Below are 288,358 nucleotides of genomic sequence, written 5' to 3'. Positions count from 1 at the left end.
GTGCACACATGTGTGTGAGAAATAACTCTGATAATTAAAAACTGGTGAAAAATGTCCTCTCACCTTATCAAAACAATTTGTTTTATTTTTCCTATGAAATGATTGCCTGGAGTAGTAACATTTGCTTCACAACATAAAATTTTAAAAATTGCTACTATAATGAATATGAAAATACTTTGAAATATCAAAAGAAATGAGAGAGATGCCATGTATGGGCTAAATGGGGTACATTGAGAGAGTGGCTCCAAGAGCTAGGAAGTAAGGTACCAACATGAATATACACAATCCACCCTTATTGAATTCAAGCTGGAAGAAAGAAAGTCTCCACCCAGACCCAGACTCAGCCAGTAAAACCAAAATGAGCCTTGATGGAGGGAAAATATGGGTAGAGGGTTGGGCATGAAGAGAAGGTGACATATATAAAAAGGAGAGAGAGATGCTGAATCAGGGAGAAATTGTGAAAAGATGGTGGGCTAGAGATATTTTGCTAAAATATTATTCATTTTCACCTCTGGCCATAGAGTTGCACATGGCATTTTTTTATAATGATATTAATCTCTCTGTGTCTTGGCTACATCTCATTCCCAGTCTTCGTGATGTTTACTTTTGGCATTTGCTCTTTTCCTTTATCAGAATCATAGGAATCATATTTTATTAATACTTTCAAGGAACGAGCTTTTGAAATTTTTTGTCCCTTCTCCTATTTTTCCCCATTTGAAAATATTTTAAAATTTCCTTTTCTTAACTGTTGTTTAATTTTGCTTTTCACATTTCAGGTTTTTGAAAAATTACTTTATTTGGCAGGTTTTGTTAAATAATGAAGGCAATTAAGGCTATAAATTTTCCTCTGAATATAGCTTTAATGTGTTCTGTAGGCTTTGTTATGGAGGGTTCTTCAATACCTTCTGGGCAGGTTTTAATTTCCTTTTTAATTTCCTTTTTGATCAAAGATTATGTAGAAGCCTGCTGCTTTATTGTCAAGTCATTAAGGTATTTTTGGTTACCATTTCATAATTTATTTCTAATTTTATTAGCTTCTGATCAGAGAATATAACTTATTAAAACTCTCCATTTACACATTTTTCTAGTTTTTTTTTTCAGTGACCACATATATGACCAACCTTTAAAAATGTTCCACGAGTATTTGAAAAAGTACATTCAAAGATAAGGTGACATATCCACTTGTTTATTAATTGTGTTTTCAGTTTGTGTCCCTTATTTTTTGAGCTAGATCTTTCCATTCTGAGAGATGTATATTGATGTTTCCATCATAATTATATTTCTAGCAAGTTCTTCTTGCTTTAAAAATAAATTTAAGTATTGACCTTCTGTGGTGGTTGGCTCATGCCAGTGATGATTGCTGCTTCTAAATTGTGCCATTTATTATTATATATTGTCCCTTTTGATCCTATTTGTTTCTTTTGCCCTTAAGTTATACTTAGCTGATATCAATATTGCCATTTTTACTTTCATTTTGTTTACATTTTCCTGGTATCTCTTTGCTAATTCTATCTCTCTTTATGTTATGTTAAAAGTATTTTTGAGAGTGTTCTTTAATGTAACATCTGGCTGTGTTTTGTTTTATAAAGAAATCTGTTGCCTCTGCCTTTTCGTGGTAGAATCCTGTTCTTTCACATTTTATACAGTGACTGATAAAGCTAGTGTGTTACTTGGACCTTATTTTATGTTTACTACTGGATAGGTGGTTGTTTCTTCTTTTTCTTTGCCTTGCTTTTCCTGTTTATTCCCTTTGCTAATTTGGAAAGTCTGCTGCATTCTTCCTTGTCATTGATGGTTAATTTCTATTCTCTTGATATAAGTGATAATAACATCTACTACTCATTAAAAAGAGAGATTCCTCCTCTTTCTAAAAAAAAAAAAATTCTCTGTTTTCTTCCTACTTTGCTCCATTCCAATAAGATGAGATTTTACAAACCTACTCCCATTCTTCTGTCCTCCTTTTTCCTCCTCCCCTGAAGAGATGTTGAAATCTTTTTATTGCCACCTTGGTAACCATTTGTCATAGGCTTGACAGCTAAAGTGTAGTGTTTATTAACTTTTTAAAGATGAATTTTTTCTTAGGGATGTCCTTCTGTAGTGTGTCACTAATTTTGATAATTATGCATTGCTATATAGCCTACTCTTATTCATTTCTGAATCTTATTTATATTTATCTGTATAGGTTAATAACTATATATGAACTTGCATATATATATGTAACATATATATATAGACACAATACAGATATGTATGTGCAACATGCATATTATATATAATCATTGCTCACTCTTTTTCATCTTTACAGGTTTCTGAATTTTCTCATTTGTTGTTGGAATAGAGTCTTTTCAGTGCTTTTTTTCAGATGGGGTTCAAAGTGATACTCTTGCCAAATCCTTTCCTCTCCTAAAATAGCTTTTGTTTGCCCTGAGAGATCAATGATATTTAAGCTGGATGTCAGTTGATCCACCATTCTGTTTTGTCCAATGTTGGTGATAAGACATTCTTTTATAGCGGATTATTTTTTTCTACCTTTAACAATGTTACATGTTCTTTTTCCTTAGAGATCAGGATATATTTTTTCATGAAATACCTGTGGACATATTTTCTTTCCTATTCAGCTTGAATCTTAATGAGCATCTTACATTTATAGGTTGCGGGAAGCAAGAGGGTCTGTAGCTCCAGGGGCTGCTGCGTAGAAGTAAGCAGGCTGGCACCGCCCACCTCTCCCATCTTATTGGAGTCTCTCACCTGAAGGAAGGAAATCCCCAGCTTTTTGGTCATCTCCCACTTGGCCTTTTGGAGATTCAGCACCTTCACACTGAGTTGACATCAACATTCCCTTAGGGGGCATGGATCTCTATATGCCAAGTTTTCCCCCAGAATCCTGTGTTTTAGGTCCTTGACTAGGCTGTCATGCTGTTCTCCATTTACTTGCTCAACTTACGAGATCAAAAGGCCACACCCTTATCTATGCTTAGGAGTTCAACAGAAACTAGAGCTTCACTGCATCCATTTGCTGTTTGGCTTAAGAGAGGCAAAGGGTAGAAGCTGGGAGCAGTGACCCAATGGCACCATGCGCAGAATGCCATGTTCCCAAAGTTCTTCCCTTCTGGTTTGAATGACAGGTATAGTTAACCGTTTTAAGCATGTGAGGCTGTGTGGGCTAGGCCAGTGGTTTTTGAATTTCAGTGTGCGTATGACTTCCCTCTGGATTTTATTAAAATGCAATGTTGATTCAGTAGGTTAGGGGTGAGGCTCCAAATTCTGCATTTCTAACATATTTCCAGGACAGACACTGAGGGTCCGCTAACCACTCTTTGAGTACCAAAGCCTCAAAGCCATGAAACAAATGGCTTCTATTTAATCAATCAAAGCAGATGGTCCTATTGAAAATGTAAACAAAGAGCGTTTAATATAGTAAGCTGACTTTAGCAGAATCTGTTCATCAGTGGTGATGGTAGATGAAGATTAATGTCTAGTAGGAGTGTACAACCAAGTAAGATTCCACACATTTCGTAACAATTTTTCATAGATGCATCAGTCATTTTTTTCCCATATCTTTGTATCATTCTCTCCTGGTAAAGTTTTATTCTTTTTAATCTATGTTAGAGGTTTTCTTGGATTAAATAAGAAAAATCAGTGATTTTCTTTATGGAAATTATGTTATACATGTCATTTTGAGAACCTCTTATTTGTTCATTTATTCAACAACCATTTATTGAGCATTTATTGTGTGCCAGAGTTTACTCTAAGCATTGGAACAATGTTTGACTAGATTGCATGCCCAATGGAGTTTTGTCTGTTTATTGATTCATTGATTGGCCATTCAGTATCCATCCCCCTTTCCTGCTAGTGTAACCCAATTATCTTCTTAGAAGTTGCCTTCTTTCCAACTCGGTACAATCATGCCATAATGGTAAAAACTGTGCCATGTTTTCTTACAAAGAATTTGAAGTGCTCTTTGAAAGTTTTTTCTTTGGCTTGGTGTTTTACAACCTTGACTACACAATGATCTCTTGGGCGGGGGATAAAATATCAAATGTTTCGGTCCCACCTGCAGATATTCTGATCTAATTGGTTTTCGGCATGGCCTAAGCATCAGGTTTTATAAAGCTCTCCACAAGTGATTTGGGGGATTTTAATGTGCAGCCAAAATCAGACAACCCCTTCCTTAGATCTTTACTTTCACTGACCCAGTACGGTTAAGCAGTAGGACTGTGACTTCACCTTGACCAACTGGCCTCCCTCCCAGAACCCTAAATCTTGATAGCAGATGGAAGAGCCGTTTTGCAGCAGCACCGAAACCTGGCCATGCCGCATTCTCTACTTTGTACTTTCTCTGCAACTGTCATTCCAAGCTCTTGAGTTCCCTCATACCTTATCGGTAAACAACCCTTTTGCTTAAACAGGGCAGAGTTATTTTCTATTGCTGACAGCCAAAGAATCTCAACAGAGACAACCCTTGAGCTTTTCATCCCTCTATATAACTGCCAAGAGCCCTCAATCTGCTGTGAAGATCATGGTCTCAGAACCCGGTATCATGCTCCTTACTGTGCAGAAGGAAATTTCCAAAGACAGAAGGCAGGAGAACCACCCAGGCTCTTATCAAAGGGGTTAGGGACTCATATTCACACTTGTTCCTTCAGGTGTGTTTCTTTACTCAACCAATCATTACCACACTTAAAAATCTGGTTTTTGTGTATTTGTTTTCAGAAAAAATGTAAAGATGACAGAAAAGGTCCTGCTTAATTGGATGGACAAGTCAAAAAGCATATGACTAAGCAGAAAACCTGGGAAACATGCCACATTACCAGACAAGGAGAGCACAGGCATCTGTTTATAGCAGAAACATGCAGAACTCTCTGTCTCAAATACACATTTGCATGGAAACCAAAATATAAATGGATGAAGAAGACACAGGATAGCAGAAGCTGCTATCTGACATTTATTCTTTCTCCTACACACTCATTTGGTGTTTCAGGTCAGGTTCCCTGGAAGCGCTCAATTTATTGAAGGCAGGTGCCCTGGACATCCTGTGGGGAGGTGAGGGAAGCAGGATGTGATAGGGCAGGGGAAGGAGCTGCACAACAATGTGGTCACAGCTGGAATCTGGCCTCAGCCTGATCTCACAGGGAGCTCTGGAGTGTGAAAAAAATCACGAAGTTGAGGCAAGGGGGCTGGCCTTTTGTGCCCTCATATCAATTAGTCATTGGTAATTCTCTCAGGCATTTTGGGGAGGGGGCAGGCAAATTCTCTGGGGAAGGGGATAACCTTGAATTCCTAGCCACCGGTACTCACAGGAGCCAGGAGGTGGGGACACCTGATGGTGAAGGTCAACCAGCAGCAGCTTCTACACCTGGATCAACATTGTTGGTTGCACCGTGCCTCACTATTTACGTTTGTGAAATGCAATAAATAGTCTCGTAGTGCACATAACTTTAACGCTGAATTATTTTGTAGATCAAGAAGTTAACCCTATTCCTTTCTTTGCATACCTCAAAAAAAAAAAAGGTTTCTTCTTAATGCACCAGCTACTGCTTGAGAAATCACCTTTATCTTCAAACTTTGACTCGAGTGGAAATGCAAGGTTTAGCAAAGGAATACCACCTTAAACATTTTAAGACACCCTATTTAGCAGAAGGGACATTTATCGATACGCTGAGAGCTGAGAGCTCTGGATTCCAGTCCTGCCTGCGCGGATCTCCAGCAATGTGACTTTGCAAAAGTGCTTCACCCTTTCTGGGCGTCACATTCTTCATTTAGAAAAGTCCGGGCTCAGCGTAAACAATTTCCGAGTTACTTTTGAACTCGAAAACTTGTCAGTGGCTGACTTGATTTCTCATTTCCTGCAGGGAGGAGGCAGAGATAATTTTTTTGTTTACAAAGAACAAGTTTTCATCTTGCAGCCTTTAATACAAGAGCAGGAGAAAGAAATGTAATAGCGCCAAGGTAGCGGCAGCCTTGCTTTGTTTGGATTCAGGGTCTCTGATAGGACATATTGGATGTGTCAATGGAATGTGATTTATTTTGCTTCATAACATTTGGGAACAGATATTTGGTATTTCATCCAAGGAAAGCAATTTGCAGAAACCTTTTAGAAGGTGGCTGGAGCATCAGTAATCGCTGCCATTTCTTTATGCCAACATTTCCTTAAAGCTCCACAATCTTTCATGTTAATCATCCCTCACAGCAGGCTCCTTCTAGGGCTTTGGAGCAGGGCACCCACCCCTCAGAAACGAGGTTCTATTTTTAAAGTCCACCAGCCAACAAACTCCCTATTAATCGTGTGAAATCTGCTCAGATGGCTGCTCTTCTGGGTTCTCCGTGGCCCCCCCCTCCTGCTCTCAAGCCCCATCTGCACAACCCTCCCCCGGAAGCTATTTTTAGCTCTTAGCAGCTACATCCTCCAGAATTACTAGGCGGATGCTACACTTTGCTCTCAAGTAAACATTTTAGAGATTCAGGTTTTCATTCCTAATATTTTTCAAAAAGATTAAGGATGCCGCTCCCTAATACAGGTGTCTAAAGAATTAGTCTGGACGTTGAAGCCTTTATCTACCTTGGAATCCTTCTCTCTTCCAAGAGGATAAATACCCTATTTATTCAAAGGTTCTTAGTCTTTTACTTGTGTGAGTCAGCGGTGACTTTGACCCATTGTTCCAGGCAGTTCTATGCAGCCTTGGGAACTATTTTGGGAGTGGGGAAGTCTGGGATCTCCCACTTGCATACGTTTCCCCTAAGGGTTCAAATCTGACATCAGTAAACACAGCTGCCTCTCTGAGACCACTGTGTTAAGACATAGCAATTACGGTCTAAGAGCACAACATGGTACCCAGGAAGCTACAATCATCACAATATTTTCAAGCATCTGTGGGAATTCCAAGGAATACTGCATACATGATAAGAATCTGACTAGCAAATATGAATAGCAGGACTTAACTAGCCAGCCTCCACAACAAAAACTATATTGGTTAGCATGTTATTACCTGTTTTGGTTTGTGGGTTGCAGTCTTTTTAAAATGTTTTTAAGTAGGTGGAAGATGCACATGGAAAAAATTTCTAGGAAAAAGGTAAACAGTGGAAATAGTTCCCCTCTTCTACCCCTTCTCTGATCTCCTTCCAAATGTTATTGTCTGTATGTTTCTATGTATTACATTACATAAATAATATTACATTATATTACACACATATACATATATACATTTAGAAACATTCACGTACATAAAGTGACTCTTCATTGTTTTGCCACAAATATTTTGCACATTGTTTTGCATCTTCCCTTCCTCACTAAACATTTATCTTGGAGAGCACTCCGTATCAAAACAAAGAATCCGTCTCCTTTTTCCTAAATGGCTATCTTACATTCTAGTACCCGAATGAGCCAGAATTCATTTAACAAATCCTGGAAGCTGGCTTCTAATTGGCAAAGGGCACTGCAGGAGGATGAGAAGTGCTGCTTCTCCACCAAGTGTCAGGTTAATTACCGTTTGGTTCCTTAGGGGCTGCTTTTTTGAGTTTCTGGGAATTCTGTATTTCGTTGAGCCACAGCCTCTTCCCATTCCCGTGCTCTTTCCTTTCGCTTTTGTCTACAAAACCTTCGGCAAATCCGGGTGATTTCTGCCTGGTGATATTGTTGAAAATCTGCCCAAAATGCCTCCGGAAGGTGAGTTCTCCATAAATAAATAAATAACTTCCCCAATGGAAGATCCCCGATTGTTTAGCTAAGGCGTGTTGGTTTCTCTGGCTTATGTTTCCTAGGGTCTGTATTTGACGGTAACAGCAATCTTCCATTTGTTCTTCTTGTTCGGAGCCTGTGGTGTATTTTCTCTAGTCTGGACACTGTTACAGGAACCACAGGAGAGATGCATCCTTGCAGAAGCTTTGGCATTTGTCAAACAATTGGCAGTGTGAGGTGACAGAGCCAGGCACCCCGGAGGAGCCCAGGAAGTGCTGGATGGCAGCTGTTGGGGGGCCTGATGACTTTGGGGGCTCAGGTATCTGTGCCAACTGCCGGCACTGTCTCCTGTCTGGGGATAAAGTGAGAGGACTCTTCAATGGAAAAGCACAGCTGGCGCTGAGGTGACATTTTCAAAAAGCAGCCTTGGCATTCGACGACATTTACCTGCCTTGGTTTACAGAAGGAAACCAGGCTGCTTCTTCTACCCCATTTCCCTCAACACATTGTAGGTCTTGAGTCTTATGTGAATTGATGTCTGGACTGACACATTTTTGGGAAGAGCATCCCCAACACACCAGCAGATGGCTGGCACACCTGTTTTCCTAAGTCTTGGTTCAAAAAACAATCCAGCATTTCACTTGTTCAGGATTTCTGCGTCAGATTTTGCACTTTTCCTAGAGACCGTGCAGAAAGATAAAGCAAACTCTTTGTAAACATACATTATTGTCATTTAAAAATAATGTATTAGAGTTTCTTATATTTTTCAAATGACAGCTGTCTTAAGTTGGGTTCTTAGAAACAGAACCTGAGCTAGTGATTTTGGTACAAGTGATATATTGGTAGAGGGAATTGATCTCAGAAGGAACCTTCATGGGAGCAAAAAAAGCAAGATGGACAGGGAGAGAGTTAGGCATGGATATAGGCTCTACTGGAATCTACGTTGGCTTGATCCCACCCGAAAGTTCTGGAACATGAAGTGTACCATGTAGCTGCTCCCCTTGAGGTCAGGAGTTAGTCTTTTCTACTCATATATTGGTCAGTCATCATCTGTCTCTGGAGGGAGGGGAAAACCACCAGGCATTTTCAGGAGGCTCTCCAGAGGGCAGCTCCCCTGCAAAGGGCATAACTGTAAACCATTAGCAGCCAACAGTCAAAGCAGTAGGAAGATGGGTACACCAGCTTGGTCAGTGGGGTCTGGGTGGAGACCCAAAGCACCACTACAACCCATAGTTAAAAGGTAAACCCTTTGCACTGTGACCTACACAAATAGAGCCATGTACTAAAAATAAAAGCAAAATAAAAAAAGATTCCCAAATAATGCTTGTTTACATTGGGTCAATGTGAATAATTTGAATCCTTTTTATTTTATCCTAGTCTATTTTAATTCATAAAAAAATGGGTAGTCATGGCCCACTATTTGGTGGTGACCTGCAGTTTGTAAAACGTTGGTTTATATAGATAAATACTATTTAAAAGCCAATCATTGGGGTGCCTGGGTGGCTTAGTTGGTTAAGCAGCCGCCTTCGGCTCAGGTCATGATCCCAGGGTCTTGGGATCGAGCCCCATGTTGGGCTCTCTGCTCAGTGGAGCTTGCTTGTCCCTCTCCCTCTGCCTGCTGCTCCCCCTGCTTGTGCTCGTTCTCTATCAAATAAATAAATAAATGAATAAAATTTTTTAAAAAATAAAAGCCAATCATTGTTAAGTGATTTAATTAGATTTTTATTCCTGATACATTTTTAGTGACACTTTTGATATCACATGACTGGAGTGACCATCTAATTGATCATCCAAATTAGGACCCTTTTATTTACAATTATGCCAGAACAGCAGGCATTTACCAGGCCTGTCCTGAAAAAAGCCAGCATGCATATTCACGCTACTAAAAGCTACTAGAGGTGTTTTTTAGTAAGTATCTATTGACCCCTTATTGTATATATTGAGCTGGCAATAAGATATGAAACAAAATGGAAAGTGTCTTCCTTTGGGGAAATAGACATGAATCAAATATAGTCACATAAGCAAAGGAAACTGAACAACTGTTATGAAGAAGCTGGTTTCCATGAAGGGGATTTGAAAGAATCAGGGAAAGCTTCCCAGAGGAAATGATATTTGAGTTTCCCTGAGATTCAAAGAACGGGTAAAGATGTAACCAGGTAAAGGGGTTAGGAAGCTCCATTTCAGTCTGACGCAACAGCTTATGCAAAGGTCCAGTGGCTGTAAAAAGCATGTTGGGCATGAGCGATTAGAAGATATACCCTGTTATTTATTTTATCTGCAGGTCTTCATTTTATTTCCTTTATCCAATAGCAGTGTTCTAGTACCTAGGGGTATATCAGGGAATATGGCAGATAAGTTTCCTGTTCTCTTTGGGTTTATGTTCTGAAGTGTGTACATGTAGGTAGTCAACAGGTAATAAAATAGAAAAGAATATAGTGACAAGAGCCAGGAAGAATATAAAGTAGGGTCATAGGATGGAAAGTGACTGTGTGGTCAGGGAACAGTGTCCCAGAGAGGGGGCACTTGAACTGGGACAGAATGACAAGGAGGTGCCAGGAAAATCTTGATGCAGAACAGTCTAGGCAATAGAAACAACCAGTGCAACATCCCTGGGATGAGAATAAGCATGGTGAGTTTCAGGAACTGAAGTACAAGTGTATTTTTAAACATTTAGACATTCAGAGCAAAGAGAAGAGATGAGGGTCAGTCATGCAGGGTCTTCAGGCAGTGTCGAGGATTTTGGACTGTACCCCAAGTGCACCGTGAAATCATGGAAGTTCTTCAATAGTAAAGTGGCAGGGTGAAATTTGTATTTTCAAAGTTGACTGATTGCTGTGAGAGGAATGGATGGTAGAGGCAAAGAGTAGAACCGAAGAGACTTGGTCAGAGGCTAGAGACCAAAGAGGTTTGGACTACAGTGGTAGCATGGAAGATGAAGAGAACCGGATGAATCGTGACATATTTTGAAGGTAGAACCATCTTGTGGCAGGAAAGAGTGACATCAAGAAAACACCATATTTTTGCTATGTCAGATTATCTCAACCTTTTCATCTCAAGGAGCAAAAGAGAAAGTGGAAGTATGGTGGTAATGAATAAAAAAAATGGAGGCGTTTCAAGAGGGAAGGAGATTGAACTGCCTTGCAAGCAATTGCGTGACCATTGTTATTAGCAACAATCATCCTCCACTTTGGAAAGATCTGTTTCAGTGGAATGTTGGTGACAAGATGAGAACTGGAGGTATCATTCCTCCCTAAGACTATAAATGACATTTTATTTTAAAAAATTTCTTGTTGTTGGGGCACCTGGGTGGCGCAGTTGGTTAAGTGGCTAACTCTTGGTTTCCAATCAGGTCATGATCTCAGGGTCATGAGATCGAGCCCCGCATCAGGCTCCATGCTCAGCAGAGTCTGCTTAAGACTCTCTCTCCCTCTCCCTCTGCCCCTCCCCCCACCCCATGCTCTCCCTCTCTTCTTTTTCTCTCTCTCTCAAATAAATAAATAAACCTTGAAAAATATTTCTTGTTGTGGTAAAAAATACATAATTTACTATCTCAATTATTTTAAGTGTACAGTAAAATAATCTTAGGTCTCTAGAACTTACTCATCTTGCAGAACTGAAACTTTAATACCCGTTGAAAAACATCTCTTCCTTTTCCTCCTCCCCCCACCCTGGCAACAGCCATTCTATATTCTAAGAGTTTGACTATTTTCAATACTTCATATAAACGTGGAATCATGAAATATTTATTATTTGCAATTGGCTTATTTCACTTAGCATTATGTCCTCAAGTTTCATCCCTGTTGTCGCATATGACAGGGTTTCCTTCTTCGTAAAGGTTGAATAATATTCCATTGTATGTAGAGACCACATTCCTTTACCATTCATCTGCTGATGGACATTTAGGTCACTTCCATCTCTTAGCTACTTTGAATATGCTCCATTGAATATGGGTGTACAAATATCTCTTCAAGGTCCTGCTTTCAATTCTTTTGGGTAGATATCCAGAAGTGAGATTGCTGGGTCATATGATAATCGTATTTTAAAGTTTTTGAGGACCATCATACTGTTTTCCACAGTGGCTGCACCATTTTATATTCCTACCAACAGTGCACAAGGGTTCTAATTTCTCCACATCATTACTGATTCCATCTCTTTGCAAGTAATTGGTCTGTTCATTTTTGGTAGGTTGTATGTTTCTAGAAATTTATTCATTTATTCTAAGTTGTCAAATTTGTTGGTGTATTTGTTGGTGTATGTTGTACATAGTGGTCTCTTATGATGCACTGTATTTCTGTGTTATCAGTTGTAACATTTCATCTTTCACAATTTATGATTTTATTTATTTGAGTATTCTCTCTTTTTTCTTGCTGAGGCTAGTTAAAAGTTTTTCAATTATGTGTAATCTTTTCCAAGAACCAGCTTTTAGTTTTATTGATCTTTTCTATTGTCCTTTCTAGTCTCTGTTTCATTTATTTCTGCCCTAATCTTTGTTATTTCCTTCCTTGTACTAACTTTGAGCTTCATTTGTTCTTCTTTTTCTAGTCCCTTGAAGTGTAAAGTTATATTGTTTATTTGAGACTTCTCTTGTTTCTTGAGGTAGGCATTTATTGCTATGAACTTTGCTCTTAGAACTGCTTTGGCTGCTTTACATTAATTTGGTATGTTATATTTTCATTTTCATTTGTCTTAACCTTTTAAAAAAATTCTCTTTTAATTTCTTTCTTGGCCCACTGTTTGTTCAGTAGCATGTTAAACTTTCATGTATTTGTGAATTTTCAGTTTTCTTCATGTAATTTTTAATTTCATGCCATTATATTTGGAAAAATGCTTGATATGATTTCAGCCCTTTTAAATTTATTGAAACTTGTTTTGTGACCTAACATATGATCTATCTTAGAAAAATATTCCATGTGCACTTGAGAAGAATGTGTGTTCTGTTGCTTTTGGATGGAATGTTCTGTAAATATCTGTTAAGTCCATCTGGTCTAACATGTCATTTAAGGACAAAGTCTCCTTATTGATTTTCTGTCAGGATGATCTATCTATTGTTGTAAGTGGGATATTAAAGTCCCCTATTATTATTGTATTGCTGTCTCTTTCTCCATTTAGGTCTATTGATATTGGCTTTATATATTCAGGTGCTCCTATGTTGGGTGCATAAATATTTACAAATGTTATATCCTCTTGTTGGATTGACCCCTTTATCATTACGTAATAAACTTCTTTATCTCTTATTACAACCCTTGTTTTAAGTCTATTTTGTCTTATGTCACTATAAGTACTCTAGGTTTCTTTTGGTTTCCATTTGCATGGAATATATTTTTCCATCCTTTCACTTTGAGTGTGCATGTGTGTCTTTACACCCAAAGTAAGACACCTGCAGGCAATGTAAATGGGACTTGTTCATTTTTTTTTAATCTATTCTGCCACTCTATATTTTTTTGATTGGAGAATTTTAGTCCATTTATATTTAAAGTAATTATTGATACGTAGGTACTTATTTCCATTTTGTGAATTGTTTTGTTGTTGTTTTTGTAATTCTTTTCTGTTCCTTTCTTCTTCCCTTGCTCTCTTCCTTTGTGGTTTGATGACTTTCTTTAGTAGTATGCTTATATTCCTTTCTCTTTCTCTTTTGTGTATTTACTATAGGTTTTTGTTTTGTCATTACCTGAAGCTTACATATAACAACTTATATCTTTAAAAGTCTGTTTTAAGTTCATAACAACTTAAATTTGAACCTATTCTAAAGCTCAACATTTTACTCAGCCCCACATTTTATGTTTTTGATGTCACATTTTACCCTTTTATCTTGTGTAGCCCTTAACTAATCATTTTAGTTAGTTATTTTTACTACTTTTGTCATTTAATCTTCATACTAGATTTATAAATGTTAATCTATCTTTACTATATATTTATCTTTCCAGTGAGATTTATCCTTTTTTGTGTGTTCTTTTTACTAATTAGCACACTTTATCTTCAGTTTATAAAAGTCCTTTAATATTTCTGGGAAGGCTGGTTTAGTGGTGATGAACTTTTTTAGCTTTTGCTTGTCTGGAAAATTCTATTTCTCTCCTTCAATTCTGAATGATAATTTTTCCAGTTAGAGTATTCTTGGAAGTTTTTTTCTTTCAGCATTTTGAATGTATCATGTCAATCCTTTTTGGTCTGCAAAGTTTCTGCTGAAAAATCTGATGCTTGTCTTTTGAGGGTTTTTTTTTTTTTGTGTATAACAAGTTGTTTTTCTCTTGCTGCTTTTAAGATTCTCTCCTTGTCTTTAACTTTTGACCTTTTAATTATAATGTGTCTTGGTGTAGGTCTCTTTGCTGGTTTCTTTTTCAGGAGCTCATAATCTCTTTCTCCCTCTGGTGTCTGTCTTTAGTTCTGCAGTTTCTCTAGTGTTAAAATAAGCCAAGAAGATGTCTTTTTTTCCCTCAAATATTCCCTGGACATCCAAAGTATGCCAGATCTTCATAAGTGTTAAGAGTCAGACAAGGTGAGAACCAGTCCCTCTCACAGCCCCCTGAAAAGCTAGAATGTTGGACATACATTCTGCTTTTCTCCCTGCCCACCTTCCAATCCCCCACCCGGACCATGGAGAAGCCATGAAGTGTGCGTTTATTTCTAATCGTGCTGAGCTGTAACAGCTTGGGGAAAGTGTTATATGGGAGAGATGAAATGCTTTTTCTAACCCATTTCAATGTGGTCATTCTTGGCTTTGAACATACCTAGGGTGCTGCCACTTATTAACAGGTTTCTGGTATTCATGAAGGCTTTTGGACTGTATATTGTTGTTATGTCAGTGCCTCTGTGGGAGAACAAAGGGACTTCCTATTTTGTCATCTTGCTGTACAGACAAGATTTGATTTGATTTGATTTGATTTGATTTGATTTTAAAGATTTTATTTATTTATTTGACAGAGACTGCCAGCGAGAGAGGGAACACAAGCAGGGGGAGAGGGAGAGGAAGAAGCAGCCTCCCAGAGGAGGAGCCTGATGCGGGGCTCGATCCCAGAACGCCGGGATCATGCCCTGAGCCGAAGGCAGATGCTTAACGACTGAGCCACCCAGGCGCCCCTACAGACAAGATTTTAAATGAAATAATGCCATGACAGAGAAAAGAGGGGAAAGCTAGAAGTTGTGAAGACCAGAGAAAAAGTTTTTTAGTGTAACAGGTACTAGAACATATTCCATGCTGATGAAAATAAACCAGTTAAGATTGAGAGACCGATAATGCTGTACACTAGAGCAATGTTTTTCAAACTCTTGTGTGCATTAGGAATATACTGCAAGCTTATGAAAACATACATTGTTGAGCTCCATCCTAGAATTCTGATTCAGTAGGTCTGGGATGGGGCCCTAGAATTTGCATTTCTAACAGGTTCCCAGTTAATGATAATATAGGTGGTCTAGTGACCACCCTCTGGGAGCTACTACTCTAGCGAAAGGAGGGGAATGGTGTCATTGAGAAGAAGAGAGGAGCTTGGATGCAGAAAACATGGATCTTTCTCTCTTGGCTTTGCTGTCTAGGGGTCATTGAGGGTCAATAATGGTCAGTCTATGTTGGTCAACCAGTGTTGGTCAGTCAACCAACTTAAGTGGTTTGTTTTGTTGCATGATTACAAAACCTATAGGTCTAACAGAGTACTCATTTTAAATATCTTCCTCCATTGTCTATATAACTGTATCTGTTTTCCCAGGTCTCTTTCCCTGCAAATATAGAACATGAGGTCATTTATATATATTACACAGCTCAGTTCACCCTCAGACATGTGAAATTCCTCTTCCTTTGCCCAGAATTCTCACCTCTCTTACAACTTTTTCAGATGCCTGTTAAGTCCTAATCTTCTCCTCAGGTGGCAATTTAGAGCAGGTGTAGTGATTTCTCTGACAGAATCAGTGAGACTTGAGAGGAACTCCAGAGACATGGACCTCATCAGCTTGTCAACAGAGATTCCAGCATTGGCCGTGTTTTAATTTTTGTAGCAATTCACACATCAGGGAAACCAGGCCCCTGGTAAGCTCAGTGAAGTGCTAAAAGTTTCAAAAACATGGCTACAGCCCAGGGGTTTCAACAGAATCTGAATATTGCCTTTTCAACCCACCATAGGACAATTACATCAGCCACACACATACAAAATAAACACAGTAAACCTATGATGTGCAAAGAAAAATGTCAAAACTTTCACACTTCAAAACTTATCTCATCAGGGAAAAGGCTTTTTTTTTTTTTTTTTAGAAGAAAAATCAGCAACTTTTGGTTAAAAAAAAATAATCTCTCTCTATGCAAGCTGCATCTGTTCAGGCGTATGTCTTCTCCTGTCAGATCTGCTTCAGTTGAAATTCCCAATGTGTTAAAGTCCAATTCAAGTTCTTTCAGAGTCTGAGAGTATGGAATGTACTGAGCACCCAACCACAGTGAATTGAAGTGGAAATGAAAGGAAATCCATTTTGAAGACATTTTCCCCTCCCTCTCCTCTACCGTTTGATGTGAAGAAAGGAGCTCAACTTCCAGTGTGGTGATAATGGAATTGCTTTTCCAGTCAGATTCTTTATCATACAATCCAACTGTGTCTTAATCCTTCCTACTTTCCTTATACCCTCTGATGTAGGCCCCACGCAGGGGAAGCCTGCCCTGGAAAGAGAAAAGCAAAGTAAAATGTTTTACATCAAAATAAAAACAAACAAAAGGATGTGGAGTGGAGGTGGGTGGGGAGTAAACACTATAAAGCCTTTTTTATACAAATACATCTCATTACATCAATTATATTCTAGAAAATCTATCTCAAAAATTTCTTTGAAAAGAAATGGTATAAATAATCACTATTGAACAAAGTATGAAATAGAATTATGATATCTGTTTGACTTTAGGTTATAACTATATTCAAACTATAAAACATATTTACATTATAAACTAATTATTATATTATTATATTTTATAGCAATCATAAGTCAATTATATACCAGTTATAAAATATATTTTAAGTATATACAATAATAACAAATGAAATAAAAGAAATACTTAAAATCAGCCTCAGAATGTTAAAGTTGAGTCCTAAGAAATGATTCTGGATTTATCATTTGAGACATTTTTTTAAAAAGATTTATTTATTTATTTGAGGGGGGGCAGAGGGAGAGAATCTTCAAGCAGACTGCCTGCTGAGCATGGAGCCTGATGCAAGGCTGGATTCCACAACCCATGAGATCATGACCTGACCGGAAACCACAAGTCAGTCGCTTAACCAACTGAGCCACCCAGGCACCCTAAGACATTTTTTAAATCTCTTCCTTTTTCACAGTTTATATTCTTGGCATAATGAGATAGACTGTGGAGAAAAATAAATGCTTTTAAAGGATAACTTGGAAGACCAGTTTCAGTTCTTTCTCTAATTATGATCATTAGCCAACATTTCTAAGGTAAAAATTACCAGGGAAATGGAGTGGATTGATTTAGAACAAATGAACTTAAAATTTCTTTGAAAATTTTGAAACTCTATATAAATTCAGTTATTCATCATTGAACATCTCTTACATATAGAACTCTGTGCAAGGCTTTGAGATTTAAACAACTGTGATCTCCAGACCTGCCCTTTTAGGGAGCTTGCAGTCTAGTTCACCAGAATAAAGGATGACAACTGAATCCATGGGTGATGAATGATAAAACCAGTAAATAGAAGGTGAGGTCCTTATCAACCAGAGTAGCCAAAAAATAGCTTGGAAGGGGATGTAGAATTTGAATGTGTCAAAGTATGGCTTAAATGGGTTGAGAGAGAGAATTAGGGGTGGCAATTCAGGTGGGTAAGAGGAAAGGCAGAAACTAATTTGGAAAATGTTAGAAGTTAGAAAAGGAATCTATTGGCTAAAATCAAAATTGATTTTGCTAGAGATGAGAATCTAACTCTCATTAGAACTATAAGGAAATGGCTGTGCTCTCTTCTAGGATTTTATGGTTCCAGTTCTCATATTCAGGTCTTTAATCCATTCTGAGTTTATTTTTGTGTATGGTGTAAGAAAGTGGTCCAGTTTCATTCTTTTGATATAGCTGTCCAGTTTCCCCAGCACCGTTTGTTAAAGATCCAAAGGATACAAGAATACTAATTCAAAAGGATAAATGCATCCCTATGTTTATTGCAGCATGATTTACAATAGTCAAATTATGGAAGCAGCCCAAGTGTCTGTGGATATATATATATATATTCACATCGTCCATGATATATAGTGGAATATTACTCAGCCATGGAAAAGAATGAACTCTTGACATTTGAAACAACATGGATGGATCTAGAGAGTATAATGCTAAGTGAAATAAGTCAGTCATAGAAAGATAAATACCTTATAATTTCACTCATACATGGAATTTAAGAAACAAAATAAATGAGCAAAGGGGAAAAAAGACAAACCAAGTGACTCTTAACTACAGAGAATAAACAGATGGTTATCAGAGGGGAGGTGAGTAGGGGAGGGAATGGGTGAAATAGGAGAAGGGTATTAAGAGTACAGTTATCATCGTGAGCACGGAGTAATGTATAGAATTGTTGAATCACTACATTGTACACCTGAAACTAATATAACACTGCATGTTAACGACCCTGGAATGTAAAAAACAAAAACAAAAACAAAAAAAACTTTAAGGAAATGAAGGTACAAAAGGCTGGGTGACCTGTACAATACCTAATTTGTGTCAGAACTGAAGTAACCCAACTTCTGTTATCAACTTTACATTTCAAGAGTTTCCCCATTTTTTTAATTCTAATTTCTGCTTGTAATGGTATTTTTGACTGCCTTGCAACAGGAATGGCAGATAGATTTAATCTCAGCTATTCATTATATTTGGTAATAGCAAGCGGCTGCCTAGATCACTCGTTAAGATGGATTCATACGAGTGTGAGGCTCAGCTAGGCTGGCATGAGATCTGTGCTTGATTATCAATGTCTGCCATGGACAAGGAAGGGAGGAAGCTGTGACACAGGTTGTGCCTTGCATTTTCTGTCTTGGCTGTGGGATCCTGGGTAAGACACTGATGGCACAGTGAGTATTATGACTACAGAAGTTAGTTCTGAGATACAAGGGAAAATAGTTCAGTACGTTTGTGCCAGAATAAGAGATAGCATTGGGGAGCGAGTTCTAGGCAGATAGCCCCTTCCTGTTTTCTTACCCAAGTCCTGAAGGAAAAAAGAGGATGATATTACTAATAACATATTTATACATCTTGGGAGTTTACAAGGTGTATTTATATTCATTATTTCATTTGATCCTCACAAGGGGCCAGTTATCAATACTGGTATTGCCATATTACAAATAAGGACATAGAGGTTTAGAGAGGAAACATTGGGCAGGACAGCTATAAAGAGGTGGAAAAAGTAGAATGACTTCTTCAGGTTCTGATCTGCTTACTCATGTTCATTTCCTGTTTATTCATCACAGTATAGGTAGCATGTGTTCTGGAGCTTGATTTCTCATCTTTAAATCCTGCTCCCCTGACAGACCTGTGGTCTTAGGCAAGCTGTGTAATCCTTCCATGTCATTGTTTCCTCATCTGTATAGTGGAGATGATGGCAGTGCTGACCACGGGAAGCTGTGAGGGTCCCATTGGTCACTAACCTGGCATATAGTGAGTGCAACAGGTAAAGTCACCCTTTATCGTTACCTCATTCATTTCTTGTGTTGGTAGTGACCTGTTTTGCTCTTCTGCAGATAATTTTTCCTTCATTTAAACACATTTTCTGATTATCAAGATAATACATATGTACTGGGGAAAACGGACAAGATGTGGAAAACTGCAGAAAAGAAGTTTTTAAATACCCTTCATTTTATAACATACACATTTTTACCTGAATAGGTGAGCTCACATTTGGGTGCTCTGTAGACTGGGAATCAGTCATGGTAACGAGGGAAAATATTTTCAAACAGAATATATGAGGCATGAACACAGAGGTTGAGGCTGAAAATGCCAGATCTCAGTAGATTCCTGTGAAATTGCCTTTTCTCGGATCTAAAAGCCAGGAGAATTGCCATAATTTTATGCATCTAGGACTACTTTTTGATGGTGACCCAGTAACACTCCTTTACACGGTACAGCTAATTTAAAATTTAAGCTGATTATTAAGCCAGAAATTTTCACCCCACTTTAACTGCAGGGTTTTTTTGCAGAGATCCTGGAGGATTTCTCTGATGCTAACTTGGTTATCCATCTCACCTATGTACTCAACTTGACTGAATCTGGAGTTTAATTTACTCATCACGTAAAATATGAACCCCGTTAAATACTGAGTATTCATATCAAAAACCTTGCCTGTTACTATTTTAACAGGTTTTCATGTGTTTTGCAGGCCAGTGTTTTATATGAGGAAACAGCTACTTCTCCTGCTTATCATATATCATTGAATCTAAGACATCGATTGTAAGATTCACCACTTTTTTATAGGCCATTAAGAAAATGCTGCCAAATAATTTTAAGAGACCATCAATTTTAAGATGCATCCCAATTTCAGAGATGTTAAAATATGAAAAATGAGCATCTTAGAACTAATGAAATGTGTAATGTATTTTATACCTTGTGAAGAAATTCTTTGGGCACATTCGATCCTTTGAAGCTTGTATAGATTTTTCCTCAGCTTTACACCCTGTGGACAACCTTCAGTTATGAATTATCTTATTTATAATGGACCCCTGGCTATGAGGGCACATAAAGGACCTTTATCATTATCAATTCATAAGTGAGAATCACTGGGAATGATCTCCAGGTGCAAGAACTAAACACACCCAGCAGCTAAGAATAGAATTATGTTCCTCACTCCTTTTGTGATTCTCAGTCATTGGGTGTCACATGGAGATAAACAAGTTGCATGACCCAACCCTCTAGCCCCCAACACACAAGTAAAATGGACAGAAAATAAGCCTTGTTGAATGTATCTAAAGTGATAAGCTATTGGAAGTAATTTCTCTCTTGTCTATGCTGCCAAGGAAAAGAAGAAATGAACTGAACTCCCCCTCCTACTTTACATGGCTGTGATGGTTTGTTTTATGTGTGTACCTGACTGGGGCTAAGGGATGCCCAGGTAGCAGGTAAACAAGATTTCTGGGCGTGTTTGTGAGAGTGTTTTCAGAAGAGCCAATCCTTCATGATAAATCACTTTTTATAGATCTCTATAAACTCTATTGGGTCTGTTTCTCTGGAGAACCTTGACTAAAACATCACTCGAGAGTAGAGAAGATACTACACTGGAGTATAGCATCTTTGGGTATCAGGAGACAAGACGAAGAAAACCTACACCTGGGTCTCGGTTGGGAAGATTAAGCTCATCCTAGAATTAAGTTGATGTTTTTGGGAGTAGGAGGGTTGCACGTTGAGAGGCTGTGGTGTGTTGCAAAAAAATATGCACAACTGTTTGCATTTGTGTCCATTCCCTTTGCAATATGACTCTGCATCTAGTTTCTGCTTCTTGAATCTGGCCTGGTTCTGTGACTTACTTTGACTAACAGAATTTGAAGGAGGTGACACTGAGCTCGTACTGAGCCTAGACCTCAAGAGGCCTTATACACCACTACTTGTTCTATTGGTGTCCCTATTGCGGTCATGTGATAAACTTGGGATAGCTTGTTGAAGAATGAGAGAACATATTCTATGTGGAGGAGACATGAATCATTCAAGTTGTCCCAGCTGAGACCCTAGGGATGAGATTGGGTAGATCCAGGATTAGCAAGCCTCCTACCTGACCTGCAGCTGGCCTCAGATACATGAGGGAACACAGCAAGACCAGAAGATGCCCCCAGCTGAGCTCAGTTCAGCTTGCTAATCCATAGACTCCTACACTAATAATTGGTTATTGTTTTAAGATACTTGAATTGTCCTTATGACTCATTATGTTGCAGTAGTAGGATTGAAAAGAGGGGAAACCTGATGAAGAGAAGCTAGGGAGTGCCGCTTCATCTGGGAGTATTGGCAAAACTTTAAGAGTTACTACTGGGGATAGTTGGGGTAGGCCTGGGAGCTCCTGGCACACTACTGCCTGTTGGGTTCTGATGGGATGGAAGGAGCACAACTGGAGGTTGTTCCCTAAAAACCAATCCTTAGTAGAAGCAAAGAGGGACCCTTGCAGCTGATTAGACGAGCAAGATGATTGGTGCAAATATCTGGCACCTGGAGTCTTCTTCATAGATCTACTCTTGGGCTACTGGAGATGTTCTGCCCAGACATACTGGGAGGCAGAAGTGCCTGGGAGGTTGTGTCCCTGGGGGTTACCAGTAGCCAATGACTGGTGAGTATGAAAGCCCAGCTCCCTTGTCTGAAGAAGGGATAAACTCAGAGGGGTCATTTATAATGGGAGCTCCTCCAGAGACCAGGCAGAAGTTGAGACCTCACCTGAAATCTTCCCCTTGTATGGTCTTGTCCCTCTCTGTCCTGTTTTCCCATTTCTTACCAGTTTCTCCCAGGCCAGGTCCTTAATAAACAACTTACCTTTTTCTCAGGATCTGCTTCCAGAGAACTCAACCTAAGATAGATGATTTGGGGGAGAACAAGAGAAATTGGTGTAGGAATTACCCTAAGCATGTGGCCCTATATACTGGGCATCCAATTAATTCATTTAGCTACAAATAATAGGATTGTACTTCTTATCCAAAGCACTTATTACCTGGGGAGAAGAGTAGATGGGTAAAGCAACTCTTGATGCAGTTGGAAAATAGTTTCTGCTCACTTTCTAAGCTCATTCAATATATATTTAAAACATAGCATATATCTTTCACTTTTTTTTCAATTCCCAATCCATACTATTTTTAAGCTGTTGCTTGCTTTAGATTTTATTTAATTTTTGTGTCAAGAACTGTGGGAAGTTCTGTAGGAAGATACCAAATTTATGATGTAAAGATTGCCAATATTAATGATAACATTAAAACTAAAAACATTATTAAACTCATACAGCCTTAGGTCACAATATTCAGAGCAGTAACAATGAACATGAAAATTAGACCGAAAAGGAGGAAATTACATTATTTTTCAGGAGCAGAGCGGAGCTGCCACCTAGGAAGATGAGATTGGGACCGACTTCTGCTAGAACAGTCCCAATTAACTCACCCCATTTAAATACACCCAGCGAACTCTTAAGAACATTACACTATAAATAAGATGTTTAAATTAGAGCTCATGAAAAGTGAGAAGATAATGGATTCGAGAAACAGATTTAATCACAGCCTCTATGCCTCCTCCGCATCTCCCCCAGTATTTCGTATGTCAAAGATATGAAGAGGAAAAAACAGAGTTAAGGTCAAGATTTTATTTCAGATTAAAAAAAACCTAGCTCCTGTAAATGTTAATTCAAACCAAGATAAGGCTCGGTGTTTATAAGGTGCCACTGCCAAAAATCGCCATTATCTTATGCTATTATTCTTATGTTAGACACAATGCTTGGTTTATAACCTTATTTGGTGCCAGTTTGTTTTTGAGCTGATATAAATTTCATATCTCTCTGCTTCCCTTCCTACTGAAGAGATGAGGATAAACTTTTATTCTTGGAAACCTAAGGAATTAATTAAGCAAATCCTTCTAGTATTATACTTGGAGGTGGTAGATAAGGAATTCAGGTGACTGTGGTTCTCCATAGAATGAAGTCAGCCAGATCAAGTGTAAGCAGCACTGCATATCTGTTACTGTACGTTCTGTTTAATTAGAAAACATGTATTCCTCAGCTCTTGCCTTCTAGGCAGGACTATGTGAAATTCTGAAGGAGTAGAGAGGTATTTTAAGCCTTATCTCTCTCCTAAGTGAGCTTACATGGTTAGTGAATAACAATGAAAAGATACCACGTTGTGGATTCTGGGATAATGTGAATAACAAAAACCATCAAGGGATGGAATACTAAGGTCTATCTTCTATGCACACGGTGATTGGTGGTAGTGGCCTGGAGTGTTGTGTTAAGTAGGATTCCGAGGTGGTATCTTGTATCTCAGCTTGAGTTACCCTTTTGACTTGCAATGCATGCTGTGGACAGGAGGAAGTGGTGGCTGGTGTGCAAACCTGGGCTGGAAACGGCACTTCATCGGGGCCTTGAAGGATGTGGTGGATTTAGATGAGAAAAGAAGAGCATTCCAAGTGAGGACAGTAGCAAGGATGAAAAATGAACTTACCTGTGTGTGGCTCAGTAAAAGGACCAATTATGCAGAGCAGAGAGTGAGAGAGTGAGTGAGCGAGAAGACTGGTTTTAAAGAGAAATTAGATGATAGAGGGTCTTGGAAACCGGAAAAAAGAGTTTAGATTTGATATGGTGGGAACTAAAGAGTCCTTGAAAGTTTTACAAATGGGGAGAGATGCACCCAAAATGTGGCTTAGAGAAGGTGTATCTGGTGATAGTGTGAAGAAGACAGAAATGGAAAGGATGTGGAAGTAGAAAGAACCAGCTTGGAAAAATAACCAGCCAAAGGAGGCAAAGATGGATCTGAGAGATTTTGAGGGCAACATGAAAACATTTAGTGACTTCCTGTCTATAGAGAATGGAGAAACAGACTCTAACTAGATATCAAAATAGCCTAGGAGAGCCTACATCTAGTGGGAAAGTCAACAATCCTCCAAATCATGGACTTTTTTTTTTTCCTTTTGGCTGTACTCCCTATTCAAGGCTTCCTATTCAGAGAAAAAAACCAAAGAATTTACCTTTGGATGTGTGATAGTACAGCAGCTCTTCGATCATGTTCTCTGGACCAGCAGCACCAGTATCACCTGGTGCTTTGTGAGAAATGCAGATTCTCTGGCGCCTCCCCAAACCTGTGAATCCGACTCTGGGGGTGGAGCCTTGTAATCTGTTTTAACAATCTCCGCCAGGTGAGTCTGATGCATGCTCAGGTTTGGGAACCACTGCTGTAGCAAAGTGCTTCTTAAATTCTCGTGTGCATCAGAATCACCTGGAGGGCTTGTTAAGGGCAGACTCCTGGGCCCCATGGCAGAGGTTCTGATTCTGCTGGTCTGTGTGCGCCATAGATGGCACCTGCCTCTCAAGCCCCCGGGTGATGCTGGTGCTGCTGGTCTGGGCTCCACACTTGGACGGGTAAGGCTGGCAAGGCCACTGAAGCCTCCTAGTGGTGACCTTGATTTGCCGAATGACTTTCTTCTTCTGCAAAACAGTGAACTTGTTCTCTCTCTTGTCTAAGAGGTTCACACATTAAATCGTAGCCATTTGGTGGTGATGGTGGGGGGTGGTAAGAAGGAAAAAAAGCCTCTGCTCTGTAACTCATGCTAGGTAGATGTAGACTTGTGATCCTTTAGAAATAAGTGTTTATGAGTAATTCAAGAAAAGGACTTCTATAGAAGCAGGGGAAGCAACAATTGAGATGGGATGGGAACATTTATGTTCTCACAGGATCTCAGTTTTCTTTCTCAGCTGTGTGTCGGAGGAGGAAGCCAGGACAGAGGAGGGTGGGAGATCTCTGTCAAGGATTAATGAGAGGAGAGATGTGGAGCTCTCCGGGGTGCCTTCTTCCTTGTGGCCTGCAAATACGTAAGGAAGGATACAGATATCGATGTGTACTGGGTCCGATGAAGGTGATCTTGCTTTTAACTCAATTATTTCTTAAACAGCCATGTAAGCAGTGTGGGAACATGCTAATTTAATGGGTTAGGAATCAGTCTTAGAAAAAATTTGTGACTTGCCCAAATTCGGGAAGCTAGTAGGAGAACCCAGTGAGGACTCCAGCTACTTTTGCAGGACCCAGAGCACATGTTCCTTCTAATATGACACTCTAAACTGCAAATGAGGGTCCATCCAAGCCTACCCGAATTCTTCTTAATCTGCTATGCTCCTAAGAATATTACTGTTTGCCTTGTACTCAAAATAGTAACCCAGGGATCAAAGTGAACGCCTTCTTGTTGGAGAGCTTTCTAATTCTAGACCCTGCAGGGGACAGAAGCACAATGGAAATGCCAAGGTTACAATAGTAAAGGTGAAAAATTAAAGTTCACTCCAGCCTCAGTGTCCTCAGCTGTAAAATAGGAATGATAACACCTCACAGGGTATGTCTGGGACATAAGAAAAATGTATTAAACAATGAATATTTTTTTATTATTGGGGTATAATTGACATAACACATATTAGCTTCAGATGTACAAATGATTCAATATTTGTATACATCCTGAAATGATCACAAGAAGTCTAGCTAACATCCATACATTTAATTCCAAGTTTTTTTCTTATGATGAGAAATATTAAGATCTTTTAGCAATTTTCAGATATGCAATATACTATTTCTAATTAGAGTCACCATGCTGTACATTACGTCCCTATGACTTATTTATTTGTAACTAGAAGTTTGTGCATTTTGACCACTTTCACCCATTTTGCCCATCCCTACCCCCCACCTCTGGCAACCACCAATCTGTTTTCTGTGTCTATGAGCTTGGTTACTCTGTGTTTTGTTTTAGATTCCACATAAAAATGAGATCATACTGTATTTGTCTTTCTCTGCCCAACTTACTTCACTTAGCATAATGGCCTCAGGGTTCATCCATGTTGTCACAAATGGCAAGATTTAACAGTGGGTATTATTGTTCTTATGTTTATTTGTTATGGTAATGAATGGGTTATTTAGTTGATATAACTTGATATATAAACATAAAAAATATTATTTTATAAAATTAGGGAAAAATTTGGTGAATGTAGGAGAGAATGATGCCCCACACACCAAGGATAGGTCCTCCTCCTAATCCCTGGAATGTGCGAATGTTTCTTTGCTTGAAACAAGGATCTTTGCAGATGTAATTAAGTTAAGGACCTTGAGATCATCCTGTATTATCTGGATGAACCCCAAATCCGGTGAAAAGTGTCCTTAAAAGAGACACACAGAGAAGACACACAGTGGAGAAGGTCACATGAAGTTAGAGACTGAAATTAGAGTGATGTGGCCACAAGGCAAGGAAACCAAGGATTCCCAGGAGCCACACAAAGCTGGGAGAAACACAGAAGGATTCCGAAGAACTATGGCTTTGTCGACACTTGATTTTGAACTTCAGGTCTCCAGAAATATGAGAGAATAAATTTGGGTTATCTTAAGCCACCTAGTTTATGATCATTTGTTACATGAGCCACAAGACAAATACAGTGAGTGAAAGGAATTGAGAGCATTTTGTTTCCTCCCTATAGAATCAGGAGCTGGGGCCCTACTTCTTTAAAGTAGGCAGAATTTGTCTTTGGCATATTTCCATCTCCCTAGGTGTTGTGGTGGTAATGTGGATGAAAAGTCTTTTCTACTCTCTCCAGACCTACTTTTTTCTACGAGCACCTATATTCCAGACTTCTGTTAAATATTCTTCTTCTACATCAAGAATCATTTTGCTATTTCCCCGTCTTTTAAGTAGAAGAAAAGGTCTGCACAGGTCAGTAGTAATGCATGACACACCTACAGCTCTGTCTTAGTTTGGTTCCCTAGAAGCAGAGGCTGTGATGGTGATTTTTGCCTAAGTGATTGATTATCTCAGGGACTAGTAAATGATCTCAGGAGAAAGGAGAGAGAGAAGTAGAACAGGGCAGGAGAAGGTAAGCAAAAGATGTGGGTTTATGTGAATTCTAACTTTGGCCTGATTCCACACAGCGTAAATGACACTACATTTTTTTAAATTAATAGACTTTATTTTTTAGATAGCTTTAGGTTCACAGCAAAATTGAGCAGAGAATACAGAGAGTTCCCATATAATCCCTATTCTCAAACGCATGGAACCTCCCCACTATTGGCACCCTACATCACAGTGGTACTTTTGTTAAAATGATGAAACTACATTGACACATCGTTATCACACAAAGTCCATAGTTTCATTATAGTTCACTCTCAGTGTTGTACATTCTATGGATTTTGACAAATATATAATGACAGGAATCCACCATTGTATTATATGGAATAGCTTTGCTCCCTCAAAATCATCTCTAATCTACCTATTCATCTCTCCCTCCCCCTGACCCCTTGGAAACCACTTTTTTTTTTAAACTATCTCTGCAGTTTTGCCTTTTTCAGAATGCCATATAGTTGAAATAATACACTATAGAGTCTTTTAGGATTGGCTTCTTTTATTTAGTAATATGAATTAAGACTTCCTTCAAGTCTTTTAATGGCTTGATAGCTTATTTCTTTTTAGTGCTGAATAATATTCCATTGTCTGGATGTACCACAATTTACTTATCCATTCACCTACTGAAGTACATTTTGGTTGCTTCCAAGTTTGAGCAATTGTGAATAAAGGTGCTATAAACATCCATGTGCAGGTTTTTGTGTAAACATAATTTTTCAAGCCATTTGGGTAAATATCAAGGAGTGTGATTGCATGATCGTATGGTAAGAATATGTTTATTTTTGTAAGAAACTGCCAAACTGTCTTCCAGAGCAGCTGTACCATTTTTGTACTGTCACCAGAAATAAATGAGGATTCCTGTTGCTCTACACCCTCACCGGCATTTGGTGTTGTCAGCCTTTGGGATTTTCACCATTCTAATAGATGTATAGTGGTATCTCATTATGGTTTTATTTTATTTTATTTTTTAAAAGATTTTATTTATTTATTTGAGAGAGAGAGAGAGAGAGAGAGACACGGCATGAGTGGGAAGGGCAGAGAGAGAGAGAGAGAGAGAGAGAACCTTAAGAAGACTCCACACTGAATGTGGAGCCTGACTTGGGGCTCGATCCCAGGACCCTGAGATCATGACCTGAGCTAAAACCAAGAGTTGGATGTTTAACTGACTGTACCACCCAGGCGCCCCTCATTATGGTTTAATTTGCTATCCTCTAATGACATATGATGAGCATCTTTTCATATACTTATTGTGTGTATATCTTCTTTGGTGAAGTGCCTGTTCAGGCCTTTTGCCCATTTTTTAAATCAGGTTGTTTATTTTCTTATTGTTGAGTTTGAAGAGTACTTGGTATATTTTTAGCGGTGCCTGGCTGGCCCAGTCAGTGGAGCATGCAATTCTTGATCTTGGGGTTGTGAGTTCAAGTCCCATTTTGGGTGTAGAGATTGCTTAAAAATAAAGTCTTTAAAAAAATAGTACTTCATATATTTTGGATAACAGTCCTTTATTAGATGTGTCTTTCATAAATATTTTCTCCCAGCATGCGGCTTTTCATCTCTGTCACTGGAGACACTAGAGTTTTTTGCACTAGATTGAAGGTAGCAACGGTCTTATACCTACCCCTCCAGTGGGCCACAGTCAGTCGCTTCCAACAGCAAAGGACAATTCTCTGGGGAAATTCTTCTAAATGGGTCTCTATATCTGACATCTAAAAGGACAGATGGCATAAAGTGATGGGTGACATAATCTGGAAGAAAACATTTGAACTCCATGTGAATGGATGGTGAAGGTTAGAACTTCCTAAATACTCCATTTATTTAAATAAAACCATGAATACTTACACTACTTAATGGTTGAATCTTCAGGTAATCCAGAAAGATTTGATAGCCAAGTTCTTTCCATCATACTTTCTGTTGTGTCATCCATTTATTCATATACAAATATTAATTGAGCCCTTATTATTTTCCAGGCACTGTTATTTTTCAAGCCATATGTTTGAGTTTCAGTAATCAGCAAACCTAGACTAGACACATTAGATGCTCTCAAAGATCCTATAGTTGGGGGGGGGGGAGATAAACTGTCAGATAATAACCCTACTGAGTGGTTCATTATATGCTGAAATAAGAGCTCAAAGAAGAAATAATCCGTTTGAGGTTAAGTTCTAGAAGATGAAGTTAAGAGATGCTGTCTCTCAGGAATGGACGCTTACATTGGTATGAAGGGTAAATAGGAGTGTTTAAGTGAGGAGATCATGTGATCACATTTGGATTTTGGATTGTAAGAACATTGCTCTGTGGTGTAGAGACAGGTGGGGAAGAGCAGAGAAACAGAGGTAATTTGCCATAACATCTAGGTATCAGATGACTGTAGTTGGTCTACAATGGTAGCTTTGACCATAAAAAAGAGAGAATCATTCAAGATTTATAAAAGAGATAAAAACTACAGAGCTTGGTGATGAATTAGCTATTGAGGTGAGAGGTAGGTAAGCATTCAGAATAATTCTCAGGTTTATGGCTTACTTGAAAGGAAGAATGGTGACACCTTTCCTTGAGATAGAAAACTCAGAGGGAAGACTAGCTTTAAGAGGCAGGCCTGGGGGATTAGCCTGGGTCATGCATTTAGCATGAGTCATGTTGACTTTGAGGAGCCTCTGAGTAAGATAATTGAGCTAGACCTTGGAGATCTTCGAGAAAGATTAAATTTTGTGACCCATCTACGTATACATATTATTTGAAACCAGGGGCATGGATGGAAATGCATAGGGAGATAATAGCAAGGACTATGTTTTCAGAAATGTCAATGGTTAATGGTCTCCTAATGACAAGGATCCTGAGAATGAGATAGAAATGGAGGGATAAGAGAGTAAGGAGGAAACCCAGGAAAGCCTGATATTGTGGAATTCAAAGCAACCGAGGTATCAAAAAGAATGGAGTGTTTGAATCCAGTGCTGATGGAAAGTCAAATAAATGGGCCCTGAAGTATGTTCAGTGTATGTAGAGACATGGAGGTTGATGAAGTGATGGTGAGAGAAGACAGACTGAATTAGACTGAAGAGTAGAGTGAGCAAATAGAAAGGAATAGTGAAAATTCTTTTGAAAAGCTTTAGTGTACTGGAGTTTTAGGTACCTTTTGAATTAATAGCAAATAATTCCGACCACCAGCCTAATGCAGGGTCTCAATTAAGTGTTATGAACGGCTTAAAGTATGAGGTGGTACCTTTGTGCTAAAAAAAAAAAAATGAAATTTTGTTTTGAACATAAGACATGCACCCTTTATGAGAATATAGTAAGAATTCATGAAGAGATGAAAGAAAATATTTACTGAGCCTTTACGTTTCAGACATATTTTATTTAGTACAAATAACCCTCTGGATTAGGTAATCAGCACATTTGTGTTATAAAAGGGATACATATTTGATGTGAATAATTTTAGAAAACCTAGGTAAGGAAATGAAAAAAAAATACTACCTCCTATACAGATATAAACATATTTTGATGTATTTCCTTTTGTTAATGTTCTCAGAGAATTTAAGTAGTTTTCACAGTGCCACTCAACTGTAAGTTGAGAAATCAGAATTTGAGCATTATTCTGTTTGATTTTAAAATTCCTATTTTCTCCTCCAACTCTACTGCCCGACGGAAGCATTCATAAATATAAGAATGCCTGCTCTACAAATTGCATAAATTAGACATTCCTAAGAGAGAGGAGAATTTTGGATGCTGAGTGTCAAATATATTTCACACAGCAACTAGAGTTTGAGCTAGGTCTTAAAAGACAAATAGGATTTAGATTGGGGTCAGCCAACTTCAGCCCTCAGGCCAAATGCAGCCCACCACCTATTTCTGTATGGTCTATGAGCTAATAATGGTTTTTACAATCTTAAGTGTAACTGTAAACGAGACTCTTAACCCTTCAGCAAGTATAGTTGTGCTTCTTGGTCCACAAAACCTAAAATATTTACAATCTGGCTTTGTACAGAGAAAGCTTGCTGATCTCTGATTTAGAGAAATACGTGGGGAGTGGGGCCCCAGATGAGGCCAATGACATTAGCCTAAATCTAAAGGAAAAAAAGACAAGGAACATTGCAGGGAAAGGGAGTGAACTAAATGGGAAACCACGTGAGGGACCTGTCTACTCTGGTCAGGTTCTGGAATGCCTTCATTACCAGGCAAAGAATTTGGGTCAAGACATTGCTACAAAATGTTTGCATAATTATCTCCCTAGCTAGATTTTGAGGTTCTCCTGGGCAACAATCCTATTTTTCTTATCTGTGCACCCTCACATAGTCTCACACCCATGGCTGGTCACAGACTACTAGCTTAACAAATGCTAGCTGATAAATAGCCTCATGCATGTAAGCAGCCAGTTAGAACCAAGCTTTTAATCATTACCAGAGCAGTTTTGCTTCCCTTTCCATGGTAGGATCTATTGTTATCAATAATCACACACTGGCAGTCATGGCTTTCCCTCAATACAGCACTCTGAGGTACAACGAAATGCATCCTTCATTTGCGGCAAATGGTGGGAGTGGGGGAAAGCAGAAATCCCCGGCAGTCTCTTGTGCCTGATGCACACCTCACTGTAACACTGACAAGACAAAAGGTTGGGCAATTTGCATGTGCAAGTGTGATCTCCTAGCTGGATTATGCTATTTTAAACAAGATGGCCATGCCCACGTCGGAAAGAAGCATGTTCAGCTGCAATAAATTCCGTTTGGAACCCAGAGTTGAGCCCGGAGACCCAGAGCGGCATAATCAAGGCCACGATTGAGGAGATGTCGGCAACTCTGAGACACAGCGTGTGACGCATCCAGTCACTGAGGGCCTGAGTGTTTGTCATAATGTCACAGCACCTGCTGCAGACTGATACCTGGGATGCAGGAGTGAGCTGGAGTGAGGGATGCGCCTGACAAGGCCATCCCCGCCCCCAGCGCCCCATGAGTGCTGGGAGGAAGGCAGCAGGCATCTGCCATTGGGAAAGACAAAATGGAGCCACACAGGGGAAAGCAGCATGAGGTGGGGGAAAGTGGCACATTCCCGATGCAAGGAGAGGAAGAACAGGTGCACCGAGGAAGATTGTCGCTGCTCCTGGGCTCTGGCATCCTGCCTCGCTGCAGAGCTGCACGCACTACCCTCTTGGCAGCCACACAACCACCACCGTGAAGCATTCTGTCCTCTCGCAGCTCTGCTCTCTGAAGGACTAGAGGGCCTCCAGGAGGCGAGATAAACCCACATGCGGCATTGTTTTCCAGGAGAGGGGAGGGCATTTTACCTCCACACAAAGTGGTTTTTAAGATCCTTGCCCTAACCTCCAATCCCGCAGTTAAGGATTGACTTGCCAGCTAAATCCAGATTGCTGTTCCTCTTGGCATTTGCAAGGCATGGTTTGTTCTATGTTCTCTCTCCTCTGCCAAATTTGCCTCCTCTGAGGCTCTCTGGGATGGTATTTGTAACTCACAGTTCAGTCCGAGGAAGGAGAAAAGAGGAAGACAATTCTCCAAAGCAATCATGTTTTAAAAAATATTATTATGTAAATCAAAGTAATATGTCTCTAAATTCATGAGGCGTATTGGAGGGTTAGTCAGCCTGGATGACTGCATGGAAATTGTCAGAGGTATTTCCTTTCTGAAGACTGTGGTTCTTGACCTTTACTTCTGCCCCTGCTCTTCTGCTGGTTCACTTCCTGCTACCCAGGAAGGGGCTTATCAGAATCACAGAGGGAGAGCTCCCACTAACAATATGTACCTTCTGGTATGTACCTTCTTGTGATGGCATGCCCCTTTCAACTCCTCCCAGGCCCAGGAGGAATCCCCAAGTGGACTCCAAACCAGTACCAGATCAGCAATGAAGGAAATTGAAGCCACCAAAACAAAGTACCATGGCAAGAGTTTCACAGTCATTTCTCAGATCTGGGACTCCAGAAACTAAACACGGGGAAAGTCAAGACAGCTTGTTTCCATCCTCACCGCTGTTTGAAATTTTACAAGTATGCAAAGACTTCTAGCTTCAGTCAAAGAGCAGTGAGGCCATGGGTCTTCAAAGGTGTCTGTTTCCTGCCTGGACCCTCCCACGTGCCTGTGCTGGAGGGGGCCAGCCGCGGAACCTGCAAGGGACCGTAAGCACCTGTGGAGGCCCGTGTTGTAGGAAACCAGGCTGTCAGCTGAGCCAGCCATTCATTGTCCAAACCGGTTTGTTTTCCTTCCAGTACGCTTCTTTTATTAAGGTGTAATTTACATACACAGATGTTTAAGTATATGTATCAAAGAATTTTGACAAGTATGTGCACCCATGGTACCCACTGCCCATCAAGGTTCAGAACAAGGTGCAGATACATTCGTCACTTCAACAAATTCCCTCGTGGCCTTTTGCTTTAATCTCCCACCATCATAGGAAACCACAGATCTACTTTCCCACTGTTAGATTAGTTTGCACTTTTTAGAGTGTCACATAAATGAAATGATACAGGATTCAGTCTTTTTTGTCTGGCTTTGTTTGCTCAGAGCAATGTTTTCGTTGTTCATCTAAGTAGTAGTACGTTGTCGGTAGTATTAGTAGGGTGTTCCTTTGCTGAGCAGCAACCCATTGCGGAACTACACCACAATTTGTTTATATATTAATCGGTTGATAGACATTTGTGGCTCTTATAAATAAAACTGCAATGAATATTCTTACACATTTCTTTGGATAGCTATAGTCTATCATTTCTCTTGGGTAAGTACCTAGACATGAAATTTCTGAGTTGTAGGATAGGTAAATGAATTTAACATTGTTGGGAACTATCAAACAATTTTGCAAAGGAGTGGTACCATTTTTCACTCTCTAGAGAGGCATTCGAGAGTTCCAGTTTCTCCATATGCTTCCAATCCTTCTTATTACTATCTTGATTACTCTAGCTATTGTCGCAGGTGAGACGTACGTAGTATTTCATTGTGGCTAAGCTTTTTAAAAGCAGTCGTTTTCCTGGGAACCGAGTGCTGAATTCTAAAGAAGCCTTAGTTGGGTGGTGAGAGGCAGGAATTGAAACAGGAGCAAGGTTTCTATTTAGAGTCAGGCTGCATATTTCCATTTTTAAAAGAAAACCTCCAAGCAGCAGTTTGAGTTCAAAATTCCTCCCCACAAGTCTAGTTTCCTTACCAGCTGTTTATAAATATTTACCTTCGCATTTTTAATGGAGACAATGTATACAGCACAAATACCAGGCACTTTAAATTATAAATATTCATCACAGAGATTGCCAGTTGTTTTTATGTAGGACACAGAGAACTCTGCCTGGTTCCACGTACAGGTCTATGGAAAATGTTTTTGGATATGTAAATGGTTAAGAACAGATACCCTGGAGAGTAATGATCGTGGTTTGAGTTCTTTCTCTGCTAGGGGTGTGACTTAAGGTAAGTTATTTTGCTTCTCTAATGGGGCATAATATCCACCTTTGCATACTGCTGGGACAATACATCTACCTCCCGGAGTTGTTTTGAGTATTAAATGACATGGTGCTTCTGAAACATTAAGGCCATTTTCTGGCACATGCAAATGTATAATAAATTCAAAACACTTAAAAAAAAAAAAAGCAAATTTCCAGGAAAGATTTCCCCTCTCTCCTCCTCTTTTTCTCCATTCAACACAACCGCAAGGCTGGTTTGGTATCTTTAGGGCCACGCAAAATTAATATGCTGGGTCTAAGGGTCAATAGGCAGCTAGTACATGACATCATTTTGGGCTTCTAAAGAAACTCTCTCTGAAGGAATAAATCTCTGGAGAACAGGACCCGGAGAGATTTGTGAAGCCCTTGGCATTTCACGCAAAGTAGTGTAATGCTCTGAAATTGTATTGAAAAGTGCATAAAGACATTTTTTCCTGGTATCCATAACTTGCAACAGAATCTCAACAAGACTGGGATTCCAGAACCTTTTGGGGTCCCTGGAAATGGCCATAGCAGGGTATGGAACAGGCTTTGGGAAAAGAGAAGGTTAGGACTGAGTTTCAGCTTTGCCACTTACCAACTAATTGTCCCTGAACAAGTTACTCAATTACTCTAAATTTCAGTTTCTACATCGTTAAAATGAAAATAACAATAGTTCGTACCTTACAGGGTTACTGAGATGAATAAAAGAATGATGTGATTGGCACCCAGGAACTGGCACCCAGTAAGTGCCAAAGAAATGCTAGTCTCCTTCCCCTTCACTGATGTAGCTTCTTAATGATAGAAGTCCTCCCCATGCCCCTTTTCTTCCATTCAGTGCTAGGTAGGCTTAGTCTCTTATTAAGTTGCAAATGACTTTGGGAATGGTAATATATCAAGCTCAAGCTTCTTTAATCATTCTCACCTTAGTATGAATGCATCATCTTGTTTCTTTAAAACAAAATTCTTTTATCAGGTACCAACAGACCACAGAAGAGAAAAATATAGGAAGGTGAGATTACTACACATTTTCCTTTAACTCACAACAGGGTTAAATTAATGGATAAAGTCCAGGACCCTTCTTTTGCATTTCTGTGTCCCTGCATATCTCAAATCTCCACCCATGACTATAGCAGCTCAAAGAATTTTTATCTTTAGATATCACAATTCCCTCATCTTTTAAGGTAGGGGTCAGCAAATTGTGGTCCAAGGGCCAAATCCAGCCTATGGCCAATTTGTAAGTAAAGTTTTATCGGAACACAGACACATCATTGGTTTATATATTGTCCATATCTGCTTTTGCATCACAGTGTTGAGTTGAGTAGTTGACAGAGACCACATGGCTTGCAAAGCCTAAAATTCCTACCATGTGGTCCTTTACAGAAAATCTTTGACTCCTGATTTAAATCCATAGCTAGTCTCTCCCTGATACTTCGGGAAGATGAGAGAAGCAGAAGGATTCAAATGGTTTGAGACATGGGGTGAGGCAAGGGGGACGTTGTGATCCCCTACTTGAACTGATCTGGGTCCAAAGTCAATTATTTCATCATGATTGACCAGCTGGGTGCCCTTCTGCTTATTTAGGACTTTAAAATCTTACCCAAATCCCTGCCCTTTATAAAAATCAAGAAGAGAAACTAGTTGGATCCAAAAGAACCCCCCAAACAGTGGATTTCAGAGAATTTATTTCTTCTCATATTTTTTTAATATTTATATTTTATATAAATCTCCTAAGAGTTTGAGAACTATAAATCAGGGACTGAACATAAGAAAAAAGAGAAACATGCCAGCATAGATGATGTGGAAGGAACAAAGTGGAATTTAAAGAGTGAAAAATCTTGAGGAATTAAATATGTAGTAGTTTGAGCTGAATGTCTAGTATATGATTGTTTATACAATGATAATTAAAATCAACTGCCAAAAAGAAAACAAGGTGTGTTTTTTTTTAAATGGAAATAAAGTATTGAGAAAGGAGGATAAATGAGTTTAAACTTTAGTAAACATTATGTCAAAGAAATGTTTAGGTCTCTTAATCAAAAGGATATTTCTTTTTTTCTCCAACACAGAGACTTTTTGATTCAAATCCTTTGGGGGCTCTGTCTTCAGAACTGCCCAGAGAAGAAGCAACCAACATATTACTGCTGAATGTGGAAAAAGAAGGGAGTTAGGAAAAATAAGCATCATGAGGAGGGAAGGAGGCAAAACAGAGCTGTGTACAACTAAGTCTATAATCACAATACAGCTGGCCCGAGGGATGGAACAGTAGACAGATGATGCGACTCAAAAGAGCCTCCTTCTAGAACCACAAGGAGGATGATACTTACTAAAAGGATGGATAGATGTCAGGAAAGTCCGGGGTTTCCAAGGTGACTTTTCCTTAGGACTTTCTCTGGGAGCTCTGAAATTATCTCTAGGCAGTGGCTGAGAAGTCGCTATTACTTTATTTCCTTACTCCAGGGTAGATGGCTGGAGGATGCAAGTAGAAGTTGCTTCTCCCCATGAGACAGGAGTAGGGGAAGATGCAGAGTTACTTTTGCTAAGGTAAAGCCAGGTTTGTCTTCCTGCTTTAGATTCCGTGAACAAAACCAACTGCATGTAGAGAGAAAGAGAAGAACCTGCTCAAGAGGAAAATGCAAAGACCTTTGGGACTGGGTTTATTTTTGTCTTAGGTTCCCTTGGGTCTGGAACTAGATGTGGGGATTCTTGTCCAGGTGATTTACTGAGGGGGGAAGCTCTCAAAGGAGATGTGGGCAGGGGAAATGACCTACCTACCTGCAGGTGAAATGACTTAAGTTGTCCAAGGTCAATTAAAGTAGAGGACTGCCCTGAGCCATTAGTAGCCAGTACACGCAGCAGCTGAGGAATGGGTAAAACAGCCCAATAAAGAAGTTTTGGGTAGGCCACCAATAACACCTACCATATATGCTAAGGTTTGACCACTTAGAAGGATGGGTAAGTCATCCAGTGTTGGGTACAATGTCACCCAGTATTGGGGTCAGTAGGGTTGGGATGAGATTGGAAAGTGGTTGACTGGTGGCATGGGGTGGGGTCAAGGAAAATACTCTTCCATCTAATCTAGGCATCTCCCTTTCTCACCTGTCTATGTACATGGAACACATACTGACATTTATTTGAAGTTCACTTTTTTTTTTTTCAAACAACATAATTGAATATGCATCGAAAAAGCAGTGTTAAATACTTTGTCTCTATAGATGTAAATGTTTTCTCTTTTTCTAAAACACAGAACACTAGGTGCCTTCACGCGATTCCTTTAGTTGAAAGAACAGTTAACCCCATTCCTATTTGCTTCTACGCCTTTTTATAAAAGGTCTTTGTTCTATTTTATACTTAATTATAGAGTAGTATGATGGAAAATTCTATTCAAAATAAAAACTAATTGCAGCTACATTCGTATATTCCATCAATGCTAAGATGCATGTTTTCCACATTCTAATATTGCCCAAATCATGATGGATCTTGCTTTTGACAATCCCTGTGGGTCAGGTGAAAGTTGGTACCTAGCAGCATTGCCTATACCTGGGAAAACTTGGCCATCATTTCGCTTACTTAATGTATCATATTGGTACTGTATTCTATTCAATTGTCTCCAATGACTTGACCTTGAAATATTTGAAGGCAGAAATGCATAATGGAGCTTTGGGGTATAAATTCGATATTAATGAGGCAAATACTTGATGGGAGTGGAATGGACAAAATTCCATGTTTTCTGGCAAAGTCAAGCCAGCTGCTTTATGGGTATTAAAAAGGAAAGATACAAGTAAAGTAGCAAAATTTTGTTACTGAGACACCAGTAAAACCTATCTCATGCCAACCAATGCAGCTGAAGTCATGAGAAATGTTCGTATCCCTTGGAATACGTGAAAACAAACCAAAACCAAACCCACAAACCAAAGCTCCAAGAAGTCGATGTGCATGGTTCACGTTTTGCACAGGGCTATCGTGAAGGCATTATGTCATACTTTGATTGGCAGAGTGTTTTCTTCTTTTTATTGGTGCACGTGCTTTTTACAATTAATCGAGCCTAATGTTTCATGAGACATGGTGCTAGGCAATGGCACAATTATTCTTAGAAGCAATTATTTTAAAAAATAACCTGACAGGTGATAGAATCTAGATAAAGATACCATAAGGAACATACCTAAGGTAAACCAAGGCTGGTTTATTTAGGTTGCTGCAGCAAAGGAGAAGAGAATTGAAAGAAAGCCCAGGAGCATTATAGTAAGGGGGGTTGGAGGGAGGGCTTCTGAGAGGATTTGGGCTTTGGATGAATATCTAAGGAGAAGTTAAGGAAGCAGGAGATGCTACTAGATTAGATGCTGTCAAGAAATTAGGGTAAATTTTGTCTAGAAGGTAGGAAGGCCAACGTGAGGCTAGGGTTGTCATTGGTAAAGAAACAGAGTCACTCACGTTAGAAGAGGAGATGTTTAGTCATTGTTGTGCCTACAGACTGGCCTCATCTCTGCCCTGTTGCAGACAAGATCACGATGTGGCTTAGATGGGCATTACTTCTTTTTTTTTTTAAAGATTTTATTTATTTATTTGACAGAGACAGCCAGCGAGAGAGGGAACACAAGCAGGGGGAGTGGGAGAGGAAGAAGCAGGCTCATAGCGGAGGAGCCTGATGTGGGGCTCGATCCCGGAACGCCGGGATCACGCCCTGAGCCGAAGGCAGACGCTTTAACGACTGCGCTATCCAGGCGCCCCCAGATGGGCATTACTTCTATTCAGCGGGTATCATCGTGTCCTAGGTGCCAGTGGGGCCACTATAGCAACACATGTGAAAAATTCACTGGACTTGGAGTGAAAAGCTTGCCTTAATGACCTTGCATCTTTCGGGTGTGGGAATTTATTTAATTTGTATAACCTTTCTGAACTTACAGTTTCCTAAGTTATAAAATAGGTCTACTTTTTTTGTGGAGAGTGTTAGAAAGTGGTCCAGTTTCATTCTTTTACACGTAGTTTTCCCAGCACCATTTAATGAAGAGACCGTCCCATTGTATATTCTTGCCTCCTTTGTCATAGATTAATTGACCATATAATTGTGGGTTTATTTCCGGGCTCTCTATTCTGTTCCACTGATCTGTTGTCCCAGTACCACACTCTTCTGGTCACTACAGCTTTGTAGTATATCTTGAGATATGGAATTATAATACTTCCAGCTTTGTTTTTCTTTCTCAAGAGTTTTTCAGCTACTTTGGGTCTTTTGTGATTCCATAGAAACTTTAGTATTATCTGTTCTGGTTTTGTGAGAGATGCGGTTGGCATTTTTATAGGGATTGCACTGACTCTGCAGATTGCTTTGCATAATGTGGACATTTTAACACTATTAATTCTTACACTCCTTGCATGGAATATCTTTCCATTTGTTTCTGTCATTTTCAATTTCTTTCATCAGTGTTTTGTAGTTTTCAGAGTACAGGTCTTTCAACTCTTTGGTTAAGTTTATTCCTAGGTATTGTATTCTTTTTGGTACAATTGTAGACGGGATTTTTTTTTTTTTTTTTAATTTGACAGAGAGAGACAGCAGGAGAGAGAGAACACAAGCAGGCCGAGTGGGAGAGGGAGAAGCAGGCTCCCAGCGGAGAAGCCTGATGGGAGGCTCGATCCCAGAACGCCGGGATCATGCCCTGAGCTGAAGGCAGACGCTTAATGACTGAGCCACCCAGGTGCCCCGGGATTGTTTTCTTAATTTCTCTTCCTGCTACTTCGTTATTAGTATATAGAAATGCTACCAATTTCTGGTATTAATTTTGTATCCTGCCGCCCTACTGAATGCATTTGTTACTTCTAGTAGTTTTTTGGGGAAGGGGAATGGGAGATATAGGCTTCCTGTTATGAAATGAATAAGTTACAGGGATAAAAGACACAGCATAAGGAATATAGTCAATGGTATTGTAACAGCATTGAATGGTGACAGATGGTGGCTGCATTTGTAGTGAGCACAGCATAATATTTAAACTTGCTGAATCTCTATATTGTACACCTGAAACTAATGGAACATTGCGTGTCAATGACACTCATATTAAAAAAGTAGTTAAAAAATAAAAATAAAATAAGGATAAATAAGTCCTGGGGATGTAATGTACAGCACAGTGACTATAGTCAATAATACCATATCATATATTTAAAGGCAGCTCAGAGACTAGATCTTAAAAATTCTCATCACAAGAAAAGAATTTGTAACCATATGATGACAGATGCTCACTAGGCTTATTGTGGTGATTATTTTGCAATGTATAGAAATACTGAATCATGTTATATACCTGAAACTAATATAATGTTCTATGTCAATTATATCTCAATTTAAAAATCTATCAAAAATAAGTAAGTAAATGAATAAATAAAATAGTTCCACTAATATGTACTTGAGAAGTACGTACCTAAAAGACAGTAGTAAGAAAAAAAAAAAAGTTGATTCCTTTAGGCTGTTTTGGACAGAAGACCTAAGCTGTTGGAGGACCCTGGGCTTGGAGTGGAAGTGGAGAGGTTTGGGAGGATATACAGTTTGGGCTTCTAGGCGATCTTGCTGTAGTGGAGCAAATTCAGAAGTAGAATGGCCAGCCGCAAGGCTTACACACAGCTAGAGAGCCAAGAGCCTGCCTAATGCATCTGAGTTCGGGTTCTCCCAGAAGCGGACGTTGAGCCAAAAATTCCTGGGAAAGTGATTTATCAAGGAAGGGCTCCCTGGAGAGGCCAGTAAGCATGAAAGCAGGAAAGGGAAAGGGAGGGAGCCGGCACGGATTTGATCCCAAGTGAAACCCCAGCTGCAGCTGAAGCCTTCGAAGGACTCTGGAGCATGAGTGACACCTCAGAGCTCGTCCAGCCTCAAGGCAAAGGAGCTGGCCTTTTGTTCTTCTGTACCCGTTGGTCATTAGATGGGCTCCTCTGTGGGGCAGGGTCTGGGCAGCGGCAGTGTCCACAGTGGCAGGAGGCAGCTATCAGTAGCAAGGTATACAAAAGCTGGGGAATGGGTGCACGGTGCTCCATGCGTCCACCTGTGCTGAGGAGACGACTTTAAAGGGGCTCCTTAGTACTGTTGTGACATCTTACTCTTACCATGTTCACCCAGAGAAGCAACTCTTCTATCATCTGTCACTTCCTGGAGCATAGCACTAATAGAAAGGCTAGCATTTCAAATGAAGTATGTCAGAGAAAATATTTAAAAGCTGTCGTTCTGTCTGGCGTGTCACTAGAGTGTGACATGACTATGGGAGTTCCGTTAGGAGTAATGAGGCAAGGTGAGCCCAGCAGATTCATTCTGCAGAGCATAGCTCAAAGACTGAACTAATATTATTACTGACCATAAATGTTGTTAGGGAGCTGTGGAGAGGATGTTAATGCCACTAAGCATTACAATCAAATCTCAATAATGACCAGTGAAGCAGGCTAATAAATTGTAGATTATGTGTGCCCTGCATATTCATTCCTTCAGAAACCTCAACTTCCTAGCTGCAAGAATTTCAAAGGCTCCTGCTACAAATACTGGGCAAAGCCACACGGGGGGCTTTGGGGCTTCCTAAGCACATTTTGGAAAAATAAAAAAAGTATAAAAAAATAAAAAAAAATAAAAAGTCCTTGTCATCAAGCAAGAGGATGCAGTGTGTGTGCACTTGTTAAAAATAAATCTGCTCTCACCAAAAACCCATCCAGGAAAATCTAAGGAAAACCCTCCAGGAGAAATATTGTCATTGCACCAATGATTTTCATGTTCTGAGAATCTCCTGAGAGCCATAGTTTCTTGAGAATTGGGGCATGATTTTTGAAGCTTTTATGTTTCTTTTGTAAAGCCCATTTTGATGGACCTGTCTCCTTAACTCAGGGTTTAAGAGATGGAGGATGACAGTATACCCTATAAGCAGTGTTATTTCTTATTGACCTTGCTTTACCCAAGAAGCTGCTGCCCCCTAGCGTCAGACAAAGGAATGTACACATACTCCTACTCTCCATCTCCAACCGATCTACTCCTACGTAAAGTAAATGGAAATTAATAACCCAGCAGGCTTTTCTTTAGCCAATGATAGAGCCTCCACATAATAATGCTTTTGCACTTCATCTCCCTGTTCCCAGTCACCTTTTTATAGGTGAGAAAACTCAAATTCAGAAAGAGGTCCTGAGTGCCATTAGCTACTGCAAGTGGCAGCGTTGCTAGAAGAGTTGTAACTTACAGTGACAAGAGCCTAGAGTTTAAGCCGGAAGCTACTGCTTCTAGCTTTGGCTCCTCCAGCCATCAGGATATGGATTTTGAACAGAGTAGGCCTGGAGATCTCTTTTGTTCCACAGTAGCAGTTTTATATGGGGTCTAGCACAAGAGAAGAGAACCTCGTATCTAGAGACTGAGTATGGTGAAAATCCTCGCAGAACTTCTGGATTTTCTCCAACGTGGAAGCCAACCTTCTCAGGTTCATGCTTGGTCCTCTCCGGCCCCAGAAGTACCCCAGCATTCTGAATTCATGTTGCAGGACATGAGTTACATGCTCTAGGTTAGGGATTCTCAACCCTACATTTTCTTCTAAGAGGTCTAGGAGGATAGAGTTCTGTGGTTCATTAGGCAATTACTGGTGGGGAGGAGGACCTTATACGACTATTCCAGGAGTCATGGGGGTGTTTATGTTAAATAATAAAGAAAAAAAAAGGGAAAAAGCACTTTAAATTAATCTGATACAAGTCTCCACTGTTTCCTGCTTCTTCCCCTTCGAAATTATTAGTTTCACATGGAAGCATACTCTTAAACATTAGGATGAGTAATTCATGTCTTAGCATTTTTGAATTTGTGAGGATCTCTTCTACCACTACTAAGTATTAGATGAACATCTTCATGGAAATTAAATATTTCCTTTTATCTTACCTGACTGCCTGTCTTCCTTCCTTTCTTCCTTTCCATTGAAGAGAATACACAGTCCTTGGGTGATGTTAAAACTTCTCCTTGATGTTCTGTAAGTTAAATACAATGATATAAAGTTAACTGTTATTACTACATCTTATGTTATATGGTAAGGGAATGAGAGAGAAGAAAACAAAAATATTCGCTATGCATACACCCAAGCATAGACATAACAGAATGAGGAAGACATATTATAACACTGAAGTATTAATTTCTGCAATTGGCCACATGGTTTTAGCTACATAGCTAATATTTATAACTGCCTTCTTCTGCTACCCATTCTTTTCTTTTATTTTTTTAAAGGATTTTATTTATTTGTCAAAGAGAGAGAGCACAGGAAAGCACAAGCAGGGGAAGCAGCAGACAGAGGGAGAAGCAGACTTCTGTTGAACAAGGAGCCCGATGTGGGACTCAATCCCAGAACCCTGGGATCATGACCTGAGCTGAAGGCATACGCCTAACTGACTGAGCCACCCAGGCGTCCCTCCACTACTGATTCTATAATCCCTTTGCTCTCAGCATGTACCTCAGCTAGTCATGGTTCTTTGCCTGGTGGGGTGAACCTTTATTCCTGATGGGTCTGGGCCATTAGCAGTCCTGCCTTATAAGGATTGTTGTAATTTTCCCATTGACTTTCATCACAGGGCATGGTAGCATTAAGAGACTTCCCAAGGGATCTCCTGTTTTCTACACATGTTCTTTGTTTACTTGTAGTTACAGTCCATGATCAATTAGCCAACACCATAGGTATCTGACAATCAGATTACTCTGATTACTGCTTTGATTTTCACTCTCCATTATCCATGGTAACCACACCCACCTTGTCTTTAGTGGGTTATCCATGGTAACCACACCCACGTGGACTCTCCCACTCTGGGATCTAATTATCCCCACAGAATTTAGGGATCAGAGGTCAGTAGCAGGTAGCAGCTCCCACTATAATTTCCGACCTACGGAGAAGAGCAACCACAGAGCTCTTCAGAGATGCTGGGGTTCCCCTCACGAATTTGTTTCTCGAAGTCTTGGTGAAAGGACTCTCCCAGAGTGGGTGAGCAGGTCTTAAATGATAAATCCATTTTACATTTTAATCTCCCGAAGACTTTGGACACCTTCCTCTGTGGTATAAAAAGGCAGTACTCCACTTCATTTGGCGTAGATTACCGTTCGGCCTATGTTTCAGCAAGCTGACCAACCGGTAGGCTTTTCTAACCCCTTGAGCTGCAACATGAAACACAGAATCTTGGCTTAGTGGACCCATATCAGTAAATCTGGTCAAATCCAATTTTATATTCTTTTTTTTTTTTTTAGATTTTTTATTTATTCCTTTGACAGAGAGAGAGAGAGAGCACAAGCAGGGGGAGTGGCAGGCAGAGAGAGAAGCAGGCTCCTCAATGAGCAGGAAGCACGATGTGGGGCTCGATCCCAGGACCCTGGGATCATGACCCGAGCCAAAGGCAGAGGCTTAGCTGACTGAGCCACCCAGGCGCCCCTATATTCTTTACATCATTATCCTGCACCCTTAATATCTATTCCCAAATTTCTATCTGTATAAATTGGAAAAACCATCCTGTTGTTTCGGTGCGGAGTATACTTTATCACAGATCATACTTTGCATCTCATCCGCTGAGGCCTTTTGGGAATTCAGTGTGGCTATAGGTCTATAAGCAAAAAGGATTGGGGGGAGTAGCTCCTGAGGGTAATCACGTGTCTTTCAAGGCAACTACCTCAGGAGAGGCCATTATGGCTTCTTCGGAGAAAGCAAATTTAACCTCCTCAGACAGAAATAGAATGGCTTCTACTGAGAAAGAAGATTCAGCAGAATTTAGGGGTTCAATGCACCCAGCTTCACTGTGATCTTCCCATCCAATTTTCAGGATCCCTTTCCTTCTGAATTAATAACCTCACCTTAACAGAGGATATCCAGAAAGTTGAGAATTCAGTTTGCGTTGTAATTCAGCCACTCTTAGGATGAGGATCTAGGAGTGGGTTTTAGAAGTCTCAGCCCTGCACCTACAGGAGATAAAGGTTCCTTTCAGGGCAGACATAGAAACTTTCAAATCATTTATGCGGAGCTTGAGCACTTCCTTACTTTCTGCAACGCAAGTAGAAGCAATCAACCGATCCCATCATATTCTTTAGTTCAACTAAAATGTTATACAGCATCAAATACACGGTTATGTAGAACCTTAACTTACCTTTTATAGGTGTTTGGTAAAGAATATCCGATGGTGATATTTTGTCTAGCTAAATTACCACATATGGATTATCAGTACCCCTTTACCACTGGAAATATTCGTTGGTGCCTTGGAATCTAATCGAACTAGAGAACTCATTCCAGAAAACTCAGGATCAATTCAGAAAACTCATTCTTAAGATTCTGTTCCTCTCAAAACACTTCTAGTATAAAAATCTGTATCAGTAAGAGTTCCACAAGAGAAATGGAACTGGTAGGATAAACACACACACACACACATACACACACACACACACACACAAGTTCATACATATATACACATACACACACAGAAACACACGTACTTAGAGATCGAGAGATTCATTGTAAGGAATTGGGTTTTGCAGTTATGAGGGCTGACTAGACAACTCTGGAATCTATAGAAAGGGCCATCAGGAAGAGAAGCCAGCATTCTTGGGCACAATCTAAAACTACAAAGCATAGGCAGAATTTCTTCTTCATCAGGAAAACGTCAATTCTCCTTTTAAAGTCCTTCAACTGATTGTGAGAGAGACTTGCCCAGATTTCTGAGGATAATCTGTACTTAAAGTCTACCAGTTGTAGATGTTAGTAACATCTCTAATATACCTTCGTGGCAATATCTTTAGTGTTTGAATGAATGGGGAGTATAGGCTAGCCAACTGACACATTAAAGCCCATCCATGCTTTGCTTCAAGTTTTTGTTATCCCTATTTCCAGTGTACTTGCTGTAAAAAATACATATTCAGAAGAATTTTTTTGGTTAAGTGCATAGTTACTGTTATTAACGTACTCAGATCAGCCGTGGGTACCATATTGTGTGTATCTCATTTCACAGGCATCAAAGTCCACATGGAATCTGGCTCACCTGAGCATTTGGCATGTCCTAGAAGGGGAGGATGTTTCACAAAGTCAGCCAGAAGAGAACGGGAAGTGACCAAATCTTGGATGTGAGCAGAGTGAGCAGCTCTGCAGGTATGTATTTTAAAATACCACCTATTGGAGGGTTCCCTGTCTTACTACTCAGCTGTCATCTCTTTATCCAACCCCTACAAAACCTGAGAACTGGTCCTGTGTTCAAAGTCCCCATGGGGTAGATCCACTTCTATCTCTTCCTCTTCCCATTGTGACAACTGCCTTCCTCCCTGCTCTTCACTCCTCAGAGGCAACAGAGCCTGAGGAATGCTGTATTCTCCTTAGTTTTCTCAAGTTTCCATAGCTGGCACACCAGAGGGAATAGAAAATACTGGAAGAAGTCAATAAGCCACATTAATTCAGTCTCAGCAGTTGTTTCTAGAGTGGTCTATGTTTAATTCCATGCACATATGAGTGACTTAAGCCAGGCTTTGAAGCATACACCTCATTAAGGAAATATATAAAAAAAAATCTCAAAATAGTAATTTTTGAGCTTTTACTTTTTGTCATTTCCTTTTCATCATGACCTTTCCCCTTCTCATCCACATTGCCTTGAGGATAAGTAGATCATTAGGGAGAAAATACAAAGAGGAAACAGTCAATGTTCAGCTTTCTGACTTCCAAAACAGCCTTTTGAGAATCAAAAGAGATGGCTTGAGAGAGACAGAGCAATGTTTAGGCCATAATCATAGAATTAGAAAGAGAATAGAGAATCTTTGGGTCAGGATGGCATCTTTGCTCCGATCACACAGCAAAGGGGAAAAAATATATACATAAAAAGACATGGCCTGACTCAATAAAAGGCAAGCATTTCCATAGTCAAGAACCAGAACAGAAAAACAAAATGGTGAGCAGAACAGAAGGTAAGGCCTCATTGCATTTTGAATGCGAAGTAGGTAGAAGTTAGAAGGGCTTTTGGTGGGGCGCCTGGGTGGCACAGCGGTTAAGCGTCTGCCTTCGGCTCAGGGCGTGATCCCGGCGTTATGGGATCGAGCCCCACATCAGGCTCCTCCGCTAGGAGCCTGCTTCTTCCTCTCCCACTCCCCCTGCTTGTGTTCCCTCTCTCACTGGCTGTCTCTATCTCTGTCAAATAAATAAATAAAATCTTAAAAAAAAAAAGGGCTTTTGGTTACTTTCAAGTCAAGAGGACTAAAAGTGTTCCGCAGGAGATGACACCCCCACTTATGATAGGAAAGTGTAATTCTTCTGCCAACCTCTTCTTAGGGATAGAGTTGCTAGTAAGCTGGAGCCTAAGAAAGGTGGAGACATGGACACATCTGCATGCTCAGAAGCTGTGGCAACTGGGCCACTTCTCTGAGCCCGGATCTGCCCCGTTCCCAACATGACTGGTGGTGATGGAACCTAGCTTCAGATTCGGACCCTAGAGGGCCAGGTGAAGCAACTGTGAAACCAAAACAAACAGATCAGCAAAACAATGTATTGCAAAGCAAATAAAAAAGGGAAAATACAACATTTCACCAAACCAGCAGAAGGCAGAGAAAGAATAACAGCAAGAAAGAAAAAGCATGGTTATCTCAAACCAAAAATAAGGTAGTACAAATATACCCTACTAGGCTTACAGAAAATGTAAATTGATTAAACTTTCCTACTAAAAGTCACAGTTTGTAAAATTGAATTTGAAATAGGCTGCTAAGTAAGACAAAAAAAAAAATACACCTTAAACAACACCATGTGGAAGGATTCTAAACAAAGCCATGAAAAAACAAAATAAATGCTAAGTAAAACAAGCAGTGTGAGAAGAAGTAATGTCTGGCAAAATATAATTTAAGACAACATTACTAAGATACCATATAATCATGCAAAAAGAACAAGCCAATGGGAAGTTATGGTGCTCATGAGTTTGTAGGCACTCAACAATACAACCTTCAAGCTATTAACAGTAAAACTTGCAGAATCACAATGATAAATTAACAAACAAAGAAACACTGGAGACTTTAATAAAACTATCAAAAATGGATGAATTAAGCAGACAAAATAAGAATGCATATAAATGACTTACAAAACAAAATATATAACATCAAATATATGTAATTGTTTACTCACTGATTGATAGTGTGACTTCTGACGTGTGTTTTCCTTGTTCTGTTTTTCTTGGTTTCACATTCTACACATATTTATGGATTAAAAAAACAAACGTACTGAAATATTAAACATTTTAATGGGAATTGTAGATGCTGAATTTATGTTCATGATATGCTGGAATTGTTTTTTGTTTTTAGATTTTATTTATTTTTTTATTTATTTGACACAGAGAGAGAGAGTACAAGCAGTGGGAGCAGAAGAGGGAGAGGGAGAAGTAGGCTCCCTGCTGAGCGGGGATCCCAATGTGAGGCTTGATCCCAGGACCCTGGGATCATGAACTGAGCCAAAGGCAGATGCTTAACAGACTGAGCCCCCCAGGTGCCTTGGAATTGTTCTGAAGAAACAAAAGGAAAAGCCAAGCTAGAGGAACATTGGATGGGTCAGGAGGTGTGGTGTAAGAGTACTGACCCTAGGGAACCACAAGGAACACTTGGAATCAGCACTAGGTGAGAGCCATGCCTTGCTAATGTTAAGCACTGAGAGCTAAACCAAGCCACCATTTTGTACTAAGGCTGTATGTTTCCAAGGTAGAAGAGCCATAGTAGTTTCTCCTCTCTCACTGTGGATATTGGAACTTCCATCAACAATTATCAGCAGAACACCTACGGATCTCCTAGTCGTGGAACGCCACTTGTGCCTTGGAACTTAGCCTAATGTTATTTGAACTGCCTGGTGTGGACTATCAATCCCCTAGTGTCAATATCCTGTGACATAAGCACAGACATGCTCTCCCGTCACCTCAACAAATTATGGAGCCCTTAGTGTCCAGAGGAACTGCAGTGGTATAAAAAGCAAAGCCCAGAAATGGTCACTTAGGTGGTGAATACTCCCCTGTTACAAAGGGATCTGGAGAGAGTTTACTACTTCAGGATGCTATTGTTTGCTGAAAATAGTTTTCCTTCTAAGGCTGAAGCTAAATGGAATAGACATAATATGAAGAACATTTTTTTTTTTTTCAGAGAAAAAATAGCTTTCATTGTCAACTCTTTGGAAAGAACACCCTACTTAGAGATATGTTGTGAACTAAAACCCATCTCTTTGGGACACACCTAATTTCTACTTATTTAATAAAAATCTAAAAGGGGAACATTTTCATTGGGGATCAGAGAAAGATATTCTTGTTTCATATTTTTCCATTCTCTCCTTATGTTTTTACAAACTCCTTCATCCATCTCTCCCTCCACTCTGCAGAGCCATCTGTAACTACTGAAAACTCATACTGAGACTTGAATGAGTCCTTCTCTTCACTCATTCACTTCTGATTCATTCATTGTGAAAGAGATCTCTTGGGACTCCTCAGATACTGTGCCTAGCAGTCTACCTGTTAGGGACTGAATGTTTGTGTCCCCTCAAAAGTCATGTTAAAGCTCTACCCCACAATATGATGGTATTAGGAGGTGGGGCCTTGGGAAGTAGGATTAGACCAGGACATGAAGGTAGAGCCCTTATGAATAGGATTAGCTCCTTTGTAAGAGTCACCAGAAAGCTTGCTTCCACTGCTCTCTGCTCTCCATCATGTAAGGATACAAGAAGTCTACAATCCGCAGCCTGGAAGAGGGTTCTCACTGGAACCCGACCCCACTGGCATCTTGGTCTCAGATTTTCAGCCTTCAGAACGGTGAGAAAGGAACTGATGTTGTTTATAAGCCACCTCATTTCCGGGTATTTTGTTGTAGCAGCCTGAGTTGACTAACACTCTACTGTCTTTCCTTTTGCCTCAGCTGCCTACTCCCCACCAATTCATTAAAGTGTGCAACTCTCTTCTCTTCCTTCTCTTCCCTTCCCACCGGATTTATTGGGTATGCTCTACGAGACACTGCTGTTTACTGTATAGGCAGTGGTCAACAAAATAGAAATTGTGCCTGTATTTATGAATCTTTTAATTTGATATGGAAGACTGATATTTAATAAACAGAAATATATAATTCTGAAATATGTTATGAAAGAAAATGATTTTTTTCTGTGAAAAAGACAGTACCTTGACAACATGCTTTACTTTGAGGGTCCAGGAAAGGAACTATATCATTGAGCTGATTCTAAAGGATGATTAGCAAAAAAAAAAAAAAAAAAAAAGAAAGAAAAAAAAAAAGAAAAGAAAAGGGAAGGGAAGGAGTTGTCAGGTAAGGAGAGGACTAGGGCCTTTGCAGGCTAAGGAAATAAGTTCTCTCAGTTGACAGAACACTTTTTTCCAGTAGGAAGGGAGGAGACTATCTATTTTTTTTTAAATAATTTTTTATTATGTTATGTTAGTCACCATACAGTATATCCTTAGTTTCTGATGTAGTGTTCCATGATTCATTATTTGCATATAACACCCAGTGCTCCATGCAATACGTGCCCTCCTTAATACCTATCACCGGCCTATCCCATTCCCCCACCCCCCTCCCCTCTGAAGCCCTCAGTTTGTTTCCCAGACTATGGACTCTGGGAGGAGACTATCTTTGTTTGATTTATACACATGATAGAAAACTTTGTTTATGCCAATGTTTATTTTAAATTATGAGAATCTCAAATTTTCTACTCAAAACATTTAGCTGTTTCTCAGAGTGGTCTGGCATCTAAATTTCATAAAACAAATCAAAGGTCAGCCTAGTTTTCTTCTTTAAATATCCTCACCTTCCACCCTTGTATTATTTCTATTGAGTGCTTAGATAGTCATAAGTTATTTCTTTATATTTAGGTTTTCATGAGTACGTGTTAGAATCATATTTTTAATTATTTCCCAGGTCAGATCTTTATTCATCACAGAATATTTCCTCATGCTGTTTAATTAACTTGATTTGATATCAACTCTTTGTAGCGTGCTCTTTTTCTTTCTTTTTTAAAGAAAGGTTGATTATTTACATCTTTATTCTTCATTTGCCGTTATAAAATTACATTATATTCTCTTCAATAATTTTTAGCTTGACTTTTTTCCCCTCCAAATTCTGGCAGAAATTCTCAAGAATTTTAAGTTTAAGTTGAATGCAGGTTAAATTTTCCTTTTTATGAAATAGCTATCTTTTTTTTTCCTCCAAAAATTGCTGACCCTACATGAAGCAATTGATCTAGAAACTCCTTTTCATACTCTGTCCTTTCCCTATCTCCGTCATTGATTAGACAACCAACAGGCATCTGCCCCAAGCTATGCTCAATAGAGTTTCTTCTCTCTTGAGAATTTATAATGGGGATTTACAGTGATACTTGGGTTCTAACAGCCTATAGGTAGTTTCAGACTTGTAGTTCTAGACCTTTCTCAGACCTAACAAGTCACAGAGTCCACAAAAACCCCTGATTCTTACTAATAAATTCCCTTTTTATGTTTATTTTTGTACAATTGTGTTTTTGTTACTTGCAGTCAAAATAGTTTGCCTAAATACAGATATCAGGAGGAATTATTTCGGTCTGCTAAATGGCTGCTCACTCTAACCTACATGTGGAGGATTAGGGAATATGTAAAGAATTTAAAATTGATGAAAGATGTTTTTTTCTGCTTGAACAGCAGAAATTTGAATGCAAGTTGCATATAATGAATACTTACACATTGCAGGTTTGAAAAAGAAAGATAAAGGATTTAAAAGGCATTATGAGACTTTCTGTACAGCCTTTGATGTCCACGCAGCTCGTTAAAGCTCTGTCACGCAGACATAGCAAAAAGGGAGGGGTCTGCTGTTTCCTATAGCGATGGTCATTTCCACTTGGTCAAAAAGACATTATTTTCTTTAATTAAAAGTCCAGGAATAAAATAAATGTTTTTCTAATGTGTGTGGAGACAGAAACCAAAGACTTTTAGATCAAAGCTAGATGAAAGCATACTGATACTACCATAAGGATATATTGTATATTACATTATTATATATCACATTAGTATAATAAAGTGAGATGGAATGGTCAAGGTAAGATCAGGACTTTCTTAGTTCCATAATTTATAGCTGTGAAGTGTATTTACTGAAGTTCAAATGATCACTAAGCTTAGAAAGGAATATGTGAAAAAGACAAATCATTGCTTGTGTGACCAAAAGACCAATCAGACATTTCTTCAGTGAACTGGGGACTTTGAGACTCACCATTAGTCTAATATGGAAGGTAGAGTCTTGGAAGAGAAGTAAAGCACAGCTTTAAAAAGACAAAATCATCCTATTTTGTGTGTTCACATGTTTGTTACAAACCAAGAGAAGAAGCAAAGGACTTTGTGTTTACTTAACAATTTATTAGTATTAAATAATTATAAAACTACTCATTAAAATTTGTGTGACACGAATAGAGGAAAAACAATAGCCCCAAAGGCTTATGCCAGAAAGGAAGGAAGGCTGAAAATTAATGAGCTAAGATTTCACCTTAAGAAAAACGAACAACAAAAAACAAACAAAAATAAAACTAATCTAAAAAATAGAAGGAGGTAAGTAATAAAGTCTAGGAATTCTAAAAAGAAACCAAATGTACCATAGTACATCAGTAGTGCCAAACCTTCTTTCTTTTTTTTTTTTCTTTAAGATTTTATGTATTTATTTGACAGAGAGAGAGAACAAGCTAGGGGGAGGGGCAGAGGAAGAGGGAGAAGCAGACTCCCAGCTGAGCAAGGAGCCTCTTGCAGGACTCAATCTCAGGACCCTGGGATCATGACCTGAGCTGAAGGCAGATACTTAACCAACTGAGCTACCCAGCACCCTAGAAAAATATAATTTAAAAAGATGCCATGTGCAATAGCTATATATACATATATCTGTATATTTGGTATATATATGTTTGGTACATAGGGTCAACATTTCTTTTTTTTAACATTTTTTATTTAAATTCAGTTAATTAACATATAATATATTATTGGTTTCAGAGGTACAGGGCTGTGATTCATCAGTCTTATATAATACCCAGTGCTTATTACATCACGTGCCCTCCTTAATGTCCATCGCCCAGTTACCCCATCCCTCTACCGCTTTCCCTTCCAGCAACCCTCAGTTTGTTTCCTATGATTAGGAGTCTCTCATGGTTTGTCACCCTCTCTGGTTTCATCTTGTTTTATTTTTTCCTCTCTTCCCCTATGATCCTCTATTTTGTTTCTTAAATTCCACATATCAGTGAGATCATACGATAATTGTCTTTCTCTGATTGACTTATTTCACTTAGCATAATACCCTCTAGTTCCATCCACATCGTTGCAAATGGAAAGATTTCATTTTTTGATGGCTGCATAATATTCCACTATATATACACATCTTATTTATCCATTCATCTGTCAATGGACATCTGGGCTGGACATTGCTACTATAAACATTGGGGTGCAGGGAACCCCGTCAGATCACTACATTTGTATCTCTGGGGTGAATACCCACTAATGCAATTGCTGGGTTGAAGGGTAGCTCTATTTTCAACTTTTTGAGGAACCTCCATACTGTTTTCCAGAGTGTCTACACCAGCCTACATTTGTACCAACAGTATAGGAGGGTTCCCCTTTCTCTGCACCCTCACCAACATCTCTTGTTTTCTGACTTGTTAATTTTAGCCATTCTGACTGGTGTGAGGTGGTATCTCATTGTGGTTTTGATTTGTATTTCCCTGATGCTGAGTGATGTTGAGCACTTTTTCATGTGTCTGTTGGCCATTTGGATGTCTTCTTTGGAGAAATGTCTGTTCATGTCTTCTGCCCATTTCCTGATTGGATTATTTGTTCCTTGGGTGTTGAGCTTGATAAGTTCTTTGTAGATTTTGGATATTAGCCCTTTATCTGATATGCCATTTGCAAATATCTTCTCCCATTCTATTGGTCGTCTTTTGGTTTTATTGACTGTTTCCTTTGCTGTGCAAAAGCTTTTTCTCTTGATGAAGTCCCAATAGTTCATTTTTGGTTTTGTTTCCCTCGCCTTTGGAGACGTATCTAGCAAGAGGGCACTGCAGCCGAAGTTGAAGAGGTTGCTGCCTGTGTTCTTCTCCAGGATTTTGATGGATTCCTTCTCACATTTAGGTCTTTCATCCATTTTGAGTCTATTTTTGTGTGTGCTGTAAGGAAATGGTCCAGTTTCATTCTTCTGCATGTGGCTGTTCAATTTTCCCAACACCATTTGTTGAAGAGGCTGTCTTTAAAAAAAAAAAAAAAAGACATAGGGTGAACATTTCACAAAAAATATAGAAGATCCTATGTATATACTTGTAAAATTTTAGTGACAGCACAGAAGGACTAAATATAAACATGCTATTTTAATGAATAGAAAAACTCACTATCTTATAGATGCCATTTTTTTCAAATTGATTTATGGATTCAGTATAATAGAAATAATATCATTTTTTAAGTGAAATGTGATAAGCTCATTCTAAAATGAATATAAAAGATGAAAGGGCCCCAAATAGTCATAAATACAATTTGCACCATAGGTAGGTATTATATATATAATATAGTCTGGTATTGTCATAGGAATAGATAAATATCTACCATAGGCATTGGACAGAGATCCAAAAGAAGACTCAGGAATCTGGAGAGCTGATATGGTTCAAACTGGCTCAGTAGATTAGTGGGGAAATGATTGACCATTACTGTGAATCAGTAAGAAAAAGTCCCCTGAAAAAGCATTGCACAGGCGAAGAAATACAAATGGCATATAAACATTGAAAGTTGCTCTTTGTCATTAATAATTCAGAGAACTGCAAATTAAAAACTACAGTTAAATATCATTTCACAGTCATTAGTCCGGCAAAAACTTAAATCCTGCCAATACCATGTTTGGCAAAGGATATGAAGCAAAGAAAACTCTTTTGATTGCTAGTGGAAGTATGAATTGAAATTATGTCGGAAAATAATTTAACATTATCTGGTAATGTGCATATCATGTAACTGTAATTCTATTCTATTCCTAGGTATGTGCCTTAAACTCTTGCACATGTGGGCCAGGGAAAATGTACAAAAGTGTTCAGAGCAGCATTGCCTATTATAGAACAATTGTGCAAACAACCTGTGTTAGTTTTCCATTGCCGTAGAACAAATAAACACAGATTACACGGCTTAAAATAACACCCATATATTATCTCATAGTTTCTTTAGGTCAGAAATCTGTGCTTGGTCTAGCTGATTTATCTGCTCAAGGCATCATAAGGTTGGACTCAAGGTGTTGGCCTGGTTGTTTGTTCTCTTCTAGAGCTCAGTGTTCTCTTTCGAGCTTGTGTCGTTGGTAGAATTCAGCTCCTTGCAGTTGTGGACTTGAGGTCCCCACTTTCTTATTGGCTGTTGGCTGGCGGCTTCTCTCAGCTCCAGTGGCTGCCAGCGGTTCCTTGTTCTGTAGCCTTATCATGGTTTGAATCTCTCTGACCTTCTTTAAGGGCTCACTGGAATAGAGCAGGTCTCTCTAAAGTCAACTGATTAGGGATTTTAATGATATCCACAAAGTCTCTTCACAGTAGCAGAGTAGTATTTGATTGAATAGATAGGAGAAAGTATGTGTCCACCGGCGTTGGGAATCTTGGGGGCCATCCTAGAATTCTGCCTGCTACACAGTCCAAATGTTCCCTATCATTAGATTATTGTATTTTATAATGGAGTCATATGACAGAATAACATATAGCAGTGGAAACAAGTGAAAAATTATGCACCTCTACTGATGAATGTCAAAAGTATGTTGAGATAAAAAATTAAATCATAGAATATTATAGTATGATTCCACTTATATACATGCAAAAATATGCAAAATTACACACGATTTAGCTTTATACTACACTTAGGTGGGGAGACTAAACATAATGATGAAAACTATCGGCACAGATTTAGGAGAAGATATTTCTAGAGTGAAAGGAGGAATGAGGTATAATAAAGGACGGAAACACAGGGGGATTTAAAATTATTAATGTTTTATTTCTTTTTTAAAATTTTATTTATTTATTTTAGAAAGAGAGAATGCAAGCATGGGGAGAAGCAGAAGGAGAGGGAGAGAGAACCAGAAGCAATCTCCATGCTGAGCATGGAGTCTGATGCAGGGCTAAATTCCATGACTGTGAGATCATGACTTGAGCTGAAACCAAGAGTCAGATGCTTAACCGACTGAGACACCCAGATGCCCCATTAACGTTTTATTTCCTAAGCTTGGGCAGTGGCTTATTTGGTTAAGTGTCTGCCTTCGGCTTGGGTCATGATTTCAGGGTCCTGGGATCGAGTCCTGCATCAGGCTCCTTGTTTGGCAAGGAGCCTGCTGCTCCCTCTGCCTGCCTCTGTCTCTCTGTCTCTCTCTCTGATAAATAAATAAAATCTTAAAAAAAAAAAAAAGCTGGGTGTTAAGTATTAAAATTTTTCTTACAACACTACATGTATGTATGGTAGGCTTCACATTAAAATATCAAGATAAAATTAAATATGTTGAAAGAAAAGATTCCATTTAAAAAGTAACAGAAGTATAAAATATATAAGAAATGTGCTAGTTCAATATAGAAATCCATTGACTAACATAAATCATGACTTAAATAGAGATACGTGTTTTTAAAAATAGGATTCTATAAGGATGTCAAAGATAGTTTACAACACCAAATTTGTCACCATTTTCTATTAAATTTATAGTGTATATGTGACTTCCAGTTTCATACAAACAGGAAAAGGATCAATCTTAAATCCTTTCGTTATTTCCTTGAAATACCTTCCCTCATTTTCTAATCTTTCCTTGAAAAATGAAACTATGGCAATTTGATACAATTTTACTTCCCACCTGAAACAAGCGTGCAAAAAGAGCAGCGTTCTTTGTGGTGCTACCCTATGGGTCCATCCATGGCAGCATGTTCAGCTGGAACCAATGCATTTCAGGAGTGTGAAGAGGCACTGGACCCCATCTTTGCTACACTCATTTCCCAAATAACGTCTGTGAATATAGAGTCTTCACAACTTGACTTCCTAATTAAGAAAGTGACATGTTTGGAAAGGATTTTAAATGACAGCGTTTGTCAAGCTGTTTGTTTAGTGAACTGTCTGGGTGTGCTGTTACACAAGAACTGTCTTAATTAAGGTTAATCGGTGCATAATTAGAACCTCTGCTGACTTAAAAGATTCCACTCCTGGTAAAGTGATGAGAACCTTAATGTCTAGACTGAAGGACAAAGCAATCACAATTAACCAAATTTCAAGATACACTCTTTCTGTTTCCAACACAGGGGCCATGCTCCTGGTCTGACCTGGGTAGAGGAGTGCATTTCATCCAAGTGTTTGGGAACTTCTTGTGAGCTTTGGATAAGCAAGTGAGATTTCAGCCTCATGGTAGTTATGAAAAAAACCAACAAAACAACAAAAAAACCAGAAAAATGAATGCAATGGTGGGCTGCTTATTATTCTAAACTATGTTAAAATTTTGCTCAGGTAAACATCAATTAACTTCACTTTCTGTCCTTCTCTTGCATAAAGGGGGCATTGGGGTGGGTGGGGAAACAGGCATAGAGAACAGAGGCAGTATTGTGCTCCATACTGGAGAATGGATTAGGAAGAACGCGGTGGCCTGCTCCTCATGTCTGTCAGGGAGCCCCACAGTGCATCAACAGTGCAGCCCCAGACCTACCTTAGCTACCAGCCTGGGGTTCCTAATAGTGAGGGCACCAAACACTAATATGAACTCCAAGGGGGCAGTCATAAAGATGCTTTTCACCTGGTGTCTTTAAAAACAAGATGAAAGCATCTAGCAATGGCTAGGTTTTGGTAAAGACTTAATTGGAAACAGGAGATTAATAGGAACTTCTGTAAGGAAGGGCCTGTTTTTTGTTCTCGTTTCTGTTTATTTTTTAAATTTCCAATACATCGTGGACCGGTATTTTTGTATAATCCAATGAGTTGCTCAGTAGATTTAAAAAGACAAAGTTTAAGTACAAATATATCGATATTAGAGTCAACAGACATAAAATGATTCAGCTGAATTCTTATAAAGGTTGTATTTCTTTTCAAATTCTGTTCTAATCTGTGCGCCTAGTCGTACAAATTTGTATTGGCGTTCCAGGGTTGCCCACCAGAGGCCCGCGAAGATCTCCCAGCCCTTCAGACTCCCGGAAAGTTCTAGATTTCCCGCGGAGCAAGAGCAGTCTACTCCCCTTTTGAGGCCTCAGGCGGTGCCTCCCCTGTACAGCTGCGGACCCCGCCTCTGGGGCTCCAGGGGGTGGGCTGCACTGGGACCGTGGAGGGTAGGGCGGAAGGTGCGTTGGGGTTTGCCTGATTGGCGGTGTGAGCCGAGATCCGAGATCTGCGGGGGCGTCTGAGAGGAGGGGCTTCACGCAACTCCAAGCACTCAGGTGTTTTTATCCCAGGACTCCCTGCGCCCAGGCGGGGAAACTCCTGACATCCGGGGAAGATGCGACTTCCTCTGGGAGGAGTGGTCAGGGCTGTGGCGTCTGAGGCCTGGTTCCGCAGTTCCGAGTCGCCCGTGTGGCTCAGTCCCCTGTCCCTGCCGCTCCACCGGGACCCCCGTACACGGAAGTCACAGAGTGCACCCTGTGGGCTCCAGCCGACCTCTGAAACAGTACGCGCGCAGCCACGAACCCACTTGGAACACATCTGGACCAGGTAATGGGTCAAACTATTCCTTCTTGAGAGTTTGGAGCAAATTTCATGTTCGCTCTTTGTGTAGTTGGTTGTTGCTTAATTGCTTTAAAATGTTTCTCTCGTTGTCGTGGGAGTGTCCATTGGCGTGCCCATAAATTCTTAAAGCCTTTTCTCACGTCAGATTCGCTTACCCTCCTGACGTATTTAGATATTCGTCCAAGAATACTGCTTCATGGGTAGGATTTACTCTCTAAAGAAAGAGTAGTAAGTGTTAATAGGCTCCTTGCTTGCTTTTGTGTTCAGTTTGGATAGGTTGGATTTTAAACAGCTAAACCTTTGATAAATTCAGGGTTTTTTGGTTTTGTTTTTGTTTTTTTTCTGATATGCTTAGGTGAAGTAGCAAGCTTGGGATGGCTTCTAAGTGGTCGGGCTTTGCCTGTTTATCGTTTTCACCTGGCAATTGAGCCTCGATCTGGAACACTCTGTGGGAGGGCGCTTCTTATGTGATGACAGTGGTTACGGAGTTTAAGAAAACTTTACTGCCCACTGCCGAGTGGGCTAACAGACGCTATCTTATTAGGGCGAGGAGCTTCACGGGCTACCTCTGGGTCTGGCAGGTGACTCTCCCTGCCTTCTGATTTTGCATCCTAATTTGTGAGTCGTCGGGTCGTAGACACATGCTCTGAAAGCCAGGGATTTCATTTATCATCCGAAAGAGGTGGGATATTACAAGCCTGCTTTCAAAAGAATTTTTTCATTCAGAGCAGTAGTATATATAGACTTTTGGTTAGCCCACATCAAAGTTAATTCTGTATACCATCATTCTGTAAAAATCAGCAATTTACAAGTCTTCAGGAAATTGAGAAGCAATGAAATACATAAACGTCTAATGCTCTGCTGAACATGACTAAATCTCCTTAATGGCTTCGAAGGCAGTTCAGGATTTTACCATTCCTCTGTGTAATCATTAAAAACAACGCTTCTTACAGTGCTGGACAGCAAACGTGAAAGGATGGATGGATGGGCTGATTGTATTCTGCTCTGTGACACACTCCAGCTATTTATTGAGCAAAATTCTGATAACTTTGTTTATCATTCAGTCATTAAAGCTGGAGTTGTAGAGTTAGGGACATGAATACTCAGGCTTTTCCATTATAATTGATCCATGTGTAAGACTTTTTTTTGGTCAAAGCACTCCCTGAAGGGAAAAACTTTAAACCATTTTGTTAAATTTTTCCAAATGGTTTTACAAAAACCACCCTAGTTTGTTTTCTCCCCCTCTAATGAAAGGGAGTGCTCAACTTCCTGGCTGCTGATGCAATTACTAAGAATTAGAACAGGATAAGATTGGCCCACTTACCAGGTGTTTTAAATATGCAAATTAGGGACTAATTTATGTGACCTAAGGATTGCCAGAAAACAACTTGGGTTCTTGGCCATTTAAAAATACATTTTCCTAACTAACATGACCATAAATAGAAAATGTCTAAGTGGAGTGTCTCTTTAAAGTGTGGATTAAGGAAACTATTAGGTTGTGCCATATGAAATCACCAATATCATGGGTCAAGAATTGTCAAATTTTGGCAGTTTCATGTGGTTCAACCTAACAAATTATGTGGCATGTGTTTTTAGACTATTTAAAAAATTTGAATTGAAAGTGATTTCTACAAAGAGCAGCTTGCATACTTTTGGGAGAGGTCCTGAGATTTGCCAGAGAGAGAGATCACGCGCGCACGCGCACTATATTTTCTTAAGAGCAATTTGAAATTAAAATGGATTATAAAAAAGAAGAAAGGACGTATTTAGCTTTCCTGTTAGTATTGAGAAGGAAACATAGGGATAATAAATGAAGTGGCTTAAGGAACTCTAGGTGTGGCATTTGAAAGCAATGGGATTCCTTTTCCTGGTATTCAAAATGATAGATACATTAAAGTGGGTGATCATTTGGGGGATTTTTCCGTTTATTGTTGATTTCAAGACGTAGATCAATACAAAGATTTATATAAAGATATTTTTGGAGATACACAAAGCTTTGTATAAATCTTTGTATTGATTTTTTTTTTTAAATGCACTGAAGTGGGTAATCATGCTGAGCTTTTTTGTTCATTGTTGATTTCAAGATACACAAAAGCTGGTTTTGTGGACAATTAATATTGCTCAAGGACAATCTCAGTTTGAAAAGAGACCTACCTTTCTGTAGCCACATAAGTGGGGTTCCAAGAAAACTTTAAACTCCAAGTGATTTTGTTTAATCTCTCTCCATTGAGATTGGATGCTTGGAAAGTAACTTCTACTCAACATCTTGCTACCGTCAGCAGTAATTTGGGTTTTTAAACCTCTGTATACTGTATTGGAAAGATACGTTAGGCTATATTTGTGAGCACAAAGCAGCCATATAAATCTTTGGAGAGTGGTAAAGCAAACGTCTCTGATATCCCATGTCTAGCACTATTCAGGGTGTGGTACTATCTTCAAATGTATACATTTGTGTACTTTTTGAATGACAAAAAGTCCTTTAGTTCCAGGCTAAGAAAGCAAACCCTTAAGAATTATACATTTATTACTTCGTGGTCATAAAGTACTACTTCTAAATGTCTAATTCTTTTGTCACATTTTATTCTTAAATGCATTAAGTTCAATTCAGTATCTTTTAACATTTTTTCATATCTTAAAACAAATTATTCCATGCCACCAACATGCCAGACACCGAGTAAAATGTTTTTGTGTATCTTAATTCATTCCATTGTCATTTGTAAGTAGCTGTATCCTCACTGTGCTCATATATAAAGGATCATACACCTAGTGACTGGAAGAAGCAGTTTGAAGCAAGGTCTTTTCTCTGTCCTAGTGTAAAAGTTGCCCTGGAATGCACACAGCAAGAACAGCTAGATGTTTTGAAATTTCTACACTAGTATGTTTCAGATTTTAATAAAAGTCACCTGGGAATCTTGCTAAAATGCTGATTCTAATTCACTGGGATGGAGCTGGAGGCTTACGTTTCTAACCAGCTCCCGGGTGATGCTGATGCCGCTGATCTACGGATCCCACCTGGAGCACCGAGGGTCTGCATGGCCTGCGTCGAATGCATGGCCTGGCGGAGAGGTGATGCCTGCGTTTTAAAATGGAATAACTGCTTTGAGGAGAGACAGGTGTCAAATCGTCAGCTCTACTGTAGCAGAGCTACAACAAAGGTAGCACTGCAGGTGTAGGGGCTCCTGGAGCTCGCCAAATTAAATAGTAGTTGGGAGATTTGGGAACATTGGTCAACAGTCTCTTAATTTGGAGGGTCTATGCAAGGCAGGAATAAGGGAGTAAGGGAGTAAGAGATGGTCAGAAATAGGGTCCTTGGGGATGAAATAAGGAAAAGAAACGTCAGAGTCCATGGGGAACCACCACTGCACCCTGTTAGGTGTGACTTCTGATGAGTGAGTTCTTAAAAGATGCTGTACTTGGAAATACACCTTTATTGGAGTACCTCTCACAGGGACTATCAAAGCTAGTCCGATCCATTGTCTCCTTCTGGAGGGTAAAGACTATGATTTGCTCACCTGACTATGAATAAGAGCAGGAAGATGTGAAGTGAGATTAGGTACTCTCTAATTCGGGTTATCCATTAACCAGCCTTTAGTTGGTAGGGACTAATTCAGTTGTCATACATGAATTTAATATTTAAAATGTTATACTGGGAGCAGCAGTAGCGGCATCACCTGGGAACTTGTTAGAAATGCAAATTCTTGGTCCCCACCCCAGACCTGAGTCAGCATCTGCATATTAGCAAGATCCCCAGGTGATTTCTCTGTGCATTAAAGTTTCAGATGCACTGATGTAGCAGAAAGCAGGAGTCTGGAAGAAAGGTCCACTTGGCTGCTAGATTTTGAAGGGAACACGGAGAAGTTCAGGAAAGTCTTCTATTTATGGGGGAAAGTCAGAGAACACAAGGATGCTGCCTTAACTGAACCAGAGCTGCAAATCCAAAGCTGCTGCTTAGAGCAGAAAAGAGCTCTTTGGATAATACCATTAGCTTGGACACATCAGACAATTCACACAGGCTAAGTAGTATTGCCTCTCAGGGCCAGAATGCCTAGGCAGTTACTTCCCTGGCAGCATAAGTGACCACGCATTACCACCAACCAAAACAAGAGGATTTGTAGCTCAGTTCAGCCACCTCTGTCACTTGGGTAACCTTGCAAGCAGCCCAGGGAAGGTACATACGGAGAGTTAACATTGTCTTAAGGGAAGGAAAACACAGAACTTCTTCCTTTATCATAAAGAATGTTTTCATCCCTTTGTAGAAAGTTCTCTGAAGGATGTAACACTACTTGAAACTGTAATGTCAACAAGATGAAAAGCAGCTGAGGAAGAAAGAGAAACAACTGCTTACAGCTCCTTTGCCTCTTCCTCTGTAATGATACTAAGCATACTGTTGCCGTTGGTGTACAGGCTGTGTTAATTAGCATCTCCTGTATTAGAAACCACCCAAACAACATTCATTTAGCTCAGGATTCTGGACTTAGGTGGGCGTTTCTTCTGGCCTTAGTTGGCATGTGTTGTCAACTGCTGGCTTCCTGGAGGCTCGCCATTCAAAGGTGATGTCTGTAGGCCACTTCATCTGAGGTCATCCTCCAGCTGGCTAGCTCAGGCTTGTTTGTATGTCTATAGCAGGGTTTTCAAGGGAGCAAGCAAGGTGTATGAAATCCCAGAGTCCCAGACCGAACCCAGCACATAGTCACGTATGCTTTAGTTCACTGGCCAAAGTAAGTCAATGGCCAGCCCAGACTCAAGAAGCGGGGGATGGACAGAAAATGCTTTAGCATCACACTGGCACTGTTGTGACCATAAAGAGGGGAAGAACTGTGCACATTTTTACAGTGAGCCTACCACATGGGCCAGATGAATGATCAAGAGACTTTCATAGACCATACACTTTTCATTCATTTTGGTTTCGCTAGTGTCATCCTAGTGTTCTCAGTGCCTGACACATTTGGGCATTTAACAGATGTTTTAGAAACAGCTTAATTCATTTTGTTTTACTTCTTAAAGTAAATCTTTGAAATCTCTGACCAGAAGCAAAATTCTGTTAAAATGTGATGATCTCCATACTCAAAAAGATTACCTGATTACTCTGACTAGGAGAAACTTCTTTTCAATTGCATATTTAACATTGTTAGGGTAAGAAAATTAGAAAACATAAAATTTGAATGACTGTTGAAAAAAGCCCTTGTGCCATTTAATAAAAATTCTGACAAACTTTTACCCAAACGTCTTTAATATTATAAGGACAAATATAGTGAAAACAATAAAGTGTAATCTTAAATTTAAAGGATGGCTGTAGGATATCTACGTGACAGAATACTAAACCATTATAAAAACATCAGTGGAAAATATTTTGTAATGTAGGCATGCTATAAATTTAATATATTTCTATATATCTTACAAACATTTTTGTGTATTATGTTTAAATATAATAAACATTCATATTTATGTAAAATATTCAATTGTTACAATTATAATATACTTAAATGATATGTAATGTAAACATGAGTATAATACAGGGACTGACTGAATGCAAGGTGTGGATATAGTTGGGCAAAGGAGCTGTAGTTATTATGTTGTTGTTGTTGTTTTTTCAGTTTTATAAATATCCTGTAGTATAAATGCTGTGCTTAAAAGTAAGAGAAAGAGGAGAGAAGCTACACCGTTCCTTATCTCTTCTGTAAGGACTCTTTCTATAACATCACAGGTTGCTATATAGGCCATTTAATTTATGCCCCTAATTTCCTGTGGTACCACAGCAAAGTTATCTAGAAAGTTCCACAAAGGAACAAGTTCAGTGTTTCAGCAATTTCCAGGAAATCTTCATTGGGTAGATCTCAGTCATCAGAACAGCAGATATATGGGGACAAAGACCTAATGTAATTTTATTGTAAAAGTTGACTATCTGGACAATCCTGAAGTTAAAAATTACACAGGAAATGTGTGGAAGGCAGCAGGACTAGTCCCTCCTGAGGGTCTTAGTGGAAGTGAGGGATAGGGGGTGAGAAAGCATGGGATGCCAGTGTTAACTCAGGAAGCCATGTGATGGATGATGCAAAAAGATGCAATTGACATAGGGTGAGAGTGGGAACAAAATGTCACTCAGCTCCACATGACAACCAGAAATGGAGGGGGGATTTGAAGATGACTGTTAGAATCAGAAGGTAGCTTTAATTTGGAGTCCTTATTGGGATGTAATTGCTTCTTGGACTGATTTGCAGTGGAAAAATGCCAGTTTCATCAGCATTATTTTTAAGCTCAGTCAAGAAATCTCCTTTTCCTTTTCTTTAGTTTTCCTCTTCTTCTTTCTCTTCCTCCCCCATATTTCACTTCCCAAGTCACTGTCAATCTCCAGCACAAGGAGGAATTTCCCAACATGATGGATGTGTGAACCCCCAATCATGATTTCGATCATCTCTGAGTGTAACTACCCTGCTCTGATTGTCAACAATCATTCCTATTAACTTCTACTTCTGTATTCTCTTCTAAATCATTAAAGATCTCTCCACTTCAGACTTCTTCTTTCCCTGATTTACAATCAGGGGAAGTCAGAGACTTTGTTCAGGCTGGTTCATTTAAATATTAAAAACATTTCAGCAGCATGCAACTGCCTTTAAATTTCAGCTTTCATGGCTTGTGCTTTTACTAAATTAATAGTCAGCACTTCCATAGCATTTGTGATTTTCAAAGCAGTCCACAAACATTAATTAACACTAATGCTACCCTAAGAGAATGCTGTAACTAGCTAACTGAACTTTATCTCAAATTATTTTAAAATGGTTTTCAACTTGGGAGGGAAGTTGGAGAGAATGTGCAAGAGTGTGTAGTGTTTGCTATCATTTGCTGCCTCCTAAAAGTAATGATGCAGCAGATTGAAGTGAATCATCCTCAGAAGGATATTAAGGTTTGATCCACCTGGAATTAATCATCTCTAAGAATTACCCATTGCCTAAACTGAATTGACCAAACCAGTGCTTGGAATATGCATTTACAGACAAAAGCTGTTCATAATCTGGGCATTTTTTCTCTCAACATTAATTGCAATCTTAAGATTCTAATCATTTTGCTTTCTTTGCGTTTTACCACTATTTTCAAAACAAAAACAAAAGATGAACAGAACAAAAATGGTTTGCCCTGTGATCAGTCAATAAGTATTTAATACCTAAGTGACATATAAACTGTTTAGTTCTGGGGGAAGGGAGAAAAACAGTAAAAATAAAGTAACAACCCAGTATTCTTAGAGTAGCCTTCAGTTTGGTCATGAAATCAAGCTTACATGTAGAAATGATAAAGGATTACTACGGTCTGCAATTGGGTCTACAATGCCAGTAGGAAAAAAAAGTCCTTGTGGACTGGAGGAGCTGGGTGGGGCTTCAAGGAAATGTTACATGTAGATTTGGCATTATTACATAGTGTGTGGGTTTTGAACCACCCTGAATTATCAAAGGAGCCACTGCAACTTCTTGAGCTGGAGGAAGAAAGGTGGAAGAACATCTTTAGGCTAAGAGTCCTAAGCAGGATGTCCTGGAGGTTGAATAGGTGGGACATCAGCTTGAGGACTCAGTGGAAGGTAAGCTAGGGTGGAATGGTTCAAGAATAGAGTGTGATTAGAGGGTGCACATTAGACTCAGATGAACGTGGGTTCAAATCCTAGTTCTTTGTAGACGAGTGACCTTGATAAAACTCTATCCCTCTTGAGCTTTCATTTTCTCATCTATAACGGGGGTGTGAGATTTAAATGAAGTAGTATGTGGAAAGCACTATGTTTGAGCCCAGATAAAAGTATGGTAGAAACTTGTTATTAAATGATACTGTTTTTGTCTCTTGATCATCAAATGATTTTTCCATCTATGCCCCAGGCATGCATTCTCTTTATTCTTTTTTTTAATTTTTAAAAATTTTGAGAGAGGAGAGAGCGTGAGTGGGGGGAGGGGCAGAGGGAGAGGGACAAACAGACTCCTTGCCAAATGGGGAGCTTGACTTGGGGCTTGATCCCACAATCCTGAGATCATGACCTGAGTTGAAGTTATATGTTTAATTAGCTGAGCCACCCAGATGCCCCTTTGTTTTTTTTTTTTTCTTAAATTTATTTTAGAGTGGTGGGGGGGGGGAGTAGGCAAAGGAAGAGGGAGAGAATCTTCAGACTCCCTGCCGAGCACAGAGCCCTACGTGGGGTTTGATCCGAGAACCCTGAGATCATGATCTGAGCTGAAACCAAGAGCCAGACGCTTAACTGAGTGAGCCACCCAGGGGCCCCAGGTGTGCATTCTCTTCAATGATGAAGTTGAAAGTCTTCAGGCTTGGATTTCTGTGTCTTGGAGTATGTCAGACTAAGTGACTGTATGCTAGAACAAAAAATACTTGAGTATTTAAAAACCACCTGTTCAAAGTTATCGCCAAATTAGCAAGAAAGCAGAGTCTTTGAAAGCTAAAAACTTAGTGAAGGTAACATTCAGGCAGGGCGGGGGAGGTGGTGGGAGATTTGCAGAAAGCATCTGTTGAGCCAACACAATGGGGAGCCTGGGTTTTCCTCTGGCCTCCCAGGCATGCAAGAGTTGGGAGAAAGAACTGCAGCCAGTGGGCAGTGATTAGGAGGTTCTGCTTTGTTCTTAAAATTGATCACAAAGGACTGTCTCTAAACTGTAAAGGTAAAACATGCCCCACCTCCTGCTTCCTAATGGGGCTGCAAGGAAATTTGCCCCTCTTGAACCTGGTTGTGGATGGAAGGGAAAGAAGTTGTCTTTGAGAATTCATAGCTAGCCCCACATGTGAGTTTGCATCTTGAATTAATATTACTTGTGTGCTCCAGGGGCGCCTGGGTGGCACAGCGGTTAAGCGCCTGCCTTCGCCTCAGGGCGTGATCCTGGTGTTATGGGATCGAGCCCCGTATCAGGCTCTTCCGCTATGAGCCTGCTTCTTCCTCTCCCGCTCTCCCTGCTTGTGTTCCCTCTGTCGCTGGCTGTCTCTATCTCTGTCGAATAAATAAATAAAATCTTTAAAAAAAAAAAATATTACTTGTGTGCTCCAACCCCCCCCCCCCCAAAACAAAAACCCCTCTGGCTGAGAGTTTCATATAAAGTGTGGTGATGCCTGTAGGTGCCTGGCAGAAAAAACTCCACAAATCAGATTCCTCCCTAGACTAGCCCTTTTCAAATTCTAATGTACATGAGGTTGTGATTAAAATGCAGATTCTGATGCAGCAGGCCTGGGGCTTGCCTCTGTCTGTCTCTTAATCTCTCAGGTGAAGCAGATGCTGGTGGTCCATGGATCACACTTCTTAGTAAACTAGGAAACCCGCCTTTAAGTCCAGGTCTCAAAGGTCCACAGAAGACCTCTCAAGTATATGAAATCACAGTCCATAACTTTAAAAACAAAAGCAAAAGTCAGCAGGATCAGGAGAGAATTAGACCAACAAAGACTTCAGATATTAGAATTATCTGACTCTATATAAAATGAATATTTAATCCATTTCGTGTATGAGATTGAAAATATGAACAAGGAGAAATAAGTAAACACCTGATAACGTTTAATGAAATGGAAAACTTCTAGATGTAAAGAAACATACATATGTAATTATTAAGTTTTATAAGTTAATGGATGAGTTTAATAGATTAAATCTAAGAGAAAATTATTTTATTTTTTTTTTTAAAGATTTTATTTATTTATTTGACACAGAGAGAGACAGCCAGCGAGAGAGGGAACACAAGCAGGGGGAGCGGGAGGAGGAAGAAGCAGGCTCCCAGCGTAGGAGCCTGAGATGGGGCTCGATCCCAGAACGCTGGGACCACGCCCTGAGCTGAAGGCAGACGCTTAACAACTGAGCCACCCAGGCGCTCCTAAGAGAAAATTATTAACTGCAGTTAGCTTTAAAGAATACATTTAGGATGAAGTGTAGAAAGATAATGCAAAAGAAGAAATATTTGAAGAAATATTACCAGAGAATTTTCTAGAACTAAAGTAACATCTTCAGGTTCAGGATGCCCCACAATTTTGAAACAATAGTATAAATCCATGCTAAAGAAAAGATTTTCAAAGTTCAGTGACTAAGACAAATTACACCACCCTTCCCCACCCCAACAAAAGGACAGTTTATTTATTTATTTGTTTTTAAAGATTTTATTTATTTGACACAGAGAGAGGGAGAGATCAAGCACAAGCAGGGGGAATGGCAGGCAGGGGAGAAGCAGGCTCCCCACTGAGCAAGGAGCCTGACTTTCAGGGCTCCCTCCCAGGACCTTGGGATCATGACCTGAGATGAGGGCAGCTGCCTTATCAACTGAGCCACCCAGGTGCCCCAAAAAGGACATTTTAGCTGCCAACTTAACAGCAATAACAATGGAAGCCAGAAGATAGCAAAACTATATTTTCAATTATATGGGAGAAAATAGTTGATTTAGAATTTTCTTCCCCCCTACTTCGCCCCCAAATCCCAAAACCATTTTTCATAATGAAAACAAATAGAACTTTTTCAGTATGAAAAGAATTTATCACCATTAGAGTCTCACTAAAGTAATTTTAGATGACGTATTTAAGACAGAAGGAAAACTATTCCAGAGAGATTTTATGAAGCAAAGAGGAATAATTAGCAAAAAAACCCCCAAAAAACAAAAAAGCAAACTTTTTTAAAGAGACATAATGGTAAAAAAGAGGGGGTGATAATTGGATTTATAAGTGTTTAATGCCCTTTTATTATCCGAAGATGTGCAGAGATACTGGTAGACTTGAGTTTGGTAAGTTCTCATTTTCAGTTTCTCGGGAAACCAGCAGAAGGAGAGAGACAGAAAATACAATTTCTAAGCTAGTGGAAACAATGAAAAAATCAATCTAAAGAAAGGAAGGATGAGTAACATAGAAAAGGTAGCCTACAGTAAAAACATGCAAAAGAGTAGAAGTTAAGTCCAAGTATAATAGAAGTAGACATAATAGATGAGAGTGGATAAATGTTGATTAAATGTTTCAGACAAAGACTGTAGGACATGAGAAATTTTTTAACGAAATCTCTAGCTGAGTGTTTCCTACACTGTGATCCCTGGACCAGCCGCATTAGCATCACCTGGGAAATTATTAGAAGAAATATAGATTCTTAAACCCACTCCAGACCTGCTGAATCAGAATGTCTGGTGATGGGTCCCAAAGACTTGTGCTTTAACAAGCCTTCCAGATGATGCATGCTAAAGTTTGAGAACCACTGCTCTAGCCGTGTGTTCTCTATGAACGACCTGTGTAAAACAAAGAGAGGCATATGAAAGGAAGGTAATGAATACACCAATTGTTCAAATTCTGTTCTGTGGAGAGGTTGCAAAAGAGCAATCTAATATATTAATCAGAAATGCGGATTTCAGGGCTCTGCCCTACAACCGATTATCAGTTTTTGGCACTAAGAATTGTCATCTTAGTGACTCGTACACCTCGAGGTACATATTAAACACTGTTATACTCAAGTGAAGGAGAAAATCTTTTAATTCCTAGGGTGAATAAGGGTCTGGGGAGAAATGAGAAAAAGAAGAGAACAGCCAGGAATATAGTGTGGAGCAGGGTGAGTACATGAAGTGAAGTGGCTAGTGAACAGTTACAGGTAGTACAGAATGTAGAAGAGTTTAATAAATGGTGATGCCTAATAGTCCTTGTGAGTTTTTTCCATGGCTGCAAGAAAACCCCCAAATTTATCATTCTAAATCCTAAATGAAATTAGCTACTACACACAGACATGCATTCTGGGTGCTTTCGTTTTGTTTCTTGAATGTTGATGAGAGTGAGTTCCACATGTTAGGGGTGTGTGTGTGTCCGGGTCTGGGTCCGGGTCCGGGTCCGGGAGGTGGTAGTGGTGGGGGGGGCGAGTATGTAGGTTAACAGGTGCTAAATATATAGGGTGATAAGTCAACTTACTTTGGCAGATGAGAGCTCAGAGGGAGTATATTAAGAATGTAAGTATCCCTGGACTCCTCACATGTCTTCAGAGAAGACTTTGATATTCCACTGAGAATAGACTGGAAACATGAGCAAACATTGCTATCTGTGAAGAGTTAGGGACATCCCAGATGACATATGACTCCACAATTCATGTGCCAGTACTGGGAACACAAAGCAAGAGTTCAATTCACGGTTGTTGACTTGCCTTTGCCAAGTCTTGATCTTCATTTCCTAAAAGAAAATGAGATTTTAGATCTAGGCATGTGAATTCTCTGGCAGCAGTGAGAATGGCCGTCAGAGCATCCAGTTTAGACTGCGTTTGATTCATAGCATTTTTAATTTCTGCCAGATTCGCTCTCCTTTCCACCCTCATTCTATTTTCTCGTTAATATTTTCGTTAATATTTTTTTCAAGCCTATACGTCATCTTGACCATTGTTACTCTGAACTCCATTTCTGACAATTTGGTTATATCCATATCCATCAGTTCTGTGGCAGAGGCCACAGTCTCTGTCTCCTTTCTTTGCTGAAGATTCGTCTTCCTGGTCATTCTGATGAGGAGAGTTGCAGGGACGTACGGAGCCCAAATTATTGACCAGGACCCAAGCAATGTGCACTTGTTTTATAGGGATCTTAGGGATGTGGGCTTCTTGATTTTTCAGCCTGCCTTCTGGGGGGAGGGGCCTGCCGCGGTGATACTCAGGCAGCCATGTTTGGGTAGAGTTGCCCAGTCCCCTGCGAGGCGGGGGTGGGGATGGGCACAATGTGAACTGGTATTTCTGGGCTTTTGTTCTCTGGCGGCTTTCCCTGGCAGTTTTCTGTGACTCTTCTGAGAGAACAGTAGTGGCCATATCCTAACCTCTGTCTCAGAATAGAGAGATCGCAGTCCCGCTCTCCACTGAGCTCTCCTGGCCACTTTTACTCTGTTTCCATCGGTGCTGCTAAAAACCCCACAGCATCCCGGGATTTGCGCCCCACAGCTACTCTCCCAGCCCTCGCTTCCAGGGCTGGCACATCTCTGTCCTTTGTGCTTCTAACACCGCCAGCTGTCCCCAGTTCCCGTGTGTGCTTCCAAGCTCCTGGTTTCAGTCTAGTTCAAGTGTGCGCTCCCGGAGCTCCGGTTTTCAGTCTGGTTTTGCTAACTCCTGGGCTTACGGTCTCAGTCTGCTTTCTCGGGGGGGTGCCGGTCTGGGGGTCGGCCCGCTCCCCAGTGCAGGTGGCTACTGCTTCCCGGTGCCCGAGCACAGTGGCCCCCTCCCCTTTCCGTTTATCTTTCGATATCTGTGCGCAGATTCACGGCTCCCCACTTCGTACCTCAATCCTCAGCACCGGAGATGTTCGTTTCTAGAGATCCAGATGTATCTTCCTACGTCTGGGGCTTATTTCGTGGGTGTTCAGGATGATCTGGTAGATATTCAGCTCGATTCAGGGGACCAGCTGAAGAAAGGGCCCCTACTTCTCCGCCATCCTTTTATTCCCCCTCTGATGTTCACTTTCTATGGATAACCAAGTTTGAAAACCTGATCATACCCTTAGAATGAATACTTTCTTTACTATTACCAAGGCAGTGTTTCTTGCAACTAGCTCAGAACCAATTCAGTCTTTACTGTTATCCATCTTTAGGTTATTCAAGGATTCAAGCACAAAGCAAGGCTTATACTTTGTCCTAAATCTGTCAGTAGCAAGTGTTAAGCAATACAAAGTACCAGACAAACAACTTAGAATAATAACTTGGATTTAAGATGCTGTTAAAAAAAGTTATGATGTAGTCAGGATGTATTCAGCCTGTTTGCTGAGTACCCATCCCCCACAAAGTGTGGAAAGAAAATGAAGTCAGTTTTTTCTTCGTGGGATCCATCTTGCAAACTGAAATATACAAGTAAGATAGAATTTGAATTTCATATTTTAGATTTCCTACTTGAAGAATTTCAGACCCTTGGCAAAGCTATATATTAAGTGGCTTCATGGGGGGAAAATACAAATTATAGAAGTACCAGCTGTGGTTTAATATTTAGAATGAGCTTCTATCCAATGTTGACCTTGAGGGTAGAGCGTATTTTACTGAGAATCCATCCAAACCCAGAAGTTCTACTTTACTCTAGCCCCAAACTTGAATAAAGAGTAATCAGGAAAATTCAGGAGAAATGGACAGATGTGACTTTGTGCTTATTTTAGTTCAGTTAGACGTTATCTGAGGTCTACCTGATCTTAAAAATGTAGGAAAAAAAAGTGCAGCCCGCAATTTCATATCCTCAGCCATTCCATATCTTTTGAAATTTCAAAGTTCATCCCATGATTTCTAGGAGTCCTAAAATGATTACATTGTCTTCTGTTTCTGAGCTTCTGTTTTCATCTTCACCCTTTATATTTCATTCCATGTTGACCCCAACATATAGTCTCTTGATTTCCACAAGACACTATAATCAAAAAGAAAACCATACAGAAATCTCACACAAAGCATGTAAATAGTTTTACTCATGATGTGGATCCTTGGAGAGGTTACACTTCACACTGTGCATCGTGAAAACTCTGGATCATTACCATAACCTTTGTTGGCTTTTCTCTCTTCCTTTCTCACTACAAACACCCATGTCTCCTGGGATTACCTCTTGAAGAGACTACTCCCAGATTCTGTCCATGGGTTCTGTTTTATTGGAGAAATCCAGTTTAAAACAACAATATGCTGTCTCATAAGTAGATATTATAGGTCAGGTGGTTGTGAGAACTCAGGTAATTTATGTGAAATACACGAACTGTGTCTGGCACTTAGTAATCCCTCAATGAAATATTTGGAATTCATAGAAGCCTAAAGTGATTCACTTCCTTCACTTTCCATTCTGTGAACTCCCATTCATGATTCAAATTTGGAGAAGAGAATGTGATTGGATTAGAGTGTGTCACTTGTCCTATTGTCAGAGTTGTGACCCGTGACTGATAGTCCTGTGAGGATGACATGGGGTAGGAACAGATTGTCACTAAGGAAGGGTCAGCTGGGAAGACAAATGACCTCCGCACTGGAGTTCTAAGCCCTGTTCTCTGAAGGCTCTGAACGATTCTGGAATTTGCCAAAGTCACACAGTCAGCAATGTGAAGCAGACCGTGTATTCAACTCCTTTGATTCTAGGACAGATATTCATTTTTCTACAGTTAGTGCCAAATCATAATAGTACTTTTTTTCCCAGCAGCTGTACATATGACCCTAAAAATGTATTTAATGTACCTATCCCTGAATTGCCGACATTAGTGAAATTGTTTCTTATTTGTGCTATTTTGCCTTGAATGAGTTGGAGAGAAAATAAGCTATTGATTTTTCCAAATCTTTTGCAAGTTATTGGTAAAAAATAGTACTATGATTTCCAACTCTTGTTGGAAATGTTTAAATGTTGACACTCAAGAAACATTACAGTGATACCATTAAAGATTCCTTTGAGCATGGAGAATGGGTGTTAAAAGGTTACTAAAATCTATGTCAAGGCAGATTGAGTGGACTAGAATCAAGAAGGAAAAAAGTTGAATTGGGACAAAGAAAGATAATACAACCTTATAATGAGATGTGTTTAAATTCCAGCTAGAGGAAGAAAAATCTGGCACGTAGTGACCATTGTCCACTTTAATATTTTTGTATGGGAAACTGTGGTCTACTTAAGACAGATAGACCCAATGAGCAATGGGAATTAGACCTGTAGGCCCAGTTATAACCCTAAGGCATAGTATGACCATTATGTGCTGTAGAAAAAGACATTTGGGTCTCTATAAATCACACCAAATATCCCCATTCTTGATTGAACCACCAGCTAAGGGATTATCTTTGAGTTCAAAGGATAGCATTGATAATATGTATAAGGACTTTAGCCTATTCAGGGAACAGGTATTATATGTAAATCTAAAATAACATAGTCCCTGAAAAATAATCCAACTTTTAAGACATAAAAACTTTGTGGATTCCAAGAGCAAATGTCACCAGCTGAGGTGAAATTATAGATTTCTATAGCTTGGTTCAGCGTAGGAAAGTTTTTAAAATAAACTATGGGGCTATGACCCTATTTCACAACCTACCCACAATAATTCACCTTATAAATTCCCCAAACAACAACTACTAAAGCCCTCAGACAGATAAAGTGACCTTCTTTTGTAATCAGATACTATTATTTTTAGGACCTATTTTACAGAACAATTTTGTGTTTTTGCAATAAAGAAAATTATTTTGACCTTTGTGCACCTAAGTTTGTTTAAAAAAAAAAAACAACCAACAAAAAACAAAACAAAAACTATTTCTAGCTATAAACCAGATTTTGGGGGAACTTCTGTTTTGTACTGACTTGGCAGCGCATATTGTTTTGATCCATTTTGATCCATGTTGAATCTGGGCAGTAACAGTTTTTGTGTATTCGGTTAGATTTCACATAATTAATGTATGTGTTTCTGATACAAAGGATAGCTAAATCTGCATTCCTTTTGAGATGAAGAAAACTACAAAAGCAGTATAGTAATTGACTCAATTATTGCAGTCATGGAGAGGTTTATGTTTGGATTTTCAGCTAAACAAAAGTCAATCAGGAACTCCATTTTTCCCCCCATTTTTAAAATTAAAAACTCAAAAATCTATTAAGTATACTGTGATGATACACTGGATCCTTTCCTTTAGCATAGTGCAGGATTGTTGGATAAAAGCCTATGGGTTTGAGTTTAATTTCTGCTTACCTACTATTGTGCCTTAGAAGATTTTGAAAAATTTTAGTACACAGCTCACATTTACATAGTACTTTGTATGTTCCAGTTACTTTTCTTAGTTTTGTATGGGTGTCTATATGATTATATATATGTATAAATACACTTGGTCCTTATACCACCCGGGAAAGCCAGGTATTAATAACATCCCCACTTGACAGATAAGGAAATAAGTACTGAGAAGCTGAGTAACTTGCCTAATACCCCACTGTATGGAAGAACCAGGGTGGGAATCTCAGCACTTTGACCCCAGAGCCTATGCTCCCAACCACCACACCATATTGCCCTGTAGTCAAGTTGGTCCATTCTTCGGGATAATTGAGGTGCGGGATATTGGTGTGGGACAGAGTCATAGATTAAATCCCCCTTTTTTCTGTAATCAGCTTCATGACCTTGGGTAAGTCACTTTGGGTCTGGGATCATAATTTTTGCCATTGAATTAAAAGGAATAATCTAGATTGAGCATCCACTATGGTCACCATTGGCCTCATTTGGCTAATAAGCTCCTGAAACAAATTGGCATTTCCCTAAGTGTAAGATACACATACACGTTTCAGGCCTTAGTATGAGAAAAAGAATGTAAAATGTCTAGTGTTCTTTTTTTTCTTCTTCTTCTTTTATATTTATATTTATATATATATGTGTGTGTGTGTCTGTGTGTGTATATATATATAGGTTGTGTGTTAAAGTGATATTTTGGATATAGGGAGTGAAATAAATACACTAAAATTAAGTTCACCGGTTTTTACTTTTTTTGGTGTAACTACTGGAAATACTAAAATTCCATATGTGATTTAGCTTTGTGGTCCACATGTATTTCTGTTGGATTGCGGTGGTTCTACCAAAAGTTCTTTGTCTACATGCCCATCGATTATTTCCAAGTGAAATTCCATTATAGGCATAGGCAAGGAGATACAATTCCAGAAACATCTTTTATATCAAGATTTTCTCACTTGCTCAAGAAAATTTTAGATTGCAAGTGCAGGACATTGATATTATAAAAATAACCCAGGTCCACTCCAAGTCATTAAAGTTACTTGTAAATGTTGCTGTTTGTTATTAAGAAAAAAATTATTTGGTCATGCTTCAAACTGAGGTATCATTCTGGTGTCAAGATGTCGCAGGTATCCTAGATATTTCAGTAATCCTTCCAGTTGTGAGATTCTGCAGTTCCATTCTTATAGAGACCTAGCCATGGACTGTCTATAAGATGAAAATGGAGAAATAAAGATGCAAAGATAGAGCATACAATATATTTATAAGTTTGAGAATGTCAGAGTACTGTCATTTTTCTCCTTCTCAAAGAGCTAATGATCTCGGGAGGCTGCCAGCAGTGGATTCCCTGAAGGAAAGAAAATTCAAGGTGCTGGGATTAAATAGCCCAACCTGACTAGAGCACAGACTTGGCATTCCAGTTCTGCTGCTGTTGTCTGATCATTTCACAAACAGCTCTGTCTCCACCTGCACCAAGGTGTGGCAAGAGCAGCTGTCCTCCCAATTTCCACTGTCAGTGCTTGTTAGAGGTGAGCTACCTCTTGGAGCTGTCCCAGCAAGCCCTGGGGGTAATCTGATAGTTTGCTTTTGCCCCTGCATCATGTAAATTGGATGATAGGATCAGCTTTGGATTAAAAATTACACTTTTTGATAATTTATTAAAGATGTTGTGGGGTGATTCATGGAATGTAGATGGTGTCAGCAGTCAGAAGCAGGACACTAGTAAAAAGAAAATTATTAAAATTTAAGATTGTTAATTATTAAATCCATTTGGTATATTACAAATGTATCTCAGATAAAAGATTTATTGAATAAGTGGAAGTTGAAGTCAGAATAAAAACCATTTGAAAAATTTCCTTTCCTTAGACTTTCCCTCTCATCTTTCAGATCATAATACAAAGCCATAGTAGTACTGTTGGATCATCCAAGCTTTCTGCACTCAAGGGATTAATACTGTAATACAGTGGTTCTCAAAGTGTGGTCCCTGGACTAGCATCATTAGCATCACCTGGGAACTTAGAAATGCACATTCTTGGGTCTCAACCCAGACTGACTGAAACAGACAAGGGATTAATACTGTAATACAGTGGTTCTCAAAGTGTGGTCCCTGGACTAGCGTCATTAGCATCACCTGGGAACTTAGAAATGCACATTCTTGGGTCTCAACCCAGGCTTACTGAAACAGACTCTGGAGGTGAAGCCCAGCAGTTGATGTTTTAACAAGCCCTCCAGGGGATTATCACACAAGTTAACCTGTGCTGTGTAGACACAGCTGGTACCAGGCTTGATTCCCTTTACCACTGGTGCAGTCATCTGTGAGTATCTCTGAGCAGCTAACAGCCCACAGCTGCACACTCCAAACAATTGTCCTTGGTTGAACCACCTTCTCCAGACATGGAGACCCCTTAGAGGTATGCCACAGTCCCCACTCTGAAGCCTGCCCAACATCTGCCTGATATGGGCATATAAAAGCCCAGCCTCTTTCCTTCAAGGCAGGACAACTCTATCATATGCTATGCTCCAGAGCTCTTCTGTGAGATCATGCCATAGATTTTACTACATCCTTGCTCATTTCCTTGCCATTCCTAGTCTTGCTCCCCCACTTCCTTACAAGAGTCCTCCCTCCGTATAGCACATACACCTGAATACTTGTCTCAGGCTCTGCTTCCAGGGCATCTGTTCACCTTCAATCACAGGTCAGAAAACTATGGCCTACAGTCCAGCCACCAGTTTGTGCAAATAAAGTTTTAGTGGAAAATACCTATACCTGTCCATTTACACATTGTCTGTGGCTTCTTTTGCACTACATTAGTAAACCTAAATAGTTGTGGCAGAGACAGTGTATAGTCCACAAAACCTACAATATTCACTATCTAGTTCTTTAAGGGTAAGTTTTCTGGTGTCTGCTTAAGACATGAGCCAAGGTCAGATGGATGAAAGCTAAAAGGGAACAAAAGACCTCTTAAGCATGTGTTATAAGCGGAGAAGTGCTGGAGCCAGTTGTGGAATTCTTTCCAGCTCTACATGTGACATCATGTTGGTAGCTTGCAATCAGCCATGATAGGAATATTTCCATTAGGGGAATTGGCAAATTCTGTAAATCAGATATTTTTTCCCCCCTGGAGTTCCAGGTGTTAAGTATTTACCAGCACATCACTGGTTAGAAGCCAGATGCCTTATACCCTTTAGAATGGTACAAAAAATCAAGACTCTTTAATGGAAAGTAAGAAAAGAAAAAAAGGATTGAGATCTCTCAAGTGTATGTGAAAGCACTTATAAAAGAGTCACTTTAATTTTTTTTTTTCTTACAGAAAATAAATCTTGTGGGCACACATTATCTTTGGGGTCTGTTTCCATGCTCTGTTTTTGTTTTTTATACTAGTCTGTGCTATTTACTAAATGTCCTCTGAGATGGGGCACTCCTCAATTCTCTTTATTGGGTTGCTTCATTGTTGTCTTGTGGTCAACCACAGCTTTCCTAATGGATTCTCTTCTTTGGTCTTGGCACTTCAAGAATTTATATAAGTCTAAAATTTTGTTACCCCTAAATACTCCTACTCTCGAAAGTCTCTTGTGGTCTAATAGGAGTGGCTGAAGGGCTCTAGCTGGTTAGCACTTTGAACTTGAGGGTGTTAGAGTTTTCTATTCTAAAATAGAAGAGAGAAAGGGGAAGAGTGAGGTTCACAACTGTTTCATTTGGGGGAATGTGGTATCCAGCCTATAAGATGACCCCCAGGGGGCCCCATTTTCTATTTATGGTCTGTGTAATTCCCTCTTGTGTGAATCAAGATGCCCAGTGTAACCAGTGAGATACTGCAGAAATGGCAGTGTGTGACTTCCAGGGATACATCATAAAAGATATTGTAGCTTCTCCCTTGCTCCCTTGGATCATTCATTCCTAGGGAATCCAGCTACCATGTTGTGAAGACACTGCAGGCCATTGGAGAGAAACTGAGACCTCTCACCAACAGCCAGCACCTTTAGAAGTGAATCCTCTAGCCCCGATTGAGCTTCAAATGACTACAACCTAACCCAGCTAAATTGTTCTTGAATTCCTGATCCATAGCAACCATGTGAGATAATAAAACACTTATGTTATGCTGCCAAGTTTTAGGGTTATTTGTGATGTAGCAATAAATAACTAACCCATGAAAAGTTTATCCCCTTCAGTGGTGGTTCATGAGCGATCAGAATTTGAAATTATCACCTAAATTTGAAAGCTAATAACATCCCAACAGTCTTTGGAGACAGAGAATTTCTACTCTTGTATGCTTACACAACTAAAAGTATTTTTGACTCAATAGCCAAGGAAAGTCATGTTAACTTGTGACTTCTCTGATATGTGTTACTGTTTCACTGCCAAACAGAGCTCAGTAATGTGGCAACCTACCACTCTAGGTCAGAGATAGCAATTTTGCTTAATGATTCTGCCTTGTGTTGATTTTATTTAATCATGATATGTTCTTTTTGTAGTTGAATCATCTGGAAATGGTTTTCCTATCACTGGAGTCTTGACAGACATTTATGACCGCTAAGATGCCCCATGAGTTGGTAATGCTGTTGCAACTCCTTTGCCCCCAAGGCTACCTCTTCAGATCTGGCCTAAATAATAAATTTTACTGTTTTTCTGAGAAGATAATGGGTGTATTCAAACCCAATGTGTTTGGGCTTTCACCTGAATTATTAAGCACACCATTTATTTTCTACCTTTGCTGAGTTGCCACTGAAGTTACAACTAATTTTTTTTTTTTCCTGGTTATCGTGTTCTGTACTTCTCTTATCCTAGTTTGACTATTGTTCTTCACTGGAACTTGAACTTTGCATCTTTTTTTTTTTTTTTTAAATTTCCAAAACTAAAAGAGAATGGGGCACCTTGGCTCAGGTCATGATCCCAGGATTCTGGGTTTGAGCCCCATGTAAGGCTCTCCGCTCAGCAGGGAGTCTGCTTCTGCCTGCCATTCTGCCTGCTTGTGCGAGCACTCTCTCTCTCTCTGTCAAATAAATCTTAAAACAAAACAAAAAAACAACAAAAACCACCGCAACAAAAACAAAACCTAAAAGAGAAAGGCACTGAAGTTCTTTGAAGCAGTATTTAATGCATAAAAATCATTAACCATTTTTGATTTCCCATTCTGTTTGGAAAGCTTACCAGTTTTTGCTTCCTAGGTGTCAGCTTTTATCCATGGTGTAGAGTCTTCTGGTCTAGGATGCAATTTCATGTATGATTGTAGCCATGAAAAAAATCTCTGATCACATATAATCCCTGGATGAAAAAAAATTTTTTTTTTTCTTTTCAAAGATTTTATTTATTTGACAGAGATACAGCCAGCAAGAGAGGGAACACAAGCAGGGGGAGCGGGAGAGAAAGAAGCAGGCTCCTAGCGTAGGAGCCTGATGTGGGGCTCTATCCCAGAATACCAGATACCCTGGTATCACGCCCTGAGCCGAAGGCAGACACTTAACAACTGCGCTACCCAGGCGCCCTGAAAAAAAAAAAAATTCTTATAGCAACACCATGAATTTCGCTCTTGTTCTGAAATTTTATTGCACTAACAGTTTCTGTTTCTTGGGCAGAGGTTCTATCTGGCAAAAGTTGGCAGGAAAATCTATCTTTGCCATCGTCTTCTTGTATGCTCATCTCCAGTCCTCTCTTGTTGCCCTCCTTTCCTTTCTTCCTTCGTCAGGGTCTCTTCTTTCATATCACCCCCACACCTTCTGCCCAGGTGTCATCTGAACCCCTGCTCCATGCTTTTTAATCAAATTCCTCCTCCCTTAGCACTGTGGTTTGCAAATGCTTTTTATAGTAAGATCCTAACAAAGTCTTTTTTTCCCCCTCAGTAGACCGATAAAAGCAGTGTTGTCTTACATACTTATTTGCAATTTCCAATTCATTAGATTTACTTATTAATTGCAACCAGGAGATTAAGGATGTCGCCTGAATACTGATACAAAATCAGGGTTTGCTGGTGGCATTCCAAGTCTTATACCAACCTTATCATGCAGTTCTCTCATTTTTTAAAATATTTTTTGCATATAGAGTTAAAAAAAGATCCTGACTCAAATAGGTTGTGGCAAATGGTAACAAGTTTGTTAACAATTCCTCTTGAAATATCAAAATGCACTTCAAACAAACATATTCACAAATTTGAAAATGGCATTAAATAACATTTTATTTCAAAATAGAATTATTTTAAATATCTAATGATTTTATTTTAAATATCAAACATTCATTTTAACATTCATTTTAGAGCAATGGAAAATGCTTTTCCGATAATAGCCTAAGATATTCAGCAATCTCACTTAAAAAATATTCAGTGCTCATCTCTTCAGCAGTGCACTCAAAATTTCAGAAATGTGTTTTTTTTTTTTTTTTTGTTTTGTTTTTTCCCTGACGTCCTCGGAAATGTTCCCTATACCAGGTAGAGCTCATTCCACTTAGGAAAAAGAAAAATCCAGCAAAGCATGCAAGGTTGGGCAGCCATATTAACTGGAGGTGCAGTTAGCTAGTGGAATCTCTTTATACTTCAGGAATCGCTGATCCCGTCCAACTGATCCCTATTAATGTGTAGTCAAGTGCAGTGGTCAACTTCAAAGGAATTGCCTTCATTTTGCTCTTAAGTGTCTTCCACCTGGGGCAGCCAGTGTCCAGCTCCAGGTCAAAGAAGTATAAAGTGGGGAACACTGGGATTCATTCTCTTCCTCCTTTCCACAACTTCCTTATTCCCACCCTTTCATCTGGTATGGCTCCTCCTCTCATCCACATCCATTAAGTCGTCTTGGCTATGTGAGGCTCCATTTCATTTGACTTATTGTATACAGTAGGTCATCCAGTAAACTTACTACAAGAAACAGAGCACCCATGTGCACATACAAGGCAATGCCTTCTTAGGCTCTATTCATAGTTCATGGATAAAGATATACAGGATACATTATTTTAACAGAAATCATTTTATGAACCCCTAACCTTAGGACTGCCTATAAATGCCTGCGGGTAATGATAAAATTTGGGTGTCATCATTTGTGTTGTTTCAGAGAACTCACAAAAATCTAATTGGAAGGCAACCTTGTTATAAAAATGACAGCATTGGTGCTGTCTATCATCCAACACTTTTGACAACTGTTGGCATCAAAAGTTAGCACTCCCCTCATGTGAATATATTTCAGCAGTGTTTTGATGAGAGCTTCTACTCCTGTCATACTTTGTGCCATTGCCTCTGTACGCTCAGCGCAGGTAGTCTGACATAGAGGTGCCAAAATATATGATGGCAAGTTGAAAGCAGACATAAATGTTTAACAGTATATTCCCCACCTGGTTGTCACAAAAAACATGTTTCTCAGAAAGTAAAGCCAAGATAGCCAGAAGGTCAGTTCTCTTTGTGTTCATTTGAATTAAAATGTTCACAAATTCCTTGATAGACTGTGTTGGACAAAGGTCTAGATGTTCCCTGTTATCAGGCAAAAGTACTGACAGCACATTATTGCTGTTTGTCCGTGCTTTTCTCTTTAACTCCTTTGAATGATACTATAGCGTATTTTTACTTAAAATTTTGTGTATTTATAGTGTATTAGTGTATTTTAATCTTTGTGTCTAAACCTTTGCATGCATTTTTAAAATATAAAGCTGTGCAATTTTTATGCTGAAAGAGGCTGAAATCCCTATTTTTATACTGTTAGCTTTAAATATGCCCTTGTAATGTGGGAAGGGCTATAGGAGAAAATATAAAAATTTCACTGCATCAAAGTGAGCACTTGGGTACTTTTTATTGCCTTACAAAAATGACACCAAATACCTAATAAGCGTCCTTGTGCTCCGTTGTCTCCGGGAAACTTATGAGAATTCTCCTTACAAGACTTTCATTCTGTTACCATGTGATCCCCTTTGGCTGAAAAACCCATTGCTAATCACATTGGATGGTGTGTCATTTCCTCTTATGCCTGCTCAGTCTCTCCATTCTATCAAAAGATTTTTTTTTTTTTTTATGATCCATTTCTGGTTTTAAGAATTCTTCTGTCACTTTCACCTGAAAAATTATAAAATTGATGAATATAGATGATAGACCTAAACACTTGAAATGTGTAAAGGCTGAAACTCTGACCTCATCATGGTGAAATATATTCCCTGTTCACTAACTGCATAACGTCCTGTGCTAGGAGTAGAGACAGCGCTATGCCAAACGTATGCTGGGTCTGTATAGCATATTTGGAAGGCAGTTTGATAACCATTGCTTTAGGGCAACTGAACTCCCTTTAGTTTAAATCAATATTGACGTATGAATGGCCAAAAATCCATTAATTGGCTTATTCAGGAAAGGATACTAGCTAACCCAAATAAAGGTAAAATTTTATTGTGGGAAGTATAAATCTAGGAAGAATTACCCAGTGAGCTGGCTAAAAATTCAAAATCCTGGGCCTGTTAATTTGGATTTAGTAAATCCAGGGTTGATCCCAATATTATATACTTTCAAAAGTACCACAGGAGGTTCTGATACAAGTTGTACATGAATCATACTCTGAAAAATACTGCTCTAGAGTTATCTGAAAGAAAGCCAGTGATGGCCATTTTCTCCCGAGAGCTGTTTGAACTACTTGAATGTCGTTACTTCCAGTGCCGTATGTTCAGTTCAGGCTTTGCTGGGAAATAGGAAGGTTGAGTTACTATTGCGGAACTCGTTCATTTGTTGCGCCAAGATAGCTGGCAGTGGCCTTTAAAAAAGACAGGTATTGTAAAATCCAGAGAAACTTGGTAAAGTTAATTAACTTTATCACCACAGTTTTTCCCAGCTGTCAACTAACAGTGTTTCCACAAGGAGAGATTCTTCCTGCACAGTTATAATTCTTTTAATCAGAGTAATGATAGTATACATTTAATGTGTCATTCTGTTTTATTAAGCACATCTTACCAGCCACCTGTGGTGGTGTTGCTGCACAGGACGAAAGAGAACACCTTGTGGAGACTTTGTCAGGCTTGGGGTGCAACAGTGGTGACTAGACAGGAGCTTGCAGCCCGCCCCAGTGCCAGTTACTTTATCCATCTTTCTGTAGCTCGGCTAGGCAGTATCCGGGCAAGACTGCTGCCGAGATTCTCCCTCTCCCCACCAGCACTTGGATATCTTTCTCTCTTCGTTTGAGTTTCTCTAGGAGCAAGCCTCAGAGGGCTTGCGTATATATCATTTAATTGGCTAAGATACAGAAAATACTAGGGGCATGAAGGTGTGGGTTGGATGGAAAAGAGAGTAAAGGGTAGAGGCTGTGTTATCAAGAAAGTTAGCACCGTGGGCGACTGGAATGCCATCTGAAACTCTAGGAGACTGTAAAGTACAAGCCCCAAGGTTAACCTGCGCAAGGGAGAAGGAGCTGGGGTAGATAACCTTCAACTTCCTATAATACCTAGTGGTCCCTGGAAGCTTCTGGGAGCGAATTCAACTTCTCTTTTATGCCAGTGGAGCAGGCTCATTGGTCAGAAAAAGTCACCCAGGCCAGAAAATTATACTCACCCTAGAATCTCCCCTCAAAGCATCTCTAAAGGTAAACTCTAGTATGGTTGAAAGTGGCTTGTTGTGAGTAACAAAAGATGAACTGGATTGACAAGGGTTACAGATTACAAAGGTTAGAGGAACTCTGTGCAGGGGACTAGGAACAAAGATGAGATACAGATTTCTTATAATACTGAAATTATTTACCTGTTAAATTGGTTATGCAGATTAATTCCCCCAAATGTCTGTTCCATCACCACCATGTTGTTTTGGGTTTTCCTCTTTCATCTAGGTCATTGCAGTAGCCATGGTACTTTACTGCATCTGTAGTTACCCCTTCTGAATTTTTCTCCATATTTCTTATGGCGTTATTTTTCTTGTAAAACTATAAAAATCTTCACACATAAAAAGTATATTTTTAAAAGTGGTCATCATTTACTTTAAAAATATATATATGTGGGTGGCTCAGCTGATTGAGCGTCTGCCTTTGGCTTGGGTCATGATCCCAGGGTCCTGGGATCGAGGCCCGCGTTGGGCTCCCTGCTCCGAGGGGGCCTGTTCCCTCTCCCTCTGCTGCTCTCTCAAATCAATAAATAAAATCTTTAAAAAAAATACACTAATAGATCTGAGTCCTTCTGTAAACTCCAACTCCCTCTTGCTCCTTTACTTGAAACTATTGTCCTGAATTTTGTGTTAAGCACTCCCATGCATTTCTTTATAATTTTCCTATACATAATTGTATCACTAAACCATATATAGTTTTTTGATGTTTGAAAACATACAGCATTTATGTTGAGTATCTTCTGCAGGTAGATTTTTTTCCCCCACATAATATCTTTTGAGATTCTTCTATGCTGACGAGTAGATTTCTCGTTCTTATATTTTCAGTGCTGTGTAATATTCCATTGTGTTAATGAAACAAAATATCCATTCTCTTCTTGTACACTTATTTCTCTTATTTTGCTATTGCAGTTGCAATGACAGTCCTTGTACATGTCCCTTTTCATCTGTGCATGAGAATTTCTCAGGGATGTTCATATAGTTGTGGAGTCTCTGGATTGAAGGTTAAGGTTATTTAGCTTGACCAGTATTGCCAAATTGCTCTCCTAAGTGGTTTCCCACACTTATGTTCTTTCAATAGAATATGGGATTTTCTGCTGTTTCACTTTTTTCCAGCACTATGTGTTGTCAGATAGTGATACACAATTTTAATGTCTATTTCTGTTGTTTACTAGTAATTTGAAGAATCTTTTTATATTATCAATTTGAGCTTCTTTGAATTTCTTGTTCGTCTCCTTCATTTTTAACAGGTAATTTGTGTTTCTACTATTGTTTTGTAAACGTGAATATAGAGATAGATACGTCCACAGGTAAAATAATGGCCCCCAAAGATACCTGTCCTAATACCCATAACCTGTGAATATGTTACCTTACATGGAAAAAGTGATTTTGCTGATGTGATTAAGTTAAAAAAACCCTCGAGATGGGGAGATTATCCTGGATTATCTGGGTGGGATCAGTGTAATCATATAAGTCTTTAAAAGTGTAGGAGAGAGAAGCAGGGGTGGGTCAGAGAGATGAGATGGAAGGAGAGATTCAAAGCCTGGGAGGGACTGAACCCAACATTGTTGTCTTTGAAGTGGAGGAAGAAACGTGGGTGGCTTCTAGAAGCTGGGAACAGCTCTGAGTTGACAGCTAGCAAGGAAATGATGACCTCATCGTACAAATACAAGAAACTCAAATTTGTCAATAACCTTAATGAGCAAAGAAACAGATCTCCTCTAGAGCCTCCAGAAAGGCATAGCCCTGCCAACACCTTGGTTTCGGCCTGGTGAGACCTGAATCCTGCTTCTGACGACAAAACTACAAGATAACTAATTTATGTTGTTTAAGCCACCAAATTTGTGGTAATTTGTGATGGCAGCATTAGGAAACTAATGCATACGTGCAGAGCGTAGTACTCCTTTGTTGTGTACCTTGCATACATTTTCTTCCAATCTGTGAGGGTTGTTGCACTTCTTAAATGTCTTTTAATGCACAAAAATTTTCAATAGAAGGTGAGGTTATACATTATACATTATAAAAGCAAATTCTTCCTAATATACTGAGGATATAAAGACCTTTTCTGCCCTCAACCCTGAGATCTTTAATCCAACTGGGAAGTTTTTCATAATGGTATGTGTTAGACATGCAGTTTATTTCTGTGGATAACAGCCTGCCCTGACATCATCTATGGTCTAGTCCATTTTTTCCTAACTAGACTGCACCTCCGTCATAGATCAAGTTGACTGGTCTGTGGTTCTGTTTCTAAGCTGTGTGTGTGTGTGTGTGTGTGTGTGTGTGTGTGTGTGTTATGTCCATCTCTTCCTAAACCAGTATTACAATATCTTAATACTTTCATTTTAATAATTATTTTTTTGTAGGCTGGGACCCCTACCATGTTCTTCATTTATCCTGACTATTCTTGGTCCTTTACTCTTCTTTATGAATTTTAAAATTAGTTTGCAAGTTCCTTAAAAACGCTGTTGGTATTTTGATGGGATTAGATTGAATTTATAGATTAATTTTGGGAGAACTGACATTTTTACCTTATTGAGTTTTCCCATCCTTGAACTTGGTTTATTTTTCAATTACGAAAGTCCTCTTTTATGTCTTTGAATATTATGTTTTAATTTTATCTGTATTGCATAAGATTTATAAACATCTTATATACTGCTCTTTTAAAAAGTATGCTCTCAACTATGAATTCCTATATCTGGAGATGAAATTTTTTATAAAGATTTTGTACCTAGTATTATTCTTGAACTCTCCCATTAACTCTGTTAACTTGTGTTGAGTTTCTTATGTTGACAGTTACAATAATTATAACATCTATAAACAAAATCCTCATTGTTCTTTTACAGTATTTATATTTTGAATTCCCTCTTCTCATTTTAATAGGCTCCTTTTAGGACCTCCTGTACAATATTAAAAGAAACATTCACCGTGAGTGGCTTCATTTTGTTGCAGATTTTAAAGTTAATGCTCCCATTATTTTTACCTGTAAGAATATATTTGCTCAATCAGGTTTTAATAAGTTTCTTTCTATCCTTAGATAGCAAGTATTTATTTTTTAATGAACAGATGATGGTTTTATCAAATGATTTTTTTGCATCTGTTAAATTATTTTCTTTTATTCAGCTTATATCAAATTACATTAATAGATTTTTTATTGAAAAAGATCTTTACATTCCTAGAATAAACCCAGCTTTTCCTAATGTTTTTATATGGGCATATAAATGTCTATGCATGCAAAAGCAAGATTTACTTATGTTTTATTGGGAATTTTTGTGCCTATGGCCATAACTGATACTGGTTTGAAGTTTATTTCTTTGTGCTAGCATCTTTAAATTTGCCTATCAAGGTTATATCAGCCTTAAAAATAAAGAAGAAAAGAATGAGGGAGTGAAAGAGACTGAATAAAATAAGGCAAGAATGGAAAATACTGATAATTATTGAATATGGAAAATAAACATGGGATTTCATTATAGAATTCTGTCCACTTTTAGAGAAATAAAAACAAATGATTATTTTTTAAAATTTCTTTTAAATTCTTTTTTTTTTTTTTTTTTTTTTTAAAGATTTTATTTATTTATTTGACAGAGATAGAGATAGCCAGCGAGAGAGGGAACACAAGCAAGGGGAGTGGGAGAGGAAGAAGCAGGCTCATAGCAGAGGAGCCTGATGTGGGGCTCGATCCCATAACGCCGGGATCACGCCCTGAGCCGAAGGCAGACGCTTAACCGCTGTGCCACCCAGGCGCCCCTAAAATTTCTTTTAAATTCTTAATTCCAGTATAGTTAACAGTGTTATATTAGTTTCAGGTGTACAAATAGTGATTCATCAATTCTGTACATTACTCAGGGCTCATCACAATAAGTGTACTCTTAATTCCCATCACCTGTTTCACCCATTCTCCGCCCCCCCCCCCCCCCCCCCGTAACTGTCAGTTTGTTTTCTATTGTTAAGAGTCTGTTTTTTGGTTTGTCTTTTTTTTCTTTGTTCATTTGTTTTCTTTCTTAAATTCCACATAGGAGTGAAATCATACCGTGTTTGTCTTTGACTTATTTAATTTAGCATTATATTCTTTAGATCCATCCCTGTTGCAAATGGCAAGATTTCATTCTTTTTTTTGTGACTAATGTTCCATTATGTATGCATGCACCACATCTTTATCCCTTTATTTATTGGTGGACACTTGGGCTGCTTCTGTAATTTGACTCTTGTAAATAATGTTGCAATCAACATAGGAGTGTATCCTTTCAAATTAGTGTTTTTATATTCTTTGGGTAAATATCCAGTAGTAGAATACTGGATCATATGGTAATTCTATTTTTAATGTTTTGAGGAACCTCCATACTGTTGTTTACTGTAGCTACACCAGTTTACATTCCTACCAAAACTGAATAAGGGTTCCTTTTCCTCCACATCCTCACCAACACTTGTTTAAAAACAAATGATCATTAATTGAGAAATTTCTAGAATCATTTTATCTCTAAAGTTGCTGTAGAGTACAGTTTCTAAAGAATACCTGAAGGATATTCATTTCATAAATACTTATTTTGAACTTTCATTAATTGTCCACTCTTCCATAGGAATAGACTCCCAATTCAATACAATACTTAAAGGTATTTGTTATTGGATCACACATTTATACAAAATTATACTGAGTTGTATAAATAAAATCTTAATTCCTATAACATAATTAATTTTTAATATTCCTCCTGGGGGGTCGTCCTGCAAGTTGCCAACTCACTTCTCATTTGAACCCTCAGTTTTGCATGATTTAATCTCTTTTGTTGTCCAGCCTTCTCAAGTGGTGTATGAAGGAGAGTGTTTTATGGAGTATTGGTGGAACCCTTGGAGACAGTTGTCCTGAAACCATCAGTGGTTTTTGCCATGGATGAGTTACCTTTTCTGGCTACTGTATTAGTTCTTGCTGAGGTGTGACAGGTCCTGCCTTGCCTTCTGAATTGTTTTTCAGCCCCCCACTGCTGACTGGGTCCAGTCTTTTGCCTCTGCTATAAGGTACAGTCTGGCTTCTTTATTACATACTCAAGCCATTGCCACACATCTCTTCCCTCTTCTCTGAGGCACAGGGGAATTTCTGGACTTTCTAGGTGCCTGCTGAAGGCCACGAGGAAACAAGACCTTCAGACTTACCTCTGTGCAAATGCTATTTTTGCATGTTTGATAAGACACCATGGAGTGCATGGGACTTCTTTTAGAGAAGTGCCCTCCCCTTAAGGATGAACCTATAAATTGGGTCCATTTATACTTCTCCTGATGTTTTCAGATTCCCCTATAACTCTGTAGGAGTTGATATATTCGGTGGGTTCCTTTCCCTATTTACCACCTTGAGGACTTGTTTTTTTGTTTTTTTTTTTAAGATTTTATTTATTCATTCGACAGAGATAGACACAGCCAGGGAGAGAGGGAACACAAGCAGGGGGAGTGGGAGAGGAAGAAGCAGGCTCATAGCAGAGGAGCCTGATGTGGGGCTTGATCCCATAACGCCAGGATCACGCCCTGAGCCGAAGGCAGACGCTTAACCGCTGTGCCACCCAGGCGCCTCCACCTTGAGGACTTGTGTTCTCCCCTAAGAAGGGGAGCACACATAGATGCTTTTAACTTTTTTTTTTTTTTTTTAAGATTTTTTTATTGTGAGAGAGAGTGCGAGAGAGAGCACAGGAGCGGGGAGGAGAGGGAGAAGCAGGCTCCTCAGTGAGCAGGGAGTCCAACATAGGGCTTGATCCCAGGACCCTGGGATCATGACCTGAGCCAAAGGCAGATGATTAACTGACTGAGCCACCCAGGTACCCCAAGACTTCTTAATCTTCCTTCTTTCTCATGCTAGAAATTCTCCCATTGTCCCAGAATTCTCTAGTTATCCTAGATGGGGAAGCTATATATCATATTTTTATAATGCGTCTCTTTTACAGGTGTTTAAAACTTGTAGTCAGGAAGGTTAACAGATATTCTTCATCCTTTGTTGTTTTAGGGTTGTTTTTTGCAGTTTATTTTTTTTGAGTTTTTTAATTTAAATTCAGTTAATATTATAGTGTACTATTAGTTTCAGAGGTAGAGTTCAGTGATTCATCAGTCTTATATAATACCTGCTGCTCATCACATCACATGCCCTCCCTAATGTCCATCATCCAGTTACCCTATCCACCCACCCCCCTCCCCTCCAGCAACCCTCAGTTTGTTTTCTGTGATTAAGAGTCTGTTATGGTTTGTCTCCCTCTCTGATTTCGTCTTCTTTCATTTTTTCCTCCTTCCCCTATGACCCTCTGTTTTGTTTCTTAAATTGCACATATGAGTGAGATCATATGATAATCATCTTTCTCTCATTGACTGATTTTGCTTAGCATAATACCCTCCAGTTCCATCCATGTCATTGCAAATGGCAAGATTTCATTTTTTTTTTTTTTTATGGAATACTTTCCGGTGTGTGTGTGTGTGTATGTACCCTCTTAGTGTATACACACACACACACACACACACACACACACACCACATTTTCTTTATCCATTCATCTGTCGATGGACATCTGGGCTCTTTCTATAGTTTGGCTATTGTGGACATTGCTGCTATAAACATTGGGGTGCAGTTTCCCCTTTGGATCACTACATTTGTATCTTTGGGGTAAATTCCTAGTAGTGCAATTGCTGGGTCATACGGTAGCTCTATTCTCAGCTTTTTGAGGAACCTCCATGCGGTTTTCCAGAGTGGCTGCACCAGCTTGCATTCCCACCAACAGTATAAGAGGGTTCTCCTTTCTACTTTAAAAAATATGGTAGGATTACACTTGTCAGAACCTTCACAATTTAGTTTAGCTTGCATTCATTTGACAAAATGTGAGCAGAGGCAACCTGTGTCACCTCTTGCAGAAGTTTTAAGGTAGAATGCACACCATGTCAAGTGTCCTTTTTCTGCCTTCGCCGTTAGAGTATGTTTCATGGAAAAGTATCCATCATGTTGGGTTCCTAAGTGACTTCACTGAAAAAGCCCCCTGCCCAACCACATAGGGCTGTACCATGAACAAAAAAATGTTTGTTTTATTAAGCCACTGAGATCTGGAGGTTGTTTGTTACAGCTGAATAGTCTAGACCATTCTGACTGACACACAGACCTGTATTTATTAACCTGGAAATAGTCATCACATGTGTTTATATAATAAAAGCCAGTATGATCTGAATTATGTAAAGCTTACTGTAAAATTACTGATTGGGATTAATAAAGAGTGAACTCTTTTTTGAGAAGTTTTAAGAAGCCAAAAATTTGGGGAGTAATAATTATATTCATGACTGCCTTCTCTCTCTCTTTTTTTTTTTATTTAAAGATTTTATTTATTTATTCGACAGAGATAGAGACAGCCAGCGAGAGAGGGAACACAAGCAGGGGGAATGGGAGAGGAAGAAGCAGGCTCATAGTGGAGGAGCCTGATGTGGGGCTCGATCCCGGAACGCCGGGATCACGCCCTGAGCCGAAGGCAGACGCTTAACCGCTGTGCCACCCAGGCGCCCCTCCTTCTCTCTTTTGAATAACCTTTCTGTGTTTGTGAAAATTTTCTTGTGAGGAGTTCTGTCTTTCCAAAGTAGAAATCAGAACTGAGTTCCCAGCTTCTCTTAGAGCTAGCATACAGGTGTTGACTTACATATACCAATTGGAGACATTGGTTTGGAAGTGGGGAACAGAAGAAAATTGTTTTGAGTACGATTCTTTTTTGCTTATAGGCAGCCTCTGGATTTGGAAGATGGTAATGGTTTCAGAGTCCAGATCTTATCATAGGATGGTGGGAAGTCAGGATTCTCTATATGTTACCTAGAGAGAGAGGTTACAAGGAGCTGATTTATGCAGTTGAGTGAGTTGAATAAGCATGTTTGGAATCTGTAGGACAGGCAGTCCGGTAGGGAAGATCATAAGCAGAATGGAACTCCATGGGCCTGGGCTGAAACTGTTGTCAACAAGCAGAATTTTTCACTTTCTTTGGTAAAGCCTTATCCCTGTTTTTTAGGTCTTCTAACTGATTCAGTAAAGCGTACTCAGGTCATTCAGCAGAATTTCCCTTATTCAAAGTCAACTTTAATTACATCCCCCATATCCTTTCATAGCAACACCCGACTAGTGTTTAAATAACTGGGGACTGTAGCCTAAGCAAGTTGCCATATTAGAAAAACCATCACAAGTGACGTTAGTGCATATGACAGAAGTCCTTGCAGAAAAGCCGGGTTCTTTCCTTTCACTGTGTGATGTGACAATGGCATTGATTTTTTTTTTTTTTCTTCTTTAACCTAGCCTGTTCAGCATGGTTTGTGCTTTTCTTCTGGAAGGTCATCCTTGTCTGTTCCTTTAGCTAACCACTAATTCTGATACCTATTAATATCTCTTAGTAAATTCCTTTCTGATTAGACAAGTGGATTTTGTTTACTTCAACTAAAGCACTTGCCTAATACCAAAATTATGAGGAGAAAAATCACCTTTTTCTCATAAGACTATGGCACTTGGTCAAAATGACACTAGAGATATCAGAGTTCTGTTTGCAGGCTAGCTTTTTCTATAAACCATATTAACTTGTTTTTGGGTTAGTAATTTCTGGAAGTCATGTCCTCTCTATGGAATGATACTTCTCTGTTCTGCTCCTCTATTTTTCTCTGTGGGCGTCTTTGCAACAGAAATCATTGGTGTAGTTATTGGAGATTGTAAAACCTTTTGGTCCACGGAGATGTCAATATCTCCCTTTTTCTGCTTGGTATGCTAACAGCAGAGGCTGAACTACAGATCATGTGGAAAATGGAAAAGGAAGGAGGAGAAGAATATAATTGAACATGGAAGATGGAGGTAGACTAAGGAACAAAGTTTTTTTTTTTTTCTTTTTTTAAAAGATATTATTTATTTGACAGAACGAGAGAGGAACACAAGCAGGGGGAGTGGGAGTGGGAGAATCAGGCTTCCTGCTGAACAGGGAGCCCGATGTGGGGCTCGATCCCAGGACTCTGGGATCATGACCTGAGCTGAAGGCAGATGCTTAATGACTGAGCCATCCAGGCACCTCAGGAACAAAGTTTCTATTTTAATTGAGAAAAGATTGAATGATGGATTATAATTTTTCCACACACACACACGCGCACACACACTATTTTGGCTTGGTTCTTATTAAAGGTTGCTTTATCAAATGTTAAAAGACAGTCATAATTGAATGCTCTTGCTCTAAGTTAATAGGTTCATACATCTGTGTATATTCATACATATATTGGTTAAAAGATACCTTTTTACAACAAAATGGTGAACACCACTTAATGGAGACAAACATTAATTTTATTTATTTTGGTAAAACATATAACAGTTACTGTTTTAACCATTTCTAAGTGTACAGTTTTGTCACATTAAGTACACTGATATTCTTGTGCAACGATAACCACTGTCCATCTTCAGAACTTTTTTTTTTTAATACCATAGTGAAACTTTGTACCCATTCTCCCTCTCTGTAGCCCCTGGCAGCCACCATTCTACTTTCTGTCTCTATGAATTTGTTTCTCATACTCATACCAATATTAATCCTTTTGTGTCTGGCCTGTTGCACTCAGCCTGATGTCTTCAAGGTCATCCATGTTGTAGCACGTATGGGAACTTTATTCTTTTTTTTAAGGCTGAATAATCCATTGTATGTATATACTATGTTGGTTTATCCATTCATCTTTCAATTGGCGTTTAGGTCATTTCCATCTTTTGGCTATTGTGAATGATTCTGTGAATGTATTTTTGTAAATATCTGTTTGGGTTTCTGCTTTCGTGTGTGTGTGTGTGTGTGTGGGTGTGTGTGTGTGTGTGTGTCTCCCCAGAAGTGGAATTGTTGAACCACATATGTTGATTGTTTGGTTTATTGAATAGGAACTTCCATACTGCTTTCTACAACAGCTGAGTTTTATACTGTTTTTTTGTTTGTTTTGTTTTTGTTCTGTTTATTTAATTTATTTGACAGAGCACCAGCAGGGGGAGCAGCAGGGAAAGGGAGAAGCCTCGTGCTGGGCTCCATCCCAGGACCTTGGGATCATGACTTGCGCTGAAGGTAGACGCTTAACTGACTGAGCCACCAAGGTGCCCCTGAGTTGTACGTTTTAGAATTCCCAAGTGTCCCAATTTTTTCAGATCTAATCAACACTACTCTCTGTTTTCTAGACGATAGCTATCTTAATGGGTGTGAAGTTGTAGTGAGTATATTTTTGTATGTTTTTGATGCTTTGGTATTTGGCATTTGAGCCTGGAGAGATTGCATCTCCTAGGGCTAGCTAGTTCTAGATAGAGTAATGACTCTCCTGTGAGTGCATTTTTGATATATAAACCAACCAATCCAGAGCCTACATCCCCAACAGGGGCAGGTACTGGACCACTAGGGACTTGTGTCTGTAGTCCAGAGCCTACTGAAATCATTCAAACTATCCAATCCTTAACTTAGTATACCTATACTACCTTGTCCATTCCTCCCCAGGAAAATCCCAATAAAGACTCTGGGCCATGCTCTCTCCATATCTCTTCTCTTCCTTCTGCCTTCTGACTCACCTCAGTCCTTCTCCATGTCATTCTGAATGGCATGCCATACTTCCTGTTTCTAGAAAGCTTTGAGTATAAAGTTCTTCATGACTATCATTTCCATGTCTACATATCTTATCATAGATGATTAAAACAGATCCCAGGTAGATTTTAAGAACAGAAGTGTTATTGTGGTTTGATATGCATTTCCCTAATGACTAGTGTTGAGCATGCTTTTATATGCTAATATGTGATTTCTTTCTTTGGAGAAATGTCTATTTAAGTCCTTTGGTTGCTTTTGAATTGAGTTGTTTGGTTTTCTTTGCTATTGAATTACTTGTAAAGCTATTTACAAGTATTTTCTCCCATTCTGTCCTGTTGATAGTGTCCTTTGCACACAAAATTTTGATAGCAAAAGAAAAAATGGACATATTGTGGACTGACTTTGGTGTCACATCCAAGAAATGATTGCCAACATGATGCCATGAAGTTCCCCCTATGTTTTATTCTAAGAGTTTTATAGTTTTGGCTCTTATGTATCTATGTTTGATCCATTTTGAGCTAATTTTTGTGATGTTTGGTAAGGGTCCAACTTCATTTGCATGCTTCATTAAAGTTTTCAGTGTATAGGTTTTTCATGTACCTGGTTAAGTTTATTCTTCAATTTTTGATGCTACTGTAAAGAGAATGCCTTCTTAATTTCTCTTTCAGATAGTTTGTTGTTAATGTACAGAAACATAACTGATACTTGTATGTTGATTTTAGTATCCTGCAACTTTACTGAATTCACTTATTCTAATAGTTTTTTTTTTTTTTTGGGGTAAAGTCTTGCGTTTTCTGTAGGTAAGATTACGTCATCTGTAAATAAACAGTTTTATTTCTTTCTCATTTGGATACCTTTTATTTTTCTTTGATTACTTTGGCTAATACATTAAGTACCGTGTTGAATAGAAGTGGCAAGAGTGGTCATCCTTGTCTTATTCCTGAAAAATCTTAGCTTTTACTGTTAGTATGCCCCCCCTTTTTTTTTTAGCTGTGAGCTTATGATATGTCACTTTTATTATGTTGACCTGCATTCCTTCTGTACCTAATTTGAGTCTTTCTCATGAAAAGATATATTTTGTTAAATGCTTTTCCACCGTCTTTTGAGATCATATTTGGACCCTTCATTCATTAGTGTGATCTATCCCATTTACTGATGTGTGAGCATTAAATCATCCTTGTATCCCAGGGATAAATCCCACTTGAACATGGTGTGTGATCCTTTTAATATGCTGTTGAATTCAGTGTGCTAGTATTTTGTTAGGGATTTTTGCATCTGTGGTCATCAGAGATACTAGTCTGTGATTTTCTTGAAGTGTTCTTGTCTGACTGTGGTATCAGAGCAATCCTGGCCTTGTAGCATAGGTTTGGAAATGTTCTTTCCTCTTCGGTATTTTAGAAGAGTTTGAAAAGGATTGGTATTAATTGTTGTTCAAATATTTGGTAGAGTTCACCTGTGAAGACATCTGGGCCTAGACTTTTGTTTCTTGGGAAGCTTTTTATTACTGATTCAACGTCCTTCCTTATTATTGATCAGATTTTCTGTTTCTTCATGATTCAGTCTTGGTTAAGTCCTAGGTTTCTAGAAATTTAGTTATTTGGCTTCTAATTGTTGCTGTGGTGGTTCCAGGATCTGAGGTAGAGTCATGTGAGGATCACCCCATGGAGCTGGAGTCTGGGTCTCTGGAGCTTGCCACAGTGACTCCGGCCTGGGAATGGGGGGGAGTGCAGGAGATGCAGAGGTGTGGGCCCAGGGATAACAGGGTGCAGTAGTAGTCTGGGCCTTCAGGATGGGGCACACTGGCAGCACAGCCCCTGGAATGGGAGGTTGCAGTTGTGACTCAGGCCCTAGAGCTCAGGGCACTTAGCAGTGGCAGCATGGCCTCAGTAATAAGGGTCAAAGTCATGACCTGGTAACTAGGGGACAGTGTGCATCAACAGTCACAGCTCCTCAGGGTGCTTGGGTGGCTCAGTTGGTTAAGCGGCTGCCTTCAGCTCAGGTCATGATTTCATGGGTCCTGGGATTGAGCCCACATTGAACTCCCTACTCAGTGGGGGAGTCTGCTTCTCCCTCTGCCTCTCCCTCCCCCCAACACCCCTTCCCAGCTCATGCTCTCTCTCTGTGTCTGTCAAATAAAATCTTTAAAAAAACAAAACAAAACAAAAACCCCCAAACAGTGGCAACTCCTGCCTCATAGATGGTGAAGCGCTGTGGCATCCCGATCTTGGAGAGAAGGGCGTACCCCCAACTCAGTCCTCTGGGGCAGATCTCAGTGGAGGAGTAGCTATAGCCCTGGGGAGGGAACCAAAGTGGTGTGGACTCCAGGAAGTTTTATCAACTGGGTTCAGCATTAGAGAATACTGCGGGGTTCCTTGGTAGAAGAAGCTATAGATGTCCGTGGTGATGATGAAGATTGCTAAGGTTGTTTTGCTTTTCTGTCCTCTGTAAGGTGAAATCTCTCCAGGGGGATCCCTCTTGGGTCCAGGGTGCTCCAAACTAAGGGGGGTGGGATGTAGGTAAATTTCTTCCTATCTTTTCTGTGTGACCAATCTCAGGTTTTGTGATCCAGTTTGTCCTGCTTCATTGCAGTTCAGAGTTTTCCCAGACTTATTTTCAATCAGTTTATAGTTTATTCATTGCTTTTGTTTTTGTGGGGGAGATGAGCATGACTGCCTAGTCTGGCATCTTGCTGATGTCGCTAAGCTTCATTCATTCATTTGTGTTTTTTTGTTTGTTTTTGTTTTCTTAAATATGTCATAGTTTATTTTTTTAAGATTTAAAAAATTTTTTTATTATGTTAGTCACCATACAGTACATCATTAGTTCTTGATGTAGTGTTCCATGATTCATTGTTTGTGTATAACACCCAGTGCTCCATATTTATTTGACAGAGAGAGACAGGGAACACAAGCAGGGGGAGTGGGAGAGGGAGAAGCAGGCTTCCTGCTAAGCAGGGAGCCTGATGAGGGGCTTGTTCCCAGGACCCTGGGATCATGACCTGAACCAAAGGCAGACGCTTAACGACTGAGCCACCCAGGTGCCCCCATTCATTCGTTTTTTACTGCCTTATTCCACTGGCTAGGACTCCACTGTAATGTTGAATACAAGTCATGAAAATGGACACTCTTCATGTTAATGATCTTAGCAGGAACACATTCTGTTTTCAACATTAAATATGTTAGCTGTGAGGTTTTTGTAGATGTCCTTTGTCAAGTCCTCATCTGTTCCTAGTTTGCTTAGAGATTTTATTAAGAAAGTTGGTTAGATTTTGTCAAATGTGTTTTGTCTACTGTGAAATCATGGTTTTTTGAGTATTTTTTAATGTGAGCTACATTGATATTTGAATATTAAACTATTCATGCATTTTAGGTAAGATATTGATCATGATGTATTATTCCTTTCATATATTGGATTTAATTTCTTAAAATTTTATTTATAATTTTGCATATTTGAGAGACATGGTCTATAGTTTTCCTTATCTCATTCTTATTTTCATACAGGGTCATGCTAACCTCATAGAATAATTTTTTTCATAGAATGAATTTTGAAGTATTCTTCTTTAGTTTTTGAAAGTTTCTGCAGAATTAGTATAATTTTTTCTCTGTATGTGTAAGAATTCAATGTAGAGCCATCTGGGACTGAAGTTTTCTAGTTAGAAAAGTTTTCAGCTTTAAAGTCCATTTCATTAATAGATACAGGGTTATTTGGGTCATAGGTTTCCTCTTTATTGGGTTTTGGTAGTTTGTGTATTTTAAGGATTTTTTTCCCCTATTCTGTTATTTAACTTATTGGCCTAACATTTTCTATAATATTCCCTTTATGTATTTTTATTATATATAGAAACTGTGATTTCATTTCTCATAATCGGTAAACCGCCTTCCCTCCTCCTTTCTTCAGAAGTGTGGCTAGGTTTATCACTTACTGGTGTTTTCAAGGAACCAGCTTTTGTTTCATTGATTTGTCTCTATTTTTCTGTCTGTATTTCATTTATATATACTGTTATCTTTATTTTGGTCATTTGATTCTCTTTTGCTCTTTTTCTGATTTCTTTATAAGCTGTGGTCATTCTTTTGAGAGCTTTCATTTTTTTTCTAATATACAAATTTCTTTCTCTAAACTTACCCCTGATTACTGTTAGGAGCATTGCACAAATTTGGTATATTGGTTTTAACTTTTATTTAGTTTAAAATACTTCATAATTTCATTTTAAAAATCTCCTCTAAACTGTAGGATTACTTAAAAGTTTGTTACTTATTTTCTAAATATTTGGGGGATTCTCCAGAGTCTGTTACTCTATTACCTGTTGATGAGAGAAAATACTTTGTGTGATTTTTTTAAATGCATTTAGATTTGTTTTATGGCCCATAATATCTATTTCGGTAGGTTCCATGTGCCTTTTTACTTTATTTGAGAGAGAGAGACACACACACACGTACACAGAGTGAGCACAAACAGAGGGAGAGGCAGGCAGAGGGAGAAGCAGACTCCCTGCTGAGCAGGGGGCCTGATATGGGGCTCGATCCCAGGATCCTGAGATCATGACCTGAGCCGAAGGCAGACGCTTAACTGACTGAGCCACCCAGGAACCCAGTTCCATGTGCCCTTGAAAAGGATATGCATTCTGCTATTGTTGGGTAAAGTGTATAATTAGGTTAAGGTTGTTGATTGTGTTGTTCAAATATTCTGTTTTCTTATTGTATCTACTTGTTCTATCATTATTGATGGAGGGGTATTGATATCTCCTATAATTGTAGATTTGTCAGCTACAGAGTTTCATTTTAACATTCTATTACAAACAACAATGTCTATCTATCTGTGTAAGTGATTGTGTAATAGTTTTCTATTGATGCCAAAACAAATGACCCCAAACTCAGCAGTTAAAACAACACCCTTTTATTATCTCAGTTTTTCTAGGTCATAAATCTGGGCATGGCATACTGGGTTCTCTGCTCATTGTATCATAAAGTGGAAGCCAAAGTGTCAGCTGGGCTCAGCTCAGCTCACCTGAGGTCCTATTCCAAGCTTGTTGGCAGAATTTAGTTCCTTATAACTGTTGGACTGAGGTCCCCCCCCCCCTTTTTTTCCCTGGCTATTCAGGTAGGAATTGCTACTAGACCTACTGAAGGCCACCCTCAGATTCTGGCCATGTTGTCCTCTCACAGCATGGCCATTTCCCTTCTTCTAGAAAGGGCTCAGGACCACTTGTGTAAGGTCATTAGATCAGGCCCACATAGGATAATCTTCCTTTTGATTAACTCAACGTTAGCTGGTTAGACACCTTACTTAGATCAGCAGAGGCCCTTCAAGTGACCATATGATGGAATCTAATTACAAGAGTGGTATTACATCATATTCACTGGTCCTACCCACACCCAGGGAGTGGGAATTATATAAGGACATGTTTCATTGGGGGTCATTTTAGAATCCTGCCTGCCACAGATTGTCTGACCAGAAAAATAATCTGAAATGATACACATCAAGGTCCTAATATTTATTACATTAAAAGTGTGATGGGGTGGGTAGAGTAGATGGGAATGGGAGCAAGATATTAAAAAAAAAAGTGCAGAAAAATAGGAAAAATCTGCAGTAAAAATTAAGTAAACGTGTAGACTATAAAAATTCCCACTTGTATGATCATTGTATGAAACTATAACCTTTTAAATCTGCACATGGACTTAAACTGGAAGTCGTATTAGAAAAATAAAAATACTGTCTTGGACTTCAGGATGGAGAGATGGTTGATGGTCCCCCCCCCCTTGAATTTTTACTTCAGTAGAAGCTTTTCACTTTCAACAACAAAACATTTTAAAACCCAGCATCAATCCTAAAATCTTGGTTCCTTTTAGAGATCTTAGAGACAGTAGCAGTTCATGGGAAAAATTTATTTTTTGTTTCAAGTGCTTTCCTTATACAGAGAAAGAAAGTTTATCAAGGCAGGTAAGGGACAGTTTCATGATGGCAAAGAGGTAAAGGATCCTTGTGAGAAATCAGTTTCTGAACAATAACAACACAGCCTGCCTTTGTTTTTTCCATAGGATGACGCAATTTGAAATAATCTAATTCACCTCATTCACTAATGCTTGAGTGAAGGTAGATACTAAAGCACCTTAAGTTAAAGAGTTATTTGAAGATGCATTTGTTCTGTATGGCTGTCCTTGGGCACATGGAAGCCCTGATTTTTGAGCAAGAATTTTTCCCTTTTCTCCTCCACACACAATACATTAAGCTGTCATTCACAGCCACAGCAGGAATTTAAGACTGTCTTGGAAAAACTTGGATGACAGAAGCTCTCTCACGGTATGTAGCTCTCAAAAAAAAATTGTCATATCACAACAGATCTTTCTTTTGATGTGTTCAGTATTTCCAGATCCATCTTACAAATTAAGACATTTGTACAACGAACTCTGGCATTGGTGTAAATGCAACTGTCCCTGGTCCTGTATAGTTTTTCATTTTGGGGGGATTCATCTTTGATAATACTCTCAAAATGCCCTGAATCCCTTCAAAAGCAACTCACCAACAACTGGTAGTTGAGAATAATCTCTACATTTTCCAGCTCAGTCAGTGTACCTCCCTGTTGAGAGAGGCTTAGGTATGTAGCTGAACTCTGAAGAGTACGGCTATGGAAAATCAAATCCTGGAATTACGACTTTGTAAAACCTATTATATAATAGCTGTGAAACACCATACCATGTAACATAAACTGCAGCTTATGACTAATAATAAAATCAGCTATAAATTTTTTTTGTGACCACAAATATTTGTTTGCCTCTAATTCTATTGTATGTAGAAGTCCACTGTGATTTTTGTTTTATGACAATGGTATACCAACATGGTATTTGGCAAATTTTTTCTTAAATCAGTTCATTAATCAAGCATAGATAATCTGAATTGTACAGAACCCATCCAAAATGCAAATTTACTACCGTGTTGAATGGAACCAAATATATAGAAAAATCTAATGTGTTTCTTATTTGAAATTCTCACTAGAGTTTTTACATTTTCAGAAGTATTTTTTCCTTTCATGTTAACATGTATTTATTGAATTTCTAATTTGTTGCATGCATTTGCTTAGTATTAGGGAATGAAAGTGAACAATAGGATCTTTGCCTTCATAGAACACACAGCCTTCTTATAGGAGACATTTAGCAGCCATAGGGTATATAAGTTATGATCATAAAAAAGTTATGATTTTCTGCTAGCATTTGGTGAGTACCCATTGGTGCATTTCATTGGTCAGGTGGTCAACATTCACTGCCTGATATGTGCCAGGCACCATGCTGAAATTACATAAATACATAAGGAACTAAAAAAGCAGCAAGAAAGAGACCTCTTGAATGTAATTATAGTTCCACATGGTAAATTCAAGCATTGTAATGTGTAAAATGTAGGGGGTTATTGAAGAAAATAGAGCATATTCTTGCCCGTCTTATGTTTGTATGTGTATGTATTCTATCTTCCTACCTACCCACCCACCCATCTATTTATTGGTGGGAAAAGCAGACAAGATTGAATAAGGAGGATTCCACAGAGGAGAAAACCTTGAACCATACCCATAAAATGGACCCATTTTATATACTGAAGGTTGGGGAAAAAATGAGTTTCTAGGAAACATTCTAGGAGAGAATGTTTAGGTCAGGAAGAGAGTATATATGCCAAGATTAATTATATGTGTTGCATATCCCAGGTATAAGACCCATCTTGGCAGCAGATGCTGTGGGTGCTTTACTGTTTCTGCCTTGGTCCTTGCCATTCCCTGTCCAACTTCCACTGTCCAGTACCCCTCTCTCTTCGTTTTAGTGCTTTTTCTACTTAACAGAGCCTACTCTGTCCATGCATGTTGCTGGAAATAAACTTTTAGGATCAGCTTGCAACCAGTGGTAGATGGAGGTTGGTGGGATATATAGCCCAGTTCTCTTACTTCTGGGGTAGGATCAGTTTAAGTATGGATTCTAAACTGTTGTCCAGAGTTCCCTAGCAGGATCAAAATCTAATTGTCCACAGTGGTAACCTATTTGATAATGCACCCTGATGGCTGCCTTCCTTTCTCTGTGTCACTTCCCCATTCTCTAGGGGATTTTAGGTCACTTCCTAAATTACTTGCACTTGAGTCTTTGCCCCAGGTTTTGCCTCTGGGAAACCTGACCTAAGATACTACCCATTCCTCATAAGCCACAGTTTCTGACTTTAGGGTGCTGTGCTCCCTGTTACTTCATTCATCTAGTAGTACCCAAACCAAATTCACTGTTTAGAACCAACAAATAAACAGGGCCCCCATTACAAGATTAATATACTCACAAAAGTATAGATTTATATTTCTGAACAGTACTTCAAGGGTGGTTTTTCCAAATCTTTTATTTTTCTACCTTTATAAGAACTTGAATCCAAAGCTCTTAACTTCCAGGCTAAGGCTCTCACCAAATAGTGAAGCTATGTCAGAAAGGAAGGTTACCAGAAAATAATCAGGTGCAAAATTGAGATTTCTGATATGGCTGTAGCCATTGTTGCATAACAGATCACCTTGAGACTTAGTGGCTTAAAGCAGTTATCATTTATTATTGCCAACAAATCTGAGTCACATGGGTGGTTCTGCTGACCTGGGTGACGTTCATCTGATCTTGGCAAGTCTGCTTATGTAGCTTTGGTCAGCTGGTGGGTATGCTAAAGGCTAGCAGTTGGCAGGCTGGGACAATGAGAATGTCTGATCTGCATAGCTTCTCATCTTACAGTGGGTCAGGTTCACATGACAGACAAGGGCACAAGAGAGAAAGTGGAAATATGCGAGGATTTTTGAGCTTCAAGTTCAGAACTAGAAGAACATCACTTATACTGCTTTCTGTTGGTTAAATCAGGTCATAAAACCAACCTAAATTCAACAGGGAGAGAAATAACTCCACCCTTTGAATGGAGTTTTTGCAAAATCATGTTGCAAAAATATGTGGGTACATGAAGGGAAATAATTGCAGCCATTTTTTTTTTTTTTTTTTTTTAGTTTAGACAACCTATTTCTGGCCAGTGTAGTCCTGAATACATTGTCTGCTTATCAGATGCCTGGACATTTTATTTTGTAAAGAGGGGGAGGGGTGTCACAATAACCGCAACATAACTTTATTCAGTCACCCTGCAACCCATTTTTTTCTGTTATTCTACCCCTGGACATTGCCTGTGATAATTTTCTAACTTTCAGAAATTCTGGTGTCTGGTCCACTGTTTTTTTTTCTTTTTCCTATTTTAGTGTTCTCAAGTTGCGGATTAGTCCCCTAACTTAATTGAACTATGGAGCATTTATTAGAAATATTATAGCATAAAAAACTGTGTTCTCCAATTTTTATAAAAGCTACTCATAGGGGAACCTGCACTTTGTGAAAAGGATTGGGAGGGAAAACAGAAGGGCTGTTAGTGTACAGACAGTCAAGAAGTAGCATCCTTGCCCCCCTGTGGAAGTTTCTGAAATTGCATTATTCCAGCGCACTAAAAATGTGGCTACTGTGCATGTCTTTGTGTAAGTTTCTGTTTTGGGTGCCAGTGAGGGTGAAATGAACTGTGCCCAGTAAAGAGAGACCTCTCCAGGTGCCAGAACTGAATGGAGCCAGTCTGTCCACCTAATTTTGTCATGATTCCAACCCTGCCATCAGCCTCATCTCTGTACTGATGGGTAGATGCTGAGTCTCCTCCCAGGATCCGGATTTTAGAGGCAGAAGAATTCTTTGAGTTCATCTGACTCAACGCTCTGAGCTTTTAGTTAGGTAAACTTTTTTAAAAACGACAGTGTGCGTGCAGAAAGATACAGGGATCATAATTTAGTAGCTCAGTGAGTGCACAAAAGGAGCACGGCATGCAGCCTGCACCCAGATCAGGAAGTAGAAAATTACAAGCATGCCAGAAGCCCCCCTGCATGTTCTTTCCGTCACCATGCCTCCTCCTTTATCTTGACTTGGATCAACATAGATGTGTTTAGCCTTTTTGTGAACTTCTTAGAAGTGGAATTATACCATTCTCTTTTGCATCTGTCTTGCCCACTCGTATCATCTGTGAGATTCATTCTTGTTATATATCCTTGTAGATTATTCATTTTCATCACTGTATAATACATGATTACAAAATTCAGTTCTATAATTTATGGTCACTTGGGTTGTTTGCAGTTCTGTCACAAATTATCCTACTGTGAACATTTTAGTGCACGTCTTTTAGTACACATAAGCTTGTATTTCTATTGTGGACCTGTCCATGAGTAGAATTTTTGGGTCATGTATATGGACGTGTTTGGCTTTAGTAAATTCTACCAGTTTTCCAAAGTGCTTGTACCAAATACAGTCACATTGGAGGTTATGAACTTTGAAGGGACGATTCAGTCCATAATCTTATGGACGCCTGTATTTTTAACTTTTATTTTCAGTGATTTATAGGAAATTGCAAAGACATGTGCAGGGAGGTCCTGTGCACCCTTCACGAATCTCCCCTAACATTAAAGTTGTGCATGCATATATATATATATATATATATATATATATATATATATATATATATATATATATGCATTTTTTTTTAATTAGCAGACTGAAAGAGGCAAAGTGATGGGGTGAAGCGTCACAGCTAGTGAGTTTACAAGGTTATAAATGAAGTACAGGCTTTCTGATGACTCATAAAAAGCTATACAAAGTTCTGTTTAACATGGTCTTAAGGTTTACAAAATCCTTGTATGTTTTTAAAATTAGGTAGTCTATATGACCTCTCAGTGAAATACAAAGAACATTTACCTATTTTCTAAGATTTGGGGGAGAGGTTAGCCCCGAGCCTGGTATAGGATCAGTGTTCAATAGATGGTAGTTATGTAATACTGATAGCAACAGCATCATTCCATGTGGTGGGCATTTTAATGTCCATTTCTTAGAAGAATGAGGATTTCTTAGAACAGTGAGGGATATGGTTTTACGAGAGACCAAGTTGGTAAGCCACAGAACCTGAACTTGCTGTTGAACCTCTGACCCTGCACTTCAGTAACCGATAGTAATAACTTCCTCGATAATACACACTGTATTGCCTTTCTACCCTTCCCTGTCTTAGTTGTCCACCTCCCTACCCATATCATTTGGCATCATATCCCCAATAAAGTACTTGCAGGAAAACTCTTGCTCAAGATCTGCCCCTGGGAGAATCCAAGCTAAAACACTCATCTACACTAATTTTTCTCCTTTCATCTATCTACTTAATTTCTGTTCTGGTCCAAAAATAACTTGAAAGAATGTTTCTATGTGACCCTTTCAAGACTTCTCCATTGTTGCTGAAATGTTAGCATACGCATGATCAGTTCTTTCTGCAGGATTGGTATTTTCTGTGGCCACCATCCTCATCTCATGGTTTTTATCTAGATTAATTGCTTGAAGGACCCTGGTTTGGAGAAAGGTTGAGTTTTTTACTTGACCTTTTTACCAGGAATATTTGCGTATTACAGGAAAGTCCTCTTTCATTCCTTGACCTCAGGTACTCCAAGAGACAGCCCTCTGTGCTAAAATAAAGGTCATGCCTTCTCCAATTATAGCTAATCCTGAAGCATGAGAGTTTAGCTAATGGTTAAATCCATATTAAATTTAATTACAAATAGATGAGTATATGGCATTCCAATCCATGCCCCAATGATTTGTGGAATACAGACGTGCTGGAATATTGCTGTTTAAGTTCAAAACAGGAGAAGAGGCTCAGCAATCACAAGGACAACTTTAGGACAAAAGCCATTGCTAAGCATTAGTCAGGCAGTTAAGATTAACGTGGGATAGCACAACTCTCCATTAGTTACTCATCAGCAAGCACAGAAAAAAATAAGAGCTAGATTATAGCTCGTTGGTGTATTTTGAAAAATGAGAAAATAGAAAAGTGCAGAGGCTGAGCAAGAACCCAGGGCCATGCAACCAGCGAAGTTGCTGAGCTGTCAAACAGTAAGTTCTCTCAGTCCTAATCCATTGTACAAACAGGCATTGCAAGGAATGAGAAGATTCAAGACACTAATTCAGTCATTTCAAACTTCAGCGTGCATCAGGATCACCTACGGGGCTTGTTAAAACACAGATTGCTGTGCTCCATCACCCAGAATTTCTCATGCAGTAGGGCTGAGATGTGGGCCCTGAGAATTTGCATCTCTAACAAGTTCCCAGGTTATGCTGATGTTGCTAGTCCAGGGAATGATTTTGAGAATGATTGCACTAATGGAATAAACTTATTCTAAGATGGATCTCTGATGGTACTTCTGCAAGGATCTTGGCCCATCTCATGGACAGACTGAAGGAAATGCTGTTGCTGGAAGCACAAGGTTTAACCTTCAGGTCCGGGCAGAGAATGTTAGATAGAGGTGGAATGCCAAGGAGTTAGGTCTCAAAATGAGGCTGCCAGAAGGAATTTGGATTTGTAAAGATCAGAAGGAAGCACAGGCAGAACATGAGAGTGAAGGTTAGAAATGCTGAGCCCAGAAAGGCTGAAGTTCTGAATCACCACTCTTGCTCTTCCATCCAGTTTGCTTTCTACTTGGCTTTTGACAACCTGGGAAGAAGGCAGTTTGTCATCCAAAGTAAATGCTGGACCATGAGGAATAGAGGCACAACATTAAAATAATCTTTTTTTTTTTTCTTCAACACATATACCTGGAGTTTCCTCATAATGGGTATTTTGATGAATGCTTGGATATAACCCCACTCCATAAGTGTCCTGGTTTGGCCATGCTCTTCTTCCTCATTTTTAGTAATCCCTTGCATTCTCCTGTTTTCTGTTCCAGACTTTGTTGATTTAACTTATTTGTGAAAAGAAGCTCTTTTCCATCTCTTTTGTTTAAATGTAACACCTCCATTCACTAATACTAGGTAGCAAATTGAATTTAATGCAAATATCTTGGCCTTCAGAATTTTACATAATTGATTTTTAAATCCCAGCTCTGCAATTCACTGGCTTTTGAAATTTGATCAAGTTATTAAAACATCTTGGGCTTGTTTTTATTTATTTTTTTTGCATCTGTTTTACTCAGCTTGGACTGCCACAATATTACGGGTGGGGTGGGTTAAGTGACACATTTATTTTCTCACAGTTCTGGAGGCCTTGAAGTTTAAGAACAAGATACTGGTGAATTCAGTTTCTGGTCAGACTCTTCCTGCCTTGCTTGCAGATATCTGCCTCCTCACTGTATCCTTACATGGCCGTTCCTCTACATATAGGTCTTTGCTAAAAGCGAGACCTTTTTTTCCTTTTTATTTTACTGTCTTTCTCATTTTGCAAAATGAAATTTTATTAATTTAATCGTTCACCAAACTGAATACTTATAATATGCTGGTTCCATTTCTCAGTGCTGGAAATATAGTTAACTAGCCACATAGGGCTGCTCTTTGGTTGGGAAGACTAATTACGAAAAGTAAAGTAAATATATCTATTTCTATGCTTGTGATAAGTAATGTGCAGAAAGATCCAGCAGGAGGTGATTTATGTATGGTGATCATGGAAGATATCTCTGATGAGGTAACATGCATCTGGTGTAAAAGGCTGAACAGTCACTGATCCGGGAAGTGGTGTCTTTCCTTCTGGCAATGCTGGCAGTCTTCCATAAGGATTCCCACTTACTACAGAGGGAAAAGAATGTAAGTTCTTAGGTTATGTTACATCATAGGCAAAGAAGTTTGGTGATTAAGAATGACTGAAGTTGAGTCCAGGTTCTTTCTTCATAAGCTGAGGGACTGAAAAATTAAGTCTTAGGGCCTTGGTTTTCTTACCAGGAAAAAAGGGTTAAAATAGTGTCTTCCTCATATAGCTGTTGCAAGGATTAAGAGAACTCTGCATGAAAAGCACTTGGTGGACACAGGATTCAATAAAATTCTTTTGCATCTTCATTTTTACCATTGCTACTGTAAGCTAGTAACTTTCCTAAGACAGCTGTCAAAGTCCTGGTAATGTTTATGGTTTATGTGTGATTTCACTTTTGGAAAACTGGTGATATTTGAATAACGATTACCTATGAGGTTGGAGAAATGTCTTTCACTTTAGGGATTAGAAAACTTAATGAATGGACCCTGGGTGTGTGCATGTATTTATGTCAATTTAAAGTGTTTGGAATTAACTTGGAAAAGATAAAAATGACAATAGTAGAAAATATGGTCAGGTGCATATGGTGATTTCTATAATAGCATTGTGCCAGTGTTAATTTTTCAGGTTTTGTAAATGAACTATGGTTGCGTAAGATTTAAACATTAGGAGAAGCTGGGTACAGGGTGTACAAGAACTCTCTGTAACATTTAAATTACCTCAGTTCTTATAAAGAAGAAAAAGCTAGAATGGTAGTGTCTTAGTTTTTAATAGCCTTCTGTAGGACAAATATTTATTCTTTGAAGACACATTTGTTTTTTTCTGGGAATAGCTAAAATGCATCCAGAAACAAGCTGTGGCAGAGAAGTGCTATGTGCTCACTAAAACCAATTTCCTCTTTCCGCTGGGCTCTACCTTAGGCTACATTTCCTAGCGTCACTTGCGGTTAGTTGGTCATGTGACTGCAGGTGGTGAAAGGAGTATGATCAGTCACTATGTACGGTCTTCAGGCCTCAACCGTGAAAACCTCCTACAATCCTGTGTGTTCTCTCCTCCCCATCTGACACCCTAGGTGAAAAAAAAGTGAGTAAGATGAAAGGAACCTGCGCCCTGAATGAGCATACATCCTGCTCTCCAATCAGACATTCAGTTTGGGCTTCGAGGGAATAGGGAACTTTTGGGGGGATTGAATCACTGAAATTGGTTACGTATCTAACTAATGCAAAAAAAAAGTCTGGGCACCATGCTGTGGACTTTAATTGGACGGTATTTGTTTGGTTAAACATAATTAGGCTCTGAAAAAAAATCTCAAAAGGAGGTAAATATTCCCAATATAAAATTCTGTGATATTTTGAAACGAGATACATTTGTTGGATGTGTCCATTCTAGTATTTATATTTTAATGGTTTATATTGACATGTAATTTAAAGACTGTAAGCATCGTGAAGGTAGGGATCATGACAAACTTGCTCTTGGTTGTATTCCCAGAACTTAACACAGTGCCCTGCGTTCAGTAAAATTTAATTGAACCAAGAAAATATGGAAATAACTGAATGACTGATTGCTTGGTTCATACAAGTGAGGAGAGGGTTTTTCATGTATATTTTGAAGTGAATGTAGCAGTGAGGCTTTAGTAGTTAAAATATATTATTTTATATCTCCACTGTCTTTGAGTCAATGAGTGATCCTACATAGTGCTTTTTGTCCCATACTGTGTTTTGTCTTGTAGTGTAAAATTTTTTGCCTGGCATATAGTAGGTGCTACATAAGTACTTGTTGAATGAATTAATGGATTTTACAAACATTAGTCAACTTTTAGGTTAGGTTTGGGGGATATGTGGAAATGAGGACTACATTTTTTTTTTTAAGGTTTTAATTCCAGTTAACAGTGTTAGTATCAGGTGTACAATAAAGTGATTTAACTATTCCACACATCACCCAGTACTCATCATGACAACCTTAATCCCCATCACCTATTTTAACCCATCCCCAGACCCCCCTCCCCTTTGGTAACCATCAGTTTTTTCACTTAAGATTGTTTCCTGCTTTGTCTAATTTTTTTTTCCTTTTGTTTCTTAAATTCCAAACATGAGTAGAATCATATGATATTTGTCATTCTGACTTATTGAGCATTATGCTCTCTGGCTCCATCCATGTCATTGCAGATAGCAAGATTTCATTCATTTTTATGGCTGCATAATATTCCTTTGTGTCTATATATCACTTATTTATCCATTTATCAATTGAAGGACCCTTGGGCTGCTTCCATGTCTTGGCTATTGTAAATAATGCTGCTATAAACATAGGGGTGCATGTATCCCTTTGAATTAGTGTTTTGTATTCTTTGGGTAAATACCCAGTAGTGTAACTGCTGGATCGTAGGGAAGTTCTACTTTTAACTTTCTGAGGAACCTTCATACTGTTTTCCAGAGTGGCTGCACCAGTTTGTATTTCAACCAGTGGTATATGAGTATTCCTTTTTCTCCACATCCTCGCCAATACTTGTTGTTTCTTGTGTTGTTGATTTTAGCCATTCTGACAGGTGTGAGGTGATCTCATTGTGGTTTTGTTTTACTTTTCCCCAATGGTAAGTGATGATGAACATCTTTTCATGTGTCTGTTGGCCATCTGGATGTCATCGTTGGAGAGATGTCTGTTCATGTCTTCTGCCTCTTTTTAATCAGGTTATTTGTTTTTTTGGTTGTTGAGTTGTAAAAGTTCTTTATTTTGGGTGTTAACCCTTTATTGGAAATATCATTTGCAATTATCTTCTCCCATTCTCTAGGTTGTCTTTTAGTTTTGTTGATTGTTTCCTGTGCAGAAGCTTTTTATTTTGATGTTGTCCCAAAACTTAATTTTTCTTTTTTTCCCCCCTTGCCTCAAGAGACCTATCTAGAAAATAGGTGCTATAGCTGATGTCAGAGAGGTTACTGCCTGTGTTCTCTTCTAGGATTTTTATGGTTTCAGGTCTCACATTTAGGTCTTTAATCCATTTTGAATTTTCTGTGTGTATCGTGTAAGAAAGTGGTCCAGTTTCTTTCCTTTGCATGTTGCTGTCCAGTTTCCCCAACAACGTTTGTTGAAGAGACCATCTTTTTCTCATTGGACATTCTGTCCTGCTTTGTTGAAGATTAATTGACCATATGTTGTGGGTTTTTTTCTGGGTTTTCTATTCTGTTCATTCATCTGTGTGTCTGTGTTTGTGCTAGTACCACATTGTTTTTGTAATAGAACTTGAAGTCTGTAATTGTGATGCTCCAGCTTTGCTTTTTCTTTTTCAAGATTGCTTAGGCTATTCAGGGTCTCTTGTGATTCCATACAAATTTTAGGATTGTTTGTTCCAGCTCTGTGAAAAATGCTATTGGTATTTTGGTAGGGATTACATTAAATGTGTTGATTACTTTGGGTAGTATAGATATTTAAGCAGCATTTGTTCTTCCAATCCATGAGCATGGAATGTCTTTACATTTCTTTGTGTTGTTTTCAATTTCTTTCATCACTGTTTTATAGTTTTCAGACTCCAGCTCTTTCACCTCTTTGGTTAGGTTTATTCCTAAGTATCATATTATTTTTGGTACAGTTGTAAATGGGATTGTTTTCCTGATTTCTTTTTATGCCGCTTCATTATTGGTGTATAGAAATGCAGATTTCTGTGCATTGATTTTTGTATCCTGCAACTTTCCTAAGTTCCTTTATCAGTTCTGGCAGTTTTTGGTGGAGTCTTTGGGGTTTTCTTTATATGGTATCACATTAGCGGCAAATAGTGAAAGATTTTACTTCTTTCTTACTAATTTGGATGTCTTTTATTTCCTTTTATTGTCTGATTGTTGAGGCTAGGACTTCTAGTCTATGTTGAATGAAGTAGTGAGAATGGACATCTTTGTCTTATTCCTGATCTTAGGGGAAAAGCTCTCAGTTTTTCCCCATGGAGGATGATGTTAGCTATGGGTTTTCCATATATGGCCTTTATTCTTCTAAACTTCCTTTGTTGAGGGTTTTTATCATGAATGTTGAGTAGGTTCCTTCTAAATCTACTTTGTTGAAGGTTGTACTTTGTCAAATGCTTTTCCTTGATCTACTGAAATGATCATATGGTTCTTATCTTCTCTTATTGATGTACTGTATTATGTTGATTGATTTAGAAATACTGAACCACCCTTGCAACCCAGGGATAAATCCCACTTGATCATGGCGAATAATTTTTTTAATGTTGGATTTTATTTGCTGGTATTTTACTGAGGATTTTTGCATCTATGTTCATTGAGGGTGTTGGCCTATAGTTCTCTTTTTTAGTGGTGTCTTTATCTGGTTTTGGTATCAGGATAATGCTGGCCTCCTAGGATGAATTTGGGAGTTTTTCTTCCTTTTTTTTGGAATGGTTTAAGAATAGGTATTAACTCTTTAAATGTTTGGTAGAGTTGGCCTTTGAAGCCATCTGGTCCTGGACTTTTGTTTGTTGAGAGTTTGATTACTGACTTGATTTCTTTGCTGGTTGTTGGTATATTCAAATTTTCTATTTCTTCCTGTTTTGGTTTTGTTAGTTTATATATTTCTAGGAATTTATCTATTTCTTCTAGGTTGTCCAATTTGTTGGCATATCATTTTTTATGATCTCTTATAATTATTTGTATTTCTGTGGTGTTCGTTACTTTTTTCTCTTTCTCTCTTTTTTTTTTTTTTTTTTTTGGTAAGTCTGGCTAGAGGTCTATCAGTTCTTTTTTTAAAAGAATCAGTTCATGATTTCATTGATCTGTTTTTGTGTGTTTTTATGTATCTTTTTTTTTCCCCCAAAGATTTTATCTATTTGAGAGAGAGTGTGCAGAAACATGAGTGGGGAGAGGCAGAGGGAGAGGAAGAAGCAGACTCCCCACTGAGCAGGGGGCTGGACGCGGGGCTCAATCCCAGGGTCCTGAGATCACAACCTGAGCAGAAGGCAGACACTCAACCGACAGAGCCACCTAGGTGCCCCTGTATCATTTATTTCTGCTCTAATCTTTATTATTTTCTTTCCTTCTGCTGGTTTTGGGTTTTGTTCTTTTTCTAGCTCCTTTAAGTGTGGGTTTAGGCTGTTTGGATTTTTCTTGCTTCTTGAGGAAGGCCTGTCTTTCTGTAAACTTCCCTCTTCGAACTGCTTTTGCTGCATCACAAAGGTTTTGAACAGTTGTGTTTTCATTTTCATTTGTTTCCATGTATTTTTTTACTTCTTTGATTTCCTGGTTGACCCATTCATTGCTGAGTAGCATGCTATTTAAGCTCCATGTATTTGTGATCTTTCCAGATTTTTCCTTGTGGTTGACTTCTTTTTTCCTAGTGCTGTGGTCACAAAAGATACATGGTATGACTTTGATCTTTTTGCATTTGTTGGGGCTGTTTTTGTGGCTAAAAGGTGATCTATTTTGGAGAATGCTCCATGTGCACTTGAAAAGAATGTGTATTCTGTTTTAGGATGAGATGTTATGAATATACCTGCCAAAGCCATCTGTTGCAGTGTGTCATTCAAAGCCATTATTTCCTTGTTGATTTTATGTTTAGATGATCTGTCCATTGATGTAAATGGGGTGTTAAAGTCCCCTGCTATTACTGTATTATCACTTAGTTCCTTTATGTTATTAACTGCTTTATGTATTTGGGTGCTCCTATGTTTAGGGTGCATGAATATTTACAATTATTGTATCTTGTTGGATTGTCCCCTTTATTATTGTAGTGTTCTTCTTTGTCTCTTGTTAACAGTCTTTGTTTTAAAGTCTGTTTTGTCCGATAGAAGTATTGCTACTCTGACTTTCTTTTAACATCCATTTGCCTTATAGATGTTTCTCCATCCCCTCACTTACAATCTGCAGGTGTCTTTAGGTCTAAAATGAGTGTCTTATAAGATACAAGTGGGTCTTGTTTTTTTTTTGTTGTTGTTGTTGTTTTTAATCCATTCTGTCACCCCATGTCTTCTGACTGGAATGTTTAGTCCATTTACATTCAGAGTAACTATTGATATGTATTTATTGTCATTTTATTAACTGTGTTATGGTTGTTTGGAAGATTTTCTCTGGTCCTTTCTCTTTTGTTTTGCTGATCTTTCTTGTGTGATATTATTTGGATTTCCTTTTTTTATTTGCATATTAGTGGTTTTTGATACATGGGTACCAACAGGTTTGTATATAACCTCTTCTGCATATAACTGAAGACTACTCTTTTGTTACTTTAGATCATGATGATAACTGAAGTTAGTTACGTACCTTAGAGACCTGTGTGTATCATATAGATGTATATTATATATACAGGTACGTTATAGAGCCTACATATAAAATTTAATTAGTGGTTGACATAGGGTAGCATTGGAGAAAAGTTTAGCTCTTGTTTTGACTGAAGAAAATTTCCAGCATTTCATATATTAGGAATTAAAGTTCTAAGAATGAAAAAAAAAGCATGCAGTTTTAAGAATGAATTAAAGTTTTCCTCTACCATAAATCCAGCTATTGCAAGAAGATTGAAATGTGCTCTCATTTTTTAGTGCTATGTAGTTTATTCTGAAAGAAATTAAAAAGCTGTGAGGTATCCTCTTGTGAGATCTTGACATTCTAGTTTTTGCTGTGTGTGGGGTTTCTCAGAAGCTGCTAAAATTAATTTCTGAAGTCTACCTTCAGAGTGAAACTGCTGAGAGGAAAAAGAAAGGAAATAGACAATAGAAATGTATATTATAACTAACGAAAAAGAACATATCTTTATCAATAAAGCTTTCTAATTAACAGTTCCAGTGAATAAAATAATATGGAATGGAAGAAATGGAAGCACATAAAATAATTTCATTCTGAAGCTGACATAAAATATAGTAAAATAAATAGGTTAGTGACAGGATAATTACAGATTTATTAATTTGTGCTTTGAATCCACTGCTATGTAATAAGCAAACAGAATGAAGGCCATTAGCATTTTGCACTGTGTATTCCCACCCAACACACTCCCTTTTGGAGTAAGTAGACCTCTTTTCCCCCCTCTTTCTTTGCCACAGCTGAAACCTTTGTTTTTGAGCAAAAAACAAACCCCTTGGAGAAAATGTTTTGCTCTGTGTTTTAAAAGCTAAGATTTAATAAGATTATGCAAGATACCCCCAAGAAAGTAGCCAGATATTTCAGTTTGAGGAGACAAAAACTCAGCAGCACAATAGAGATGATAACTGTGTGGTGCCTCTAGGAGGTTGGATGGAGTGGATGGAATTCCACAGCTCATGCAGATTCTTGTCCCGAGGTGTCTGGAAAATTGCAGAGCTATCAGGTTTTAGGGACTAGGTTAGCTGGAAGATGAAGAATTTACTGGTTACTCGTGTGTGCTGGAGATCAGCATATACTCCCCAAGCGTTTTGTTCTGCCTAAGATTCCTAGATCCATAGTACCATTCAAGGCATTGCCAAGTGAGGGTGGAGGAAATGAGGCAGGGTGAAGAGAGAGTTATGGGATAGCTCCTAATAATGAGTAAGATTTAATTTCCCTCTAGATTTGAAGTTAGATTTAATGTGATTGAAAGAATATAAAGAAATGTAACATTTCTTTGACTTTGAATTGCAGTGGTAGCAAATTCATACCTCCCACACATTTTCAAGATTATCTATACTGTATGGCATATTAGACAGTAATGCATCTTACTTGAACTAAAGACTGTTTTTGATCTCAGAGGCAGTTCTTAAAACAGAAAATGCATGCTTGAACAGAAATTTTCTTTCAATAATAAATTGATATCAAAGCTGTTTCCAGTTATTGGTGCCATTTACAAATTAAACAGCTTTTTTGGTGATTGTAATTCAGCTGAACAGAAGAAAAAGGGGTAGAAATGTATTTTCTGTATTGCCATATGAAGTATATACTACCTAGGCATTTAATTATAATGCCATATTTCTTTTCAAGTAACCCATAGCCTTGAATGTATCTAAAATCATGGATGGATTTATATATATATATTCTTTGATGATGAAACAGCATCTTGGAATTGAGATACTTGTCTTAGTTCTAGTGAACTCCAAAACTTCTGCTTGCCATTCATTAATTTCCCAATCGCAGGTGTTATAGCTCCCCATGACCGACCCCTTCCTGGAATCCTACTCTTTATGCATTTATAGCTTTTCCCACTGCAGTGGGTAGAGTTTATTTCCCTAGCCCGTTGATGTTGAGCTTGACTGTGTGAAGTACTTCAGCCAGTGGAATGTTCATAGATCTTCTGCATGAAGAAGTTTAGTGTGCCCTGTGGCTGAGCTTGACTCCTTGTGCTCTTGTCTTTTATCATGAGAAGAGTCTGTCTCTAATAGCCACTGGTCCCTGAAGGATGGGAGCCATGTAGATCAGATCTGAACCAAACTGCCTGGATCCAAGTATGGTTGAGCCCAGCCTAGTTCAGTCAAACCCCGGATTACCTGAAAACATGTGAACAAGGAATAAATGTGTGTTGTAACCCACTGAATTTGGGATAGTTTGTTGTACAACATTATATTATACAGAGCAGACAGATGCGTTTTTCCATTCTTTTCAGTAGATCTCCAGGCTGCTTGTGGTGCCTTGAATTTTTAGGTTAGTTAGCTTTTGAAATTTATTCCTTATTTAGAACTAAAGGAAACTTATACACTGTGGCTCCAATTTAGCATGGAATAAGCTTTCATTTGTGACTGTGCTTCAGTATTTAAATTCACTTTATTTCAAGAAAGATTTTATGGCACTGTGGGATGGAGAAAGACTTGAGCATTAGACACTATTCCAAAGGTTATACAGGTAGACAATTATAAAAAAAATGCAGAAAGGTAACATGCTTCTGGAGAGATACAAATAATATATTGTGATTGTCACTTAAACTGACTTTTACAAAAACACAAAAATTAAAAGATGGAAGAGTGGTGATCTTTTCACTGGGAAAAGCATTAATCCCGTTTTTATTCTCAACACGTTTTAAAAGCACTTAAAAAAACCCCACAAAACTTGAGGAACCAGCTGTTAGTGATACAGTGGTGAAGAACACAATCATAACATCAGGTTACTGGCCATGGCGGGAGGAAGAAACAGACTGGGAAGTGGAATAGATGTCAGATCCTCCGGATGGTACAGGGCCAGTTTAAGAACAGGAGCTGAGTAGTGGACAACATTGTGTCCACAGGCCTTTCCAGCTTTGGAGAGAATCAGGAAACCATTGCAGTTGTGTGATCTGACCCAGAACCGGTCCTAGACAGTTGTCCAACCCAGAAGTCAGGCTGGATATAAGCTGATCTAAGAGGACTCTTCCTGTGGCTTTTTCCCCTGGAAAAAGGCATGGGAAGTGCATTCATCCCGCAGATCCACAGGACATTTTGGATTGCTGATTGATTAGACTTGTGTTGGAGTACTGGGAGAGAAGGGAGTTAAAATGGACAAAGAGGTTTTAATTTTGATTTTTGGTGAATAACATTGGACAAAATAGTTAAACTTTACAGTCCTTTCCCCCAACTCCTTTATCTATTTTTACAGTGATGTTGTAGAACAGCCCTAAAACTTAGTAGCTTAAAAGAATAACCATTAACTGCTTTTCAAGAGTGTGAAGATCAGATGTGAGGCACTGATGAGGGCCAGACTGACTGATCTTGGCTGGGTTTCCTCACAACTTTGTTGATAGCTGCAGGTCAACAGGCTGATTTGCTGGCTTACTCTGAACTATGCATAAATCTGAAGCCTTCACCAGGGTAATGGCTGACTCAGCTTTGCTCCACGAAGTCTCTCTCATCTACCAGGCAAGTTCAGACTTACTCATATGACAACTTGGCAGGGATCTAGGAGAGTGACTAGAAGCTCATAGGGCTTCTTGAGGCCAAGTATCAGAACTGGTTTCCATCACATTGGCTATATGTTTTGGCCACTTCAAGTCTGACCATCGAGATTGAGGAGTTGGAGGGGGAGGAGTGCAAAGTCACATTGTAGAGAGGTGCTGTGGGCTGAATTGTGTCCCCACTCAGATTCAGATGTTGAAGGGCCCTGATCTCAGACCTACAACCTCCAGAGCTGTGAGAAAATTTTCTGTTGTTCAAGCCACCCAGACTAAGGTGTTTTGTTATGACAGCCCGAGCTGACTAATACAAGCGGCAGAGCTGACTAATACAGGAACGGGTGGAGAGCTAGGGCTCCTTTTGCAGTCATCTACTGCAGTGACCATTTTCAGTTTCCCGTTTCATGGCTGACACTGTGTTAGGAACTTTGCCAGCTTGATCTCATTAATGATCATAGCGGTTCTCCTAGATGAGGAAAATGAATCTTGGGGATGCCAAACTTGTGTACGAGCACACAGATATTAGGTGGTAGAATTAGGATGGTAGTTCTGATTCTCTAAAGTATAAACGCTTTCTGCTTCCTCCACACTGCTTCTCTGAATCACTAGCTCCCAATTTTCCCCCAGGTAGTTTACCAGTTGAAACAATCAATTCTACCACAGCAGGAATCTGAAGAGTGAGATGAGAAGGCTGTGTGTTCTGAAATTGGCATAGTTGGCCTGGCCCATGCTGGCAATGCTTGACAGAAATGAAGGGTCATCTGAAATTGACTGAGGGAAATTAACCTTTTGCAAGTGAGTAATTACCATTTGAGGGGCCAGAATTCCAAATCTTCTTATCCATGGAGGCCTAACGAATTCTGGTTCCCAGGGGTCAGTATCTATAAGAGAATGGGAGGTGAGAATGTTACTTCTAGGCAGGAACAGTCCTTGCCCTCTAGTGGAATGTCTGTATCCTATCATAATGCTATCTGGTTGATGACAAGAATGGCGAAAATAGAATGTACCCCAGGGAAAGGGGTTGCAGGCATGAGGCTAGAGGTTAGTTCCCCCAAGTAACTGGGATTCTGGAATGGCAGAGAGAATTATAAGTTGATGCAAGCATTTTATATTCTCTTCTTCACTCTGCTGCCAACACCTTGAGCAATGTCTGGTGCTTGCAGGCATGAAGTAAATATTTATTGAATTGTGAAGATGAGGATGTAATCCCATGGAAGGGGCACCCAGAGGACTAAATTACTACAAGTTTATGGGACACTAAAAAGGAAAACTTCAGATATTTTCTAGACCCTGGTTGGTAACAGGGAAAGAAAGTTCCAACTGTACGTCAATGTTCTCACTGATTTAGAGACCAGCACTAATTTCTTAAAGTGTGGTCTGCAAACTGCCAGACAAATGAGAACTTACGGTGTTGACATTCTGCAGCTTCCATTTCAAGCAAGCTCTTGCATGATGTCTGTTAAAGATTTAGACCTTCTGTCTTCAGCAAAACTGAACTTGCCAATAGATAAGAAGTTCTTATTTCTATAAAATAGACCAGTGCTGCTCAAGGTGAAGTTCTGGATTGGGAGATTCAGCATTACCTGGTTCCTTAGTAGAAATCCAAATTCTTTGGCCCTGCCCCGAACCTATTGAATCAGAATTTCTGAGGATGAGGCCCAGGATCTGATTTTTAATGAGCCTTCTAGATAACTCTTACGGGGTGCTAATGTTTCAGAAGCATTGAACTTAAAGAGGCTGAAGCGGTTTCAGTGATATCATTAGTAGTGTATCAGATTGCTTTGTCCTCTGCTCTTGTGTCATATAGCACATATATGTGTCCGATAACCTGCAATTGATCGTCTGTGGCATAAACATTCATTTTTGACTAAAGAGTAAAGAGAAATTGGCATATATCTGAAGAGATTGTGAACGTGTTCTTGGTCACCATCAGAAAACTCCTCTCTTTGTATGAACTTTCTTTGAATCACTGTGAGGAAATTGAAGAACATTCATTGGGGTTGTATAAAATAACGGTTCACAGCATGGACTTGGGTCCCAGAAAGATCTGGTGTTAATTTCCACTCCACTGTTTACAAACCAGGAGACCTTGGGCAAGTTCATCTCTTTAGTGTCAGTTTATTTACCTATGAAGTAAACAGCATTTACCTCACATGATTGTTGAAAGGATTTAAAAGAAAAACGGAATGCATATTATTACACATAGTACCAAGCTCCTTCCATGCTAAGTGCCCAATCAATGTTAGTTGCTATCAGTAATACTACTGTAGCTACAGTAAATATTGATTTACTGCCCCAAGAAATTTTTCAGTTATACAGTGAATCTGTTTAAGTTCATAGCACAGTAAATACTTTTTTAAAGAAGGATCGCAGATTTGGATCATTAAACATAAAAATCATATATCCTTTCATTGTGTGCGTCAAATTTTGCATTCGCCATATAGTTTGAACTTAGTCTCTTGATTCCCTCTTTGGGCTCAGCAACATTTGTGGGCAGGAATTTCTTTCTGATATGTCTTCAATATGATACAGGAGATCAAACAAATGACTAATAAAAAAAATCACTGCATGAAAAGTGACAAAGGATACATTTGTTAATGAGTTGATGAATGTTATTCAGCCCTGAGAAGAAATAGCACATGGAGCAAAGCAATGGCTTTTGAAAACTCAGCATACTCCTTTAAAATATTTTCTTTCAGCTCCCACGTTTTAAAGGCGCGATTTGTGTGCACAGTGAAAGAAAAGGCACAAGCCAAGTAGGGTAAAGATGAATCCCACTGATGGGCCTTCTTTTCCTTCTCCTTCCCGTCCTGGTCTCACTGATGGTTTAAGAAAGAAAGCAGATGCTGCAGCCTTGCTGGGAAATAGAATCCTTGCCCCAGGCAGTTCTTCTGTCAGGAGAGGTCGAGGTCAGCCCTCAGGAACATCAAAGTGAAGAAAGGTCTTTGGGGTAGAAAGGATTGCATCCCTGTGGAGAATAAAGAGAGGGGAAGCCAGAGTCCATATTCTGTTGTTTTCTCGTGAGAAAAACACTGCAGATTTTCCCAGAAATAAGATTGACTTGTTTTCGTCCTATTTGTATTATCTGAAATCTCTTTATCTTTATTATTGAGGTGTGTACATCAGTACAGGAAATAAACCTCTGAGCATCTTTATAAACACTTGTACTCATCAATTATTTTGACACTTTCCTAAGAATACCAAAATGGGGTCATTTAGATTCAGATTTCCACGTTTTTGAAATAAATGCATCCCAAAACATCATTTTTAACTATCTGATATAGCATGTGGTTAATGAGAGGGATCCATAACTGATTGTAGTCTTTAAGTTTTGTTGTGATTTTTAGTGATAGGATGAATATAGAATAAACCTATGGTCCTATATTACTAGTTAGAGTTTAGTATGGAAGAAGGAAATATTGGAAAGTTTGGTCTAATAATCTCATAAGTTCTCCTGCCAATTTTCTCTTCTTTTTTGATAGTTTTTTGATTTTAACAGTTATGGGAAAGTTATAAAATCCTACCAATTTTCTTAACGGTGAGGCTCTTTTTTGAAAATGATCAACCTCTGGGTACCATGTGTTCAGAACATTCAGTATTTTATTTCTGTATGAAGTTTTTTTCTTAATAGACTATCCTTTTGACTTTTTTTCTAGCCATGAGGGAGGGAAAGTTAATTTGTATTTGTCAATCCGATGCTTTATTTTAGAAACTCCTTGGATTCTTGTGGGGAAATGGCTTCATATATAGCTATCATTTAGAATTCAAATGATTTCTTCCTTAAAATTATGATAAATAATAGCTAGCATTGATGCCATACTAGTATATAACCTTTTGGGTTTGACAGAATGAATATATTTATTGTGATACAGCATTTAAGTAGGTCTATTTATATACAATAGTCTATATAAAGCCAGATTCTTTTGGAACCCACATATTTTTACATATTTGTGTTGACTCTTGAAAGAGACCACTGATACTGTGTTTCAAGACCTATGCTCTCTGGTGTTTGGTGGAAGGTCATGTCACAGCTCTTTGTGGTGTACTCCAGGAGCAACAAAAGATAGGCCAGAGTTGCCTGGTAACCAGGATTTCAGTTGTTAATTTTCAGTATCCTTAGGAATTGCCACTGGTTGAAGAAGGCAGAATTGGGTTCATGGGGGAAAAGGTGATTCTTTACCTTCCTGATGAGTTTAGAGCATTTTTTATAACTTGCCATTTTGAGTAACTTATTATTAGATAGACTAGGAGAAAATTTACAGGATCCTAGAGAAAACAATATGTTCACATCCCAAAGCAGAGCATTCAGAAAGAAAAAAGACATTGAGAAGTGGAGATGAGAGAAGGAAATATTTTCACTGGCTCTGTGTTTTTGTAGAAGTTAAGCAGCCTGTCTACATCTTCATTTCCCCTGCTTGCTTCGTGTGGCAGCCATGAAAATGAGTCTTTCAGATTTCTGACTGTGTGTTCAATGAGACCTCTCCTGGGCTGCTCCCAGTCAATGAGTGAGAACAGCAGGAATATTAAGGAAGATGCAGGGATGTTCTTAAAGATGATTGAGCTTGAAGACTCTGTGGTAAACGGAATAATGGCTCCTCTTAAAGATGTCCACATCTTAATATTCAGGGCCTGTGAATGTTAAACATGGCAAAGGGAATGTTGCAAGTGTGATTAAGGGTAACAAGATAGGAAGATTATCCTGGATTATCTTGGTGGGCCAGTGTAATGACAAGGGTCTTTTTAAGAGGGAGGTAAGAGGGCCAAAGTCAGAAGAAGGAGATGGGATGACAGAACAGAGGTCAGAGATAGTGCAGAGAGGGATGGATTTAAAGATGCTACCCTGCTGGCCTTGAACATGGGGAGCTACAAGCCAGGAAATCCAGGTGGCTTCTAAAAGCTAGAGAAGACAAGGGTATGAATTTTCTCCTAAGTCCTTCACCGGGCAGACAAAGACCCATCCACTAAATCTTCATATCTTTCCTCTCTCCTTTACCTGGGGTATGATGGCTCTCTCATTCTCCTCTGACTCCTAATTTTCTATCGTAGGAATTTCCCCTAATAAATTGCTTGCACATCTAATCCCATTTTGGTGTCTGCTTCTTAGAGGACCTGGACTAATTCACCTCATAAATCTGATTTGATGATTAAAGGCATGTAAGGTGCCTACCACCTGGTTTGTGTGTTCAAAACTGTTAGCAGTTGTGATTATTAGTTACAGTAGTGCCAGTAATGTAGGGAAAAATGCAATTAACCTGTTCCTTGGACAAAATCTTAGCCTCATAGTTTACTTGCTTACATTCAAGCAATTAAATTTTCTCCAATTATTTTAGCCTCTTGCATGCCTTGTTCAGTAGTTAGCATGTCCAGTACAGCATGAGAGTAAACTCCAAACTTCATTTGGAGTTAATGCTGCGATTGTTCAGAATTGCTCTGGATAGGTTGGCAGGTCTAATTTTGGGGCTTGAAGTTTGGAAGCCCTTTGTTGCTAAACATCTAGTTGTGTACTTTAATCCAGCTTTTATCCAGCAAGAAAGCTGGTATTTTGAGATCCATCTACTTCAGTTTTTTCTCTAGTCAGTCCCAAACTCAGGGAAGAGACTATTTGAATGGGCATTAGAGGAAAATAATAGTTCTTGTCTGCTGTTGCCTCATAAGTTTTACTTAATCAGTATAATTGCTAAATATGAAGAAGTACCATCACAAGTCACTGAAATGATGATGAATGCTATTGGAAAGATTGGTTATATGTATCAAAAGACATGAAATTAGTTCACACCATATACAGAAATCAATTTCAGTTGGATTAGATACCTTAAATGTGAAAAACTCTAATTTAAAAGAAAACATGGATAAATATCTTTATGTAATCAGAATGGGAGGATATCTTATTTAAGATATTAAAAATATAGAATTTGAATTAAAATATTGATAAATACATTATATTTATAGTAAGTAGCTTGCAAATTCTTCTTATCCTGGCATGACTCCTCTTTGCAGTTTGATGTTAATGCTTTGCCCGTCAGAAGGCTGTGACTCTACTGTCTTGAATCTGAGCTGGCTTTGTGGCTTGCTTTGAGCAATAAAAAAGCAGTGGGACTGATGTCGATGACTTCCAGGCTGAGGCCTCAAGAGACACAAGGCTTGTAACTCCACTGTCTTGGAGCCAGTGTGCCACGTGAGGAAGTCTGAGCTAGACATGGCTAGAGACCATGTAGAGGAGGACCAGATTTCCCCATCCAAAAGTCTCAGCTAATTGCTAGACATATGAGTGAGGCCATTTGGGACCAACTGTTCCCCAGCAGACCTGCCAATAGCCACAAACACATGAGTGAAACCAGCCAAACCACAGAGAGCAGAAATGAGCCCTGCCCAAATTGCCAGTCCACAGAATTTTAGCAAACAAGTGAGTGTGGTTTCACTATACTGAATTTTGGGAGGATTTGTGTAGAAATGACACCATAAATAAAAATTTCTGTGTTTCATAAGATGTTCTGTGCAAAGTAAAAGATAAACCACAGACTGAGACACTATTTAAATCTATCTAAATTGTCAAAGACTTACTATCAAAGATATATATCTATATATATATATATGACAACTATACAAGAAAAAGGTTAAATTAAGCATTAAGAAAGGTTATGAACAAACAATTCATAGGCAAGGAAAAAGTAATGTCCAATAAATATATGAAAATGCCTAATCTTAGATGTGATCTAGGAAATTAAAATTAAAACAGATATGAAAAATAATTTTATACCAATCAGTACAGTAAAGTAGAATATGACCTTTTAAAAAAGAAGATGGGATAATTGAGTGTCTCCTACAGTAATTGTAGTAGGACCATCACTTTGGAAAACTTTGGTAATAAGGTAAAATTGGCAATACCTGTTCTAGAAAGTGTATTGTCAATGAGCACAAAGAGATAGATATAAGAATTATTATTGGTGCATTATCTACCAAAACAAAAAAATGGAAAAGACCTCAATGTGTTCATTAAGAGAATGAATTTTATGAATAAGCACTATATAGAAATGGAAATGAATAAATGAGTATTGGGTGTAGTGGTGTGAGAAAGTACAGAATCATGTTTAAGGAAAATAGCATATGTGATGTCACTAACATTCAAAAGCATAAAGTAGAATTCTCTGTGTTGTCATTACATAGGTAGGAAAATGACTTAAAATGAGTAGGTATGATAAACATCACTAGCTAGTAGTTGGTTTGGAGGAAGGAATGCATAAAGGGATGAGGGATGGGATAGTTTAAGTTGGTTGGTGGACGTATAAGGGTCCATCAACTTATTCTGTATAAATTCTGTCTTCTGAATTATTTAGTAATTAAAAATAGAGAAAAACAAACAACCCAAGACAAAAACAAAGACTTGCCTTAGTTTGTGGGAAAGCTGATACCGAAGAAGGCATGGAAAAACAGTATAGAAACTCCTGCCAACAAGTCTACTCATCTCAGGTCCAACAGGCATTTTCCTGACTACCCATCTGTACCAAGACAGGAGAATCTTTTAAAATCTTCAATAGATTCAAGAGTCAAAAATCCAGTGGGTTTTTTTTGTTTGTTTTGTTTTTTTTTGTTTTGTTTTGTTTTTAATCAATATCTAAAAACCTTTGAAGCCAGTTAACTCACTTGACCTTGGTTCTGGAAACCACTTCCTAGGCTTTTGTTATTGCATGAATGTAAATACACAGGAAAATAGTTTAAAGATGTTTATTTCTATGACTGACGGGCATAACTAAGAGCTATGAAACCTGACAGTGTGGAAAACGTGTCTCTCTTTTCTATTTTCCACACCAATAATAAAAAAAAAGCAATCAAAATTTTTCACCTGAAGATGAGCAAGAGATCGCATAAAGAACATGAAGCATTTGATGTAAATACATGAGATTATCTTTCATTTTCACCCAGAGTCAAAGAAATAGATTTTCATAAATTAGAGCAGCTCTTTGATTTAAAGCAAGCATTCTTATTCAAGGCGACAGAGTTGGGGAGAGAGATAGGAACGCATTTGGTGGGTGGATGCTGGCTTAGCAATTTATGTAACTTGGTTATTATTAGTTGGACGGGGCTTGGTGAGGGGCATCTGGGATTTTGGAATATGGAGGACAAGTACTGTAAGGGAGTGAAGGAAGTGGGAGAAAAAGCTTAAAAAAGGGGAGGGGCAGTTTTAGCTGAAGTCTAGCCTCACTGTAATCCCAGGAATTGCGGTTGAAAGTAAATGGTGCCACAGACTTCTTTAATCTTGAGGCAAGGGGGCTGGGTTGTACCTCGAATCAGTCAATTATTGCCTGTAGACTGTTTCTTAGAGTCATGGGTAGAGGAGTGTACAATCTCAGGAGGGGCATCTTCTATCAAATGAAGAAGGGGGCACCTGTGAGTTTAGCAAACAAGACCCAGCAGCTTAGGATAGGGGTACCTGCTGGTGGAGGGGATCTGAGCAGGGCACCAGCAGTATTGCACGTGATCTGATAAATCAGTGGGTGCTACCCTCCAACCCCTGGTATCTCCCCATAGGCAGGAAAAAGCTCAGGGCCCTCTCATAGTTTAATATCCAACTCTCTTATTTCCTTTTCTCGGTTCTTAATCCTCCCACAACAATTCCCGTTAAACCTAGCTCAGGAAATCACTTTTACATTTTTGTGTGTTCCTTCCTATGCTACAGCTTATGGTATAAATGTTATGCTCTGCCTCCAGCCTCCTTGGCTCTTAATATTCAAATCCAGGCTTTGGACTCAAAAGGTCTGTTTTTCTCTCAGAAATATAGTTCTTGTCATCAGATGTCTCCCACTTCCAATACTTTAATCTGCACAATCCTTTGTAAAAAAAAAAATTCTAGTCAGAAACTCAATTCTTTCAAAAAATCAACTCTGTCTTTCCTGTTCTTTTCAGGCAATAAATACCATTCCTTTATGAGTGGTGAGCCACCAAGAGGTATCTGAAAGAATGGTACCAATCTATCAGAGGTGATTATTTCCTGGAAGTGATTTGCAGGATGAAAAAATGAGTTTTAATTGTTACACTTTAGTTCTATCTGAGTGAATTTATAAAGAGTACAATTGAAAAAGAAAAGGTTTGGAGATGAGAGAAAGCATGGGATTTCCAGAAGACCTGCATTCACGGGAAACGTGGTACAAAGGATAGCCCTGGGCCATGTGAATTCAGTATCACAAACATGATTGGATTTTGAGGTTGCTCCATGCTGCTTTGTCTGCGTTGATGGCTGTTCACCATCCCCCAAACCTGAGGATGAATGTGGCATGGAAAGGGAGAGACTAGAGAATGCAGAGTCCAGATTGGAGGCCAGTGGCAGGATTAATGGTCAGTAGTAGTCATTCCCAGACTGTACCAGGCAGGAAAACAATTCAGAGGCTTCTGATGACCCATAGGAGAACATGTGGTTCCTAGGACACTCTACAGGATTGCAACTGAATTATATCTAGAATCTTCCCCGATACTTAGAAACTCTTTTAGAAAAGAAGGTGTTGAGACCATTATAGGGACTGTGGAAAAGACAGAAGACTCTATTTAAACAAGGAAATGGATTACAATGAAATGGCAAATCTCTCCATTCTTGCCATTAGTAAAAGTTGGAATTAGAGAATAGTTATAGGAAATGAAGAATGTGATACTTTTATATTGTTGAAATTTTAGGTTTCTTACAAGGAGAGACATCCTAGATTGCCAGTTCCTTATGGGGAGAGTTCATGATTTCCCTAGCTTTCCTGAGTCATTATGGGCATATAACATTAAGTTTAAGATGTACAGTGCGATGATTTGATGCATGTATATATTGCAAAATAATTACCACAATAAGGTTAACACCTTCATCCCTTTATATAATTACCATTTTTTCTGTGTATGGTGGGAACATTTAAGATCCATTCTTAACAACTTTCAGGTATATAATACAATGTTTATTGTAATTACTATGCTGTACATTATATCCCCAGAACTTATTAACCTTATAGATGTCAGTTTATAACTTTGACCAACCCACTGTTCCCTCCCTCCCTCTATTCCCAGCAAACACCATTCTCTTTCCCATTTTTATGAGTTTGGCCTTTTTTTTTTTTTAAGATTCCACATGCAAGTGAGAACATACAATGTTTCTTTTTGATATTTTGCTTAGCATAATGCCCTCAGTGTCCATCCATATTCTTGCAAAAGGCAGGACTCCTTCTTTTTACTGTTGAATAATATTCCATTGTATGTACATTTCTTTATCCATTAACCATCCGTGAACGCTTAAATCGTTACCTTGACTATTGTGAATAATGCTGCAGTGAACGTAAGGATGCAGATATCTCTTCAAGATAGTAATTTCATTTCCTTCAGATATATATCCAGGATTGGAGTTACTGGATCATATGGTTGTTTTATTTTAAATTTTTTGAAGAACCTCCATACTGTTTTCCATTATGTCTGTACCAGTTTACATTCCCACCAATAGTGTACAATGGTTCCCTTTTCTCCACTGCTTTGCCAACACTTGTTGTGTCTTGTCTTTTTGGTAATAGCCATTCTAATAGGTATGAGATGATATTTTATTGTAGTTTTTCTTTGCATTTCCCTGATGATTAGTGATGTTGAATATCTTTTCTTGTACCCTTGCAATTTCTATGTCTTTGGAAAAATGTCTATTCAAGTTCTCTGCCCACTTGTTAGATTGTTATATTGCTATTGAGTTGGAGTTCCTTATGTATTTTGTAGATCAACCCCTTATCAGATAGATGGATTGCAAATATTTTCTCCCATTCTGTAGGTTTGCAGTAATTTCTCTCCTTCTGTATATTGCCTTTTCATTTCATTGATTCTTTTCTTTTGCTGTTCGGAAGCTTTTTAGTTTAATATAATCTCACTTGATGATTTTAGCTTTTATTCCTTGTGGTTTTGGTGTCATATCAAAAAAAAAAAAAAAAAACCAAACAAAAAAACCCAAAAAACAACCTTGCCAAGATTTATTTAAAGGAGGTTCTGCCCTCTGTTTTCTTCTTTTAAGTTTTGAAATCCATTTTTTTTAAAGATCTTATTTATTTGACAGGGAGAGCACAAGCAGGAAGAGCAGCAAAGGGAGAGGGAAAAGCAGGCTCTCTGCTGAGCAGGGAGCCTGATATGGGCTCGATCCCAGGACCCTGGGATCATGACCTGAGCCGAAGGCAGATGCTTAACCTACTGAGCCATCCAGGTGCCCCTTTGAAATCCATTTCAAGTTAATTTTTGTTAGTGGTGTAAAATAGGGTTACAATTTTACGTGTGTGTGTGTGTGTGTGTGTGTGTGAATGTCCAGTTTTCCCAACATCTGTTGAAGAGACTGTCCTTTCCCCACTGAGTATTCTTAGCTTCCTTGTCAAATATAGTTGACTGAGTATGTGTGGGTTCATTTCTGTTCCATTGGTCTGTGTGTCTGATTTTATGCCAGTACCATATTATTGTGATTACTATATAGCTTTTTAATAAAGTTTGCAATCAGAAATTGTGATGTGTCCAGCTTTGTTATTCTTTGGCTGTTTGGGATCTTTTGTGGTTCCATATATAAATGTTAGGGTTTCTTTTCTCTTTCTTTGAAAAATGCCATTGGAATTTTGATAGGGATTGTATTGATTCAGTAGATGTATTTGGTTAATAAGGACATTTTAACAGTATTCTTCCAATTCATGAACAATTCATGAACAGAATTCTTCCAATTCCAATTAACTTTCTATTTCCATTGTCTTCAGTTTCTTTCATCAGTGTCTTATCATTTTCAGCATACAGGTTTTTCATCTCCTTGATTAATTTTTTTCTAAGCATTATTTTTATGCTATTATAAATGGGATGGTATTCTTTCTTTTTTTTTTTTTTCAAGATTATTAGAGTACGAGTGGGGGCGGGGGGTGGGGAGAGCAGAGGGAGAGGGAGAAGCAGACTCCCAGCTGAGCAGGGAGCTCGATATGGGGCTTAATCCCAGGACCTTGAGATCATGACCTGAGTTTGAAAGCAGATGCTTAACCGACTGAGCCACCCTGGTGCACTGGATAGTATTCTTTATTTTTCAGATAGTTCATTGTTAGTGTATAAAAACACAACTGATTTTTGTATATTGATTGTATCCCGAAACTTTACTGTATTTATTTATTCTAACAGGTTTCTTTTGGGGAGGGCATTGGTGGAGTCTTTAGAATTTTGTAGATACAAGACTATATCATATGCAAGCACAGTTTTATTTCTTCCTTCCAATTTGGATGTCTTTTATTTCTTTTTCTTTCTTAATTGCTCTGGTAAGGACTTCCAGTACTCTGTTGAAGTGTATGCATCTTTTGTATTTTTCTGGATTTTAGCAGGAAATATTTAAATTTTTCAGTACTGAGTATGATATTAGCTGTGGTTTGTCATATATGGCCTTTAATTATATTGAGGTACATTATTTTCATATCCAACTTGTTGAGACCTTTTTTTTTTTTTTTAAATCATGAAAGGATTTTGAATTTGGTCAAATGCTTTCTCTGTATCTATTGAGATGGTCATGATTTTTGTCTTTCATTATATTAATGTATATTACATTTATTGATTTGCATATATTGAATTAACCTTGCATGTCAAGATGCAAGGGGAATAAATCCCGCTTGATCATCATGTATAATCCTTCTAATGTGGTGTTGAATTTGGTTTGCTAGTATTTTGTTGAGAAATTTTGCATCTATACGCATTAGAGATACTGGTCTTCAGTTTCTTGTAGTATCCTTATCTGGCTTTGGTATCAGGTTAATTCTGGCTTTATAAAATGAGTTTGGGAGTATTCCCTCTTAAGTTTTAAAAAAAAAGTTTCAGAGGGAATGGTGTTAATTCTTTAAACATTTAGTAGAATTTACCAGTGAAGCCATTTGGTCCTGGACTTTTCTTTGACCATCTCAGGGACTTCACTCTCTCCAGGACATACCCAGCCACTTTTGAGGGCAAAGGGCAGCACAATGTCTGGGAGACTCTTGAATTAATCATTGGTTTCATCTTTTGAATGGCTGTGTTATAGTTTCCTGTTGTCATATTCAAAGTAACAGCTGTGAGTAGCTCTTGTCCATCAAAGATATCACCATCACTGATCCCTGGGGAAATTTTCACTACTGACTGTTGGTACTCATAGATGTTTGTCCTATCTTGTGGATCATCCATATTTAGAGAGCTGATGCTGTGTTAGACCCTCTATCCCATCATTGCAGAACTATTAATAGGTCATCTCATTACAGAAGACGCTGAAACTGATGCTGTTGAGTGATTAAAATCTTAATTGTTACTTTCATTTTTGGCTTGTTGCTTTAATTGGCTACTTTAATTTGGATGAAGAGCAGTAGGAGATAGGAAATACAGCCTTGTGTGCTATAAACCTTCTCTTTTGAAAAACCCATGCACACACACAGGTTTGTGTGCAATCTCAAGGGCTCAGTCAGATATATCAAATATGTTTTGCTGCAATAATGTTCCAGAATTCAACAGGTTAAAAAAAAGTTCATCACTACGCATGGTATTTATTGCTACTTGGCTACAGGTAGGCTGGGTGATTTTGCTAATGTTGGCTAAGCTTGGCTGGGCAGGTCTTCGGGTTTTGGATAAGGCTTATTTACATATTGGACAGTCAGTAAGGCTGCTGCCTGATGTGGGATGGCCTTGGCTAGGATGATTGGCTCAACTGTACATATTTCATCCTAGCATAGGCAGATTCTTAGGGCATTGCAGAGGTCTATCAGAGGAAGAAAAAGTGCATAAGCACTTAGTCATCTCTGCGCACATCAAGTCTGTCTATTTCTCTTTCTCAATTCACGTGACCAGGGTCAATCAATTTGAGAGGACACTGCCAAATGGCAGGGTTGCAGAGAGGCAACCTGGGAATACAACTAGACTCCTTGGGGGAATTCTAGTTTAGTGACTGGCTGTATCATAGAACTTTCTTCTAAGGAAGCTTTTAAACTTTTGAATTGGAACATAATTTAAACGTACACCGTGTGCCGTTCTACCACTCATATAGAATGCAGGCTTTGTAACACTGCTCTCTCCTTTTCTGCTCTCTGAGGAAAAAAATGCCCTGTTGAGCATGCTCAAGGAACAAAAATGTGTCCAGCCATGGAAGAACTGCTCAGCATCAATAACACAATTTTAGGAAGGTAGAGGTAGGAAGAAAGTTCCCATAATCAGGAGTTCAAAAATGGCATGAAATGTTGAGAGCTGAAAAGGAATCTGACTTTCCAGAATTTGGACCCTGTGAAAAAGTAATTCTCAATTTTTTGAGGGATATTGACCGCTTTGAGAAGTGTAATACAAACTTGGAACCTCTTTTCTTAAAAATTCACACATTCACAGCATTTTGCATACCATTTCAAGCATTTCCATGCTCTCCCTAAATGACTTAATCTCTAGTGGGGAAAACAGAAACCTCTCTAAATATTTCAAATTGAGAGAATTTAATGAAGATAATTGATTACACAGATTCTGGAAGGGATAGAAATGCAAAATGAAAGAGGGCCTGGGTGAGCTGAAAGGCGGAGGAGTAATAGAAATGAGAAACTATTAAGGGCCGTGGGGTGGAGCCCAGTGAGCTTTTACAGAGTGTGTGTTGGAGTGTGTGGTTGGAGAGCCTGGGCTTTTGGTTCTACTGCTATTGGAGACACACACAGAAGTCAGAAGCCAGAAGACCTTTATCTGTTTATTCCTCTGGATTCTGAATATCTCACCAAGGTCTTCCCCATCAGTGGAAACTGGTCAGTTACCACTGTCAAGGAAGCCTGAAAAAGGTAGTTTGAAGATTCTAATGTGCCTACAATGCAGAGTAGAACAGAGATGGGTGGAAAATGGGGATTGAGAATAGGCAAATGACCATCACAGTAGCTAAAGCACAAACAGATTTAAATAAGGATATGTGAGTATTTAACAAAATTCAAGGACATGAGTAATACCAAAGTGTGTGTGTGTGTGTGTGTGTGTGTGTGTGTGTCTAAATTCCACAATATGCTCCTTTCTGGTGATTGATAGAATACTAACACTTAATGAATACCTGTTATGTGCCAGACACAGACTTGAGTGCATTACTGATATATTCACTACTGTTGTAGCCAAACGACTTCTTATTTTACTGAAAATCCAAATATTAGTATCTTTGGAATGAGACATCTGTTTGCATTCCCAAATCAACTATTTACTTAAATTAGGGCAGTTACTTGACCTCTGTCTCAGTTACCTTGGACAATGCTATCCACCTGTGGTATTTTTAATGACAGTTTTTTATTTAAGATCATTGAGGGGCGCCTGGGTGGCACAGTGGGTTGAGCTTCCAACTCTTGATTTCAACTCAGCTCATGATCTCAGGGTCCTGAGATGGAGCCCCGCAATGGGCTCTGTGCTCAGCAAAAGTCTGCTTGAGTTTCTCTTTCCCTCGCCTTCTGCCCTTTCCCCTCGCTTGCATCCCCCACCGCCCCACCCCATTAAATAAATCTTTTTAAAAAGACCATTGAAACAAACTAGTAGAGCATCTGGTGCATGTTTGGTGTAATAATTATTGCTTTTCCTTTAATATCAGGTAAGGAGCTTGGTGAATTTGGAATACTGATTGCAGTAATGGTTAATCTTTCTTCTTCCCAATGTACATGCCCTTTGTAATGTGACTTTGCAGCTTCTCCTGTAAAGAGGTAGAGTCTACGTTCCTACACTTGGAATGTGGCAGAGTGACAGTGTGCCCATTCGGAGCTTTGGCCTCAAGCAGTCTTGCATTTTTACACTCAGATTATTGGAACCTTTTTTAGCCACCATGAGAAGCATCCTAGGTAGGAGGTTGAGAGACTGCCATGGAGCTTAGTCACCCTGATTCAACCCAGCTGAGGCCACAGACGTGTGGAGACCCCTGCCAAGATCAGAAAGCCAACACGTTGCTGACCAGCCAGCTGACCACAGTTATATGAACAAGGCTGTCCTAGCACAGCCAGCTTCCAGCCATCTTCTGTATTGCTTCTCGAAATAAATGTTCTATGTTTATGTCACTAAATTTTGATGTGATTTGTTATGTGGCAGTAATAGTTCACTGAATCAATGGGCTATTAATACTAAATAGTATTAATACTATATTAGTAATACTGATACTAATAGCTCAGATCATATACTGTTTCAAACGTGGTAGGTGACATATCTCTATAACTAACCGAAAGAACTAGCCACAATATAACTTCTGGAATTTCCCCATCTCCTCTTTATCTTTCTCAGACCATGTGCCAAACTGAGGCAGTTCCCCAGCAAAGTGGTAGTGTTTGCCTTGTAACTGGAGCTTGCTATATGTGGCTGATAAGCAGGATTTTTATAGTGATTCAGGAACTTTCAAATTGCTTGGCAATGGCTTGGCGGGACCTGGGCACTGCCTAGACTTCCAACAGTAGAGCTTGCTAAAATCCCAAGTTCTTGTTCCTCCTGTGGTATTCTCCTATTCAGTGCTGCTAAAGCTGCCCGTAAGCCCCTAAGATTTCCAGGACCCAGGAGGCTGTCTGCCCTAGACCACATATATTAATCTGAATGCTTGTTATTAGTCATCTGAAGGCTTGATTAGGGCTGGATAATCCATGTCTGAAGTCCATCCACAGGGCTGGCAGGTTGGGTCTAGTTGACAGTAGGCCTCAGTTCCTCTCCACACGAACCTTCCCACAGACTCCCTAGATAGTCTCACAACGCAGGAGCTAGTTTCTCCCAGAGTGAGAGAAGGAGCAAGGCGGAAGCTTCAGGGCTTTCTATGCCCTAACCTCATACATCCTCATTTCACCCCCCGCCCCCCGCTAGGAGTGAGTCACTAAGTCTGAGAATGAGTTTCATTAGGCTTCACGTTTTGAAGGAAGTGACAATCAGTGGACTTATTTTTTGAAAGAAGTGACAATTAATGGGCTTAATTTAAAACTCTCACATCCTGTAAATTCAGATGACTTCATGCATGAATCCCCAGTTTTTTCTTCCCCACATACAGTCCACTCTCATGCTTGTACCGTAAGAGGGTGGAGTAGCAGAAGTGCATACTGTCCCTCCCTGTGAGGTAATGGGAGGACAGAGGATCATACACTTTTTCTTGACCCTTAGCTTTTATATATACCCAGTTACTAGCCCTGTCCTTTGCTCTATGAGTAGGATGTCATAGTTATGCCTTGTCCCATCTTAGTACTTATCAAAAATACATCAAAAACACAACACTGGTTCTCTAGAAGTACTTCTTACTTGTTCTAGTGAGACTTTGCATGTGGCAGCAGGTGGGGGCACCGATATTGTTCGGTGATGTCCCAGCCACGAGGAAGTGGCAGTGACAGAAAATGTAGCTTTTTCTCCTGTTTACCTCTCTCCTCACCCACATCTTTCTTTCCGTCCCCCGTCAGTCAGTGCTTGAGCACTGTCGGTGCCAGCTGCTGGGAAGGTAGAGCAGTGGCTTAGTCACTGCTTTTCAGGTATTGACTGTCTGAAGTTTTGTCCCTGAAAAATTTCCAGGTTCTTTATTTAAAAGGAAGATTCATGGAAGCCATTCTAGACCTATTGAATTAAATCTCTTAGGTGGCTGTCGGAAGCCACATTTAGTCATTTTGAGAACCACTTGTTCTTATTTGGTAAAATTTGGTCATTGTTACCATGATGATGGCTTTTGACTTGTATTTAATGAAATCAGTGGATCTCAAACTTTGGCAGGCATCCGATTCCTGGCCCCCGTCCCCAGAGTTTCTGATGAAGTAGGTCTAGGGTGGAGCTGATAATCTGTAGTTGCAAAAAGTCCTCAGCTGATGTTGATATTGCTGTTTCAAGGGTCACATTTGAGAACCAATCAATATAAATACTAATTAATATTTTTCAAAAGTAGATATGTTTCTTCTAATCAGGCCTAACTAAAACTCCCAGAAACACAGTATTTTGGAGATCATGCTGCCAGACTCTTCCTTTTGATTTTTGAATTAAAAGTTCAGGGACTTCATTTAGATTGTTAAGCAAGTTAAAGCAGACATAGAAAGATAGGGTTTTCTGACTCCTAGTCCAGTATGTTCTCCATTGATCACTCAACTTTGGAACATGTATTTTTGTGTTTCTGGTGCCAAATTGTCAGTGGGTTATAAAGGATAATCATCTCAGCTTAAATCAAAGGTCAGAGAGGATGGTGACATTAGAGGTTCTTCTAAAACTGAATACAGAGCAAGAGGTCATGTGCCTCACAGTTAAAGAGGATATTGTTTTGCCTTTTTAGGTGTCTTAATCATCAGAGAAGCATTTTCTTTTTATGAAGGATATTAAAAAAAGGACTGAAATGTGAAACTGTTGTAAACAAAGGCTATAGTTTTGGTTGCAGAACCTGAGTCCAACTGCCAAGAAAAATATTAACATAGAAGCAGATAGTCTGAGAGTATATGAATAGTGACATTTCAGATAAATATTCAGCACATGACCCCATGAGGCAAAAACAAAAGATAACTTTATAAAATGTGTGGCTGCACAGACCCAAGGGCAATATGGTGACCGTGTCCAGCTTGTTGTTGACTAAATAAAAAGAAGTTTGATTCATCACAGATGAGCAGTAATTGTCCTCATAACTAATTATTTATATCATAAGGCCATCTGTGATGTTTTCATGATTTCCAAAAGTGAATGCGCTCAGCTTGAAAGGGAGGAGATCTTGCCAGTTTAGAAATGACATCTGGAAGGGTTTGGAATTGAAAGGCTTAGCAAGAAAAAGTAGAGCTGCTTACAGATGCCAAAGCCGGAGCAGGTTTCTGAGTAAATGCATCCGTTCTAGACCCCTGAGGCAGCTTGGGTTCCTCAGAAGTGAACCCAAGGCAGGGATGCATACCTATTTTAAATAGGTAGTGCTCCCAGGGGGAAGCCAGTAAAGGGGAAGGGGAAGCAGAGCAGATGGAAGGAAGTTGAGCAACAGGAAAGTCCCAAGGAGGGAAGATTCACCTAACCCCACAGGGGAACTGGCATCTCTAAGTTCTGCCTCAAAGTTGTCCTGAATCTGAAAAAGTTGGGCTTTCATTCCCTTTACCATCAGCCATTGACCAAAGGCTGCCCCAGGCATTTCTAACTCTGCAAGAATGTGCAAAGTGCTCTGATAGCCTGGGGAAGTACTCTGGAGAGGAGGCACGGTTTCAGAGAGTTAGAAATCATATTAAAGCTGGGGGAGGGACACACAAAGCCTGTCACAAGTGTTCTGAATGGAACGTATCATGTCCACTTTGAGACTCAAACTCCCCCTTGGTGTTAGGGTTGTTTAAAGGAATAAATTTTTGGAGAATTATTAGCAAGTCTGTTAACTCACACAGAAGTTTTATTTCAAATGCAGCCTTCCTGGTAATAGAACCGATATTTTGATCTCCATCTGATTGATCCTTACACATTTTTCTCATTTTTGTTTGTTTTCGATTCTCCTTAAACTCTTCTAGATATGTATCAGGGTTCTTTTATCTTTTGAGCTTTCTATAATGAAACATGTCTTCTTACAAAATGTCCCTAGATGACTGACACTGGCAGGTACACAACACTGGGATATCTCCTGACAGCTCCACCTACTTATCTTGCAGTCACACCTCACTTCAGCCCAGTGAGGAACCAGGAGCAGATTGCTGGAGATCAGTGCAGCTGTCTACCAGCCCGACAAAATGCCTCGCTCCCTGATGATTTAATGTAGAGCTCTGCTATCCAGATGTAACGTTCTGATACCCCACGTAGGCAGGACAGGAATTAATTTCTACATTATAGGACATGGATTTGTCAGTCTATGAAGAGACATTTGAATCATTTGTCAAAGTGTTGCGTTATTGTAAACTTGAAATTATTTTTCCAACTGTGGTGGAAATGGGAAACAGAGAAAGGTATGAGAGCCATCTTCTGGAGAGATCTGTTAACAGCCGTACTGGATTGCGCACCTCTTTACTGTATTCCTCCTCCTGCACCTCTGCCAGAACTGAACCACGATCCCTTTAACCAGGCCTGCTCCTCCATATGTGACATACGTCAGTGAAAGGAGAACCATCCATGCAGTTGCTCAGCCCAAAATTCTTGGAATCCTTTCCAGTTCCTGTGTCTCACTGATCCATCCATATATTCTGCTATTTATATCTTTGGCCGCTTCTCTTCTTCCTGTACCACCCTGTGCCTCTATATACTTTCTCACCAGTAACTATGTGAACTATTGGCCAAGCCTCCTGTAAGGTCTCCCTCCTCTAGTATTAACAGCATCTAATCTGTATTAATAATGCTATAGAGTTCTTATTTTCTCTAAACATAAATTTGATCATGCTGATTCTGATTTAAATGATCGCATGCATTTCCACTTGGAAGGCTGATTATGGCTCCCACAATATGCCACATCCTAATCTCTGGAACCTGTGATATTACCTTATTTGGAAAAAGGGTCTTTGCAACTGTAAATGAAGGATCGTGAGAGGAGAATATTATTCCAGATTATCCAGGTGGATCATAAATGCCATCACAAGTGTCTTTCTAAGAGAAAGGCAGAGAGAAACACTCAGAGGAGATGATACGAAGCAGAGCAGAGAGCGGTGAGGCTGCAGCCACGTTGCCAACAGCTCCTAGAAGCTGGAATTGGCAAGGGACGGGTTCTCTCCTAAAGCTTCCAGAGAAAGCATGGCCCTGCCTATACCTTGATTTCAGACTCCCAGCCTCTATAACTGTGAGAGAATAAATTATTATTGTTTTAAGTCACCCAGTTTGTGGTAATTTGTTACAGCAGCTCCAGGAAACTATTAGACCCATTGTCCTTAAGATAATGATCAAACTATTTTTATATTATTCAAAGCCTTTTGTGATCTGGGCTCTGCCTTCATTTCCTAACCTAATCTCCCATCATTTCCCCAAATGAATTCTGTGTTCTAGTGAATGGGAATGACTGGAAGGTCTTGAATTGTGCCATTTCCTTCCTGTACTTCCTGTAATTACGTATGTGCGTGTATTTCTCTAGAACTCCCAAACTCTTCTTAATGTACAACAGTCTGTTTAAGTGCACTAAAAAGTCTATGTGGTAGGTGAGTGAGACAGAAAGAGGATGTGGATATGCCAATCTGAACTTCTAAAAATGAAATTAATTATATGGGTAATTTGTGTAAAAATGCATTGACAGACGTGTGACTTGTTGTCACTCAAACATGAATGAAAAATTATCCTAAATTTATCTTCTACTTACCAGATCTGTAATTATAGTGCTAAGTTCTTCCAAGGATGATGGTTGAGGTTTCAGAAAGAGGACTTTTCACATTTTTAAGGCTTAATCCGTGCACATCCATGGCCATTGTAATAGATTATGTTGTTGTCTAATCCAGATCCTGTCCCGTTTACTGGGCTTTGTAATGGGGCCCCAGCAGCTGAGAGTATTTGATGTTTTTTTTCCCCCTAACTTTGAGATAAAATGGATATATAACATTGTATAATTTTAAGGTATGCAACTTGTTGATTTAATATACTTGTGTATTGCAGTATGATTACCACCATAGTCTTATTAGCTAATACCTTCATCACAACACATCATTACTCTGTTTTTTATGGTGATACTATTTGAGATCCACTCTTAGCAGCTTTCAAGTATATGGTACAGTATTATCTAACATCAGAGTGCTGTATATTAGCTATCCAGACGTACGTGTCTTCTAACTGGAAGTTCACGCTCTTTGACCAACAGCTCTTCCATTTCTTTCACCACCCCCAATCTCCTGGTAACCACTATTCTGCACTCTCTAATTCAGTGAGTTCGGCTTTTCAGGATTCCACATATAAATGAGATCATATAGTATATATATTTGACTTTTTTCACTTAGCATAATGTCCTCAGGGACCATCCGCATTATCACAGATGGCAGGATTTTGTTCCTTCTCATGGCTTAATATTACATTGTGTGTGTGTGTGTGTGTGTGTGTGTGTACATACATATGTATGTATATGTATACATATCAACACAAATATACACATATACACATCCTCTTTATCCATTCTACTGATGGACACTTAGGTTGTTTATAGATCTTGGATATTGTGAATAATACTGCTATAAACGTGGGAGTGCAGAAAACTCTTTGGTACACAGTTTTCCTTTCCTTTCTAATTAAAAAAATGGGCAAAGGACCTGAGTAGGCATTTTTCCAGAGAAGACATACAAATGGTGCATGAAAAGGTGCTCTGCATCCCTAATTGTCAGGGAAATGCAAATCAAAATCACAATGAGATACCGCCTCACACCTGTTAGAATGGCTGTTATTGAAAAGACTGGAGAGAATGAGTGTTAATGAGGATGTGGAGAACAGAGAACTTTTGTGTATTTTGGTGGAAATGTAAATTGGTGCAGTCAGTGTGGAAGGTACTATAGTGGTTCCTCAAAAAATTAAAAATAGAGTATTGGCTATTAAATGTTCTTCGCTGCCCTTTCTACCCCAGTAGCTTGCATCTATAGACTTCCTGACAAGGAGGTACAACAGATCAATACCAGTGCCTCAGGTGAGACCAGTCCCGTGGTGCAGTGCAGTTCAGGGCCACCTCTGTATCAGCTGATGGTTTCCACCTAAGACCACACCCTTGTTCAGATCCTTCCTCTGCCCCATCTACTCCCCTCATTCCATTTCTCTTGAGAGTACTGCCTTAAGAAGTTACTTACACTCCAATTCCCACCTCAGACTCTGCCTCTAGGAAATGTGACCCAAGACAGGCAGAATTCCAAACTTTATTACTACCAGTCCTTACAGCCCAAGTCAAAACTCAGCCAAGAATTGAAGGAAAACCTCAGTTATCTAACACTGTCATGGGAACCATGGTAATAAATACAAAGGTTCAAAGAGTTTGAATCACTTAGGAAGTAAAAAGTTCTTTCTGCACAGCTTTTTATGGAATGCCATCAGTGAGTCCATAAACGAGTAAGTGAATGTTCTAGAAATATAAATGGACTGTAATAACCTGCAGTGGTGGTTTCCCAAAAGTATGCACAAGTGCTGCTCCTCCTTGGTGAAAGTGCATCATGAAACAGAGTTTGAAATTCAGCATCTCCCTCACCTAAGTGACCTACTGCAACAGCAAGGCTGAACTCCACTGCCTCTTCCATGAAGCTGCTTCTAGAAATTGGCTAAATCCCCCAGAAGGAATCTTGCTTCCCACTAAACGCTGTGTTGTTTGAATAACTTGTCTTTTATCAAATACCTGATGAAGAGATCAAAGTTACTCTGCTGAAATAAGAGTGTTTTGAATGTTGCAGACAAAGCAAAATGATAATAACATGAAAACAGTACCATTGTTAAAGGCAAAACAGTCCTTGGGGGAAATTGCTGCTACAGAATTTGAATGGAGAAAGGGAAAGGTGGGGAGTTCTGAGTAAGTACTGGGCCTGCCATTTGTAGTTTGTGTAACCTTGAGTAGGTTAGTTGATGACATCACAGTGTCACTGGGAGGAATAAATGGCATAATGCTTGTGCATTGTGAAAGCATTATAAAGTGCTGAGAGCTCTACAGATGTTTATTATTATTTCTGCTCTCTTTCATGGCCCAGAGGGTTATTCATCTTTCATTCATTATATTTACATGAATCAAATTTCAAGATAGCAAGCGAATATTGTGGATGTGTTAAAATTAATTTCTATTATAGGTCTTGGATTTAATATAAATTCATCCCGCTATTCTACACTGAATAAGCAATAAAATTTCCATGTTAGTAATTTTGTTATTTAACTTGAAAATAAAATTATATTTATCAACCTCTGTAGTCCATTGCATATAGAAAAATGATGTCCTGTGTACCGAGCACTACCGTAGGCCATCCTAAGATGCCACACATCATGCGTCTTCTTGTGGAGAAGGAAGGAGAGGCATTATACTGACATATACGGAAAGGATTATGCGTTTACAAATTGTGCCAGCTTCTAAGAAAGAACAGCATGGATGCCTTGAGAGAGAAAAGCAGGACCTTCCGATAAAAGGTGGTCAGAGAAGGTCTCTGAGGAACCGATACTAGCTGCGGTCTGCATGATTAGTAGCAATTGACCAGATGAAGCTCTGGGAGAGAAATGACCAAACAGAACAACTTCTGGGATGGCCCGGATTTTGGAAAAGCTATGTGCTAATGGAGAGGCAAGGCAGAGTCGGAGTGTCTGTTCTAGGGTAGGTAATTGTGGTAGCATTTGAGAAGAGTAATCAAATCATTTTGGGTAAGATATTAAGCCTCTCAATGTCCCAGTTTTCTTATTTGTAAAATTGAGCTAATAATGTTTACCATTAGGTTGACGTCAGTTAACCTAACCACAACTTAGATTTTGCCCTGCACATAGTGAATGATTTTACAAATAATTATTTTTTAAAGATTTTATTTGAGAGCAAGAGTGAGAGAGCGTGAGGGAGCACGAGCAGGGGAAGGTGCAGGGGGAGAGGGAGAAGCAGGCTCCCTGCTGAGCAGGGAACCCTATGCAGGGCTTCATCCCAGAATCCTGGAATAGAACCTGAGCCAAAGGTAGACGCTTAACCGACTGAGCCACCCAGGCACCCCTATTATTTTTCTTATATTCTTATAAACACAATGTGTTATTTTCAAGTTGTTGATTCACCATTAATGACCACTCAGCATTTAATTAGGTTTAAAAGCATAATGCAAATCTTAACCTTGGGCACATACAGCACATACAGAAATAGATAGAAAAGAAGGGGGAAGAAATGCAGGGAAAGTAGCAGACTTACTCTCACAAAGTGAGAGTCAAAGGCTAAAACTGATAGAAAAGGAGAGTTAATGAAGCTACTTAAAGTTCCCTAAATAACCACAAGGAACATTAAGAAGAGTGATAACTGTTGAAGGGGTGGGAAAGGAGGACGGCAATGGGAAGGAAGTGGGCTAAGTCTCACGTAGCTGAGAACACCTGCATCAGTATTACCCAGCTAGTAGGACAAAAGCTGAGGCAACCTGTGTCAGCGTGATTTAGTTGTTTGTACCAGAAAAACTGCCTGAGAAAGATAAGATTATTCATCAATAAATAACTTGACTATTCAGGAAATTCCAGCAGATCAGTATTTCTGAGATAACAGCTCATCTGGGAAAACATGACACTTGTCAAACATTTTCTTATCCAGACTCATTTTAAGACGTTTACCTCACCATTTAACAATTAATGTCCAGTCTCAGTTGCTTGAACCATTCAGGTGTAGACCTCAAGAGCCTATAAAGATAAATTCTGACCTTCCCCTCTGAGACACTGCTAAAACTCTATCAAGATGGTGTTCTCTCTCATTGAACTAGTTTTTAGTAAATTCAGCTTTGCTTTATTTACAGGTCATCTAATTCAACAAAGCAGAAAGTCGAAAGCTAAGGTTGAATTGATAGGTCAACAGACATTGGTAGAAATATAGTATTCGGAGATTGGAATGAAACACCAGTAAAAGGACAACAGAAATGTATAGAAATAGTCACCTCAGAAAAGAAGCTTTGAAGTGGTCTCCTTAAGAACAGAATTAAGAGGCTTGCTTTCATTCAAATTTTATGCGTTGTTTCAGTTAACAAAAGGATTCTGCTTTGACAAAAATTAAAGTTACACTACATGAGAAGATAGAAATGACTGGAAGCGCAAAAATCACTAAAATATTCAGTTTTCTAGAAAGTGACACCCTATTGTCCTTTCAAGATTTTGTCTGGTTTAACTTGCTTCTGAACCAGCTGAGGATCTGAACCATAGTAGATATGCAGATTGATTAAACATTGAGAAATTGAGCTTACACTTGGATCACACAGCAGTTAAAAATCTTAGATATTTCTAGTGGATGCTCTTGCTTGGGCACCTGGGTGGCTCAGTTGGTTAAGGGGCTTCCTTCACTCAGGTCATGATCTCAGGGTCCTGGGATAGAGCCCTGCATCGGGCTCCCTGCCAGGTGGGGAGCCTGCTTCTCCAGCTCCCTCTGCTCTTTCCTCTGCTTGTGCTCTCTGGCTCGCTTGCACATGCACTCACGCACTCTCTCTCTCTGTCAAATCTTTTAAAAAATGCTATTTCTTGATTGGTCTGTTGATTTAAGTTTTAATGGAATCAGCTGTCAAACTAGGGGCTTAGTTTGGAGACCCGCCTTTGGGATCAGGAATAAAGTAGCTATGGAAGAGAAATGGAGGGAATTAAACTACTTAGGTGTCTTTTTAAGTTCACTCTTAAGCAGATGTTTGCCTTCCCTTTCTGAGGGGTAGAAGTGTGTCCCATGGCCCCTTCTCCTTTCACTTCTTCCAAGAAACTTGGAAGCCCTTATGAAATTTTCCTGAAGAAGTGGAGAGGTAGGGCTCTTGATGTGCCATGCTTCCTTTTCTGGTCAGTTCCTCAAATGATCAAATTCACACAAAAATGATGGACATTGGACAGCTGCTTTGTATTTTAGTAAAAAAAAATTGTATTGGTTATAACGTTCCCTCTTTAACTTCTGATTTTAGTCATTTGAGTCCTTTTTTCTTTGTTCGTCTAGCTGATGGTTTGTCTATTTTTTGATCCTTTCACAAAACCAGCTCTTCATTTTTTTTCTATTTTAGTTAATTTCTAAAGAGAAGGAGCCTATGCATCAGTAGATTGGTGAGCCCAGGTTCCATGCAGAAGCACAGCTTACATGACATGGATTATAGGGAAGAAAGAGCCCTGTGTGTGAGGTGTAGACAGGGTTTGTACCACCCTGATTGTTGGGGACCTGGTTGTCACATGTCCCTCATCACAAAGGGCTTGCTGCCCATTGCAGGGTAGCCTTGTGAAGCCACAGTAGCTAGCTCCCTCAAGATCTGCCTCACCAAGTTCATGACTTCCAGTGGAGCCCCACAGTCAGACTGAGTGAGGCAGGGGCATGAAGGCCTGGCTGTGTTCACGCATTGGGCACAACTCTGATGGACAGTAGTTCATAGATTCCCGTTGAGTTGATGCAGCTTCCCTGGGTCTTCCTCACAGTTCAGTGTTCCCTCAACCTTCCACAGGTGTTGATCACAAATAAATATCTTACGCCCCAGACTCTGTTTTGGCATCTTATTCCAGAGAATGCAACCTGCAACAGTCAGCATAAATGTGAAAGAAAGGAAAAACAAATAGAAAATGTAAATGAATTCAAAGAAAAGGAATTTGTAGCATGTGGGGAAATAAAAGTAAGATATAGGTGAGTTGGTTTCTCCAAAAACATTTTATAACCTTGGAAGCTACTTTGAATTGTTAGTGTATGCAGGGCTACAGAACAGACAGTTGGCCCACAGAGTCCAGTAACACAGGTGCACACATGCAAGTTTTTCTTGAGACCTGGACATTTCCCTGTGTTATAAGAGGCACTAGTTTGTGGGGTCTTCATTTGCCATTTATGTAGAAGCATCAGAAGAAAAATAATCACTTTCTGTCCCTGGAAAGTACACTCTGACAGTGGAGGAAAGTCCAATACATTTTTAGTGAACATCAGAAGGACACAAAGCAGACAGACTGCTAGATGAAATTGTACAGGACAAGCATATTCTGAGTGGTCAGGAAGAACATGAAGAAGAGCTTTGGTACAGTTGGTTAAAATCTTCCCTGTGTTGACTACAAAACTATCAGGGAGCGCTGAACACTCTGAAAAGTAAAGTCTAGAGGGAGACAGGTACCCTCCGGGGCTGCATTTGTGGTCCCATCAAAGTAGAGAAATACACAGAGGCCTCAGAGAAGGCCACTTCCGATGAACCACTGCCTGTGTCCTGTCTTTTAACAGAAGTTCTCCTTAATTGATGAGGTTATCTGTCCCAGTCTCTACTTCATCTTACTTGTGACAATCATTCCATTGTATGAATCCCTTACCAAATTACAGACCATGGGAGCTCAAATACCTATAGGTGCTTAAAAATATGCTAAATTAGAATACTGGAAAACTTAGTGCCCGCCTGCTGTGTGCACGTGTACACACAGCAAATCTTAAAATAACATTTTCCTGATGATGGCAAGTGTGCCTGTTCTTTGGGAAGGGGGAAATTCAGAAATGCAGCCAGCAGATGGCGACAGTTGATCACATTTGAACTTAGATAAATTAGGTTAGCAGTAGTAGTTTTTGGAGACCTCATTCTCTCCTCAATAATTTTTTCCTGTTTTCCCTTCCCTTTCAGTAAAGTCAGGCTTCTATGTAGGGTCAGAATTAAGAGCAATCATGAAGGTAACTGTAAAGGAAAATACCAACTCAAACTAGGTCTTCAAAAATGTTTGCTTTCATGGTTTTTTTGGGGAGGGCAAGCTTTAGAAGCAGGGGGGGTGTAAAAGGGCCTAGTATTTTGGACAATTGCCCAATTGCAGGTAGCTCAGTTAAAATGGCTCTTCGTTTCTGGAGCACTCACAGATACTGCTTCCAGCATGTGTTCTTTGTACTTTACTCTCACGTAGAATTATTGGTCAAAAATTGCGGGCTCACCTTCTAGAGGATACATTTTACAGATCATAAATGTTCGAGATCTTTAATTCCTTTCGGAATTAAACACAGAGTCACAAAGCAGCATGAATTCCAGGGCCGAGTTTTGCTTCAGGTTATCTATCCACCATCATCAACTGTGTTTCTGCAGATGACGTGCCAAGGGGTCACTGTGTGTCTGGACTTGGTAAGAAAAGCCATTGGAATGTTTCATTTCTTTCTGGACATAAAGCTTCTTTGTGCACAATGTATTATAATGCTGGGACACAGCAGTATATTGCTTCGGGGCAAAAAGAAGGGCTAAGAGGAACACAAAAAATAAGCCGAACGTATAGTTTTTTGTGAAGGTCAATGTCAAGATTGAGGAAGTTTACAGAATATGCCAATGACAGAAAATAAGAGTGGTTTACATGCTGACTAAATATTTCCTCACTTTAAAAAATGACATTAAAGCTTGCCCTCCCCAAAAAAGCATGAAAGCAAACATTTTTGAAGACCTAGTTTGAGTTGGTATTTTTCTTTACAGTTACCTTCATGATTGTTTTTAATTCTGACCCTACATAGATGCCTGACTTTACTGAAAGGGAAGGGAAAAGGGAAGATCCTGAGTCGTTCTCTAAGTGTTAATGTTTGAAGTATTCTGTTGCTTCAGAATCGTGACACCACAAGATGGAGAGGATGCCCATATGTCTAAGTAGGCAAGGTCAAGCTGAAGGCCAGGGACGAGGAGCGGAGAAAGTGTGTGTGCACGCACATGTAAAAAATATTCCTGTCTTTGTGTCACAGATCCTAGGCATGGCTGTCTTCTAAGTTTTGGCTCCAGTATAAATTTTGCTGTTATTTCTATATCTTTTTTTTTAATGTTTTTTTATTATATTATGTTAGTCACCATACAGTACATCCCTGGTTTCTGATGTAAAGTTCGATGATTCATTAGTTGCGTATAACACCCAGGGCACCATGCAATACGTGCCCTCCTTACTACCCATCACCAGTCTATCCCATTCCCCCGCCCCCCTCCCCTCTGAGGCCCTCCATTTGTTTCTCAGAGTCCATAGTCTCTCATGCTTCATTCCCCCTTCTGATTACCCCCCTTTCTTTATCCCTTTCTTCCTCTACCGATCTTCCTAGTTCGTATGTTCCATAGATGAGAGAAATCATATGATAATTGTCTTTGCTTGACTTATTTCACTTAGCATTATCTCCTCCAGTGCCGTCCATGTTGCAGCAAATGTTGAGAACTCGTTCTTTCTGATAGCTGAGTAATATTCCATTGTATATATGGACCACAACTTCTTAATCCAGTCATCTGTTGAAGGGCATCTTGGCTCCTTCCACGATTTAGCTATTGTGGACAATGCTGCTATGAACATTGGGGTGCATATGGCCCTTCTCTTCTCTACATCTGTATCTTTGGGGTAAATACCCAGTAGTGCAATGGTTGGGTCATAGGGTAGCTCAATTTTTAACATTTTAAGGGACCTCCACACTGTTTTCCAGAGTGGCTGTACCAACTTGCATTCCCACCAACAATGTAGGAGGGATCCCCTTTCTCCACATCCCCTCCAGCAATTGTTGTTTCTTGCCTTGTCAATTTTTGCCATTCTAACTGGCGTAAGGTGGTATCTTAGGGTGGTTTTGATTTGAATTTCCCTGATGGCTGATGATTTTGAACATTTTTCATGTGTCTGTTAGCCATTTGTATGTCCTCATTGGAAAAGTGTCTGTTCATATCTTCTGCCCATTTTATGATTTATTTGTTTCTCATGTATTGAGTTGGAGAAGTTCTTTGTAGATCTTGGATACCAGTCTTTTATCTGTAGCATCATTTGCAAATATATTCTCCCATTCTGTGGGCTGCCTCTTCATTTTTTTGACTGTTTCCTTGGCTGTGCAGAAGCTTTTTATCTTGATGAAGTCCCACAAGTTCATTTTATCTTTTGTTTCTCTTGCCTTTGGAGATGTGTCTTGAAAAAGGTTGCTTTGGCCGATGTCGTAGAGGTTGCTGCCTATGTTCTCCTCTAGGATTTTGATGGATTCCTGTCTCACATCGAGGTCTTTCATCCATCTGGAGTTTATCTTTGTGTATGGTGTGAGAGAGTGGTCAAGTTTCATTCTTATGCATGTAGCTGTCCAATTTTCCCAGCACCATTTATTGAAGAGACTTTTTTCCACCGGATGTTTTTTCCTGCTTTATCAAAGATTAGTTGCCCAAAGAGCCGAGGGTCCATTTCTGGGTTCTCTATTCTGTTCCATTGGTCTATGTGTCTGTTTTTGTGCCAGTACCATGCTGTCTTTGTGATCACAGCTTTGTAGTACAGCTCGAAATCTGGCATTGTGATGCCCCCAGCTTTGTTTTCCCTTTTCAACAGTTCCTTGGCGATTCGGGGCCTTTTCTGTTTCCATACAAATTTAAGGACTATTTGTTCCAGTTCTTTGAAAAATGTCCTCGGTATTTTGATCAGGATAGCATTGAAAGTGTAGATTGCTCTGGGTAGCATGGACATTTTAACTATGTTAATTCTTCCGATCCATGAGCATGGAATATTTTTCCATCTTTTTGTGTCTTCCTCAATGTCTTTCAAGAGTGATTTATAGTTTCTAGAATATAGGTCCTTTACGTCTCTGGTTAAGTTAATTCCAAGGTAACGTATGGTTTTTGGTGCTATTGTAAATGGGATGGATTCCCTAATTTCTCTTTCTTCAGTCTCATTATTCATGTATAGAAATGCAACTGATTTCTGAGCATTGATTTTGTATCCCGCCACATTACTGAATTGCTCTATAACTTCTGATACTTTGGGAGTGGATTCTTTTGGGTTTTCCATATAGAGTATCATGTCATCTGCGAAGAGAGACAGTTTGACTTCTTCTTTGCCAAGTTGGATACCTTTTATCCCTTTTTGTTGTCTGATTGCTGTTGCAAGGACTTCTAGTACTATGTTGAATAATAGTGGCGAGAGTGGGCATCCTTGTTGTGTTCCTGATCTTAAGGGAAAGGCTTCCAGCTTTTCCCCATTGAGAATAATATTTGCAGTAGGCTTTTCATAGATGGCTTTTATGAGATTGAGAAATGTACTCTGAAGGGTTTTAATCAGGAAAGGATGCTGTATTTTGTCAGATGCTTTTTCTGCATCCATTGAGAGAATCATATGCTTTTTGAATTTTTCTTTCTGGATAAAATCTAAGGCACCGATTTGTGAATGTTGAACCACCCTTGCACCCCAGGGATGAATCCCACTTGGTCATGATGGATAATCCTTTTAATGTACTGTTGGATTCTATTAGCCAGGATCTTGTTGAGGATTTTGGCGTCCATATTCATTAGGGAAATCGGTCTGTAATTCTCCTTTTTGATGGGGTCTTTGCCTGGTTTGGGGATCAAGGTAATATTGGCCTCATAGAGTAAGTTTGGTAGCTTTCTTTCTGTTTCTATTTTTTGAAATAGCTTTAGGAGAATAGGTATTATTTCTTCGTTGAATGTTTGGTAGAATTCCCCAGGAAAACCATCCGGGCCTGGAGTTTTGTTTTTTGGAAGGTTGTTTATCACTGACTCAATCTCTTCATAATTAATTGGCCTGTTTAAAAAATCAATTTCTTCCTGTTTCAGTCTTGGTAGTTTATAGGTTTCCAGGAAGGCCTCCATCTCTTTCAGATTGCTTAATTTATTGGCATAAAGCTGTTGATAAAAGTTTCTAATAATCCTTCCAATTTCATTGGTGTTGGTCGTGACCTCTCCTTTTTCATTTATAATTTTATTAATTTGGGTCCTTTCTCTATTCTTTTGGATAAGTCTTGCCAGTGGTCTGTCAATTTTATTGATTCTCTCAAAGAACCAGCTTCTAGTCCTGTCGATCTGCTGTACTGTACTTCTGGTTTCTAATTCATTGATTTCTGCTCTAGGTCAACTGCTTCCTCGTGCGTGGATTAGGCCTGTCCCTCTGTTGCTGTTCCAGCTACTTGAGGTGAGAATATAAAAACTGCATTTTAGATTTTTCTATTCTTTTGAGTGAGGCTTGGATGGCTATGTATTTTCCCCTTAGGACTGCCTTTGCAGTATCCCATAGAGTTAGGACTGTTGTGTTTTCATTCTCGTTGGTCTCCATAAATTGTTTAAATTGATTTTTGATTTCCTGGTTTATCGAATCATTCCTGAGCAGGATGGTTCTTAGTCTCCAAGTGTTTGAGTTTCTTCCAAATTTTTCCTTGTGGTTGAGTTCCAATTTCAAAGCGTTGTGGTCTGAGAATATGCAGGGAATAATTTCAGTCTTTTGGTATCGGTTGAGACCTGTTTTGTGTCCCAGAACATGGTCTATTCTTGAGAATGTTCCATGGGCATTAGAATAGAATGAGTATTCTTTGGTTCTGGGGTGTAGTGTTCTATATATATTTATGAGGTCCAACTCGTCGAGTATGGCATTCAAAGCCCTTGTTTCTTTGTCGATTTTTTGCATGGGTGTTCTGTCTATTGCTGATAGTGGAGTGTTGAGGTCCCCTAATATTATCGTATTTTTATCTATATGTCTCTTTATTGTGGTTAAGAGTTGGCTTATGTATCTTGCTGCTCCCCTGCTGGGGGCATATATATTTATAATTGTCATATCCACTTGTTGGATACATCCTTTAAGAGTAATATAGGGCCCTTCTGTGTCTCTAACTATAGTCTTTAGTTTAAAATCCAGTCTGTCTGATATGAGAATTGCTACCCCAGCTTTCTTTTGAGGTCCATTGGCGTGAAAGATGGTATTCCATCCCTTTACTTTCAGTCTGAATGTATCTTTGGGTTCAAAATGAGTCTTTTGTAGACAGCAAATGGATGGGTCATGTCTTTTTATCCAATCTGCAACCCTGTTTCATTTATGGGTGCATTTATGCCATTTACATTGAGACTGAATATTGAGAGATATGATTTTAATGATGCCATGTTGCCAGTAAAGTCTTTGTTTCTATCGGTTGTGACTTTCTGTTCTGTATCACTCTTGGGGCCTTTTTACCTTTATAGAACCCCCCTTAATATCTCCTGTAGGGCTGGCTTCGTGGTTACGAAATTGGTCAATGACTGGCGGTTCTGGAAGGTCTTTATTTCTCCATCAATTCTGAATGACAGCCTTGCTGGATAAAGGATCCTTGGCTGCATATTTTTCTCTGAAAGAGCTTTAAAAATGCCCCCCCAACCCTTTCTCTCATTCGAGGTCTGTGTAGACAGGTCTGACGTAATTCTGATACCTTTGCCTTGGTACGTGAGAAATTTCTTTGCCCTGGCCACTTTCAGTACTGTATCCTTGGATCTAATATTTGCGAATTGCACTATGATGTGACGTGGCGTAGGTTTGTCATGGTTGAGCTTGGGAGGGGTCCTCTCTGCCCCTTGGACACGAATGTTTGTTTCCCTTGCTAGATTAGGGAAGTTTTCAGCTACAATTTGTTCAAACCTCTGTTTTTCTCCACCCTCTCGGGGATGCCGATGATTCTGACATTGGAATGTTTCATTGAGTCAGTAATCTCCCTTAACCTACATTCTTGTGTGTGGATTTTTTTAAGTCCAGATTCTATTTTAGCTTTCTCTTCTAACCCATCCTCCAATTTGCTGATATGTTCTTTTGCCTCATTCATCCTGGCCATCAGAGCCTCTAGTTTGGACTGCATTTGGCTTATAGAATTTTTAATTTCTGCCAGATTCGCTCTCATTTCCGCCCTTAGAGATTCTATATTCTCATTAACTATTTCGTTAATACTTTTTTCAAGTCTACACATCATCCTGACCATTGTTACTCTGAATTCCATTTCTGATAATTTGGTTACATCCATATCCATTAGTTCTGTGGCAGAGGCCACAGACTCATTGTCTTTTCTTTGCTGGGGGGACTTCTCCTTTTCGTCATTCTGATGAGGAGAGGTTGCGGGGTTGTCCACAGCCCAAATTATTGACCGGGACCCAGGCCGTGCGCCCTTGTTTTATAGGGATCTTAGGGATATGGGCTTCTTGATTTTTTCAGTCTGCCTTCTGGGGGAGCGGCCTGCCGCGCCGATACTCAGGCAACCCTGTTTGGGTAGAGTCTCAGTGTCCCCTGCGAGTGGGGATGGGGATGGGCATACTGTGAGCCGGTGTTTCCAGGCTTTTGTTCTCTGGCAGCTTTCCCTGGCTGTCTGCTGTGCCTCTTCTGAGAGTCAGAGCAGCAGTGGCCGAATCTCAGCTTCTGTCTCAGAACAGAGGGATCGCGGACCGTTCTCCACTGATGTTCTGGCCACTTTAATTCTGTTTCTGTTGGTGCTGCTCAGTCCTGCAGCATTCTGGGATGTGCTCCCCACACCCGGCGTCCCAGCCCTCACTTCCAGGGCCGGCGCGTCTCTGTCCTTTGTGTTTCTAACACCGCCAGCCGCCAGCCGCCCTGCGCGCGCTCCGGAAGCTCCCGGTCTCAGTCTGGATCCAGTGAGCGCACCGGGATTCCGGTGTTCCGCGAGATGCCTGGTGGCGCGCTCCCGGCTCACGGTCTCAGTCTGCTCTCTCGCGGGTGTAGGTCCGCGAGTCCGCCCGCTCCCCCGTGCAGGTGGCTGCCGCTTCCCGGCGCCCGAACGCAGCGGCTCCCTCCCCCTTCCGTTTATCTTCCGATACCTGTGCGTGGTTTCACGGCTCCCCGCTTCGTACCTCAATACTCAGCGCTGGAGATGTTCATTTGTAGAGATCCAGATGTATCTTCCTGCGTCTCAGGCTGATTCCGTGGATGTTCAGGCTGGTCTGGTACCTATCCAGCTGGACTCAGGGGACTGGCTGAAAAAGGGGTCCCCTACTCCTCCGCCATCTTAACCAGTTACCTCTGTTATTTCTATATCTAAATGTAAGGTATTTGTATCTGCACAGAAAATCCTTCTAGTTGTCTGGCAGGTTATGCTCATCTAGTAAGCAGTTATTAAAAAACAAAACAACAACGTAGAAACAGTTTTTGTTTTCATTTATTTTTTATCCAATATTTACTTAGAGCGCGCGTGTGAGTGCAGAAGCAGGGGGAGGGGCAGAAGGAGAGGGAGAAGCAGACTCCCTGCTGAGCAGGGTTCCCAACCCAAGACTCCATTCTGGGATCATGACCTGAGTTGAAGGCAGATGCTTAACAAACTGAGCCGCCTAGGTGCCCTGAGAAACAATTTTTAAAGAAAAAATTCAGTATTATACTTCATAATTTTATTCCATTTGATTCTTCATTGAATGTCCTGAGCAGATTTTCAAGTCAGCTATAGAGCAGTACACCTTCATCGTCTGTTGATTTGTGGAAATGTAAAGACTGTAGCTGTGGATCCCTAAGGGAGAAGAAGAAAAAAAGGCAAGTGGATGAAAGAGTTTCCAAGGAACTCCTTTAAAATAACACCCAAATATCTTTTAAAAACCTCAATCTAAAGGTATTCTCCAGAGCGTTGGTTGAGTTCAGCCAGTTTTTTTTTTTAAAAAAAAAAAAAAGAAATTCACATATCCGTATAGTGGTCCCCTCTTGTCCACGAGACATACATTCCAAGACCCCCATTGGTTGCCTGAAACCATGGGTGGTACCGAACCCTGTATGTGTTTTTCCCTATGTATACATACTTGTGATAAAGTTTAATTAATAAATTAACACAGTAAGATGTTTACAGTAACTAATAATAAAATAGATCAGCTACAACAACATAGTGTAATAAAAGGTATGTGAATGCGGTCTTTGTCTCTTTCTCAAAATATTGAACTGAACTCACCTTCCTGTCCTTGTGATGACGTGAGATGATAAAATGCCTACGTGAGGTGAAATGAGGTGAACGACGTAGGCACTTTGCAGTGTTAGGCTCCTGTTACCTTCTGACAACACAGCGGGGGGAGGAGCAGCTGCTTCCAGACCACGGCTGACCTCCGGTAACTGCGACCATGGGAAGTGAAACCATGGATAAGGGGTACTGTACAGACTATTTGAACACAGTACTTGGTATGTTAGTGTGACACTGGGAACCATCTAAAAGTCTGGGAAATTATTTAACAAATGAAGTCATGTTTATTCATGAAAATGTTTTATTGTCAGAATAAGTCATTAACATGAACGCTTATATTCTTAACATCATTTAAAAATGTAAGAGTACAAACAGGATGTGCAAGCAGTATGAATGCAGAAACACCCTAAATTTAACAACAATTTCATAGAAACTAAGACTGGATGAAAATTCACCAGTATGTTTTTCGTAGAAATACTTAAGAGTGATATTATGTGTTCCCCCCCAATTTCTCTATAGTTTCCCCCCAAATTTTAATGGCTCTGTGCTTTCTATTAGAAAGACACATACAGGGGCACCTGGGTGGCTCAGTTGGTTAAGCCTCTGCCTTCAGCTCAGGTCATGATCTCAGGGTCCCTTCTAGCTCAGCAGTGAGTCTGCTTCTCCCTCTCCCTCTGTGATCTCTCTTGCTTTCACATTCTTTCAAATAAATAAAATCTTAAAAAAAAAAAAAAACAAAACAGGCATGCACATGTACAGTTTAAGTTTTGAGTATTTGTTTCCAGCCTCAGTTTACCCTTTGCAGAAAGAAGGCATTCTGGTATCCCATGGGTCTGTATCCTAACAACCCTCTGAGTATTAAAAAGGAAAAAATATTAAAAATGACTAGTAAGAGTTGTATGAATTTTGGAGTTGGCTTAGTAATGACAAGTTTATTAGCTTATTTTTCCGTTATCGTAAGGCTTTCCTGTCCCACAAGATACCACAGTGTCTAACTTGGATCCTTAGTTGTTCCTTTTGGTTAAAAACCACTTGCCTCTTGAATCATCTTTGAAGGTAAAAGTCTAACCTGGTAGAGTGCCAACTTTGTGAGTTTTTTGAATCCTAAAGAGCAGCGTGAGAATTCTCAGACCAGAGGTAGAAGTGGGCAGGAAGGTCTAGGGTTTGGGGAAGGGAGGCTCCTTAAGTGTGTGATTGGGGAGGTTTTCCCTCTATAGTTCTGCCCCAGGCAGTTTCCAGATAAGACTGTTTGATCACCACCCACTCCGTCCTGCTCAAAAACTAAAACACAAATAAGCCTGGGTCCACATTGCGTGGGCCCCTGGAAGGACGGGGGGGGGGGGGCAGGACTTCCTAATGAGATGCAGGCACTCTGGCACTGAGAAATGCTAAGCCTAATGCCTTTCCTTCCCATGCCCTCCTCCCCTCTCTTCTGCTGTGCAGGGAAGCCACCCCTAGGCCCTTGATCCTGACAGAAGCTTGGTCTGTGATTACTAGGGGAGAGAACAGTTGAAGTAACAGTCAACAGTTAAGAGGGAGGGGAAAGGCTTTGTTAAGGGCTGCTGGGCTCCATACTTGGGGCTTTGTTAAGGGCTGCTGGGCTCCATACTTGGGGCTTTGTTAAGGGCTGCTGGCCTCCATACTTGGGGCTTTGTTAAGGGCTGCTGGCCTCCATATTTGGGCCTATAAGGAAGCTTTATCTGGGCCTTGGATCTGCTCCTTGCCTCTAGTACTGGTGTAAACAGGAGTTGACTATAGTCTTCCAAATGGAGATTCACTAATTTTTAGTATATTTCCCAGAGTCCTCCCCTCTCCTTCTAAAACCTGTGTACTTTTCCTCCCTGTATTAGCAGTCTGTGAGAAGGTAAGTGACAGGGCACAGCAAGCTCACTCAGAGGACTTTCTATGCAAACCCAAGAAAAAGAGACCTATTTGCAAATCTGTAGTGGGGATCCCCCCCAATCCTGCCCCAAGTCTGTCATTCTTTGTCCAGTTTCCTGGGCTTTTGCGGGAATCTCTACAACTATTTGTCTTTTTCTTTTTGCGTAGAGAGGAAGGGGCAGGAGGGTAGAGAGGAGAAGAAAGGAAAGCCCAGTTGTGGCTTCTGGACAACATGTTTAGGACCCAGTCATCTTGTTTATGGGCTTGTGGAGTAGTTGCTGTACTTCCTACAAATTCCAGTCTGATTTCGCAGTTCCAGCCAATTTATCAGTGGTATTATTTGTGCTGCAGAATAGCACTGAGCCTACAACTCTATCATATTGTGTTACCGTAATCACTGAGAGGAATGAAATTTAGCATTAATATATGGTGATATATAATAAAGCAAACGCCCAGTCTGTGAACAAGAAGCCTTGTGAAATTACAGGATTTTCTCCCCTCTTTTTTCCTAATATACATTTGATTTTATAGGATCACAATGGATAATACAAATATAATTGCTGAAACTTAGAATGTTTGCTAGAGGGCAGAGTGAGTTCCGAGGACATACACCAAAAACAAATTTTTAACTTTGTTAATTTGAATCTCTTGTGATCAGGTACTAGAGCCAAGAATTAAAATCTTCAGAAACCATCTTGAATTGGATCACATGTACAAAGCATTTCTATGCATTATTGAAAACTTTTTGTCTTATATGCATATCTTGAATGTATAAGGTAGTCTTAAAGATGTGTATTTGTAATATTTATAAACATGTTTTAGGTATTTCTGCTGCATGAAAGTGCCTGTAATTACTTATGGCTTTTTGGGAGTGTGTGTGTGTGTGTGTGTGTGTGTGTGTGTGTGTGTGTGATTTTTTAAAGTTGTTTTGGTGGCTTATTAGGTCTGTTTTCCAGTCTCTCTCTCTCTTCCTTTCTCTCTCCCATTCTCTCTTTACTAAAACAAGGCAGCTAGGTTGCCCTTGAAACAGTTTCAGACTTGAAAGATTTAGTAAACAAAAATGCTTTATAACCTTTTCAGTGGGAGTTCTTAACAGATGTGTTCTTCCTCGTGAGGCTTTCCCTGCTGTTTGATCTTTTCCTCCAAAGCAATTCGTTAAAGTGGGCAAAAACCCAGGAGGGATAATTATGCTGAAATGGGCCAGCGGCCAGGGTACTGCATCAGTCCTTCAGGATGCTAGCTGTCATCCCTGCAAGACTGCCGTAGCCAGTGCAGCTGTGGGCTACTAAGAGACCCAGGGAAGGGACAGGGGGGGATGTCTGTCTGAGTTAGGTGATGGGTCACAAGCTTGTAATGGGCTGAGTTTCTTTAAAGCTACTGGAATACGCATCACCCGTTTCCTTTGGGGAACAAAGCATGGAGTGAGGCTGAGGGGGCAGAGATATTATCATAGAATCAGGATGTCTGGTCAAGCAGAAATTTTGTTTTTGTTTTTTGTTTTTTGTTTTTTTTTTTTTTTTAGTTATTCAAAGTTGCCAGCTGCTGTTCTTTATAGAGTGAGGTCACCAAGTCAACATAGAGAAAACTCAGCTCTTCCAGGAATAAGCCCCGATTTGCTCTTTTAAGCTACGCTACTGTCAGGCAAAAGGGTACTTGTTCCTCAGGGTGGTTGTGTAAAGGGACTTTTTCAGGCGAGTTCCAGGTGGTCATGGAGTTCTGCCACTCCCTTTGATAGCCTGTAGCCCAGGGAGGTGGATATACATTTCATTTCTAGTTTCCGTTCACTGTTGCCCCAGCCCCAACTCCCTACTATGTGTCATTCACCAAGAACTGCAACACCGAGAGCTGAGGCCTTCTTCAGTGAACTCCATTATTGGCCCCAGAAGATACTGTGATGCGCCTTGGTTAGTCAGTACTTCTGACCTTCAGCTGTGGACAGTGGATTGTAGGGGAGTTGGAATAGGGGTGGGCTTCCCTTTGGGAACACTGGTCTTTGTTCTTTTCTACGAAATCTGACTGTAGTAATTCTCTATTCTCTAAAAAATTACCACTAATTTAGTAGCTTAGGACAACATAAAAGTATTATCTAGTTTCTGTGGGTGAGGAGTCTACAGACCTGGGTTAACTGGGTCCTCTGCTCAATTCTCACCTGGGTGAAATCAAGGTGTCAGGGCGGCAGTCGCATCTAAGATCCTTTGGCAAGTTCACAGGTTGTTGGCTAAATTCAGTCTTTACACTTGTGGACTCGATATCCTCAGCAACTAGAGGGCTCCCACCTTTCCCTGCCAGGTGGCCCTCTCCACAACATTTGTGTCTTGAAAACCAACAGGACAGTGTTTCTGCTGGCTTCTTCCTTTTCTGATTTGTACATCCTCTTTTTTTTTTTTTTTTAAGATTTATTTATTTATTTTAGAGAGCATGAGTGTGGGGGAAGAGGCAGAGGGAGAGAGAGAGACTCAAGCAGACTCGCTGTTGAGTGCAGAGCCCAATGTGAGGCTTGATCTCACAGCGCTGAGATCATAATCTGAGTGGAAATCAAGAGTTGGATGCTTAGCCAGCTAAGCCACCTAGGTACCTCTGTATATCCTCTTTTAAGTGACTTACCTGGTTAGGTCACATTAATCAGAATAATTTTCCTTATGATTAACTTAGTCAAATAATTAGGAACCTTAATTAGATCTACAAAATCCCTTTACTTTTTCCATAAAACATAGTTAACTACAGGGTGGTATCCTGTCATATTCACACCTCCTGCTCACACTCAAGGGAGTGGGATTATACAGAGCATGTACCCCAGGGGTTGGGAATCTTGGAAGAACTCTGCCATTCCTGACTAGAACATTACCTTTATTTCCAAAGTAAAATTTTAGTGTTCAAACCAGCTGATTGCCACGTGGTTTGGATACCCTAACGAGGAGTTGTAACCATTTCCTTATCTGTTCAGTAATGAAAGAAATTTAAACTAGAAACCCAACTGGCATAATGTCACATTCATTGAGACTACTTCTAACTCTATACTTAATTGAAAATTTTGTTTCTGTCACATCACCTTTATTCAGTCCAACTTGTATATATCAGAGAAGCCTAAAGGCATGAATTAAGGATGAAAGTGACTTTAAAAATATTTAGTAGTTCCAAATTTTGGGGGTATTAGAATGTATGTATATGATCATCCCCTACAAAAATAAATCTATTAACTTAAGTAAAAGGCACAAATCTAAAATGAATTCAATAACATTTTAATAACCTTGTATTTTATTAATCACAATACATCCAAACATTTGAAAAATTGTGTGTGTGTATATATTCTAATTTATTTTGATATGTTATGGGGAATGCCATTTATTTCCACTGTTGACAGTTCTTAGTCATATTTTTATACCTTAAGCAATAAATCTATACCTGCCTAGGGAAGAATTGAGCTATTCTAGTTTACAGGTGAGGAGTGCATTATTAATAAAAGTCTAAGGAAAACTAGATAGGTGAGTTATGTCATGACCCCAAGGTTCATGAGAAAGCTGAAACTAGAATAAAGATCTCCCAGCCCCATGAAACTTAGAGCATATCACGTTGCTTAAACTTTGAACCACAAACATCTAAATCTCTTTGCTCAAAGTCTGCAAGTTAATAGATCCTCTTTGCTTGATGTGTTTGAGAAACCCACAGTAGTTGGGAGCCGAGAACAATTGAGCAGGCAAGACAGAGAAGGGTAAAGGAAAGGGGGTTAATGCCAAGTTTTTCTTGAATGAGGTTATCCTTGCATCATAATTTGTTGGAAGTGAATTAACTGAATCTGGGGAAATTCAGATTCAGTTATGAGTCAGAAAACATGCTTTAAAGCAAAATGCAATGACAAATCTTAGATAATCTGGAGTTGGGATTTTGCGTATGGCTTTTCTCCTAAATCAAGATGGAAAATGGAGATTTAATTATAACTCTTAAGGTATTTTTAAACAATTTTATTGAGATAATTTATACCATCAGATTCACCTGTATTGTGATTTTCAGTAAATTTAGTGAGTTGTATAACAATCATATTATAATCCACTCCTGAAGCATTTTTATCACACCGATAAGATCCCTTCTATCCATTTACAGTTAATCCCCATCCCACTCCTAAACAGCTCCCTTTGCCCTAGCCCCAGGCAATTATTAATTTACTTTTTGTTTCTATAGATTTGCCTGTTCTCAACATTTCACATGAATGGAATTGTACAATATTTGGTCTTTTTGCTTCTGTGTTCTTTCATATTGTGTATGTTTTTGAAGTTTATCCATGTTGTAGAATTAGAACTACATTCCTTTTTATTGCTAAATAGTATTCCATTGTATGGCTATATATTTCATTTAGTCCATTCACTAGTTGGCGGACAATATGTTTGATTCCACCTTATGATGATACTCCTATTATGAATACTGGAGCCCAAGTCTTTTTGTGTGTGTGTTGGCGGGGGGCATGTTTTTAAATCTCTTGAGGAGATACCTAGGGATGGAGTTGCTGGGCCATGTGGTAAATTAAACTTTGTAAGAAGCTGTCAAACTGTTTTTCAGAGTGGCTCTTCCACTTTTTTTTATGTTCTCATCAGTAACCTATAAGGCTCCTGTTTCTCTATATCCTCAACACTTATTATTTTCTAAAAAAAAATCCTAGCCATCCTACTGGATGTGAAGTGGCATCTTGTTATGGTTTTGATTTGTGTTTATCCAATGACTAAAGATACTGAGCATCTTTTTATATGCTTCCTATTCTATTAGCTACTTGTAAATCTTCTTTGGTGAAAGGTCTATTCAGATACTTTTCCCATTCTGTGGTTGGGATGTTTGCCTTATATATGTTGATCTATAAGAGTTCCTTGTATATTTTGAATATAAGTTGTTCTTTTTTTTAATCAGATGATTTGTAGATATTTTCTTCCAGTCTATGCCTTGTCTTTTTTTTTTTTTAAACGGGATCTTTTGATGCACACAATTTTTGATTTGTAGTGAAATCCAGTTTATTTTTTTTCTGTTACGTATCCTGCTTTTAGTGTCCTATCTAAGAAATCTTTAGCCGAGGGTCTTTTCTCCTGTGTTTTCCCCTAAAAGTTTCATAGGTTTAACTCCTATATTCAGGTGTCTGACCCATTTTGAGATAATTTTTGTATATGGTGTGAGTTAGGGGTCTAAGAATCTTTCAGTGTGACTTTAATCTTGCCTTTGAAAATGGGAGATGTTACAAGATCTAAGCCCATCATTAGGATAGTGCTAAGAGGAACTGGAGGGTGGTCAGTTTCTATCTGCTTGTTTCCCTCTCTTCCCCTTTTGGTGTTAGGATAGTCACAGGCACCTCTCAGACCTGTGCAGAAGACCAGCATGATGTCATATATATTTTATTTTCTTAATCAGCTTCCAACATGTTAGCGTATACCTTTCCAAGAAAAATCTTATGACAAAATGTTATTTCAAAGACTTTCCTTTCAGCTATGGATTAGTTAGAAGCTACATCAAATAAGATAATGCATGTGAAAATGTCTCAAAAATCATAAAATGCCAAACAAGTGTTCGGAATTATCACTATTGAATGCAGGAAATGAGAGTAAACAGAAGCAACAGTAATGCTTTTTAGAGGGCTTAAGTAGACAAAAAGAATGACAGTGTCAACATTAGAAGGTAAAGACCAGATTTGCAGATAATCCACCTGTAGATTGTTGAAAGTTGACTTTATCTGCATTACCTAAAATATTAAGAAGTTGGGTTAAGATCAAAGAGGTTCCTCTTGCTTGGTTGGATATGGGAGATAAAGTTGTCTTAGTAATTGGTATATTCTTTTGAAGTAAGATAGAGACTTTGCCCTTAGATATTGATTTCTCTTGTTAATGGATGGCCCTCCTTCAAGGATGTAGGTAGAATTAGCAACTGCTTTAATAATGCCAACTTAAGTATGCTTGAAAGCCCCCAAATAACCTAAAATCTCTCCTTTACACAGTGAGATAGTTACTTTGCTTGATATGTTCAGGATTAGTGAACACTTGAGGGGAATTTATAAGAATCTACATAGTTGTACTGAGTTGAGACATTGCTACTTAGACCTAATAAAACACTTTGCTAGCGTTACAGCCCCCGTTAATCCCCTTGCTATCTACTGTTATCCAGCAGACATGTAAGTCCTAGAGGTTTGCACATAGCCAGATCAAATTTGGAGAGAAGGAATCAGGGGAAAGTGGGGGAGCACTGCAGATTGTTGCTGGAGTGGGTAGTATAGAGATGGAAAGGTCCAGGCTTCTTTTATTCAGTAGGAATAAAAAGGATATGGCTGTCCCAAAGGTTGGAAAAGAGATCCCAAATGGAGGAAGGTGGAGGCTTATGGAGTACTGTGTTCCTAAGCAGAATTATGCCTCTGAGAAGCCCTGACTCTATGCAAATGATGGACATTAGTATTTTTTGGCAGACTGCTCTGAGTTCTCAATTCTCGGACTGTTCACTGCATCATTTTATTTAGCATTTCTCAGGCACCCCATTCCTGCATCCAAATCCTGCCTGTTTTGTGTCCGTGTTTATGAGCTCTTATTGACCACAGCTCTTCAAGGATTGTTATTTTTGTGCTCCCCATTTTGTAGAACAGAGAGGTTTGGAGTCTTGTGCTAACACAGGGCATTAGAGGTAGACCCATGGTTATAACTCGAGACCCTTAAGCTGCACAGCGTTAGACAGTCCTGTCTTAAAAATCTTGTCTATCCGAAAGTTGTGAGGAAACTGAAGCCACTGGAATTTCACAGTGGTCCCAAATTCACTCCCTAAAATAACTTTCTGTGAATACTTAGGCAGTTCATGTCTAGGGCCTGTGGACTCAGGAAGATAGAAGGAATGTAGCAATCATTATTTTAGTTCTCTTAGTTCTAAGGCTCCCTATAGATTTGTTAATAAATCAAACCACATATGGGGAGTAGAGAGGCAGAGGAAATGGGGAGGGACTTCAAATTCAGAGATAAAAATTGTCAAGAAAGAGCTTGCCCTTAGAGAAGGGGAAACAAGGAGCCAGGAAGACAGAGGGAACTAATAAACAAGAGGAGTCTTCATGGTGTGACACACAACAGGAGCTGGAAAACACTCAACATTTGATATCAGAGAAAGCAGGAAACACATTCTGAGAATAACCTTACCACCTATTGCAAAGGCTTCCACGCTGTGCTCATAGGCAAACACAAAACATCCCTTAAGGGTCAGTGCTGTACCCTCAAATGGTCGTCTTACCAACGTCAGTAGGCTAGTCAATCTGGAGTAGGCTTTGCTGTGGTCTCTTCCACGCTGTCCAGAATTGGCTCCTACCCATCTACTCCTCTGCGTATTTCTTTTTGTCATGCTGTTAAGATCACTGTATGCTTCTAATTCAATGGGGAGTTTTCATATTTCCCAAGCCTACATGTCTATAAAAATTGGAATTAAAAGGAGCTATTCTCTTTGATTTGGCCCTGGTATCCTGATTACCTTCTGTTGGGCCCATCCTGATTTTGTCTTGGCCCTAAGCATTTGGGCAGGTACATTTTTTATGGCTGACTTGGATTCTCTCCTTTTGTACTATCTCCAGCATTTTTCTCGTGATAGTTTCCTTTGGCAGCAATTCTTTCATCCAACTTGCTTTTATAGTGACACTGGATTCTTTGGCTGGTCTGGCCAGGTAACCACATTCAGCAGAGTAAAAAGACAGGAAGATTTAGAAATGTTTAGAAAGCTACTGGTGCCTTTTATTACCTATAGATCCTTATGGTTTTACCTTTAGGCACCTGTCCTCTGTGCTCCACCCCATGGAGCTAAATGACCCAGTGGTTCCCCAAGCTTTGGTATCTGGTTTATTGTCTTCCTTCCTAGCCCTCCGTGATCAGTCATCATCCTGATCTCTTCTTAATCTATGTGGAGAAATTCTTCCTACACTCCAACAATCTTTATCCCACTCCTTAAACCATCCTCTGCTAGGATCACTCTCAGGACCTGGGCATGGGTTGGGAAACCTTAAACTCCAGTATTCCAGTTTCTGACTATAATTGTTCATATGTATTTTTTTTCTTTCTCTTATTCCCTATATGCAGATTTTCTAGATGCCCTGAGACTTGTAATTGTTTAACTCCCTTTATTTCTTTAAGTCCACTGTTTCCTTCCCTCTGTGGCCCACCTCTCCAGTGAAACACTTGTGGTCCCCTCACAGTCTCTTGGTTTTGCAAGTCAGAATCAATCATTCATATACCCTTCCTAAAAAATAGCAGTTAAGTAACCACCTGAAGTCATTCAGTTATGTAGACCTCTGTTAGGACAAATTATGACCTTCAGTCTCCAATGAGCCTACATTTTGGTTGTGAAATTCTTTCACACAATTCTAGCTTCTTCAGTTACAAGGATATTCTGAGCTGTTGGCACTGTTCTCATTCTCACTTACCCATTTGCCCTTCACTGATGTCACTTGCTGCAGATGACCTTGTTTTTCCTTTACTGAGAAAATGGAAGCCATCAGTTATAAACTCCTTCAGTGTTCTACTCTTTCAGTTCAGAGGGGAGAATAGCTTGTCCCAAAGTTCAGCCTTCAGCCTGCATTGTGGATCCTGTTACCTCCCTACTTTATCTCCCATCTCCTTGCTCTGTTATCTGTTTTGATGGTCTTTCTCCTTCTCATTCTTCCTTCAAACCTGTAAGTACACTCACTTGCATTTATCCTACTTAATAAAATAGAAAACTTTCCATGATCCTGCACCTTTTTTTACTACTGTAGTACTGTCTTTTTTATACTTTCAAGGAAAGATCCTTGAAAAGACTGTTTATATTCTTTGTCCACACATCCTATTCTTACCAAATAAATATATACATAAAAATTTAAGTCAAATAGTCTACATTGACAATAATGAAAAACAGCATTCTCTTAATTCACGCCCCCCTCCCCGCCCTTGAGTTCCCATCCTCAGACACTTTTGTTCTTCAAGTACTCCTCTCCAAAAGTATGTTCCCATTGAGCCTCCTTTCCTATCCTTCTTCTTCCTTCTTGGATATAATCTATTTGCTCTTTTCTCTGTGTTGGCCTCTCTCTGCTGTATTCGTGGCTTTCCTCAAATGACTAGTGGTTTTTTTCTTGTTTATTTGCATTTAAGAAAGAGTTACCCATTAGCTTTTTGGAAACTCTGTGGTATGGACAGGCTTGTGTCAACTGGTCATTGTTTGGGCAGGGACCTGTCCGTCTGTGGGGAGGAGGTTCAGATGTCAGTATCTGACACATTTTGGAAACAAAATCAAACTCCAACTTGTGTATGTATATCTAGGCCCCAATATTCTAGCACCCATAAATAATCAAGGGGGCTTGGAGATCTCATCACTGAGTATAATGACTTTTACTTGATCTAACTGTTTCACATGTGGGTTTTTTTTTTGCCCATATCATGACTTGTTTCCAGTATCTGAGCCTTTTCTTGGCTCCATATTTGTCTTAGTCCATTAAAGCTGCTATAACAAAATACCCCAGACTGGGTGGCTTATAAACAACAGGACGGCATTTCTCACAGGTCTGGAGGCTGGAAGTCCAAGATCAGGATACCAGCAGAGTCAAGTGAGGATCGTCTTCTGAGTCCCAGAGTTCTTGTCGTATACTCACTCACATGGTGGTTCTTGAAGGGGCTAGAGAGCTCTTTCGGGTCTCTTGTATAAGAGCACTAATCCCATTCCTGAGGGCTCTGCCCTGGTGACCTTAGCACCTTCCAAAGGCCCTACCTCCTAATCTCTTCACATTGGACATTAGGATTTTAACATATTAATATTTAGTGGCTACAAGCAATATTGAAGTGATTTTTTCTCTTTTGCACATGCAGGCAGTTGCTATTTACTTCTCATTTCTGTTGACTCTTCCATGTGCTTCTCATCTTCCAAAAATTTGTTGACAACTGTCATATGTTGTATCCTATCCTGTTCTTTACTCCTGCAGTAGACAGTTTTTAGCTTCTTTACTCTCATTATACTAAACATAATGTGGAAATTAAGTTCTTTTCTCTCACATAAGTAACAAATACATGTATCATGTTCAACCCACCACGTTTAATTGGAAATCTCCTACTTCACTTTTTAACCTATTATCATTAGATTTCTGGCCCCATTCTTCATGAAAAAAGCCAGTGGCATCCTAGTTCCTAAAGCCTGTTGACTACTTTCAATTTTATTTCTTGTAATCTGCAGTTAATATCTACTCCTTTGATAAAACTTTCCTCTTTCTTGGTTTCTATTAAACTACCATCTTGGTTTTTCCTTTTTCCTTTTCCTCTGGTCATTCTCAGTCTAATTTGCTGGTTTCTCTTCTATTGCCTCTCTCTTAAAATATGGTTTTATCAGTCTTCTATTCTTGGGTCTCCCTTTCTTCCTCTTCTAAATGTCTTGACTTTCCTCAGGCTCCAACCAGCCTCTTCTGTTTTATTTCTCCTATTCAAAAGGTAACTTTGCTTTCCTCCTCAAATGGGTACTCCTGCAACTTTATATTACACATCCTATAACACAGTCTAATCTCTATCCATTCTTGCTTCCATCTTTTTGCTATGTTTGTTGTGTTAAAGGTAGCCATGTTCTTCTCTAAACCCAATTCCTTCAAGGCTACCCTGGTTTCTTCTCTCACTGTCTCAGTATTTACCATATTTTTGATGATATCTTTTCTCTCTTGTATCTTCAACCTCTGTACTAAATTTTTGACATCCACGTTTTCATGGTCAAGACTTTTCCATCTTAAAGACAAAACAAAATGATAGCAAACCATTTTTTTTAATCTATCAAAGAATTGTTTACACATTTTGCTCTCATTTCCTCACCTCCACTCACATCTCAACAATCAGCCTCAATTTCACTCTCACTGGTGAGATGTCACACCACCACAATGACCTGTCACCAAACCCAGTAGACAGATTTCAGTTGCTGTCTTAGGTAGGTTTTCAGTAACATTTGCCTCTTTTGACTCTCCCTTAAATTTTTAAACAGTTTCTGGCCTTAAGCTTTATGGCAGCATATATTCTTGATTTTCCTCATATCTCCGTGGCCCACCCTTCATTGTCTCCTTGGTAATATTGTCCTCCTTTATGTAATTATTAAATGTTGGGGTTTTTATTACTTCATCCTGGCCACTCTTGACTTCTCATTTACTGTCTTCTCCCTAAACAGTCATTCTCCCATGGCCACATCTATTTATGCATTTAAGGCCTTTACTTTTTCAAAAATTTCCAGCCTAGCAGGGTGCTGGGCTGGCCCAGTTTGTAGAGTATGCAACTCTGAATCTTAGGGTCATGAGTTCAAGCCCCACATTGGGTATGGAGTCTACTTGGAAAAAAAAAAAAAGAGTATGAGATTTGTGAGGCTACTTGTTCTGATAACAAGCATTAATCGCATTCATAAAAAATCAGCCTAAGTTAAAGAAAAAAAATCACCATTTATTAACTGAAACACAAAGCTGAATTTGTTACTCACTTAAATAAGGAAGAGTTACGATTTTTGACGCAGTCTCTCCAAACAAAGAGCAGCAGACTACTGATTTTGCATTGGATTTTTAGGAAGTAGGCAGTTAAGAGAATAGGTTGACATCAGCTATGGAAGCATGGTTGCTTGGGTAAGACTACTGTGAATTAGTTGAATTTCCAGTATGTTCACTGGAGTGAAGCTCTTGCCAACTGGCTGTCTTTCAAAAGATGGGCACTGCTGCTTATTGGCTGGCTTTCAAAAACCTGTTCTCGGCTGAGCATGTTATCAGTGATTGATTAAACTGATTTAAAACGGGTTATAATGGTAACTTGTTACCATGGCTACAAAGCAGTAAGTCTCTTCCAAGGAATATGGGAAATTATTAAATTCCTCATTTGAGCCATTAAAAAAACAAAACAAAACTGAACTTTAGATATCCAAACATGTATTTGCTGTTCTAAAATTTGAATATCTCAAAAGCACTTAAATTCAACATGGCAAAAACCAAGTGTGTTCTTTTTTCCACATTTGATCCTTCAATTGAAAGACTCATCTATCCACTTGGACCAGGAATTGGCAAACATTTTCTGTAAAGGGTCAGATAATAAATATTTTAGGCTTTGGAGGCCACACAATTTCTGTTATGAGTACTCAACTCTGCCATTATAGTATCAAGGAACCGGAGGCAGTATGTAAACCAAATGCATGGCTTTGTTTTTAGCAAGACTTTATTTACAGAAACAGGCAGGCAGGATTTAGCCCATGAGCCTTTGTTTGGTCATTACTATCTGGATGGTCAAGCCATTGATACAGGGATTATTCTGAGCAGCCCTTTCTCTATTATGTGCCATATCCTACATATGCCAACATGCTATCAACTTTGCTTTTTGTGCTGAACACTTAATATCTTATTTCCTCCAAACAACGTGCATCTTTGCTGAGAAATATGCCTGGAAATCAGCGGGCCTTGCAATATTAGGACCTTAGCCCTAACCACAGTTGTTTTTCTAGGGATAAACAGGTGATTGAAGTTTGACTAATTAGATTTTTTTTTCTTTTTTTTTTTTAGTGGAGTTGAAATTTAAAAAAAATTTTCTTCTCTGGCTATAAAGATGGGAATCTTGGATGGCTGGCAGGATAGGCCCCACCTCTGCCTCCATCCTCACTCTTGGTTTGTCTGCTCCATTTACAGGCAAGGAACCCATTGTATTTGAGGGATGAGTGAGAAGGCTCCTGGGCACTTGTGTCCCTGGTTTCAGTCAGTGCCATCCTTAGTTTGCTGATTTTGGGGGCAGTTTCTTCAAGTACTCAGTATTCTTCAAGTAATCATCTCTCCAACTGTGTTCTCTTTTGCACCTGTATAAGAGTTTAGCTTATACATAAGCAAGAATCCTAACAGATCTAACCATCTTTTAAATCCATTTTCTTCCATTTGACTGTCTCGCTACAGTCTGAAGAGCCTATTGTCTTATTCTGAGACCACAGAACCGTATTGCTAAGTCTCTAGCTCTCTTAGCACTTGCAGTACTTTGTTCATACTGCAGTCAGAATAATCATATAAAAATTAAAATCTGAACATGGCAGTTTCTACTGAAAACTTTTCAGTGTCTTTGCATTGTCCTTAGGAGAAAAGCAAACACTTTCCCATGTCCTTCCATCTGTCCATTCTCCCTCTCCTCCACTGCCTCTTATTTCCTTTGCGTCAGCCACTCCTGCTGTCTTTCAGTTCCTTATGCCACATTCACTTCCAGCCATTCGCGTGTATTGTCCCTTCCGTCTGAAATGCTTTTCCCTCAACCCTTTCCATCTGTTTAGCGGCCAAGCAGCATTCAGGTCTCAACCCAGTTTCTTGTCATTGGTATTGCTTCTCTCTACAGATCAGATCAGCTGGCATTTTTCTTCACCACATCTTTTATACTCTGGTGTTCCTTCAGAGATTTCAATTATATTTTATAATTATATGATTCTTTGGGTGGTCTTGATTTAGATCTGACCGTCCTCCTGACCTGCTCTGTACTCTGTAAACTCCACGAAGGCAGTGATTGTGTCTGTTTTGCTAAATGCAGAATCTGTCATTACCTGTGATAGGCAGAATGACCTTCAAAGATCTGCACACTTTGATTCTTGGCATCTGTGAAAATACCAAAAAAGACTTTGCAGAGCTAGTTAAGGTTATGGCCCAGTCTACTCACGTGACTCCTTAAGTGCAGAGAAAATTCTCTGAGAGACACTTCAGGAGAAAATGACTGCAGAGAGGTGTGGCAGAAAGGAAGAGGGATTTGAAGCCTCAGAAGGACTCCACCCAGTTGCTGAAGGGTGCCTTATGGAAAAGCTAGAGAAAAGAATGCAGGCAGCCTTTCGGTGGAGACCAAAGCTTGGCTGACAGCCAGCAAGGAAATGGGGCCTTCAGTCCTACAACCACAAGGAACTGGATTCTGCCAATAACTTGATTGTGCCTGGAAGCAGATTCATCCCCAGAGGCTCCAGAAAGGAACATGGCCCTGCCTACACCTTGATTTCAGTCTTGTAAAATTTGGATCAGAGAAGTCAGCCCAGCCCACTCAGAGTTCTGACTAAGAGAAGTGTGAGATTAATAAATGTGTGTTGTTTTAGGCTACTAAATTTGTGATAATTTGTTCCCACAGAAAACTGAGGGACTTTTCCTATGTGCCTGACATGTGCTAAGTGCTCAGTAAACTTTTCATGAGTAGATAAACAAAAAGGTAATTGTATTCACTTCTCAGATTCAATTGCTGACAGATCAGAGTTGAGTATCAGCCCAAATTTGTTTCCTGGACTCCAGGACTTATATGTCCAAGTGCCTGAGAGATCTACTTCTGTGCCACATAGACACCTCAAATTTGACAAGTCTAGAAATGAACTTGTTTTGTTTTATTCTTCCATCTATGCTGATCTTCCATCATTGATTGCTTCCCTTCTTTCATTCCCCTTGTTCAGTTCTTAATTCCTGTGATTCTGTCTCATTAGCACTTTCCTGTTCTTTCGTCCTCTGGCCATTGGGTTTTTTTGTTTTGTTTGTGTTTTTTGGGGGGGCTCCTGTTCTGATCAAGCCTTGACTATCTAAGACTGTTGAAGTCATCTGTCCAGTCTCCAGCCTTTCCGTCTTTCTCAGACTGTATGCCCCTCTAGATCCACATGCGTTCTCTCCTGTAGCCTCAGGCCACTAATCGTGGCGCTACCTTGCTGGTGGTCTGGACTCAAGATGCAGCCCAAATATCGTCTTTTCTTCAGACTTTTCATGCCTCTTCCTGGCCCCACCCACACATGTAGATAGAGTTGAGCCCTCTTTGCACTCCATTCTCTCCTGGACATAGTTCTATTTATACCACCCATAACATATTATTAAACTTATGTGCCTGTCTTACTGTTCTGGGCTTTATTCAGGTGTGCATTGCAGAACCTGGCAGAAGGCCTGAGCATGGCTATATGTGACTAATATTAGAGGAATGAATCTACAAACCAATGAGTTCTCTTACTGTCTGGTGTTGTGTCTGTGAACAGTTCTAGACAAGTGCTACTCAAGTGGGCTCAGAACAGCAAGAGAAGCCGCACCTGGGGACTTGTTAGAAATGCTGATTCTCTTGTCTCTTCCAGTTCCCCACCCGTTACCAATCAGAATCTCTGAGAGTGGGGCCCAAGAAAAGGGGGGCAACAGGAGACATGCCAGCCATGGACAAGAGCGCTCCAATACCTGGCCAAAACCAGGAATCAAATAGGCCAAAGTTCATATACAGCCCAGGTCTGAAGGTAAACCAAGAACCACTCGTATGTTCTGGAATTTGAATTGAGGCAGTACATTTTTGTGGCATTGCTTTTATGTTTAAATGACACCACTGGAACTTTGCCTTGCCACAAAGCATATTAGAATAAAGGAGAGAAGGGTGGAGGTCTGTTTTAAGAACTCCGGAGAGTAGGGTGAAGTATCTGCACAATTTTTCCTCTAACGGTAGATTCTGGCCACAGAGGAAAGTAGAGAACTACAGAATGGATTTCTCTCCCCCGCCCCCCCAAATCTGGTTTTTCCCCTACCAACAATTGACTTCTGGACCCTGAACGTGAGTTGTGTGGTCCTGGTATTCTTGTAAAAGTAGTTTTTCATGAGTCAGGACGACTATCCTGGGGCACACTGGAATGTGGACTTGCTGTGAGGAGAAAAAGGAACCCCCGGGGGCACCTGGGTGGCACAGCGGTTGGGCGTCTGCCTTCGGCTCAGGGCGTGGTCCCAGCATCATGGGATCGAGCCCCACATCAGGCTCCTCCACTATGAGCCTGCTTCTTCCTCTCCCACTCCCCCTGCTTGTGTTCCCTCTCTCGCTGGCTGTCTCTATCTCTGTCAAATAAATAAATAAAATCTTAAAAAAAAAAAAAAAGAAAAGAAAAAAAGAAAAAGGAACCCCCATTTCTTCTTCCCAAAAGTCTGCATGTGACAGAACATTTCATATCTTCTCACAGGACCAGATCCAGCCGAGAGAGTAACCATGTGCACCTCAGTTTTCTTACAAATATTGGTGGTGTGCATGTGTGTGTATGTACATGCAAGTATTTATTGGGGGACTGTTATATTTTTTGTTTGGCTTTTGCTGTAGACAGTAGCAACAGAAGCACATCCTTTTTTTTTTCTTTTTTAACTTTTTTTTAAACCTATGATTCCATGAGCAAGTAATCACAAATGGTGAAAGTAAAATCTCTGAAAGTTTTCCCAATTTACTGATTTACCCTTTCAGCTTCCTTCTAAGTAGTGTTTATATAACACTCTCTGAAAAGCAGTGCTTGTAATTGTACCCAAGTGAATCATTGTAGCTTTCAGCAATTCCAGGAGGCAATGGAGAAGTATCAAGCCTTTGAAAAAAAGACTGGCTCCATAGAAGTAATTATATTCGCTTGGCCCAAGTGAGGCTGCCATGGAAAGAACGCTAGCATTCCTCAGACCAAGGCATGCTATTTTCCATTCTTTGAGATTTAAACGTATTCTTCTAGTCAAAATATTAAAACTTAAGAAATATCTATTGGGTTCTTTTAAATGAGATTTTAAAGTGTTTATTTTCTTTATTGTGTACAAGTGTTTGGGTGTGGAATTTGGGAAAAACTTTGTGGTTCTAGAACAGTAATAGTTTTTCAATCACCTAAAATAATTTGATAAAATTTCAACTTTTAAAATTTCACTAATTATTCTTGTGGCATTAGTTAATTATGTTGGCCATTGCCTTTCAGTTTGGCCTTACAGGTTAAACAACAGTAATGATTAGATGTTCCTTTTACTAACATCTGCATGGTTAATGAATTCGCTTCAGATTCAAGATTACTTTTTGAGGAGATTACTGCCTTTTGCTTTCTGTGTAAAAGTCAAGGAAATCAGAAGAACCTGTATTGCCTTGCAATGCTCTCTGTGTTGTGAGAAATACATGAAAAAAAAAAAAACCCCACAACAACAAACCAAAACCTCCTTTTGGAATTTTGCAGCATAATCACATTTAGTGATGTTGGGCTTTGTCATCTGGGACTCCAGGTTAGATTGGTCCATGTGCCATTGTACCAAGGAGAAATGGTCCCTGTTCTATACCCCAGCTGGTTGTGACACCTATAAGAAGACCAGGTAGCAGAAGTAATTCTGTCCAGCAGAAAATTCAGTGTCCAAGGATATTTCCCCATTTTTTTTCTTTCCAGCATGCACTAGACGTGATTTTTTTTTTTGTTACTGTTCAACCAAGGATTGTTTTTACACACTTGGTAAGTTGTGACTCTCAGACCACAATAGAAATAATTCTTGTACCATTAATTTCTCAAGGCAGAATTCTCTCCTGTAGCACTTTCATTGCTACAGTTTTCCAATTAAAAAAAATTCAGGGCTTATTCTCAGTACTCAAGATGGATTTCCATTCATTCGAACCTTTGACATTTTTGGTTTCTGCCATCATCGATATTTTCCTTTTATTAATTTCTGTGCTCTTGAGGTCTTTGAACAGTTTGTAGAAGCTGTTCTTCCTCCTTTTTTCTGTTACCATTCCTGCTGATCCTGCACCGATCCACAATCATTAAACTTTCTCTGGATGAAATGCTGTCTCTAGACCTTGCTGCTCCTCCGTTTAGCCTCACTTCTTGGATTGGACAGCATCAAGGGGAATCCATGCACAAGTGCTTCACTGGAGAGCTTCTGGCCAGGGAACACAGCCAGAATCCATCAAGTGCTATGGGGTAGAACCTGCTGTTAATACTGGTCCAGAATGTATAAGAACAGCTTGTCGATGATGCTTTAAAGTAACGTTTGACTCCTTAAGGAAAGTTCTTGGGATAATTGGAACGTAAGTCAGGTATCTAACACCTGTTTTTTTTTCCTGTAAAGAAAAGGTACTGTTAATTAAACTCTTTAGTTTGGAAGCATGTTAGCATTTTAAAGGAGAACCTTGCTGGGACAGTGTGTTAATAGCAAGGAACCACCTGGGGAGGAACTTCAGGCTCTATGCGAGGCCGTAGAAGAAGGTGCTTTGGGCAAGGATGGTCTTCAGATTAGCCTACATAGAGCTTCTCATTTGTCCAGTTCCCCATGTAGCAGAACCTCCTGAGAAGACGAGGAGTTATTTCATGTCTGGTTGCACTTTAGAGATGTGAGCCTATTCCAACAACGTCACCTTAGGCTTTTCCTAGTGCTTCATAGCCCTTCCCATTTCTCACGCTGTAGGCTCCGCCATGCAGAGGGAAGGCTCTTTTTCTTTCTTTAGTGTGCTTATGTGGTCTTCCTGTTTCCTAAAGCAATGTGTCTTCAAGTCGTCACTGGAACACATAACATGAGGGTGATATTTTTGTGCCTGAGACACTTGAACTTAATTACAACACACTGTATCATACGCTCATAATGTTCTGGATATGCCAAGACTCCCTTTTCGTGTTTCTTTTTGCAATAGGAACAGTGAAAAGGTTTATTTATCTTTTCTGTTTGTGAGCAAGCCAAGTATGTGTGATATACTTGCTGTATTCTGTAGGGGAAAGATTTTTGTGCTCAGTGGCCTTCCTTACTTGGTCATTGTCTAGCCGTGGAAGAATACCCATAACAGGGTGCATTGGGCTGTGTTGGCAAATGATGTTATGGCCAGAAACCACACGTTTCTCCAGCTCTTGCAACTCCAGGCATCTTCTTGAACTAATCAGTTGGATTGTTACCCTGGAGTTGCAGTCATCCTCCCATCATGTTGGAAAGTTGGATCCTTCCTTGCTGGCCCCAGGCTTCATAAAGAAAGAGATACAGCTCTCTCTGACCAAGAATAAACAAATGACTCCTTAGACACTTCAAGTGGATAATCTTTTTTTTTCCCCTTCCCGAATGAATTGCTTGTGTCTGAGTTTCTGAACAAATGCTAAAAACCAGTAGTATCTTTTATTGTTAGTTCGTTGACTTAAAATATTTGTAGAAAATGGCTGAAAAAATAATATATTTCTGTATACTAAATTTACTTATAATCAACATAAAGTATCTGTACTTCTAATAATGTATACCCATTTGACCCCTGGGGGAGGTCGAGAAAAAATTTAAGATTACCTTGAATTGTTGATATTTGAGTTTTCTGTGTAGTAAAGCTGATTACACATGAAACATTTTTACATATGCTTATATTCAACAGACCTCCTAGAAATGTTAAGTAAAATTGGACCTGGAACCTGTGGGGTTTTGTGTTTTTTTTGCATAACTCCTGTGATATTGTGATGTTGTGATTTATAATATATATTTGCACTTAGTTCCCTTTCTTGGCAAAGAGCTACTAAAAACCTTGCAAATTTCCTCTGAAGAGCAATCAAGGGTCTTTGTTATGCTAATGAAGTGGCTTTTGGAAAACACCTAAGGATGGGGTGTTTGCTATGGGAGCCAATCATGTGATTTGAGGTTTGGAATTTTCTGGCCCACCCCAAGAACTCCAGGGAAGAGAGGGTGGCTGGAGATGGAGTGCAGTCACCAGTGGCTGATGATTTAATCCATCTTGCCTTTTTTAATGAAGCCTGTGAAAAAATTCAATGGATAGGCTGTGGAGAGCTTCCAGGCTGGGAACAAATGGAAATTGAGGAAGAGTGGTTCCCTCAGAGAGCTTAGGAGTGGCATACTCTTTCCCTCATACCTTGTTTTCTACATCTTTTCCATCTGGCTCTTCCTGAGTTCCTTTTATGATAAACCAGTAACACAGTAAGATGTTTCTGTGAGTTCTATGAGTCACTGTCACATTAAACGAACCCAAGGAGGGCATCATCCAGACCTCCCATCTACAGCCGGTCAGTCAGAAACACAGGATGACAACATGGACTCGAGACTTGCATCTAAAGTTGGCAGTCTTGTGAGACTGAGCCCTTAACCACTGGGCTCTGGAGCGATCTCTAGGTAGGTAGTGTCAGAATGGAGTTGAATTGTAGGACACCCAGCTGGTGAGTGTGTTGAGGGGTGCGTGGGTGGGAAGGCCACCCATTAGATGCACAGTTGTGGCTCCTGTGGGCATTTGCTTGCTCAGTAAGAACTTACTATTTTACCTGTGTGTCCAGTCTATTTCTCTTGGCGGTCTCTGTGTCCTCCATCTGTTCACAGCCTTTCAGCTCTTTACCACATTTCACTGCTGTTCTCTAAGCACTGCACTGAGGTTGGTGGCTATCTTATATTTTCCAGCTCTTCTTCCTTGGCCAGTTGATTGGGCCGTGGATGGTGGGTTGGGAGCAAGGGGAGTGGCACCTCTGGTCTTTCCACATCCCAAGGGGCTTTCTGTGCTGGGCCCATTGCTCTAAACCCAGAACTCCACACAGTCTTTTGGCTCACACCCTTTTCCTAAGAAGTACCTGCAACTGGGGGAGCTCCTTCCTCTTACCCTGCATTCAACTTGCAACTTACTTCTCTAATGCCCCATATCTCTTCTTGGAAATCATGTTCCCAAGAAAGCCTTCTATAACCCCATGAGACCAAGTTGACAGCCATTTTAGGCTAACCTGTGTTAGCTTGATAGTGACACTTAACTCCGTATTTTAGTTTCTGATCAACCTGTCTCCTACCCCTGTTAGGCCATAAGCTGTTTGAAAGCCTAGGACTACCAGTTTTTCAGAATAAGCACAAGGCCTTAATAAACACTGAGTGTCTAAATAAAGGAAAGAAGGAGAGAATAATGCTGTTAGAAAAACAGAGGGCAATTCTAAACCTGAGTGTGACTCCTCTTAATCTTTGAGAATAACTATGCTACAGTTCAGTGACACCGAATCAACCACAGTAGGCCTTTTCAGTTCACTCAGATCCAAATACTAGGAGAGTTTTTAGGAACATGTGGAGGGAAGGTGTCTATCAGAGGAGTTGGGAGTAGGATCTAGCCATAGGTGAGATCTGCTTGCAGAACTGAGATTGAGGACTCCTTCCCTTCTGTTCCCTCCCCCACCTTTTTATTTTCTTCTTTTTTTTTTCTCTTCTCTTCTCTTCCCTTCCCCTTTCCTTCCCTCAGGCATAGCAGTCTGGAAAATGCAGTTTTCAGGCTTCTGACTCCCATGATACAGGGGAGAGAATTGAAGAGCACTAACAAAGTCCTTAGGTGACGGTCCCTTAAGGAGGGTGTCTCTGGGCATCCCATAGCAGCATCCATGCCCCAGCAAACATTTCCGTCTTTCCCACTGGAGTCTTAAAGACATGTATCTCCTTCATGCTTCAAGAACTTGAGGAATCAGAGGACTTATCTTAGGCCCTTTCTGCTTAATGGTGGCACACAGGTTTTCTAATCTAAGGAAGGTCTCATAGAATTTCAAAGAGGAAACACAACACAGTGTTTGAGTTGTCCTTCCTCTGAATCACTTAGCCTAAGAGAAGTTTTTATGCACTTGTGTTTTTATGTTGGGTGGCAGGAAACTATACCACATCATATCCTGCATCTTTTCCCTCGGGCTAAAAAGTAAAATCTAGCTTTGGAAATATTAAGAAAACACTCTTCTAGCCCAAATGCTTGTGCACATCTCTTTGCTAACTTTGTGTGCAGTGATGTCACATTGGTGGATTGCAATCAGGCGTGGTGGGAGTATTTTCACCACAGAAGTCATTAGGGGCACAAATAAGACTTTTATTCAACATTTACCAGCACGCCACACTGCTTTCTGTTTTAACACAAACCTGAGCATGGAGGCAGTGCCCTCTCTGTTCTTGCTGGGGATCTGCCTTCTAGCTGAGACAATTGCTGCTTTAGTCTTCATGGCCAGGACAGTAAATGTTACTGAGAATGAACAACATATAGGATATTATTTCAAAATTTTATTCTACAATAGCTACTTTGCATTTACCTCATTGAAATATGCCATTATATATTTACTGACCCATCTTTTTAAATGAAGAAATAAGTGACAGATAAGCAAATTGCTCAATGTTCATTTGAGTAATGATTGCCCTTACCAAGAATCCAACCAGGCTGATCTGACATCAAAGCCTGGGATTATACCACTCCTTCCAGCTTCCCTGTACACTGGTCAAGAGGATACTTTATTTCTGTAAGGCTAGGATTTCCGGTGTCCAACTCTTCATTTAGCTCAACCATATTTTCCCCTTCTGAAAGCCCAGTTATGAGAATCACTGAGTTTTGGTATAGTGTTAAAACACTTGAATAGTAATTCGAATCTGAAACCCATTGGAAAAGAATTTATTTAAAGATTTTCAACAGGGATGCCTGGGTGGCTCAGTGTGTTAAGCATCTGCCTTCAGCTCAGGTCATGATCCCAGGGTCCTGGGATTGAGCCCTGAGTCCGGGTCCTTGCTGGGCAGGGAGCCTGCTTCTCCCTCTGCCTCCTGCTCCCCATGCTGTGTCCCCTTTCTCTCTCTCTGACATATAAATCAGATCTTTAAAAAAAAAAAAGTTTTCAGCGTTCGAGGTTGTGTTTAGAGGGTGAAGAGTTTTAAGCAATCCAAGAAGGAGGGGAACACTGGCATCATATAAGCTTTTGTTAAAGAAAATGCAAAAGAGGGACGCCTGGGTGGCTCAGTCAGTTAAGCATCTGCCTTAGGCTCAGGTCATGATCCTAGTGTCCTGGGATCATGCTCAGTGGGGAGCTTGCTTCTCCATCTGCCTGCCACTCCCTCTGCTTGTGCACTTGCGCATGCGCTCACTCTCTCTCAAATAAAATCTTTACCAAAAAAAAAAAAAAGAGAGAAAAAACAAAAGAATAAAGGTATGGATATTTTCTTAAGAATGGCGACAAAGTAGAATTTGATAGTTTTTGTTACCCAATATGGTACTTCTAGTAATATAGAGTTGCCAGATTTAGCAAATAATGATGCTGGACACCAAGTTAAATTTGAATTTTAGATACACACTGAATATATTTTTTGTATAAGTCTGTCCCAAATATTGCATGAATCATACCTGGTAATAACAAAGTAGGAGGACAGAGTAATAATAGAGTTAATATCCTAGAGTAATAGGATATTTGCTCTCTTTTTTCTGTAAACAACTGGCTGATATTTTTGGATGGGTGAAATTTTCCATTATCTGTTATATCTAGATATCCTAAAGGTTATTTGGTTTATGTGTTTTAGTTGAGATGTAAGGCCAGGGTTCATATAAGTATCCAAAGAACCAGTTGCTCTTTGTCATACTTCTATCCCCTCTTTATTTTCATCTTCATTAAAAATTTGGAATTAGGGAAAAAACAATTATTATTGAATTATTATTATTAAAAAGTTAACAAATCACATTCCTGTACTCTCACGTACTTCCCCTCTGGCAAGTACCAGGTCTCTGTATCTAAGAGTCTGTTTTGGTTTTCTTTTTTTTTTGTTTTTTGTTTTTCAGATTCCATATATAAGTGAAATTATGTGGTAAATGTCTTTCTCTGTTGGACTTATTTCACTTAGCATAATATTCTCTAGGTTCATCCACATTGTTGCAAATGGCAAGAGTTCATTCTTTTTAATGGTGAGTAGTATTCCAGAGAGAGAGAGAGAGAGAGAGAGAGAGAGTGTGTGTGTGTGTGTGTGTGTGTGTGTGTCAGTGTCATATCTCCATCTATCAGAGAACACTGGGGTTGCTTCCATGTCTGGGACATTGTAAATAACGCTGCAATAAACATAGGGGCTTATTTTCAAATGAGCATTTTCATTTTCTTTGGGTAAATACCCAGAAGTGGAATTACTAGAATGTATGATATTTCTACTTTTAATTTTTGGAGGATGCTCCATACTGTTTTCATAGTGCTTACACCAGTTTACATTTTCACCAACAGTGCATTAGGATTTCCTTTCTGTGCATCCTCACCAACAGTGTTATTTTTTGCTTATTTAATACTAGTCATTCTCACTAGTGTGGGGTGGTATTTCATTATGGTTTTGATATGTATTTCCCTGATAATTAGTGATGTTGAGCATTTTTGATGTTTCTGTTGCCATCTGTGTATTTTGGAAAAAAAATTTCTGTTCACTTCCTCTGACCATTTTTTTTTTAAAGATTTTATTTATTTATTTGACAGAGATAGAGACAGCCAGCGAGAGAGGGAACACAAGCAGGGGGAGTGGGAGAGGAAGAAGCAGGCTCATAGCAGAGGAGCCTGATGTGGGGCTCGATCCCATAACGCCGGGATCACGCCCTGAGCCGAAGGCAGACGCTTAACCGCTGTGCCACCCAGGCGCCCCCCTCTGCCCATTTATTACACAGATTGTTTTTTTGGTGTTGTATAAGTTCTTTGATTCTTTTGCTAATATTTTGAGGATTTTTGCCTGTGTTCATAGAGATATTAGCCTTCACCTGTGGATCTGTTTCTGTTATATGTCATATCTGCTTGCTTAATGAGTTTTATTTCCTTCTTTTTTAGTAGTTTATTTCCGAATGGTGGATTGTACTGTAAATATTATTTGCAGTAATGTTTTGAGTCGTAGAATAATGATGACTTCTCCAGGGGTGGGAGAGAGGGAGAACACTGGAGGTCCATCACCCCTAAAACCTTAATTCACTTAAGGCCTGAGGTACCCTGATACAGCAGATGAAAGGGAGTACTCAAGGGAGGACAGTTATTACTGTGTTATGCCCTGTTACTACTATAATAAATACCTTACAATTTGAGAGAATAGAGCTCATGGATCTTTGCTCAAGGAGGGGTGATTTTTCAGGCTTCCCACCCTTGGTAGAGTCTATGCTTTGACTTCTTCCCCATTCCTGTGGGGCTGTGAAAAGTTCAGAGGTTGAATTGGCTGTTTTCTTAGAATCAGAAAAATTGTGCTCAAGACAATATGAGGTACATTTTGTATGACTTCTGTATGGTTCCACTGGCTCTCATCTTCCATGTTTTATTCTCCCTGATCCTCTACTGCTGTCCTCTGGGATTACTTACCAACAAAATCTACTTGTGTGATGTAGGATTCAGACTTCTTTAAAGGGGTTTTGTCAAATTCTATGTAGTTTGTTTTATTAGACCCCAGAAGCCATTCTTTGAGAAATAGACCTCAGGGAGGAAAAAATCTCAATCCACGTCTACTATTGTGTCTGAGACGCCCATCATTAAAATGACTGTTTGCTGTTGTTTCATCAGATGTTAAGTTGAAACCTGAGAAACCAAAATTGAAAAATATTCTGGAGAAAAAGGGAGTCAAGCCTTGAGTGGGATGCTACCACATAGATTCCTAAGCAGCTCTACAGTACTGTGCACCAGATAAAGTACAGACAATTCCATGCATGTCTTATCAGCTAACCTTTTGAGCTGTATACCCTTTCATTCTTCTCCCTATGTCCTCACGAATCCCAGGAATTCTGTTCTCTGATCTTTCTGCCATTAGCTTGTAGCCAGCTGAACAAAACTAGTATCTTAACCACTGACCTAAGAATTCCTGTTAGGGAGAAGAACTCTTTTTTATGAAAATGTTTAAATAAATTGCCTGATGGAGAAGGTGTCTTCATAGAGGCAACAGATTCACAGTTAAGGACATAGCATACAGAGGAGAACTTGAAGGATGAAAATGAGCTGCATTTGGAGGTGAGGGAACAGAGAAGAGAAGGGAAAAATTGGAGGATTGTCCAACAGGGCAAAATTGAAAGGATTTGTTCAGAGCACGTATCTTCAAAAAAAATTTTTTTTTTAACATTTAAGATTTTTTTTTTAAATTTATTTATTCGACAGAGATAGAGACAGCCAACGAGAGAGGGAACACAAGCAGGGGGAATGGGAGAGGAAGAAGCAGGCTCATAGTGGAAGAGCCTGATGTGGGGCTCGATCCCACAACACCGGGATCATGCCCTGAGCCGAAGGCAGGCGCTTAACCGCTGTGCCACCCAGGCGCCCCTGGTATCTTCAAAATTTAACTTGAGATTATGTTTCATGGTACTTTGTGGGTGACTGTAAAATTATGCAAAACCTGGATCCTTATGGCTTAGAATGGGGCTGTGTCAAGATGGCTGAAGACCAGGGTAGAAACCAGAGTTCAGAATGAAGGGCCATGAGTATATGTCCTTCTCTCCGTAGGAGCTAGGAGAAATGATAGGACCTCTTCTAAACCATGAACAGGAGCTGGATCCACTCTTATCTAGATCTAAGAAGTGGATGCCTCCAGCTGACACCAGAGGTCTCACACATCTTTGGTGATCTCAACACTCAGCTTGGTGCTAGAAATGCATTAGGTGATATCACATCTGATGGTCAACATCATGAAATTCATTCATCAGATATTGAGAGCATGTTATGTTCCATACCCTTGTTCTTGGTACTATAAGTGTACAACTGTGAGCAAAGCATATAAAAATCCTCACCCTCACAGAAATTACAACTTAGTGGGAAAGACAGAAATAAGATGCATAAGTGAAATCTATGGTATGATGATAGCGGTGGTGTAGAAGAAGAAACAGCTGAACAGGTGATAAGAAAGCAACATGCTATTGTTAAAATAGATACGTTATCACTAAGACAAGAAACAGAATAATGTGTTTTATATTTTTAATTCCAAAAGGATTAATTATGTTGGGCTAGAGGATCAAAAGCGTTAATACATCAATTCCTCTTATTTTTGTCCACCTGAAAGTCATGCAGGATTTTTTAGAAGATTTTTTTTTTTTAAAAGGAGACCCTTGGAAGACCTGGAAGAAAAGTGAGCCCTTGTTTCTTGGAATGGCTGTTTTTTATAGGAGTTTGACCTGGGAGGATTTTTCCAGCCCTAGGGCCTGGAAGCAGAATGAGAAGCCTTCCCTCCATTTCCAGAGAAGGAGACATATGGGAGAGAAAACTCAGAAGACACCAGAGGTATCATTAGGACTTGCAGGTCAGGAGAGGCCAAGAGAAAATAGAAAAACTTTGAATTGCTAGGCAGGCCCTTACAAGTGTTCATTGCAAAATTTAATTGCAGCAGGAAGGAAAGATAGTTTGAACATTTCCCAAACCCAGAAGGCATTAGGAAGGAAGAATTGACACATTGACCTATTCAAAAAAAGGACAGTCAGAGTTAGGACTGAATTTTAACCATGCACATATCATGAGTAGTATAAAAACTTTCCCCATTAATGGAAGATGTTCCTGCTAAAATTAACAAAAGGGTATATAGTTCAAACCTGCACTGTCTTTTCACTGGGAGAGTTCCAGCCTCATTGAACTATAATTGCAATGGTCTAGGCTAAGGGACTGAAATGTAGAGAAGTCTCCATGTTCTTTTTACTTCCATTTGGAAAACCAACCAGAACATTGGTCCGTTTTCCTTTTACATGAAACCCAAAGCAAGGGTGTTCCTGCTATTCAAATATAACTAAAGCATTCTCTGCTTGAGCCCAACAGTCTGGCCTGCTAATGGATAACTACCAGCAATGTCTAAGAAAGTTTGGTCTCCTATTGCTTCTAGCAGCTTCCACATTGTCGTCTTATATGTTTGGTTGCATGCTTTTCCAACACATCAAGCAGCAAATTTCACCCTAAGTTACTGCAATATAGTATGAGAAGTTCAATTGAAAACTTGTTTTCAGAAGCAGCCCTATTGGAGAGGATGGCTTAAGGTGGGGGGAAGGAAATCTCTCCCCTTCCCCCAACATTAGAATTCCCTGAAATAAACATGAGCTTATAACCAGTCTCTGAAGATAAGCAGAAAAAGAGATTTTTGATTACCATTTTGTTCATGCTATGGGTAAAATGCAGCACTCCCATCTTTACTGCTTTTCATTTTAATTGTGAAATGCCACTGGGAAATCTCCTTGTTGATAGGGGTCATTTGAATTTCTTTTGGCTTTTAGAAATTGTATGAGGAGTCCTTGGCAAGCATTGGGTGACTTTGGCTCTTTCTTCCTCTTTGATTTCAAGATGAAATGAGATGGGAACCTTCCATCCTTCCTGTATGTATGATTAAGGAATTATTTTGTCTATATTGGGTCAACTATTGAAGATTGGGCTGATGTTGGTAGGAAGAGGTGTCACCCCCATCTCCAGGTCTCGAATAATAGCTCTTCAGGTCCCACAGGTCTGAAGGTGCAATGTGCTGTGTTTTCAGAAGAGAAGCAGTGAGCACTCAAAGCTGGTAGTAAACCATTATTCAACACTTAACCAAAGAGGAAACTCCAAAAATGGACAATTGAAATATTGATTAAGATTGGCCTTCAGGGAAGACCAAGGCAGGAATCTTCTTTATGATTTGATTTATATGATTTAAGATTCTTCATCTGGCACAGCCTGCCATGCTACTGTTAAACATTCACCTGGCTTAAAAGCTTTCTCTTCTTAAATGCAGGTCTGGGTAGATGTAATTAGTCTTTAAACCTACTTCAATGCCTTCTTATAATGACTCAGCTTTTTGTTCTCCTGACCTAATCGTAGCTTAACAAACCAGCTCTTTATAAGCCCTGGAATTTTTATCAGAAATAAAGGTGTAGACCTAAGCTAGAAGGAGAATGTTGGAAACCCAAAGAGAACATCAGTCACGTCATGTTTTGTTCATAGCATTCTCCATTATCTGTACAATTTATCAGCGTCTCCTATAGGAAGACCTGGATTACATTAGGAAACAGCACTCTGTCCAATGAATCTTTGCCCTGGGATGCTGGTAAAAATGTATGTGTCCTTTCTAGGCTGTTAGGGAAAACTTTATAGTATGTGTTTTCTTCAGATAATAGAGAATGTCTGTTTCAGTCTAACTTTACACAAAAACATACAGTAGCAGTCATGTGTTAAGGGTCTCCCTAGCCAAGATGTGTTCTCTGTCCCAATATTCCCAAGTGGCTCCTGGCTCCCCACATGCATGTCAAGCTGTATAATGGGTACTAACAGATGGCAGTGTGAAAATATGACTCTCTAATCCCAGTGTTAAGTAACACAATCCAAACCAAGAGGATGGAAGAGCTTTTTCTGGATTGCTCTGGGGTGCAAAGTCTCCAAGACTAATAGTATCAGAGCATGTTGGATAGGCAAGCTCCAGGTAGAGGTGTTCAGATTCTCTGCTACAAAGTTGGCCAGCTGAAGCAGTGACTCTGGGCAAAATGATGAAGAGAGGAGGTCTTGTTTCCTTACCTGCTTTCAGGTGGAGCCAAAGAGAAAGAATCAAGAGGAATTTTGTTTACCAGAAATGAATGGGAAGCAGTGTAACTTTGAAAGACCCTGGTATCCAGAGAAGGTACAAGTTTTGGCTGCAACAAAGAATTTATGAAGTGTTTTACCCCTTTTTTGCCCAACTGGCAGAGTCTTCCCTTCAGATTATCAATTGGAACAGAATGGAATTTATTTTCTGGGCATTGAAGTTAAGAACACAGATGAATTCCTACAGATTAATGATGGGCTTAAGGAATTCTATCCTCCCTCCCTCCTTCCTGTGTTTCTCTCTCATTCTCTTAATCTCCCTCCCTCCCTTCCTTTTTTCTTCCTCTGATTTTGGTTAGAAAAACTATCCAAGAGAAGCAGACCACTTTTCAGAAATGTTAACATAATTCAGGGGAACTGCGTACTATTCTTTTCCCAAAAGCCCCCTAAGGAACCTACAACCATAAGGTCCTCCAGGAATGTATTGCCATCAGTAACACCCTTTGTACATGGAAGAGCCCTTGGACTGAATTCTTCATTAAGATAAAATAAAGATTTGCACGGAAAACATGCACATGGGTAACGCAGAGTGTGTTTTCTGTCAAGACGTTTTGAGGAGAGCTGAGGAAGAAGGCCTCTTGTTTTTGTTCATAGACGCTGCCACCAAATGTTGAGGGATAACAGGGGCAACCCAGTTCAAAGAGAACAGAGTTATTAAAAGTGTCTTTATTTTCTTGACCCAAAACTTGATCAAAAAGATGGGCAGAAATGTCAGGTTGGAAAAGCATTTGGAAATTGTGTCCTGACACAGTCAGAAGGAGAGACCTTGTGGCTCTCCCTGGGACCAAGACTGAGACCAAAGTAAGGAAACAGTATCTTCAACCTGGTCAAAAGCAGTACAAGACTAAGGTGACAAGAGTGCCATTTAATCAGTGTGCTAACCCTCCTGAGTATATGAAGCTATGGAGACGCTGCTGTTGGTGAGTTGTATTCTCTTTGACATAGATTAGCACACAGGGACATTCTGTGCATCAAGGATGCATCTAAACTCATTTTAATACATTTTTGTTGAAACTCTTTAGATTACCTGAACTGTTTTCCACACCTACTAAAAGCAAATTGGGGAAGAGAATTCTTCACCTTCTTTTATTCATCTTCCTCTCATTCTTCTTTTTTCCTCCTCCTGTTCCTCTTCCTCCTTTTTCTCTTTTGCTCTTTTTCTTGCTGTTTTTTTCTCTGTGTCTCTGTATTTCTAGGACTGAACTTAAGTGTGTTGTCTCTAAAGTAAACACTGTTATGGGGGACCCGGAGCCTCAGGCTGAATGACCCTCAAGTTTCTGGTTTCATTACAAACTAATATCTGTGCTTTCTTTCTGACTCATAGAAGCAGAATTTGCTTTAGAAATCCCTGAAGCAACTCAACAACTTCTTCTTCTTCTCCTCCTCCTCCTCCTTTTTTTAGTTTCCCATGAAATGGCCAGCTTTTATTTATTCTCTGTGAAGGTACCCAGTAGGCAGGCATTGCTCTGTCTGATTGCCAAGAGGACAGTGAAGACTGAAAAGAAGAAGAAAAAATTTAATTAGAAGTCATTTGGCTCAGAAAAAGAGGGAGAAATATTCTTCCTTTGGAGTTCTGAGGACCCAACCAGGTTGCCACCTCTTACTAAGAAAGCAATCTGTCTCTATGACAGGTAGGAGCATAGGCCACTTTGATGAATAACATCGTTGGGGGGCCTGTCATGGGGGAATTTCTCTGAGATGAGGAGGTGACGGGGGATGGCAAAGCTGTGAGAAGCCCACAGAGAAGTTGCCGTCAGCTGACAGATGTTGGCTCACAGTCATCACAGAACACCAGAATGTTGCCTGCAAGGCAGCCTCAATCACAGCGTCCACAGAAGAATGAGACTTCAGGGTACAAACAAGCTGGTCTTGTGTTAATTGGGAGAAGATGGGATCACAGTTCTTGGAGGTGAAGGTAAAGGCCCAGCCAGGATAGAATCAGCACTTCCAGGAGTAAGGCCATGCTGTTTATTTCTATATCCTTAAGGCTGGTTTGGAAATCAAGGTCCTGCATGTGCCAAATGACAAGGCTTACGAAGACCCAAGGTGCAGGAATGTTGAGCCCATGACACAGACACATGAAGGGACATTTATACACTAGGACAAAGCATTATTCCAAGATTTGCAATTATAAGAACACTCTGTTGAAAAATTGCAGCTAAAAGCAATTCTCATGATTATTGAACCAGTGCTATGGCTGTCTTTTCCAAGTTTTATTACAGACTATTACAAATCATCTAATGTTTCCTAAGGGAACAAAGCCTTTAGAAGGTCATGTAACAGGGTTATTAAGAGGAGGAGGGGGGACAAAAAAGAGCAGAATTTTGTGTTGCTACCATGCCAATTCTCCAAACTCAAAGATCTTTAATATTTCACAAATCCTTACAACTACCCCATGAGGTTTCCACACAGTACTTCAAAGGCTTTTTTGGCTTTATTTTTTTAGGATGGGAGTTCTGTTCTTGAGTATTGGGTGCATACAGGGTCCTGGTCCCAGTCCCAGATATCAACACACTGGACTCAGTTGGACTTGGACAGAAGTAAATTCTGTCTATGGACATTGCATGGAAATCAATTAGATTCAATTTCTAAACTCTAAACCTGGAAATCATTGGAAGGAACTTCTAGGTGGTATGCCTTAAGGACGGTCCTTGATGGACTTAAAAGGGAAGCCGAAGTGCCGCACCTTGACTCATGCCCAGATTAAATGTGGCTGGTTGGCTTACTGAATCCAAAGGTGTAGCCACCCCTGAACGTCCTGTTTTTTGAGCCAAGGGACCATATGTTTGCTCCAGATGGAACTATTCCAAGTGGAACAAATCTAGCATTTTGAGGTGGTATCTAAACAGAGATAAAGAGGAAAAAAATATAGCCCAGCAAACCATTGGTGTCTTTCAGATAAATTCCCTTCTCCCCAACACAAGCTGTTAGCATTAAGAAAGGTAGCCAAACTGGTTATATGGCTCTAAAGGAAGGTTGGGCTAAAAATATTTTCTCCTATATACTTAAAAGGATGGTGTTTTGGAGCACAGCGAGACGATGCCTTTTCCTATTGGACCTTAAGAGACAATAACAAATACTCTTCCTTATCCCCTACTCCCACCTACCCTGTATTTGCCCCACCACTTGGAAACCATATACATACACTCATCTTGTCATTGCTTGTTTATATATCATTATGTTCCAAGCAGGTCCTTCAGAAGACTTTCAGATGTACCCACAAAATGATAAGTGAATCAGAAGTCCTTGTGAAGGAAAATGAAGGGTTTCTGTCTTTCTAAATTCTTTTTGGGGGGGGGCATTTTATATAAATGGAATCATACACTATGTAGTCTTTTACATCTGGCTTCTTTGGCTCAGCATAATATCCTTGAGGTTCATCTATGCGATAACCTGTGTCAGTACTTTATTCCTTTTCATTGTTGAACGGGGTTCCATTTTGCGGTTATAGTACATACCCACCAGTTGATAGACATTTATTTGGATTGTTTCCCTATTGGGGTTATTAAGAAGTGTCTCATACATTTGCACATCATGTGTTACTTCTTTGCCCATCATGTTTTATACTCATCTGTTCTTGATTCTTATGTCCCTTCATATCTGCTTTCAATATTGAAAAAAAAAAAGAACATTTTTCTTGCTGTCTCAGAGAACAGAAATATACTTTTGAAAATCATTTTGACAATGTCATGTCGTTTGTCAAGAATTCTTTCATCTCGTTTGGTGTTTATTTTCTTTGTGTTAGTTTCATCATTTGCTTTGATATTTTGTAAATTCGTCTTAAAGGTCTTTTAGGTTTTTTTTTTTTTTTTTTTTAATCTTTCTCTGGCTCATTCTCTCTCTCTCGCTCTCGCTCTCTCGGTTCTGTTGTCGCCTGCACCTGGGTCCCCATGGATTCTCAGCCCAGAAGCAGAGCTTATGTTAGGTCTTGGAGCGCCTGTTCCGTGGTCATGAAAGCCAGCCTTAGGTTTCCCCGGATTGTATATATGACTGCCTCATGTTAGAGGCATCTTTTCAGGCAGGGGCTTCAGCTTTCTTGTGCTTCTCCCCTCATGAGCAGGGAACTCATGCAGGCCCCTCCAGTGTTGCAAACTTCGGTTAGTGAGTCTAATTTTGATACTTCGCCACTTCTGCAGTGCTTTTGATCCCACTCAGTCCCTAAAAATTGAACTCTTCAGTGCCTCCAGGTGCTTCTGGTATTGGAGGCTGGCGGTATGATAGCCTCTGCTTTACTCAGTACTGCGGATTTTAGTTTTACTTGGATTCAACTAGATTTTTCACTTATTTTACAACATAGGTTTATATATATATATAAACTCATATACTGTAACTGAACAGCTGGATGAATTTTCATAAACTGAGCACACCTTCTCTAAAATCAAGAAACTGAGCATTGAAAACACAGACACTCCCCCTGTGTCATCTGCCAGTCATCCCCTACCAAAGGTAGCCATTACCCTGATTTCTATGTGCATAGATTTGGTTTCTGTTTAGGGTTCTTACCAGTAGTGCTACTATATATGTGCCTTTGGTGGACATTGTACTTATTTCTATTGGAGATATTCCTAGAAGTGGAGTTCTGAGGTCAAAAGGAAAACGTGTTCAGTTTTAGTAGATAATGCTAAGCATTTTTCCAACATGGTTGTATCAGTTTACACGTTCACCAGCAATGTATGAGTTGCAAAATCCCTACGTCCTTGCCAACTTTGGTATTACTAGTCTTTTTTCCTTGTAACCTGGCTATTTTTTTAAATTTTAAAAAGTCCTCTCTCATTGCTTTTTTTCTAAAGGGAATGAGGGATGAGAGCTGTTAACACAATCTCCCAGCTCTATCTAGACCTAGTTAGATTATCATGTTTTCTGATGCAGCCTCAACCCTCAACACAGCCCCCTCTTCCTACTTTACTTGCCTTTCTCTGACTTCACAGGCTCTTTCCAAGGAGAACAGTTCTACATGTGGTTGATATTCTTCAAGACATAAGGAAATAGGTGAAAAGAAAGTCATTTTTTTTTTTAACTCTGTTACTTCATTTCAGAAGTAATGGCATTCCTCAAAATTGATTATTCTGCTCTGTTCTCAGGAAAGTGGTACAATGAAAATAATAGAAAAGGCAAAAGAGCACTTACCTTAATTGTAGAAGGCTGCATCAGCTGATTTAACCCTTTCAGAGTGTTTTGTTTTCCCTATTCAGTGGTACGCCTCAGTAAAGAAGGAACTACATCTCATTCTCATATTTTGAGATATATCTATATAATTTTGAGGCATCTATTTTAAAAGTTTCTGGTTAATCTCAATGCCCTATGGGGCTGCTGTAAGTGTCCACATAATTGTGTAAGTCTTATGAAATTTTTACTTCATAAAAAGCAGTTGTTCACAAGGTGGTAACACGTGAAGTGTCATCATTTCTACCTTAGAACAAGTTTGGCTCATTTTTAGGAGAGGTGTGTGGTAAAAATTTTTTTAAAGGAGATATTCTCTACTCTTTTGCAGTACATTATAGCTCGTCCTGTTAAGAAGTGGATTCTGTTTGCCACCTTTTTGAATCTAGGATGCCCTTGTGACTTGCTTTGGCCAGTGAAATGCAGATAAGGGATAGTGTGCTAGTTCCAGGCTTTGGCCGCAAGAATCCTTGTTGCTCTCTTGGACCTCTGCCAACATGTTAACAAGCCCAGACTAGCTAGACAATAAGAGACCAAATGGAAGAACAACGAAGTGTCCCAGCCAACAGCTCACTGACCCAAACATAGGAAAAATCATTGTAGAGCTGTACCCAACACACAGCTGATCACAGATGTGTAGGTCATCTTAGCCAATATCAGAAGATGTGCTCAGATGACCCCTAGACTTCTGAGCAACATGAAATTCTTATTGCTTTAAGCCATTGATTTGGGGGTGTTTTTACTTTTTCAAGTTTCTGAATGCCTCCAAAAATTTACTTCTAAAGTTCTGAAGCCCAGAGGGGCAGAGGCCATAAATATTTAAAATGGGAGTATATTGTTTTAGTTAAAATTTATGGAGTGATTCATGACTCACGTGACAATGATACAGACAGATGGAGTACAGGTCAACTACAGGAAGGGACACCTATGGAAAAAGTGGTCCATCACAACCTTTTCTCATGTCACAGTTTTTTTTCTCCTTGCTGACTGTTGTTCTTCTCCTTCTTCCGCAAGGTAGAGGATTTTACTCCTTCAAAGGGAAATTCAACATATATTAATACTCCAAAGCTATAAAATTAGCAAACATAAATATTTTCTGTAACTGAGTTTTAACCTAGATTCACATTTGGACCCAAATTCTGGCCTTTCATGCTAAATAAACCTTGTTTTCTTTTCAGGAAAATGGAGACAGTGGCAGTATTAACCCTACAGGGCCTTTGTAAAACAAAAAACAAAAGAACAAAACAGAAGAGTAGCCAAGAGCCTAACCTTAGGAGAGGGATGTGGATTTCTGCACAGGTTCTGCAATAGATCAGCTCTGTAACTTTGGCCAAGTACTTCAGTATTTCAGGATCTAGTTTTCTCAGCTCTAAATCGGTCATAATAGTAATCCTTATCTCACAGTGTTGATTTGATATTAAATGAGAGAAAGCATCTAAAAACCAATGTCTAGGGGCGTCTGGGTGGCACAGCGGTTAAGCGCCTGCATTCGGCTCAGGGCGTGATCCCGGCGTTATGGGATCGAGCCCCACATCAGGCTCCTCCGCTATGAGCCTGCTTCTTCCTCTCCCACTCCCCTGCTGTGTTCCCTCTCTCGCTGGCTGTCTCTATCTCTGTCGAATAAATAAATAAAATCTTAAAAAAATAAAAAAATAAAAAAAATAAAAACCAATGTCTAGTCTGATAAGTAGTACCCCTCATTTGATTGCTCAGAATCGTATATTCTTCAAGCCCTTGGGTATGTAACTGCTCTTAACCTTTCTCCACCCATCCCAAAACACACCTCCAATTACACTGTCCCCCACTCTTCCTTGCGTGGATTTAATTAACACACTAGGCACACGACCGGTTCTGCTTGCAAAGAACATTTGTGGCAGTTACCTTTTACCTTGTTTTTCTTGTTTCTTGTTCAGGTTTTAGGGTGTATGTATTTGGGGGAGGGGGCACAATAAATGTGAGCTCTCTTCTATGTACCCTTCCAAAAGACAGAAGCCATTTTGAGATGTATTTGTAAGACAACAAACAAAACAAAACAAACGCTTTAGCAGAACAGAAGGTGTTAATTAAGCTATTTTCTCACTTGCTAGATAATGGGTAGCACAAAGCAGCACCCACAGACAGAAATGGCTAATATTGAAGAGTAACCAGATAAAGCCAGATACATTCGGGCTCAATTTCTTAGTTTTTATCAAAGACAAGTTCTGAACGATACAGCATAAAGATAGATTTTGACATTGATGGCAGACAGGAGGAACGATCGTTAACAAATTTTATCCTAATAGAACAGAGCGTTTTTGTTTTTTATTTTTTTAAATGGAGGTCGTTATTAGAAGGATACTTAGAAATAGGCTACACATACGCATGTATACACAGATACTGAGGTGTTACATACATGCTGTTATGAGCTGTGGGCATCATTGCTCTGCAATAATAGTTATTTACTGAGAGCCTTTTATATGCTAACCATTTGGTTTTAATTATCTTTTTGGAGTCCTTGCCACATTCTGTGTGGTAGAAAATATAATTTTCTATTTTACAGATGAGGAATCCGAGGCACAGAGTTATGGTAGAACTTGCCCAAGATCACACAGTTAGTGGTCAATTCAAGATTTAGATGGAAGTTATCTAATTCCAGTGCTTGTGTCCTTGCAGTTAGGCAGCATTGTTGCTTGGTATCTGTATTCATAACATCAAATATATATATGTGTATATGTAAATACAAATATATAGAAATATATTTAAAACGTATAAAGCCAGTGTATTTATATGTTTCAGTTCCACTCATGTCTATTGCCACTTGTCTCCATGCTTAATTCAGATGGGGAAAAATAAGGAAATGAAAATTAAATTTGTGGCTATGATGTAAGAGGCATAGATAATAGGAAAGACACTTTAAATATATTATCACATTTAGTCCTTAAAACACCCTTAAGAAGTTAATTAGAACTTCACTTTATAATTGGGAGAACCCAGACTTAAAGGATTGAGTAATTTGCCCAAGAGCACATAACTAATTAATGGCAGAGTTGAAATTTGGACACTACTGTGAGTCAAAAATCCACACTTCTTGTACTAAATCACCTTTTCCATTAACACATTTCTTTCCAAAGTTTTGGTGGTGTCTGTTGTGCTTAAATTTCCTTGCTTCATGCAGAAGGGTCGATTCTGACTTTTTTCTTCCCCTTAGAAACAATTTTCACCCGGTTTTCCTGCTCCCCTGTAAATCCTCCCTAAGTACTTTTTTCTTGCTGAGTTTCAATTTGATTTGTTAGGATTTCTCTCCTTTAGCTAGAGGGTGAGTCAGTGGTTTAAAAAGAAGGTTTAAGTGCATGCTTTTGCTTTTTCAAGTTTCTGAATGCCTCCAAAAATTTACTTCTAAAGTTCTGAAGCCCAGAGGGGCAGAGGCCATAAATATTTAAAATGGGAGTATATTGTTTTAGTTAAAATTTATGGAGTGATTCATGACTCCAATTCAATTTTCAAAAATCGACATCATAAGGTCTGGATGGGAAATCTGCCTTCAAATTACCATGGGGTTCTCTGGAAGATGAGCCTTTTTTAAATGCCTTCGTTTCACTTGTTAGCAAGTTCGTGACTTCAGGCTCAAGCAGATCCAGGAATTGAACAGTTCCCTCCCTGTTTTCTTTATCTTCTGATCTCCCTGTAAGCAGTTCTGATGGAGCTTCATGTGTAACTGCCTCCACCCTTTAAACCATGTACTCAGCCTGGGAAGGCAATCACCATAATTTATCTGAACAAAAATTTCTTTCCAGTTTTAGAAAAGTGTCTCTTACTTTTCGTGAAACCCTTAAGAAATCTAGGAAAGAATCAGAACTAATTTTAGGATGCAGGCTGTTTTCTTTCATTTGTGGATTTGAGTGCCTTTGTCTGGTGGTGGTGTCCCTGAATTAGTTCATTGTTTGTCACTCTTGACACACCTCAGTTTTCCGAATTTGATCCCACACTTGGAAGTTTGGGAGTTTTATTAAAATATCACTGGAGTATCCAGTGATATCCAGGAGTAATAAATATATATAAATATATATATATCCAGGAGTAATAAATCTATCTATCTATCTATCTATCTATCTATCTATCTATCTATCTATCTATCTATCTCCAGGAGTAATAAATCTAATCCAACTCTAGCTTGAGCGACAGCAAAACCATTAGCTAGGTGAAAACTCCACAAGGCCAGATACTATGGCTAACATGGCACCTGGGCCATAGCAGGTACCAAATAGGCATTTGATGAAAATGAATTAAGTGCCCCTGAAATAACTTCACATCCAGGAAAATAAATCGGTGCTTTCAGTTTTGTTTTGTTTTGTTTTGTTTTCCAGAGGCTCTCTCTCTCTGACCCAGAACCTTCCCTTTAAGGCTGTTATTCTCAATCTTGCTAGATTTTGTCTCTCGGGGGACATTTGGTAGTGTCTGGAGACATTTTTGTTTGTTGTAAATGGAGGAGGGGTGCTACTGGCATCTAGTGCGTAGAAATCAAGAATGCCTCTAAGCATCTTATGATGCATAGGACAGACCCCTGCAACAAAGAATCATATGATGGCTGCAGATGTCAGTAGTTCCAAGTTGAGAAACCCTGCTCTAGTTTGCCTTCACCTTCAGCTAGATTTGAAATCCCAGGATCTAGAATTTCAAAGGTAAGGGTATGTGACAAAGAATCTTTCTTACACTCAGAAATACTACTATTTCAAGAGTTACAGGGGAAACAGGCATAACTTGGCTTATCCAGGAACCCCTAGAAGAAGTGTGAACTTCAAGGTCATTTACTAAACTCAGTAGGAAGAACCAAAACTTATTTTTCTGTCTTATTTTCTTGGCAATTTGCCTCTCAAGTCTCCTCCCCTACTCTAAACCACGGCATGCTTCCACCACCCCTCCCAACCCCCCAAGCATTTTTCAAGTACATAGCTTGTAAAAGCTGAAAACTCTTGGGAACTTCTTGGGTGAGATGAAGATCACATCTCAAGTGGAAGTTAAGTGGTTTTGTAATTTACTTAGGGAAGTGTACAATTAGTCTGTACACCTTATAAATCATCTTTAAAACATCCCATTATGCTTTTCCCTTTGTTTTTAATTGAAAAATTAAAGAACTGCCTCAGATGTCCATTTCCTGTTTAAAGTAGGATTAAGTAGTTATAAGGTCCATATATTTATCATAACTATTTCTGATGCAGTCCAGAAGGAAGTATAATATGCTCTTATTTGTCAGTCAAATATCAAATGGAATGATTGGACTGAATTCTAAACTACTGAACAATACAGTTTAAACTCACAGGAAAAATGTTGGTATGGAATTTGGAATATTTGGGTTCAACTTCTGGCTCTCCCATTGACTGTGGCTGTGGGAACATTGCATAATCTCTATGTACTTCAGTTTCTTCATTTGTAAAACAAGGAAGTTGGATTACAAGACCCAACTCTTTGATTCTAATTTACTCAGTGGAATAATTTCAATCTGAAAGTATGACTAATAGAGGAAAAAACAAAGGATTTACATTGGCTAGTTGTTATCTCTCAGAGGATTACTGCAAATCCTTATTTAAGAAGATAATCTTTTGGAAATGTGAGAGATTAGAAATTTACTGTGGACACATGCCATGGATTTTTAAAAATGTGGTTTTGGTCCTGGTCTCACCAGCGTTCAAGTTTGTAGAGTGTTGTTATTAAAAGTTCCCAGGATTTGGGGATATCATTACAATTGAAAATTTTGTAATCACCATAATCAAAGTTGAATGTCAGGAATATAGAACCTGATAAAAATATGTATTTTCCAAAGGATACTCCCACATTTGGGGGATCTTTTCTCTCCGAAGTTAAATTCTTCCACCTCTTAGAAAGCAGTCTGCACCTTCTCAAGCTCATCGGGTGTACCAACTGGGTTTTTGTGGTTACAAAAAACAGAAACCCTAGGTGGCTGCCAGGTTTCAGTATGGTCCCCAGTCATCTTCACTTTCCGGATACACACTTGTATAGACCCCTCCCACACTGAATCAAGGCTAATACCATGTGCCCAATAGACTATGACATAATGGTGTGTAACTCCTGAAGCTAGGTCATAAAAAAAAGCTTTTAGGCTTCTGCTTTCCTGTCTCGGATGCTTTCTCTGGTAGAAGCCTGCTATCATGTGGTGAGAACACTCGAGAAAGCCACTGAGGAGCAGAATTGAGGCCTCTTGATAACAGCAACAACCTGTTAACCTTTTGAATGAACCACTTGGGAAGTGGATCATCCTCTGGTCAAACTCTGAGATGATTGCAGGTTTGGCTGGCAGCCGACTACAACCTCATGAGAAAGACCTTGAGCCAGAATCACCCAACTAGGCCACTCCTGAATGCCTCACCCATAGACCTTATAGGAGATAATAAGTACTTATTGTTGTTTTAAACTATCAAATGTTGTGGTAATTTGTTTTGCAACAATAAATGACAAATACACAATGCCGACATAAATACAAATAAAAAGTAATGCACTGAAAGGAAATTCAGACATTCAGAGAATTGAAAGAAACACCAGAAAATACTCAGGGACTGAGGATAACTCTGGGCCTATATATGATGTTATTACTAGGAAAGCAGTTACTGAGTAGGCAGAGGAAGAGACGTCAGCTACCAATAGCCTGATAGTTCTAGAAATTGCCAAGTGGCTTGGTAACATCAGCGTTTATCCAACTCTGTGGAGAGCAGCCGTATTCATGCATAGAATTTTTTCAAAATACTATACTCAAAAGTTTAATGCCATTAAAAGTGGTAAGGAAAAAACAAAAAGTAAAAATTTTCTGTTTGATTTTGGAAATATTAGGGGTGGTTTTCATCTTAAGTGATTTTCATAATTGCCCTATTAATTAGAATAGGTTCTGGTAAGTAACCTAAAACACAGTAGATTCTTTTTTTCTTACTCAGGCAATACTGGACCGGTAAATAGGGCACCAGACAGCTCACATCTTTATGACAATTTAAGGACATAGGCTACTGGAGGCTCTGCTGTCCTCACATGGTTTCCAAGATTTTCTTTTGAAATATCCCCATTTCATTAAGTCAGAAGGAGAAAAGATCATGCAGAAACATGCAATTTCTTTTTTATGGTTCGATTTTACGAACGCCCTTTATTTCTGCTTAGATTCCATTGGCTAAAACAATCCTATGTGGCTCCACCTAACTGCAAGGGGAAGCTGGGAAATGTGGTCCGTGGCTAGGCAGCCACTTTCTAGTGCAACTTAATATTAAGGAAAGAATAACATGGGTGTTTTCTGGTGACCTAGCCATTTTGCTATGTATAAATCCCTTGGCCACTTTTTGTTGTCAGCCCAGTATGTATTATGTTACTAGTTTCCTTGGAAAGTGATCAAAATCCTTGCTCAATGAAATGTACACACAAATGAAATCCAGGGTCACCTCAAGATACTTGGAAATTAACAGTTGGTTTCAGGGCATTCCTCTGGAAATACTGTGTAGGGCTCATGGTGCTTCTGATCCCACCATCATTTTAGGAATCTGAGTGATTTTCACCCCTATTCAGTAAAATATGTGAGTTTGGAAGCTTGTTCTCATCACTTCTACATGGAAAAAGTGTGACAGATCTGGCTGCCACGGCACTTACAGCTAATGACAGATTTGCTTCATTAACTCTTCCTTCAGCGGCTGGCTGCCATGAATCCTCCAAAACTAGGTTATTTCAGTTTTTAGAATCTACAGAGGCATCTACAGAGGATACAGAATTGGTAGCAGATACAAAACAAACAAAACCCCCCAAAAATAAAGTCTACTTAAGGTCAAGTATTGTACACACTGAGGTGTAGAAGAAAACATTCCAGGCAAAAACATGAGTTTGGGGGAAGGGTTTGCCAGTTTCTTTAAATTCATATGACTGTTCAAATGAAGTGACTGGAGGAAGGCCACTACATAAAAGTGAAACTCTTGGTTGGCAGTTTTTGTTGTGTGGATATATGTGGGGGCAGTGGAAAGAGGTGGCTGGGGCATTTAGGGTGCAGATCCTTAACTGCTGTTTCTCCATGTCTGCTCCACCATCTACCCCATTAGATTACTCCATGGAACAAAAATTTTTAAGTCACCAAAACGCATATCTCACGGCAAAGTAAGTAGGGCCTGCCTTAAAAATAAACTACCTCTGGCCGGTGTTGCATTTTGTAACTGGATGTCGTGAGCTTTTCAGAGTCTTAGTAAATGAATATATTGATTATGGCAAATAATTCATCTGATAGAATTTAGAAAAAAATAATTAGAAATGTAATTATATTTCTGAGACATGCTTAGCACTGGAAATGCAAATGACTTGTTTTTCCAAATTAAACTCCTGAATTCAGATTTCCCTGTATTTGTCTAAGTTGTGGATGTCAAACTCGCATTTCAAAAATGACACCTAAAGAACAGACTGATATCCCCCAAATCTGCTCTACTTTCCATTTTTTCTTATCAGTTACTATAGCATGATCTCCACAGTATCTCAGACCATAAACTCAGGGCTATCTTTGAGATTCCTCCCTCTGCTTCTCCACCTTTATCCAGTCTACATATATCCTGTTGGCTTTGCCTCCAGAATTCTGATTTGACCACTTCATAGCATCTGAGCTGTCACCATCTATCCCAGGATATCTGCAGTAGCTTTATATGTGGTCTCCCTACTTCCACCATTTCCTCCCTACGATCCATTTTCCACGTACCTGCTACAGTGGTGGTTTTGTAAAATAGATCAGATTAGGTCACTTCCCTGTTTGAATCCTGTCAATACTACCCATTAACAGAATAAAATACAAACTTCTTACTCCAGCTTATATGACCTAAAATTATGTGGTCACAAATTCTTTGATCTCATCTCCTACTTCTCTTCCTTTTGTTTACTCTGCTCAATATATTTGGACCGTTTTATTCCTCAGAATCTCCAACTGTGTTCCTGATTCAGAGTCTTTGTGCTTATCCCTCTCCTGCCTCCCATCAGATCTCTTATTTAGCATGCTGGCTTCCTTCCGATCTTTAGGTCTATACTTCTTTCAAATGTCCTTCTTTGACCACTTTAAACTTCACCTACATAATTATTTCATTGCCCTGTTCACTTTGCTTTATTAGACTTAGCACTGTCTGAAATTATTGCACTGAATTTCAGTTCTTTATAGTTTATTTCCCACTACTAAAATGAAGCTTCTTAAGAACAAAAATGGTGATGCTGTATTCATCTCAGCTATACAGTATATCCCTGGCACCTGCAAGAGTGCATGCCATAGAGTAGGTTCTTACTTTGGAAAACTGCTTCCCTAGGATGCAGAACTTAGTGAGCAGCCTAGAAATTTCCTAAGGGGTGCAGAGGAGTAGAAATTGAGAGCAGATCAGGGAGAAACCATCTGATAGACCACCAGAGGAAGGACATATCCTATTAGAAATGGTCTTTATGTAGGTTCACAAGTGCTTATGTGACCCTCAAAGTCTGAAACCAGTGGCCTTTTCATCTGTTCACTACTCTTCCCCATAAAGAAGTGACATTTCTGAAACAGGCTGGAAGTCATTGGATCCATTTATTCTCCTTCATTTCCCTCCATATCTTCGAAAAATGATATTTAAGGGAAGTGATGAAAAATGGTTTACTGTTTCTTACTGATAACAGCAGAATTGTTATAGTCAAAAGGTTTTACTATACTATTGAAGTCAAAGTTGCTAAACAAGAAATGCTTTGGAAAGTGATCTGTCTCCTAACATTTCTTCACAACGGTCTGCTATACTTGGGGAAGCAGTATATGCTTAAAAGTAAATGGTAATGGGGAGCTCTATCTCTGACTCCAACGTGAATGTTTTCATGGAGAATGATGAGAACTTATGTTCATTCAGATGAGGTCAGAAACAGAATATGATATTCCAAGCATGCATTCGCACCAGCATCTGTGAGTTGGCTGGAGGTTGGTGGGCCTTGGATGGACTCATTTGGCAGCTCTGCTTTGAGCTAATGGTCTGGCTTAATTTAGCTCCTCACTGAGGGCTGGACTCTGGCTTGTTCTACGTTGTGTTTCTTCTGGAGTCCAGAGCTGAGGGACAGCAGTTGTCTGGGGAAAGTTCACCATGGTGACTACAGAAGTGCCAGAAACCAAGCAGAGCCTCTTAAGACCTAGACTCAGAATTGTCACATCACTTATACCCATGTTTGATTTGTTAATAAAAGTCACATGGCCATGCTTCCTCAAATCAGAGTGGATACACCCAATCATGATGAAACCACAGAGGGGACATGGGCACAGGGAGAGATGATGAATTAGAGGCCCAAATTCAATCTAACATAGTGTATACTCTAATAAGCTCATAGAAAGTCCTACCTAGTAGTGGAGTATATTCACATGTATGTATAAGTTTATACTTTCCATAAAGTATACGGACATTTAATACCATTCTAACAAGGTAACTCGATCTCCCTCAAAACCAGGTTTCAATGATGAGTAACTTTTAAGACTAAATTATGATGGATTCCATGTAATTATTTCTAACTAGGGGTGCCAGTGGCAAGACCTCTTTTTGAAGAGTTGGCGTATGGCTGGTTCTCCTACATAAGCATTTTAATAACTCCCAGTTGTGAGACATTAAACAGTTTTGTATTTGCCTTAGGACTTTGAAACACTTCATATTCTTTTTCAGAATGTATTTCCTTTTTTTTTTTTTTTCATTCTTACCATTCAGAGGGAGGCCTCACGTATCAATGAGGTTTATTATGGGTGGCAGATAAAGGTTTTTGGAAGCATTTGGCAGGGACAGGTTGATTTAATTTATGTGGACTTTTCCTGGTATGTGCTGCCTGGTTGGGGTCTAGAGCTCTAGCTTTCATGGTAGGGGAATTGTGGTTTGTTTTTCTCCCTCTGAAAAGCTAAACTGTTACTTCTACTCACTCTCAGTATCAGTAGACGAGCCAGGTTTTCCTAGAATCCCAGAGGAAAACCACCTGATGAATGACAGTGGCAGGAGGAGACTGGATGGGCCTCACGTTGGCATTTCCCCTCACTCCATGTCTCATTCTGTATTCTGCAGTCTCCTGTGGAGACTTGTTCCAGGGGTGGGTGTCGGTTACTTATACACAGAAGTGAGTCACTTCTTTAAAGGATGTTAACTTTTAAGACTCCCTAAAAAAATACAAAATAGAAAACTTTACCTGTAGCTGTTAGAAGTTAACTGTATAGATGTAAACAAAGAAGCATGGGTAGATTTAAAATCTAGAACAGGAAGGGGTCCTAGAAAACCTAACTATGTATATGATTTGTATAAACACCTCTATACCTTATTATGCAATTATATACGAGTTCTATAACTTAGGAAATTAAATTAAAATGCAATATATAAAAATATGCTTGTTCCAAGAACACCTACAAACCAGAAACTGCTTACTAAACATAGTCATCTTGCCTGTGGGGATAAAGGGTATGAGGATGGAAAATGGAGATAAAAGAATGAATGAATTAAATAACAAAGGATGTGGGACAATTATGATAATAGGCCAGGAAATGAAGAATATATCAACTCATCCTCTGCATCTGAGATCAAAATAAAAAATGAAAAGGAGGGAAGGAAGCTAGAAAGGCGGGAAAGAGAAAAGCAAGTTTTGCGTTCTCCTTACAGCATTTTCAGGTAGTGGCCTGGCAGGAGGGGAGGACTGGGGGCTGGCTGGCTGGCTGACTGATGGATCCACTGCACCTAGAATAGTGCCTACCACATAGTGAGCACTCAGTGAGTACTTGGCGAAATGAGCTGCTTTGAACTTAATTGCCTAGAGAAGGCTGATTCCTTTGAATCCTTTAGGCTGATTTCATTCTTTTTTTTTTTTTTTTAAAGATTTTATTTATTTATGTGACAGAGAGACAGCCAGCGAGAGAGGGAACACAGCAGGGGAGTGAGAGAGGAAGAAGCAGGCTCCCAGCGGAGGAGCCTGATGTGGGGCTCGATCCCGGAACGCCGGGATCACGCCCTGAGCCGAAGGCAGACACTTTAACGACTGCGCTACCCAGGCGCCCCTAGGCTGATTTCATTCTTTCCATGAAGAACAGCCAGAGCAATGTTAGAGGGGGACATGAAGTCCTTCATTCTGTGTCCAGTGGAGGACACATTCTCTTTTTGTTTGGTGAAAACCCACTACTCTTGTTTTCTGGTGATACTTTCACATTTGCATTGGGGAAGCACCTTACCCCAACCTTAGCCCCATGTAATTTGGATTCGGTTGAATTTTCCCTACTCAGTCATCTCTGTAGTTGAACACATGACCCAAGCCCCACCATAGGAGTGGGCATTTTCTGTTTAGGGATAGATGTGTGACCCAATTCAGAACAATGTGGACTCAATTCTAGGACTTTTTTGGAGGAAAATATTGAGAAATGTTGTATTTCTATGGGGATTCCTATAAGATATCTAAGGCTTGGGAACCTAGGACCACCATACATGAAGAAAGCTTGTTTGAAAATTAGCAAACACAGAAAAGAGAGCTAGGGTAATTGAGAGATGGAGCAGGAGGAGGGGGCAACGGAGAGAAGGAGGGAGAGGGAAAGAGAGGGAAGGTGGGAGAAAGCAAGCAAGCTTGCATCATTTTTGCTTAAGCAGATTTGGGTTGGATCTTCTCTCTCTCCCTCCCTCCCTCCCTCCCTCTCCCTCCCTCCCTCCCTCCCTCCTTCCCTCTCTCTCTTTCTTTCTCTTTCTCTCCTTCTCTCCCCTTCCTTCCTTCCTTCCTTCCTTCCTTCCTTCCTTCCTTCCTTCCTTCCTTCCTTCCTTCCTTCCTTCCTTCCACTTCAAACCTTGCAAGTGATGATTAGCACATCCCAAAGTGCCCAGAGTGATTACATTCTCTTGGAGAGCTCACCCTTCAGTTGAGCTTCACAGGACTCAGTGACAAGAACTCCCTACCTTTCCAGGCCACCTTGCCTATCTCTGTACAGTTTGGATTATCAGGAAGCTTTATCCAACATCTGTCTTCCTCAAACTTTCTGGTGTTGGTAGCCATCTTAGACCCTGTGACTGCATAGAATAATTTAATGCTACTTTTAGCTATCATGTACCCCCTTAGTCTCTTCTGCAGTGAAATCCCTACCCTATCCCCAACATCCACACTACATGCCACCAAGAACTTCTGTCATACATTAAACTAGTCTTACATTCCCTGCCTTATACTACCTGTACATACAGACTGTATCAATAATTATTGCTACATAACAAAATACACCAAAACTCAATGTTTTAAAAGTCAGTATGCACATATTTTTGTTATAGGACTGTGGGTCAGCTAGTTGATTCTTCTAGTCTTGACTGAGTCACTGATGCATTTGTGGTTAGCCGTAGAAGGAGCAGGGAGTTCTGATCTCGAATGGATTATCTAATATATTTGGAGATCATTTGTCTGTAGGTTGGTCTAGGATGGTCTTGACTGAGGCAACTGATTTGTCTTCCATTTGGTCTCTCACTCTCCAGCAGGCTAACCTGGGGTTGTTCATGAGGTGGAGAGAGTTTTCTGAAAGAGCAAAACATGCATGGCCTTTGAGCCCATCACTTTGCCACTTTCTCTTGGTCAGAGCAAGTCACAAGGCCAATCCAGATTCCCAGAGAAATAGACCCCACCTGTTAAATGGAGTTGCTTCAAAGTCAAATTGCCGAGGGCATGGATTCAGGGTGGGGTAGAACTTTGGGGCCAGTTTTACATTCAGCGTAGCACAGAGACTAATATAACAAATAAGCAAATCTCTTAGGAGTTTGATTTCACTGAATGACATTCTGTTTGCATCTAATCCTAAGGTCTTAATCAGGATCAAGAGTAAATCAAGTAAATTTGGCAAATCATAACTTACATTCTATCTCTTTGAACAGCAACTAAGAAGAGGTATAAAAAACAAAGATCTAATGTCTATTTCAAATTCACACTTAAACATGGTGTGTTGAATTGGGGTTTGGTTGAAGGAATGAAACAACTTTGGATCCTGTTAAGATATGTTTAATACCTTCTGTTTATTTCCCAGCAGGAGCATGTTACCAAAACCAAATCTTGGACACAGCAGATTTGTAAATAATAAAGACCCGCTCTAGTATTCTAAAAACTGCTCTTGCTGGCATGACCTTAAGTCTATATTGGGTGATAATTTAATACTTAATAGATACCTTCAACTACAGTTAGCGCTCTTATCAGATAGGGTTGTCTCTTCTATAAAATATTCATTTATCCGTCCATCAAACATTTACAAAGTACATCTTGTATAGAATAATATCCAGAAGCCACATAATAAATTAATGACTTGTCATGAGATGCCAGGGTGGACTTTATTTAGCTGCTTTTTTTTTTCGCCTTGAAAAAGTAACCAAACATTAACGTGACTTTTGATTTGGAAAGAGCCTGTGAAGTCCGCAGTGACTGATATGAATGCCATAGCAGGGATTCACCTAATGTTTGCTGGGGACATGGGCTTGGCGTGGCTCCTAGTCTTGCCTGATATAGTCTTACTTGGTCTAGAGCATTGAGCTTAATTTTAGTCCCAAAGTCCTCCAGCATTTGACATTAAAATACTTTTAGTTATATAATAATATTTTAAAGCCTAATATCAAGGTTCAGAAAATCTTTTCATCAGTCTCTGAAATAAGCAAAGTGGGAAATCTATCTGCTGCTAACTTTGTTGGAATCAGTTCTCATGGAGTCTGTCAAAGTGAGTGTACAGAGCCAAGTACCCCATATTCTGTTGGGAATTTTGATATATATGATTTTGCCCTTACACATTAAATTTTAAATCTTAGATCCAGAGGTCAGGATCAAGGGACCTGGACCATAATACCTTAGAGGTTATGTCTAATCCTTCATTGTAACCCTAGAGAATTCTTTTAACTGCTCTGAATTTATTCATCAGTAAGCAAAATGAGGATACTGAATAAGTCAATCATAAATATTCCTCTTAGATTTACAAGAATGTATATGTGTGTTGTTTGTGTGAACCTCAGAGCCACCTTGCCATTCTGGCATTAGTGGATTCATTTTACACATGACAAAAGTGAGGTCATGGCCAAGGTAGGATTTCTAAGTGTAGAACCTGATATGGGGATTTGAAGAGCTGTTAAAGTCTAGTGGGTTTTACCCAAATCTTCCGCAGGTTTCAGTAGCACATTGCTCTGTGGAGCTAATGGCTCCCAAAGATGCTTTGATCATAGCACAATATTTAGTCAAGTTACCACTACCCCAGGGGGATTGATTACTGTCTGATGGGCCTACCAGATGCAGTGACTCTTTCAAATGCTTGTAAGCGACCTAAATAAAGCTATTTTGCCTGGTCATTAATACAGTTAGTATCACAGAGAAAGGAAGACACACAAAACCAGTCTATAAGACCTTGACCTCTGTAGGTGCTGGTTTCCTTATCTGTAAAATGAGAGGGCCAGACTAGATGACACCCAAGGTCACTTCCTACTCTGAAATTCTGTGATCTCCTTTCCTAACAAGATTAAAAATTAAGAGTTGTAAATAACAGTAAATATTTTAGATTTCTTTCCATTTTTACCAAATTCAAGTAAAATGTAGGTTGGGAGTCATTGCATACTAACTCATTTTTATTCTCCATTCTAACATTTTAATTAAATATTTACCTATTAAATATCTATTCTGTGGAAGATACTAAGAACACATAGCTTTCCCTGAGCACTCTGATATGGAATGTGGGCACTCCAGGACCAGGAAAAACCATATTACTCAGGCTTCTTCTCAGGCTTGCTGGGGCTAGATTCATAGTTTCCTAGGAATGAAATGAGCTCCTCACAGGCTTCTCTTGGAAGGACTTTTCATGGGAAAGGATAGCTGTGTTCTTTTGAATTATGTGGTGAATGCTCTTGGTCCACCATCACATTCTCTTTACCAAACCATGCATGTTGTCTTCCAGCTGCTGAGAATGTTGAGTCCTAGTTGCTCGCATCTGTCCCCCATCCACTTTTAGAAGGATGGCCTTTTACCAAAAGTGCCAACTCTCCCAGATGTTTATTCCCTCAACCTGGGGTACCCTACAGCTGATATCTAACTGATGGGGATTACAAAAGCCAGCTCCTTGTCCCCAGGTGAGCCAAACTCTGGTATAATCCTTGCCAGAGTTCCCCATGGTATTAGGCAGAGGCTAGAATTCAGCTGAGACCACATATTTGCCTAGCTCCTTCTTGTGCTTCTCTCTTGCCCGTTCTCCTGAAAGATCTCCCTCAGTGAATCATGTACACCCAAATTCTCTTCTCAGGCTCTGCTTCTAGGGAACTTGACTTGAGTCATCAGAACCACATAGATCAGATCTTCCCTAGGATTCAAGCACTGCTTCCTAAGAATATTTCCAGGTTTTTATAAGACTCTGTACCTCTTTAGGTCTCTACATATTCAGGAGTCTTCCTGGAGTTAGAGGGAGGCTGCCACCCACTGCCTCAAGAACATGAGGGCACTATGAGAAGTTTTTCTGGATGCACACAGAAATTAACCTCAGGTCATAGTCTGAGGGAACACGGCTTTGATGCTAAATGGAATCTCTCAAGACTCTAGAGTCTGCAAAGCAAATGAAGGCAGAGCTCCTTCTTAAGGCACTAAGTCTCTGGTCTGGACCTTCCCTCTAGTTTATCATTAAACAAAATCTTATTTAGAGATGGCATCCCGAAGGTAGGACTGTCTGGTGGTGGGTTGTGGGACCATAAAACCGGGATATCTGCATGGGGAAGGCACTGTTTGCTGGAATCCAATGGGAAACCTTCCTCTTTCTACTCTCAATGCCCCATTCAGTTTCTGTGGCAGTAGGGGATGCAGCAGGATGGAAGAAAGGAAGAGACTTTAAGGGAGATAGGATTTTGTTTCCAAAAGCCAAAGCATCAGGGAGAAGAGAGGGAGGATTGGTGAGAACAGAGCAGAAGACAACGCTGAAGTCTGGTCCCACCTAGGAAGGGCCTCCTTCTCGGCTGGGGAAGGAGGGGTTGAAGGCAAGGATGTCATCCTGTGGGGAATGTGATAAGAAGTGGGAAAGCTGTAGATAGGGAAAAAAAGCAGAAACATTGGATTTAGGGATTACGAAAGCTTAGATGGCAGACACCTGAGACACTCTGCGTGGGCTGATGATGAAGACCAGGCAACATTCTCTCTCTCACAGTGCCTGAGAAGGCTTTAAAGCAAGGACTCTGGAACCTACAGCCTGGGTTCAAATACTAGCTTGGAGACCTATTATCTGTGTGGCCTTGGGGAGGTCAGTTTTGACATCTCTGAGCCTTTCTCCTCATGTACAGCATGGAGATAATTGTACCTCAACTGCTTTGTCTATGTAAAAGGCATAGAAGCATCTGTAAATTAAAGGCTTTTGCATTGCTGAAAATCCCAGAATTCTGGTACTGTCCTGGACTGGGTTGTTTGTCCCAGTTCAGAGAAGTGAGGTCTTAGAGACAGACTGCAAACTGAGTAAAAATTACCTTTTATTAGCGAGCTAGTTCACAGCCACCACAGCAGTTTTCTCCCATAGAAGCATTCACTTACTCTCTCTGGTTTTGCCATAAATTTACTTAATTTTTTATTCTCTAGCTTGCTACCTTCATATGTACCTTTGAGCCTTGGAATGGATGGTGAAAGAGAGAGCAAGTGCTTCAGTTTCCCAGTGAAAACTCATTAGTTCTTTATTCTAAAGAAGGCAGTCATGCCATTTACTATCCAGCAAGGAAGCTGTTTACCAAAAGGAAGTGACAGAGGCTGGAGTGGGAAGCAGGAAACTGAAAAGAGGAAATGGTTTTATAAGTCCCCAGAAAATATATACAGATGGAAGTTGATAAAAAGCAATGTCCCGTGTGATTCTTTTTCCAAAAGTTTAAGCATATCATTTGGTCAGTATTTATCTCTGCTGTTTCTACATTCTTAGTGTAATGTTGCTAATTTTTAAAGGCAAATCTAAATGCCTCAGAATCCTTGAAACCCTACTGTTGGTCAACAACTAAATGACTCATGTGAATTTGAAATCTGCAAAGGATAAAAATCAACAGGAACTCTGAGAAACATGCAAGGAAAGAAAACTCCAAGGACTTATTAGTGGTTTTACAAGCCAAAGCTGGGCTCCTTTTTTAAAATTTTTTTCTTTTTTCCTTATGCATGATCACAAGCCAGTCCAGAGCAGGGAGCAGAACCCGAGGTTCACACACACACATTTATTTAGTTAGCAAGACATTCCTATTTTTATAGCTCAAAGTTCTTAACTTTCTTGTTAGCAAATGTTAACAAGGTTTAAAATGTATAAAGTGAGCTGTGGCATGTAAAAAATTTTGGCCTATCCTGGCTCCTTCTTCTTTTTTTTTTTTTTTTTTTATACCTATGTTCAATGAAAACGTCCTACTGACAGGCAGAATGTCTGGGCAACTTTATAGATAGTGTTCCCACCTTGGGGCCATAAGGTCACAGATTTGTTCCTGATTCTATTTAAAAAACACTCAACAATGGTAAGTTTGTGTGTGCTTTTATGAGAGGGAGCTGTTTTATATGATCCAAGATCTTAAAGATACTCCAAGGAATCTTGCGTGTCTGCTGGGCTGTGAATTGGGAAGGTTGCTGCGGTGCTTGCCGCAACATTGGGGAGCTTCACTGAATCACAAGCAAAGACTGACTATAATAGTTCTCAGACATTATGTCTACTCAAGGCCAAAAAGTACTTTGATTTCATGGTGGTAATCAAAGCTCTTGAAAGGCATTTCAACCTGCTGTTCCAGCATCAGTTTGCCAGTGGTCATAAAATGAAACAAGGCAGAGGGAAAGGAAAAAGAAAAGAGCAGACCCCACTTGAATCACACAGACATTTTATAACTATTTTAGACACTGCAGGCCTTTCCTTCTTGGGTCATGCATAAATATGGCTTCTGAAAAGTCGCTCTCAGAATCCCCAAAGGCCCCCTAAGTATGGAAGTGAAATAAGCCATCAACACTATAATGAGCAAACACAGGGGCACTCCTGGCAGAAGGGGATTAGGAAATAGCCCAGTTGAGTGGTTACCATGATTTCCTGAGGCATGTTGACAAAAGAACAAAACAGTCCGAATCTGATTCCTGGGTTCAGATGTTGTGTGACATTAAACAGTGGATTATCCTTTGAGTCTCTGTGTTGTCTCCTCTAAAATGAGCAAGAAGAGTGAAGGTTTCTTATAAGTCATTTTACCATTCAAGAACTTCAAATGGAATGGTAACTTAAAATGTGGCAGTAATCCATCATTTGTGTAAAGAATGCACACACAGTTGTTTCACCCACAGTCGCCACAGTCTATGGTGTGGAAGATCCTCCCGGAATTGTGCACCATGATGGTCTTGCTCTTACCTGGGATCCCAGACCAAGAATCCCAGATTCCCCACCTGGTGGTAACTTCTCCTGCCTATGGCTTGTGAAACTTAGGGGCGTTCTACGCATGTACATTCATAGACACCCTGTCTCACAACTTGATTTCCATACATATTCTGGGTTATAATTTAGGTGTGTGTATGTGTTCACAAGGTCGAGAAGCTGATAACCTCCAATCAGCTTCCTCTCCAGGTTGCCCCATCAGTCAAATCCCACTGCTCTGTGGCAAGCAACTAATCTAAAGCAATTGCTGATTCTACAGCCCTTCCCCCCCCAACAAATAGATTAAGTTACCAGCTTTCCTTCCTCTAAAATTGTTTTTTCAGACATGCCCATACATAACCACCACAAGTATTATTAAACCTTTCTGCCAAATAACCACAAAGCCAAATTCTTGTGGTGAATAATGTGCTCCCAGTGGCATGGTAACAGCAAAATGGACCCTTCAGCTTCGAGTCTGTTTCTAGCTCTCTGGCATGATTCCAGTACTACAGACATATATTAAGGGAGAGGAACTAGTCAGATTTGAAAATCTCATCCAGAGAGATCATAGGAAAGATGCATGACTGAAACATGTCAGGAAATAGGATTCACTTCTAGACTATTTTATATGAAATGTTCTAGACTTAAGTTGCAGAGCTTTTGTGTAATTAAGGGAAGTGGTTAATAACTATTCCTCACAGTTGTTTAGAGTTTTACAGTTCACACAGCATTTTTTTTTAAATTACCTAATTTGCACCTTTGAGATGAGCAGATTATGATAATTAGCATTTTAGAGATGAAGAAACTGGGGCTCCCAAAGGTCAGGTAACTTGCTCAAGGTCTCACAGCTATATCTTGTCAGAACTTGTATTAAGATGTATAGTTATAATTTTACTGCCATTTAATTTGGCCTTAGCAAGGGGATTTGAACAGCTCAGTCACATCAGAACAGACATTCCTAACTTAGAAAGAGAAGCGGGGGTGGAGGGCAGGCATGTTAGAATCCTCTAAGGAGTTGTTTGAAACACAGGTACTTATCTCCATCTTCCTCCTCCTGGAAATGAAAATATGTCTCAGAAGGAGGGTAGTTAAATAATTTTGAAAATATTCTTTAGGTAATTCTAATATGCACTGCCTGGTTGAAAAGTAATGCAACAAGTTTTTCTCTTCTGAAATGGAAGCATGTGCTTCCCAGATCTTGTTTTGTCAGTACTCTTTGGAGTGGTATACTCGCTGTACCTATTGTATGATGGACGATGAATTTTACTCAAGTCTGCCATGAAAGTGAAGAAACTAATGATATGAAGGAGGAAATAAGCAATGTCAACTTTTGGGTAACTGATGTGAGAAGATTGGGTTTAGCCATGAATAAGTCTGTACAAGGTAGTACATGATAGGTAGTATCCTTATCTAAAGCAACTGAACGATAAGATGATATGTGGGTTCATTCCTAACTAGTTCACTTTTTACTTTTCTAGATTATAGCAATATGTATCTCCATGGTCATTTCAAACCTAAGGGGGAAAAATAGCTCTCCCTATATTCCTGCCCTTTGCAATGTGATTTTGCACCTCCTGCCATCAAGAGGCGAAGTCATTGTCCATTTCTTAAATCTGTGCTGGCCATTATTACTTTCTTTGTCCAATAGCTTATAGGAGAAGTATTGTTGTCCCAGTCTTGAGGCTAGACTTCCAGAATGTCTTGTGCTGCTTCCATTCCTGCTCTTAGACCCTGTCCGTGTGAGTAAGTTGGGCTAGTCAGCTGGAGGATGAGAGGCCACATAGAGGCAAGTACCCTCCCAGCTGAAGCCACCCTAGCCAGCCACGTTCTGGCTCACCTGGTTGGCTACAGAGCCATAAGGGAGTGAGCCCACATTCAGAAGGTAAGGATATTAACTCTGTTTCTTGGTACAAAGTCATAAAATTGCAAAGTCACATCGCAAAGGGGTGAGGCCACAGGTAGACGTGGAGGATTGTAGTTACTGTCTACCATCTAGCACACCAACCGTATGGGGCAGCTGTACGTATTAACTAAATGTGAAGTATTTAGAACAAGGTCTGACAGTGAATATAAATGCCTAATAAATATGAATGATTACTATTTCTAAAATGCATGCAAAATGTGTAGATAACCTATGCCTCTTACTTTGAAGAACTGGTACTGACAATTCTTACAAACCTGTGGTTCACTCCAACAATACACATAGAAACTTAAGTGAGAGAAAATGCAGTCAGATCACATATTGAGTGTTAATGTATTCCTGTGTTTTTTTCCTGAATTGAAGCACCCCCCACCCCCAGAAAAAATAAATAGTATATGTTGCCCTTTCTATTCAGGCTTTGATCAAAGGTTTCAATGGTAAAGATGACTCACACTTTAAGCAACTGGAAGAATTTTTTTTATTGCTTCTCAATCCATTGTGTTGCTCTCATGAAATTGCTGAATGACACCAGAGAATATAAAATCCATCAAAGGAATAAGCATTGAATGACATATGGCAGGGTTTCCAACTCATCAGGAAAAACTCAGATCAACTCGTTTCTCTGGAGAAAGCTCACATCCGGGGCTGTTCCTGTTCCCTGGGACTCATAAAGCTCCTATCTCCAGGGCACAGGTGAGGCCTTCACATTCTTTGAGAACAACAGCCTGTTCATTTCCTCCATGGCTATAAAGTGACTTTATTGGACTTCAGTATCTAAAGGAAACAGAGCTCTGGGTCAGAGGGCGCCTTCAGAGAGTCACTGGTCCCATTTAGAGATTCAAACCTCAGGGATGTTGGGTTGGGAGATGCTCTTGAACTCTTTGAAACGTAAGTTAATTTAAAGTTCAAAGGAAGCTTCCTGGCTTGATCATTGTTGTTGGGGGCAAGACGCATTTATGTAGTTTAAAAGTGCTTAGGTTTAGCTGTACAGCATCAGCTATTATTAAATGAGGTTTCCCTATGATTTAGTGACATATATATTGTATTGCCTCCGGGTGGAAAGCAGTTTAGATACTGAGGAAACCCTCTGCCAATTACAAGGGGGTTCAGTATTTGACAAGCCCAAGGAATGGTTTGCTTCAGCATGCTTTTGCATTATATCCTGACCTCTATTCGCATTTGCATAGGGGAGTCTCAGTTCTAAGAGAAAAGCATTCCTGTGTGTGATCAGAGAAGCACATCTTCTGCTCAAAGTGTGATTCAGACTACTGGTTTGATTCTGGGTCTGTGTTTCCTAAATTGTGGTCTATGGCACACCTGTCTCCAGACAGGCTCCAGTAACGAATAGTTCTCTGTGGGAATTGGTTGGAGAAACACTGCATATTATGTTTCACTCCCATGCATTCATTGCACACTTTGGTGTATTAAAGGTTTGGAGAAGTCATGCAATATAGAGACACTTTGAATACCATTCCACTGTTTCCAGAAGATATATAGCTAAGGAATCCCCTTTGTTTTCTCTTTCAGCTATGTCAAATAAAACATTTTGAGAGATAAGTAGCCTTTGAGAGATCAGTAGATTACCATAATGTGTTGTGAAGGATGTTGTTTTAGGTGTTTAACACAATGAAACATCTTCACAAGTGAACATGACTTTCATAGCTTTAGACTTTTAGTTATGAATTGTTTTATGATTTAGGCCTTCTGTTGGAATCTGAAGAAGCCTAAACAATGTACTGTAAATCTAAAAAATGCCTGAAACAAATTATCAAATCAGATGAAGGTACATACATCTCGGGTTTACAGCATTGAAAAAATTGAAGGTAGGTAAGCTGTGATGTTGGGGGCACCATTCGTTCCAGAAACAACTATGAAAGCTAGGGAATTCTTCCCCATTATCTCCCTTGTTCTTTATTGCACTCATCTTATTTGCTCTTTTGCTGAACTCTTTACTATTCCAACCAGCTACTTTGTCCTTCAGCAGCAGGGGTATATGCAGTCAACCTGGATGGATACAAAGTACTCAGATTTCTTTGCCTGTTGGTTCTCCACACCCATTCTTCCTGGTAGTCCTTTGCCTTGTACTTTGGAGGTCCTCAAGACGGATGCTGCTTAAAAAAAAAGAGAGAGAGAGGAGAGACAAATGCTGCTTTTCCTAAGTTTTTCAGTGTTAAAAAAAAAGCACACATTTGTCTGTAATGTGGTTGAAGAGTTTCAGTGAGGTTTCTTTGCTTTGGGCTGAAATTTTATCACCTCATTTCGTTTTGATTATAAACTCTGATTAAGATTTACATTTTTTTTTAAGTAAGAAAAATAGAAAAAAAAAAGACCAAGGTGTTTTGTTTTTGATTTGTTTTTGTTTTAAACATCCATATTGCTGGTAGGGGGTTGGGAATAATAAAGGGATCTTTGTGAGTTTAAAGGTTAGAGATCAACAGTCCTTCTACCTTTCTCCTCTCCAGCTTATTTTTCCCCTTTGGGTTCCTAATAGAATATACAAATAGCAACTTTCCCTTTGTGTTGCTTGCTAAAGACAGTGTTGATTTAAATTTATTTCACATGACACATTTGTTTTTTGGAATGTAAGTCCAGCTATGCACCTGGTTGCTTTTATAAGGTGATGTGAACAGTGAGACCATCTCAACAAAGGAAACAAATGCCATTTTTTAAAATGTTTTTTTATTGTATTATGTTAGTCACCATACAGTACATCCCCGGTTTCCGATGTAAAGTTCGGTGATTCATTAGTTGCGTATAACACCCAGTGCCATTTTTAAATAGCTGGCATTTCTTTTCCTTTTTTTGCCTATTTCTAAAAATGTTTACTAGGACTATCCCCTCAAACTCAGGACTGGATTCCCAACCGGTTTCTCCTTCACCCATTAAGATGAATAAGCAAAGAGTCAATCACATGCGCATACCTGATTTTTTGTTGGGTTAGTTAAATTGAGGCATTTATTGTGCTATGGAAATTGGCAAGATGTATATGAAAATACATTTCTTTTTTTTAAATTATGTTTTAAAGGATATTTGTGAGAGAGAGAGCATGCACAAGGGGAGGGTCAGAGGGAGAAGCAGACTCCTCGCTGAACTGGAAGCTTGATGTGGGACTCGATCCTGGGACTCCGGGATCGTGACCTGAGCCGAAGGCAGTCGCTTAACTGACTGAGCCAGTCAGGCGCCCCTAAAAGACATTTCTTTTAAATGAAAGAAGAGGAACAGTAGTTGTGAGACTGGTCATATTCAGAGTTTTTGAATTTTATCTGCACCAAGTTACGGACCCAGAATAAATTCTGCCGTGTATTGTGGGAAATCTAACTAGTTTTTCCAACAACTTTTAAAGTGTTTTGCATAAATCATTTTCCTTCTTTGTATGATTTCCTGTCCGTTTACTGTTTTATGATTACTTCCAGTAAGGTAGGTTCTGTGGAATGCTTTTTTCTCCTTTAAATAATCCATTCTGAATGACTCCGTGATCAACACTTCGATCTAGTGCCATCTCTCAGTGAAAGTCTCTTATTCCACTGCTGGACTCACTTACTGAGATTAGCTTTATAATTAGAGGCAGGTGTGGGGGTAGAGAAGGGCAGGTGTGTGCTCATCATCTTTGCGAGCGCTCAGGCCCAGGCTGCCTGAATTCTTGGTTGTGTCTGCGTGTGTGCGCATGCATGTACGTGTGCGGATGCGTGTGAAAGGAAGAGGGAGAGTTTTCAGTTGCTTGCTGGACTTTTAACTGAAGCTATTTGATTACTAAGGAACACATTTAAAACTTAGACTGGTTTCTCAGAGTTCTCCCGTGGCTAAATTTAAGGTCAAACTTGCAGTCTGCACTATGTCATCTGTCATATAGATCTTTGGTTCCCAAAACTTGTTGATCATCACAGAACATGTAATTTGAGGAACTTTTCAAAGAAGTTGGGGTGGAGGTTGAAGGAGAACTTTTAAAAATCTAGAAAATCCCTGAGAATCACATAAAACAATTGAGTGTCCACCACCAGAATTGATCGATCATTGGGCTGCTCAAATGGGTCAGTGAATATTTACAGAGAAGTTGCTCTTTGACAGACTCAATTCTAGACAGCAGTGAAATAAAACTCCAGCCCTCTAGGAGCTGCTACCCTTAGTGGGCTAGATGCAAAAATATACATAGCTGATAGATAACAAAAATAATTCAGGTATATATGTATAAATATATGTAAATGAAGGCAAATAGAGCAAGGTTAGGAGAGGAGAGTGATGGGGAAAAGGACTGTCCTATATTAGAGAATATGTTCAAGAAAGCCATATCTGATAAGATCACATTTTAGGTAAAAATTATTTGCATTTTGTTAGTCTCTTTTTAAGGTCCTCTTAAAAGCTAAATGCAATATTATAGATATAGTTGAAAAAATTTACATATATACAGGTATGTGAGGAATACATAACAAAATATTTGGACATGTATTTCATCATTTTATCTCCATGTACTATATATTGTCTACATGGTTCTGCGTCTGTTTTCTTCATTCAGCTTTAGGTTTTCTGTATTTATCAGTGTGGATCTGCACTGTGTACTACTTCATTTATGCTAACTGATCTGTAGTGCTCCGTGGAGTGACTACCTCACAGTTCATTTTAGTGTTTCCCCATTGGTGGCCCTGCAGGGTGTTTTCATTTTTCCCCATCACAAGCAGTGCTTCAGCACTCTGCCTTGGGCCTATCTCTTTATGGACAAGTGAATGATTTGCTCTGGGTATATATTTGCAAGTAGAATTACTTAGGCTATAAGGAGGGGTTTTTGTGGGTTTTTTGTTATGTTTAATGCAGACTCCAGAATCTCATCCCAGATATCCTGAATCCCAATATCTGAGAGCAGGACTTGGGCATCTGTGTTTATAAAAAGTATTTGGGGAGATTTGGATGCACCTTCCCAAGGGCCCAGTGTTTTGGAGTCCATTGCTCTAGCCCACATGAATCCATCGCACACATGGATTAGTACAGGAATGAGCAATGAATAGGCACTGCTGGCAGTGAGAATCAGTTTTGGCTCTGGCTCCATTAGGCCCCAGGAGTGGATACTGTTGGTGTCCTCCCAGATACCCTTTACAGACCAGGTGCCGAGGGCTCTCAGCTGCCCCGTCTCCAGAGAACTGCCCTCAGCAGGAAGAATCTGCCTGAAGGTTATGACCCTATTTGCCCCTTTCCAGTAAGCTCAGCTCATGATTGACTGACACTGGGGTATAAAGAGTTGGTTCTCCTGCCTCAAGGGGAGACCACCTCTGTGGTTCAGCTCAAACTGCTAAGCTAGGCTGGACCCAGTCTCAAATCCAGTCCTCTGCCTCTTCCTGCTTCCCTCACTCCCCTTCATGTGCACCTGTTTAAAGCCATGCTTTGAGGGAACCTAAGCCAAGATACCCCTTGGCTCCCTTCCTTCCTTCCTTCCTTCCTTCCTTCCTTCCTTCCTTCCTTCCTTCCTTCCTTCTTGCTATTTTGTCTTTCTCTACTTTCTGTTCTATTGCTTTTTTTTTGCCCTCTTATCTTTTTTGCTGCTCCTTAGCTCATACTTGCCTGTTCCATGTCACCTATGAAGAAGACAGAAAGTGAAACAATAACTTTCATTTTAACTTACCTTTAAGAAAGCACTGAGCTCATTCTGGAGCAAAGACCTGTGGATCCATCATGCTGGAGTTATACCCTGCCATCTGATAGCCTGGTGGGCTGATAAGGCCTAAGTTCTTGGTTCGATTAACAGTAACGTTGGGCTTCCCTAGCTCCTTGCAGCTTCCCCCTGAGACCGCTGGATCACAAGAGTATTCTTTACTCTCAGAATGTGTCAACATAGCAAACAGTCATGTGGTTAGTGACCATTTCCTCTTAAACAAATGCCCTGCCCACCAGAAAGGAAGAAATACTGTTGCCTCTCTTGTGCTTCGGAAGCGTTTTACTCCATGGGATTGAATCAGCCCCACTTGGGCTTGGAGCCCTGTGGCAAAGCCCCCACCACCTCTTGTGCAGACATAGCCTCATGCTACGTCCTTAAGCTAGTGAGTTTGCTGTCATAGATGTTGATAAGACTTGCCATTATTTTATAATAGTAATAGTAATAATAGTAATAGACATGTAGGCTTTGGAGCTCCAAATCAAGCATTCATCTAGGCTTTGAAGTCACAGCCAGGAGGTAAATCCTGAGCCCTTCCAAATTAGCCCTGTTTCAAGGGGAACGGCAGAAGGACTTGAAAGATGAGCCTCTTCCTCTCCAGTAGGCTATTCTGGGGGTGTGTTGGGCACCCTCACAACCCCAGTCTTTCCCCCAAACAACAGAAGCTTGTAGCTTTCAAGGACATGGGCTGGGTGGAGAAAGAAGCTGAGACCTCCTAGGGAAACCACAGGTTTGGTTATGCCCCAGAGAGCTTTTTGTACAATAAGAAATGTGATTCTGAGCCTCAAGCTGTTACAGAGGGAATTATCTGGCCTGCCTGGCAACTCAAATCTAATCCTCCCATGGCTGTATCCCCACAGTTGCAGCCTGGGCAACTACCCCAAATTGACAGGCACAGATGCGCTTTCACAGGTAGAAAGGGATTATCTCAATCCCATTACCTTTGTTCATATCTTCACTCAAAATTTTCCATCCTGCAGGGTTTGACAGAGAAAGTTGGTTGTAGTCCTGCTTCTAAGTTCCTGTCTCTGTTGGGGGGAGGATTCATCTCAAATCCCCAGTGTCTTTCCCACTACAATAAACTTGTTATAAACAATAAGTAAATTTTGTTAACAAATATTGTTATAAACAATACATATTGTTATAAACAATAAATAAAATCCCCCAAACTCTTTCCCACTACAGTAAACCTGGGGCCCTGTGTAGGGTAAAAACAGATGGTCCATCCTCCACACTAGAATGCAGTTTTTTTTTTTTTTCTTGTGCAAACCCTATCCTTTTTTTTTTTTTTAATAATGATTTTTTATTATATTATGTTAGTCACCATACAGTACATCCCCGGTTTCCGATGTAAGGCTCGATGATTCATTAGTTGTGTATAACACCCAGTGCACCATGCAATACGTGCCCTCCTTACTACCCATCACCGGCCTATCCCATTCCCCCACCCCCCTCCCCTCTGTGGCCCTCAGTTTGTTTCTCATAGTCCATAGTCTCTCATGTTTCTAGAATGCAGTTTTTGCTTACAAGTGCAGACCTTCTGAATCCGTGGTCTTTGGGAATCTGGATTCCTAACTGCTTAGCCAATTAAAAAAAAAAACTGTTCTTATTAGCTGAATTTTAACTTCCTAAATTTAACGTTTGCTTTTATGGTCCTTCATTATTTGCTGAAATTCTGCATAACTGAACTCCTAGGTATAAGCCTTTTTTGTAGCCACAAAACTCCCAATATTTGTCTTTTGGAATTTGTTGTCTTTGCTGTCTTAGACTTCGAAATGGAAACATATTAGCATCTCTAAGAAAATGTCTGGTGTCAAATTATGGTTTTACTAAAGCATGACATTCTTGGGGAAAAGCCATGAGTTTCCCATCAACCTAACCAAGTCCTCACTCTTCCCACATGGGTGTCCCTTAGGCCCCTGGTGTCCTGTTCTTTCTCCACCCACCACCAATGCTCCCTCCTAGTGAAGAAGCAGCACTCGGTCATTCTCAACTTCTAGTGGATTTGAATCACTGCATTATCTTCCCAGGGGCAGTAAAGCCCAGTGCTTACTGTGGAATGAAAGGCATTGCTGGGAATTTTTATTAGGCATTGAGAAAGAGGTATAGAATACATATGAGAGTGGAGTGTTGCATGGAGCCTTCTGAGCCCTTGAGATGAAATGGACTTGTCTGGATATAAATCAGAGTGACTTGTGACAAAAGAAATAAATGAGAAATGTCTGAAATAGTTAGGAATTAGAAGTGCCAACCCACCTCTGTCCCACTGTTACTCATTTAGGTCCTTTATAAACACTTTTAATGAGATTGTGTCAGCTCATACAAGGGGAAACTCATTGTCCAAATAAATTAACAACAGTAATAATAATACAATCATGCAGTAGAGTAGCTTCTTGGCTTTCCAAGCACTTTTTGTATTAATCTTCACACCAAGCTTTTGAGATACATAGAGACATAAATTTAAGATTCTCATCGTATGTGTTGTAAGACTGAAACCCAGGGTAGCATACTGCAAGGAGCACCACTGGGACAGAAGAAACCTCCATCCTCCAGGTTCATAGTTCAGTGTTTTCAAATCCACAAACGGGAAAATGCATTAACCAAGCAGTGCCTATTGGGGCAGACCTTAATTTTTCTTTGTAACATCTAATTTGTCTTCGTAGGAACTGTAACTGTTAGGGTCAGATCACCACGGCAGTGCCAGTGCCACATACGATGCTCTTAGAGAGCTTAATCTTGTCACATCTTTAATGTGTCCTATTGTTTTGGCCAGAGTCCATTGAAGAAGGTGCAGAATGTGGGGTGCCTGGGTGGCACAGCGGTTGAGCGTCTGCCTTTGGCTCAGGGCGTGATCCCGGCGTTATGGGATCGAGCCCCACATCAGGCTCTTCCGCTATGAGCCTGCTTCTTCCTCTCCCACTCCCGTGCTTGTGTTCCCTCTCTCGCTGGCTGTCTCTATCTCTGTCGAGTAAATAAATAAAATCTTTAAAAAAAAAAAAGGTGCAGAATGTGATTTTTTATTTAAATGACATGGAGTATAAATTATAAACATTTTTGAGTAAACATTAGTTAGCCCAGATTAGGTAAATGAGATGAATGTGCAAAACAGTCCTGCCTGTTCCCTGTAGTATTTCATCATGAGAGTCTCATCTTTAGCCCAGCCAAGGTGGTTTGCTCTTCTGAGTCCAAACCCTCAGCATCCTTACTGTCACACATGAACCCTTCTCTCGTAAGCTTTCATGGCCTGACACCTGTCGACACAGTCAGAACAGAGGAGTGTAAATGCTCACCAGGGGTGTGATGGCTTACTGAGCACTGTAATACAGACTTTGGTGTCTGGAGGCCATTTTTTAGTGGTTTAGATGATCAGAGCCCCACTTGTCATCCTGATAAAATGCTCAAATGTTTCTTTAGATTCTTCCAGAGTCCTAATTCTCTGTCCTTTTTTGACCATGCTATGAACACGTGGAGTGTGCCTCCCCCTGGGTCCATGTGGCTTTGCTTTCCTGGGCAATCATTCTATCATTTTCCTTTTCTTTTGTATAATTTTTATAAGGAGAGTGGTATTTCTGTGTTCTTGAAATGCTGACAAATGGTGAAATAGCTGTATTTTCTTTTTTATGTGGCTGCTGTTTTAGAAGCCAGAAACAAACCAAAGGAATGAGGGAAATATTTCAGCTATTAAGGGGGCACTGGCTCCAGAGAGGCAAACTAGGCAGCTGGCACAGCATGGCATACCCCACGGCAAAGAGTTTGAAAATGCGATTTTTTGACTAAGGAAGCAGTAGGAGAAACGTTTGCCAAGAAGGAACTTCAGAAGCTCTGCTTGAACATGAGTTTGAGGAAGTGAGAATACTTTAGTTAGATGGGATTTCTGTTACTGTAGTTGACAGTGGGCTGGCTAGCTCCCTGCTGGCAGATGGTGCCAGGGTCTTCCGCTTGAAGAAATACACTAGGGCAGCTATGAACAATTTATGATGCTCCACTGTTGCTGAAAAGAGGATGGCAAATGTGAGGGTGTGAAATAAGAGTTTCTCTCTGATTAGAAGACTGAGCCACCCCTGTAAAATGGAGTGGCCACACTGATGACTGGTGGAGATTTACTTACTTGTTGCTTCATGACAAGCTGCCTTCAGATTAATGATTTAAACAATATTTATTATCTCCATTTCTGTGGGTTAGAAATTCAGGTACAACTTAACTGGATGCCTTTCACTCAGAGTCTTTCACAGGTTACATTAAAAGTGCTCCCTGGGGCTGCCTTCAGTTCCAGACCTGACCTGGAGAGGATCTGATTCTGAGATCACTCACATGGCTGTTGGCAGGTGAGGGGTCCTTGCCAGCTACTGCTGGAGTTATCTCATTGACACATTGTCCTCTCCATAGGGTTACTCACAGAATGAGAGGTTGCTTCCTTCAGAGCAAGGGTTCCTAAGACAGAAAAAGAAAAAAGGAGAAGTAGGAGATGAGGGGCAGAAGCCATTGTCCTCTTGTAACCTAGCTCTGGAATTGACAGCCTATCAATTCTACTGTATTCTCTTCATCAGAAGTGAATAGAAGTCCAGCATACACTCAAGGGGAGGGGCGACACAAGGGTATGGATACCAGGAGGCGAGGGTCATTGGTGTCTATCTTAGAGGCTGCCTACCACAGATAGTAACCATATTTCATTTAAATGGATGCCAAAATTATTTCCCACCCTTCAGTATATGAAAGTTATTGACATGAGGTGAAATCATTGTTTTGAAAAGAAACTGGTTGACTATATGGATCATAGTCTTACCCTTAGTGTATTGTTTTGATTAATGGTAAGTGGCTGGTGTGGAGGCAATGAGAGGATACGTTATTAATCATACAGATGTGTGAGCTAGAATCCTTGGCCCTATCTCAGGATGGTGGGAGACCAGGTGCAAATCTCTCACTTTATTCATCTGTGGAATGGGCTTGGCTATGAGAAATCTTCTTGGTAATCTTCAGCTAAATGGGCAGCATCAGGATAGAGTAGAGCTGCCTCTAGAAAGAGCTTGTATCACTTAATATCATGCCTAGGCTCCAGGCTCTTCACATTATAGGGCAAAATTTACTGCACATGTGAGTGTTTATATTGACTGTCAATACAGTTTCATGAGTCATTTGCTAACTTTGCTTATGATTTACGAAAAAATGGTGATCAAAAGGCATATTGTTTTCCTAACATATTAGCTCCCTGACAGTATTTGCCAGATGATTAACTCCAAAAGGGGCTTTGTCCTAGTAGAATTTGTGTTAAGCAGCATCATAAAACATTAAAGTTGATAAGTACTTTGAGATCAGTATCCTCAACTCCTTCATGTTATGGATAAGGAGACAGGTCAGAGCTGAGAATGAACTAGAACACTAATTCATTGCTTAACTTATCATAAGCTACTGTGCCCATCAGGGGTGAAGGAATTAGGAAGGCAGAGGGAGAAAAAAGATGGCCTTACTTTCTTTGTAGTAATATGGAAAACCAGTTCGGTTGGGAGACCTTTTCCAAATAATACTTTTAAGTTAACTCCTATAGGGTTTATAGCTATATTTCCAGAAAGTAGCCAAAGTGTGAGCTGTGCTCAGTAAAGGCGTATTGATCTTGATGATAACTGATCAATGGCAAACTGCCCACAGCAGTTATTAAGTGAGTGCTGGTCTTAATGGCTTCCAGACTCTGGTGAATTGCATATTCAGTTACTGTCATCCAGGTTCGGAAACCCATTACAGGGAGTAGATTGACTTTTGCAGTCACTACTGTGTGGTCTTCCTTGGGGGGGGGGGGTTTGTCAGGTTTAGGAGTGATTAGGAAATAAAAGTTAAAGGCAGTATACAAGGACAGCATGGGGAATTTGCACTAGAAGCAAAGAGGCATTAGTTCTGGACCCACTTTTATTTCAGAGGTCTAATTTGGGAATAAAAAAATCTCAGGTCCCAGTTCTGTACTGTAGTTTAATTTTGGGCAAACTACTAATGTGGGCTAATTTTTTTAATCTATAAAATTAAAGAATTATATCAGTGACTCCCAATCAGCATTGATATCCTACCATTATGGAGGCAGGTGTATATAAAAATTTCTGAGATGGAGTAGGAAAAAACATGTAGATAAAAAAAAAATATGTAGTAGTCGGAAGAACCAACCTTTCTGTTGGGACATAGGTCATGCTAGTAGAGTTTCCAGATAGAAAATTGGATGGCATACATGTTTATTAAAGGGGACTCAGCTAGAAATACATTGAGAAACTTTGCCTAGATAATCTCCATTCCTTCCAGTCCTGAAGTTTGGTGAGTCATTGAATAGAGAGGGACAAGGTCATTCAAGGAAACAATGTTAGAACAGAGAAAGTACTGAGGAAGGAAGGGGCTGGCCCCTAGCTAAGAGTGGCCTGAGATAATGTCAAGATTGGACATTGGCAAGCAGAAACAAAGTTTTCAAACAAAGAATTTTGAAACTGGAGGCTTCCATCTACTGGAGTTCAAAGAAAATCAAGATCCCAACTCCAACTACTTTTCATGGCAGGTCTACTCTCGTCCACCAGTGTTATTTCCAGGACTAAATGTCACTTGTTAGGTTCCAAAGTTTATAGCCCAAAGGAGCTTAGTTTTAGAAAATGGTCCAAGAATGCATTGGTCTCCAATGTAAAGCCAAATTGAATTGTTATTGGCATTAACGTTGAATGGCAAAAAATATCACTTAGGTTATTAAATGTGTTTTTTAATTAATTATATTAGCACACCTATGTCTTTTGAAGGGGAAGCAAATAAAGCATTTTAAAATGACTTCCATTTTATTTGAAATGCCATCTATTTTATACACCCAGTAGCATTTTCAGAAAACTTAATTTTATTTATATATTGATTTATTTATAGTTCATTCTGTACTAAAATCTAAATTCTAGGTAAATGTCTGCAGCACATCAGAACTTTGGCTTAAGCATAGGAGGAGACTTGATCGATTGTCCTGCCATAAAAATAATGGAGATGTTTTTCTATGACCAGAGGGTGAGTTCGAAGCAGTATTTTCTTTTACCTACAGCTGACTTAAGGGAAGGGAAGACAAAGTCTGATAAAGGAATAAGATGTTTATAATGGAAAGGGAAGGAGCAGAGTGTAGAGGGAAAACTGGGCTTGAAATGAGTGGTCTTGGATTCCAGGATCCATGGACAAGTCACTCACTAGATGCTGATCCTATTCCCGAGGCTCTCTGGCTATTAATTAGATTATTGCCTATAACTGCAAGTTTATAATATTTTTAGAAATTAGAGAAAATAAATGTATGTTCATCATAGGTTGTAAAAATACACTAATGTAACTATTCAGAAAACCCATCTAAAAATTCGGGATATAGACTTCTACTTTCTAGTCTTTTGCTCTGTGCCTATGTCAAGGTGGGTGTGGGGTGTGCGTGTGTGAGTGGTGCTTTCTAGAAGCAAAATTAGGGGAAAACAGTTTTGTAGTATAACTCATTCAATTAAATATGCCTCATGAGCACTTTTCATGTCTTTATACATAATCAGAAAACTTGATTTAAATTTTTATTAAATGAGTTTTATGAGATTATATTTGAATTTATAAATGAATTTATTATATGTGTACATATATAGGTGTATGTGTATGGATGGTTGAATATATACATATTCATGTATATGTTCATTCTCTTCAGGTTGTTTCTGATTTTCCACAGAATTAATAACAGTCCAGTGACTGGACTGCGTTTGCAACTAAATATCTGTAGGTGGTCTGATAGGGAGGGGAAGGTATGAGGAGAAGATGTCTGGGCGTGTGGGTATACATAACTAATATATGTACTCTAATTTTTTTTCCCACAATTGAATCTTTAAGAGTGTGGAAATTGCATCTTGTTGGATTTAGAGAACAGCTAGGCTGTTGGTTTAGGTAGTGGATTGAGGAGGCTTTCCCTGGATAGGACCATGCTCCTGGATGAGACTGGGAAGGCCATATTCCTGTGAAGAAGAAAGGACATTGTGGAAAGGGAGAAAAGATCAAGAAACCTCCTCTGTTGTAAAAGCCCTGTAACACTGAAGACCTTACAACTAGAAGTCTTAGAATTGAAAGAAATTAGAAAAGAATGTGTAAGGATCTGGAGCTCAGGCAGGTTAGAGATTCAGAGAAAACTCTAAGTAGAATTACTACATTTACAGTCTTACTAAGCAAGGTGTGATCATCTCTTTTGCTTCATCAACTGTCACTCCTCTGCCCTGAACTTTATGGCCTGGTTTAAATTATCTACTTGTAATTACATTCACACCCCCTGCTCCCATGGTATGTCTTTCTCTTGTTGATTGGCCTGTTCTTTTTCATTTGTTCTTCCTGAATCAATCATATACAACACTTAAGAATCAACTCAAGCTCCATTTTTTATTCTTATTTATTATTATGTTCAATTAGTCAACATATAGTACATCATTAGTTTTTGATGTAGTGTTCAGTGATTCATTAGTTATGTATAACACCCAGTGCTCATCAGAACACATGCCCTCCTTAATACCCATCACCTGGTTACCCCATTCCCCCAACCCCCTCCCTTCTGTAGCCCTCAGTTTGTTTCTGAGAGTCTAGAGTCTCTCATGGTTTGTCTCCCCCTCTGATTTCTACCTGTTCAGTTTTCCCTCCCTTCCCCTGTGGTCCTCTGCGCTATTCCTTGTGTTCCACGTATGAGCGAAACCAGATGATAAATTGTCTTTCTCTGCTTGACTTATTTCACTTAACACAATCCTGTCCAGTTCCACAAGCTCCAGTTTTTAAGGAAGCCATACCTAACCTCCCACAATACCCTATGTCTGCTTTTCTTAATTTTTCTACTGCATGATGATGAAATTTTGCCTCTGCATATATTTCTTTGGAACTTCTTGAAGGAGGGATTTAGCCTAGTTAATCTTCCTAATTCTGATGTCTAAGATAATATTTAGAATATTACAGAGACTCATTTATTTAATGGTGGAAGCACTCTTTCTACAATAAAGTTGGACACATATGAAGTAAATAGAAAATAATTGTTTGATAACTCAGTTAACTTAAATTTGAATAACTTAAAATAAATCAACTACCATAAGAGTGAATGAGGGAGGATTGCCAGATCAAATATATTTGATGGTTTTTTCCTTCTGGTTTTTGTTTGTTTGTTTGTTTTACCTCCCATAGAATAACTTTGCTTGGTTAGTTAAATTGCTACTGCATTAATTGAATGCCAGCTGACAGAGTTGTCACAGGACCCTGAAGAGTGCAATTCACTGCTAAAATGAGGCTTCAGGTAATGGCTGAGTACAAGTCCAGTATGGAAAGGTCACTTTTCCTAAAAGAGCGATTTTTTAATTTCTCTCTATAGCATTAACTTCAGTGAGTCACTTAGCTACTTTCTCATTTGAAAAATGAGTTATCTACCTTAATAAAGAAAACAGAGACATGTACATAGGTATCCATAGAGATAAGATTAATACACAGGTTGTCATTGGTATTTTCCCTGAATGACCTTTCAAACAGAATTTGAGAGTCAGTAGTCAGTCTTGTGAAAATTGTCACAAGAATTGCTGCACAATAGTTATTAGTTCAATAACATAATAAAATGGGTATTTCCTATAGACCATATTCCCTTATTTCATGTAAATCAGTTGTTTCACAGAAATGAGGAAAATATCTGTGGCTATCGTGGCAGCGCAGCTATACTAGAAATGTCCAAGAAAAATTTCCTCTTGAAAATTTGAACCATTATACCTCCATTTAGAAAACTAGGGCTCCAGTTTATTATATTCATGGGCCTGCCTTATATACAAATCTTCACAAAAGATAAAGGAGTATAAGCATACCACTAAAGAAAGTCATCAAGCCATGAAGAAAGAGAGCTAGAAAGAAATGAAGAAGAACTACAAAAACAGCTAGAAAATAATTAACAAAATGGCAATAAACACATACCTATTGATGATTACTTTAAATGGACTAAATACTCCAAATAAAAGACAGAGTGGCTGAATGAATGATAAAACAAGACCCATCTGGGGGCGCCTGGGTGGCACAACGGTTAAGCGTCTGCCTTCGGCTCAGGGCGTGATCCCGGCGTTATGGGATCAAGCCCCACATCAGGCTCCTCTGCTATGAGCCTGCTTCTTCCTCTTCCACTCCCCCTGCTTGTGTTCCCTCTCTTGCTGGCTGTGTCTATCTCTGTCAAATAAATAAATAAAATCTTAAAAAAAAAAAAAAAAAAAAAAACAAGACCCATCTGTATGCTGCATACAAGAGATTCACTTTAGATGTAAGGACACACACAGAATGAAAGTGAAGATATTCCATGCAAATGGAAACCAAAAGAAAGCTGGGGTAGCTATATTTATATCAGATAAAACAGACTTTAAAACAAGGACTGTAATAACAAACAAAGGGTATTATATAATGATAAAGGGGTCAGTCCAACAAGAGGATACAACATTTGTAAATATTTGTACACCCAACATTGGAGCACCTAAGTATATAAAGTAAATATTAACAAACCTAAAGGGAGAAGTAGACAGCAATACAATAATAGCAGGAGACTTTAATACCCTACTTACCACTTACATTAATGGATAGGTCATCCTGACAGAGAATAAGCATCGGCCTTAAGTGACGTTAGATCACATGGACTTAACAGATATTTACAGAACATTCCATCCAAACGGAACAGAATACACATTATTCTCAAGTTCACGTGGATCATTTTCCAAGATAGATTATATATTAGGCCACAAAACTAGTCTTAATAAACTTTAAGAGGATTGACATCTTACAAGCATCTTTTTCAACTAAAATAGTATGACACTAGAAATTACTCAAAAGTGGAAAATTCATAAGTATGTGGAGATTAATAACATGCTATAAATAACCAGTGGGTGAAAAAAGAAATGAGAATTCAAAAGATACCTTGATACAAATGAAAATGGAAATGTAGCATACCAAAATTTATGACTTGCAGCAAAAGCAGTCCTAAGAGTAATAGTGATTAAATGCCTACCTTAAGAAACAAAATTTTCAAATAAACAGCCTACCTTTACAACTCATGCAACTAGAAAAAGAACACATGAAGCCCAAAGTTAGGAGGAGGAAGGAAATAGCAAAGATTAGAGTAGAAATAAATGAATCAGAGACTAAAAAGCCGATAGAAAAGATTAATGAAACTAAGAGCTGATTCTTTGAGAAGGTAAAATTAACAAACTAGCTAGCCTCATCAAGAAAAAGAGAGGACTCAAATAAAACCAGAAATGAAAGAGGAGATGTTACAGTTGATACCACAGAAATACAAAGGATCATATGAAACTACAACAATTACATATCAACAAGTTGGACAGAGTAGAAGTGGATAAATTCCTAGAAACATACAACCTACCAAGACTGAACAGACTGGTTACTACTAGCAAGGACATTGAGTCAATTATCTAAAACCTCCCAACATATGAAGGTCCGGGACCAGACAGCTTCACTGATGAATTCTATCACACATTCAAAGAAGAATTGATGCTAATCCTTCTCAAACTCTTCAAAAACAGAAGAAGGGAGAACTTTCCCAAACATTTTATGAGGCTAACATTACCCTGATACCAGGACCAGACAAAGATGCCCCAAGAAGAGTACAGGCCAATATCTATGATGAACATAGATGCAAAAATCCTCAAAAGAATATTTGCAAATTAAATTCAACAATAGCTTAAAAAATCATACATACCATTAAGTGGGATTTATACCTAGGGATGCAAGAATGGTTCAACATCCTTAAATCAATACTGTGATACATCACGTTAACAAAACAAAGGATAACAATCACATCAGCTCAGTAGGTGCAAATAGAACGTTGAATGCAAAATTCATCCTTTTTTTTTTTTTTAAGATTATTTATTTATTTGACAGAGACAGAGACAGCCAGCGAGAGAGGGAACACAAGCAGGGGGAGTGAGAGAGGAAGAAGCAGGCTGCCAGCGGAGTAGCCTGATGTGGGGCTCGATCCCAGCACCCTGGGATCACGCCCTGAGGTGAAGGCAGAGGCTTAATGACTGAGCCACCCAGGCGCCCCAAAATTCATCCTTTTGTGATAAAAACTCCCAAAAGTGAATATAGCATACTTCAACACAATAAAGGCCATATATAACAAACCCATAGCTAACCTCGTACTCAGCAGTGAAGAGCTGAGAGCTTTTTGTCTAAGATCAGAAACAAGACAAGGGTATCTACTCTTGCCAGTTTTATCCAACATAGTATTTCAGGTTCTAGCCAGAGTAATTAGTCAAAAAGGAAGCGAGGGAGGGAAAGAAAGGAAGAGAAAGGAAAGAGAGGAAGACAAAGAAAAGGCATCTAAATTGGAGAGAATAAAAATGTCACTAATTTCAGGTGACCTGATATTACCTATAAAAACCTCGACCCCCTTGAAAGCTGTTAGAACGAATAAATTTAGTAAACTTGCAAGATACAAAATCAACACACAGAAGTCTGTTGTGCTTCTTAATAGTAATAATGAACTATCAGAAGGAGAAATTGAGAAAAATACTACTTAAATTGCATCAAAAAGAATAAAATAATTAGGAATAAATTTAACCAAGGAGGTAAAAGACCTGCATATTGAAAACTGCAAGACATTGATGAGAGAAATTGAGGAAGGTAACAAATAAATGGAAATGCATTTTATGCTTCTGCTTTGGAAGAATTAATATTGTTAAAATGCCCATACTACCCAAAACAATATACAGATGCAGTGCAATCCCCCTCACAGTTCCAATGGTATTTTTCACAGAAATAGAACAAACAATCCTAACATTTATATGGAACCACAAAAGATCCGAAATAGCCAAAGCAATCTTGAGAAAGAACAAAGCTAAAGGCATAATGTTTCCTGATTTCAGAGTATACTACAAAGCTGTAGTAATCAAAACAGTATGGTATTGACATAAAAACAGACACACAGGTCAGTGGAATAGAGTAGAGAGCCCAGAACTAAATCCACATGTATATGGTCAATTAATTTGTAACAGAGGAGCCAAGAATATACAAAGGGGAAAGGACAGTCTCTTCAATAAATGATGTTGGGAAAATTGAACTACTACCTTATACCATACACAAAAATTAACTGAAAATGGAATAAAAAAAATTTAAAGTAGAAACCCTAAAACTACTAGAAGAAAACATAGGTGCTAAGGTCCCTGATGTAAGTCTTGGCTTATGAGTTTTCAAATCTGAAGGCGAAAGCAAGACAAGCAACAGTAAACAAGTGGGATTGTATTGAACTGAAAAGAAGTTTTCAGCACACCGAAGGAAGCCACCAACAAAGTGAAAAGGCATTCTACTGAATAAGAGAAAATAATTGTAAATCATATATCTGATAAGGAGCTAATATTCAAAATATACAAAGAATTCATGTAATTCAATAGCAAAAAACCCAAACTATCCAATTAAAAAAATGAACAGAAGATCTAGACTTTTTTTTTAAAAGAAGACATACAGATGGCCAACAGGTACATCATTAATCATCAGGGAGTGGAAAATTAAAATCACAGAGATCACCTGACACCTGTTAAAATGGCTTTTATTGAAATGACAAGAAATAACAAGTGTTGGTGAGGATGTGGGGAAAAGGGAAATTTCTGAATTATTGGTGGGAATGTAAATTGGTGAAACCATTATGGAAAACAGTATGGAGGTTCCTCAAAAAATTAAAAATAGAATTACTATCTGATCAAGCAATTCCACTTCTGGGTATTTATCTGAAGAAAATGTAGACTCTAATTCAAAAACATATATGCACCCCTTTGTTCATTGCATCATTATTTATAGTAGCCAGGATAAGGAAACAACCTAAGTGCGGCCATTGATGTAAGAATGGATTAAAAAAAAAAAATTGTGGTATGTGTGTATACACACACACATACATACATACATACACACACAATGGAATATTATTCAGCCATAAAAATAATGAAATCTTGTCATTTGCAGCAACATGGATGTGGACCACAAAGGCATTATGCTAAGTGAAATAAGTCAGATAAAGACATAATATTTGATCACTCTTTAGTGAAATCTAAAAAATGAATGAAAAACCAAGTTCATGGATACAGAATAGATTGGTGGTTGCAGGAGGTGGAGTGGGGATGGGAGAAATAGATGAACTTTTTTTTAGTTTAAGCTGAATAAAAAATTCACATAAACACACATTGTTTGATTTACCATTATTAAGATCTTGGCTATTGTGGATTTTTGAATATTTTGCACAACAGTAAGAAGAGATATATTAAATAAAAAGAGATGAAAATCTCTAGAAAAGCCCAAATATGCAACAATTATTACTTTCACAGACTTTACCAATAAAAATAAAGCACTTAAATGCATTGACGTGATCTAAATACCATCATTATAAATTACTTCCTATGTTCTCAGGCCTAAATATTATTCAAGATCCTGATTTAAAAAAATTACAGCCATGTGTCATTCTGAAATAAAAGTGTGCAGATGTTTGGGGTATGTTCACCAAAGCATGCAAAAATATTGCTAAAGTGTACTAATTTTTATTTAAATTGTCTCTCTACATACAACTGAGATATCCCCTCTATGAATTTTTACCTAAGAGAAAAGTCACCTTTCATGTGTTGTACTGGTCTGACTTTTTAATGCTCCCGGACATAACCTATCTTGTTTAAAAAATCCTGGAGAAAAGGTCCTCTTGCTTTGTTTTGTGGAACTGTTTGGTAGTTATCACATCAAAACTCCAAAGGCAGAAACTTTGGATCCTACTGACGTTTTTCTTCTCGGTTCATTACCTCCAGGGCATGGCTCTCCAGAGATGGCCCTGGCAGGCCACACTGCCGAGTTTGCTCTGTGGCCTAACAGCTTGAGCATTAACCTTCTGTCCTGAGATTGTAATGTTCTTTCCTTCTTGGTGTCCACTTTGTAGTCTCTGTGGAATCTCCAATGTAGTGTGGCAATGGGAAACTCCAGAAAACTGCTTCTTGGTTTTTCTTGTATCCCTTTTGTGAATGTGCAGGCCTGGCTTCCACACAACACTCCTCTTGGAGGCCAGTGTCTGCTATGCTCTCAAATTTTCTAGTGTTTTACAAAGTCTGAGAAAACTGTTGCTTTATCTCCTTGCTAGCATTCAGGAAGGCCCTTTGGGTATAATATGACAAGACACAGCGTGACATCTAACCCTTGATAACCTCAAAGAATAGACACAGCTCTTTCTCAGTAGTTTGCTTCAATAAAATGGTTAGAAAATATTATACTTAAAGTTACAAATAATCTGTATGGGTAGAGGAAATTATAGTTAAATTGGTGGTAAGAATATTTTAAGGCTAATGAAGTGTTCAAGATGAAGTAATAATTCAGGTCTTTTTGACTTTTAAGAGTTCATCTATGCTAGAAGAAAACAAAGGGGTAAGCTCCTTGACATTGGTCTTGTCAGTGACTTGTTGGATTTGGCACCAAAAGCAAAGGTACCAAAAGCAAAAGTTAACAAGTGGGGCTACCTCAAACTAGAAAGCTTCTGTTCAGCAAAAGAAACCATGAACAAAATGAAAAGGCAGGCTATAGAATTGGAGAAAATATTTGCAAACCCCATGTCTGATAAAGGGTAAGTCTGGTAAATTATAAGAGGAACTCATACAGCTCAGTAGCAAAACAATAACTCAATTTAGAAAAGGGAAGATAGACTAAATAGACATTTTTCCAAAGAGATAAATGCAGATGGCCAACAGGTACATGCAAAGGTGCTGAACATCAGTAATCGGAGAAGCACAAATCACAGCCAGAATGAGATACCACCTCACACCTGTTGGGATGGCTGTTATCAAAAAACAAAACACGCACATGCAAACAACTGTTGGTGAAGACTAGGAGAAAAGGGAACCCTCGTGCACTGCTGGTAAAAATGTACATTGCTGCAGTCACTATGGAAAACAGTATGGAGGTTCCTCAAAAAATGAGAAATAGAGTTGCCATATGATCCAGCAGTTCCACTTTTGAGTATTTCTTTATTTTACTTATAACTTTATATCCTGGAGGACATGAAGTGAGTGAGGGTAAGAGGTAAAGTGTATTTTCTAATATGAGCGTGGCAGAAGAGGAAGCACATTCTTCTTTCTATTTCGTTGAACAATGTCCATGAACAGATAAAGGGCGCTACTTTGTGTTCAGCTGGGACCAAAGAAACTCAGTGTTCCAAGATACTTATTGACACTTACCTTCTCTCTCCATTGATTTCAGCCAATTGCTCATCTCTTAGTGTCTCCATCTACTGTTGTATTGACATAGCACCACAATTTACGGTTCCCAGCTACTTTGCAGCAATTTAATGGGCTAATTTTCATTCCACCTCAGGAAGGTAGGTTACTTTTAGGTGGACCATTTTACAGAAAGAAAAAGAGAGGTAATAGGATTATAGGATCGTTTGAGTCATAGTGTAAGTCTGATTTTAAAATGGAAAATTCCCCTCCCTGGAGCTTCTAGTGAAGACCAGTATGGAAATTTAATTTCAAATCTTAGAGTATGGCAATGTTAAGGAACTAAAAGTTAATAATCATCATGTATCACTCTTTGCCATTAATCTTTTACTTCTTTCCATATTCCCTGAGGATGTTACAAACATTAAGCTCCATTTAACTATGGAGATTTACTACCTTGGTTGTGTGAGACTGAGTCACTAAACAATAACATGGGATAAAGGCTTTTCTTCTTTTGTTACCTGATGGAATGCATTAGGGTGGAACCCCAGTGCTACAGAAACGCTTAAAAAAACTTCAAACCTTAGCATTTTTAATATTAATACTGGGCCCTAAGTAACAACAGTAGAGTCCATTGTGATCCCAAACTGGAAAGGTTTTAGGACTCATCCAGCCTACTTCCTTCATTTCAAAAAGAATCAAGTCCAAACAGTTTGGAGGTGGTGCTAAGCCATTCTTTAGGGACTGTTCCCATTCCGAAACTGGGTAAGACTAAAGGCTTCTACTAAGTTAAACATTTGTTTGACCTTGGTTTATTCCTGAAGCATGAATCAGTAAACGATGTGTGATGCAAGGGTGAAGGAAGGTGGGCATGGTGCCCCTGTCTTTTCTTGTAGCTCACAGAGCACTCCGCCAAATTTGGCTATCTTGGCAGCATTTGCAGAGTGCGATGTCAGTTAGGTCTGAAAGATCTAGAACTACAGACTTGTTGTCACTTCCAAATTACAACAAATTTGGTGCTTTGCTTTGAAAAAGATCTGAAGTTTGCTTGTGGGTAGGATGTTGGAAGGGTTGCAGCCTGTGAGCTGTCGTGAAAGGGTGTAAGGAAAGTTTTTTGGAATCAGAAAATTGTAACATTCTGGGTGGGTGAGTGTGGCTCATAACACAAATGGTGAACTGAGGTACTCAGTAGCTATTTTGGGTGCATTTTGTATATTCCTACACAGTTTGGTTCAGTTGGGTGCAATTTGCTGTGTTCATATAGTATTTCTCAAGGATGAAATCCTCCATTTGCAAACACAAAATTCATGTTATGCTCCACATCTTCCATAAAATAATCATTTGTACTGACACAAATTCATGTTTTCAAAACAAGCCTTAGAGCAAACCTGAGTGTGTATCTATGAGTGGCTATTCATAGACAGACCAAGTCATGAATCATTATACTTATTCCAATTCATTTAGCTGATTATTGGCAAAGCCAGGGGCATAACCTATAGTTCCAACAGTTGGACTGTCTTACCAGGTCACCATGCTATCATATCTTCTTTTGAATTCAAAGAAAAAAGTGCAGAATGTGAGCATGCTGCGAAAGATATAAAGTGTTCAGTGTAATACGTAACTAGAAGGGCCATGTGTCCTTTATACTGTTCTCATTGATAGGACAGCAATGTTTTTGCACCATTCCTCTTTGAAAATAACTTTGCTTAACTTGTAAGAATCAAGTGGGCAGAGACGAATTAAACCTTGGCCAAGAAGGAAATGGGTAGAACTAGCAACAGGAAGTCATTCCTAGGATTAGAAGAGCCTAGTCAAGTGAGAGGTACAAAAAGGAAAAAGAGAAAACGGAAAATGTGAAAGACTGACAAAATGTGTCTAATCCTATGCAAAATTTGTATCTTTGTGAAGAAAGCGTGTCTGGGTTGAGAGCTCTTGCCTTTTGGAGTACATCAAAATCCCTGAGGAAGTTTTAGGAAAACTCGGATATCTGGGGTATAACCTAGTCCTACTGATTTGGAATTTCTGGTAGTGGGGCCCAAGTATGTGTATTTCTTAGAGCCAGGCAATTTTGGTGGGCCTCTTGGATAAGAACCATGAGAAGTAGAAGTTGTGTCACCTGAGGCATCACCTTGCCCCTCAGAACCTTGGTTTCTGGGCCCAGCACCTACCTTGCTAACCACACAGCCTGTTACAAGGATTAGTCAAGAAATGTGAAACTAATTTACAACCTGTGAAGCACTATATAAAGCTAAAAAAAAAATAGAAAAAAAAATCCTGACCTAATTTGTAAATATTTTATGGGCAACATGGCCTCATAGTCTAACACCACTATATAAAACTAATTTGTTCTTGATTTCCATTAATAAAATGCAGAATCAACCAAAAACAGTCTTTTTTGAACAAGGGCTATCTCTTTCACTGGCCTAAAATCATAATTGATGAATGACCTGTGAATCATGATTGCAGTTATATATCTCAGGTGGTCGGAGTGTATATACCAATGATTTTTTAAAATGTACTTTTTTAATCCCTTAATTTGTTAATTACCCTTTCTCCATAATACTTGTGTATTATTAGCTGAGCAGTTATAAGCAGAAGTTTTAGAAAGCATTTGTGTATTTCCACTTGCTTTTGTGCCTCTTCCATAATCCACTGGTCCCTGGGAGAGGAAGAGACACATGGAGCTGAGCACACCTGGAAATATATGAGTAAGTCAGCTGGACTATAGATGTATGAGCAAGCCTTATACAAAAACTTATAGCAATGGAGCCCCACAGATGTATGAGAAATAAATGTATGTGGCTGAAATTTTGTGGTGGTTATGTAGCATGGTTGTGGCAATAGCTAACTAGTGTACTTTGAGAATATGTGCTCTTGCTGATTTCTAATTCAGGAAGTCGATTATAGGAAGGCCAATCATTTGAATCAAAGATAAAGCAACCTATAATATTCATATTAATTTTTAATATAATTTAACGAGTAATACATATACATAACCTATCGGTTTACAAAAAGTTTCCATTCTTTTTATCTTTTTTTTTACAGCTTTTTAAAAAATTCCAGTGTAGTTAACATACACTGTTATGTTAGTTTCAGGTGTACAGTGTAGTGATTCAACAATTCCTTATATTACCCAGTGCTCATCAAGATAAGTGTACTCTTAAGCTCCTCCATGCATTTCACCCATCCCCCTTACCACCTCCCCTCTGGTAACCATCTGTTCTCTGTAGTTTTCTGTCTCTGAGTGTTTTTTGGTTTGTCTTTTTTTCCTTTGTTCATTTGTTTCTTAAATTCCATGTATGAGTGAAATCCTACGATATTTGTCTTTCCCTGATTGACTCAATTCACTTAGCATCTATCCTCTGGATCCATCCATGTTGTTGCAAATGGCAAGATTTCATTCTTTTTTATGGCTGAATAATACGCCATATCTTCTTTATCCATTTATCTGTCAATGGACACTTGGGCTGCTTCCATAATTTGGCTATTGCAAATAATCCTGCAATAAATATAGGGACTCATATATCCTTTCAAATTAGTGTTTTTGTATTCTTCGGGTAAATACCTAGTAGTGCAATTACTGGATCATAGGGAAGTTCTATTTTTAACTTTTTGAAGGACTTCCATACTGTTTCCCACACTGGCTGCACCAGTTTGCTTTCCCACCAGTGGTTCACGAGGGTTCCTTTTTCCCCACATCCTCACCAACACTTGTTGTTTCTTGTGTTGTTGATTTTAGCCATTCTGACAGGTGTGAGGTGATATCTCATTGTGGTTTTGATTTACATTTCCCTGATGATGAGTGATGTTGAACATCTTTACTTGTGTCCGTTGGCCATCTGTAGGTTGTCTTTGGAGAAATGTCTGTTCCATGTCTTCTGCCCATTTTTAATTAGATTATTAGTATTTTTGGTGTTGTATAAGTTCTTTATATATTTTAGATACTCTCTATTGGATATGCCACTCTTTTTTATATTTCTTTAATCCTATCAATTCAAAGCCATAGGCAGGATAGATTTTTAAGCTTTCTGTGTCCCTCCTCAGTAACTCTTGTATCCTGACTCTTCAGGATACATCAGTTTTTCAGTCTTACCGCCTAACCCCACCAGCCTTACCAGAATAGCCAAAAGAGTTTTATACCAATGCACTGGTACAAAGAGCAAGTATTCACCTAACAGAGGTCTTACAAATGTGTGTATTTTAGGTGGTCCATCATGTGGTCACACTTCTACACCAGTCAGCTCAAAACCTAGATGGATACACACACACAAAGAATGCTGAAACAGGTAATTCCTAATTCCTAATATAGCATCGTAGGTTCACAGTCACTTGTACCAACATAAAAATGGCCAATATGTATGAATGAATTGCAAAAAATTTTTGGTAGTTTGATGACATAAATATGGGAATGAGAAAATTCCTTTGTAGATTCATAATATAATTTCCAGCTGGAGAAATAAAAGGAAAACAATGCCAGCTCTCTAGAACTGAATATTAGAAGGAAATTTCGGTCAGATACTCTGCAGGTCTCACTGAAAAGTAAGCAAGAGAATCAGGAGTGGTTCCAACCTTAAGTTTTGGACCTGCATAAGGGACAGATATGACACCCAAAAGAATGTACCTATTTCAAATGTAATAGATGCAGGACCAGCACCTACTGACCTCAAGACTGGCCCTGTATCCACTGGCCTAACTAAGAGACTGTGGCAACCACACAGTTTATGGAGGAAATTTGATTGAAAGGGAATTTTCCAGAGAGGCAGTATGAGACACAAGTAAGTGGGTGGAATGTTAAGAGACTATGTTTCTGGTTCTGATTCTGTCACACATTCCTATGTGATGCTGGGCAAGTTACTCAATTCCCAGTGTATATCTTTGGTCTCAACTTAAATATGAAGGCATTGACTAGGACAGGGATGATAAATGGGCTTTTCCTAGGGTGGTGAGTTCTTTTGTTTTAGCAAAGTCAGAGAAAGTGGTGGTGTGGGTGTTTTGCCTTTGCCATGCCTACAGAGTTAATTTTTGAGATACATTCCTACTTCTGTGATAAACTGTCCTCTCTGAAAAGTAGTCTGTTAATTGTTTTTAGTATTACAGCTGCACAAGCAAACTTTAAAGGCCAGCATTTCCCCCAACATTCCACTAACAAGATCAAAGTCAGGTGGAAATAATGCAAAGAAAGTATTTTCCTGTGCTGATGGATTGCGCAATGAGAAGAAAGTCAAAATAATCCATCTCCATCAGCTTCTCAGGCTTCCTCTGCTCTCACACTATTTGTTTAAAAACTATGCTGACCTACCACAAGGAGCTGCTTTAAGAATCAGGAACTACTGATCACCTGAGCTCCCTGGAGGAAAGGCCAGAACCTTAGGTTTGCTCCTCTATTTTTCCAGCTAGAGCAGATTCTGTATGTTTTAAAAGTGATAGTTGTGATGTAGCTGCTGCTTTGATATGGTCCTCAGTGGCCCTTGCAACAAACAGTAGCCTTGAACATCACTCCAGGGAATAGAAGGAGCAGGGAGGTCAATGCATGGTAATGTCCAGGGTAATGTGTCAGCTCATAAGTCTTCAGAATGCCCTGCTGCAAAAAACAGCTGCAGCTTGCAAATGTCTGAACCCTGAGCTTTTTCTGTCTCCTTGTTTTGTCCTTGTGTGAAAAACTGTAACTAGATCTATTTCTGCTTGGCCTCAAAGGCAACCCATTTAACAAGTAGGTCCTGGGCCTGCCAGGTATTTGAGAAGAAATGCAATGTATCAACACCCTGCAGTATTTCATCTTACAGAAACTCAGACTGGCTTGTTTTCAGCCTCACTTGCTCTGTCTCTGGCATTGGGTGTGCTGCCCTATCCCCTATTAGCGTGTCATTAGTGCCATTAATGAAAATCCGGTTTTACACACTGAAAAGTGATCTGAAGCAGTCTTGAGGAAATGCTATAAAGGCTGCCCCTGCTGTTAGCAGGAGCCTTTGGCACACCTGCAGTTTTGACAGGGCTCTTAAAAAGTTCTCTCCCCTGGAAGAAGGGAGGTGCAACAGTATAAATAGTATAATAAATAGTACAAATAGCTTCATTCCGGGGCTGTGAAATCCCTCCTCAGCATCTATATAAAGCCCATGCAGTCTGTGATGAAAAAGTAAAATGTTAAGGTTTTGTAGTTTGAGGAAACTGGTCATTAACCTTAGGAACAGGAATCGTATGCCAACCCAGCAGTATTAAACAATCCTCTGTGGCATTTTCCTCAAGCAAAAGTAAAGTACAAGCTGCTAATTGAAAATAATCATCTGTTTACTAATAAACTCAAGTATAGACTCTAGTGTTAGGGAATCTGTTTTATACTGTGCAGTATATGGAAAGAAGGCAGAGCCAGTAATTTTAATTCAAAGACTCAATGTAGAATTGCTCAGTGAAATTAGAAAGTTGAAAGGAAAAGTGATGTCATTGAAAAATACTCCTATATTGAAGTAGAGGAGGTGGAGATGGTCCCTCAACGTTCCCGTGTGTATAAAAATAAGGTACAGTTCTGCACCTCCTTAGACCGGCATCTCAGACATTTGGAACTGTGGCCATGAGAATGGAGAAGAGAGAATGGGTCCTTTGAGACATTGATGAAAGGCAACCAACATGATAGGAATAGGGTTGTTCTCCTTTTGTGTTGCTGCTCATGGGACTCATGGGTCAGTACAGCCTGAGACAGAAACGCAGAAGCAAAAATGACAAGTCACTGTGATCACGAATTAACAAAGTGTTGCAAGGAAGACAAGAGTCACTGATGCTGCCAAACTTTTCAGCACTTTCATCCTGATTGGAAGCCGTAGTGTGAATCTTCATGGCTGCTCCTGTGACTGTGTCTCTGCCAAGTGGCCTGCTATCCAGGGTTCTTAGGCAGATTGTTTAGCCTCCCTGATTCTCCGTTGTTTCATCCGTGATAAGAATAATAAACTCAGAGTATCTCACAGGACTGGTATGATGAGTAAATGGGATATCCTACCTCAACAAATAGACAGATGTGACACTTTTCCATAGTACATATTTAAGTAAAGACTTTTCTAATGACAGCTTTGCCACATTGGTGGCAAAATGGCAATATGTTTGATAACCTGAATGTGTACAAATCTAGGGAAAAATACTAGGACTTACTAAATAATATATCATGATGGTTAATCCTAGTTCAAAAATCAGATGGGCATGGGTTGAAACAAATCTGAACTTTATCAGCTGGGTAACTTTATACATGATGATAAATTTTTCTAAGCCTCAGGTTCCTTTTCTGTAGAATGGGATGATAATATCTAATAGGACTAAGATGTTATGCACACAATTTAAATTTCAGCTCAGTGACTTGCACAAGGAAATGCTCAATAACTTTTTATTATCTATCTAATATAAAGTTATTTGTGTATATAATTGATTTTTAAAAGACATTTGAATATGGATAAAACCACAGCTTTAGAGCTGTATTGAATATTGAAAGAGTATTTAAAATTAAGCCTAATACTACAGGAAAAAAAAAGTCTCACACTAATAGATCCGTACGTCATCCCTTGAAGAAGGAAAACCAAATAAATCACAGGAGAAAGTTGGGTTTTTGATGTCTCAAGAAGTAGTAGTATTTTCCATTCCCTATTTAAAGACCTTCTTAGTAGATACTTATCTAGTTATTGCCTGGTGGATATTTCCATTGATACAGAACTCATTACATTGCAAGTCATCAGATTCTGTTTTTCAGTAACTCCTGTTTTAAAATGGATTAATCTTATGTTCTCCCCAAATAAGCTTACTTCTTACTTTCACCTTTGTGACCCAGTTTCATATATGTTAGCATCCTGAATCAGTCTAAGCTCTTATCCATGACAACTATTCACATATTTGAAGTCCTAAGAGAGATATTTCCCTCCTACGAAGTTATAATGCAGCTTATAAAGCAGTGGGGTAGAACACTGATGCTCTTTACCAGTTCCCTTTCCTTGTGGTAAACACAACTAGAGGTTTGTGGGGAGGGCTCTCTCTCCCTGTTCCTGATATTGGGGCTTCATAGGCATGAGGGAGTATTTCCATTCCAGCTGGTAAGCAAAAGTCAACTCTGCATATTCCTTTGGCGGGGGGTCTTTCCAAGGTCTAGATTTAAAGAGAAGTAGTAGGAATTCTGGCTATGACCACTAGCAGGATTGACACTATAATCTGTAGGGCTCGTTTTTCAGAATGACTAATAATTTGAAAGTGTTGATGGCACAACATCAGGACTCTATGCAGGTACACAGGTCTAATAACCATGAAGCTGGCCTTGGCTGTTAAAGTGATTCTTTTAACTTAATTTTGTAAGTTGTGAACTTTAATATTTCCATTTCTATCCTAAACCAATGTGTATTTCTTACTTGGCTATAAACTCAAGTCAGCTTCAGAAGGGAGAGGTGTGGTTTGTCAAGTCACTTGTAATCCTAATAGAAGCAATGATTATCTCTTCAGAATCTTCTTTTTCTGTAGATTAAGAAAGTTTTGATAATTTAATGGAATATAATCCTTTAAATGGATACTCATGCTCTGTGATATGTTAACAATTATAATGCAGTGAGATAAAAAGCAAAATACAACATGAAACATCAAGTGATTTAGATTACTTAATTCTACGGACACAGCTTCTAAGAAATGCTCACACAGTAATGGTAACAGTTGATATATTTGGGTGATAGAATTATGAACGTTTCTTTTCTCTTGTAAATGCCTCTGAATGTTACAGAATTTCTAAGTAAACTTGAAGCTTTAAGAACATATAGTCTGAAATCCTCAAAGCAGAGAAAAAAAAAGTCTCAGCATTAAATAAGTCATAACTCATGAGGATGAAAGGGTCTACTAACCAGGATGAATTGCAAAACATGCATCCATTAGTATATTGTGGTGAAGTTTTGGAATGAGAAAATGATAAAAGCTTCTAGTATTTGGAAATTGGGAACAGGTTTATGCAAGGAAGAAGAGAAGTAAGTAGATTGCTATATTTCACAGTGCTGTTTTCAGATATGAAAATAAGTATACACAGTTTCAAGTATGGATCAATTCAGAAGTCTTATCACACCTAGACTTTGTATAAAAGGTATGGTACTGAATATGATCCAGGATAGAGACGGATGAATCCAGTGGTTGAAAAATGGAATAGCAAGGAACTTGCTATTGTTGTTCTCTTGTCGAATAGGAAGGAATTTTTGGGTGAGTAAAATCTTAGCTTTCTGAAAGATACAGTTTAGCAGTCTGGTAGAGTCACTGAAGATGCTGGCTCTAGATCCATACTGCCAGGAGAAAGGTCAGTCTAAGTTGAACTTGGGTACATTACTTAACCTCATGATAACTGTTTTCTCATCTGTAAAATAGGAATAGGAGTTTTCCTCCCACACATTCCCGTGAAAATCAAATGTATTAATGTTGGATGTAGATTAAATAGCTAGAGGAATACCTAGCCTATAGTAAGCAAAAAAATTTGGTCATCATATAGGTGGTAGTATGGCCAGAGGGAGAAGAGCTGAAAGAAAGTTTGCATCTTCTCCAGGGGAGGATATTGAAATAGATTAACTCTAGACCATGTGTTGTTGTTTTGGAAATCAGTGGTGATATATGACTAGAATAATGTATCCTGATGACATTGAATTTATTCCAGAAATGCAAAGTTGGCTTCATAGTTAAAATTTCAATGAATCAGAAAAGAAAAAAAAAAGGATAATCATTTCAATTGATGCAGATAAAGCTTTAAATAAAAAATTTACATCTAACGATTAAAAGGAAACCATTAATAAGCTAGGAATAGAAAGGGACTTTTCCAGCTAGCTTTAGTGAGATATAATTGACATATAACATTGTGTTAAGTGAAAGGTATACATACAGTATGATGATTTGACATGTGTATGTTGTAAAATGATGACCGTAGTAAGGTTAGTTAACACATCCATCATCTCATATAGTTACCATTTCGCATATGAGAGTGGGGAAATCATTTAGGATCTATTCTCTTGGCAACTTTCAAGTATACAATAAAGTATTTTTAACTCTATTCACTAGGTTGTGCATTAGATTCCCAGAACTCATTCATTTTATACTGAAAGATTTGTGCCCTTGGCCAGCATCTCCCCCATTTCCTTTACCCCCCCAGACCCTGAAAACCACCAAACTACTCTGTTTCTATACGTTCAACTTTTTTAGATTCCACATATAACTGAGATCATACAGTATTTGTCTTTCTCTTTCTGACTTATTTCATTTAGCATAGTGCCCAAAAGGTTCATCTATGTTGTTGCAAGTGGCAGGATTTAGAAGGGAACTTTTAAAATCAGAGTGTGGTATGTATTACAACAAACAGCATACTTGATAATGAAAATTGACAGCTGAATTCGTAAAAACTGGAATAAAACAAGGATGTAGTCATGGACTAAAAGTCCTAGCCAAAAATTACATGCATACATACATACCAAAAAAATTTATTTGCAACTAACATGATTTTGTACATAGAAAATCCAAAACACTGTACTGACTCTTGAGTTTTAATGAGCAAATTTAATAAGGTCACCAAATATAAGGTAAACATAAAAATCAATTTTGTGGATCTTAGGAATAAATAATTGGAAAAGTACATTTAATTAAATGGCATTAAAAATCATAAAAATATCATATGCCTGCAAGTATATCTAATGATAGGCATGAAAGATCTCTACACTGAAAACTATGTGAGATACTATTGACAGAAAATTTAAAAGGCCAGATAGGCCATTCTTATGGAATAGAGGTATAAATATTTAAAAATTACCAGCTTTCCTCAGTTTGATATAAAATTTGCAAATGTCTTATTTTTTTAAAGAGTTTATTTAGAGAAAGATATGAGTGGGGGGAGGGACAAAGAGAGAGAATCTCAAGCGGACTCCACACTGAGCATGGAGCACAATGCGGGGCTCGATCTCACAACCCTAAGATCATGACCTGAGGCAAAATGAAGAGTTGGAGGCTTAACCAACCGAGCCACTCAGGTGCCCCATGAATGTCCAATTTTAAGCAAAATTTTGCTGGAGCTTTTGTGTACAGAATGATGAACTAATCATTTAAAAAAAATTTATGGGACTTGAACTAGATTAACCAAATTATTTTGAACAACAAGCTGGAGGACTTAAACTATTAGGTGTTAAGGCCTAATATAAAATTATAGTAATTAAGATATAGTGGTATTGGAATCAGGTAAATCAGGTAACCAATCAAACAAATGAAGCATGAAGAAATGAGAAACTGCCCAATACATATATGGTCACCTGATATATGTCAAAGGTAGCACTACAGTGTTGTGCTGTTTTTAATATATAAAGTTGTATTTTTTTTTCTATATTCATATGGGGGTAAAACTGTCTTGATCCCTACTTCACACCATACATAAAAACACCTCCATAAAGATCGAAAACCTAAATGTGAAAGGTAAAACATAAATTCGTAGGAAAATAACAACAGAACATCTTTATGATGTTGTATAAGCACAGATTTCTTAAGCAGGACACAATTAAGCTATTTAAAAAATTGATAGGGGCACCTGGGTGGCTCAGTCAGTTAAGCATCCTACTCTTGATTTTGGCTCAGGTCATGATCTCAGGGTCTTTAAGATCAAGCCCTGTGTCAAGCTCCACACTGGGCATGGAGCCTGCCTAAGATACTCTTTCCCCCTCTCCCTCTGCACCCCCCCTAAATTTTTTTTTAAAAAATTGGTATATTTAATTTTAACATAATTCATCTTTTAATCAAAGGAAACCTTTAAGAAAGTGAAAAGGCAAAGCAAAAATTAAGTTATTTTTAAGACCTATTTCCAGCAAGGAACTCATGTCCAAATTATATAAAGAACATCTCCAAATTACTAAGAAACTGGTGGACAGGCAGTACACAAAAGGGCAAAAGACTCAGATAGTCCCTTCACTAAAAAAAACAAATTATCAGTGAACACATGATACTGAGTTTCATTAGTTATTAGGGACATCCATTTAAAACCAAAATTCGATAAAAATGCCAAATGTTGGTGAGAATGTTCATGAGCTGGAACCCTCAAGCACAACTTGTGTGTGTAAATTGATAAAACTTTGTAAAATTGAGAGTTTCTAATAAATATATGTCATAGGGTAGCAATTTGATTACTATGTATATACTAGAAGAATTGTATACATATCTTTAAAAATATATACATGTGATGATTATAGCTGCACTATTTGTAATACTTAAAAATTGGAAACAACCCAGCTTCCCATCAATAGTAGGAAGGATATATAAATTGTGATACATTGACAAAATTGAATATTATATAGCAGTACAACTCTAGGAATTAAACTACATACAACACTGTGATAAAATCTAAAAAAACCCATAATGTTCAGAGAAAGGAGCCAGAAACAATATGCAGTGTTTCCATTAATAAAAAGTATGAAGTAATAAAAATTAGCATTTGGTGTCAAATTCGAGAGCGTTTAATCTCAGTGTAATGACTAAGTGGTGGCATGGAGGTCTGCTGGTGTGCTGATCACATCAGTGATTTGTGAAAATCCATCAAGCTGTACATTTATGATTTCTGTATTTCTTGAAAGTATTACTTCAAGTAAAAGTTTATGAGAAAGCAAATTTTTTCATATATGCATCTATAGTCATGATAAACAAAAGATATGCAGAATTCTACCCTGAAAACTAAAACACATAATTTAAAAAATATACTATGTCCATAGCTCTAATTAGAAGAAATAACAGTGTAAAGATGTAAGTTCTCCTCAGAAAAATTATTAATTCAATGTAATCTCAATCAGAATCCTGTGTGTGTGTGAGAGAGAGAGAGAGAGAGAAAGAGAGAGACTGGTCATACTGACTCAAAAACTTATATGAAAATATGTCAACCATAATATTTGCTGCATATGAAATTCTCTAAAAATTCTGAAACTTGAATATAAAATAGATGATATAAAATATCTGTGAATCTGTTCTGATATAAATCAATGATTTAATAAGTACATTGGAGAGAATAGACAAGTCACTGCAGAAAAATTCTTCTCAGTGCCTCTGTAGTGTTCCTCAAAATTGTCAAGGTCATCAAAAACAAGGACAGTCTGAGAAAGTGACACAGCCAAAAGGAGTTTAAGGAGACATGTAATGGGGTATGCTAAATGGGATCCTGGAACAGAAATAAGACATTAGGTTAAAAACGGAGGCTGTCTAAATAAAGTATAGACTTCAGTTAAAAGTAATATATCATTATTAGTTCAGAAGTTGTGACAAATATACTGATACAAGATGTTGGCAGTAGGGGAAATTGGATATGAAGGATATGGGAAGTCTCTAATAGCTTTGCAACTTTTTTGTAAATCTGAAACTATTCTAAAATAACCTTTCTTAAGCATTGCTAAGGTAGTAAAGATGAATTTAGGAGAGAAAATAAAAGAGGTATAAACCAACAAGCATGAATTATAGATCATATCTCTGATGTAAGTAGGTGGTTTGGTCTCATTCATTTGTCTACCATAGTAATGTAGTATGTTAATAATAGGGGAAATTGGATATATGGGAACTGTATAAATATTTCTAGCTTCACACTTTTTCTGTGAATGTAAAATTATTTTTTTCTAAAACTGTTTGAAAATGTTTATTAAAAATCAAGTCAGGATGCCTGGGTGACTCAGTGGGTTAAGCGTCTGCCTTCGGCTCAGGTCATGATCCCAGGGCCCTGGGATCTAGTCCCCTGTTGGGCTCCCTAGTGGGCAGGGAGCCTGCTTCTCCCTCTGCTACTCCTCCTGCTTGTGTGTGATTGCATGCTCGCACACGCGTGCGCTCTCTCTCTCTCTCACACACAAAAATAAATAAAATTTAAAAAATCCAGTCAGGAATAAGCATTTTTTAAAAGGAGCAGTATTTACTCTCACCCTGGCAGGTCTGCAGGTTGATCAGGGTGATTCTGCTTTAGACTTAGATTTGCAAGTCAGGTGGGCCAGCTTTGATTCACCTGTTTTGATGTATTTCGAGCCCTGGCTGGATGGCAGCATCTACCCAAGATAGGTTCTTCTCATGACAGTGTTAAAAGTGCAAGAAAAGCTAACTAAACAAGCATGTCTGAAGCCTTTACCCATGTCGTTTATTTGCCAGAGTCCTGTCAATAAAGCCAAGTCATATGGCCAAGCCCAAAGTCAATGAAATATAACCTGCCATCCATGAAGCTGTGGCAAGGTATGGATATATAATCCTTTAAGAGAAGAACAAGTAATTCAGTTGACTACAAAATACAGAGGACCAAAAATACCCATGGCAATCTTCAACAAGAAGAACCAAGCTGAAAGATTTGTTCTATTAGATATCAAGACATATTGTAAAACACTAAATATTAAAACTATATCATGTTAACACAAAGACAAATATTCCACTTGAATAAGGAGTCCAGAACCAGATTTACTTATTATAGCACAGGAGACACCAGAGAGCTGTGGTAGAGAGTTACCATAGAGCATTCACCATTACAGGTGGATTGTGGATCTAATATAAATGGTAAATGAATAAAGCTTCCAGAAGATACCATATGCAAACGTCTTCATGATCTTTTGGTAGGCAAAAGATTTATTAAATAGGACATCAGAAACACAAAATATGAAGATTGAGTGTGGTGAGAACGTGGTTTTGGGAGGTACGTTTGGTTTACTACTTGCTTAGTTAAATATGATTAAATATTTTTAAAGTAAGAGGTCAAGTTGTTTTTATTTTATTCACTCCAATTTCCCATTTAGTTTATAATATTTACAATTGTGAATTTTATTGCTTGAGGTTCAGTGTGTAAATGGATGTTATATGGCCATGAGTGTGGTTGTTAACTTGGCATAATTTTTAGTCAACTTCAAGGAGGGTCTTGAGAAATAAACTAATAATTAAAAATTAGGGGAAATTTTAGATGTTTGATATAGGTCCTTTTTTGATGTTTACTGAATGGTGGATAACTTAGTTTTTCAAGAAATAGCCTTTGGTCTACCCCATAACACAGAGTTCTCGGTTAAAAAGCCTACTGCTTTGAGTCTCTTATGACATTTTCCATTTTCTTAGAAATGTTGATGTCAACAAATTTCTGTAATTTCTCCATTTCTTTAGATAATGACAGTTCCTTATTTCTTAAGAAACAGTTCCCTATCTCATTTGAGAAACCACAATGGAACGTTTTATGAGTGTAATGAGGTCTCCATAGCAAAAGACTTACTGCTAACAAATCTTTGTTCAGCAGGAACCAGACTGCCAAATTTCTGAGATGAGAGAATTACAGTATTTGATTTCTAGATTAGCAAGGAATGAAATTGTTCTTTTGTTTTCCTCCCTTTCTGAACAATGCCAGCATAAGAAGTTTTGCAGTTACTATTGATTTTCTGTTCATTCCCCATCTCACAAGAAGAACATGAATGTTAAAAAGCAGCGGAAGTCTATCTAATCATATTTCTCCTCACCAATCACAGCACCGTCTTCAAACCCACTAAAATCTGACTGTCTTCTAATAGTTTCCTAAACTAGAAAGTCTCTTAAATTAGAGACTCACATCTACCACCACAGCTATGAAGACATGAAGACATCATGACTAGTTAATGATTCATAGTTTTTTTTATCCTTACCTGTTTTTCACGTGAAAACAGATTTTTATCTTTTCATGGTGGGCCTGGCAAAACACTTCTAGTGTGCCTGTGTTTGAGAGGTTTTGTCATAGTACAGGTTCTCAGTGTAGTTAGTCATGCAATGAAATAATACTTACTGTGTGTCTGTATGGGTACCTGTTCAAGTGAGATGCTACCATTAATAAAGGCTAATGGGAGTGCCAGATAGTAGTATGCCTTTACCTTCTAGTTTGTGAAGAATGATTAAAAAAAAAAAAAGTCACATACTTTATCATGTTGTCATTTTCACTAATAAAGTCTGGGGTAGAGATTATTTGTCTCTACCTATATGCAGTTTTCTTTCCTGGGCATAGGAAATGTTAGATTTCCGTGTTCCCCTGAAGTCGGTTGGCCTTATGACTAATTCTAGTCAGTGAAATGTGAGTAACAGTGATCATGGCACTTCTGTGCAAAGGCAGTCTACTAGTTAATTTATTGCTGCATAACAAATTACCACAAACTTCATGGCTTAAAATAACACACACTTACCATCTTAAAGTTTCCGAGGGTCAGGATTCTGGGCACAGCCTAAGTGGGGCCTCTGCTTCAGAATCTCACAGGGTTGTAATCAAGGTGTCAGCTCATCTGAGGAAAGAACAGTTTCCAAGTTCACATGGTAGTTGGCAGCATTCTGTTCCTTGCAGGCTGCCAGACTGTAAACTTTAGGGTCTTTTTTGTTTCTTTTTTGTGGGTTTTTTGTTTGTTTGTTTTGCTGCTGTTAGCCAAAGGCTGCCCTTGCTCTTTGCTTCATAGCTCTCCATATGACTGCTTATGACATGGCAACTTGTTTGTTCAAAGCCAGCAAGGGAGAGAGTCTCCTAGCAAGACAAGTTAGAAATCTTATATAATGTAATCACATACATGAAATGATGTACATTTCTCCACTTCTGTCATATTCTATCAGAAGCAGGTCTCCATCTTCTCACACTCAGACAGGAGCACACAAGGGAGGGAAACAGGAGGCAGGGATCATGGTGCTGTCCACCATAAGCAGTAAAGTTCCCTGCATGATGCTCTAGCTCTCTCTTCTCTTTCTCCAGTAACCCTGCATGATGGCTGATAAAATGGCAGAAACAAAGGTGGAAGCACACTGGATTCCCAGTTACCACTTGGAATGGGATTGTCCTAAAATGTCACCTCTCACACAGGGGATTTTGGTTAAGCAAGAAATTCGAGAACTTTTATAGTCTGACTTTAGAGAGAAAAAGAAAAGGAGAAAAAAAAATACAAAGTTAAGATGAGTTGTTGAAAGAGAAAGATGAGGGGCACCTGGGTGGCTCAGTTGCTTTGAGTGTCAGATTCTTGGTTTCCACTCAGGTCATGATCTTACGGTTGGAGATGGAGCCCTGTGTTGAACTCTGTGCTCAGCTAGGAGTCTGAGATTCTCTCTCCCTTTCTCTCTGCCCCTCCCACTCATGCTCTCTCTCTTTTTCTCTAAAATGAATAAATATTTTAAAAAATGAAAAGATGAAAACTATGAGGGTGGACAAGCACTGAGTCAAAAATGTTGGAAATTCAAGGAGAAGCTACTAGAGGGAAGATTGAAGCTGATTGAATTCAGTGAGGAAGATTGATTAATGTAAAGCAAATACTTGGGGTGCCTGGGCAGCTCAGTCAGTTAAGCATCCATCTCTTGATTTTGGCTCAGGTCATGATCTCAGGGTCATGACATTGAGCCCCATATTGGGCTCTGCACTGGGCATGAAGACTGCTTAAGATTATCTAAGATTATCTCTCTCTGCCTCTCCCCTCCTACTCTTATGCTTGTGTGCTCATTTTCTCTCTCTCTCTCTCTCAAAAAAACAAAAACCTTAATGTAATGAAATTCCATATTATGTAAAGAATTAGAAAAATAACTTATGAAATAAGCTAAAAGAAATAACATTAATACATGAAGGTATTTGTGATGAATTTTATACTTTGATGGTACGTCAAGGTCAAATCTTTGGTCATAAACCATTGCATAACATCCAGTACTTTAAGTTCTAGAGGAAAAACAAAAACCTATTGTTCAGAATACCATAGAACAAGAATAAATTTTTGGTTTAAAAATATAACTTTGATATAATTGTATCAAGATCACAACTTCATTCTGTGATACAGAAATCTCAACCTCCTTTTATACTTGAAATCCTTGAAAAACTGGGCCCTAAATTAGTGGTTTACAAACTTTGACTCATCATCACCTCATATTACCTGGAGAGCGAGGAAACATACGGATTTCTGGGCCCCACCCCCAGGGATTCTGATTTAGCAGGTCTGGTTCAGGATCTGATTTCCCACAGTTCTAACAAGTCCTAAGAAGATGCTAATGGTTCATGGCCCACCATTTGAGTGTGTTTGCTCAAATGGTTCATATGTCAGATTATTAATAACTAAAGTTTTTCTGTATTCCTGAAGAAATTATTAGTTAAACTTACACCAAAATGTCTAATGTGGTTCAAGGGGCATAGAAGAACAAAATAATTAATGAATTTGGCTGGTTCCCTAGCCATGTGACTTCAAAAATACAGATTTTCAAACTAAAGGAATCAAGCAATTTTACTTTTATAAGCTCCAGGGAGGTAGATGAAATTACCAGCACATTTAAGGAACTTGATAAGTATTCGTGATGAGTGAAAGACAGAAATCATGATTTGAAATAAGCATATGAAGAATAGCCATAAAGATGAGATAATCTAATCTATTTTGTGTTCTCTTTAATAACAGTAACATAGTTTGTTTGCAAATATATCCCCAGTGCTTCAACACCCTTTGCAATGTTACTTTGAAATTCTTTCCATCGGGGAATGGAATTTATTTTCACAAACCTGCCTCCTTCCCTCTACCATGACACTAGATATATCTGGGCTGGTCTTGTGACTTTGCCTTGGCCAATAGAATGCAGAGGAAATGTTTTATTTTGAGCCTGGAACTCAGGAGGCTGGTACTTTTACTCTCTCTCCTAACTCTTCCATCACCATGTGAACAAGCTCAGACCAGCACTGCAAGACAATGAGAAGCAATGTGCAGTAGAGGTTAGTTGTCTGAGACAAGGCCATCCTAGATCAGCCTGTAGTCAGGCAATGCCTAAAACATGAGAGAGTCCAGCCAAAATCAGCAGAGCTGCCTCCCCAACACACAGATGACCACAGACTCATGAGTGGGACCAGACAAAACCAGAAGAATCTCGTACTTGAAATAAAGAGGACTGACTATAATAATGCTTATTGTTTTGTTTCTGAGTTTTCTTTATTTTCCCTCTTAAATCCATCTTTGCCACATTAGCGTTTTGAAAATAAATTTTTTGTTTTGGAGTATTTTTAGATTTATAAAACTGTTGCAGAACTAGTAGAGTTCCCATATACCTCACATTCAGTTTCCGTGATTGTTAACATTTTACACTAGCATGTACATTTGTTACAACCGATATACCAATAATGATACAACATTCTTATCTAAATAAAGTCTGTACTTCATATTTCCTTAATTCTTACCTAATGTCTTTTCTCTGTTCCATGATCCCATCCAGGATACCACTTTGCATTCTGTCTTCATGTTTCCTTGGGCTTCTTTTGGCCATGACAGTTTCTCAGACTGTCCTTGGTTTCTATGACCTTGATAGTTCTGAGGAGTACTACTGAAATATTTTGCAGAAAGTTTCCCATTGGGATTTGTCTCATGTTTTTCTCATGATTTGACTGGGGTTATGGATTTGGGGGAGGAACACCATAGAGGTAAAGTACTATTCTCCTCATATATCAAGAGTACACAGTATCACTGTGGATGTTAATCTTGATCTGCCTGAAGTAGTGTTGATCAAGTTTCTCCGCTCCAACCATATTTTTCTCCTTTGTACACTGTGCTTTCTGGAAGGAAGTCGCTATGAAAAGCATACACTTAAATAGTGGGGAAGTTATGTTCCAGTTCTTTCAGGGTAGAGTATCTACATAAATTATGTGGAATTATTATACATGAAATTTGTGCATTCTCCTCTATTTATTTATATTCAACCATTTATTTATATCAGCACGGAATCATGGATATTTTATACTTCAGGTTATAATTCTATCCTACATTATATGTTATGGTTGCTCAAATTATTTTAGCTTTGGACATTGGGAACTCCTTTAGTTGGTTTCCATGTCCCATTAGTGTACCCCATCATTGTGGGATTTTTTTTTTTTTTAGTACTTTGCTGTTTTTGTAATTGAAGATGCTTCAGACTTACTATTTCCTGCCCTAGTTCAAGAATCAGCCGTTTCCCCAAAGAGACTTGATTCTGGTTTTTTTTCTTCTCTCTTTACCCACCCTCCCTTCTTCCCTTCTTTCTTTCTTTAGATTTTTTTTTTAATTTATTTATTTGAGAGACAGAGATTTGTGAGGAACCAGAAAAGGCCCCGAATCGCCAAGGAATTGTTGAAAAGGAAAAACAAAGCTGGGGGCATCACGTTGCCGGATTTCAAGCTATACTACAAAGCTATGATCACAAAGAGCATGGTACTGCACTAAAACAGACACATAGACCAATGGAACAAAATAGAGAACCCAGAAATGGACCCTCAGCTCTTTGGGCAACTAATCTTTGACAAAGCAGGAAAAAACATCCAGTGGAAAAAAAGACAGTCTCTTCAATAGATGGTGCTGGGAAAATTAGACAGCTACACGCAAAAGAATGAAACTTGATCACTCTCTCACACCATACACAAAGATAAACTTCAAATGGATGAAAGACCTCGATGTGAGACAGGAATCCATCAAAATCCTAGAGGAGAACATAGGCTGTAACCTCTTTGATATCGGCCACAGCAACTTTTTTCATGACACATCTCCAAAGACAAGAGAAACAAGAAAAAATGAACTTGTGGGACTTCATCAAGATAAAAAGCTTCTGCACAGCCAAGGAAACAGTCAAAAAACTAAGAGGCAGCCCACGGAATGGGAGAATATATTTGCAAATGACACTACAGATAAAAGACTGGTATCCAAGACCTACAAAGAACTTCTCAAACTCAATACGTGAGAAACAAATAAATCATAAAATGGGCAGAAGATATGAACACTTTTCCAATGAAGACATACAAATGGCTAACAGACACATGAAAAAATGTTTAAAATCATCAGCCATCAGGGAAATTCAAATCAAAACCACATTGAGATACCACCTTATGCCAGTTAGAATGGCAAAAATTGACAAGGCAAGAAACAACAAGTGTTGGAAAGGATGTGGAGAAAGGGGATCCCTCTTACATTGTTGATGGGAATGCAAGTTGGTACAGCCACTCTGGAAAACATTGTGGAGGTCCCTTAAAAAGTTAAAAATTGAGCTACCGTATGATCCAACAATTGCAATACTGGGTATTTACCCCAAAGATACAGACGTAGTGAAGAGAAGGGCCATATGCACCCCAGTGTTCATAGCAGCATTGTCCACAATAGCTAAATTGTGGAAGGAGCAGAGATGCCCTTCAACAGATGACTGGATTAAGAAGATGTGGTCCATTTATATAATGGAATATTATTCAGCCATCAGAAAGAACGATTCCCCAACATTTGCAGCAACGTAGACGGGACTGGAGGAGATTATGCTAAGTGAAATAAGTCCAGCGGAGAAAGACAATCATCATATGGTTTCACTCATTTATGGAACATAAGAAATAGGAAGATCGGTAGGAGGAGGAAGGGAAGAATGAAGGGGGGCTAAACAGAAGGGGGAATGAACCATGAGAGACTATGGACTCTGGGAAACAAACTGAGGGCTTCAGAGGGGAAGTGGGTGGGGGATTGGGATAGGCCAGTGATGGGTATGAAGGAGGGCACGTATTGCATGGTGCACTGGGTGTTATATGCAAAAATGAATCATGGAACACTACATTAGAAACTAAGGATATACAGTATGGCGACTAACATAACAGAATAAAAAATTATTTAAAAAAATAAGCAAAGTTTTTGTTGGGTAAAAAAAAAAAAAAACAGTGAGAGAAAGCATGAACAGGGAGGAGAGGGAGAAACAGGTTCCCTGTGAGCAGGAAGCCCTATGTGGGGCTTGATCCCAGGACCCTGAGACCCTGACCCGAGCCAAAGGCAGATACTCAACCGACTGAACCATCCACGTGCCCATCGCTCTTTTTTTCTTCCTTTCTCCCCTCCCCCCCATTAAAAACCATGATCCATGTTATAGATGTTCTCATTGTTAATGAGTGTCATTGCTTCTAGGATTTCTTAGTCTACAGATACATAAAATGTATGCATGTATACTAATCTGTATATTTATAAATATCTTATGTAATGATTTTTCTTTATATTAAAAATTCATGCTGATGTCTCCAACTCTAATGTATGGCCACAAGTATCATTTTAGTTTTCTTCTCTTTCTTCCCTTTTATCTCTCATTCTAACAGTGAGAAACATGCCATTCATTTGTCAACTAGTGTAACATCTGCCACCCATTTATGTAGTTGCTCATTTTCAGCATACATTAATAGTGGTTTCAGAATTATTAGCCCACACTTTGTGGGACATGACTTTATGAACTAGGGTGTATATATGCACAGTTCCTTTTGTTCTTGGTCTTATAGTCTCCACTCATTTTCAGAGTTACATAGGTCAGCATCTCCCTCACTGCCAGATGCTTCTTGTTTTTAGTCACTGAGTTTTTAGAGTTATTTGTTACACTATGATAGCTAGCTGACATAGAGGAGGAAGCGGTAAAGATATTTGCAGGTCAGTTATATGAAAGTAGTTGGAGGGGCGCCTGGGTGAGTCAGTCAGTTAAACATCTCATTCTTGATTTCGGCTCAGGTCATGATCTCAGGGTTGTGAGACTGAGCCCTGCATCAGGCTCTGTGCTGGGTGTGGAGCTTGCCTAAGTTTCTCTCTCTCCCTCTACCTCTCCCTTCCCCCTCCCTCTCGAAAAAAAAAGTAGCTTGATATATTAAAAGTAGTTAAAATATGACTAAATATCTGTAGTAGAATTAAACATCTACTTAACCTTTAAAATTATAGAAAGATTGAAATCTGTTACAATTTTGAACACATGTTAGGCATTTTAATGGGATTCTTTTTTTGACATGAGAAAAATGTAGAATATTAAAAGCTATCATAGTGATAGATACATGTCATATGTGTTTATCCGAACCCATAGAATGTATAACACCAAGAATGAACCCTAAAGCAAACTATGGTCTATGAATGAGTTTGAAGTATCAGTGTAGGTTCATCACTTGTAACAAATTTACCACTCCTGTGGATGGTGTTGGTAATGTTGGAAGTTGTGCATGTATGAAGGGGTATCTGGGAAATCTCCGTACCTTCCCCTTGGTTTTACTGTGAAGCTGAAACTGCTCTGAAAAATTAAAGCCTTAATTAAAAAAAAATCCTATATACTTCTAGGTATATATTTCTAATAAATCGAAGTAATTAAAATAGAAAACGACATTGTGATGTACACAGGGCAGGCATAATTGTTCCATTTTTCATTAAAGAAACTGAGACCAAAGAGATTAGAAGCAAATACACTATTAAAATATTTTGCAGATAAATCTGGGACTTCTAAATATGAAAATTATCAGGGACGTCTTGGGTACAATTTTGTGTCATTCAGATATCTAAAAACAAGCAACTATATCATCAGTCCTGTAATGGAGAACAAATCCCAGCTCTCCAATTCCATCCCCCTCTATGGGGAAATAATTTGGAGGCTCAGTCGTCTTAATTTCCTGGTTGTCTTTCATGTTTCCTTTACCTCAAGGTCCTTAACTGTTATCACACTCAACACGAATTCAACAATTATTCTGTCACTGTGACTCAAAAACTGATTAATTTCTTGCTCTAAAAAAAAAATGCTCTTAGTCTTGAAAAAAATGCACTGGCTAAATTAAATGAAACTTGAATTTAAAAATATTACTTCAGTAGTTTGTTATCTCTAAAAGAGCAGTGCAATCAGGGAGTCATCTAGGGACCTGGTAACTCCAAACTTAACTAAAGAGCCAAATATAATACTCAGTTTATTTTACATACTAATAATCTTAAAATATCTTTGCTTATGAAATCCCTAAAAAAATGGAAAACTTAATGCGTTTCATGCATTTCAAAGTTAACTCTTAAATTGTTCAGCCTAAGTTGAATGAGTTGAAAAAGACATAGAAATCATAAGGAATTACATATGTTTTCTAAAAGAAATTGAAATTCTGGAAATGAAAGGTACAGTCTCCAAGATTAGTAACTCATTGGATGAGTTTAATAGCAGGACAGGAGAATAGCAAGTTAGCAAAGTGGAAACTAGGTTAGAAAGAACAATCCAGAAATAAAGCAAAGAGAGGGAAAAAGGGTGGTAAGTAAAGAGATGGAGAGAGAAAGAGGATACATCAAGAAGGCTTATGACGTATTTAATTGAAGTCCTAAAGGGAAGGAATGAGGGAATGGGACATATAAACTATTTGAAGAAGTAACAGTTAAAAATTTAAAACATCAGTCTGTGTATTCAGGAAGTTAACCAATTGCAGGCAAGATAAATATGAATGGTTTCCTATATATATCATGAAGCAAAACAAACAACAATAATCAAAAAGCAAGAATAAAATATTATAATGAAATAGAAGTGGAGGAAAGTTTATCTCCTTCAAAGGAAAGCAGGCTTTAAAGTGATTCTTCAGTACCAGTATTTGGCCAGAAGACAAGGAAAGGCCTGTCCACTCAAGATTCAGTTGTCAGCAAAATCATGTATCAAGCAGTAAGGCAATATTGAAAGATTATCAGACAAAAACTGAGAGAGTTTCCTACCAGTGGACCTGCACTAAGGACATTAAATATATAATATACTTCAGGAAGAAATAAAATGATACCAGGGCTCAGTGATGGAATAGAAAGAAAGTGGTAAATATGTGGCTCCTGAAAACAATAGTTGGGGATTTAATATATATGTATATGTAATAAAAATTCACAATAACATCATGTAAAAAGTAAGAATATATAAATAGTAAGAATATGTTCTCTGAATGAGGGTAGATGTGTTGTGGTAAGTTAAAGATGCATGCTTATTTTTTTAGGGTAACCACTGAAAGACTTAAAAGACAGTGTGTTTAAGGTATCTATCATTGTGTAACAACATTACCACAAACTTAGTTGCTTCAAACAATGTATTTTATTTCATAGTTAATGTGAGTCAGGAGTTCAGGCATTGTGTAGCTTGGTTCTCTGCTTCAAAAAGATGAATGGTTTAGATTTTAAAAATGAATTAAAAACCAATATATATTTCTAAAATATGAGAACATGAAAAAGATGAAAACAAAGGATGTGAGAGATATGCCGTGCAGTCATTAACCAAAAATCAGTGTAGCTCTTTTATCAGAAAAAAAAAATGGACGTTAAGATCAAAAGCATTTTTCGAAATCAAGAGAGTCCCTTCTTTTTTTTTTTTCCTTAAGATTTATTTATCTATTTGAGGGCGCCTGGGTGGCTCAGTCAGTTAAAGCGGCTGCCTTTGGCTTGGGTCGTGATCTCAGGGTCCTGGGATTGAGCCCCACATCGGTTTCCCCGCTCAGCAGAGAGCCTGCTTCTCCCTCTCCCTCTGCCTGCTGCTCTGCCCACTTGTGCTTTCTGTCTGTTAAATAAATAAAATCTTAAAAAAAAAAAGATTTATTTGTATGAGAGAGAAAGAGTGAGCGAGCAGGGGAAGGGGCAGAGGAAGAGGGAGAATCCAAGCGGACTACCCACTGAATGCGGAGCCCATGATCCTGAGATCATGACCTGAGCTGAGTAGTAAGGAGGGCACATATTGCATGGTGCACTGGGTGTTATACGCAAGTAATGAATCACGGAACTTTACATCGGAAACCGGGGATGTGTACAGTATGGTGACTAACATAATATAATTAAAAAATATTATAATTAAAAAAAAGTTGAACACTCAACTGACTGAGCTGCCCAGGTGCCCCAAGAGTCCCTTCCTAATGATAAAAATACTTGATTCACTAGGAAGGTAAAACAGTGCTAACTGTATAAAAAAAAAATTGACAAAAATCACTGAAGAAAATAAGAGAAGTTCATAAACCTATTTAGAGAATAAAATGCTCTTCTGTCAATAATTCATAGAAGAGGCAGGCAGAGAACATGGAAGAGGGGCACAGGGATTAATGCACCCGACCTCATAAATATGGAACATGTAGTCAGCAACTGCAAAATACCCCTTATTTTCTAGCATTAATGGAACATTTACACAAATTGACCATATTCTAAGGCGTAAAACTAATCTCAACAAATTTCAAAGCATATCAATTGAAGAATGTTCTCTAACAAAAGTAGAATTAAGAAATCAATGAGAAAAAAGAAATCAATAATAGTATAAACAGAATAATTTAGAAAGTAATTTACGTGTGGATAAGAAAAAAGCCTACACAATTTTTTAAGTTATTTTAATTCCAGTTAACATTCAGTATTATATTAGTTTCAAGTATACCTATAATAATTCAATAGTTCCATACACCACCCAGTGCTCATCATGACAAGTGCACTCCTTAATTCCCATCAGCTATTTAACCCATCCCTCGTCCCTCCTCCCCTCTGGTGACCATCAGATTGTTTCTTTAATTAAGAGTCTGTTTCTTGCTTTGTCTCTCTCTATTCTTCCGTTTGCTTGTTTCTTAAGTTCCACATATGAGTGACCTCATATGGTATGTCTTTCTCTGACTTACCTCACTTAAGCATTGTAATTTCTAGCTCCATCCATGTTGTTGCAAATGACAAGATTTCTTTCTTTTTTATGGCATATATATATATATATATATATACACACACACACACATATATATTCCATTATATATACTATATATCATATACATAATTTTATTATTTATTACATACAATTGCATATTGTATATTATATACAATTGTATATTGTACAATTATATATGATTGTATATAATTATATATAATACAGTACACACATGCCACTTCTTCTTTATCCACTCATCAATTGATGGACACTTGAGCTGCTTCTATGTCTTGGTTATTTTAAACGCTTCTATAAACATTGGGGTGCATGTATCCCTTTGAATTAGTGTTCTTGAATTCTTTGGGTAAATACCCAGTAATGTGATTGCTGGAGCATAAGGTTGTTTGATTTTTAACTTTGTGAGGAATCTCTGTACTGTTTTCCAGAGTGGCTGCACCACTTTGCATTCCCACCAGCAGTTGCAGGGGGGCTCCTTTTTTTCCGCATCCTCACCAATGCCTGTTGTTTTTGGCCTACACTTTTATTTTCACTCATTTCTAGCTAAAACTAACCATATATGTTGGTTTTGGATATAGGTGACAACAGGATTTACAGTCCCCGTGACCGTCACATATAGAAATCATAGATCTTTCCTTTTCATATTACTATTATTACAAATTTCTCCAAATCTTTCACACTCATCACTTCTTTGAAATTATGAAATAATTAGATCCGGTACTTCATCCTTTAAGGTGTGACTAAAGAAGGACATACATGACTATATCTCAAATGTGTTAATTTTTATGTATGTAGGTAGCTTTAATTGGTTTCCCTTAGTCTTATCTGTTTTACTTTACACATTGAAATCCTTATTCTGAAAAAAGTTCCATGAGTAGGGTCCATGATTTATAAAAGATCAAGGACTTCTTTATGTGAATGAGTCTTTATGCTTTTTCTTGTGGGTTTTGCTTCCTCCTCTGCTGTCTGCCTCTTCCTGTAGTCTTATACCACAGTGTTCTCCAGTGTTCTAGGAGCCTGTCCTCTTAAGAAAAACAGGTGGAATGAGAGAGGGAGAGAGAGAGACATGGAGAAGAAAAGAGATGGACTCTGCTCAGGATTCTCTGATTTACTAGAAGGTTCATAAATCAGTATGAGGATTTTCAGAAGGGCATATGGGGGTATGAGGGGTAGCTACCAAGGGAAAACAGTAATTGAACAAAAGATCGTGTGTGTGTGTGTGTGTGTGTGTGTGTGTGTGTGTGTGTGTTAGTGTGTTAGAGAATGAAGGAAGGAGAGGCAGGGAGGGAGAGAAACTCTGAGGTAAACAATGTAATTTCTCCTCTGGGATATCTCCCATCACTGATAAAACTACCACAACATCACAATATGCTGGGTGTGCCTGCATTTCCTCAGGAACCTGGCAAGAAGCTGATTTGTAGCAAGCCAGTCTGGCAAGAGAGGTCAAGCAGCATGGACTGTTATGGGAATAGAGGAAGGAGTTGGCCTTGGTCAAGTTGTTTAATTTGAAATGTGAGCTTAATTGACCTCTGCCTACAAGAGTCGGGACGTTTCCAACCAACATGCCCTCTTAAGTGTAAAATACAGAGAAGAAAGCTACTTACTTGAATAATATAAATAGAATCTATAAATTAACTGTGACATAGTCACACAGCGGAATGTTAATATAGTGAGAACAAGCTAATGGCAACTCCACACAGTTAATATAGTGAGAACAAGCTAATGGCAACAACACAATGTTGAGGGAAACAAACCAGACACAAAAGAGCCCAAACTGTGTGATTCCATGTATTAAAGTCCTAAAACAGAACTAATCATTGGTAATAACATTCAAGGTGGGGTTTACCTTTGGAGCCAGCCCAAGGGTACTTCTGGGAACAGGTGATATTTGGCAGTTGGCTACACAGGGGTGTTGAGAATACAAAAATCCATTAAGTTTTATGCTTATGGTGTATACTCTCTTCATTATTTAATATTTAGCTTAAAGTTTAAAAACTGGAAGGAAAAATGACTTTGTCATGAATGAAGTTAATGCATCAAACTCCTGTTCTGTTTTTCTGCCTCAGTTCCTTTACTTTTCAATGCTCTTGAGGTAAGGAAAGATAAGTCAACTTGGAGGAATAAAATAAATGCAGGGAGAAGAGTTCTTTTGAAAGAAGGGGGAATTATTACTTCAAGGAAAATAATCAACACACAATTAAATTAAACAGATATTTATCAAGCACTTACTAATACCAGACCTTGTTCTAGGCCCTTGAGATATATTGGAGAACAAATCTTATAAAGTTCCTGCCCACATAAAATTTACTCTCTAATGGAGAAGGGTGGGGGTGGGCAGACTATAATGAATAAGCATAATAAATGTGTAAAATACATTGTAATTAGAAGATAATCAGTACTTTGGAAAAATAATAGGTAATAGTGATCAAGAGTGCTGAAGAACTGGTTATACGTTTTAAAAGGTGGTGAAAATCTAATGTTTGAACAAAGACTTGAGGACAATAATAAATGATCTGTGTTCTTCCTGTCATTTGATTATCATGAAAACAAATTACTTTCTGACCCTTGGGAATGCTTATTGCTCATCCAACCTCAGAATGATCAAGGCACACAACTGAGTCAGTCTTAAAATGTTACCCAAGCATATGTGAGCCAAATCCCTGGGGTCCTAAGCAATGGTAATAAAATTGGCCAAGATATAGATCCTTGTCATTTTATCTGCTTTGTTACAATTTGTTTCCTTTGCTTGCTTTTTATCATTAACTGAGCCTTCTGAAATGTTTTTTTAAAGATTTTATTTATTTGACAGAGAGAGCCAGAGAGCACAAGCAGGGGGAGCAGCAGCAGGAGAGGGAGAAGCAGGCTCCTCGCCATGCAGGGAACCCGATGTGGGGCTTGATCCCAGGACCCCGGGATCATGCCCTGAGCCGAAGACAGACGCCTTACCATTTGAACCACCCAGGTGCCCCTGAAACTTTTTTAGATAATGGGAATGTAGAAAGAGAACTTGATGTGAGTGTTTCTCAATATAGTTTGTAATTTATTAACAGATTGCTTGATACTGTCAGGTTTTTTTCTTTTTATATTTTAAATACTTATTTTTAGAACAGTATTAGGTTCACAGTGAAATTAAGAGAAGGTATAGGTTATTTCTATAGACCTTTTCCTTTCTTATCACGTGCATGGCCTCTGTCACTATCCACATCCCACACCAGAGTAGGAGATTTGTTAGAGTCAATGAATCTGTAGTGATATATCATTATTACCCAAAGTCCGTGGATTGTATTAGGGTTCACCCTTGGTATTGTACATCCTGTGGCTTTTGACAAATGTATAATGACATGTATCCACCATATAGTATCATACAGGATAGTTTCACTGCCCTAAAAATCCTTTGTGCTTTGCCTATTCGTCTCTCTCTCCTTCCATCTTAACACTTGGAAATCACTTATATATTACTGTCTCCATGGTTTTGCCTTTTTCGGAATATCATATATTGGAATCATCCAGTATGTAGCCTTTCAGATTTGCTTCTTTCACTTAATGCATATTTAAGTTTTCTTCATGTCTTTCCATGACTTGACAGCTCATGCCTTAGTACTGAATAATATTCCAGTTTATCCATTTACCTACTGAAGAACATCTTGGTTGCTTCCAAGTTTTGGCAATTATGAATAAAGCTGCCATAAACATGTGCCATAAAGCATGCACATTTTTGTGTGGACATAGGTTTTCAACACATTTGGGGAAATACCAAGGAGTTCATTGCTACTGCTGGTATGTATAGTTTTGTAAGAAACTTCCAAACTGTCTTGTAAAGTAGCTGGACTATCTTGCATTCCCGCCAGCAGTGAATGAGAGTTCCTTTTTGCTCCACATCTTCTCCAACATTTGCTGTTGTCAGTATTCCCAGATTTCAACCATTCTAATAGGTGTAGTGGAATCACATTGTTGTTTTAATTTGCATTTCCCTGATGACATATGATGTAGAACATCTTTTCATATGTTTATTTGCCAACTGTATATTTTCTTTGCTTAAGTGTCTGCTTAGGTGTTTTGCCTATTTTTAAAATAAAGTTGTTAGTGTTCTTAGTGTTGAGTTTTAAGAGTTGTTTGTATATTTTGGATAAGTTATCAGATTTTTAAAAATATTTTCTCCCTGTCTGTGGCCTATGTCTACTCATTCTCTTAATATTGTCTTCCACTGAGCAGAAATTTTTAACTTTAAAGAAGGCAAGCTTATCATGGGCGCCTGGCTGGCTCAGTTAATAGCGAATGAGACTCAAAAACAACAACAACAAAAAACACCCAAGAAAAACAAAGTCACGTTTATCAATTATTTCTTTCATGGATTGTGTCTTTGGTGTAGTATCTAAAAAGCCACCATCAAGCCCAAGGTCATCTAGATTTTTCTCTTATATTCTAGGAGTTTTATAGTTTTGCAGTTCACAGGGAGGTCTGTGATCCATTTTGAGTTACTTTTTGTGAAGGATGTAAGGTCTATGTTTAGATTCACTTTCTTTTGCAGTGAGCATGTCCAGTTGTCCCAACACCATTTGTTGCAAAGACTGTTTTCTTCTCTGTTGTATTGCATTCACTTCTTTGTCAAAGATCAATGGACTATATTTATGTAGGTCTAAATCTAAGCTCTGTTCTGTACGTTCTGTTACATCCGTTTATTTCTTTGTTCTTTCACCAATACCACACTCTTGATTACTATAGTTATATAGTAACTTTTGAATTCAGATGGCTTCAGTTCTCTGAGTTTGTCCTTCTCCTTCAATATTGTGTTGCCTATTCTGAGCCTTCTACTTCTCCAAATAAACTTTAGAATCAGTTTGTCAATAACCAAAAAATAACTGAGATGTGGATTGGGATTGCATCGAATTTATAGATCAAGTTCAGAGGCGTCTTTATAATATTGAGGCTTCCTGTTCAAGAACATGGAATCTCTCTTAGTTTTTTAAAAAATTTCTTCATCACAGTTTTGTAATTTTCCTACATATATCTTGTATTTATTTTATTAGACTTTCACCTTTGTGTTTCATTTTTGGGGGGTGCTAACGTAGATGGTATTGTGTTTCTAATTTCAGATTCATTTGTTCATTGCTGGTATATAGGAAAATGATCGACTTTTGCAGATTAACCTGCTATCCTAAAATCTTGCTATATCACTTATTAGTTGTAATAGGGGTTTTTTTGACAGTTATTTCAGTTTTTCTACACAAATCATGTCACCTGTGAAAGGACAGGTTTAAATTTCTTTCTTCCCCACCTGTATACTCGTGTTTTTATATGGTCATTCAAATAGTAATAAAGAGGGATAGTTTAAATTAATTTTTTAGGCTTTCTGAAGTTTCAGAGATTATCTCAATCTAATACATTAATACCTTCCTTATAAAAATATTGATTGAATTTACCACTTATCCTACAACTCATTGCTCTGAATTTGATCTAACTTCTCACAGCTTAGAAAAGGAAAATGCGTATGCTTCAGGTGTAACAAGATATTAAATTAGAAGTTTCATCTAATGTTGCAAGGTATGTTAAGTATTTTCCAAGTGGAAGTGCCATACTATGGACAAAAATTTTAAAAGGAATGATTTGAGAACCATATAATATCTTTTGAATCTGTACAGAAATAAGAGATAAAGCGCCCCGTGTTTGGAATTAGTGAGGTTTCTTTAGTGAGAATTGCTGTTGTGGGGGAAAGGGTGAGGAGACACTTCCCTAACTTTCAGATCAACTGAGAGTTGCTGCATCAGGACCACTTGAAGAACTTGGTGTAAGTGTTGGTCCTTCGTGGTAAGAAAAACACAGTGGGGGTGCCTGGGTAGCTCAGTTGTTGAGCGCCTGCCTTTGGTTTGGGTCATGATCCTAGGGTCCTGGGATCAAGCCCCGCATTGGGCTCCCTGCTCAGTGGGGGGACTATTTCTCTGTCTCCCACTCCCCCTGCTTGTGTTCCCTCTCTTGCTGTGTCTCTATCAAATAGATAAAATCTTAAAAAACAAAAAACCCCACAGTGACTGGAGTCTGACCTCATCTAAATATTCTAAGCTAGGAGTCTGTGGTTTTCATATAAGGAAGGAAGAACAAGAAGGAGTGAGTTGAGGACCAAGTTTAGGAAATTACTCCCATTGAAGGTGGGACAAAGTGGGACAAAGGATGCATATGTCTCCTATGATCCATAAATGGGTTACTCCCAAGGATGTCAGCCTAAAGCTACTTTAATTCTTGCTCAAAGTGACTCTTTGTAGGCTGTTGGAAATCTGGCAGTGTCTGTGTTGAATGAGTACCCAGAGAACTGAGGACTTACAGTGGCTGAGGGCAGAGTGGCAGACGGAAAGAATGTATCATCCACACAGGAGGTAAGTTAGTTAAGCCCAGTAGCATAATCAACAAAACTGTTGAAGGAGTCCACCAGACTGTACTTTAGGTCTCCACCAGACCCAAAGAATATACACGCATGATAGTTATCAGTCAGGTTATAATTGTCTGCTCCCATTGTCTTGCTTTCTGCCTCCCCTTGACTTATTCCAGTTCAGTGTTAGTGACACAGCTAGTGAGAGAAAGGGGAAAGGGAAAAAAGAGGAGGACACAATCTTAGTTTCTCTCCAAAAGGAGGTAGCCAACCTGTAGTCAGCCCAGGGAGGAAACGCATGTTCAGTCTAGTCCAGGGTTTGAATTATTTTCTACAGATAGACATTTTTAAGTACTCAGTTGTGACTAAGTGGCTGGAATGATACATGACTTTGTATTAATCTCTTTCACCTGAAGGCAGAGGAGGTATCTACCACTCTCTGTCACCAAGCAGGTTTAAAAGGGACAATGGAAAAGAAAAATAAAGCTTCTCTTATATTTACATTCTATGAGTCATGCATGTTTAACATGTTGACCCATGAGTAAGGCTTTCTGGGCCCTCAAATGAAGACCAGCGTATGGTAGTTATGGTCATAAAAATAAAAGTCTGTAGTGAGTTGTTTCTAACTGTGGTCTCCGAGTATGCGAGGTCCATAACATTACCCTGTAATGTTGGACAGGCTCCTCAGAACAGCCTGAGCAGATGTTCACTAAACTAATTCGAGATCTAGGATTTTCAAACTTCGGTTATTATGCATAAGAGTCAGTAGCTGAGGGGAGCCTGGGTGGCTCAGTCGGCTAAGCTCAGGTTATGATTTCAGGGTCCTGAGATGGAGCCCTGGAGTCTGCCTGAGATTTCTCTCCCTCTCCCTCTCTCCCCGCCGCCCCCCCCCCACTTGTGTGCACATGCATGCACACACACGCACTCTCTCTCAAAATAAATCTTTAAAAAAAAACAAACAAAAAAAAGAGTCAATAGCTGATCTTGTTGAACACAAAGATTTCCAGGCCCCATCCAGGAGATTCTAATATATAAGATTTGGATTGGCCACTGTTAATTGGTACCCCACGTCATTATTGTAGGTGGTCTGGAATTTCTCTTTGGGAAACACTGTCTTAGGGCAGAGCTTCTCAAACTTTAATAGGTATATGAATCCACCTGGGAATTGTACTAAAATGTATTGTGATTCATGGACCTGAAATGCCTGAGATTCTGTGTTTCACTCCTAGGTGATGCTTAAGCTGCTGAGTTACCATACTTTACTAACAGTGGTTTGGACATTGTTTCCCAGACTTGCCTTTTAAGAATCACAGATAGTGCCTGTTCTGTTTGAAGTATAGATTTCAGACTTTCACCTGATCTTATTGATCCACAGTCTTTAAGTGAGGAATTTAGGAAAAGAGGAAGATTATTCTCAAATCTTAGCTGGAGTTGGGAGCAATCCCAGTGCCCTTCGGGTATACCTAATAGGAGACATCAGAAACAGCCTAAGACAGAATGAACAAAGAAATTGCTTCTCTGTTCTTACTGATCACTAGGCCCCAAAGAATAAGGAAAATTCCGTTCCATGGTCCATAGTCCTGGACCATAGAAGACAATGTTGAGTGTCTTCCTGAATGACTTGATATGCAAGCTTGGTCTCACACAAAGGCTCTCAACCCTAGACGAGCAGTTTTCAAATATGACTGTACATGAGATGCATCTGGGGGCTTAAAAAATATCAATATTTAGTCCTCAGCCTCTAGAGATTCTAATTTAATTGATCTAGGTATTGAGATTCTGATTTAACTAGCCTCTGTACTGGGGATTCTTGGAAGCTCCCCTAGATAATTCCAGCGGGCAGTGAAAGTTGAGAATCTAGGCATGGTCTGAAATAGCCCTGAATAAAAAAATCATACCCATTATTTTGTAACTATGGCTAAAATCCTATACTTATAGTCATTTGAGGTCAGTTTATTGTTTCCAAAAGTTTGCTGTCAAAACTGTTTGGCCCTGAATTCTCACATGCACAATTTAGTACCCATTACAATGGTGGCAAGGGTTAGTCAATCAAATAAGCCAACAGCTGCTGGCAGAAAGCTTGATGCTGTTTTTACTACTATGAATTTTGCTGCATCTTTCATTCCCTTACTACATATTTTTGTTCTTACAATGGTCTGTAGATAATATTTTATCATTTCTACAAGAAGATGAGGACACTGTTGCCCCAGATTCTTTAATTGATTTCTCTTTTAAGCTCTTGTCTTGCAGAGCGAACTGACTGGTTAAAACCAGGAATGTTAAAGGCACTTATTAAAACTCGATTTGACTATAAATAAATCAAGAACTTCCTCATCTAGACCTCTTCCAGGGTCTTGCCTTCATTATAGGCAGGGCTCTCCTTCCAGTTTTGTAATCCAGAATCTAGACTTACCCTTGAAGCCACTATGTCTCACCATTATCTCCCACATCCAGTGCTTCACCAAATATATTTCACTTTACTGCCTGGCATCTTCAAAATGTACTGATTTTCTTTGTATTCTGTCATCACCACCACTCTGCTTCCAATCTGTGATCATCTTTCTTCTCTTCAACCGCCCAAACTGGTCTACTCAAATTCATACCCTCTTGTCTCCCTCCATTTCCTCTTTTTAGATCACATTCTTTTAGAGCCCCCAGTATTTTAGGATAAGGAAAGTCTGTATTTTCTGAAGGTAAGGACAACAGAGCCTTCATAGATCTTGATCGTCTCTGCCTCTTCAGCATCATCTCTGGTTCCTTTATAGCTTCTCCGTTGCAGCTGCACTGACCTTCTCACTTACATGTTCTCTCCTGCAAAAGAACAGTGTGTATGCATCCACTTTGCATGAAACACTGTTCCTTCTACTCATTGAATTCACTTCTACTCATCCTCTAATTGTCAAGTTAATCACTTTCTTGGGAAAGCCTCCCTGCTCCTACACTTAGAATTAAGGAACCAAGCCTCCTGGTGCATATATCCTGTATAATCTGTAAGACTGTAAATATGGCTTTTACTCCTGTGATTAGGTTATAGCACAGTTAACTATGAGAAAGGGATATTAATAGGGATGGGGGTGGGGTGGACCTGACCTCTCATATAAGTCTTTTAAATCTGGATCTAGAGGTCAGAGACAGAGGAAGTCAGAGATATATAGCATGAGAACATGTGACACACAGGGAATTCTGAAGATGAAAGCCCAGTTATGAGAATCATTGAGTTTTGGTATAGTATTAAAACACTTGAATAGTAATTCAAATCTGAAATAAACCTATTGGAAAAGAATTCATTTAAAGGTTTTCAGAAGGGACACCTGGATGTTTCGGTCAGTTAAGTGACTGGCCTTCAACTCAGTTCATGATCCCTCTGGGATCGAGCCTGGTGTTGGACTCTCTGCTCAGCGGGGAGCTTGCTTCTCCTCCCTCTCCCTCTGCCTGCCATTCTGCCTGCTTATGCTCACACGTGTGTGTGCGCACTCTCTCTCTGTCAAATAAATAAACAAAATCTTTTAAAAAATAATAATTTAAAAAAATAAAAGATTTTCCTTTCAGGGGTGCTTTTCTTTCAGCTCAGTCAGTTAAGCATCTGCCTTTGGCTCAGGTCATGATCCCAGGGTCCTGGGATCGAGTCCCCAGTTGGGCTTCCTGCTTAGCAGGGAGTCTGCTTCTCCCTCTCCCTCTGCCCCTCCCTCCTCCTCTTGCTCTTTAGCTTGCTCACTCTGTCTCACATAAATAAAATCTTAAAAAAAAAATTTCCCTTCAGAGAACTCAGGTTTCAGAGAATTTTGAAGTATTTATTGATTTTTGCAGAGGTGTTATACTGAATTGTGGACAAAAGGGAAGCCCAAAGTAAAAATCCAAAATTTTCAAGGGAGAAGAAGAACATACAACTTATAGAGAGAAGAAAACTGCACTGTTTTACACAAGTGGAGGAAAGATCGGAGCTGAAAAGTTAGCATTTTTAAAGATGTTAAATTGTATTTCCAGATGCCTACCATTAATTTTGCTGGCAGACACAGAGAAGAGGAAGACCCTTCTTACCATTCCAGGTTCATTTCTAAATAATAGAAATAAACACTTCATTTCTAAATAAGTAATTAATATTTTCAGTGTTTAGTACTCAGTTTAGTTCCTTTGATAAGCAAATGGAGGGATTTTCCAGAAACACACTTTTCTTACTACTAAGTTTTCTTTGTGTATTCTTTCTTTTATTTTGTTGAGGAAGTAAACCCCTCTATAATAGGATAGTGTCTTATGGTCACTGGTTACAGAAAGTTAAATTCTTAATAAAGTGATAAATTCTTAATATGTTACTGTGCACACCCTGACCCCTTTCTAAGGAATGTCATCGGTGCATCTTACACATATTTTTTTTTTTTTTAAGAGAGTTCCCATGGGCATGTGCAAGTGAGGGCAAGGTGGGAGGGGTGGGGGCAGAGGGAGAACTTCAGCAGGCTCCATGCCCAGCGTGGAGCCTGTTTCAGGGCTCGATCTCACAACCCCGAGATCATGACCTGCGCTGAAATCAAGAGTCGGACCCTTAACCAATGGAGCCACCCAGGCGCCTGCCACATAATCTTTTATAAAATGTACTTTCAAATGCTTCCCCTTCCTCCAGTATCATGAGGTCAGTGCTTCCTTCCCTGCAGACTATAGGGTCTCTTTTCTGTTACCTGTATATCACCAAGCCCCTCTTTCCTTGCTGACCACACACCAGGGAGAAGGCTTCAGGTGCTTGGGTATAAAAAAAAAAAAATGTAGTTTTGGTGTTTGAAAGGGTGGAGTTTGTGTGTGATCATCAGCTTCTGAGTGCTGCTGGTTGCCTCCCCTCTTCTGTTCATCCTGCAGTGCACTTCTCATAATGACAGAGTCTTACTTTAAAAGCCTGTTTTCTATTTTTTACCCCACAGCATTTAGAGACCAGGATTGCCTGGCCAAATTCTTAAAAACTAGAATTGGCGGTTCCCTAAATGTCATTTTTCATTTAGACTAATACATACATTTTTCCATATTTTACTATAACTGAAATTGGAATGTATCTTAAAGTTGCTGATCTCTTGGGGCTCTTGGGTGGCTCCATCTGTTAAGCATTCCACTCTTGGTTTCGGATCAGGTCATGATCTCAGGGTCATGAGATCGAGCCTTGCATCTGGCTCCATGCTCATCATGGAGTCTGCATAAGATTCTCTCCCTCCCCCTCTCCCTCTGCCCTTCCCCTTGCTTGTGCATGCTCTCTCCCTTTCTCAAAAAAAAATCTTAAAACAATTCATTGATATCTTTTCATTTGTTTATTTTTTGGCCAGCCAACAGGTACATATAGTAACTGACTGCAGATATTTAAAATAAGTCCTGTCATCCTCATATAACTTGAGTTATGTGCATTGTCAGATTACACATTTGAGTTTAATGCCTCTTTAAAATATCTTCAAAAAGATTAAACCATGATTCAACATTGAAATAAGTTATTACATACACGGAAAGGCATGGAAATAGAGCAGCAGGATGTAAACACGATAGTAAATATTTATTGTTGGAGGAATTACCATAGCCTCTTCTGTTTTTTCAAGGCAATAACCAGGTTTACCGTGGAACTCAAGAAAGTAAGAATATGAAGTTTGTGAAGCTGAGTTATATTTTATTACCGCAAAAGGATTCCTTGTTGTATGCCAAGTAAAAGACACATCCCAACACTCTGGATGGCCCAAAGGACCATATTGCTTGGGAAAATACAGAAATAGACAATCTGCTATGAAATGTCATCCCACTCTGACTATAAAGATGTCTCAGAAATGTCTTAACTAATTGATTTTGCTTCTATCTTTATTTTCATGTATACATTAGTGATATAGAATAAATATGCATGTCTAAATAAGTCTTAAGACTTTCAGCAAGTATACAGTCTTATTTCTTATCAAAGATAAATCATAGTGTTAAGGATAAATTGGCAGTTTTTCCTTAGTGTAACAGTGCATTTTATAATTAAAGGCATTTTAGATACTATGAAATATGGTAATGAAATTAGAACAACAGCACAAGAAGGAAAATGTATCTTTGAGGGAGCACCCAGTAAAATAGCTAACTAGTAGCATCTCTCTTAATTAAAATGACTGAGTGCTCTTGTTTGGTTTTTAGTTTGGGACAGTGTCAGGGTTTGGGGGGAGATGAGAAATACATGGAAGGCAAGAGAATGTGCAAGGAGGGCTTCTTAGATTAGTGATTGTCTCTGTACTTTCTGCCAATTATGGTTCATTTGAATTAGTTCATTCCCCATTTAATATATGGAGACACTTTTGGAAGTTTAAAATCGGTCGTTCACACTTTAGGAAATTATTTCATTAAAGTAATTCACACTAAACCTTAGAAGGTATAATCTATGCTGAGATAATAGTATTTCTATCAAAAGAGGTTAGGGATAGGATGTATGGAAATTTGATTAAGGGGCAAATTTTTACAGAGAATGTACATAATTAAAAGGCACTGGATACCTAGGAAAAGAACAGAAGAGAGAGTGTCAAGCAAGGGAGGCAGGGAAACACCTACTCATGATTCTGGAGTCAATGCGAGTAGTGATTATTGAACATAGCCCCCAATTTCTTTGACATTCCTGCCTTCATGATCAGTGATCAAACGAAGGGCCCTGAAGGTGACTTATTACTGCTTCAACCAATCAGAATGGTGGGAGTTGCTTATGTGATTTCCAAGGATAGATTGTAAAAGGCCCTGGAGCTTCTTTCTGTTGTTTGTTTGTTTGTTTAATATTTGCTGTCTGGATGCTTTGAGTACTTAACTCTTGGACCTATCTTTGCATGCCGTAATAAGCCAAACCAAATGAAGAAACCATAGGGAGACACTTCAAGAGACAGTCCCAGCTGAGCCCAGCCTTGAGGTCATCCCATCCCAGGCTATAGACATGTGAATGAAGACTCTCTAGAAAATTATAGCCCCCAGCCATTTATAGGGCAACCCCTTGGCTGGCTACCCATCTGAAGACTGAAAGATCATGGATCCAGAGATAAGTCATTATCTCTGTGCCTAGCACAAAGTCCTGATGCACGGGATCCATGAGCATAGTAAAACGGTTGTGGTTTTATGTTACTAAGCTTGGGGCAGTTTGTTAAACAGCATTAACTATAACATGGTCGTTTGATGGAATACACTTTGAGAGAGAATTCTCCATGGGTTGCTCACTTTTCTCTGTTTTGTGAGTAGAGGCACTGACTACACTTAGTTCTGGAGTATCTTTTCGAGGATGTTTGTACAGAGAATACGCTTGGAAGGTAAAGACTCCCTCTGAAGCAAAAGGAAAGTTTGCTTATAGCTTTGGATCAAAGAGATGGTGTCTCCCTTTTAAGCAAAGGCCAGGCATGCATACTGCTTGTTTTAAAATACTTGGGTTCCTTAAACTCAGGGTTCCTTTGGCTTTAAATACAACTCATCTGGTCCTATCAACATCACCCCATGTAAGTTGGAGGCAAAAGGAACTCACAAATATGCTGATGTGCATGCTGTCTTCTGTGCCATATGTAATCAAGTTCTTGATCTCTACCTAACAGACTCATGTCTTCTGCTAGCATCCATAATATGGTTGTAAGCTGGTTGGCAGCTTGCAAACAGGCTAAAGTTTCAAACTCTTTACAATTCTTTTTTTTTTTTTTTTTAAAGATTTTGTTTATTTATTTGACAGAGAGACAGCCAGCGAGAGGGGGAACACAAGCAGGGGGAGTGGGAGAGGAAGAAGCAGGCTCACATTGGAGGAGCCTGATGTGGGGCTTGATCCCAGCACCCCGGGATCACGCCCTGAGCCAAAGGCAGACACTTAACGACTGAGCCACCCAGGCGCCCCTCAAACTCTTTACAATTCTTGACGAAAACGTAAGTTTTACAGATAGATTTGGATTCAGATTCTGTTTTTGCAGTCTATCTCTGTGATTTGGGATATGTACGCTCTTTGAGTCTCTGCTTCATTTGAGAATTGAGAGGAGTAATCATGTACCTTACAGAATTTCTGATAGAGCCAAATGAAGGGTTGCATATAAAGTACCTAGAAGTACTTGGCATCTTGTAGGTATTCATTAAATAGGGATCTTGTCTTGTTTAGTGATCATTCTCCCTAGATTTTCCAGAACACCCTCATGTCTAATGGTACTGTCTGTTCACCCATGTACCTTCCATTTAATGAGCAACAGGCATTGTCTTCAGTTCTGGGAAGAGTCTCTCCTTACTCATAGCTTCAAGGTATACTCATCATATATTGTCTTTTGGCTCAGAAAAATATCATCACTATTTTATAAATCTGCTATTTTCCTAGCATTTATCATGTGTCAAGGACCATGATCTACTTCTGTTTGTTCATTTGATCCTTACCAGAAACAACCTTGTGAGGCTACCATGTTAACCTCTTTTTAGAGACGATAAATCAGCAGCTTAGAGAGGTTCCAAGCAGTGAATAAGGGCATTCCGCAAATTAGCAGAAGAGGCTTTTTGGTAGATTAAGAAGCGGCACTTGTAAAGACCTGAACTGGTCTGGAGGACAAGTAATTCCACAGAGACTGATTTCTCAAATGTTTGCATTTAGTAACAGTTACAGTTTTTTTAAAAAGGCGAAGTTTACTTGATTCCAAAAGATAGTGCTATTATCGATCTTAGCTAAGGTCATCATATGATTTATTGTCTAAACTGGGACACTTCTAAGAGTGAAGGGGGATGCTGTTAATTATTATGGCAGAACAACAAGCATAAACTAGTATTGCGCCAGGGAAATCAGGACAGATGATTTCATTAATTTGAGGGAGAGTGATCCTCCAAAGAATAACTAAATCTGAGTTAGCCTTTAAGCTTATCCAGAAACAAACAAACATATCTTAAAAAGTTCTACCAAACTGAATTTAAAACTATAGACCTCATAGCTTTAAGCCACAGTACTATATAAAGTTATAAACTCTGGTATTTGGGAGAAAACATTTCTGGGAATTTAAACAGAGTAGCTCATAGAACATTTAAATCATGACCAAAGTTAAAATGAGGACCACATAAGCTCTCATTATATAGATCACCCCTATTCATAGCTGGAAACTCTGTACATCTCTTGTCTCATCTTTAGGTCTAGGACAACAGCCCTACTGCTTTGCTTTCTTCTCATAATATTTGTGTGCATGTCCCTGTGTGTGATCAGTGGTTATTGCCAGGTTTTACTGCCTCACAATTCTAGACTGGTGTTTCTCATAATTCACCTCACCTAAGAATCACACAGAGAATTTGTTGGAACATTGGTTCCTGCTCCCATTCCAGTCCCCCAATTCTGACTCAGCAGATCAGGCCTGGGACTTGAGAGTCTCGGGTTCGAATAAACTCCTAGATGATGCCGATGTAGCTGATCTAAAGGCCACTCTTTAAAAACCGCTGTAGACTGATAATTCTCAATACTCATGGCCAGATACTACCCACAGAGATTTTGCTTTAATTGGTTTGTATTGGGACCCACCACTGGTATATTACTAGATCTCCAGATTGATCTAATGTGCTGACAGGATTGAGAACCACCATTCCTTTTTCTCCTGTCATTTCAATTTCAGTAATTTGAAATATCTGCCATTTTTGATAGACTCTAAGATCCCTGAGGGCAGGTGCCATGCCTGTGGGGTTTCCTGCTTTATCACCATGCAGGTCCTAGCGTAACTGTCTTGAGTCTCATTGGTTTCCAGTACACATCTGATCATTGCTGACCAGTGTTCCACTCAGTCAGTATCTTCATCTACATAGTAAGGATGCCAGTGTCTTAACTGCTTTACCTCTGTGGATGTAACCATGACTCTTAAAATATCTTCTTTAAATATTTGTGTTAAGTATTAATGTATAATAAACCCCTTCAAAACTCAGGGTCTCATAAAAATAGGCATCTTTCATTGTTCATGAGTTTACATGTAAAACTCTGGTCACCAGTTCCAGGGTTTCCATTTTCCCCCCAACAGCATCAAGCAGTTCTTGCATACCAGCTGGGTATTCTACAATTCAGCTCAAAGCTGACACTGTCTTCCCAGAGATAGCATTAGATTCCACAGTTTAAGGACTCCGTTCCACAAGACTGCCCTCCACTTCAGATGCCAATAACAAGTCCAGGTTGTTACCTCTGCTTTTGACTGATTGGCTATAAATCAGAGGTTCCCATGACCCACTCAGGGAATGGGGCTGAAGGTTCCAGCCCACCAGTCACATGGTTGGTTCTTCTGGCAACCAGCACCTACCTAGCCTTAGGTGTGATCCAAAGTCACCTCATTAAAGTAACAAAAGACACCTTTTTTACTCTCATCACTTAGGAAATTCCAGTGGTTTTTAGGAGCTCTGTGCCAGACACTGAGATGAAGACAAAGTATGTATTTCTTATTCTAAATCACAATATCACAACATGCCAGCAGGTGGTTCTGCTGGCCTTGGATGAGCTTGTTTTTGTATCTGTGGTCAGCTGGAGGTTGGGAGGTAGCTCTGCCGATTTTTCGCTGGGCTCTCCCAGATGTTTGGGGGCCGGCTGACTCCAGGCTGGTCTATGTTGGCTTTGGCTGAGACTACTGAAATCTTCTCCAAGTGCCTCTCACCCTCCAAAAGGCTAGTCCGGGCTGGCTTACATGGAGGCTGCCGAAGTTTCTGAGAGAGAGAAGGGAAGCACGCGAGGCCTTGCTCTGCCACATTCTGTTGACAAAAACAAGTCACTAGGCAGTCCCAATTCAGGTGGAGAGGGAATAGACCCTACCTCTCTTTGGGAAGAGTTTCAGGGTCTTAATATAAAGAGCTTGGCTGCAGGAGGTCATGAATAGGACCAGAAGTGTCTTCAGTCTACCACAGTATCCAAGACAAGGCTCTAGGCTCTCTTCATGTTCCAGCCTTGGAAGTATTGCCAGTAAGTCTAATTGAAAAGTGAGCTGATCGTAGCTCATTTTGTTAGCTTTAGCTATTTAGTAAATGAAAAGCTCATAAGATTTAATTTCAAATGTTTGAAAGCTGAAGAGATGTAAATATCTAAGAAAAATAAATTTTCAGTTGCTACTTGTTTTTATTTAAGAATAGCTTATGAATTCTCAGTGGGAAACTTGGATTAATGAACGTGACAAATGACTCACCACTAAACGTAGCAGAGATTACAACATACAGAAGGCTGAAATGTAGGAAATTAAAAGAAAATATACTCTGAAAGTCACTTTCAAGTTAAATAAGCTGACACCTGCTCTCATTGATTCCCCCCTTCCTTGTAAAGGTATATAAACTGAGAGGATTGCAGTAAGGGATCTAAAAAAGGACCCACGACTCCCAAAGATAATGATTCGATGTAAATCTGAGGCCATACCCTCGGTTTCGTTATTAATTTTCCTGACTGGTGCACTTTCTTTGAAAGGTAGAATGCATCTTCCCTGCCCAAGGTCTCCCTTAATTGCCGAGAATTCTTTTTCCCCACTGCAAGAGACCTCTGGGTAAGAAATTTAACATCTGTGCTCTTGGAGGACATCGTTTCTGGGGTGCATGTGAGCAAACCACATGAGTTCAAAGGCTCTTCCTTCTACAGCAATAAACATTTGATCAACTGCTTGTACAAGACACATCCTACTCTGCCTCGGGGTTTCTCAGCACTACGCTGTCTGCTTTAAGGTAACTAGGCTCTTCTAAGTCTATCCTGCTTATCCCCATTACTTAATTTCAACTTGTTTTGAAATTGTTTCTAAAAACTAAAGTTCTTTATTTTTAAAAATTTTCCCTCTACTGCCTCCCTTACCACCATAACCTACACTCAGCAGAGCACACAGAAAAGCGGGGGTGAAAACAGGGTGGCCTTCTGAAGGGGGAAGGGCAGTAGGACTGGATGGTAGTTTTCACCTTCAGAAGAGCCTGAACATACCAGCTGGAGCTGACCAAAATCCCTCTCCCAAGGAAGCCAGTTCATTGGTTTCCAAAGGCCTTGTTTATGTAACTCTTTAATTATAGCATAACCAAATCACAAGTATTTTGCCATGGGAAAATGTAAAGTCATTAGGCAACTTAAATACCACCCCGCCCTTTTCAAGCAGACAGCACAACCATTAAGCAATTAATGCATGTTAAGACATTTCCAATTTTTTGGCACTAATGCCAGTTCAATCATTTGGGGCTGGAGAGCATAGGTGAAACCTACTCATTACATTTCTTGATGGGAAGCGGAGTGTCTTATATGTTTCTTTTTAAAATGGAACTCAGTCTCCAGCCCCCACAATGCACAGAACATTAAACTGGTTGCAAAACAAGATTGGAAACTGTTTGACATTGCCTGGCATCTCCAATACATGCGTGAGTCATATTTGGACTTTAATCTCTGTTAATTGGGTATCTTCCCGTGCTTGTGGATTTTAGGCCTGCTAAATCCTTGGGTTCTGCTGAGATATCGGGCTGCGGTTTGTTGTGCGCCTTATGGAATGGAAAACTTCATCTGTTTCTGTTTCTCGCACAAAAACAGCAACCTGCTTTGTTGTGAAATGTGGCCAGCACTGGTGACAGTGAGACGTGTTCTCTTAGTGTGATGGTAAAAATTGTGGACATGGAAAAGAGATGAAGAATAACAAAGGATTTTGTATAATTTGTTCCTGAAAAAGATTAGGCCATTAAAAATCTTACACTTCCGCTTTTTTCATTTTCTCAAAAATCAGCTGCTTCAGTTTAGTCATTGACAGGGGATACTTTGTAGATAAAAATTATCTTAGCCCGATGAGTACCAAGAATAGACCACTCATTGAAGATCTTATCCAGATTTATCATGTGTTGAGCACTTCTCTAAGTACTGGAGGTAGAGCACAAAATAAGAAGCAAGAAATCCCTAATTTGTCATGGAGTATATTCCTGTGGGGAGAAACAGACTACAAAGAAGAAAACACATGAACTGAATATGATATAGCAAAAGTACTAGGAAGAAAATAAACCATGGTATTGTGATAGATCTTAGGGGGCTGTAGTAAATTGGCTCATCAGATTGGGCTTCAGTGAGGAATTGACACTTAACTGAGACCCAAATAATTCATAAAACATCTGGGTTAAGAGCCTTTTAGGCAGAAGGAACATCTTGTGCAAAGGTGGAGGTTACTGGCTTGGTACTACCCCACACAAATACTAGTGTGTGTGCGTATACGTACAAGCACAAACACACACATATACATATGTATGTGTATTGCCTAAAGAAACTGTCAGAATGTATGTGGGTCCTTACGGATTTGTTATTCCTATTTGAAAGCCAATTGATATTTTTGTGTTTGTTTTCTTAGTGTTTTGGAGAAAGTGCCATAGATTCATAGTGTTTTTCTTTCTGTAAGTGGTTCCCTTCCTCAGTCTTTCTGATTAGAGCCTGTGGACAATACTGAGATAGTCTGGATTTGAAAACAGAGAGGAAAGAAGGAAATCCTCCAACACAGAACCTGTAGGCCTAATTCCTTATGATAGATGTACCTGTTAGCTTTTGCCGTGTAACAGACCACTCCAAAATATAACGGGTTAAAACACCACAGACATTTATTTAGCACATGCATCTGCAGATGGGCCATTTGTGCTCGGCTCTTGTGAGTACTAGTTTAGCAGGGAAGCTCTGCCTTTGGAGGTTGGCTGGCTTTAGCTGAGGCAACAGGGTAAACTGGACTGTGTGTGTTTCTTGCTATCGCCGAGGCTAATTCACACAGGTTGGATTCCAAAAGAGCAAGCAGAAGTGTGCAACAGCTCTTGAAGGCTAGGCTCAGGGTGGGTACAGTGTCCCTTCCACAGCATTCTGTGGATCAGAACAACTCACAAAACCAGCCCAGACACAGTGTCCGGTGAAATGGGTTCCATTCTCATCAGGGACAGCCGCAGTCACATTGAACAGGAGGATTTAGGGAGAGGTTAAGAACTGGCCATATTTTTAAAATGCATCCACCACAGTAGGCAAATGCTAACACGTAAGCCTAGAAATGCCTGTATTACTTGGGTGGGCAAACATTATTTGTGAAGGGCAAGATAGTAAACGTTATTGGCATTTTAGGTCGTATAGTCTCTGTCACAACTACTGTGTTGTGCAAAAGCAGCACAAAAGTGAATGAATAAGCACAGCTGTGTTCCGGTGAAACTTTGTTAACAAAGTAGGTAACAGTCTGGATTTGGCCCATGGACAGGTAGTTTGCTGACCGCTTGTCTATAAGTTTTGCTACAGAAGCCTTGCCTCTCAAAAAAAAAAAGGCTGGAATATAACATGGCCTCTAATGGCTTCCATCAGACACTAACAAACTCTGGGAGTCAAAGTTGACTCACACATCAGACCACAGGCCAACGTGTGGATGAGTTTTTGTTCTCATGGTAGGGGGAGGGCATTCCATCAGCTTTTAATACAACATTTGTTTACAGAGCTACTTACATAAACTAAGATATCTATCATTGGTAGTAGTTGGTTGCTGCCTGGATGTAATAATTGCTTATTTCCTTTTGTTTGTTGTGGTTAGTTCACTTTCACGGAAGAAAGACAAAAATTTCTAAGTAGAGAAAATGCTAAGAGGCAAGAGAAGGGAAATAGTAAAGCAATTAGAGGGCTCCTCAAGGGCAGGGATGGGGCCCGGTCCAGGAAGCCAGATTCTCCAGCTGGAAGAGATCCCAGGCCTCCACATGCTTGTTTTCACCCTTGAGTGCACCTGAGAGTCACCTGGGGAGCTTTGCAAAATCCTGATGCCCAGGCCACACCCCAGGGCAATTAAATCAGACTCACTATGGGCAGGAGCCAAGCATCGTACTTTTTAAACCTTTCCACCTGGTCCAGTATGCAGCCAGGTCTGAGAACTGAGAATCAGGGTTCTAGTCTTGGCACCTCTCGATGACTCCCTCTGTGGTCAGGACCGTCCCACGAACGCATGTCCCCCACTTACCTGAACTAACCATCCGAGAACTCATCGGCTCCAGGCCTGTCCTTCCAAGGAGCTCAATAATATGTAATTATGTGATAATCTCTCTGAATTGTGACACATCCCTGGGCCTGGAACATCAATATTTGTCACCTTGAAAGTTCATTTCCTCTTTTCAAAATTTCATTTCTCCTTTTAGCATTTAGCCCTATGTTTATCATCTCTGCTCAGAGTATTCTGTTTCGGAAAATCAATACTATTTTCAGTTGAAGTATTCCTTCTGTTCAGGATAAAACATGAATAGCCAGAATTGCCTTCAGGCAGAATTCACAAAGAACATATTCAGCTCCTGATAGAATAACCTTATAATTGAGTATCCTCTGGACATGCCACTAAAGTCCATATTTTATTAATTCTACTTTAGATTGCTCACAGCAGCATGGCAAACAGCCTTAGAAACTCCGATGGATCAGTAATGTTCTGCTGTTACTTTGCTCAGGTGATAGGTAGAAATTTAAGCTACAAAGAAGTTGAGAGATCATCTGGTCCCGTGCCTTCTTCCCCTTTCATAAATACACTAACGGCTGAAAAGTTAAGTGACTTTCTTAGTGCAGGAGGAAAATTTTCTCATAATGTGCCATTTCGAGAGGCAGGAGGCTTGTTTTCAGATGGAAGACTCTGGGGCTCTCTCCGGACAGTTTGAAGCTATACAAGGGGTGTCCTCAGCCCTGTCCTCAGAGCACCCTTCCTTTTTCTGTGCGCACTTCAGGGACTGCGACTTCCAGATAATACAAGCTCCTTTTCAGAAGTGACTCGCTCCAGGCATCTCCTCACATCCATCTCATGCCATCCTAATTTTCCAGTTTAGTGCCTAGCTGTCCCCAGTTGATTATTGACTCTCATCTGCTTGTCTTGGGACCCAGAATGTCCAGACCCTCGCCTTCTCCTGGGACTAGCACATGGTGGAGAAGACAGCCAGGAGATCTCTTAGGTAGCAGGAAGCCCTGCTGCTGGAAGAGGGCAGCTGTTTCTTACTTTTCTGTGGTCAAGTCTTCCCCCTCTCCCGTGATGTTTCTCTAAAGCCCTTCAAGTAAAGTCATCAGTATCTGAGGGACCAGCAGAAGGACAGTCAGGGTATCCCTCTGTCCCGAGGCTGATCCTACACCTGGAAAGGAGTCAGTACCCAGATTTTTACAGCCACTTGAAGTTTAGAGCCAGCAAGCCCCAGCTGGAACCTCTCCATTCTTGCTGCTCCTGAAGGATCAAGGAACCACGACTGCTGGAATGCTGGCTGCAAAGGACACCTTTTTGAGAAAGGAACTTTGAGGGTTTGTTTCTAGCATTTGCCACTTTCATGCTGCAAATGAACTCTGCTCATCCCGTACTTGGGGAAAGGAGCGGCTGTGAAGCAAGCCCATCCAAATTCTAATCAAAGTTACGCAGTACCTCCGAGAGAGGGAACAGACCAACTATTAAGTCTGGGCTAGTTAACAACTATTAAGTCTAGTCAGAATCACATTAGCCAATAATCTTATAACCAGCAATAAGCAGTGACTTTAATACATAGTTATTTTAATGAGTATTAAAAAAAATAGGACTAGATCATCAAATCCATGTTTACTAGACTATTGCTTTTCTTGTTTACTATTTATTTTTGAAAATTGTTAAGTATACAGAAAAGAGGATAATATGTAAGAACTTACACACTTATCACCTTGAATACTTTTTAATGTTTTGCTATATTTGCATCATCTTTTTTTCTATAGTTAGAGAAATTTACAGACATGATATTTCCCATCCATCCCCCAAACTTAGTATGCATCTCTAAAATAAGTACATTTTTCGACATAACCACAATATCATTATATTACTCAACAAAATAATAATCATCTGTCAGTCTAGTTTCTCTAGTTGTTCCCATAATATTTTGAGGACTTGTTCATTCAAATCCAGATTCAATCAAGGAAAGCACATCTAGGGTTGGATATTGTGAGTGGACAAGTATCCAGTCCTTTGTTGGTCTGTGAGGGGAAGGAGCTGTGGGGCACCACACCAGTCAGGCAAGACTGTGTAGAAGGCACTGAGATTTGGGAGGGAAATAAAAGACAATATTCAGGTAAGGTAGGAAGCATAGGTAACTGGGGAGAACTTTTCAGGAAGAGATAGCAAGAAGGATAATGTATGGGTAAGGAGAATGTAGTGGATCAGTGTCTAGAAATATTTATATAAATTATTTACTCATGCCGCCTGGGCAGAGAAAGTGCTCACAAAGCCAAGTCCTGGACATTTCATGGTTTGGGAAGAAAAGGACACAGAAAGAAAGTGAGAATGTTGGAAACAAGGCTGGAAAATTACAACATAATAGTTCTAGAAAGCCAAGAGAAGACTGAGCCCGAGTGTCTCTGAGCTGAATGCTGCAGAGAAAGGGAGACCGAAAGTCTGCCCAAACTGTGTTGCTTATTAGAAATGCAGATTAGTGAGCCAGCCCTAGACCAACTCCATGGGAATCTCCAGGAATGGGGGCCTGGGAGTCTGTGTTTTAACACGTTTCCCAGAAATTCTTATGCACACTCAAATTTAAGAAGCACTGTTCTATACCTTGTCAACTTCTAGCCTCAGCATATATCCTGCTTCTGCAGAAGCACATTGAGTCTTTTCTCTTGCTTTCTGTCCATAGCACAGATTTTCCCTATTCTTAAAAAGAAAGGAAAGCAGGGGATATAAGAAACACACCAGTCAAACTGGGGGGGAAAAGTGCCTCATGTTTTTGCCTTATAGTTCTTCCTTTAATGTCTCAAGTTATGTGTGACCTACAGCCTATCCATAGACTCACAAAATGCACTATTTTAGAATCTGAAATCCATCTTCTGCAGAATCCCACTCCACAGCCTCAAGCAGCACAATACTCTAAAATTACCAAAATGCCCTGCTAATTAGTAATTCTCCATCCTTATTCATGACCACTGGCAGCATTCTTGAGATTTAACTCTTTGGGCTTTTTAATAAAATAATGTGATACCATTTAAGTTCTCACATCCTGTTTGTCAGACCTTCCCATTCCACCCCCACCCCCAGGCAAGTGCATTTCCCCAGATTCAATCCCCACCATTTACTCTTTATTTTTCTATTCTCTCTCCGATAGAGATGACACCTGGTGTTTCTATTTCAGTACCTACCTGCTGGTGAATGAGCATGATTATGCAGGGACCGCTGGGCTCAAGTTATACCTATCAGCTTACCAGTTGGACAGTACAGGTTAGATGCTCTTCTGTCACCTGACATCCATGTATTTTCTCTAGGTCCTCAGTCTTCCCAGCCAGTTCTTTTCTAACTTCCTTTTGTCTATCAATAGGCTCCCACAACGCAAGCCTCAAACCTCGTATCACTTCAGCCTACATTGCTCTGTCATATTTCCTGATTTACCAAATCCTGGATCTATTATATATGCATCTATTTCTTTCCTAGCTTGCTTCTCTGGTTCTTGCCCCAGTCCTATTATACCTATCAAAATATTAAACATCTAGTTATGATAATACTTTTTAATGGACTTGAACAAAGTATTTAAGAGAAGTTCTAATTAGTCTACCTCTCAGAGGCACAGTTTCTTGGCCAGTAAAGTGATGGTTTTGAGAGCTGCTTACTTTATAGGGCTTTTGTGAAGAATACAGACTTAATACAGCACCTTCAGGTTATAGTTACTATTATTCTCTGTTCTAGCCCTTCCCTAAATGACTCTTGAGTCTCTTTTTACGTCAAGATATGAAAAATCAGTGTTGAGGTCTAAGTAAAACTATGAAATAAATGAAGTCAGGTTTCCCATCTTATTGAGCCCAGGTAAGTACTTTTCTTCCTGTCAAAGCCGTGGTTTCATGAAGGTCTTAATACTGGCTGGCTGACAACAACTGGTCTTAGCAACATAAGATTTTAAACATGGGTTTTGTGTGTGCGTGCACAGGCACATGGGAGTATCCCTCTGGAGAGCAGCTTTGGGGAGCAGTCAACTTTCCCAGCATCTTTGCAATCTCTCTTCCACTTTCTAATGAGGTAGCCCCAAAGGGCTTGAGAACAAGAACAGAGCAAGCTGGAGTCAGGATTTCCTACTGCCTCACGCCACCCGCAGGCGCTCTTCCTCTCTTCTGGAATGAACGGTCAGAACCAGCACAGGCTGTTCTTGCGTCCTGTGCACCTCAGGATCGTTCTGAAGCTGGAGGTGGAAGGCCGAATGGCTCTAAGTCCTTAGAGTGGCCAGAGTAAGGTTTTGTACTAGTTATTCATTAATCATTTTAGTGCTGTCAGATCCCTTGAGGAACATATTATTCCAAATGCTGTTAATAATCCTTTAAAAATTTAGATATGTTATAACAGCAAAACAATCTGCAAAACCAAAAGGGAAAAATAAGCACCATGAGTGGTGATAGAATGACATACGAAGTTATAATCCATTTAAGGTACAACACCTAGAACTGAGAATATTCACACTCATAAAATAATGAAATAGAGTTCAGAAGCTCCCTCCCTCCCTCTCTCTCTCTCTCTCTCTCTGTTTTGGTTTTTGTGGAAGCGAAATTGAGAATGTGATTTTGTGCAGTAGTGTCATGGAAACATTGTACTTTGTTTATCTGGGACAGTAAATGCAATTTTAGCCATTTTCCACAACAAGCAGAAAGAAGAACTAACATTTATTGGGCCACAGAGAGCTTTGTACACATCTTAAAATTTAATCCTCATAAAGATGATGATAATATTAAATTATCACCATTGTGCAAATGAAGAAATTTGGGCTCAGAAAAATCAAGAATGTTGTTCAAATCCAAACAGTAGAACTGGGTTTGAACTCAGATTTATCTCATTTTAGAGATAAATCTATCTCCTTTTCTTTTTTTTTTTATAATGATTTTTTATTATATTATGTTAGTCACCATACAGTACATCCCCAGTTTCCGATGTAAAGCTCGATGATTCATTAGTTGTGTATAACACCCAGTGCACCATGCAATACGTGCCGTCCTTACTACCCATCACCGGTCTATCCCATTCCCCCACCCCCTCCCCTCTGAGGCCCTCAGTTTGTTTCTCAGACTCCATAGTCTCTCATGCTTCATTCCCCCTTCTGATTACCCCCCTTTTTATTATATTTATTATATTATGTTAGTCACCATACAGTACATCCCCAGTTTCTGACGTAAAGCTCGATGATTCATTAGTTGTGTATAACACCCAGTGCACCATGCAATACGTGCCCTCCTTACTGTCCATCACCGGTCTATCCCATTCCCCCACCCCCCTCCCCTCTGAGGCCCTCAGTTTGTTTCTCAGAGTCCATAGTCTCTCATGCTTCATTCCCCCTTCTGATTACCCCCCCTTTCTTTATCCCTTTCTTCCCCTACCGATCATCCTAGTTCTTATGTTCCATAGATGAGAGAAATCATATGATAGTTGTCTTTCTCTGCTTATTTTCTATCTCCTTTTCTTAAGACTTTTTTACTGAAGCATAATACACCAAAAAATATGCTAGTCCTTCCTGTAAAGAGCTGAAATCTTTACTTAGTAAACACTTCATGTAAGCAGCCCCCAGATGAAGAAACTGACCATTACTGGTACCCCAGAACCCCTTGTGTTTCTCCCACACCCCTCCCCCGTAGAAAACCACTGTATTTACTTCCAGTGCCATAGATTACTCAAAACCAGTGCCTTTTTTTGAACTTAAATAGATGGAATCACATAGCAAGTCATCTTTTGACTTCTTTTGCCCAATCTTAGGTTTGTGGAATTTATTATATCATTATAAGTAGTTGTAAACTATTGATTCTCACTGCTGTGTAGTATTCTGTAATAACAACACACAGTGATACATTTATCGATTTTATGCTGAATGAACATATGAGATATTTCCTCTTTGGTGGTATTACAGATAATCCTGCTATGAACATTCTGCGTGAACTTATTTAACATTTATGCTATGTCTTTATCTAGGAGTAGAATCACTGGGTCATGGAATATGTGTATCATTAGCTTTACTGAAAAATGCCAAAGAGTATCCAAGGTCATTGGACCGTTATATCTTTCCATCAGTTATTCTACACCTTTGCCAACATTTGTAGTTGTCTTTTTCTTTCAGAACATTTAAGCAGTGTGTTGCTATCTCATTGAAATTTTAATTCATATTAAAATTCGGTGCTCTCTTGCCTTTCTTCTTCCACCTGTTTCCATTGTATTTGATGGCTTGCATTTTTGAGGTAGCCAACCAGAACCCCTGAATGCATGCTGTGGCTCCCAGATGTATATAGCCAGGAAAAGCAATAAGC

This window comes from Ursus americanus, chromosome 22 (assembly GCF_024610735.1).
Source record: "Ursus americanus isolate L20-20 chromosome 22, mUrsAme1.1.p, whole genome shotgun sequence".
NCBI lineage: Eukaryota > Metazoa > Chordata > Mammalia > Carnivora > Ursidae > Ursus > Ursus americanus.
Note: the sequence above shows the minus strand (reverse complement) of the source record.